Consider the following 262712-nt stretch of genomic DNA (forward strand, 5'->3'; position numbering starts at 1 on the left):
TTATGAAATGTACTCACTTTCTGGATATATTATTAGGGAAAACACCTTTAAAAGCATTGGCATATAAACTCATACTGAAGTCAACTTCTTTCTTTGATCATTTCTGTCTTAGAGTTCTTGTTCAGACCTTTACAAAATCAACTCACTAAATTGCAGTGGAAACTAAGGAAGTAATTATAAAGTTTATAATTTTCCCTTAAAACATAAGTGCTTAGATTTTAAGAGTCCTTGGTGGCACAGTAATATTAACATTTAAATTTGCCACAATTCTTCTTATGGGCTATCAACATGCAGTAAATCCAGGCATCCCTTAGAGGATCCTGAAATTCCCCAAAGGAAATCTGTCTTACTGCATTCTCGGAGGAATCTTTTCTTCCTTGGCTATTGGTCTGAAGAGCATGTTGCTGGTTGCCTAGCCCCCTCACTAGCCTTCCTCTTCTCCTCTTTTTTTTTTTTTTTAATTTTATTTATTTATTTAGGCTACTTTGGGTCTTCGCTGCTGCTTGCAGGCTTTCTCTAGTTGTGGTGAGCAAAAGCTATTCTTCATTGCCCTGTGCAGGCTTCTCATTGCAGTGCCTTCTCTTGCTGCAGAGCACAGGCTCTAGGTGTGCGGGCTTCAGTAGTTGCAGCATGTAGCTGCACGGGCTCAGTAGTTGTGGCTTGTGGGCTCTAGAACACAGGCTCAGTAGTTGTGAGGGGCTTAGTTGCTCTGCGGCACATGGGATCTTCCCAGACCAGGAATCAAACCCGTGTCCCCTGCATTGGCGGGCAGATTCTTAACCACTGTGCCACCAGGGAAGTTCCCTCTTCTCCTCTTCTAGTCCTTGGGCATCCTGGGCAGCCAGAGAAAAGCTGTTCCCTAAGACTACTTGGTACAACTATATCTCAGTCTGCTAAGACTTATGGCTGAATCAGAGTTGAGAACAAGACAGACAGACAAGGTCAGAGAGGAAAGATAAGAGAGGCCAACACTGGGGACTTAGCTTTCTTCATATGGCCTTCATTAATTTTTATATCCCAGGGCTTTAAGTTTTCCTTGTGACTTCGTGTTCTCAGTGAAAATTTAGCAGTAAATGACTTACTTCATGTGAGCTTCTTTGAGTCTGCATGTGGCAAAAGCAGCATATGAAGTAAAACTCCCACCCTTTGAGCCACAAAAATGAAATGAAATCTTCTTCAGCCAGGGGTCAATTCGTGTGTGTGTCTGTGTGTGTGTTTGTGTGTGTGTGTACACAGAGCCTGCAGCTTTCCCATAGAACCAGACTCCTGATGAGGAGACAAAAGATTGGCCTCTCCAGGAGACCTCTGAATGTGGTTGCCAATGTTCCTTTCTACGTGGCTTTTGAGCCTTTGGTTCCTTCAGCAACAAAGGTTCGTCTTAACATCATTGCCTGCTCAGTGATCAAAAGTGGAACTGTGAAAATAGGGAAAATGGAGGACACCAGAAAACATACGGATATACACAAATATGGAAACTCAGAGACAGAGATTTTAAAAGATACATGGGGAGTGAATATTCAGGACTCTGGAGAGCCTCATCCACCCACCCGTCCGTCCGTCCCTCCGTCCATCCATCCATCCATCCATCCAGTAACTGATTGAGCTGAGCCCCCCCATTGAGCTGAGCACTGCCTTTGCTCAGCATTGGGGGGTACACAAAGATGGAGGTGGACGTCTAAATGCAGAGGTTGGAGTAGCTACAGCAGTAGATGTGCCCTGAAAGGGCTCCAGCGAAGCCGGAACACACAGGTCGGGCACATCAGCGAGATTAAGGGAGTGCACATGCGGCCCCAGCACAGGTGACTGCTGACCCGACACTTGCTCACCATAGAGATGCCCTCCGAGTTTCCTAGAGAGGCCCGGAAGTGGCACCACGAGGCCGGCCGGGCGGCTCTGGCCCCGAGCGGGGGCAGCGGCTATCGCGAGAGGCCTGGGCGTCGCCGTGCTCTTCTGCTGCCGTGAGTGGGCCCGGGTGGGGAGGGCCGCCCCTCCGCGGGGCCCGGGGCCCGCCGGCCACTGGTACCCGGCGCGGTCGCGAGCGGCGCTGACGCAGATCCTGCCTGTGCGGCTCTCTCGGGCCCCGAGGGGCTGGGCTGAGCGTGGCTGTCTAGCGAGCCCCGGCTAGCTTCTGGTTTCCTTTTCTTTTTGAAAAGCTATCGGGCCGCAGGCGCAGAGCTTTCCGTAAGCATCTGTGGGGAGCTTGACCTGATTCACGTCTTTAATTTTCATCGCCCTTTGCGGGTAAAGATGACCTTCTCTCGATTGACAGATGATTCTGGTTTTCCCTTTAAGCGGCCATGCCAGGGTCCCATTTAAAATGAACGCATTTATTGTTAAAAGATAAGTAATTTTAAATGAAACATAATAGGGAAATCATAGTACCAGAGATAGCAGAAATTATGAAGAAGTTGTGACGGTGGAAAGTGAACAGCACTGCGTTGTCCCATGCCAGCTGGGGGCTCCTACAGACCTGGCTTCAAGTCCTAGGTCTGACTCAGCCACTGACACCTGCACTAATTTGTGGATCCGTTTCTGTTTTGTTTAAGATTTTTTGCCAAGTTTACTAAGATATAATTGACATGTAACACTAATTTTAAGGTGTACAACGTGATGACTTGATATGCATATATATTGTGAAATAATAACCACAGAAATTAGTTAACATCTCTGTCACCTCACAGAATTAATTTGTGTGTATGTATGGTGAAAACTTTAAAAATCTATTCTTTTAGCAACTTTCAAGCATGTAATACAGTATTATTAAATATGGTCCCCATGCTGTATATTAAGTCCCCAGAACTTAATTCTGTCTTATAACTGGAAGCTTATACCCTTTTACCAACATCTCGTTTCCCCCGGCCCCTGGCAACCACCATTCTACTGTTTCTAGAGTTCAACTTTTTTTAAGATTCTATGTATAAGTGAATGCAGTATTTGTCTTTGACTTAGTTCACTTAGCAGAGTGTCCTCAAGGTCCACTTGTGTTGTCACTAATGGTAGGATTTCCTTCCCTTTTTAATGGCTCAATAATATTTCATTGTGTGTGCGTGTGTATACATGCATATATATACCACATTTGCATTATCCATACATCCATTAATGGGCACCTAGGTTGTTTCCATGACTTAGCAAGCGTGAATAATGCTGCAGTGAATATGGGGGTGCAGACGCTTTTCAAGACAGTGATTTCATTTACTTTGGGTATATATATGGATAGGCAAGGTTCTTAACCTCTGAGCTTTTTCCTCACATCTGAAAAGCTGAGGATAGTAACTACCTCAGAAGATTGTCCTGAGGCTTCAATGGTAAACCTTAAAGCACCTAGCCCATAATAAATAATAAATGCAGCCATAGTTGTTGTTTTTATTTTAGCAAGGAGGAAACAGGATCAGAGAGGTTCAGTGACTTTCCCAGGGTCACAGAGGGAATTGGTGGGAAAACCAAGTTTAGGACCCAGATTTTCTGATTTCTAATGTAGGCAGCTTAACCCTGTCTCCCCACTACCTCTGCCTTGTGGGAGGGGATGGGAAATTGGAAGGGCCCCGATCAGGTTGCAGAATATGTTAGCTGTTAAAGCCCCTGCAGGACTCAGGTCAGCATAGACTCGGCTGCTTCAGGTCAGGGACTCTGCACAGCCCCCTGGCGCTTGTTGTGGTTGAGGTGTAAGCTGTGGAGTCAGACGCAGCTGGGTTCCAGTAGGTACAGCTCCCTGCTCCCCATCTGCTAGCTGCAGTAAGTGGGATTAACCAATTAGTACTCACCTGAGAGGGTTGTTAGGAGCATCAAGGGAAATGATTTGTGGAGAAGGCCTAGCACAGTGCCTGGCACACAGTAAGTGCTTCATAAATGACAGATGACAGTACGTTGATGTGCTAAAGTGGCAGGCATGCTGACCCAGAGGGGAGGAAGTACAAGTGTAGTAGTTGCAGGTACAGCAGAAAAGGCCATTTGAAAAGGTTGCAGAGTACCCTCTGCATTTGGATTTACTGGGTCTGCAGTCTGCCAGATACTCCTTGTTCCTGCAGACGTATCTGGAGAAATGGCCCAGGCTTGCGTGGAGTTTATATGGTAGTTTGGGAAGCAGGTGGGAAATACCAATTATAAAATTATGTAATTACTTTTATCATAAGCATCATGAATAATTGCAAGGGTCTTTTGTACAATAAATATCTAGGCAAAAGGAGTTTCAGTGGGTAGCTGGATGAGAAGATAAGGTGATGAGAATTATCACCTTCCCTGCCACCTTCAGTTGTATTCAAAACTGTGTGCAAACACCCCTGTTTGTTATGAGTATATCAACTTTCCACTTAATGCTGTGCCCTTCATTTTCTTCCCAAATGTGTTTGGCCTTTTAGGTTTTACACCTCACATCCCTCTTACCTGTATCAGGGTGACTCTCGTTATTGTCTCTAACTACTTCTTCATCTTTATTGCCTTGACCGTTTTATATTAAACACAGATAACTTTCAGATCATGGATGGAATTTGAACAGCACCATTTTTAAACCCTCTAGCCTCAGTGTACTTTCCTGGTCTTAATACAGTAAGAACACAGTTACCTTTTGCCTCCGGTCACTACTTGGGCAGTAATTTTAAAAGGGTTAAACTACCTGGAGGTATTTTAATCTTCCTGAAAGTAAATACAGTAAATTTTTATGTGTATGAAAGCCATCTTCAGTCCTGCCCTCTGTTCTGTACTCTAGTAGCGCCTAGCTTTGTTTATTGCATTCTAATGCCAGAGAGTTAGATCGTCCTCCTCAACCCTTGGGTTGAAGGAACTGTGTGCAGAAGCTAAGGTTCTTATTACTGATCCTTCACATTTAATTAGGTCTTTGTAAATCTAAAGTACTCCTAGTCATTTTTATGAGTTTCTTCTCATAACTTCCCTATGAGATGTCAACTTTATTACCCTCGTTCTATCTTAGTATTATCAAGGGGTCAGGCAGATTTTAAATTTCATTTTTTTCTTGCTTGTAATTAAGATTCTTTTTTTTTCTGATCGTGTACTTAACCTTAACCTGTATCTGCTAAAATGACTGCTCAGATCAAACCTGATCCTCCCCGCTACCCAGAGGGAAGCAATTACTGAACAAAGCCACGTTTTGGAAGAGCCGTAAAGCAATTGAGATTATAAACACTGAGTGCCCAGCCCTAGAAGGAATCAGAAGGAAACTAATAAAACAGACGCCATGAAACATAAAAAAAAATCAGGCAGCTGATTGAGAGAAAATTGTGTATTCTCTCATCCTCCCCTCTGGCTTAGCGTTCGTGGGAATTTCTTCTGGTTGCCTGCAAAATGTGTTTGCTGCGATTCTTCTGTGCTGGTTGACCCAAGGAGCCAGGCAAGGAGGAGGTGGTGGCTTCTGGGTGGTCCCATTCATGACTGGTCATCTACGAAGGTTGTCCCAGGCTGGTGGATAGGCTTCTTTTCGTTGCCATGTGTCTTGCTAAATTATTAATTTCTCCTTACTCGTCACCACGCGTCTGACCCTCCAGGTCAGGTGGGTTACACAGATTCTTGCCCCAGATCATTCTGGAAGGAGTTGGAAGGTAACGAGGAGTAGTGTGAATGGGCCTGACAGGTACTCTGAAGCATGAATAACCTGAACCTGTACGTGCCCAGTGTGATTCATGTGCACATGAGCCATGCTGACCTGTGGTCTCATGACTGCACCGGAATGTGCAGTTTAAAAAAAAACAGTGCACAATGAGATCAGGAAGAATTTCCATCAGAAGAATTTTAAGTGGACTCTGAGGCCTTGTCCACTTTCTGATTTCATTGCAAAGGAATTCTTGTGGCGATACTAAGACTATCTTAACCTTTTTTTTTTTTTTTAAATCTGGCCTCCTCTTAATGAAAACCCTGTTAACCAAACAGAACATTTCTAAAACCTGTGTGTGTGCTGTTTCGGTTAGTGACATCCCTTTCCTCAGACTTCACCTGGGCCCTGCCTGCTGCCGCTTCCGCATCCTCATTTCAGCGGAGCACACGGGCATTTCACGCTCATCGCCCCTGGCCTAGGCTCCTGCCTACTTCCAGGCTCTCCGGCCCGCAGGGAGAGCTTACTCTTTCACAAGGACCAAAGTGAGCCCAGTGTTGGGTAAACGTACAGAGACTCCCTGTTGTCTACAGAATCGAGTTCAGGCTCCCCCGAAGGGGATGCAAAGCTGCCTCCAAGCAGACTCCAGCCATCTTTCCTCCCTGAGTTGCCAGCCTCACACTTTGGCTTCAGTTTGCATGCCCCGTATTGGTTGCCCAGCACAAGCCCTCCCTCTTGCTCTTCTGTAGTAAGCCCTCCACCCCGCCTCCGCCTGCCTCCCTCCTCCTGTTGTCCCCGGTCAGTTCTAATGCCTGCTCTCCAGTGAGGTCTTCGCAGACCTTCCCTTCAGAATCAGTTTCTCCCACCTCCACCCCACCGCGGCTCTCCCGTGGCGCCTGGTTTTTACGAACATTATTGCAGTAATCTTGGTTTCTCCTTTTTGCCTTGTACTTTAGATATTTGCAAAAGCCTCTCTCCTCCAGCATGGGCTCCAGAATATAGGAATTCTGTCACATTTTCTTGCCAGAACTTTTCTTTTTAGGAGATGAGTTAAAACGGCAGCGTTGATTGGCATGCATAACGACAACTCTTAAGCAGGGCCCTGCATAATTTGTGCCCATCATGATTTTACTAAATTGGGTGTATTTCACAGTGTTCAAAATCATCCATGAATTCAACAGACACTGGTTGAGCGTCTACTGTGTCCAAGGTCCTGGTGGGGACCTGCCAGGGAAAGAGGCTTTGAAGGGCTCGGTTCTTCCACAGCACCTACGTTCCATTGGAAGGAGATCAGTGGTCAAAAAGGAAACATACATTTAGATAGTGAAATCTGCCACAAAGAAAGCAGCGTTTGGATAAGGGAGAGCTCTTCTAGAGGAGTGATCAGAAACACCTCCCTGCGTTTTGAGTAAGTGGCCCTTGAGCAGACCTAAATATTGAGAAAGACAGAGCCAGGCGAAGATCTGGTGCGGAGGTGGTTCACACAGAGGCGAAGAAAGGAGTGTGTGTGGGCCTCGGGGCACAGATGAGCTTGGCATCTTCAAGAACGGAAAAAGCTTGGGTGGTGGGAGGGTAGAGCACCAACAGTGGAAGAGTGAGATGAAGTCAGAGAAGCAGGTTGCCACCAGGTGGTGGTGCTGACGGTAAGAAGTCTAGGTTGAAGTGTCAGCGACTAACATCTTCTGTGTTTGGAAGCAGCATCTGTAACAAAGTCACTCGATGATGTCACATGACAGAATTGACTGCAGCAAGTTGTATGGCTACCCCAGATCCACATGGGAGTGTTCTGCACTCAGAAAATGACAGAAACATAAGGTCACTGTCAGGCGTATTATAGGAATAACGGGGCATTCATTCTTTATGGAATTTTCTTGTAAGCACAGCAGGGGCAATTGCCTGGTCAAACCTTGGCACTCCATCAGCCACCCTCCACGTAATTTTGCTTAGTTTTCCTAACATTTCTCACTGTTCTGCACACCCGCAAGCCACTGAGACAATCACTTGTGAATTTTTTTTTGTGATTAGGGTGATTGAACCCTTTTTTTAAAAAACTTTATTTATTGGCTGTGTTGGGTCTTCATTGCTGTGTACAGGCATTCTTTTTTTTTTTTTTTTATTTATTGGCTGCCTTGAGTCTTTGTTGCTGTGCGCATGGGCTTTCTTTAGTTGCTGCGAGCGGGGGCTACTCTTCATTGTGGTGCGCAGGCTCCTCATTGCCGTGGCTTCTCTTGTTGCGGAGCACGGACTCTAGGCGCGTGGGCTTCAGTAGTTGCGGCATATGGGCTCAATAGTTGTGGCTCATGGGCTCTAAAGCGCAGGCTCAATAGTTGCGGCACATGGGCTTTGTTGCTCCGCAGCATGTGGGATCTTCCTGGAGCAGGGATCGAACCCAAGTCCCCTGTATTAGCAGATGGATTCTCAACCACTGCACCACCTAGGAAGCCCTTACTCATGAACTTGTCTTCAACTGTCACACCGATTTCTGCACGAGTGATCTGATTAGCTCTCCTGGCAATGAGATCTCCTTAGTAGAGCTATCCAGAATAATCTGACAAACTTTTGGGGTAACCCTGTGCTGTTGAAAGACCTAATCATGATATGTGGGAATGTAAGAGAAAAATCGAACCCCCAGACTCTAGAGCTTGAAGAAAAGGAAATTCAAGGAGTGACATCCTTGGAGCACCTACACTATGTCAGCCGTTTTTTATACACTTTCCCATTCGGTCTCCATAAGCCTGTGAGCTTATTACTAGCTCCGCTTTTTAGATGCAGCAACAGGCTCAGAGGGATAAACTTGCCCGGGTGGTAGGGCTGTTGGTTGCTTGCAGTCTCTCCATCTAACCACACTTCTGAGTGTCTCCACCGACGTGTGTGTGTCTATGTGTGTTCCCAATGCATTTGAGGACCTATATGCCTCCTGTTCCATTTCTTCTTAGGTAGAAAGAATTGAATGACCCACTTTTTGCTTGTTTTGTCTTGTTTTTGAGAGAAAGGGGTCTTGGAGCCTTGAGAAAATAATAATTATAAAAATAATTATTTTCGCATAGAAGCAGAGGGGGGGAGAAGCAAGATCCCCGTAGGCGTTGAGCACATGTGGTACTTAGAAGATTTCCTGAGTGGGGGAATATGGTTTGCTACAAAAAGGATGGTTTTGTCTCTGCCCCCCACCCCCGCTTTTTTTTTTATGTGTAGGATTAATAAAACACCAGTATTAAACTGTGCTGCGATGCGTTGTTTTAAACAAAAGATGTTGGAAACTGCTTTAAAATTCTGTGCTTGATTTTTCTGGTGTGTGGGGGGAAATGCCTCTCCCTACCAAATTTGAACTTCTTTTCAAAAAGGCTCTAATATTTTCCAAGGATTAAGAACAATGCCTTACATTTGCAGAGTGCCTTGTGGTTTTCAAAGCACTCCCAGGAACATTATCTTATTTAACCTTCACATTGACCTTGCCAGGCAGTCAAGGTGGATATTACTGTTCCCATGATACATAGGAAGAAATGTGAAGCCCAAGAAGTGAAAGGAGGGGGGTGGGGAGGAGTTGGCTAATGTCACAAAGCCGTGACAGGAACTTAGTCGTAGCTTTTTTCTGCTAGAGCACATTGGCTTTTCTGTTTTTGTTAACCCCAAATGAGAGACAATCACATTCGCATTTGGGTCGGTAACAGTGATGCATACACTACTTTCTTACAGGTCCAGTTAACTTTGATTGCCATATATGGATTCCCAGAAATCTCTGAAGGAAACGGTCCTCATTACGGGAGGAGGTGGCTATTTTGGTTTCCGGTCAGTGCGTCTATAAAATATGTCCATGGAATTATTTTACTGGTAGTTGGTGGGAAAAGAATAGCTTTCAGGGGAGTCGAGGGAGGGAGGGGATACGGGGATATGTGTATAAAAACAGATGATTGAACTTGGTGTACCCCCAAAAAAATAATTTAAAAAAATAAATAAAAACAGATGATTGAACTTGGTGTACCCCCCAAAAAATAATAAATAAATAAATAAAATTAAAAAAAAAAAGAATAGCTTTCAACTCACATTAATGCTGTGTAGACTTTTACTTACTCGTATAGTATAAACCAGGAATGAACCATGTTGCCCACTGCTCAGGTACTGAAATTGAGAACTACAGATACGTTCCACTTTATGAAAAATTCTTTATAAAGGCAGTGAATTTGGGAGGGGAGATATTCACACCACCATAAACAATTTTTAAAAATAGCTATTCTCTTTAGTTACGTTATCATTCATAAATAGTCTGAAGAATAGATGGTGGGGCCTAGCATGGGGGGCGAGGTGAGGGAATGTAACATGTAGACACCACCATTTTTGAAGATAAAGCCTCTCTCATTTTAATTTAAGTAAATGTGAAGGTTCTCATTTTTGAATATTTGCATAAGTAAGACGCGCACCAATGAACATGTAAAGTGAGGAACTCAGGATAAGCCAAGAAGACTGGAAAAATTGTTTTACACACTTTTCCTAGGCGTAGCTTAATCATGATTCGACCTAACTTGTTCTCTTTCTTATTTCAGCCTAGGCTGTGCTCTGAACCAGAAGGGAGTCCATGTGATTCTGTTTGACATCAGCAGCCCTGCCCAAACCATTCCAGAAGGAATCAAGTTTATACACGGAGACATCCGCCACCGCTCTGACGTAGAGAAAGCCTTCCAGAATGTGGACATCGCCTGTGTGTTCCATATTGCCTCTTACGGTATGTCAGGGCGCGAGCAACTGAATCGGAACCTGATCGAAGAAGTGAACGTTGGGGGCACAGACAACATCCTCCAGGCTTGCAGGAGGAGGGGGGTGCCAAGGTTAGTTTACACCAGCACGTTCAATGTCATCTTCGGAGGTCAAGTTATCAGAAATGGAGATGAATCTCTGCCTTACCTACCTCTTCACCTCCATCCTGATCACTACTCTCGGACCAAATCTGTTGCAGAGAAGAAGGTGCTGGAGGCCAATGGTGCAGCCCTGGAAAGGAGGGATGGGATCCTGAGAACCTGTGCTCTGAGACCGGCTGGCATCTATGGGCCTGGAGAACAAAGGCACCTCCCCAGAATAGTGAGCTACATTGAGAAGGGCCTGTTCAAGTTTGTGTACGGAGACCCCAAGAGTCTGGTTGAATTTGTCCACGTGGATAACTTGGTGCAGGCTCACATTCTGGCCTCAGAGGCCCTGAAAGCCGACAAGGGCCACATTGCCTCTGGGCAGCCCTACTTCATCTCAGATGGCAGACCCGTGAACAACTTTGAGTTCTTCCGGCCTTTGGTTGAGGGCCTGGGCTACAAGTTCCCATCCATCCGCCTGCCCTTGACCCTCATCTACTGCTTCGCTTTGCTAACAGAGGCGGCCCACTTCATTCTGGGTCGACTCTACAACTTCCAGCCATTCCTCACCCGCACCGAAGTTTACAAAACTGGCGTCACACATTACTTTAGCCTGGAGAAAGCCAAGAAGGAGCTAGGTTATGAGGCTCAGCCATTTGACCTCCAGGAAGTAGTAGAGTGGTTTAAAGCCCACGGTCACGGCAGAGGTCCTGGAAGTCGTGACTCTGAGTGTCTTGTTTGGGATGGGCTGTTGGTCTCACTCTTGGTTATAGCGGTTTTCACATGGCTGCCGCCTTCGGTGCTTCTGTCCGTGTGAAGGAGGAGCTGGAAATAAGGAGCTCATCACACTTGCTGAGAGGGTTTCAGGAGACACGGGCTTTAAAGATAGACAGGTAGTAGACAGGTAGGTAGGTAGATAGATAGTAGATAGGTAGATAGGTAGTAGGAAGATAGGTAAGTAGATAGCAGATAGGTAGATAGTAGACAGGTAGGTAGGTAGGTAGCAGATAGGTAGGTAGGTAGGTAGGTAGATAGATAGATAGTAGATAGGTAGATAATAGATACCTGGTGTCAAATTTGGGATCTTCAAGTCTCTACTTAGGAATAGATTCTTGGATTAAGTCTTCATTTCCTACCTCCTTGCACAAATCCTGAAGGGAGAAAATAGAAGCAAAGATAAGTTTGAGGTCTGGTTTGCTGGGTCCTTCTTCTTTAGATCGGTACCTCAGAAGTCATTCTGGAGCCTGGAGCTGAACTTGCTTAGATGGGAAACATCTTACTTGAATTTCTCAGAAGCCAAAAATGTACTTATTTCCATTCCCATACAGTCTGCATCTACTCCACATGAGCTAAAACACGCACTGCTACAGGAATGGCAAAACGCTAACAGGCTTGAAAATGTGTGAAAAACACCGAATCGGGCTACGACCCTACAGCCAAAGCCTCTGAGGAGGTGGTGGCTGTTGCAGGGGAGGCATTTGCTATTCACAGTGTACGTTTTAGGAATTAGCTTTGCCCTTTGTGACATAAGGGTGTTATGTCCATGTGACCACATGGTAAGGTCTGATGTGGAAACAAATGGACCTTTATCTTACCTCACAGGATTCTTTTGAGGGTTAGATCAGACAAGGCATATAAAGTGCCACGCAACACGCTGAAGCCATTTTGATTAATACTGTTATTACACGTTCCTTATGAGGGTTCTCTTCCTCAGGGTATTCTGTTTAGAGGGTGCTGTTGCTGCCGACCTTTCTGGAAAGCCTTTGTGGCATGCCCTTGGAGTCTGTCACAAGTGTGTTTAAATATCTTCAGTGTTTGCAAAGTTGTGGTCTCTGAGGAGAGATTGAAGTCCAGGAAACAGCTAAAAAATCTGATGATTAATGAGGATGTTCAAGCTAATGGTGCCATTTGCAATTAAAAAATAAAGCACAGCTCTCAACCAATGGACTGGTTTTCTTACTGGGAAGAACTTCGGCTCTCTGATGGCCACTTCCAGCGAGGAATGTTCTAAACAATGGCGGCATCGTCTGGCCACCCACGGGGGCTGCCGTGGCAAACCTTCAAGCTGTACCGTTCCATGGGAACCAAAGTGGAAAGAAGACACAGAGTCTTCACCCATTCCGCGATTCCAGCTACAGAAAGGACAGGACAGTATTCACACACTGTGAGAAGGACAGATGGCTGTGGAAAGTCATGTCAGAGTTGTTCTAAGAGCATCTGGAGGAGGAGGAGATGCTGGGTAAATAGGCCCTGGTGCATGCTGCCTGGGTGTTTTGGAAAAAGTGCTCAACTTGATTCCAGAAGACCTGCAACCACAAATATCTTGTGTGGCTTTAACCAACTAGCTGAAGCCTCAGTAGGCCTTCAGTTGGCCTCCTTTGGGAAATAGGAATGACTGTATTTGCCCTTTCTATAAACCCACAGGGTTTGTTGTGAGTGTAAAATAAGAGGCAGTGGAAGTACGTCTGATATATAAATTGCAACGTGAATATGAGGTTGTGGTAGTGATTTTTTTAGTAAAATATCTGTATAACCTTTTTTATCGTGAGATGATTTTGTTCTTTAGTCTGAAGGTAACTTGTCTGAGTACCTACAGCCTATCTGACCCTCCAGGTGCCAAAGGGCAGGTATGTCTGCCCTTTACAGGCTTACAGCCCAGTAATGACATGGTGTGTCCACACGCAAGGTGACTGAGAAACCAGGTAAATACAGTAAAACATGGATTTGTTGTTACTGAGAGGTCTCCCAGACTTTCAAAACATGTTTTTGATGAAGTCTTTCAAAAGAATGACAGATAAATTTTTCTCAGTTTTCTTAAACCAGGTATACTGAGCACAGCGGGGTTTTTCTTGTTTTGTTCTTATTTTCCGCAACCAAGGTGTCTAGGTGAAATTCAGGATTGATAAATGGGCTTTACTGTCATCCGGGTATGAGACATTTGGCCTTTCCACAACATTTGACATAGTTGTCCACTCTCTCCTTGAAACACAGTTCACTTACTTTTCTTTTTTTAATAATTTAAAAATTTTTTATTTTATTTTATTTTTTTAATTTTTGGCTACATTGGGTCTTTGTTGCTGCGCACAGGCTTTCTCTAGTTGTGGCGAGCGGGGGCTACTCTTCATTGCAGTGCACAGGCTTCTCAGTGTGGTGGCTTCTCTTGTTGCAGAGCATGGGTTCTAGGCGTGTGGGCTTCAGTAGTTGCAGCATGTGGGCTCAGTAGTTGCAGCACACGGGCTCAGTAGTTGTGGTGCACGGGCTTAGTTGCTCTGTGGCATGTGGGATCTTCCTGGACCAGGGATCAAACCTGTGTCCCCTGCATTGGCAGGCTGTTTCTTAACCACTGCACCACCAGGGAAGTCTCCATTTACTTTTCACGAACTCACTCTTCTAGCCTTTCTCCTGTTGTTAATTATTTATCGCTTCAGCTGTCTTTCCCCCAGAGCAGGTAATTCAGGAAGCAAGGTGGAAGCTGCAGTGTCTTTCATGACTTGTCCTCAGAAGTCACACCTCGCATTCCACAATGTATACAGTTTACACAGGTCATTCCTTCTCATTGTGGGAGGGAGCTACCCACAGTATGAATACCAGAGGGAGGGAGAATGTTGGGGTTCCATCTTGGAGGCTGGCCTCCACCCTCCGACCTTCCTTTTCCATGAAAGGTAGCCCATATTTACAGCTACATAGTTTTCTCAGCCTACTTCCACCCAGTAGAATTTGGGGAGTCCAAAGGCCTCTTTACCTTTTGTACTGTATCCCTTTCAGTCCTAATTATTTTGAACACTGGGTGTCCCCTGTGAGTCTTACTGCAGTTCACTCCATTAGGCAAAAGCCACACAGCCACAGATTTCTTTGAGATACATTCTTCTCTACTTGTGTTTTCTGCTCAGACTGTTGAGGGCCAAATGCCCTTAAGCTTCTTAGAAACCTTACTGTTTGAAAAGCCCGCTGAGGCACCACCTTAAGTCTTTCTCAGGTCTTAAAAGATTTTAGCTATAACCTTGGTCGTGCACTGTCATTTCCATAATACGTGGGCTGCACAGGTTAGCCCTACTCCACATGGAAGGAGATTCAAGGACATGGGTACCAGGAGGTGGGGATCATTGAGGCCACATGGGAGTCTGCTACCACACTCCTGCATCTTACCAGTTTTCCTGTCTCCTCCACACCAGTTTTACATGCTCAGTACCAGGCCCTCCTGATACCAAACTTTCTCCCTAAGTGAGCTTGTTCAAGCCCCTGGCTTTAATTTCCATCTCTCTTCCAAATACATACTACTAAATTTATAGTTCCAGCCCAGACCATTCTTCTAAGGTCCAGACCCACCCATCCACCCACCTCTGCACCTCCTCCACCTGGATATTTCACAAGCACTTGTCAGTCAACATATCCAAAATGGAATTCACGGTCCCTCCAAATTTTTCCAGGGTTCCTTTCCTTAATAGATGTCACCATTGTTGAATTTCTCATGCCAGAAATCTGGGATAATCTTTGATCCCTGCCTCCATTAATCTGAGGCACTTAATCCACTTTTAGCCCTTGATCTTAGCTTCTGCCTGTGCCCAGTGTACAGGTGTTACTTCTCTCCCCTAGGCTCCAGTAATAGCCTCTTTTCTCTTCCATCTGCATCCACTTCTGCGTCCCTTTGATCCATTCTCCACTTGCCAAACAGAGTGGTCCTATAAAGATGTAAATCTATGTCACTTCCCTGCTCAAAACTCTCTGTAAGTTTGGGTTGAGAATCCTTAATGTAGCCCCAGAAACTGCCTGATCTGGTCCCCGCCTTCCGCTCCCTGGTCACACTGCCTTCTCTGCCCAGCAACACCGGCTTCCTGCAGGTTCCTAAGTTCCAAGCTTCTCACACCCCCTCCCCCACTTATTGACCTTATAATGTTTGTTTCAGATCTCAGCTTGATTTTCTCCCAGAGGCTTTCCATGATCCTAACAATTTGGGCTTGGTCCTCCTGCTACAAGCTCTCATAGCACCCTGCCTTTCTTTGATAGCCTTTATCACAACTGTAATAGTTTGAGTAATCATTTGCGGAATGCCTGTAAGCTCCGCAAGGGCAGGAACTTTGTTTTGCTTACAGTTGTACCCCTACTGCCGAGCACGATATAGGAGTTCAATAAATATTTGTTGAATGAATGCTGTTTTTCCTTCTAAGGGTGAATACCCCTTTCTGACATGTACATAACTGTTTCTAATCTCTTGAAGACTGGAAAAATACCCAACCTACTAGAATTGTGTGGTAACTAAGTAAAGACTGGATGAAGTCTAATAAGTAAGGTCATTCTCCATGTGACGTAGTGGCACTCCCTCCATTTCTCAGCCGAAAACTGACGGTTTTAAGGAACTCTGTTATCTGAAAGGCAGCTCCTTTCCTTTCTAAGGTCGGGAGGTACTGCGGTTAAGGAATTCTATCATCCTAGGGTTCCTAACTGTCCTCACCTTCCCTCAACCTTGGATGGAATCCCTAAACCTGCATCGAGCTGTGGAACGATGCCCATGTGTGCCCACATGGAGGTTCTCCAAGACGCCTGGCATAAGCCACCCCGCACTGCCACCCCAAACACCGCTTCCAAGGAGTAGGTGGGCAGTTTTCCATAAGCCTGTTGGAGGATCACACCATGTGACACAGTCCTGTCGAGGAACCCAAAGGTAATGCCCACACTGCCCGTGCCTGCAAAAAGGAAGCGGGGCCCAGCAGGCCTGTCCAAATACTTGATTTCCTTAGTGCTGCTCGGGTCATAGGTGGCAGAGGGTGTCCCGTTACGAACTGTAGCAGTTACCGAAGGGCCAAAGAACTAATTCTGGCACCGAATTACCTAGGCTATACTATTTCTCAAGCCTACAAAATAGGCCTAGGGATTCTTTTCGAGGGAAAGTATTACTTTCCTAAATCACCTCACATGGTGATTGTAAGAGAGCCAGTTTCGCTTTGTCAGAGATTTAATCGGTTTCCTAACAGTTGTTGGGGCATCTTCTACCTTGTATTCCTTCCAAATCTCCAGCAGTGCGCCTGGCCTTACAGGTTGGGAGAAACAGCCTGCAGCATTCTCTTCTCCCCGCCCCCAGCCCAGCTGTGCACCCTGCAGCTACTAGCCTCTCCCTCCCGGCGTGGGCTGGCATCGGCAGCCAACACCAGCAGTTCGCGCCTTATTAAAATTGTCACTGTGTGCCAGCATCCCTTGCTGTGGAAGATGACACCCCCCATTCCCCTTTTGGAAGCAAAAAGCCCATTCCCAGGCCTGCGGGAGGGCTGACCTCCACGTGCAAGGCCTGGCCAATCAGAAGGCTGCCATCCCTCTGACCGCAGTCATCGGGCCAAAGTGGGCCAATCAGCGTCCTCTTCTCCACATTTCTCGGCCCGCTCTAGGCCGAAGCTCTTTTTGTGGAGGCTGCTCTTTTGGTGAGGATGGGCTTTGGGGCTGCGGTGGACGGGCCTGCCCGGGAGGAGAGACTGAGTTCTGATAACGTGTGGGCTCCTGGCTCCAGTTGTGAATTAAGTACAGCCGGGCCAAGAAGTGGAGCGAGAGGAGGTCCTTGAAGACGTCCCTGGGGCTCTGCCACCCACCCACCCACCGGTGCCCAAGGCTGACTTCATCCTGGGCCATGCTGTCATGTGAGTCTCAATATATTTTGTTTTCTGCTTAGTCTTTTGAGTTTTTCGCCATGAATTGGAAACGGTCTTGGCTTATAGTTGCCGCAGTCCGCTCCTGGGCACAGGTGGACACAGTCTGTGGTTTCCAAAGGTCCTCACCCTCCATTCTCCTGTGTACCCTCTCCCTAAAAAAAGGGGCGGGGGGGTGCTCTTTTAGCCCCCGGGGAACTGAACATTGGCTGGAGTTCTTCCAGAACAGACTAATTTCCTTTTCTAGAATCGTGGATGTTTGGGCTGGGCCGGTATTTAAGCAGTCTTGTTCGGACTCTCTTGTTCTGTGATAAGAAAATTGTTTGACAAAGCAGTTTGTTCCTTGGAGTCTTGGCGTCCTGGGGGGGGGGGGGGGGGCAGGGACCCATGTCTGTTTTGTTGAGTTCTTATTCGGAGAGCACGTTCCTTCATCGACCCAATAAATGCTTGTTGATTGGCCGAGTGCATTTATCAGCCAGGTGACCTCACCTGAGCTTACGACTCTGCTATCCCACTCATTCCTTCCTTTAAACCTCTAGCTCCCATCCCTACCTGAAAATCAGAACACTGGAGGCCCACGTTTAAAAATACAGATGGTATTCCATAGAGTATTATTAACCACAGTCATCATGCGGTATATGAAGTATATATAATATAAATCTCTAGATTTATTTCTGGGTCTCTCACTACAAAGCTAACTATGGCAGGAGGAATGTTAACTAGCTTGACTGTGGTAATCATTTCACTTTGTGTATGTATATCATCATCATGTTTTACACCTTAAGTATATACAATTTTCATTAAAATATATACATATGTAGACGCCAGAGGAGTGATGTCATGCAGAGTAGCAGAGCAGGAAGCTCTGGGGTCGGTCCTTTCGCCAAAACAACGAGTAAAGTGGGGGGAAACGATCAGAAACCAGCAATTTCAGAAGCCTTATGTATACTTTACACACTCCCCCCCCCCCCCCCCATGGAAAATCTGACGTCTTCCCCTGGCGGTTCTGGTTCAGAAGGTGTGTGCGTGCTGGGAAACTGCACTCCAGGTGTCTCCTGTCTTCCAGCAAGGAGGTGGAAAATGCTGCCGGATAACAAACACGTGCTCCCTTTGCAGACCGCTAAGTGAGCGGCTCCTGCGTTCTCATTGCTCTTCCCCTCCCAGTGCTTTGCTACAGCAAGTGCTCAGCACACCTTTCCTGAATTGAATGGAGGGGGAGATGGGACTCACAAAAAGACCTTAGACTCTGGTGACCTCCCGCCTCCTCTTTGCAACAATAGGCCCAGTTATCTGTTGACTGACAAGCGGGCTGCTTCTCAGTGCTGACGCCTCCAGCTCACCCGGAACCTGCTTCCTTTGGCCAGAAGGCTCCTTTTGCAACCTATCCCATTGGGCCTGGTTACCTGGTCTTTCAGGCACAAAGTAGCCATGCGCTGTTGAAAATCTAACCAGAAATGGAGTCAGCCAGACCACAGCATCTCTAAGCTGTGCAAATCCATACGATGTTACCCTTCTGTATTTTAGAACTCCATATACATCAGGAAGACGCCTCTGTTACTGAACTCAAGTTAAGTATGACTGAGGCAAAATCTAGCCCAGTACCAAGAAATCAAATGTAACGATGTGACCTGGGCAAGTGTCTTTCAGCCAACAAGGGGTTGATCTGCAGAAATTTGCAATGTTTATCTTTATTTTTAAAAAATTTTTATTTTTTACTTTTTTGCAATGTTTAATTTTAACAGCTAGTTGAAGCATGCAAGTAATTAAAACATTCTTCATTACTAATATGTCGGATTTTAATCCTGGCAAATATTCTAGATGTATTCTTTTTCTCTGGTCCTCCAGGGGAGCCTCATTACAGATCTAAAAGTAAAGTACTTTCTCACCAATACATATTCTTAGATTTTATTACGAGAATGAGTTGCCACGTTCCCCTAACCATCTCTGGGAGCTAGTGTCCTGAATCGCTAATGTGACTCAGAAATGCTGCCCAGCTTTGAAGAGGAATTACGTGCTGTGTTCCTAGGGCAATTACAACACCCTCACTGAGTTGTGGTCATGCAACTTCTTCAGGGGATTTTGCTGCTGGGTCTCTATCACTGGGATAATGATGGATGCAATCCATCACCCTCATTAACTTATTCAGAGAAGGTCATTCTTACTAGTTAATGGCTACTATTTGTTGAGCATTGACTACGTGTAAGGCTCGCTGTATTTCTTAAGCTCATTTAATTCTCTCATTGCTCTAAGAAGTGGTCACTTTTACCATCTCGAGTGTACACGTGAGGAAATGGACGTCTAGGGAGGTGGAGCATCTTCCCCAAGTCACCCGAAGTCACTCGGCTAGGAAGTGGCAAAGCTTGAATCCAGACACTAAACTTTTTCTTTAAATTGAAGTATACTTGATTTACAATGTTGTGTTAATTTCTGCTGCACAGCAAAGTGATTCAGTTATACGTACATACACACATTCCTTTTCATATTCTTTTCCATTATAGTTTATCACAGGATATTGAATATAGTTCCCTGTGCTATTCAGTAGGACCTTATTGTTTATCCATTCTACATATAATAATTTTCATCCGATAATCCAAAACTCCCAATCCATCCTTCCCCGCCCTTGGCAACCGCAAGTCTGTTCTCGATGTCTGTGAGTCTGTTTCACAGATAAGTTCATTTGTGTCATACTTTAGATTCCACATATAAGTGATATCATATGATATTTGTCTTTCTGTGTCTGACTTCACCTAGTATGATAATCTCTAGGTCCATCCATGTTGCTGCAAATGGCATTATTTCATTCTTTTTGATGGCTGAGTGGTATTCCATTGTAAATATGTACCACACCTTCTTTATCCATTCATCTGTCGATGGACATGCCTTGGCTATTGTGAATAGTGCTGCCATGAACATAGGGGTGCGTGAATCTTTTGGAATTATAGTTTTGTCCAGATATATGCCCAGGAGTTGGATTGCTGGATCCTATGACAACTCTATTTTTAGTTTTTTGAGGAACCTCCATACTGTTTTCCACGGTGACTGCAGCAACTTACATTCCCACCAACAGTGTAGGAGGATTCCCTTTTCTCCATACCCTCTCCAGCGTTTGTTATTTGAAGACTTTTTAATAATGGTCATTCTGACTGGCGTGAGGTGGTATCTTATTGTAGTTTTGATGTGCATTTCTTTAATAGTGATGTTGAGCATCTTTTCATGTGCCTGTTGGCCATCTGTGTGTCTTTGGAGAAATGGCTACTTAGTTCTTCTGCCTATTTTTTGATTGGGTTGTTTGTTTTTTTGTTGCTGTATGTGCTGTTTGTATATTTTGGAAATTAAGCCCTCGTTGGTCGCATCATTTGTAAGTATTTTCTCCTATTCTGTAGGTTGTGTTTTTGTTTTGTTGATGGTTTCCTGTGCTGCGCAAAAGCTTGTAAGTTTGATTATGTCCCATTTGTTTACTTTTCTTTTTGTTTCTGTTGCCTTGGGAGACTGACTTAAGAAAACCTTGGTACAATTTATGTCAGAGAATGTTTTGCCTAAGATCTCTTCTAGGAGTTTTATGGTGTCATGTCTTATGTTTAAGTCTTTAAGCCATTTTGAGTTTTGGTCAGATACCAAACTCTTGATGACCGTGTCTGAGGTGGCTTTATCATTTTCACATGACACTATACAAGGCCACATGTCACCTAAACTGCCTTTGCAATTAAAATAAAACTGTTGTATTTATTTGCTGCAAAAAATAATGTTACTGTGCATGGTGACTTATGCTGCACAAACTCATAATAAATTACATCAACAAGCAAAGCATTATTTTACCAGGTGAATGTGCATGTGATGGGGCTGGTGAGTGTGTATAGGTAGGTTAATCTATTGAATCCCATTTATCTAGTAAAGAGTATGGTATATTAGAGTCCTAATAATCCACAAGACACCCTCCAAGAATAGTGGATTTGCTTTCACCTAATCATTTAGCAACATTGGTCACGCTGTACACGCCCTGATCTCCTCTCCCTGAGTAGCAGTCTCCACTGGTATCTTGAGAGCAGAGCTCACATATTACACCTTGATGATTGATATCTGCCTCCCCTGCGGTCCCTTACACCATCCTGGACATGGAGCACAGGCCTAATAAACATCTGCCAGAGTAATGAAAATGCGAAGTTCAAGTTGCAGAGATGAGACAGGATGGAAAGGGGCAGGATACACTTTTTAATAAATATATTTTCATTGAAGTATAGTTGATTTACAATACTGTGTTAATTTCTGCTGTACAGCAAAGTGATTCAGTTATACATATATATACACATTCTTTTTTAATATATTTTTTCCATTATGGTTTATCACAGCATATTGAATATAGTCCTCTGTGCTCTACAGTAGGACCTTGTTGTTTATCCATTCTATGTATAATAGCTTACATCTGCTAACCTCAAACTCCCACTCCATCCCTCCCCCAACACCTCCACCTTGGCAACCACAAGTCTGTTCTCTAGGTCTGTGTTTCTGTTTCATAGATAGGTTTATTTGTGTCATAATTTAGATTCCACATATAAATGGTATCATTTGGTGTTTGTCTTACTCTTTCTGATTTACTTAGTATGATCATCTCTGGCTGTATCCATGTTGCTGCAAATGGCATTATTTTGATTTTTTTCACGGCTGAGTAATATTCCATTGTACACGTGTACCACGTCTTTATCCATTCACATGTCAATGGACATTTAGGTTGTTTCCATGTCTTGGCTATTGTAAATAGTGCTGCTGTGAACAGAGGGGTGCATGTATCTTTTGGAATTATAGTTTTGTCTGGATATATGTCCAGGAATGGGATTGCTTGATCATATTGTAATTCTATTTTTAATTTTCTGAAGAACCTCCATACTGTTTTCCACAGTGGCTGCACCAACTTACATTTCCACCCACAGCGTAGGAAGGTTCCCTTTTCTCCACACCCTCTCCAGCATTTGTTATTTGTAGACTTTTTAATGATGGTCATCCTGCCTGGCATGAGATGGTACCTCACTGTAGTGTTGATTTGCGTTTCTCTAATAATGAGTGATGTTGAGCATCTTTTCGTGTGCCTGTTGGCCATCTGTATTTCTTCTTTGGAGAACTGTCTCTTTAGTTCTTCTGCCCATTTTTTGGTTGGGTTGTTTTTTGTTGTTGAGTTGTATGAGCTGTTGGTATATTTTGGAAATTAAGCCCTTGTCGGTCACATTGTTTGCAAATATTTTCTCCCAGTCCATAGATTGTTTTTTCATTTTGTTCATGGTCTCCTTTGCTGTGCAAAAGCTTGTAAGTTTGGTTAGGTCCCATTTGTTTATTTTTGTTTTTATTTCTATTGTCTTGGGAGACTGACCTAAGAAAACTTTGGTACAATTTATGTCAGACTGTTACCTGTGACTCTTCTAGGAGTTTTAGGGCAGGACACACATTCTAGATGATGAAAAAGGGACATGGCTGTTGGAATGTGATAAAGACTGGTTGGAACCAGCTGAAACCAAGGTGGCTTTGAGAATAGTCTGCTTATTGACCTTTAGCTCATTATACCTTCATTGTAATACTAGAAGTCAGTCTCCCTTACACCATGACAGTTCCAAGGAGGACCATAAAAGGCCAATAAGTGCGCAGTGGCCCAATTCCTGGGAAATCCCCACCCTTCCCTGAAATAGCAAGAGTATTCCTCCCACTCCTTAGCCTATGAAATTACTTAACCCAGGAGAACCTACGACCCCCATGCCCCAGGGCTGCCCTCACTTTCTGAGAAGGTCTGATTCTGCCCATGGAATGTGTATCTCCCTAAACTTGCTTTCCCTTTACTGAGGCTCACTCTTGAATTCTTTCCTGTGCAAAGCCAAGAACCCTCACTTGGCAGTCCATCTCACGGACTCCTGCAGGTCCCAGGAAGTGACAATTCCCTCTGTTGCAACAGGGATACCCTCAGATATTTAAATTCTTCCACAGAAAGGTGAACTTTTTCCAAAGCACCTCAGGAAAGAAGTTTCTTTAAGCACTGAGAAGACCTTAGACCTTGGGCCCAAGTGGAAAAGAATACTTTGGTGGCAGGTGATCATGGCCTTTCAATGCACAAGGGATTCATGCAGTCCTTTGTGCCTCCTTAGGCAGGCTGCATCTCTAATTTGCAAGGTGACTTCAAGCAAATCCATCCCTCACCTGTAAAATGGAGATAGAGCATTCTCGCTCATCTCACAGGTGATCTTGCATGGATGACATGTCATGGAGGCCCTTTGTAACCTGCAAACACTATGTACATAGATCGTCTTTTTTTTTCCTTTGTGACAGAATTTTTTAAAGAACTTTTATTGAGATACAGTTAACATACAATAAACTGCATATATTTAGAGTGTACAATTTGGTGGTTTTTTTCTTATTAGTAATGTGTATATGGCAATCCCAATCTCCCAATTCATTCCCCCCCAACCCTCCCCATTTCCCCCACTTGGTGTCCATATGTTTGTTCTCTACATCTGTGTCTCTGTTTCTGCCTTGCAAACCAGTTGATCTATACCGTTTTTCTATATTCTGCACATATGTGTTAATATATGGTATTTGTTTTTCTCTTTCTGACTCACTGCACTCTGTATGACAGTCTCTAGGTCCATCCATGTCTCTGCAAATGTCCCAGTTTCATTCCTTTTTACAGCTGAGTAATATTCCATTTATATAGGTACCACATCTTTTTTATCCATTCATCTGTTGATGGACATTTAGGTTGCTTTTTTTATCATAAATAGTGCTGCAGTGAACATTGGAGTGCATGTGTCTTTTTGAATGATGGTGTTCTCTGGGTATATGCTCAGCAATGGGATTGCTGGGTCATATGGTAACTCTATTTTTAGTTTTTCAAGGAACCTCCATACTCTTCTCCTTAGTGGCTGTATCGGTTTACATTCCCACCAACAGTGCAAGAGTGTTCCCTTTTCTCCACACCCTCTCTAGCATTTACTGTATGTAGATTTTCTGATGATGCCCATTCTAATCAGTGTGAGGTGATACCTCATTGTAGTTTTGATTTACATTTCTCTAATAATTAGTGATGTTGAACAGCTTTTCATGTGCCTCTTGGCCATCCGTATGTCTTCTTTGGAGAAATGCCTATTTAGGTCTTCTGTCCACTTTTTGATTGGGTTGTTTGTTTTTTTGATATTGAGCTGCATGAGCTGTTTATATATTTTGGAGATTAATCCTTTGTCTGTTGATTCATTTGCAAATATTTTCTCCCTTTCTAACAGTTGTCTTTTTGTCCTGCTTATAGTTTCCTTCGCTGTGGAGAAGCTTTGAAGTTTCATTAGGTCCCACTTATTTATTTTTGTTCTTATTTCCATTACTCTAGGGGGTGGACCAAAAAAGATCTTGCTGTGATTTATGTCGAAGAATGTTCTTCCTGTGTTTTCCTCTAGGAGTTTTATAGTGTCTGGACTTACATTTAGGTCTTTAATCCATTTTGAATTTATTTTTGTGTATGGTGTTAAAGAGTGTTCTAATCTCATTCTTTTACATGTAGCGGTCCAGTTTTCCCAGCACCACTTATTGAAGAGGCTGCCTTTTCTCCGTTGTATATCCTTGCCTCCTTTGTCATAGATTAGTTGACCATAGTTTATCTCTGGGCTTTCTATCCTGTTCCATTGATCTATATTTCTGTTTTTGTGCCAGTACCATACTGTCTTGATCACTGTAGCCTTGTAGTATAGTTTGAAGTCGAGAAGCCTGATTCCACCAACTCCGTCTTCCCTTCTCAAGATTGCTTTGGCTATTTGGGGTCTTTTGTGTTTCCATACAAATTGTAAAATTTCTTGTTCTAGTTCTGTAAAGAATGCCATTGATAATTTGATAGGGATTGCATTGAATCTGTAAATTGCTTTGGGTAGTAGAGTCATTTTCACAATGTTGATTCTTCCAATCCAAGAACATGGTATCTCTCTCCATCTGTTTGGATTGTCTTTGATTTCTTTCATTAGTGTCTTATAGTTTTCTGCATATAGGTCTTTTACCTCCTTAGTTAGGTTTATTCCTAGGTATTTTATTCTTTTTGTTGCAGTGGTGAATGGGATTGTTTCCTTAATTTTTCTTTCTGGTCTTTCATTGTTAGTGGGTAGAAATGCAAGAGATTTCTGTGTGTTAATTTTGTATCCTGCAACTTTACCAGATTCATTGATTAGCTCAAGTAGTTTTCTGGTGGCATCTTTAGGATTTTCTGTGTACAGTATCATGTCATCTGTGAACAGTGACAGTTTGACTTCTTCATTTCCAATTTACATTCCTTTTATTTCTTTTTCTTCTCTGATTGCTGTGGCAAGGACTTCCAAAACTATGTTGAATCGTACTGGCGAGAGTGGACATCCTTGTCTTGTTCCTGGTCTTAGAGGGAATGCTTGCAGTTTTTCACCATTGAGAATGATGTTTGCTGTGGGTTTGTCATATATGGCCTTTATTATATTGAGGTAGGTTCCCTCTATGCCCACCTTCTGGAGAGTTTTTATCATAAATGGGTCTTGAATTTTATCAAAAGCTTTTTCTGCATCTATCGAGATGATCATGTGATATTTTGTCCTTCAATTTATTAATATGGTGTATCACATTGATTTGCATATATTGAAGAATCCTTGCATTCCAGGGATAAACCCACTTGATCATAGTGTATGATCCCCTTAATGTGTTGTTAGATTCTGTTGGCTAGTATTTTGTTGAGGATTTTTGCATCTATATTCATCAGTGATATTGGTCTGTAACTTTCTTTGTACATAGATCCTTAATTAATAGCGGTCCTGCGGGGAGAAGCAGTTTGGAGGGGGAGCTGGTGGTGCACGGGAAAAGATGGAGACATGCTAGTGTGAGACATTCCAGTAGCATGCTCAGTAAGTAATTAGCAACGTAGGACTGGAGCTTCAGTGAGAACAGCTATCTGTTCACATAAGGCTGGTAGTAATGAAAATGTTTCATTGATTCACTGCTATAAAACAGGTGCCAATTTGTTTACTGTGGGTGTTTTTTTTAATTGGGGTATGGTTGTTTCACAATATTGTGTTAGGTTTTGCTGCACAGCAAAGTGAATCAGCTATATGTGTACAATATCCCCCCCTTTTTGGATTTCCTTCCCATTTAGGTCACCACAGAACATTGTGTAGAGTTCCTTGTACTCTACAGCAGGTTCTCATTAGTTATCTATTTTATACATATTAGTGTATATATGTCAATCCCAATCTCCCAGTTCATCCCCCCCCCCCCTTCGTTTCCATATATTTGTTCTCTACATCTGTGTCTCTATTTCTGCCTGGCAAACAGGTTCATCTGTACCATTTTTTAGATTCCACATATATGTGTTAATATACGATAATTTTTTTTCTCATTCTGACTTCACTCTGTGACAGTCTCTAGGTCCATCCACATGTCTACAATGACCCAATTTCATTCCTTTTTATGGCTGTGTAGTATTCCATTGTGTATATGTACTACATCTTCTTTATGCAGTCATCTGTCTATGGTTATTTAGGTTACTTCCCTGTCTTGGCTATTGTAAATAGTGCTGTAGTGAACATTGGGGTGCATGTGTCTTTTTGAATTATGGTTTTCTCAGGGTATATGCCCAGCAGTGGGATTGCTGGGTCATATGGTAACTCTATTTTTAGTTTTTCAAGGAACCTCCATACTGTTCTCCTTAGTGGCTGTATCAGTTTACATTCCCACCAACAGTGCAAGAGGTGCTTTTCTCCACACCCTCTCCAGCATTTATTGTTTGTGGATTTTCTGATGATGCCCATTCTAACCGGTGTGAGGTGATACCTCATTGTACTTTTGATTTGCATTTCTAATAATTAGCGAGGTTGAGCATCTTTTCGCGTGCCTCTTGGTCATCTGTATGTCATCTTTGGAGAAATGTCTATTTGGGTCTTCCACCCATTTTTTGACTGGGTTGTTTGTTTTTTTGATATTGAGCTGCATGAGCTGCTTGTATATTTTGGAGATCAATGAGAGGGTATTTTTTTAAGTTGCAGAATAGATGACACCATGCTAGAGAAAAAATGGTAACCTGTGCCTCTGTGCTTTCAATTTTGGTATATTTAAACACTCACTCTAGAAAAAATGGTACAGATTAACTGGCTTGCAAGGCAGAAATAGATACACAGATGTAGAGAAAAAACATACAGACATCAAGGGGGGGAAGCAGGAAGGGGGTGTGGTTGGGGTGGATTGAATTAAGAGATTGGGATTGCCATATATACATTACTAATAAGAAAAAAATATATCAAATTGCACACTTTAAATATTTGCAGCTTATTGTATGTCAATTATATCTCAATAAAAGTTGTAAAAAAAAAAAAGTAAACACAATGTTGTTGGAAGCACACAACTGAGACTGGGACTCGAACCCACAATCTTCTAACCGCACTCCTTCACATGGGACTGGAACCCAGCCACACTTCAGCTGGGACTTGAACCCACAATCTCCCAGCAGAAACCACACAGCTGGTCACAGGGCTTAATGAAGCTCAGGTCCTTTATGTCTCAGCACAGAAGAAATTCAGCGAGAGGAAAAGTGATAGGCAAGGAGTAGATTTATTAATATAGGATGCTTGTGAAGAACAGAGAAGGGCAGGCAAGAGGGCTCTGCCCCAAGAATTAAGTGGGCTACATTTTTATTATCCAAGGAAAGTGGGGAGGGAGAGAAGACCACCTTCTTCCTCATTCTTTGAGTAGACGTCAGGCGTACATCACTGGCTCCTCCTCCGCATCAGGCAGAAGAGTGTCTGACCCTGTAAGGCCAAATAGGACTGTCATGGTGCTTATTCGAATCAGCAGAAGGGTGGTAATGTATGCTAAAACATGTTAAATCATCTGAGGTCTCAGTGTAATGAGGCTCTCCTACTTTAGGATGTCACCTTTCCCTTATATTCCTGTCCTTGGTCCTAAGAATCATGATCTTGTTGAACTTGATCCGCAGGATGCAGGTCTCATTTTTTTGCTTAATGACCGGGGATATATCTTGTTCTTTTATTAAGGGCCATGTAGCTAAGGAAGCCTGCTTCTTTTCATGATGTTCCAATTGTTTTCCTGAGTTATCATTAACTCACAGTGGTCTCCCAAAGTTCCTTCTCTATAATCCCCTAGTGAGACTTCTAGAACTACCTGTGTAACTATCCTACTCTATTCCTATCAGTGTTTCTTGGTTTTAAAGCTGAAAAGGTCAAGTTCTTAATTCTATATGCAAAATACTTCTTTCTAGTTTTTTTTTTTGTTTATATATATATATTTCATCTTTATTGGAGTATAATTGCTTTACAACATTGTGCTAGTTTCTGCTGTACAACAAAGTGAATCAGCTTGTATACATATATCCCCATATCCCTTCCCTCTTGATCCTCCCTCCCATCCTCCCTATCCCTCCCCTCTAGGTCATCACAGAGCATCGAGTTGATCTCACTATGCTCTGCAGCAGCTTCCACTAGCTATCGGTTTTACATTTGGAAGTGTACATATGTCACTGCTACTTTCTCACTTCTTCCCAGCTTCCCCTTCCCCCTCTGTGTCCTCAAGTCCGTCCTCTACGTCTGCAACTCTATTCCTGCCTTGCCACCAGGTTCATCAGTACTATTTTTCTAGATTCCATATACAAGGGTAAGTCAAAAATTGTCCGCACTATGGCTGTAGAATTTATAGAAGTTTTAATATAACCGGAGTGTGGATAATTTTTGACTCACCCTCGTATACGCGTTAGTATATGGTATTTGTTTTTCTCTTCCTTATTTACTTCACTCTGTATGACAGACTCTAGGTCCATCCACCTCACTACAAGTAACTCAATTTCGTTCCTTTTTATGGCTAACATCCATTGTATATATGTGCCACATCTTCTTTATCCATTCATCTGTTGATGGGCATTTAGGTTTCTTCCATGTCCTGGCTATTGTAAATAATACTGCAGTGAACATTGTGGTACATGTATTTTTTTGAATTACAGTTTTCTCAGGGTATATATGGGATTGATGGGTCATATGGTAATTCCATTTTTAGTTTTTAAAGGAACCTCCTTACTGTTCCCCATAGTGGCTGTACGAATTTACATTCCCACCAACAGTGCAGGAGGGTTCCCTTTTCTCCACACCCTCTCCAGTGTTTATTGTTTCTAGATTTTTTGATGATGGCCATTCTGACTGGTGTGAGATGATACCTCATTATGGTTTTGATTTTCATTTCTCTAATGATTAGTGATGTTGAGCATCTTTTCATGGCCATCTGTAGGTCTTCCTTGGAGAAATGTCTATATAAGTCTTCCACCCATTTTTTGATTGGGTTGTTTATTTTTTTGATACTGAGCTGCATGAGTTGCTTGTGTATTTTGGAGATTAGTCCTTTGTCAGTTGATTCATCTACAAATATTTTCTCCCATTCTGAGGGGTGTCTTTTTGTCTTGTTTATGGTTTCCTTTGCTGAGCAGAAGCTTTTAAGTTTCATTAGGTCCCATTTATTATTATTTTTTATTTCCATTATTCTGAGAGGGGGTCAAGAAGGCTCTTGCTATGGTTTATGTTCTTTTTAGTTTTAAAAGGAACTATCTAAATAATCCATAAATGCATTTTCCTTATAGGAAGTGAAAACACTGCAGATGAGGCCAAAGAACCCTTTAACCAATGTGTCCCAAATTATGTATATGTAGGTGTTGCACAGAAAATTGGGCTGTGGCGTTCATTTCTGCTTCCATATTATTGTATTCTCGCTCACATTTTCTTCTGCTGCTTGTGTTTCTCGCTAAATTGTGCATCATGATGATCTACTGATATTAAAAAATATATATTCCTTATTTGCTGATGTAGGAGGTGTGTGGGTATATGGACACGGTGACTTTACATCCCAGTTTTGACTGTATGCCAGGAACGGTTCTGATTTTGTGCCTGTAGTCCCATCCTGATTTTTAATACTGCCCCTTTTCACTCTCGAATGTGTCCCATTTTGTATAATGAATTATATGGTCACTCTCTATATAAGTACAGTTATAATAGAAAGGAGTATGTATTTTCCCATAATATCTGTGTTATAAGTTGCAGTGAAGTGGTTTGGAGGGGAAGATATCACTTTGAATGTGTGCAGTAGAATCTAATAGGAAATCCTAAAGTCTGAGTATGCAGCAATATTCTACCAACACTGAAATATCATTATAAAATTACCCAGCTAACGAAAGCTTCATGTATGTGTTTATTGGCAATTTTTTAATGCAATTGACAGCAAAACACATTTACTGGTGGAAGAGAAGGTAGTCTGACATCTGATGGTGTAAGAGCAGGCACTGGCACTGTGCTACACCTCATGCTGGTAACTAAAAAAGAAGGTCATGATGTAAAATATATTGGAAGGAATTCCTCTACCATGCATGCAAAATAAAGCAAATAAAAATTGGCAAAGCCACATGGCAAACTATAATACATTTGAATAAATTCCTCTGCCAGTAGCCACTATGCACGTAGAAAAATATTTCAGTCAATACTGGTACAAATTATGCAGGACAATGATACACTTGAAAGAATTCCAGTATCAACCTTTTGATTGCAGTAAAATAAACTATATTGCAAGATACCATAATAGTCAAGCAACAAGAAAAACATTTCAATTAATTCAAACAGAACTTGATATTTCAGTAAATATAGCAACCTAAGTCCAAGAGTATTTGTAAAATGCATAATAAATGTTTTACTTTTCATTTTTGCAAAATTTTAAAAGCCATCTGTGCTGCCTGAGCGCTGGTAATTCTCCTTATAATTGGCCATCACTGTGCTAGTAGTTGAGTCAATAATAGCTTCAAACAATGCATTGTCATTCTCAGTATTACGGTTATTATTCCAGTAATCCCATGGCTGCATCAAACTTGGGAAAGCCTGGGCCAGCCCTATAGGAACAGGTGTTCAGGAGGAGCTGCCAGCCTGTGGCTCCCCAGGTGTGGGAAGAGCTCTTGTCCTATGTGCACATCAGAACTTTGCTAACTCATGCCGCCACCTACCTCTGGTTGTGCTCCATCTAGTCTCCCACTTCCCTGTCAGCCTCCCAAGGTCATTGGCATGACTCACCTCCCTCCGAGGGTGAAGTCTGTGAACTGGGGGGTCTAACTCCTAGGGTGCCTTTCTGCTTCCCACCCTGAGCACATGTGCTGGGCTGCAACCTGGCTTGAAGGGAGAAACCTCAGAGTGGGAGCTTGGTGGCCCCCAGCCTAGATCTTGCCTTTGTAATATTGGACCACTACATGTGTGACAGTTTGTGATATGATGATGCTATGGAATATGTCTTATTTATGACCACCGTAAGGTAGTTATACTTGATTCTTTTAACAGCTGCTTAGTAGTCCACACTGTAAATACACCACTGTTGATTTAGCCATTTCCTTATTGATGTTTGTTTAGCTTGTTTCTCATTTGCCACTTTATCAAACAGCACAACCATCAGTGCTCTTATACACGTCTTGGATACACAGGCAAATGAGTCTCATCGGTAGATACCTGAATGTGGAATTGGAATTTTAATAGGTACTTCTGTATCAGACATGCATTTAGCTGCCCATTTGGAAAAATGACCTCAGAGTAGCTTGAAGTTACAGGGGTTTGTTGTTGTTGTATAACAAGGAGTCAACAGGTCTGGGATGGTGATATTAGGGACCCAGTGCCCTCTTTCCACACTGCTAGACTTTGATTCTAATCATTCTCACCTCACAGTCCTAAGAAGGTAGCTGCACTTCTAGGCATCATTATGGGCAAGAAGAAAAGGGAAGATAAACAAGGTCGAAAGAAAATGCCCGCTGCTTCTGTTCCTTTTCAACAGGCTTCCTGAAAGCCCACTCAGTGGTTTCTTCTCACACCTGTTGTCCAGAACTGAGACCCACAGCCATCCCTAGACCAGCACTGGAAGGTGGTGAGGGAGATGGGGTCTGGGTAGGGCTTGGGTTGGGTTGGCCACACTGTCCATCTGATTCTGAAGTGGCTGCACAAGTTTACTCTCCCATTCTAGTCCCTCGCTCCAGTTTTCTCACATTTAATTTTTTTGCCAGTCTGATGAGTGAAAAAGCATTGTAAACAATTTACACTTCTGTGATTATTACTGAGGGTAGTATCTCATCAAATACTTGGGAGACCTTTGGGTTTCCTCTCATGTGAATTGCATGGTCATATTTTCCCCCATTTCTCTATTGAGTTACTCATCTTCTTTGTGTGGGTTTGTGGGATATAGTCAGAGTCATATCTTTTATCATATAAGACACACAGATAGGGTCAGGGGAGGACTAATTGGATGGACCTGGTCAAAACATACGAATGTCCAGTACTAGAGGTACACTGTCCAGCATGATACATATAACTCACACTGCTGTGTGTTACATGTGAAAGTTGTTAAGAGAGTAAATCCTAAGAGTTCTCATGACAAGAGAAATTTTTTTTCTATTTCTTTAATTTTGTACCTATATGAGGTGACACAGTTTGCTAAGCTTGTGATAATCACTTCATGATATATGTAAATCACATCATTATGCTGTATGTCAGTTATATCTCAATAAAACTGGAAGAAAAAGAAGACATGGATAGTTTCTCCAACACTTGTCTTTTAACCTTGTTTCAGTTGTCTTTTAAATTATATAGTACTTTTGATTTTGACATCAAATTAATCCATATTTTTGTTGTTTTTCTTTTGATATTTGTTCATGAAAGTCTATCCCATTCATAAGAAAAAACAATTTTAAACTTCTGTTTTGTTTTTTTTTTACCCTGTTACCTTTATCTTATATTTAGTTTTATAGATGTTGAGAAGTAAGTTCCTAACTTGGTGTCTTCTAGATGAACCGTCAACTGTCTTGATGTAATTGGATGACTCATCCTTCTACTAAATTCAAAATATTCTCTCCCTCCCCCTCTGTCTCTCTCCATCCTGCCTCTCATCTCTCCCTTCCTCCTTCCCTATCTCTCTCCCCCTCCCCATCTCTCCCTCCCTTCTCCTCTTTCTCCCCTCCCCCCTTCCCTTCCTCTTCCTTTGTCTCCCTCCCTCCCCCTCCCTTTCCTTGCCCCCTCCCTTCCCCCCCCACTTGTGGGTGTTTATACAAAACTCAAAATCAATCTCAAAGTGATATCTGCACTCCTGTGTTCATTGCAGCCTTATTCTCAATAGCCAAGATGTACAAACAACCTAAAAGTCCATAGACAAATGAATGGGTAAAGAAAATATGGTATATACATACGGTGGAATATTATTTGACCATAAAAAAGGAAATCCTGTCATATGCTACAACATGCATGAACCTTGAGGACATTATGCTAAGTTGAGTAAGCCAGTCACAGAGGACAAATATTGCATTATTCCACTTACATGAGGTATCTAAAGTAGTCAAAACTCATTGAAGCAGCAAATAGAGTGGTGGTTGCCAGGGGCTGAGGGGAGGGAGAAAGGGGAAGATGTTGTTCAGTGGGTATAAAGTTTCAGTCCTGCCAGATGAAAAATTTCTAGACGTCTGCCATACAGCACTGTGCTCATGGTTGACAATACTGTACACCTAAAAATTTCAGTAGATACACCTCATGGTATCTGTTGTTTAACATGGTTTTTTAAAATGTTCTTTTTTGTGAATGTTTGGTAGAAGTTATCCATAAAAATCACATGGAGTTGATGAGCCCTGGTGGGAGTAGGTCTTTGGCCACTGTTTTTTCTTTGACTGTAACTGGATTCGTCTAACTTCTAGTGATTCTTGGACATCTAATCATTTTTATTTTAACATAATATTGCCTAGTTTGTCTAGGCTCCCAAATGTTTACATTAATAGAGTTACTGTAGTCTTTTCCTTTCTTTTTTAATCTGTACAGTTAGTCATGCTCTTGTTTTCTCTTCTGGTACTGTTCACTTGTGCTTTCTTTCCTTTTTTCCTTAATTTATCTATCTTGTTAGTCTTTTTAAAGGGACCACTTTATCAATTTTATTATATTTTAGCTCTCTGCATCATGAATTTCTTTTATATTAATTTCATTTTTTACTTTTGAAGTTTTTTCCTAGCTTCTAATTTAAAAGTTTAGCTCATTTATTTTCACTTATTCGTGTTTTGGAATAAACACACTTAAAGGTCTAATTTTTTTTTTGGAGCAGAAGTTTTGTCCTTTCCCTTTAACCTAATAATATTTTAGAAATAGGTTTTAAAGTTTTCAAGTATAAGGGCTTTGGGGGGTATCTTTACTTTGTGACTTCTTGTAGCAGTAAATTTGGACTTTTATTGGAGCAATTAAAATAGTTCTTCCTGGGACTTCCCTAGTGGTGCAGTGGTTAAGAATCTGCCTGCCAATGCAGGGGACACGGGTGTGATCCCTGGTCTGGGAAGATCCCACATGCTGCAGAGCAACTAAACCCATGCGCCACAACTACTGAAGCCCTTGCACCTAGAGCCCGTGCTCCACAACAAGGGAAGCCACTGCACTGAGAAGCCCGTGCACCGCAACAAAGAGTAGCCCCTGATCGCCGCAACTAAGACCCATCACAGCCAATAAATAAATAAATTAATTAATTTAATTTAAAAAAAGTTCTTCCTCCCACAACCCCCCCCCCCGCCCCCCGTGGCCTGGTGTCTGGTCAGTATGTGTAAATGTGCTGAGCTTAGATGAAACAAGTGTCCTCTGTGTACAGAGTTCAGCGTGTTTGTGGGAACACATGTGTGCACTTGATCAAACTTGTAACTTGTATCACTCAGAGGCTCTGTCCTTATTTTGTCTCCTTAAACTGTAGATTTCTGAGAAGAAATCCGTCCCTCACTGTAATTAGAAACTTGATTTTCTTTCCCAGTCTGCTTAATGCTCTTCAAGGCTATGCCGTGAAAAGCATAAAAGTTTGTGTCTGTAACAGTTCAGGGCAGTGTTCTTGCTGTCAATGTAAAATGTTGCCCTGAGTGGTACCTACCTTGCATTGCAATTTGTTGGATTTAACCATGCTGCACCAGCTTAATTTTTATTCATATTTGCTGGGTTTATCTTTTTATATAACTTTTTTCTTCCTTCCTTCCTTCATTTTTCTTTTTTGAAAATAAAATTTTAAAAATAGGAAAAATGAAAAGATAATCTCACTCCCCAGAATTATTAGCTGCTAATAATAACTCTTTCTTTTAATCTGTCTCCCTCAGTCTCTCTTCCCTCTTCTGATTACCCCTCCTCCCATCTGAACCTCTCCATCTCCTGCCTTTATTTTCCACTGTTATGTATTTTTCAGTTTTGGTGGTCACCTGTGGACCAGAAAGAGTGAACATGCCTGTATCTGCTTTTGGTAGAGCAACCCTTTTTTTTTTTAAAGCACTTTTTATTTAGTGTATTGTTTAGGTGCCAATTCTTTTTTAAAATTTTATTTTATTGAAGTATAGTTGATTTACAATGTTGTGTTAATTTCTTCTGTACAGCAAAGTGACTCAGTTATATATATATATTTTCATATTCTTTTCCATTATGCTTTGTCACAGGATACTGAATATAGTGCCCTGTGCTATACAGTAGCATGTTGCTGTTTATCCATGCTATATATAATACTTTGCATCTGCTAATCGCAAACTACCATTCCTTTCTTCCCCTACCCCACCTCTCCCTTGGCAACCACAAGTCTGTTCTCTATGTCTATAATTCTGTTTCTGTTTCATAGGTAGGTTCATTTGTGTCATATTTTAGATTCCACATATAAGTGATATTACATGGTGTTTGTCTTTGTCTGACTTACTTCACTCAGGATGGTAATCTCTAGGTCCATTCATGTTGCTGCAAATGGCATTATTTTGTTCTTTTTAGTGGCTGAGTAATATTCCATTGTATATACACACCACATGTTCTTTATCCATTCCTCTGTTGATGGACATTTAGGTTGCCATGTCCTGACTATTGTAAATAGTGCTGCTTTGAACACTGGGGTGCATGTATATTTTCGAATTATGGTTTCTCCAGATATATACCCAGGAGTGGGATTGCTGGATCGTATGGTAGTTCTACTTTCATTTTTTGAGGAACCTCCATACTGTTCTCCATAGTGGCTGCACCAATTTACATTCCCACCAGCAATGTAAGAAGTTTCCCTTTCCCCGACACCATCTCCAGCATTTGTTTTTTGTAGAATATTTTGATGGCCATTCTGACTCATTGCAAATATTTTCTTCCATTCCATAGGTTGTCTTTTTGGGTTTTTTTTCGTGGTTTCCTTTGCTGTGCAAAAGCTTGTAAGTTTGATTAGGTCCCATTGTTTATTTTTGTTTTTATTTCTGTTACCTTCAGAGACAGACCTAAGAAAACATTGGTACGATTTATGTCAGAGAATGTTTTGTCCATGTTCTCTTCTGTTTAAGTCTTATCATATCTTATGTTTAAGTCTTTAAGCCATTTTGAGTTTATCTTTGTGCATGATGTAAGGGTGTGTTCCAACTTCATAGATTTACATGCATCTGTCCAACTTTCCCAGCACCACTTGCTGATGAGACTTTTTCTTATTTTGTATTTTTGCCTCCTTTGTAGAAGATTTTTTTAAGAACTTTTATTGAGATATAATTGACATACAATAAACTGCATATATTTAAAGTGTACAATTTGGTATTTTTTTCTTATTAGTAATGTATATATGGCAATCCCAATCTGCCAATTCATCCCACCCCAACCCCCCCATTTTCCCCCCTTGGTGTCCGTATGTTTGTTCTCTACATCTGTGTCTTTATTTCTGCCTTGCAAACTGGTTGATTTGTACCATTTTTCTAGATTCTGTGTATATGCGTTAATATATGATATTTGTTTTTCTTTTTCTAACTTACTTCACTCTATATGACAGTCTCTAGGTCCATCCGTGTCTCTACAAATGTCCCAATTTAGTTCCTTTTTATGGCTAATATTCCATTGTATGTATGTACCATCTTCTTTACTTATTACTGCATCTTCTTTATCCATTCATCTGTTGATGGACATTTAGGTTGCTTCCATGACCTGGCTATTGTAAATAGTGCTGTAATGAACATTGGGGTGCATGTGTCTTTTTGAATTATGGTTTTCTCAGGGTATATGCCCAGTAGTGGGATTGCTGGGTCATATGGTAATTCTATTTTTAGTTTTTCAAGGAGCCACCATACTGTTCTCCATAGTGGCTGTATCAGTTTACATTCCCACCAACAGTGCAAGAGGTGCTTTTCTCCACACCCTCTCCAGCATTTATTGTTTGTGGATTTTCTGATGATGCCCATTCTAATTGATGTGAGGTGATACCTCATTGTAGTTTTGATTTGCATTTCTCTAATAATTAGTGATGTTGAGCAGCTTTTCATGTACGTCTTGGCCATCTGTGTGTCTTCTTTGAAGAAATGCCTATTTAGGTCTTCTGCCTATTTTTTTGATTGGGTTGTTTCTTTTTCTGATATTCAGCTGCATGAACTGTTTATATATTTTGGAGATATAATCCTTTGTTGATTCATTTGCAAATATTTTCTCCCATTCTGAGAGTTCATTTTTGTCTTATTTATGGTTTCCTTTGCTGTGCAAAAGCTTTTAAGTTTCATTAGGTCCCACCTATTTATTTTTGTTTTTATTTCCATTACTCTAGGAGATGGGTCAAAAAAGATCTTGCTGTGATTTATGTCGAAGAGTGTTCTTCCTATGTTTTCCTCTAGGAGTTTTATAGTGTCTGGCCTTATGTTTAGGTCTTTAATCCATTTTGAGATTATTTTTGTGGTTGGTGTTAGGCTTTGTGGAAGATTAGTTGACCAAAGGTGTATGGGTCTTTTCCTGGGTTCCCTATTCTGTTCCATTGATCCATATGTCTGTTTTTGTGCCAATATCACACTGTTTTGATTACTGTAGCTTTGTAGTATTGTCTGAAGTCTGGGAGGTTTATGCATCCTGGTTCTTCTTCCTCAGGATTGCTTTAGCAATTCTGGATCTTTTATGATTCCATATAAATTTTAGGATTATTCTAGTTCTGTGAAAAATGTCATGGGTAATTTGGTAGGGATCATATTAAATCTGTAGATTGCTGTAGATTGGATTACCATTTTTAAAATGTTAATTCTTCCAATCCAAGGACATGAGATATCTTTCCATTTCTTTGATTATCTTTAATTTCCTTTATTAATGTTTTGTAGTTCTCAGCATATACGTCTTTCACCTCCTTGGTAAGGGTTATTCCTAAGGGTTTTTTTGTTTTGTTTTGTTTTTGTTTTTGTTTTGATGCAATTTTAAAAGGGATTGTTTATATTCTCTTTCTGATAGTTGATTTTTAGTGTAAAGAGACATCACCAATTTCTGTATGTCAAACTTGTATCCTGCTACCTTGTTGAATTTATCAGTTCTAATAGTTTTTGTGAGGAGTTTTAAGGGTTTTCTATATATAGTATCATGCAATCTGCATATAAGAACAATTTGAGCTCTTCCCTACCAGTTTGAATGCATTTTATTTTCATTTTTTGTCTGATTGCTGTAGCTAGGAGTTCCAATACTATGTTGAAGAGAGGTGGTGAGAGTGCATCCTTGTCTTGTTCCAGATATTAGCAGGAAGGTTTTCAGCATTTCACTGCTGAGTATTATATTGACTGTGGGTTTGTCATGAATAGCTTTTCTTATGTTGAGATGTGTTCCCACCGTACCCTCTTAAGGAAGAGTTTTTATCATAAATGGATGTTGACTTCTGTCAAATGCTTTTTCTGTATCTGTTGAGATGATCATGTGGCTTTGTCCTTTCTTTTGTTGATGTGGTGTATCACATTGATTTGCGTATGTTGAACCACCCTTGTGACCCTGGGATGAATCCAACTTGGTCGTGGTGTATGACCTTTTATTGTTGGATTCGGTTTGCTAATATTGGGTTGAGAATTTTGGGGTCTATATTCATCAAAGACATTGGCCTGTAATTTTCTTTTTTGGTAGTGTCTTTTTCTGGTTTTGGTATCAGGCTGATGATGGCTTCGTAGAATGTCTTTGGGAGTGTTCCTTCCTCTTCAATCTTTTGGAAAAGTTCAAAAAGGATGGGTATAAGTTGTTCTTTGTACGCAAGCCTGCTTTTACGTTACGACCAAGCAGAGCAACGCTTCCAATATTTAAAAACAAAATAAAACACACAATAGCGCTAAAACTACCTTTCCCCATCTCAGTCACCGCCTTCCCCACTGACTCAGTTTTTGTCTCGACTTTAGATGTTCCTTTCAGTCCATTTTTATACTTTTACTTATCTATCTGTATATCTATTATAAGCAGTAATAATACTGTTTTGCATGCAGTTTTTAAAATTTATGTAAATGGTATCGCTGGGTATGCATGGTTCTGCAGTTCAGTTTTCTCAGACTGTATCCACATTGTGTATATGTGCTGTGCTCAGTCCATTTCACCTCCTTATACTATTCCATCTTACAAATAGCCTACATTTCCCTATATGTCCTTCTGCTAGTTTATGCTGTTACATTTTTCCTATATTTGTGTGTATGTAGCTCCTTTCACTCAAATTATAGTTGTGAGATTCATCCAAGTTTTCACATGTTGTTATAGCTGTCATTTGTAGTCTCTGTATGTGCTCCATGGTATAAAGACACAGTTTCACAGTTGTGCAGTAGGTGGACAGGAGGTTTTGCCTACTGTGAATAACAGTACTACAAACAGTCTTGTACATGTCCTTTGGAGGCATAGGTATGCACTTCTAGTAGGTATACAGTTGTCCCTCAGTATCCATGGGGATTAGTTCCAGGACCTGCTGTGGATACAAAAATGTGAAATGTTGAAGCCCCATAAGCCGGCCAGCCGTACCCGCGGATTTGGCATCTGTGGCTTTGAGTGTGGATTGCAAAACGTAGTACACGATCTGAGCTTGATTGAATCCACGGATGTGTAAACAGCAGATACAAAGGGCCAACCTTATTTAGGAGTGGAATTGCTGGGTCATAGGGTATGCATGTGGATAACTTCAGCAGAGAGAGTCAAACATTTTTACAGTATAGTTTGGTACCAATTTACATAACCACCAGAGTGCCAGTTGCTCTTCTTTCTTGCTAACAAATATATTGTCAGCCTTTTTAATTGTTGCCACTCCAGTAAGTGTGTTAATGGTATCATACTGGGGTCTTAATTTGTACCTTCTCTTACAAGTAATGAGTAATCATCTTTTCATTTGCCTATCAGTCATTTGGGCGTACTCTTGGGAGGTGCTTATGCATGAAATACCCCTTTAACCCTAATGGAGTGTGTCTTACCAACTTGGAGGGACGAACTCACATTTTCACTGAGATTCTTTGTCAGGTAGATTATTGCAATAACTTCTTCCACCGTGTGGCCTGCCTTTTCATTCTTCTGATTGTATCCTTTGATAAACACTAGTTGTGAACTCTAGCAGAGTCTACTTTAGCTGTCTTCCTTCAGGGGTAGTGCTTTTTGGTGTTTTGTTGAAACAACTTTTCCTTACTCTAAGGATGTGAATGCCTTCTAGAATTATTACTGTTTTATCTTTTACATTTTGATTTGTAATCTGACTGGACTTGATTTTTGTGTGTGGTGTAGGGCAGGGGTCAGATTTCATGTCCATCAGTGATGCTAAAATAAATCTGCTTAACAGCTTAAAAATACTGGTAAAACTGGTTAAGACTCACAGCCAATGATCAATTGAGTCTCCACTGGACACAATTCTCATTTCTAGGGACAGGAATCATGTGAATTACAATGGAAGGTGTAGAATCAGATAATCAGGACAGCTGGTAGCCTAAACATTTATTGTTCTTTGAATTCTCCTTTGAACCAGTTGTAACATTTTCTTGGTTCCCTTATTAAATAAGGGAGTAAATAAATTTTTGTACGTATGTTTGTTTTATAACTTTATGAGAGTTGTAATTTTATCCATTTTTTAAAAATGATCTTTAGCCGTTCTAATTCCTTCTTTACTTTTTACTACTCCCTGTTTATCTTCTGATGCAAGGGTTTTTTGACCAGGGTGGCTCGAGGTTTTTGACCAGGGTGACTAGTCCAGTCATCAGCAGATGAGGATTGGGCGTGGGACATTTGTAAGATACACAGTGTGGCTTCCTGTGCAAGGGACTTGCTGACAAGAAAATACAATGATTGACAGTTCCAGCATGCCCTATCACAGAGTTGAGAAATACAGGTGTTTTTAATGACATCATTGCCCCTTTAGTACAGAACATTCTTCCAAAGACTGACAGACTGCAGAGAGGTCATGTGTTGAATTTAGAAACTTGGGTTTCTACACAGAGTGAGCTTTTCTGAAAGTAAGACAGACTAGTAACCTAGAGAAAAGAGTAAATGATAGAAAAATACATTATTTAAAGAGAATTGTAACTGTACCTATCTTGTGGCTGACGTGTTTTTTTGTTTCATATATGAGAACAAAAAAAATGGATAGCATTTAAAAACAACAAAACGATTCTGGACAGGTTGCTATATTCAATGAGACCATATTTTATTGTTTGAAAATATGACACAGCCATTTAATTTTCACGTTAACAACAGCCAACATTATTGTGATACATTCACATGATTCTCTGTGCACACACAAGCACACACTACGTAAAAAATAAATTAAGCCTTAATAATGAAACACGTTTACAAATGCAGCTTTTTAAAGTCTATCGAGAAATAAGAAATATGGACATTTCTGAGACAGGAGCATTGAGGAGTCTGGCTCTTCAGGAAGAAAATAGTTTGAGAATGAAAAGCCTGAGACAAATCACTGAGTATTTTTCAAATGCTAGTTTTGTAATTCTGCATATTTCTTAATCTAATTATTAACTTTCTGTTATCAAGAATATAGCTTTTAGGGTTGTCTCCAGAAAGCTAGATGTCACCTAAGTTGCAAGTTCAACTACATTTCTTCTAAAAATCAAAAGAACTATAGCCTCTTTTAGCCATCCTTATTTCCAAATACAACTCATCCTCACAGGCCCTAGATCAGCATCTTAAAATTTTATGCTCAGAGACCTCATATGTGAATTTTGAAAACCGTGTATGCCCTTACACATTTCTAAATTGATGTCTACAATTTCTCACCGTAAATAGTCGCAAAGGATCTAGGTGCCCATGCTGTAGATACTGCATCTTTGGATACAATAGTTACATCTCCCTTTAAATTTAGCCAAGAGGCTCTAACTACAATAGGTGATAGACAGTATCCTCCCTTCAAAAAATGACACAAGGCAATTTTAAATATCTTTTTTTTAATTGGATTTATTTATTTTTTATTGGCTGTGCTGGATCTTTGTTACTGCACACAGGCTTTCTCTAGTTGCTGAGAGCTGGGGGCTACTCTTTACTGTGGTGTGTGGGCTTCTCGTGGTGGTTCTCTTGTTGTGAAGCACGGGCTCTAGGTGCGTGGGCTTCAGTAGTTGCAGCACATGGGCTCAATAGTTGTGGCTCATGGGCTCTAGAGCGCAGGCTCAGTAGTTGTGGCGAATGGGCTTAGTTGCTCCGTGGCATGTGGAATCTTCCTGGGGCAGGGCTCGAACCTGTGTCCCCTGCATTTGCAGGCAAATTCTTAAACACTGCGCCACCTAGGAAGTCCCAACAAGGCAATTTTTAATGGTAGGAAATGCCACATTTTTCTTTGTCACTTGTTGATTTTGTGTTTTTTGTTCTACTTCCCCCTAAAATTTCAGCCTAATTATGCTTGGTTTACATGTTGTTTAGCTGCATATCTGTAACAAAATGATACCGCATCCTATCATCAGAAGGCTCTATACTTTACAGTTTCTTCTGGGTTGATCTTGATCAGTAAATGGATACAGTGCACATTTTAACAAAATCCTAAACAGTAAAATTCATTAGCAATGTAATGCTTAATGAGTTGAAGAAGGCATCTCCCCCCCATTATTTCCTCTCTGTGTAGATTACTGTGACCTTTGTTAGAACGGCCACGGTACAGTATCCATTCTATTCTCCCTTTTCAGTTTTACATATGGAAATGTTGATGGTCCCTGTTCACAGGGACAGATGGGAGCAGGAGTTATGTGATAGAGGGGTAAATCCAACTCCTTTGGAATTACTTGCTAAAGTACATAGAAATCATGGGTGTTCCTTGAGTTTTGTTGAAAGCAAAGAATTGGGAACCCCCAGCATTGCAGAAGGATTTGTACCCTGTTAAGAGGCTGTCACTTTCCAAACACCATATTTTGGTATTTCCACCTTGAGTCATACGCTACAGTAAGACTGAATATGGGGGGATATCTCTTTCCTCTGTGAGGGGAGAAAAGGGAGTTTTCTCAGGCTGATGAATCTTAGGAAGAAGTACAGTAGGAAGGTATGGATCTGAAAATTGATCCCCTAAAACGATTTGAGTCTGAAGGTGGTGGAGTCTTCAGGGGGCTCTGATCAGCTTTATAAATGAAAGAATATAAAAAAGAGTGTCTAGTCCTACAGCTGTGTGGCTAAGGCATTGTGAAGGTACCCTTCGTCTTTAGGCTGCTGTTGCTGTACATGGAAGCACTGCTGTTGTGTGTCAGTCCTTTGTAGGTAATCTGTCTTTTCTTCTTTTATGATTTTCTCTTCATCCTGGTCATCTGCCGTTTCAGTAGAATATGCCGACATGGGGGTCTCTATGCTGCTCTGTTTATATCAGAGGATGCTTGTGTCTTCAGTGCTGGAAAATTCTCAGCCATGAATATTCCAGATATTTTATCTTGGAGCTTCTCATTTTACCCTCCTTGTTTATTTTGCCCTTTGAATATTTGTATCTTGTCTTGCTGCATTAAAGCAAATTCCCCGAACACGATCTTCACATTTATTAATTCTTTGCTTTACTGTATCCATTCTGGAATTTCCCACTTACTAAGCTTTAAAAAATTTTTTTCAGGATTGTTGAATTCTTATTTCCAAGAATTTCTTAATTCGTCCTTTCATTCCTACATGTTCTTGATTAAGTTTAAGAAGGATTGTTCTTTTTAAAATGCATGTATACATTAGGTTCTCTTTAAAAAGGTTTTGTTGTTTTTTTGATTTCAAAGTTCTTTTCAGATCACTGGAGTCAATTCTCTTGCTTTTGTGCTTATTAGCTATACTAACATTATCTTCCTTGAGTGTTAAAATGTTAATGTGCAAACTCATCTGGAGTGGAAAGTTTCTTTCCTCCCTCAGTCTACACACTGGCACCTGCTTTTCTGAATGCTCTAAAGGGGGGACTCCCACACGCAGGGCCCACAGTGTCACTGTGATGGCCGGGGGGCTCTAGGTTCTCAGGAATACTAGTAATCCTGGCTGTGTCCTGGCTGCAGGGCTGTGGCCCCTATTATCCCATCCCCTTAGGCAAGCAGCTGACCACTGGCCTGAGTCCTGGGCACCTGCCAAAGCTCTCTTTATGAAGGGTGTTTCAGAAGAGTGCAGCCCCCTAACCCCAGGGCCTCTACCTGTGTACAGCCTATGTCCATCCCATTTGCCTTAGCACACAACAATGAAATACGTGAATTACATATCCAAACACAGGCAATTATAAAAAGAACAGAAGGCGAAGGAAAGACTGAATCATGGAAGATAAACACAGAAATGGCTGAATGGGTAAACCCAAATATGAAATAAATCCAAGGGCTAGGTTGTTTTGTGGGAAAACACCGACACAGCATCAACCAAGGAGATAGTCCATTACCTGGACCAGTCTAGGAAGGTACGGAGGCCAGGCAGCCAAATACAACATAACAGGTTTAGAACCACAGTGAGAAGATGTGGGAGGAAGTGATGAAATGGAAACCAAGCGATGATGAGAAGGGTGAGTACACGTGGTGTGTCTAGTACAGGCTCATAGCCCCAGCATAGGTATCAGCTATGTCCATACAGAACAGCTCGTGTAGAAAAGTAGCCCATGAGAGAAAACAATGATGTTATCCTGGAAGACAACGAGAATGTTCCTAGACCCAGGAAGCTTCACAAATGGTCTTTCACGTCTGTTGCATGTAGGCAGCAGGTGCCTCCAGTTCTGTTCCGAACGTGCCACAGCCCTGAGAAAGAAGGCTTCCAAGTACTTGTTATGAAGCCAGCATAACACAACCTGCCCCAAAACGTCAATGAATACCGGGGGAAAATCCTAAATGAAATACTAACTCGCACCTTATGGAAGCACGTTACACAACAAACGTACTGTATTTCACTAAGAAAGTCTTCTTTCCTTCTCTTAAGGTGACTGTTTCACACCTCTCCCCTCCCTAAACCTCCCCCAGCTCAGCTGATGGCCTTGCCTCTTGTCTCGTGTAGAGGAAATGACTGGGAAATGTGCCCATCTCGGCCCCTCACCATAGCCCGTGGCTTCCCTCCTGCACGTAACCTTTCTCTGTCCTGCTTCTCCCTCCTGCACTAAATCCTCTCCATCAGCAGCCTGCAAGTGCATCTCAAGAAGCTCCCCTTAGCCCCACCAGCTACTGACCCGTCTCTTGTCACCTTCACAGCAAATGTCTTTGAATAAGTCGTCTGCTCCCCACCAGTGCATTGTCTACCCCCCCGACACTCTACATTTTCAGTTTTTATTAATTATAAATGCACAGAGTTTGAAGAGCCAAGAAGTGCTACTAGGATCATTACCAAAATAGCCAGCTGTCCCCTGGTTCACCACCCCCTGTCCCTTGATCCCTGCTCCCCAAAGTCGACAGTGGTTTCTTTTGATTATTAACTTCACAGTTCAAAACACAAAAACAAAAAGAACATGCTTATACTGCAAGTTCTTGGTTTTCCAGTTTCTAGGGATTATCTTCAGAGAAAAAGATGTGGCTATTTCCCCACATACTCTCTTATCTTTCCCTATGGAGATAAATCCATTTTTGGTTATATCAATTTGTTTACACCGCAATTTTTTTCCCCTGTTTGAACCCTTGAATCTTCTTTAACCCCTTGTTTTAGATGGATATGTGTGTGTGTGTGTATAATTAAAAATTTAAAATCCTTGAATTCTTTGAGCACGTCTTTGTAATCAGGCGTTTTGTCCTGTGACAAATTTTGGCCTGTGACAAAATCTTCATGAAATTGTCTGCCTTTAGGTTGTTTTCTCGTTTTTCCTGACCCCACCCCGCCGCAATGCTTTTTCTTTTTAATTTTTTCATGTTCACATTTTAAACTTACAGAAAAGTTGCAATACGAGCACAGCAAGTTCCATACCCTGCACCACCAGAGTCCCCAGGGTTACTGTCCTGCACAACCACAGTGCAATTGTCATAAACTAAGAAATTAGCATTGAAGCAATACTAGTAACTGAAGGCTTTGGTTGTCACTGTGTTTTCCACCCATATCCTTTATCTGGTCCAAGAGCCCGTCCAGGAACCCACATCACATGCAGTTGCTGTGTCTCCCAGTTCCCTCCAACCTGTGACATTTCCTCAGCCTCGCTCTCCCCCTTACTGTTTATGACCTTGGGCCTTTTCAAGAGTCCTGGTGCCTTGCTTTGTAGAACATCCTGCAATTGAAGGGTTTGTCTGGTGTTTTTCATCATTTGTTTGAGGTTATGCAGCTTTGGCACCAATGCCACAGAAGTGATGAACCTTCTCAGGAGGCACGTGATGTCACACATTACATGGTAACACATCATTTTTGGTGAAGATGGTGTCTGCTGGGTTCCTCCATTGTAAAGCTCCTGTTTTTCTCTTGCAGTTAAACTTCTTAGAGGAAGGTACCTTGAGACTCTGCAGATGGCCTGTTTCTCCTCAGACTTTCACTCACTAATTTTAGCATCCGTTGGTAGATCTTGACAGTGGTGTTTCAATGGCGATTTTCTGTTTCCCTCATTCTAGCATTGTGTGTGCGTGTTTGTAAGTGTTTTTTTTTTAATTTATTTTTTATGGAAGTAAAGTTGATTTACAATGTTGTGTTAATTTCTGCTGTACAGTAAAGTGACTCAGTTATACACAGATATACATTGTTTTTCATATTCTTTTCCAGTATGTTTTATCCCAGGAGATGCAATATAGTTCCCTGTGCTCTACAGTAGGACCCTGTTTATCCATCCTATATGTAATAATTTGCACCTGCTAACCCCAGACTCCCAGTTCATCCTTCCCCCAGCCCTCTCCCTCTTGGCAACCACAAGTCTGTTCTCTATGGCTGTGAGTCTGTTTCTGTTTTGTAGATGGGTTCATTTGTGCCATATTTTAGGTTCCATATATAAGTGATATCATCTGGTATTTGTCTTTCTCTTTCCGATGTACTTCACTTGGTATGATCATCTCTAGTTGCATCCATGTTCTGCAAATGGTATTATTTTGTTTTTTCTTATGGCTGAGTAATATTCCATTGTATATATGTACCACATCCTATTTATCCATCATCTGTAGATGGGCATGGAGGTTGTTTCCATAGCTTGGCTATATAGTGCTGCTATGAACATAGGAGTGCATGTATCTTTTTGAATTATAGTTTTGTCTAGGTATATACCCAGGAGTGGGATTGCTGGATCAAATGGCATTTGAGGAACCCCTATATTGTTTTCCATAGTGGCTGCACCAATTTACATTCCCACCAACATTGTAAGAGGTTTCCCTTTTCTCAACACCCTCTCCAGCATTTGTTTTTTGTAGAATATTTTGATGGCCATTCTGACTGGTGTGAGGTGGTACCTCATTGTAGTGTTGATTTGCATTTCTCTAATAATGAGTGATGTTGAGCATCTTTTCACATGCCTATTGGCCATCTGTATGTTTTCTTTGGAGAAATGCCTATTTAGGTCTTTTGTCCATTTTCAATTGCGGTGTTAGTTTTTGTGTTGTTGAGTTGTATGAGCCGTTTGTATATTTTGGAAATTAAGCCCTGTCGGTCGCATCGTTTTCAAATATTTTCTCCCATTCTGTAGATTGTCTTTTTGTTTTTTTTCTTAATTCAAATGCAGTTTATTGGTCATAATTATTTTCTCTTTTTGCTAACAGCTTTATTTATTCACATACTATATAATTCAGCCATTTAAAGTTTACAATTCAGTGGTTTTTAATATATTCACAAAGTTGTGCTACCATTACCACAGTCAATTTAGAGCATTTTATCACCTTAAAAAGAAATCCTACACTGCTTAGCTGTCACCCACCAATCCTCCTATACCCCTAAGTCTTAAACAACCAGACATTTCATATAAATGGAATCATATAATATGTGATTATTATTATTTTGTCTGGCTTCTTTTTTTTCATATTTTTATTGGGGTATAGTTGTTTTACAACATTGTGTTAGTTTTTACTGTACAGCAAAATGAATCAGCTGTATGTATACATATATCCCCTCTTTTTTGGATTTCCTTCCCATTTAGGTCACCACAGAGCATTGAGTAGAGTTCCCTGTGTATACAGTAGGTTCTCATTAGTTATCTATCTTATACATACTATCAATAATATATATATGTCGATACCAATCTCCCAATTAATCCCACCCACCCCTTCCCCCTTGGTGTCCATACATTTGTTCTCTACGTCTGTGTCTCTATTTCTGCTTTGTAAATTAGATCATTTATGCCAGTTTTTTCAGATTCCACATATATGCGTTAGTATACGATATATTCTAGTTCTGTGAAAAATGTCATGGGTAATTTGATAGAATCGCATTAAGTCTGTAGATTGGTTTGAATAGTATTGCCATTTAAAAAATATTCTTCCAATCCAAGAGCATGAGATATCTTTCCATTTCTTTGAATCCTCTTTAATTTCCTTTATTAATGTTTTGTAGCATGTAAGTCTTTCACCTCCTTAGTGAGGTTTATTCCTAAGTTTTTTGGTTGTTTTTTTTTTTTTTGATGCGCTCTTACAAGTAATAGGGATTGTTTATCTTCCCTTTCTGATGTTTCATCTTTGCTATAAGGAAATGCAACTGATTTCTGTATATTACTCTTGTATTCTGCCACCTTGCTGAATCTATCAGTTCTAGTAGTTTTTGTGCAGAGTCTTTAGCGTTTCTGTATATAGTATCATGTCATCTGTATGTAATGATAATTTTACCTCTTCCCCACCAGTTTGAATAGCTTTTATTTCTTTTTCTTTTCTGATTGCTGTGGCTAGAACTTCCAATACTATGTTGAAGAGAAGTGGTGAGAGTGGGCATCCTTTTCTTGGTCCAGATTTTAGTGGGAAGGCTTTCATCTTTTCAGCATTAAGCATTATATTGGCTATGGGTTTGTCATAAATAGCTTTTCTTATGTTGAGATATGTTCCCTCTATATCCACTTTTGTAAGGGTTTTTGTCATGAATGGATTTTGAATTTTATCAAATGCTTTTTCTGCATCTATGGAGATAATCATGTGGCTTTATCCTTTCTTTTGTTGATGTGGTGTATCATGTTGATTGATTTGCATATGTTGAACCATCCTTGTGACCCTGGGGTGAATCCAACTTGGTGGTGGTGTATGACCTTTTTTAAGTGTTGCTGGATTTAGTTTGCTAGTGTTGAGTTGAGAATTTTGGGGTCTATATTCATTAAAGATATTAACCTCTAATTTTCTTTTTTGGTAGCATCTTGGTTTTGCTATCAGGGTGATGGTGGGTTCGTAGAATATCTTTGGAAGCGTTCCTTCCGCTTCAGTCTTAAGAAGAGTTTGAGAAGGATGGGTGTAAGGTCTTTGTAAGCAATCCTGCATTTACATTTCTACCAAGCAGAGCAACACTTCCAATATTTAAAAAAGAAATAAAACACACAACAGAGCTAAAACTACCTTTCCCTATCTCAGTCACTGCCTTCCCCACTGACTCAATCTTTGTCTTGATTTTAGATATTCCTTTCAGTCCATTTTTATCATTTTACCTGTCTATTTGTATGCCTGTTACAAGCAATATATAACACTGTACTGTGTGTTTTTTCAGTGTGTGTAAGTGCTGTCACTGGGTATGCATGGTTCTGCATTTAGCTTTTCTCAACGTGTACTATACAAATGTATCCACATTGTGTATAAGTGCTGTGCTCAGTCCACTTCACCTCCTTATACTATTCCATCTTTCAAGCAGCCTACATGTCCCTATATGTCCTCCTACTAACTGGTGGTGTTCCACTTCTTTCCTTTGCTATATTTGTGTGTATGTAGCTCCCTTCACTCAAACATGCTCTTACAGCTCAGTCACTTGTAGTCACTGTATGTGCTCCATTTGTGTGAAGACACAGTTTCACAGTTGTGGACTGTGCCTAGTGTGAATAACAGTACTACAAACAGTCTCGTACATGTCCTTTGGAGGCATAGGTATGCACTTCTGGTAGGTATACAGTTGTTTCTCAGTGTCTGTTGGGCATTGGATCCAAGACCTGCCGTGGATACAAAACTCCCAGGATACTAAGTTCCATGGATGGCCCTCTGCATTGATGGATTCAGCACCTGCAGATTCAGCCAGTGTGGCCTGCAAACCTAGTACATGCTCTGAGGTTGACTGAATCCACGAATGCGGTACCCACAGCTACGGAGGGCTAACTGTACTTAGGAGTGGAATGCTGGAGCATAGGCTATGCACGTGGTTAACTTCAGTAGAGAGTCAAAGGTCTTTACAATGTGATTTGGTAGCAAATTGCACAACCAGCAGTTGCTCTATATTCTTGCTAATAATTGATAGTATTGTTAGGCTTTTCAATTTTTGCCAGTCCAATAAGGGTGACAGCAGTATCTTATTGTGGTCTTAATTTGCATTTTCTCTTAGGCAAATGAAAGAGAAAATTATTTCTATCAGTCATTAAGATGTACTCTTGTGAGGTGCTCATGCATGAAATACCCCTTGACCCCTAATGGATTATTTTATTGACTTGGAGGATGGGGTCACATTTTCACTGAGCTTCTATGTCAGATAAATTATTGCAGACATCTTCTTCCACTGTGTGGCTTGCCTTTTATTTCTTCTAATTGTATCTCTTTTTTTTCACTTTCTTTTATTTGGAGTGTAATTGCTTTACAGTGCTGTGTTAGTTTCTGCTGTACAATGAAGTAAATCAGCTATATGTATGCCTATATCCCCTCCCTCTTGGACCTCCCTCCCACCCACCCCCCCATCCCACCCATCTAGGTCGTCAGAGAGCACTGAGCTGAGCTTCCTGTGCTCTATAGCATGTTCCACTAGCTATCTATCCTACGCACGGCAGTGCATATATGTCAATCCCAATCTCCCAATTTGTCCCACCCTCCCCTTCCCCCACTGTGTCCACATGTCTGTTCTCTACTTCTTTGTCTCTGTTACTGCTCTGCAGATGATTTCATCTGTGCCATTTTTGTAGATTCCACATATATGTGTTAATATATGATATTTGTTTTTCTCTTTCTGGCTTACTTCACTCTATTACAGACTCTAGGTCCATCCACATGTCTACAAATGACCCAATTTTTCCTTTTTTATGGCTGAGTAGTATTCCATTGCATATATGTACCACATCTTCTTTATCCATTCATCTATCATGGACATTTAGGTTGTTTCCATGTCCTGGCTATTGTAGATAGTGCTGCAATGAACATTGGGGTACATGTGTCCTTTTGAATTACAGTTTTCTCAGGGCATATGCCCAGTAGTCGGAGTGCTGGGTCATCTGGTAGTTCCATTTTTAGTTTTTTAAGGAACCTCCATAATGTTCTCCATAGTGGCTGTATCAATCAGTTTACATTCCAACCAACAGTGCAAAATGCTTCCATTTTTTCCTCACCCTCTCCAGCATTTATTATTTGTAAATTTTTTGATAATGGCCATTCTGACCAGTGTGAGATGATACCGCATTGTAGTTTTGATTTGCATTTCTCTAATAATTAGTGATGTCGAGCATCTTTTCATGTGCCTCTTGGCCATCCCTGTGTCTTCTTTGGAGAACTGTCTATTTAGATCTTCTGCCCATTTTTCTATTGGCTTGTTTGTTTTTTTGATATTGAGCTGCATAAGCTGTTTGTATATTTTGGAGATTAATCCCTTGTCAGTTGCTTTGTTTGCAAATATTTTCTCCCATTCTAAGGGTTGTCTTTTTGTCTTGTTTATGGTTTCCTTTGCTGTGCAAAAGCTTTTAAGTTTCATTAGGTCCAATTTGTTTTGTTTTGTTTTTATTTTCATTACTCTAGGAGGTGGGTCAAAAAAGATCTTGCTGTGGCTTCCTAGGTGGCGCAGTGGGTGGGAATCCGTCTGCCAATGCAGAGAACATGGGTTTGATCCCTGCCCCAGAAAGATCCCACATGCTGCGGAGCAACTAAGCCTGTGCGCCAAGAAAAAAAAAAAAAAGATCTTGCTGTGGTTTATGTCAAAGAGTGTTCTTCCTGTGTTTTCTTCTAAGAGTTTTATAGTATCTGGCCTTACATTTAGGTCTTTAATCCATTTTGAGTTTATTTTTGTGTGTGGTGTTACAGAGTGTTCTAATTTCATTCTTTTACATGTAGCTGTCCAGTTTTCCCAGCACCACTTATTGAAGCAGCTGTCTTTTCTCCATTGTATGTTCTTGCCTCCTTTGTCATAAGTTAGGTGACCATATGTGGGTGGGTTTATCTCTGGGCTTTCTATCCTGTACCATTGGTCTATATTTCTGGTTTTGTGCCAGTACCTTACTGTCTTGATCACTGTAGCTTTGTAGTGTAGTTTGAAGTCAGGGAGCGTGATTCCTCCAGCTCTGTTTATCTTTCTGAAGATTGCTTTGGCTATTCGGGGTCTTATGTGTTTCCATACAAATAGTAAAATTTTTTATTCCAATTCTATGAAGAATACCATTGGTAATTAGACAAGGGTTACATTGAATCTGTAGATTGCTTTGGGGAGTATAGTCATTTTCACAATATTAATTCTTCTAACCCAAGAACATGGTATATTTCTCCATCTGTTTATGTCATCTTTGATTTATTTCATGAGTGGTTTTTTTTTTTTTCCCCATAGTTTTCTGAGTACAAGTCTTCTGCCTCCTTAGGTAGGTTTATTCCTAGGTATTTTATTTTTTTGTTGTTGCTATGGTAAATGTTTCCTTAAATTCTCTTTCTGATCTTTCATTGTTAGTATATAGGAATGCAAGCGAATTTCTATGCATTAATTTTGTATCCTGCAACTTTGCCAAATTCATTGATTAGCTCAAGTAGTTTTCTGGTGGCATCTTTAGGATTTTCTATGTATAGTATCATGTCATCTGCAAAAAGTGACAGTTTTACTTCCTCTTTTCCAGTTTATATTCCTTTTATTTCTTTTTCTTCTCTGATTGCCAAGACTAGGACTTCTAAAACTATGTTGACTAATACTGGTGAGGATGGGCATCCTTCTCTTGTTCCTGATCTTAGAGAAAATGCTTTCAGTTTTTCACCACTGAGAATGTTTGCTGTGGGTTTGCCATATATGGCCTTTATTATGTTGAGGTAGGTTCCCTCTATGCCCACTTTCTGGAGAGTTTTTATCATAAATGGGTGTTGAATTTTGTCAAAAGCTTTTCCTGCATCTATTGAGATGACCATATGGTTTTTATTCTTTAATTTGTTAATATGGTGTATCACATTGACTGATTTGTGTATATTGAAGCGTCCTTGCATCCCTGGGATAAATCCCAGTTGATCATGGTGTATGATTGCTTTAATGTGTTGTTGGATTCTGTTTGCTAGAGTTTTGTTGAGGATTTTTGCATCTATGCTTATCAGTAATATTGGTCTGTACTTTTTTGCGTGTGATATCTTTGTTTGGTTTTGGTAAAGAAGGGTTGTTGTTTTTAAAATGCATGTATCCGTTGGGTTCTCTTTAAAATTTTTTTAATTTCAAAGTTATTTGCAATTCTCTTGCTTTTGTGCTTGTTTTAGCTGTATTAGCATTATATTCTTGGAGTGTTAAAATTTTAATGTGTAAGCTCAGTTGGAATGGGAAGTTTATTTCCTCCTTCAATCTATACACTGGCATCTGGCATCCCATTTAGAATGCTCTAAATGGGGGATTGTGAAGTGTGGGACCAGCCGTGTTACTGTGATGGCCTGAGGCTCTAGGTTCTCAGGGATACTAGTAATCCTATTTGTGTCCGGCTGCAGGGCTGTGTCCGCTTTTATCCCATCCCCTCAGGCAAGCAGCTGACCGCTGGCCTGAGTCCTGGGCACCTGCCAAAGCTCTTTTTATGAAGGGTGTTTCAGAAGAGTGCAGCCCACTAGCCCCAGGACATCTACCTGTGTACAGCCTATGTCCATCCCATTTGCCTTAGCACACGAAACGAAAAACATAAATTACATATCCAAACACAAGGAATTATGAAAAGAACAGAAGGCTAAGGAAAGACTGAATCACTGAAGATAAACACAGAAATGGCTGACTGGTAAACCCAAATATAAAATAAAGGCAGAGCTAGGTTGTTTTGTGGGGAAAAAATACAGAGTCAATGAAGTAGATAATATATTATTTAAACTAGTCTAGGAAGGTATGGAGGCCAATTAGCCAAATACAACATAACAGGTTTAGAACCACAGGTGAGAAGATGTGGGAGGAAGCAATGAAATGGAAACCAAGCGATGATGAGAAGGGTAAGTACACGTGGTGTGTCTATTATAGGCTCATAGCCCCAGTATAGGTATCAGCTATGTCCATACAGAATAGCTCGTGTAGAAAAGTAGCCCATAAGAGAAAAAAAATGTTATCCTGGAAGAAAACGAGAAGATTCTTATATCAGGCTCTGAAAGCTTCACAAATGGTCTCTTTAACTTCTGTTTATGTAGGTAGCAGTTGCCTCCAGTTCTATTCAAAATGTGCCACAGCCCTGAGAAAGAAGGCTTCCAAGTACTTGTTATATAGCATAACATAACAAATATACAGCCAGCATAACAAAACCTGCCCCAAAACTTCAACACCAGGGGGAAAATCCTAAGTAAAATATTAACATGTACATTACAGAAGCATGTTAAACAATACAATCCTATTGTATTTCACTAAGAAATTCTTTTTTCTGTCTTTTAAGATGACTGTTTTCACACCTCCACTCTTCTTAAGTCTCCCCAGTCTTAGGCTCTTGTTTCGTGTAGAAGAAATTACGTGGGAAAGCTGTCCATCTTGGCCCCTTACCATAGCCCGTGGCTTCCTTCCTTCACTTATCCTTTCCTTGTCCTGCTTCTTCTCCCTCCTTCCCTAAATCATCTCCTTCAGCTTGCAAGTGCATCTCAAGAAGCCCCCTTCACTGCACCAGCTACTGACCCATCTCTCCTGTCATCTTCACAGCAACTGTCCTTGAATAAGTCATATGCTCCCCATCAATGTATCATCTACTCCTGCTTACCGTCTATATTTTAGGGGTTTTTTTTGTTTTTTTTTTTTTATTGGAGTATAGTTGCTTTACACTACTGTGTCAGTCTCTGCTGTACAGCAAAGTGAATCAGCCATACGTATAAATATATCCCCTCTTTTTTGGATTTCATTCTCATTTAGGTCACCATGGAGCACTGAGTAGAGTTCCCAGTGCTATACAGTAGGTTCTCATTAGTTATCTATGTTATATATAGTGGTGTATATACTAAATTTTCAGGTTTTATTAATTATAAATGCATGGAGTTTAAAGAGCCAAGAAGTGCTACTAGGATCATTACCAAAAAAGCCAGCTGTCTGCTGGTTCACCACCCCCTGCCCCTTGATCCCTGCTCCCCAAAGTCAACAGTGATTTCTTTTGATTATTAACTTCACAGTTCAGAAAACAAAAACAAAAACATGCTTATACTGCAAGTTCTTGGTTTTTCAGTTTCTAGGGATTATCTTCAGAGAAAAAGATGTGGCTATTTCCCCACATTCTCTCTCATCATTTCCCATGGACATGAATCTATTCTTGGTTATATAAATTTGTTTATATTGTGATTTTAATTTCCCACTTTGAACCCTTGAATCTGCTTTAACCCTTTGTTTTAGATGGGTATGCGTGTATGTGTATATTTAAAAATTTAAAATCCTTGAATTCTTTGAGCATACCTCCGGTAATCAGTTTTACCTGGCCTGTGACAAAATCTTCGTGGGATTCTCTGTCTTAGGATTTTTTCTGTTTATTTTTACCCCCATCAATGCTTTTTCCTTTTAATTTGTTTATGTTCACATTTTAAACTTACAGAAGAGTTGCAATACAAGCACAGCAAGTTCCATACCCTGCACCACCCAGAGTCCCCAGGGTTACTGTCCTGCACAACCACAGTGCAATTGTCATAAACTAAGAAATTAGCATTGGAGCAATACTAGTAACTGAAGGCTTTGGTTGTCACTGTGTTTTCCACCCATATCCTTTATCTGGTCCAAGAGCCCGTCCAGGAACCCACATCACATGCAGTTGCTGTGTCTCCCAGTTCCCTCCAACCTGTGACATTTCCTCAGCCTCGCTCTCCCCTTTACTGTTTATGACCTTGGGCCTTTTCAAGAGTCCTGGTGCCTTGCTTTGTAGAACATCCTGCAATTGAAGGGTTTGTCTGGTGTTTTTCATCATTTGTTTGAGGTTATGCAGCTTTGGCACCAATGCCACAGAAGTGATGAACCTTCTCAGGAGGCACATGATGTCACACATTACATGGTGACACTGATCATTTTTGGTGAAGATGGTGTCTGCTGGGTTCCTCCATTGTAAAGCTCCTGTTTTTCTCTTGCAATTAAATTTCTTAGAGGAAGGTACCTTGAGACTCTGCAGATGGCCTGTTTCTCCTCAGACTTTCACTCACTAATTTTAGCATCTATTGGTAGATCTTGACAGTGGTGTTTCAATGGCGATTTTCTATTTCCCTCGCTCCTGCATTAATTTTTTTTCAATGTTTGTTTCTTTACTTTTTAATTTATTTTTTTATGGAAGTGTAGTTGATTTGCAACGTTGTGTTAATTTCTGCTGTACAGTAAAGTGACTCAGTTATACACAGATATACATTGTTTTTCATATTCTTTTCCAGTATGGTTTATCCCAGGATGTTGAATATAGTTCCCTGTGCTATGCAGCAGAACCTTGTCGATCCATCCTATATGTAATACTTTGCACCCGCTAACCCCAGACTCCCAGTGCATCCTTCCCCCAGCCCCCTCCATCTTGTCAACAAGTCTCTTCTCTATGTCTGTGTGTTTCTGTTTTGTAGATATGCTCATTTGTGTCATATTTTAGATTCTACATGTAAGTGATATATGGTATTTGTCTTTCTCTTTCTTACTTCACTTAGTATGATCATCTCTAGTTGCATCCATGTTCTACAAATGGCATTATTTTCTTTTTCCTTATGGCTGAGTAATATTCTGTTGTATATATGTACCACATCTTATTTATCCATCATCTGTAGATGGACGTGGAGGTTATTTCCATGTCTTGGCTATTGTAAACAGTGTGGCTATGAACATAGGAGTGCGTGTATCTTTTTGAATTGTAGTTTTGTCTAGGTATATGTGCAGGAGTGGATTGCTGGATCAAATAGCAACTCTAACTTTTTGAGAACCTCCGTACTGTTTTCCAGGCTGCACCAATTTACATTCCCATCAGCATTGTAAGAGGTTTCCCTATTCCCCACGCTGTCTCCAGCATTTGCTTTTTGTAGCATGTTTTGATGGCCGTTCTGACTGGTGTCAGATGGCAAATAGGATATTCCTGTTTCAGACGTTTCATTGCAGTGTTGATTTGCATTTCTCTAATAATGAGTGATGTTGAGCATCTTTTCATGTGCCTATTGGCCATCTGTATGTTTTCTCTGGAGAAATATCTGCTTAAGTCTTCTGTCCATTTTCGATTAAGTTGTTTGTTTCTGCTTTTTTTTGAGTTGTATGAGGTATTTGTGTATTTTGGATTTTAACCCCTTGTCAGTCACATCGTTTTCAGGTATGTTCTCCCATTCTGTAGGTTGTCTTTTGGTTTTTTTTGCTTTTTTTCTTAATTCACATGCACTTTATTGGGTCATAGATTTTTTTTCTTTTTGGTAAAAGCTTTATTGAGATATTGTTCCCACACTATATAATTCACTGATGTAAAATTTACAATTCATGATTTTTAGTGTATTCACAAAGTTGTGCTACCATTACCACAGTCATTTTATCACCTGAAAAGAAATCCTGTACCCCTTAGCTGTCACCCACCAATCCTCCTATACCCACTAGTCTTAAACAACTACTAATCTACTTTCTGTCTCCATGGATTTGACTATTCCAGACATTTCATATAAATGGAATCATGTAATATGTGATATTTTGTGTCTGGCTTCTTTTAAAAATATTTTTATTGGCGTACAGGTGCATTACAATGTTGTGTTAGTTTCTCCTGTACAGCAAAGGGAATCAGCTATACGTATACATATATCCCGGTTTTTTGGCTTTCTTTCCCATGTAGGTCACCACAGAGCATTGAGTAGTGTTCCCTGTGCTATACTGTAGGTTCTCATTAGTTATCTATTTTATATATAGTATCAATAGTGTATATATGTCAATCCCAATCCCCCAATTGATCCCACCCCTCTCTTTCCCCCTTGGTATCCATGTGTTTGTTTTCTACGTCTGTGTCTGTATTTCTGCTTTGTAAATAAGATCATCTATACCAATTTATCCAGATTCCACATATATGAGTTAATATATATTTCTTTTTCTCTTTCTGACTTACTTCAACCTGTATGACAGCCTCTAGGTCCATCCACATCCCTACAAATGACCCAATTTCGTTCCTTTTTATGGCTGAGTAATATTCCATTTTGTATATGTATATATATTTTTATGATTTCCTTTGCTGTGCAAAAGCTTGTAAGTTTAATTAGGTTCCATTTATTTTTTTTCCATATAAAGCAGTGTTTTTTACTACTTTTTTTTTTTTTTTATCACAGTCTTAGCTACAAAACCAACAACAGTAATGGTTCCCCTTCCAATACAGATATACATACACACAGAATTCTGCACAAAATTTCAGGGCTTTCCAAGCTCCCCAATCTTGTCTATGATCTCAAGGTTAAGAACTGATATTCAGTTGTTAATCCAAGCTCATATCTCTTACAGAATCATAAGAGATTTGTACTAAAGAATTGATAATAAATGTTTTCACAGACATATCCTTAAACAGTGATTGATACAAGGGACAATATCTGAACAGTGTAGGAGGTGGCTGCTACAGATAAAAAGCCTGAGTGGCTGTGAGGGGAGGGGGTATCTCACTGACCACACTGCTCATCCTGAGATCCTCCAGACAGGGGAGAGGTGCAGTACAAACATCCCTTCAAAATCTGTCAGCAAATGCTGCGATCTTTTCTGAAGCCTCTTTTTTTTTTTTTTTTTTTTTAATTTTATTTATTTATTTATTATTTTGGGGGGGATACACCAAGTTCAATCATCTGTGTTTTTTTTGGGGGGGGGGGTACGTCAAGTTCAATCATCTGTTTTTGTACACATATTCCCATATTCCCTCCCTCCCTCGACTCCCCCCGCACCCTCCCTCGAGTCCCCCCCACCCTCCCTGTCCCAGTCCTCTAAGGCATCTTCCATCCTCGAGTTGAACTCCCTTTGTTATACAACAACTTCCCACTGACTATCTGTTTTACAGTTGGTAGTATATACATGTCTGTGCTACTCTCTCACTTCGTCTCAGCTTCCCCTTCACCCCCCGCCCCCTCCCAAACCTCAAGTTCTCTAGTCCATTCTCTGCACCTGCGTCCTTGTTCTTGTCACTGAGCTCATCAGTACCATTTTTAGATTCCGTATATGTGAGTTAGCATACAATATTTGTCTTTCTCTTTCTGACTTACTTCACTCTGTATGGCAGACTCTAGGTCTATCCACCTCATGACATATAGCTCCATCTCATCCCTTTTTATAGCTGAGTCATATTCCGTTGTATATATATGCCACATCTTCTTTATCCATTCATTTGTTGATGGGCGTTTAGGTTGCTTCCATGTCCTGGCTATTGTAAAGAGTGCTGCAATAAACATTATGGTACATGTTTCTTTTGGGATTATGGTTTTCTTTGGGTATATGCCCAGGAGTGGGATTACTGGATCATATGGTAGTTCTATTTGTAGTTTTTTAAGGAACCTCCAAATTGTTTTCCATAGTGGCTGGACCAACTTACAGTCCCACCAACAGTGCAGGAGAGTTCCCTTTTCTCCACACCCTCTCCAACATTTGTTGTTTCCAGATTTTGTGATGATGGCCATTCTGATTGGTGTGAGGTGATACCTCATTGTGGCTTTGACTTGCATTTCTCTGATGATTAGTGATGTTGAGCATCTTTTCACGTGTTTGTTGGCCATCTGTATGTCTTCTTCGGAGAAATGTCTATTTAGGTCTTCCGCCCATTTGTGGATTGGGTTATTTGCTTTTTTGGTATTAAGCTACACGAGCTGCTTGTATATTTTGGAGGTTAATGCTTTGTCGGTTGTTTCATAGGCAACGATTTTTTCCCATTCTGAGGGTTGCCTTCTAGTCTTGTTTATGGTTTCTTTCTCTGTGCAAAAGCTTTTAAGTTTCATGAGGTCCCATTTGTTTATTCTTGCTTTTATTTATAGTGTCTGGCCTTACATGTATGTCTTTAATCCATGTTGAGTTTATTTTTGTGTAGAGTGTTAGGAAGTGTTCTAATTTCATTCTTTTACATGTAGCTGTCCAATTTTCCCAGCACCACTTATTGAAGAAGCTCTCTTTTTTCCATTGTATATCCTTGCCTCCTTTGTCAAAGATAAGGTGCCCATATGTGTTTGGGCTTACTTCTGAGTTCTCTATTCTATTCCATTGATCTTCCTTTCTGTTTTTGTGCCAGTACCATACTGTCTTGATCACTATGGCCTTGTAGTGTAGTTTGAAGTCAGGAAGGCTGATTCCACCAACTCCATTTTTCCTTCTCAAGATTGCTTTGGCTATTCGGGGTCTTTTGCATTTCCATACAAATCAAAAGATTTCTTGCTGTAGTTCTGTGAAAAATGCCATTGGTAATTTGATAAGGATTGCATTGCATCTGTAAATTGCTTTGGGTAGTACAGTCATTTTCACAATGTTGATTCTTCCAATCCAAAAACATGGTATGTCCCTCCATCTGTTTGTATCATCTTTGATTTCTTTCATCAGTGTCTTAAAGTTTTATGCATACATATCTTTTTCCTCCTTAGGCAGGTTTATTCCTAGGTATTTTATTCTTTTTGTTGCAATGGTGAATAGGAGAGTTTCCTTAATTTCTCTTTCTGCTCTTCTGTTGTCAGTGTATAGGAATGCAAGAGATTTCTGTGCATTAATTTTGTATCCTGCTACTTTACTAAACTCATCAATTAGTGCTAGCAATTTTCTGGTAGAGTCTTTAGGGTTTTCTATGTATAATATCACGTCATCTGCAAAGAGTAAGGATTTTACTTCTTCTTTTCCAATTTGGATTCCCTTTATTTCATTTTCTTCTCTGATTGCTGTGGCTAAAACCTCCAAAACTATGTTGAATAATAATGGTGAGAGTGGACACCCTTGTCGTGTTCCTATTCTTAGAGGGAATTCTTTCAGTTTTTCCCCATTTAGAACAAATGTTGGCTTTTGGTTTCTCATATATGACTTTTATTATGTTGAGGTAATTTCCTTCTATGCCCATTTTCTGGAGAGCTTTTATCATAAATGGATGTTGAATTTTGTCAAAAGCTTTTTCTGCATCTATTGAGATGATCATGTGGTTTTTATCCTTCAATTTGTTGATATGATGAATCACATTGATTGATTTGCATATATTGAAGAATCCTTGCATCCCAGGGATAAACCCCACTTGATCATGGTGTATGATCTTTTTAATGTGCTGTTGGAGTCTGTTAGCTAGTATTTTGTTGAGGATTTTTGCATCTATATTCATCAGTGATATTGGTCTGTAGTTTTCTTTCTTTGTGACATCTTTGCCTGGTTTTGGTATCAGGGTGATGGTGGCCTCTTAGAATGAGCTTGGGAGTGTTCCTTCTTCTGCAATATTTTGGAAGAGTTTGAGAAGGATAGGTGTTAGCTCTTCTCTAAATGTTTGATAGAATTTGCCTGTGAAGCCATCTGGCCCTGGGCTTTTGTTTGTTGGGAGATTTTAATCACTGCCTCGATTTCCATACTTGTGTTTGGTCTGTTCATAGTTTCTATTTCTTCCTGGTTCAGTCTTGGAAGATTGCATTTCTCTAAGAATGTATCCATTTCTTCCAGGTTATCCAATTTATTGGCATATAGTTGCTTGTAGTAGTCTCTCATGATCTTTTGTATTTCTGTGGTGTCTGTTGTTACTTCTCCTTTTTCATTTCTAATTCTGTTGATGTGCATCTTCTCCCTTTTTTTCTTGGTGAGTCTGGCTAATGGTTTATCAATTTTGTTAATCTTCTCAAAGAACCAGCTTTTAGTTTTATTTATTTTTGCTATTGTTTCCTTCCTTTCTTTTTCATTTATTTCTGCTCTGATCTTTATGATTTCTTTCCTTCTGCTCACTTTAGGGTTTCTTTGTTCTTCTTTTTCTAATTGTTTTAGGTGTAAGTTTAGGTTGTTTATTCGATAATTTTCTTGTTTCTTAAGGTAGGACTGTATTGCTATAAACTTCCCTCTTAGAACTGCTTTTGCTGCATCCCATAGGTTTTGGGTTGTTGTGTTTTCATTGTCGTTTGTTTCTAGAAATTTTTTGATTTCCTCTTTGATTTCTTTAGTGATTTCTTGGTTGTTTAATAGTGAATTGTTTAGCCTCCATGTGTTTGTATTTTTTGCAGTTTTTTCCTGTAATCGATATCTAGTCTCATGGCGTTGTGGTCTGAGAAGATGCTTGATATGATTTCAATTTTCTTGAATTTGCCGAGGTTTGATTTGTGACCCAAGATGTGATCGATCCTGGAAAATATTCCTTGTGCACTTGAGAAGAAAGTGTATTCTGTCATTTTTGGATGGAATGTTCTGTAAACATCAATTAAGTCGAGATGGTCTAATGTGTCATTTAAAGCTTGTGTGTCTTTATTTTCTGTTTGGATGATCTGTCCATTGATGTAAGTGGGGTGTTCAAGTCTCCCACTATTATTGTGTTCCTGTCGATGTCCCCTTTTATGGCTGTTAGCATTTGCCTTATGTATTGAGGTGCTCCTATGTTGGGTGCATAGATATTTACCATTGTGATATGTTCTTCTTGGATGGATCCCTTGATCATTATGTAGTGTCCTTCCTTGTCTCTTGTAATATTCTTTACTTTGAAGTCTAATGTGTCTGATATGAGTATTGCTACTCCAGCTTTCTTTTGACTTCCATTTGCCTGGAATATCTTTTTCCACCCCTTTACTTCCAGTCTATATGTATCCCTTGGTCTGAATTGGGTTTCTTGTAGGCAGCATATAGAAGGGTCTTGTTTTTGTATCCATTGAGCCAGTCTGTGTCTTCTGGTTGGAGCATTTAATCCATTTACATTTAAGGTGATTATTGACGTGTCTTTCTGTTACCATTTTCTTCACTGTTTTGGGTTTGTATTTGTAGGTGTTTTCCTTTTCTTGTGTTTCCTACTTAGAGAAGTTCCTTTAGCAATTGTTGTAAGGCTGGTTTGGTGGTGCTGAATTCTCTTAACTTTTGCTTGTCTGGAAAGCTTTTGATTTCTCCTTCAAATCTGAATGAGATTCTTGCCGGGTAAAGTATTCTTGGCTGTAGGTTTCTCTCTTTCAGGACTTTCAGTATATCCTGCCATTCCCTTCTGGCCTGCAGAGTTTCTGTAGAAAGGTCAGCTGTTATCCTTATGGGTTTTCCCTTATATGTTATTTGTTGCTTTTCTCTTGCTGTTTTGAATATTTTGTCTTTGTGTTTAATTGTCATTAGTTTGATTAATATGTGCCTTGGTGTATTTCTCCTTGGGTTTATTCTGTATGGAACTCTCTGTGCTTCTTGGACTTGGTCAATTATTTCCTTTCTCAGGTTGAGGAAGTTTTCCACTATAACCTCTTCAGATATTTTCTCAGACCCTTTCTTTTTTTCTTCTTCTTCTGGGATGCCTATAATTTGAATGTTGGTACACTAATTGTTATCACTGAGGTCTCTGAGACTGTCTTCTAGTCTTTTTATTCTTTTTTCTTTTTCGTGCTCTGTGGCATTTATTTCCCCCATTCTATCTTCCAACTCACTTTTTCGTTCTTCTGCCTCAGTCATTCTGCTGGTTATACCATCTAGAGTATTTTTAATTTCAGTTATTTTGTTATCCATTGCTGTTTGTTTTTCTGAGTTCTTATGAACTGTTTCTTGTACTTTATCTATTTTGTTATTGAGATTTTGTATCATTTTTACTATCATTACTCTGAATTCTTTTTCAGGAATTTTTCCTATTTCCTCTTCATTTATTTGGTCTTGTGGGTTTTTTTCCTGCTCCTTTGCCTGCATGGTATTTGTTTCCTCATGGTTGTCCAAACTTCTGGGGTTGCTTGTCCTGGCGATAGAGGGGTTTATAGAAGACTGTCCAAGCCCCAGACTGATGTCTGAGTGTTGGGTTAAACAAATAGTAAGACTAGGAAGCACATACATGTATAAGACACACAATTACTGAATCCAGTAGGACATAAGGCTCTGGAAAGACCTGACAGAAGAACCCCAGTATGCTATCAGATATTCAAAGAGAAAACCAACAGAAGTTGAAAACCAAAACAGAACAAAACAGAAACAACAGCAAAAACAAACAAACAAATAACAGCTTACACATATAAACACTAATCCAGGGAGATATTGTAAGCTAGGATCAAATATAAAAAAGAGCTAGAGTACCACCAGACAGAATGGAGATTCTCAGAAAGAAATTAGACAACTGTACTAAGAACTAAGATAAAGACAAAAACCTAATATTAAATAGCAAGATGGTGTGTCATCTGGAGAATAGAGCAAGGAGTCTGAGCAGATCAATAGTGTTGCTTATAAGTATGTTAAGATAAAATAAACTAAAAATGGATGGAAGACAGGGGAACAGAAGAGTGTAATGTGACTGGAAATATGCAAATAAAAAGAAAGGAATAGAAATGTATAAAAGATAGAGATGAAAGGAAGGTAGGAGAGATATATAGTCTGTACTACCAAAAACTTAGCTATAAATTGAAGTATATAAAAAGACAAAAAAAAAATAGAATAAAAAATAGAATTAAAAAAAATGTGTTATAAAACTTGTAGATCCCTTAGGACTAAGATCGTAATTAATAAAGGAAAAAAAAACAAAAACAAAAAACAGAACTGGTCCCAGAATGGACCAGTTCAATAGAATTGATACTAATATTTCTGTTTCCTTAGAGTCTCAGCTGTAAGTGTCCTTCTACTCGCCTTGGGTTTTTTGTATTATTCTGTGACCAGCAGATCTTCCTTTATTGTTGGTCTGTAAGCGTTGGTGTGTGGGGAGGGAGAGGGTACAATAGTGGCTCCTTGCCCTGAGAGTGAGTGAGCAGTGGGGCACTGTTGTTTCAGTCTGGCTTGGAGGTGCCTATTGCAGAGGGACGCTGGTGGCTCAGGTGTAAACAGAAAGTCTCAGAGTTGGGCCTCTCTCTGGGTTGTTTTTTTTTTTTTTCTCGGCAGCATCCCTGCTGCCAGCATTCCATGCCTGCTCTCAGTGCTTTCCAGGGCTTTATGCTAGCCCTGCCTGAGGGCCTGAGGGTCCCTGTTATCCCTGAGTGCCTTAGGTGGCCCAGAGGGGCTCCTGTACGGCTCGCTGCAGGTGCTGAAAGAGAGAGGCTATGCCCACGGCTCCTCACCCCCGCCCGTGAGCCTGCAGCATCCAGCTGCCATCACAGCTGGGCAGCTCTCAGGGGCAGGCTCTCTTCATTGTGGACCTCTTCCCTCCTGTCCTCTCGGTCCGTCACCTTACTGGCAACAATTTTTCTCACCCTGAACCAGCTCTCCAGTTCCCATGCTCCCACTCCCGGACCCTCTGTTTAGCTGTGAATCGACGTCTCAGTCCAGGAACGCTGAGCTGTGGTGCGGACCCTCTGTGTGTTTCTCACTCCCTCCCGTCTGCCACAGCTCAGCAGTTTCACCCTCTTTGAGCCATCATAGATGCCTCCCTACCGGTTATTTCGGGATCCTTGCGGTCCTTTCTGGTGTCTGAGGTCATCTGCTGGTGTTCAGTTGGTTCTCTGTGGGAATTATTGCGTCTTTTGGTGTATTCCCAATGCATCTGTGGAGAGGGATGTATTCCACATCCCTCTACTTCGCTGCCGTCTTTTCTCTCCTGCCATTTTAAAGATATTAATTCTTCCAATCCAAGAGCATGGGATATCTTTCCATTTCTTTGAATCCTCTTTAATTTCCTTTATTAATGTTTTGTAGCATATAATCTTTCCCCTCCTTGGGTGAGGTTTATCCCTAAGTTCTTTGGTTTTTTTTTTTTTTAGATGTGATTTTACAACTAAAAGGGATTGTTTGTATATCTTCCCTTTCTGATATTTCATCTTTAGTGTAAAGAAATGGAACTGATTTCTGTACGTTAATCTTGTATCCAGCTACCTAGCAGTTTTTGTGTGGAGTCTTTAGTGTTTTCTACACATAGTATCAGGTCATCTGCCTATAATGACAATTTTACCTCTTCCCCACCAATTTGAATACATTTTATTTCTTTTTCTTCTCTGGTTGCAGTGGCTAGGCCTTCCACTATTATCTGAGGTGAGAAGTGGTGAGGTTGAGCATCCTTCTCTTGGTCCCGATTTTAGCAGGAAGGCTTTCAGCTTTTCACCTTTGAGCATTATATTGGCTATCGGTTTATCATAAATAGCTTTTCTTATGTTGAGATATGTTCCCTCTATACTCACTTTTGTAAGGGTTTTTGTCATGAATGGATGTTGAATTTTATCAAATTTTTTTGTGCGTCTATGGAGATATTCATGTGGCTTTGTCATTTCTTTTGTTGATGTGGTATATGACATTGATTGATTTGTATGTGTTGAACCATCCTTGTGACTCTGGGATGAATCCAACTTAGTCATAGTGTGTGACCTTTCAGTGTTGCTGGATTTGGTTTGCTAAGGTTTGGTTGAAAATTTTGGTGTCTATATTCATCAAAGATATTGGCCTGTAATTACCTTTTCTTTTTTAAAAAATTAATTAATTAAGTAATTTTTGGCTGCCTTGGGTCTTTGTTGCTGCACGCAGGCTTCCTTTAGTTGCTGCTAACAGGGGCTACTCTTGGTTGTGGTGCTTGGGCTTCTCATTGTGGTTGGTGGCTTCTCTTGTTGCGGAGCACAGGCTGTAGGCACGCGGGCTTCAGTAGTTGTGGCACAAGGGCTTCAGTAGTTGTGCTTGCAGGCTCTAAAGCACAGGCTCAGTAGTTGTGGCACATGGGTGTAGTTTCTCCGCAGCATGTGGGATCTTCCCGGACCAGGGATCTAAGCTCTGTCCCCTGCGTTGGCAGGTGGATTCTTAACCACTGTGCCACTAGGGAAGTCCCTGTAACTTTCTTTTTTTGGTAGTGTCTTTGTTTGGTTTTGGTATCAGGATGATGGTGGCTTCATAGAATATCTTTGGGAGAGTTCATTCCTCTTCAGTGTTTAGAAGAAGAGTTTGAGAACGATGGGTATAAGTTCTTTGTAAGCAAGCCTGCTTTTACATTTCTACCAAGCAGAGCAACACTTCCAATATTTAAAAAAGAAACAAAACACACAACAGAGCTGAAACTACCTTCCCCTATCTCAGTCACTGCCTTCCCCACTGACTCAGTCTTTGTCTTGATTTTAGATATTCCTTTCAGTCCATTTTTATCATTTTACCTGTCTATTTGTATGCCTGTTACAAGCAATATATAACACTGTTCTGTGTGTAGTTTTTTCAGTGTGTGTAAGTGCTGTCACTGGGTATGCATGGTTCTGCATTTAGCTTTTCTCAACGTGTACTATACAAATGTATCCACATTGTGTATAAGTGCTGTGCTCAGTCCACTTCACCTCCTTATACTATTCCATCTTTCAAGCAGCCTACATGTCCCTATATGTCCTCCTACTAACTGGTGGTGTTCCACTTCTTTCCTTTGCTATATCTGTGTGTATGTAGCTCCCTTCACTCAAATTGTAGTTGTGAGATCCAGCCATGCTCTTACAGCTCAGTCACTTGTAGTCACTGTAAGTGCTCCATTTGTGTGAAGACACAGTTTCACAGTTGTGGACTGTGCCTAGTGTGAATAACAGTACTACAAACAGTCTCGTACATGTCCTTTGGAGGCATAGGTATGCACTTCTGGTAGGTATACAGTTGTTTCTCTGTATTGGATCCAAGACCTGCCGTGGATACAAAACTCCCAGGATACTAAGTCCCATGGATGGCCCTCTGCATTGATGGATTCAGCACCTGCAGATTCAGCCAGTGTGGCCTGCAAACCTAGTACATGCTCTGAGGTTGACTGAATCCACGAATGCGGTACCCACAGCTACGGAGGGCTAACTGTACTTAGGAGCGGAATGCTGGAGCATAGGCTATGCACGTGGTTAACTTCAGTAGAGAGTCAAAGGTCTTTACAATGTGATTTGGTAGCAAATTGCACAACCAGCAGTTGCTCTATATTCTTGCTAATAATTGATAGTATTGTTAGGCTTTTCAATTTTTGCCAGTCCAATAAGGGTGACAGCGGTATCTTATTGTGGTCTTAATTTGCATTTTCTTTTACAAGTAATGAGTAAGCATCTTTTCATTTGCCTATCAGTCATTTGGATGTACTCTTGTGAGGTGCTTATGCATGAAATACCCCCTTTAACCCTAATGGAGTGTCTTACTGACTTGGAGGGATGGACTGACGTTTTCACCTAAGGTTCTTTATCAGATAGATTATTGCAAATAACTTCTACCACCCTATGGCTTGCCTTTTCATTCTTCTAATTGTATCTTTTGATAAACACCAGTTGTGAACTCTAGCAGCGTCTACTTTAGCTGTCTTCCTTCAGGGGTAGTGCTTTTGGTGTTTTGTTGAAACAACTTTTCCTTACTCTGAGGATGTGAATGCCTTCTACAATTGTAACCGTTTTATCTTTTACATTTTGATCTGTAACCTAACTGGACTTGATTTTTGTGTGTGGTGTAGGGCAGGGGTCAGATTTCATGTCCATTGGTGATCCTAAAATAAATCTACTTAACAGATTAAAAATACTGGTAAAACTGGTTAATACTCATAGCCAATGCCCAGTTGAGTCTCCACTGGACACAATTCGCATTACTAGGGACAAGAATCATGTGAATTACAAAGGAATGTGTGAAATCAGATAATCGGAACAGCTGGTAGCCTAAACATGTATTGTTCTTTGAATTCTCCTTTGAAGTAGTTGTAACATTTTCTTGGTTCCCTTGTCAATTAAGGTGTTCAATAAATTTCTGGACATTTGTTCACTTTGTATCTTTATGAGACTTATGATTTCATCCATTTAAAAAAAATGATCTTTAGCAGTTCTACTTCCTTCTTTGCTTTTTACTACTCCCTGTTTATCTTCTAATGCAAGGGCTTGTCATGGATTGTTCTCAAGTTTTTTGACCAGGGCGACTAGCCCAGTCATCAGTGGATGAGGATTGGGGGTGGGACAGTTGTAAGATACACAGTGTGGCTTCCTGTACACAGGACTTAATGACAAGAAAATAGAATGATTGACAGTTCTAGCCAGCCCTATTTCTTATTTGAGAAGTATAGGTGTTTTTAATAATATCATTGCCCTCTAGCACAAACCATTCTTCCAGAGACTGACGAATTGCAAAGTGGTCACCTATGAATTTTAGAAACTTGGCTTTTTACATTGAGTGAGCTTTTGCATAAGGTAAGACTGACCAGTAACCTAGAGAAAAGAGTAAAGGATAGAAAAATACATTGTTTAAAAGGAATTGTAACTGTACCTATCGTATGGCTGAAGTATTTCTTGTTTTATATGAGAACAAAAAAAGTGAATAGCATTTAAAAACCACCACAACAAAATGCTTCTGGGCAGATTGCTATATTCAATGAGACCAAATTTTATTTTTTGAAAATGTGACACAGCCGTTTAATTTTCAGGTTAACAACAGCCAACATTATTGTGATTCATTCCCGTGATTCTTTCTGTACACACAAGCACACACTATTTATATAAAAAATAAATTAAGCTTTAATAATGAAACACACGTTTACAAATGCAGCTTTTTAAAGTCTATCAAGAAATAAGAAATAAGGACATTTCTGAGACAGGATGACTGTGGAGTCTGGCTCTTCAGGAAGAAAATAGTTTGAGAATGAAAAGCCTGGGATGAATCATGGAGTATTTTTCAAATGCCAGTTTTGTAATTCTGCATATTTCTTAATCTAATCATTAACTTTCTGTTGTCAAGAATATAGCTTTTAGGGTTATCTCCAGAAAGTCAGATGTCACCTAAGTTGAAAGTTCAGCTACATTCCTTGCAAAAATTAAAAGAACTAGAGCCCCTTTTAGCCATCCTTCTTATTTCCAAATACACCTCATCCTTATGGGCCTTAGATCAGCATCTTAAAATTTTATGCTCAGAGACCTCATAAGTGAATTATGGAAAACCGTGTATGCCCTTACACATTTCTAAATTGATGTCTACAATTTTTCATCATAAAGAGTCGCAAAGGATCTAAGCGCCTATGCTGTAAATGCTGCATCTTTGGATACAATAGTTACATCTCCCTTTAAATTTAGCCAAGAGGCTCTAACTACAATAGGTGATAGACCCTATCCTCCCTTCAAAAAATGACACAAGGCAATTTTTAATGGTAGGAAATGCCACATTTTTCTTTGTCACTCGTTGAATTTGTATTTTTATTCTTCTTCCTCCTCAAAATGTTAGCCCAATTATTCTTGGCTTACATGTTGCTTAGTAGAATGTCTGTAACAAAACCACATGGCATCCTATCATCAGAAGGCTGTACATGTTTTACAGTTTCTTCTGGATTGAGCTTCTTTAATAAACAGAGTGCATATTTGAATAAATTGCTAAACACAGTAAAATTCATTAGCAATGTATCACTTAATGAGTTGAAGAAGGCATCTCCCCCCCCCCCTTATCTCCTCTCTGTGTAGATTACTGTGACCTTTGTTAGAATGGCCACAGTACAGTATCCATTCTATTCTCCCTTTTCAGTTTTCCATACGGAAATGTTGATGGTCCCTGTTCACAGGGACAGATGGGAGCAGGAGTTATGTGATAGCAGGGTAAATCCAACTCCTTTGGAATTACTTGCTAAAGTACATAGAAATCATGGGTGTTCCTTGAGTTTTGTTGAAAGCAAAGAATTGGGAACCCCCAGCATTGCAGAAGGATTTGTACCCTGTTAAGAGGCTGTCACTTTCCAAACACCATATTTTGGTATTTCCACCTTGAGTCATGCTCTACAGTAGACTGACTATGGGGCAGATCTGTTTCCTCTGTGAGGGGAGAAAAGGGCATTTTCTCAGGCTGATGAATCTTAGGAAGGAGTACAGTAGGAAGGTATGGATCTGAAAATTGATCGCCTAAAACTATTTGAGTCTGTGACTCCTTGGAAAGCTCTGGTAGACTGCTAGGTCTAAGGCTGGCCCAGTTTAAAAATCATTGGCCTTGGTGGCTTAAGTTTAGATTTGACTTAACTATGTCACAAAACATTTAAATTAGTAGATTATGTTGCCTTCTTAATAGAGCAGCTGGTCCTCAAATGTATTCCACTAGTCCTGTAAGATGTTTCTTGGCAAAAGGGTTCTGAGATCAAATTTGGGAAATGTGATATTCTACACCCCTTGTCACTGTGCACATTAGGAAACCCAAGTTTTACAGTAGAGAAATTAACTTTCTATAACCTAAATTTCCCAAACTCCAATGATCTAATCAGCCTCCTCCACTTGTTTTTCCACATAATAACTGATGTTTACCAGTTCCCTTATCAATTAGAATGAATACAGTTGGCACACATGCAATCATGGCTTAACTCCATCAATGCTGCTGCCATCTTTCAGGATGTTCCTGTCACTGTTCTGCTTGACCTGGATTGGCCATGGTCATTACGTGGCTGTTACAGCACAGTCTGAGCTGGGTATTTTATACGTAGGTTATGTGGCATCCGGGCAGACTCTGGGAAGAGCAATGATGTCATCTGGGCCCCTCCCTTTCTCTCTCTGTATCTTCATGGAGAGAATCCTACCACCACCAAGAACCAGGTTAATGAGTTACCTCATTAAGGGGAGAGGGTGGCGGCCAAGCACATAGTCTCTAATAGTGGATTCAAGTCACTGGAGCACCAAGGAGGAGCCGGTTTTAGGGGCGAGGGTTCTTCCCAGCACCATTTAGAGCCTAACCCCTTCCCCCACCTCTGCGTGGGTGTGGCTGGGTATGGCTTCTACAAGATAGCAGCCGAAAAGGTGCTTAGCGTCTACCTTCTATGCTACCGCTTCTTCGTTGTTGTTGTGATTTTTGTTTTTTGATACAGTAGCAGAAAATTAATTTTAAGTAGGACATGCATGATCTTGGTCTTACCTTTTGGCTTTAAAATGGAGTGAGGTGGGAAGGGGCATGTCTTTTACTCATCCTTAGCTGAAAACAGGTAATGACATCAACACCTGAGCTTGTAGAGGTAATGATGGAGCCAAAAGGAGCTTGCGATAGGGGTGCAATAATTAGGCTCCGGTGGTTTCCTGGTCAATAGCTAATGGGGCAGTGGCTACAGCAGCTGAGAATTCTCTCCCTGCAGTGCTCAACTCAGGGCCTTTCCATCTAACCATCTAACCCTTCTTGAAAGTTGCTTTGAACATTTGCTACCATCAGGAATACTCGTCCCTCGGTTGCCGACTGCCAAATAAAACAGCAACTCCAACTCAAGGAATAAGCAAGAACAGTCCCACCTTGGGTGGGCTGCTAGTAGGTATACTGTGGGCTTCATGGAAGGTAACATGCATTTCTTTTAGAAGCATATGGAAAGGTTCCATGAGACCAGTAACAGTGGCTTTTTTCCTTAATTTTTTTTAAGACCTGGAACCTCCAGGCTTTGGTATATGGAAGCTCTTGATAAGCTTGTGTGGAATGGAGGGATGGGGTCTTTTGATCACACAGAGCATGGCTGGCTTCAGTGTACTCTTCTGCTAAGTCATGCATGCTAAACCCAGGATGACAAAGGGAGGGCTGAGCAGGGCTTTCTAGAACACAGTTCCACTCAAGTAAAGCACCAGGCTGGCTGCTGTTTATTCCTCCCCAACACAGTCACTTTCTTCCCATAGTTCCCTTTTTCCTCCTAAGTCAGTTTTCAGCTCACTCCAACCAAGTTCTGGCTCCACTGACCACTCCTCACCCCACCCCACCCCCACACTATCCCCACCTTTAAGAAGCCTTGTCAATGCATCACACTGTACACATCATTAAACTGCCTCTCAAGATGCAGAGGAGTATCATCTTCTCCTAGGTAGGTCTCCCCTGCAGGGGTGGCTGCTTCTGAGATTTTCTGTAGTTTCCTAAGGCTTAGCGCGCTGCTCCAGAAAACTGGATCACCCAGAGCCTACCCTGTATCACCCCACTGAAGCAGTCGGTGACCTCTTGTCTGTGGACACCTGCAGACCCGGAGCCTCCCGTGGCTATGAGACCAGATCATGAGTGGACGGAACAGGGGTGAGTGAGAAGCTGGCCTAGCTTTCAGGGGGCTCTGATTGGCTTTGTAAATCAAAGGGGCCCCAAGATTTCCACCCTTGATCCCCACTGCCCCAGCCATAGAGCAAGCCTCTGTCTTAATGAAGGGGCTCCAGCCCAGCCCCCTGTCACGTACGGCAGCAGGTCGGTCCAGCCTGCTGGTGGTAGTTAAGGTGCTTTGACCTGGGGCAGGGCTAGGGCTCCTCTCTGGGCCCTGGTGAAATCCGATGGCCTTAAGTGTGAAATCCTTTGCTTTTAGTTAAGATCCTTTTCAGAATCTAATGAATTAGTTCCTTAGAGGCCAGGCTCATCTTCTGTGGAAGTCAATTACCTGGGTCTTTAGAGGCCAGAGAAGGAATCCCGCTCACTCTACAGGTCGTGCACAGACGCTTTAGAGTTTCATTGCTTTTATTCAGTGAGGTTTGGAACACGAGAGGCCAAATGCACGTAGGTTTTGGGGGTCCCGTATAGAGACTGTAAGTTAAGAAATTGTCCAAGACGAAACAGTTACCAGGAAATCACCCCAACTCCTGCCACTTGGGCCTTCTTCTGAAACGTCATCTGGGTGACAGGCTTGAGGAGAGGATGACCTCACACATGAGCACGTTCCCAGAAATGACTAGGACACATGCTCCTACATGCAGACACACGTGCACACACGACACTCTTACACGTGGACGCGGCTTCTATGAGTAGAACTTGCTGTTGCTGACTCTCTTCTCTCTTAACCTGAAATGAAACAGATTTCACCATCACCTGTTAGTCCAGGACTCGGGCCATGTGCTGAACTCGGACATGTCTCAGTCCACACATTTGCAGGATATTGGGGGCTGGAGGGTTCAGGGCAGAGTCAGGGAACTGGGTCCCTGTTAAGACATGTACGTTCCCTGAATCTCTTTCCTCACCGGTCACTGTCCTGGGGTCACTGCTACTGGGAGGTGTCCTCAAGATGAAATGAGGATAACATAGCTAAGGAGTCTCCATGGTGTTTCCAGTGGAGGCTGCTAGTAGGTTGCTCATAGCATTTCCTCCGAGATAGTTCTTTGTGCAGCAGGACTATCGGGCATACCTGGCTGTCCCTCCCTTGTTGTGCGGGTGGGCAGCATTTGGCTTCAGGTTAGGACCCCTGGACTACCCCCTGCTTGGGAAGTCAAGAAGCGCTCCTTAAACAGTAGTGGTCATTGCTACTCACGAGGACAATTCAGCTTATGGAAGGTGCAGATGCTTAAGCTCTTACTATAGGTACGTGATAGATAAAGAGAAGTAGAGTCAAGGGTACCAGGATTTCTAAAGATGGCGGCGTTCTGCAGTCCTGGCCCAGGGGCCCAACATCACAGTGGCTGCGGGGCTGCAGGGGGAGGGGCTGACCCACCTGCGGTTGCACTTCTCCTGGTACAGCTGCAGCTGGTTCTCGTTGACGTTGAACTCTCTGACCAGGGCATCCCGGTTGGCGTTGCGCAGGTTCTGGTGTGTGTCGTACAGAAAGAGCTGGTTGTTCAGTTCTTCCTGCCGCCTCCGCAGCTGGCGGCAGGAGGAGTAAAGCTCCTCTTCGCTCTCCTGGAAAACGGAGGAGAGAACAACCATGTGGGGACAGTCTCTTCCAACCCGGGATGTGGGACATGGCGCTGGAGGCTGTGACCAGGGTGGGGGGCAGCCTTGATCATCTGCTGGGATCTTCCCAGAAAACCCAGGCCCTGTTTTAACCAAAGATAAACTCCCAATTATTTATTCCACGGGAAGCAAGCAGCTTAGAAAAGTGGTTCTCAATGAGGGGTATTTTTCATGTGAAACACTGAAATAACAAATGCATTGCCCATTGATCCTGTTTCTTGATCCAGTCTGGTTTTTCATGGTTCTCTTGCAAACGCAAAGGCTCTGTCTTACCGTGGAACACAGCAGGGGAGGGAGAGGGCGGCCTGGATGGGAAGTAGATTGGTGGGGCCTGGGGGTGGAGTGGGTGGAGACAGCTAGTGAACAGGAGTTGCTTTCTGGGGTGAGGAAAATGTTCCAGAATTAGTCCTGGTGATGGTTACACCACTCTGTGAAGAGACTACAAACCAGTGAACTGTAGACTTTAAATGGGTGAAACGGATGAGATACGAATTACAGCTCAATAAATGTTACCCTCCCCCACCCCCAGCAAAAAAGAGCCAAGAAGATGTAGGATCCGCCCTCTGATATGGGCTCATTACTCTAGCTAGTAATGATGACTTACTCCCCTGCCACCACCACCTCTGGGCGCATGACCCAAGTCAGGCAGATGGGAAGTACCCGTGAGACTTTGGTCAGTGCTCTTGGTGAAGACAGTTTCTTTTCTCGAAGATCAGTGGAAAGAGTGATGAATGTTTCCAGTTGCTAGTGGTCCCTTTGCTATCATGGAGACAAAGAGAGGGAAACAGAGCCACTGGGAGAGCACCTGGATCCAGCCATGACTGAAACAAGCCCTACTCCTAAACCTTGCAGTTGTCTCAGCCAAACATTTCCCCCATTATGATAAGGTAAAGAAAAATCTTAGCGGGGTAAGGAGTTTGGATTTCGGCTTGGGAGGAGGAGGGTGTGTTACCTCACTGAGGTTTTTAAAAGATGTCTGTCTATTGTGTAAAGGATGTTTACTCAGGTGGTGCGTCTAGTGGCTGTTACCACTGATGGAGTAGTTCAACTGAAAGACCCCCGAGCTACAAAAAAGTGCATCGATATACACAAGTGGGCTTCTTTTGTCATTTGTTTTTACAAAATGTGGACTCAGGACATACCTTGGTCTGAAGTTTTTTCCCACCTTAACGACCTAACAAACCGTCATGGATAATCCCTGGGAAAACAGGTGGAAATCTGACTCTGGAGAGTGGGGAAAACAATGGTAAAGGTTGTTCCAGCCACTCGCAAAGGTGCAGAGAAGTAAAACGGTGATTGTCTTTGCACAAGGAGTGGAGGTGAAATGGATGGTCCTTGGTAAGTGATTCAGTGTACTGAGTGAGGCACTGGGAAGACTCAGTAAAGATGTGGCTTAAATGTTTATGCTTCCTCAAGGAGACCAGCTTTCCTCCCTATTCAGACTAAAGCAAAACAAAACAAAAGCCCCGTTGAAGTCTTAACACTGTACTCCAAATGGTCTCTTTTCAGTTTCTCTCCGCCTAGAAGAAAACAACTTCTGTTGCTTTCATGTATGCAATGACTGTTTGTAATCTGGTTAAAATCATAAATTCACCTTTTCTGCTAATGTTTCTATAACTGAAGGCCTTGGTCTCCTTTTCTGAATCCAAAGCATTGATAGCTGTGATATAATTTAGTCCTTTGTAGTCCGTATTGTGAGATAACAGCAAACATTCAGAGAAGTACATAAAACATACATACAGTTGAATTAATAACGATAAAGCAAACAGCTGTGGAGCTGCCAGCAAGTGAAGAAATAGAGCCTCGTCCCCGCTGTGTGCCCCTCCCAATCAAGACTCCCTCCTTCCCTCTCAGAACTTTGTGATAATTATTTCCTGGCTTGCTTTTGAGTCTGAGTTGTCACAAAATACTTAGTTTTTCTTTTCCAAGTCGATGGTATTTCTGTTCTGTGATGTATGTTATCTTACCTGTTTTTCTCACCATTACTTCTTGCATTACATTCCTTCTTGCTTACTGGTCATTCTCTCAGCAGTGGTTTATTATTACATTGTCAGTCTCTGTATATCTGAAAATACCTTCATTCTGCCCTCCCTCGTGAGTGGTAGCTCTTAGGATGTAAATGTCTATCCTGCAGCTGTGTGGCTAAGGCATTGTGAAGGTACCCTTCGTCTTTAGGCTGCTGTTGCTGTACATGGAAGCACTGCTGTTGTGTGTCAGTCCTTTGTAGGTAATCTGTCTTTTCTTCTTTTATGATTTTCTCTTCATCCTGGTCATCTGCCGTTTCAGTAGAATATGCTGACATGGGTGTCTCTATGCTGCCCTGTTTATATCAGAGGATGCTTGTGTCTTCAGTGCTGGAAAATTCTCAGCCATGAATATTCCAAATATTTTATCTTGGAGCTTCTCATTTTACCCTCCTTGTTTATTTTTCCCTTTGAATATTTGTATCTTGTCTTGCTGCATTAAAGCAAATACCCTGAACACGATCTTCACATTTATTAATTCTTTGCTTTACTGTATCCATTCTGGAATTTCCCACTTACTAAGCTTTAAAAAATTTTTTTCAGGATTGTTGAATTCTTATTTCCAAGAATTTCTTAATTCGTCCTTTCATTCCTACATGTTCTTGATTAAGTTTAAGAAGGATTGTTCTTTTTAAAATGCATGTATACATTAGGTTCTCTTTAAAAAGGTTTTGTTGTTGTTTTTTCGATTTCAAAGTTCTTTTCAGATCACTGGAGTCAATTCTCTTGCTTTTGTGCTTATTAGCTATACTAACATTATTTTCCTTGAGTGTTAAAATGTTAATGTGCAAACTCATCTGGAGTGGAAAGTTTCTTTCCTCCCTCAGTCTACACACTGGCACCTGCTTTTCTGAATGCTCTAAAGGGGGGACTCCCACACGCAGGGCCCACAGTGTCACTGTGATGGCCGGGGGGCTCTAGGTTCTCAGGAATACTAGTAATCCTGGCTGTGTCCTGGCTGCAGGGCTGTGGCCCCTTTCATCCCATCCCCTCAGGCAAGCAGCTGACCACTGGCCTGAGTCCTGGGCACCTGCCAAAGCTCTCTTTATGAAGGGTGTTTCAGAAGAGTGCAGCCCCCTAGCCCCAGGGCCTCTACCTGTGTACAGCCTATGTCCATCCCATTTGCCTTAGCACACAAAAATGAAATTACGTGAATTACGTATCCAAACACAGGCAATTATAAAAAGAACAGAAGGCGAAGGAAAGACTGAATCACGGAAGATAAACAGAAATGGCTGAATGGGTGAACCCAAATATGAAATAAATCCAAGGGCTAGGTTGTTTTGTGAGAAAAACACCGACACAGCATCAACCAAGGAGATAATCCATTACCTGGACCAGTCTAGGAAGGTACGGAGGCCAGGTAGCCAAATACAACGTAACAGGTTTAGAACCACCGTGAGAAGATGTGGGAGGAAGCGATGAAATGGAAACCAAGCGATGATGAGAAGGGTGAGTACACGTGGTGTGTCTAGTACAGGCTCATAGCCCCAGCATAGGTATCAGCTATGTCCATACAGAATAGCTCGTGTAGAAAAGTAGCCCATAAGAGAAAACAACGATGTTATCCTGGAAGACAATGAGAACGTTCCTAGACCCAGGAAGCTTCACAAATGGTCTTTCACGTCTGTTGCATGTAGGCAGCAGGTGCCTCCAGTTCTATGCAGAACGTGCCACAGCCCTGAGAAAGAAGGCTTCCAAGTACTTGTTATGTAGCCAGCATAACACAACCTGCCCCAAAACGTCAGTGAATACCGGGGGAAAATCCTAAATGAAATACTAACTCGCACCTTATGGAAGCACGTTACACAACAAACGTACTGTATTTCACTAAGAAAGTCTTCTTTCCTTCTCTTAAGGTGACTGTTTCACACCTCTCCCCTCCCTAAACCTCCCCCAGCTCAGCTGATGGCCTTGCCTCTTGTCTCGTGTAGAGGAAATGACTGGGAAATGTGCCCATCTCGGCCCCTCACCATAGCCCGTGGCTTCCCTCCTGCACGTAACCTTTCTCTGTCCTGCTTCTCCCTCCTGCACTAAATTCTCTCCATCAGCAGCCTGCAAGTGCATCTCAAGAAGCTCCCCTTCGCCCCACCAGCTACTGACCCGTCTCTTGTCACCTTCACAGCAAATGTCTTTGAATAAGTCATCTGCTCCCCACCAGTGCATTGTCTACCCACCCCCGACACACTACATTTTCAGTTTTTATTAATTATAAATGCACAGAGTTTGAAGAGCCAAGAAGTGCTACTAGGATCATTACCAAAACAGCCAGCTGTCCCCTGGTTCACCACCCCCTGTCCCTTGATCCCTGCTCCCCAAAGTCGACAGTGGTTTCTTTTGATTATTAACTTCACAGTTCAAAACACAAAAACAAAAAGAACATGCTTATACTGCAAGTTCTTGGTTTTCCAGTTTCTAGGGATTATCTTCAGGGAAAACGATGTGGCTATTTCCCCACATACTCTCTTATCTTTCTCTATGGAGATAAATCCATTTTTGGTTATATCAATTTGTTTATACCGTCATTTTTTTTTTCCTCTTTGAACCCTTGAATCTTCTTTAACCCCTTGTTTTAGATGGATATGTGTGTGTGTGTATAATTAAAAATTTAAAATCCTTGAATTCTTTGAGCACGTCTTTGTAATCAGGTGTTTTGTCCTGTGACAAATTTTGGCCTGTGACAAAATCTTCATGAAATTGTCTGCCTTTAGGTTTTTTTCTCATTTTTCCTGACCTCCCCCCCCACCCCCCCCACCCCCCGCCGCAGTGCTTTTTCTTTTTAATTTGTTCCCGTTCACATTTTAAACTTACAGAAAAGTTGCAATACGAGCACAGCAAGTTCCATACCCTGCACCACCCAGAGTCCCCAGGGTTACCGTCCTGCACAACCACAGTGCAATTGTCATAAACTAAGAAATTAGCATTGGAGCAATACTAGTAACTGAAGGATTTGGTTGTCACTGTGTTTTCCACCCATATCCTTTATCTGGTCCAAGATCCCATCCAGGAACCCACATCACATGCAGTTGCTGTGTCTCCCAGTTCCCTCCAACCTGTGACATTTCCTCAGCTCCCTGCTCTTCGTGTTTTATGACCTTGGGCCTTTTCAAGAGTCCTGGTGCCTTGCTTTGTAGAACATCCTGCAATTGAAGGGTTTGTCTGGTGTTTTTCATCATTTGTTTGAGGTTATGCAGCTTTGGCACCAATGCCACAGAAGTGATGAACCTTCTCAGGAGGTACGTGATGTCACACATTACATGGTGACACTGATCATTTTTGGTGAAGATGGTGTCTGCTGGGTTCCTCCATTGTAAAGCTCCTGTTTTTCTCTTGCAATTAAATTTCTTAGAGGAAGGTACTTTGAGACTCTGCAGATGGCGTGTTTCTCCTCAGACTTTCACTCACTAATTTTAGCATCCATTGGTAGATCTTGACAGTGGTGTTTCAATGGCGATTTTCTGTTTCCCTCACTCCTGCATTTATTTTTTTCAATGTTTATTTTTTATTCATTTTTTATGGAACTATAGTTGATTACAATGTTAATTTCTGATATTCAGCAAATGACTCAATTATACACGTATATACATCCTTTTTCATATTCTTTTCCAGTATAGTTTATCCCAGGATTTTGAATATAGTTCCCTGTGCTATGCAGCAAGGACACTGTTGTTTTTCCATCCTGTATGTAATAATTTGCATCTACTGACCCCCACACTCCCAGTACATCCCTCCCCTGCGGTTTGGCAACCACAAGTGTGTTCTTTGTCTGTGAGTCTGTTTGTTTTGTAGGTAGGTTCATTTGTGTCATATTTTAGATTCCACATATTAGTGACATCATATGGTATTTGTCTTTCTGACTTAACTAGTTCTAGTTGCATCCATGTTGCTGCAAATGACATTATTTCATTCTTTTTATGGCTGAGTAGTATTCCACTGTATTTATCCATTCATCTGTTGATGGACATTTAGGTTGTTTCCATGTCTTGGCTATTGTAAACAGCACTGCTATGATCATAAGGGTGAATGTATCTTTTTGAATTATAGTTTTGTCCAGATAATGCCCAGGAGTGGGAGTGCAGATCATGTGGTAATTTTATTTTTAGTTTTCTGTGGACCCTCCATACTGTTCTCCGTAGCAGCTGCACCAGCTTATAGTCCCATCAACAGTGTAGGAGGGTTCCCTTTTCTCCACACCCTCTCCAGCACTTGTTATTTGTAGACTTATTTTTTAAGCTCTTTATTGGAATATAATTGCTTTACACTATTGTGCCAGTTTTTGCTGTACAACAGAGTGAATCAGCTGTATTTATACATATATCCCCATATTCCCTCCCTCCCATAACTCCTTCCCACCCTCCCTATCCCAGCCCTCTCAGTCATCACCCATCATTGAGTTGATCTCCGTGTGCAGTGCAACAGTTTCCCACTAGCTTGATAGTGTATATATATCAATGCTACTCTTTCATTTCGTCCTGGCTTCCCCTTCAGCAACCCCCCCCCCGCCCCGCCCCCGGGTCGACTTTTTAAATGGCCGTTCTGACTGGTGTAAGATGGTACCTCGTAGTTTTGATTTGCATTTCTCTAATAATGAGTGATGCTGAGCATCTTTTCGTGTGCCTGTTGGCCATCTGTATGTCTTCTTTGGAGAAATGTCTATTTAGGTCTTCTGCCCATTTTTTGATTGGGTTGTTTTTTTTTTTTTTTCTTGTTGAGTTGTATGAGCTATATGTGTATTTCAGAAGTTAAAACCATGTTGGTCGCACAGTTGGCAAATATTTTCTTGCATTGTGTAGGTTGTCTTTTCCTTTTGTTTATGGTTTTCTTTGCTGTGCAAAAGCTTGTAACTTTGAGTAGGTCCCATTTGTTTATTTTGTTTTTACTTCTATTGCCTTGGGAGACTAACCTAAGAAAACATTGGTACGATTTATGTCAGAGAACGTTTTGCCTGTTATTTCTTCTAGGCCACTCCTGTATTTGTTAATGAAATTTTCTGTAAGGAAGAACTATCTCTTCTCTCTCATTATTTTTAAATTATTTTTTAATTTAGTATAGCTGATTTACAATGTTGCACTGGTTTCAGGTGTACAGCCAAGTGATTCAGTTAGACATATCTATCTCTATTCTTTTTCAGATCCTTTTCCCCTATAGGTTATTACAAAATATTGACTGTAGTTCCCTGTGCCATATAGTAGGTCTTTGTTGTTTATCTATTTTATATATAGTAGTATGTATCTGTTACTCCTAAATTCCTCATTTATGCCTCCTACCCACATTTTCCCTTTGGGATCCATAAGTTTTTCTGTATCTGTGAGTCTGTTTCTGTTTTGTAAATTAGTTCATTTGTATCATTTTTTAGATTCCACATAGAAATAATCATATGATATTTTTCTCTGACCCACTTCACTTAGTATGATCATCTCTAGGTCCACCCATGTTGCTGCAAATGGCTTTATTTCATTCTTTTTCTTATGGCTGAGTAATATTCATTGTTTATATGTACCACATCTTTATCCATTCATCTGTCGATGGATATTTTATTTGCTTCCACAGCTACTGTAAATAGTGCTGCAGTGAACATAAGAGTGTATGTATGTTTTTAAATTATTGTATTCTCCAGATATATGCTCAGGAGTGGGATTGCAGGATCATATGGTAAACTATCTTCAGTTTTTTTGAGGAACCTCCATACTGTTTTCCGTAATGGCTATACCAGTTTACATTCCCACCAACAGTGTAGGAGGGCTTCCTTTTCTCCACATCCCCTCCAGCAAGTATTATATGTGGACCTTCTGATGATGGCCATTCGGACTGGTGTGAGGTGGTACCTCACTGTAGTTTTTGATTTGCATTTCTCTGATAATAAGTGATGTTGAGCATCTTTTCATGTGCCTATTGGCCATCTGTATGTCTTCTTTGGAGAAGTGTCTATCTAGGTCTCCTGCCTATTTTTTGGTTAGGTTGTTTGGCTTTTTTGATACTGAGCGTATGTTTCATTTAGTTATTAAACATTCACATGTCCATGGGTTATAATCCAGTATTATTTTTTTGCTTCCCAAATTGTTCCAGCTTTGGCCTTTGGGAGATTTTGATGTGTCACCATCCTTTCTGTAGCACTTCTTTACTTATTGGAAGATACTCCAGGCTCATTTTATATTTTATCTGTCCCTACCCTGCAATTAAGCTCTTGTCTAAAAAGCTTTGATTCCTTTTACTGGAAAATGATATTTAGAAAGCAAGATGTGGGTGCTTGGATTGCTCGTTGCTACTGGGGTGTCATTGGTTCTAGGCCTTCTCAGTAGACAAAGCTAGGGTATGTATGTATAGTAACTGATGCAAACATATATTCATTTCTGCATACCTCTGTGTTTGTGTGTGTGTGTATTTTAAGTGAGTTTACACTGATATACCCCTGATTTCAATCAGACATTAATTTTGGAAGGGTTGGTATATATTTCTGCTTGTTCAGGGGTTGCTGTTATGTCTTCCCGTACGATTTCATACTTTTCCTGCTCTAAGCCCTGTACCCTTCTTATTTAAATTTCTTCCAACATGTTGTTACACTGTTTGTCAATATCATGAATGTGATTTCCCATCTGTCCCTGCCTCCCATCCCACATTTCCAACTGTTACTTCTAGAATAGAGAAAAGTGAGTGACTTAATAGATACACGACAAATCAGTCTTCTTAAAATTGGAGTCTGTTTTTTCAAATATATAACCATAATTTGTGAGCAGATAATTTTCTCTTTACCACACTTTATACTGGTTGTTTCTTTTGCCCGGTTACATTTGTTACCACTAAAGGCATATGATTTTGCTCCCTGTGCTGCTACCTATGCCATCCTTGCATTATCAGACTAAACTACTCACTCGAAATACATCGTTCTTCCAGTAAATAGCTGGAAATAACTTGCTAATTGTCTTTTTAGAATTTTAATCTGTATTCATAACTGACATTGATTTACAAATAGGCAGAGGAGGCATACTATCTCCAATTTTGATATGAACGTTATACAGCTTCAAGACATTAACTGGAGCATGTCCAGTTTTCTGTTGACGTCCGTGGATTAAAATTGGAACTGTGTTTTTTAAATCCAGATAAAATACTGCTGTAACACCATCTAGACCTGATACTTCTTTTATCTGATAGGTGTTTTATTACCCTTTAGGTGTGTTCTATAGGAGTCTGTCTCCAAGTTTTTGTGACACAATTTTAGCCCGTTCTTCAAGGTAACCACTCCTTTGCCTTAGTTTTTCAACATTATTTGGGGTTCAGTCTCCTTTTTCAATATTTACTCTTGTCTGGTTTTGCCCTTACTTGGTTCCTTTATTAAGCAGGCAAAGAGTTTATTTGATCAGTCTTTTCAAGGAATGAGCATTTGGTTTATGTTTCATTCAGTTGGCTTTTATCTTTATTTTTTTAATTTTAAATGAATGTTCAGTCTTCTGTGCAGTTTTAAGGCATAAATAGTTTACTACTTTTGGATAATTTACTTATTTCACCTAGGAATTCCTTATTTGCAAATAGGGAACATTTTGACCATCTTAATGTCTTTCAAATTTTATCAGGTTATATAATGTATTAAGGTTTTCTTTGTGAACAAGTACTCGATCAAGTTTCTGAGAAATAGAAGAAAACAATGCACGTTATCCACTTGTAAGAAAAGTATCTCTCTCTTAAACTCATTAGTCAGTAGTTTGATCATCTGTCCTTGGAAATTTTTTTGTATACTAGACATCCAAATTCTGAAAGATGTTTTCAACCAAGTAATCTTTCATTTGTATGAGCTTTTGTTTTATATATTTACCATATATAGCACATATAGTTTCTAAGTAAACATCTATGACTCTTGCATCCCTTTTGTAAACCAGACATTCTGTCATTACATATTGTCCCTCTTAATGCTCTTTAGTACTTTTGACCTTAAATTCTACTTTGGTATTAATTTTTCCTTCCCAGCTTTTCCCAGTAACTCTTCATTACTGGGTATTTTTCCCCTAACTTTTGTTTTAAGTATATTTCTTTTAAACACTGCACAGCTGGATTTCTTTGCTTCTTTTTTAATGGGAGAAATCAGCCCATTCACTTGATCAAATCTAAGTTATATCCATTATTATATTTTTAATTTCTTCTTCTATAGTTTTCTAATTTTTATTCTTGGTCAAGTTTCTCTTTATCTCCTCTACGTCTCAGTTCTTATAGTGGTTACCTTCAGTTTTTTAACATTTCCTTTGTGCCTCAAAATATCAGAATTAATTCTTCCCTTGCAGGATGCTTTACTTGCCTACTGATCATCAGGCATAAATGTTGAAAGCTTCTAGGAGGCCTGTATTTTACCTCTCAACTCCTGGGTTTTGCTGATGTTCAATGATTTTCAGTTCTAGACTGTTATGAAATTGAGATCTCTTGAGTGGGATACAGGATATGTCTGAAATCTTGCATATCCACAGTACGTTCCTGTTGCCTTGACATGGCAAGTGGGTGGCGGGGCACTGAATTCTTCTGTCTTGCTCGTCTGTAGATGGCTTTCTTCTGGTTTCCAGTGCTGAAGAGGACACGTCTGATATAGGATTTATTTGGTTTTCTTTATAGATAACTTGGTGTGTTGGGAAGTTTTTAGGGCTTTTTTACTTTATCCTTAGGATTCAGAGCTTTTACTAAGATACGATTTGGGGTGTTGGGTGTGTTTTCTCTTCATCCCTTCAGAAACCAAGTGTGTCATTGCAGGCAGCAAATCAGAGAAAATTCCCTCTATTAACTGCTTCATTAGTAGCCACCCACCCTTCTGTTCCACTTTGTCTTTTGGGACATGTCTGCATGTTAGGCTTAGAGGACAGACGCACGTGACCTATCTTTTCCTTTGTGATTTCCATCTCATGGTGGTATTGCTCTGGTTTTGAGACATTTCTTCTGCATCATCTTTTGGGTCTCCAATGCAGCTGTCTCTACTTAGGTACTGAATTTTTAAACTGAAGAGATCATTTTTTTTTGTTTCCAATTCCAGTAGGTCTCTTTTTAGAGTTTTAAAGGATATCCAAATAAAGTGCCGATGTGTTCGGGTTCTCTTAAGATGCTTCCAGCAGCTCTACTTCAACTGCCAGCCACCTGCACCAGGTATCCACCTGGTCCTTCCTCCTCCTGTCGCTGTGAGCCTGGTTTTCCATTGCACGCTCATGGTTTTTGTATGTTCAGTCGTCACATCAAGGCATTGGGTCATGGTGGAAGGCACCGCCGTTTCTGCTCTTCAGGATCAGCAGTGGGCAGACTCTAGCTGTTGAGGCACAAGGAGGGCGTTTCTCTGTGCCGCCAGGTCTCCCAACTGTAAAGAACTCTCTCCCAACCTCAAAAACCAGGACCAGCTCAGCTCCAGAGTGCAGCACCCCCTACTTGTCCTCCAGGACTTGGGTGTTCACCGTAGCACTTCTCCAAAGGGCTATGAGCGAATCCACACACACCTGCTCTTGGCTGAACCTCACTGGGAAGCACAGATCCTGGTCTTTCCAACTAGGCCCCTCTACTCTTTGTACCTTAGCTCCCACCCAGCATGAAGCTAAGCACTGTCCACCCCGGGCTCTGTACTCGGAGACCCTAGAGCAGCCAGTTTTCTCGAACGTACCCTACAGATGCTGCCAGCCTGCCCACAGATGGTCATTAGGATGACCAGTCAAGTTTCCATATTTTTCCTGCCTCGTTCTTCTGCATCTCACAAGTTTAGATCATCTGAGTGCAGGAGGCCCTTTTCAATTAAGGGAAGGATTGGATATAATACATCAACCTAAAAGAAACTATTTACTTCCAGAGAACAATTCAACACGTATTCAAAAATATATGGTCTTTTCTCCCCCCCGCCCGCCTTGATCTATTATTCCATTCTGAAATAGCTATATCAATGTTATATGAAGGCCTTCATTATTTATAAAGTAAAAAAGCACAAACAACCTAACTGTCCATCAGTGGGAGAAAGGCTAAGTGAATTAGGGACCTCCACCTGATGAAACAGGCGTTAATGGCTGTGAAAATCATAACAACATGGAAAAAACTGCTTAGCATCATCCGTGAAGTGGGTAAAGAGCACATATTCATACGTATTATATGAATCCAACTATGAAAATATCACATGCAAAACATTATCAGGCAAAGGAAAGACATCAAAATGCTGACAGTAGTTTTCAACCTCCGCTTCCTTCCTTTTCCTACTTCAACTAAATATCATAGGTAATAAAATGGTGTTTAAAATACCCTGGGTAAGTCAGAAAAAAAATATCGTATATTAACACATGCAGAATATAGAAAAATGGTACAAATCAACCAGTTTGCAAGGCAGAAACAGACACAGAGATGTAGAGACCAAGTGGGGAAAGCCGGGGTAGGGGGAATGAATTGGGAGATTGGGATTGCCATATATACATTACTAATGGGAAAAAAAATATCAAATTGTACACTTTAAATATGTGCACTTATTGTATGTCAATTGTGTCTCAATAAAGAAAAAAAATACTCTGTGTAAACCATATATACCGCTAACAGAGTAACAGAACTGTTACGTGATTGTAACATTTCAATGGCTTCAGAAAGGGCCCGACATATTTCTGGGGCTTTAAACTCTGTCCCGGCCAATGTTTTATGAGTAAACTCCACCTTGGTCCTCACTGGATCAATCATTTGCTCAGACAAGGCTTTCTGGGAGCTCTTCACCAGAGTGTCTCCCTGGTATCACAGGGGATACAGTGATAAATAAAACCCGGTTTGACCTTGACACCCAGGTCTCCCAAACACCCCCCTCATCACAGTGTGGGGCAGGAATGCCGGATGGTGCCTGTGAACGGCTTACAACCAGGTGACAGCTGTGGAAGTAAATAAAAGCTTGGGAACCAGCAGCAGAGATGAGACCTACACGTACTCAGACACCTTGCCCCCCTGGGAGCCGCACACAACGCCCCCTCTTCCCCCCACCTCTCAGTGGCCTCCCTCATCAAGGAAGTCAAATGTGGATAAACACATTTTCTTTAAAATGCACTAATCTTATCTGCCGCTGGTGATACCTAATCACTTAAATTCTTTCTAATGCTTGCGGGTTGTTTCCGACAGCTTTGCAGAGCGGTGTGTAATGAATGCTCCACAAGGACCATGAGCAAAGGGAGGAATTTATATAAACTTTTATGTCCAAGCATTTCTTTCACGTAGAATCATGAAAGGTCATTTCTTTTGATCCATAATTTAAGGCTCAAGTGAAAACTGCAATTTTCATATAAACGTTACTTTGACAGAGTCCAAAGCACCAACATGTAAAATTTGTTTCAAAATGGAAAACCTTCTATTATCCATCCCCTTATCCTTTTTCAGACAGTTTCATCATCATGAGCTTCTTTTATACCAACAAACTGTCACTGAGGTTCTTTGGCTCCCACCTACTGTGCCTTGTATTTTTGCATCCTCTTCCATCTTGATGCTTCTAAAATGCTTTTGAAGTGGAAACGATCAAGGTTATTAAAAACTAAACGGAAGGCAAAGCCTAACGTTCTCTCCTCTGAGATTTTACTGCATGGACGATTGCCATGGCTGTTCAAAGGCATCCCCATCCCTGCCTCCTCCCTTCCCCACTGGATGGTGCTCAGCTCTACAGGCACACCTGGGAGGTACCGCAGGTTGGGTTCCAGACCATCCCGATAAAGCGAACGGTGCAATGAAGTGAGCCACACAGATTTTTTGGTTTACCAGTGCATGTAAGAGTCACGTTTCCACTATACTACATCCTGTCTAAAAAAAACAATGAGCCTACCTTAATGAAAAATACTTCATTGCTAAAAAATGCTAACCATCATCTGAGCAAGTCATAGTAGTAACAGCCAAGATCACCACAACAAATGTAATAACAATGAAAAAGTCTCAAATATGAGAATTACCAGAATGTGACACACAGACATGAAGGGAGCAAATGCTGTTGGAAAAAATGGTGCCAGAAGACTTGCTGGTCACAGGGTTGCCGCAACCCTCTAATTCGTTTTTAAAAAATGCAATATCTACAAAGCACAATAAAATGAGGTATGTGGCACTGACCAAGCCCACATTTTCCAGGTTCTCCCAAGAGAACTGGGGTGACCACAAACTCACCCAGCCCATGCTGGGTGTTGTGCAAGGAGAATGGGAAGATCTTGGGAGACTGTACTGGCCTCATATGGGGCCTGGTGGGTTTCATTCTAGAGGAGAGGCCGTCGCAAAGATTCTGAAGCTCTAGAATCACAAAACATACCATTGAACCCAAGACCGGAACGACCCCACCGCTTGGTGCTGCATTCTTAGTTAACCTTTTGTCCTGACCAACCTTATCTCACCCTCTTTCGTAATTCAGGGAGGCCAAGCCCTTTCCGCCAAGCCTACCCAAACTGGTTAATCAAAGGAGAGACCAAGTATCTTCAAGGCCTTGGCAAAGCAAAAGAACCAAGCAGGCAGGCTCCACCGATAGCAGAAAGAACCACAAAAGGAGTGCCGCTCGTGATAGGAAGTGGAGGTCCATGAATTTCCTTGCCCTGGAGAAGCCATGACCAGGCTTTGTTGGATGCTTGCAGATCTTTTGAAAAGGATTACCAAAGACTAACAGGTGAGGTAAAGCACGCAGGAAGGGTGAGTTTACCTAGAAGAGCATCACCTTGCCTGGCTCTGGCTGAAATGAAACCAAGGAACTTCCAAAGAGCTTCTCCCCCCTTTCCAACCAACTATACAACCTATTCAGAGAATTGTACAGCATCCTGCAAGAAGAAAGGCTGCTGGAAGGAAAATGCTAGGACCCCAGAGGAAATCTGTAGCTAAAGGGAATCCTTTATGATGATGTGGTATGTTTGGCTAGATAGTTCTCAATGTGGTCCAAGTCCCTCAGCCATACTCATTGGTTGTCTCCACCCAACTAGCAGACATGATGCAGGGAACCACCACTAGTGTTTCTCCACTCACCAGGACGGGCCGCATCTCACAGAAAACCAGGAGGGAAGCCAGCTCAATGTCTTCACTGTAGCCGTTCTTCAGAGGAACAGATCTGAATCCTGCAGATTGGAAAAACAGCACAAAGGCAGGCAGTTAATGTCAGACCTTTGCTTTCTTGGAGTCCCGGGGATCACATGCCCAGTGCAAGGAGCAGAGAGGTGAGTGCCCCATGCTGGGGGCTGACTTCCTGTCTAGAAGCCAGAGGTCCCACCCTGATGGTTGGGAAGAGGGGCTGCAAAACACAGCCTTGACTGACAGGTACCATCCAGAGAAGTGAAGTTAAAAATATCTGCCATCTAGAAATGAAAATGACTCAGAAGAAATTAAAACCCATAGAACATTGCACACTGAATTTAGAGCAACTACAGCTGTGGTTCAATTCCTTAAATACTCCTGAGGCCAAAAGGCTCAAAGGAGTAATGAATCCCCACATCTATTTCCTCCACTTAGCCCTTCACAAAGCTTAGGATGACGGAGTGCTTTATCTTTAAAGATTTCCAACGGGAAGAGATCTCCCTGTCCCTTGCAGTTCACAGCAATACTGATCACCCGCCTCTAAAAGCCATCCCCTATTTACAATTAGGACCTGTGTCTGATGGTCATTTAAATGTTTCTTTTCTTTTAGGAGAGGGTTGAAGTGGGGCTGAATTCCCCCTAGCCCTTCCCATTTAGCAATGTTTAAGGCAACACATCTCAAGTTTGGTTGGTTTGCTTGTTTTGATGAAGTAGTATAACCGAATATGCAGTAGATATGAAAGTCTCGCTTCCACCCACTCAACCCCTTAATCCAGAAGGAACCACTGTTACAACAGTATCTTTCCAAACTCATCTATGCATATGTTTGTTTCCCATAAAATCACGAAGAACAGTACCCTAGGGACTTCCCTGGCTGGAAGTCCAGTGCTTAAGACTTTGCCTTCCAATGCAGGGGACGTGAGTTCCATCCCTCGTTAGGGAGCTGAGATCCCACATGCCTTGTGGCCAATAAAGCAGAAGCAATACTGTAACAAATTCAACAAAGACTTCAAAAATGATCCACATTGGGCTTCCCTGGCGGCACCATGGTTAAGAATCACCTGCCAGTGCAGGGGACACGGATTCAATACCTGGTTCGGGAAGATCCCACATGCCTCGGAGCAACTAAGCCCGTGCGCCACAACTGCTGAGCCTGCGCTCTAGAGCCCACGAGCCACAACTACTGAAGCCCCTGAGCCTACAGTCTGTGCTCCACAGGAGCAGCCACCGCAATGAGACGCCTGTGCACGTCAACAAAGAGTAGCCCCTGCTCGCCACAACTAGAGAAAGCCTGCGCCCAGCAACGAAGACCCAAGGCAGCCAAAAATAAATTTTTTAAAAAGTCCACATCAAGAAAGTCTTAAGGACATCCTAGGTGGTGCAGTGGGTAAGAATCTGCCTGCCAATGCAGGGTACACGGGTTCAAGCCCTGCCCCAGGAAGATACCACATGCCGCAGAGCAACTAAGCCTGTGTGCCACAACTATTGAGCCTGTGAGCTCTAGAGCCTGTGAGCCACAACTACTGAGTCCATGTGCTGCAACTACTGAAGCCCATGTGCCTAGAGCCTGTGCTCTGCAACAAGAAAGGCCACTGCAATGAGAAGCCCATGCATGACAACGAAGAGAAGCCCCCGCTTGCCGCAACTAGAGAAAGCCCATGTGCGGCAACGAAGACCAAACACAGCCAATAAAATAAATAAATAAATAAATAAATAAATAAATTTATGGGGGGAAAAAAAAGTATTAAAAAAAAAAAAAGAAAAGAATAGTACCCTAACCAGCCATCTGAACCTTACAGTTTTTATTGAAGACTGTATCTCAGGGATTCACTATGTAGCCCTAGTTTGGCTTGAAAGCTTTTTTTAATTGTAGTTGACATACAATATTACATTAGTTTCAGGTGTATTACATGATGATTTGTGACTTGCCTACATTATGAAATGATCACCACAATAAGTCTAGGAACCACCTGTCCCCAAAGTTAGTACAATATTACGGACCATATTCCTTACGCTGCTATATTACATCCCTGTGGCCTGTTTGTAAGTGGAGATGTGTACCTTGAAAGCCTTTCATTTGCGTTGCATCTACGGATTCTCTGGGACAAGCAATGCCCAAAGTAGGGCACTCGGCTCTTTTCTCTGTGCCTTCCACCACTCAGGTTTTGGCTTGCTCAATGACTGTTCTTATTTCTCTTAGAGAACCTTTTAGTCTGTCAGTTGCTTTATCGCCTTTCAACAATATCTATCGACTCTCTCACTTTTCACTGCTACTGATGGGGAAACTGGCATGCTTACATAACCAGAGCTACTCTCCCTTTTCCTCCCCTAATTTGGGTAAGCTGTATAATTATTTCTCCATCGACATGGTGTGTAATATTTGCATTCTGTTTAGTAACCGTAATTCTCCCACAAAGCGAAGCGTCGTTTTAAGTGTCCAATGCTCACCACCCCCTTACTGAACTTTTCCATCACTCTTTGGCTGGCTGTGGCTGTCTTTTGTGTTCTTGAATGTGAGCTCATGGGACGTATACTCCCTGGACTGTGCAGGTGTGAACATGCATCCTTTGATTTTATACCTGAGTGTGAATGGGTATAAAACTCTCAGGTCACACACTTTTTCCCTGGAGGATTTTTGGGGACACTGTTCTCCTTGATTTCTGCTGTAGAGTTTTCTGACTTATTTTCCCCCTTAGAGGTGTTGGGAATTATGTGATGTGAATCACCTACGGGTCTTATTAAAATGCAGATTCGGATTCCAGAGGTCTGGGAGGAGGCCGAGATTCTGCATCTCTATCGAGCTGGTCTGAGACTAGTGTGGAAGCAGTCGGTCTAGGTGTTGAGCGACTGTTAGAACGTACTGAACTGCTGCGTGTGCGATGGTGTTGAGGGAGGCAGCCCGTGCACGCCGCGCAAAGTGGTGCGGCCCCACACCCAGTACATGCCTCTGAATTTGGAGGGTGAGCTCTGCCCGCTCCCTTGGCTGGACGTCTCCAGTTCCACGTACCCCCGTTACTGGGCAAGCCTCATTTTTATGAGCGGCCCTTCACGTTCATTGCGAGTAGGCCTAAAAGGTGTTTGCCAATCTCACTAACCGTTTTTATTCTGATTGGCTTAGGTTGTGTCACAGAGGAAAGGGAACTACAGACAGCTTCTGATGTAGCATCAGTATTTGCGCTTATGAGGAGCAGGGGAGGCCCCGAGGGTGGCCTGCAGCGTGGGAAGAACAGGGTATGAAGTCAGACATTGCCGGGTTCGAAGCCCAGCTCTGGTCTGACAGGTGTGTGACCTTGGGCTAGTTAATTAACATCTCTAGGCCCCAAAGTGCTTATATTTAAAAAGTGGAGATGAGAAAACCCCTTTCACAGGCCTGCTGTGAGGATTAACAGAGAAAGAGTTGAAGGCACCAAGCACAATCAATGTTGCTTTCCTTCTTCCCTGAGCTCCAGCTGGCTTAAAAGCTCAAGTGCATCCCTAATGACAATGGGCAGAGTGTATTTTTCGGGTTCAGGAGGCCCCACGCCTGATGCACAACGGTGTTGTCATTCTCTGTCACGCCTTCCATGAACACGCAGGTGCCTGGCCGTGCCAGCCGCGGATGGGGAGACAAGGTCTCACTGGGAGCATCTCACAGCTGGGGGGGGGGGGTCACATTTTGTATCATCCTTGAGATGTTCTTTGTTTTTTAAATCTCTCCCAGCTAAGTCATAGCATTTTCTAGCTGAGGCAGCACAGGTGGCTGTCAGGGAGGGTTCATCAGCTGAGCTCTCTCCAAGCACTGGGAGGGCCCCCAGGCTCGCATCCCTCTTCAGGACCCAGCAAGGAGAGGGAAACAGCGGAGACCCTGCTCTGTGCAGGATGAGTCCAGGGAAGGTGGGCTAGGAACGGGTGGGCACAGTTACCACAAAAAGAACTCTGTCCCAAGCCTTACTTGTTTGGCTAACGTGAAGAAGACACACTGCAGAGTAAAGTCCTGCAGCCTAATTGCTGGGCTTAACGTAGTTCCCAGTGGTGGCAAGTTAACCAAGACTGTTGGCAAACATCAGGCCTCTCGAACTTACAAATGAGTGTGCGCTGCTTATTATTAAATTAGAAAGATGGTATTTCTAAGTGCTAAAAATAATCAGACTGTTTTAACATTTCTCAAGTTCTTGTTTAATCTATTCATTTGCTTAGGAATTTGTTTCCTCAATGAGAGGGGCAGCCTAGGTCTCACTCGGTTTTCTCCAAGTGCTGTCTGAGCAGTTGGCTATACATGCTGATTCCTGGGCCCCACCCCAGACTGGCTGAATGAGAACACCCTGGGATGGGCCCAGGAACCTGCATTTTCCAGCTGGAGCATCCCCCCACACCCACACCTAATTGTGCAAGTGCCCAGTGGTAGAAATGATTAGATTTATGATACGAAGCAAGGTAGAAATTTAGGGAATATATGACATGTTCCAAGTTTAGAGAAACGATTTTTAAAACACAGGAAATAGGACCCAAGGTTTCCAGACAACATCAAGAGAAAAGACTATCTTTGTATACAAATCACTAAAATGAGGGCAGTCTTTTTCTCTCAAGAAATGATCCTTGGAAAGCCGGGGAACAGTGACCTCAGGGAGAATCCAGAAGGGTCTATAACCAGGGTCTCTTCTCAAAGCAGGAACGGGTCTTGTGTTTGGCTCAGCATGGAGGGAATCACAAGGAGGAGACGTTATAATCGACCATCCCGACCTCATGGAGGAGGATGGGGAGGCTCAGACAGCCCAGGGGACTTGCCTAGGATGACTCGGGAAGACGCAGACCTCAGACCAGACTCCGGACCTCTTCCCTCCCCCGGAGCACCCTACCAGCCCCTGGACCTGCCTGAGGAGAGGCCAACAGCTTCTCACCTTCCAAAATGAAATCAAACTACAGAGCCAGGTAGACCGTCAACTAATGATTCAGTTTTGGATGCAGAAGCCGCACTGTGACCAGCTCAGCATCCCATCCTGTCACCTTCCCCAGTCCCTGTCCCAGCTCACAGGAGCTCCCACGTGATCAACTGTCCAACCCACCTACGATTTAATAAAAGCCAGGAAAAGGGCTTTTTTCATTCTTTTCAAAGCCAGGAGCTCAGACCAAAAAAGGATGCCAATCCAAACCAAACATTATCATTAAAACGGGTCTTACCTGATTTGATCCCTTTAATGGGGAAAGTGGCGTGTGCGAGAAAGTTGGGATCGCTGAACATATCTTCCTCGTAAACCACAAAACGCAGGAACGCGAGGTTTGGGTCATAAATTTCAAACGTCACCTTCTCCTGTGCCGGAGCCCACAGAGGGCTTAGGCCATTGTCATCTGGAAGGAGATCCAAACTCACTCAGAGGCCCCATTCGTCCTGCCCCGTCTTGGGTAAACCATCTCTACATCCGTTGGCTTTGAATCTCCGTAGCAACGGTGGAAATACATATCTAGGCCAGGATCTAAGAAATAATTCTTTTCCAGTGGCATCGCAGGCCTGGCCCGCAGTAAGCGGCAGGGAGGAGACCACCGCCCCTTATAGATCTCCCATCTCAACTCCCTGGGGGGTGGACAACAGAGCGGGAACAGGTGGGTCTGGGCGAGAGAAGGGGAGACATGTCCCTGGTCTGATGGGGCAGATGGGTTAGGCTCTCGGAAGAGGTAGTGGAGGCTGGAGTTGCCAGGGAGAACCAGCCTTGGGGAGTAAGGTAAATAGTTAACTTTCTCCCTCCACCAATGCCAGTTTCGCTGGTCAGCAGGTGAGCCGTTCACTGGGCTACCTTCTCCCAGGGGCAGTGATCCCAAGCCTTAAAAAGCCACAGTTCAGTTTTTTCCAGCTTCGAATGGCAGAACAAGCCTTTCTCTGCACGTCCCTGCCTCTGCGGGATAAGATCACCCAGGTTAGGCTGCAGCCTTTGGGCGGGGTCAGCCACATCCTCTCATAGCCTGGGGCTCAGTAGATAAGCAGCGGGGAGGCTGAGGCACAGAAGGGACCACCCCAGAGTGCTGAGGAGCTGGAGCCTTGCTGGGGCCTCCCGGGACGTGAGTCACAGGCTGAGAAACACAGCAGTGGGTCCAACTCTTTAATCGTGTGGCCCTTTGTTTCCACTCCCCGAGCTGCCCCTGGCGGGCAAGGGGGATGAAGGGAAAGACCTGGACACTGGTGCCTTCCCGAATCCCCGATGACGAGCACCCGCAACATGTGATTCAACCCCCTGAAGTCTGAGCGAAGAAAGAGCCCAGGCAACTTACTCACAACCGTCGTTTTGAACTTGTTGTTGTCATAGTCAGCTCCGCATATTTCCACCTCCACGAAGGGACAGGCGATGCTTCGTCCAGGTTTGGGGAGATGACGAGCTCCCAGAACCTAGGACAACAAGAGCAAGCATTGGGGTTCTCCCAGCTCCATCCTGGGCAGCGCAAACAGGTTCTATGTGGGTGCGTCTTCACGGGTGAAGGACTAGACCCTCCTGTAGTGGCTACCTGCGCAGCTTCCCTTTTGTGGATGAGGAAATGGGGGTGGGGAGTCAGGGAGGATTCCCACAGCTGTTAAGGATAAGCCGGGATCGGAGCCCCCGCACCAAAAGACTCAACAGGTGGACCTCACCTGGGCACAGAAAAGCACCCCCCCCCCCCAGGCCGGCATCTACAGAGTTCAGTTACTCATTTCCCAGCCCCTCCCAGGAAAGGATGGGGGAGAATGTGGAATTCTTTTTGTAAAGGGCCTTTTTTTTTTTTAAAATAGACCTTTGGTTACACATGCGTCAGTGTCTCTTCCTTAATCTTATGAGAAACGCAATTCATTTCTCTACCTTGCATCGTTCTTCCAAAACAAGAGAAAACAAAAATTCTAACAAAGAGACAACACATTCTCTGAAAGTTGAATCAGTTTTAAAGAGCTTTCACCCCTCAGAGCAGCCACTGTGGGGACAAGCTCTCTCCTCCATAAAGACCAGAGAGCCGTTTCTCACATGCTTTATTTCCTGCTTTTTCTGACCAGATGCTGAACCCAGCCAGAGATGGATTCATAACTCGCCCCCGCAGACAAGGGGAGGTGACTGAGATGGACTTGGGAAGATGCCTTCCCTCCCCTCTTCCCCTGCAGTGACCCTGGAGGGCACTGCAGTTCAGATCCTGAACTGTGTCTGGGTGTTGCCCGGTTTAAACCAGGAGACCAGGATCCCTCGGCAGAGGGCTGGGCGGTCCCGACACTGTGCGGCCCCAGGTCCCTAGGCGAGGAGGGAAGGCTGGGCCTTACCTTGACTGTCAGAGTCATCAGGATCTTCCTCTGGGACTCGGGAGGCATGGGGTCATACTTCTCCGCCCTCATGCTCTCTGGCTGCAGGACGTAGCCAGTCCGCCCGTTGAGGGAAAACAGGGCGTGATTCATCTGCATGTACTTATCTGGGAAGGAAAGGTAACTGCTGCTGAAAGTGAGGCCAGAGAAGGGGCGCCAAGGGGCTGGGTAGGGGATAACGTATACCTTCTTCCAAAAATAATTTGAGGCAGCTGTTAAAATAGGTATCTGTCTCAAAAACATGGGTTTAAAAAAATCTCAGACTGGGGACACCTTTCCAAGTAGGATACAAAATCCAGGAGGTACTCAAAGCTAAAAATGTCCACCTAGAACAAAATTTCCATAAAAGTTGATATGCTGTAGAAAAATCAGTTTAACTCAACTGACAGGTAAATATCTACATATAAATTTAGCTTATTGAGAAATCTGATAAATGTGTGCTGTGAATACCTACACCCCCTTAGAAAAATTGGGTAACAAGTATGAATAAAGTCTGCAGAAAAGAAAACACAAATACTTCTTAAATACATGAAAAAGTGGTTAATGTTACTCATAAAAAGAGAAGTTACCAATAAGGGAAGCTCTACGATGTAACATGAACTTTCACCTCTCAAAGACTAAAAAGTTTGCTAAAACTAAGTTGGTGCAGTTATCCCAAAAAGGGGGTAGTCAAACGTTTTCCCCGTTTGCACTCCTGCCCACGATCTCCATGGAGGGCAGTCTGGCTAAGTGTCTTCACTCAGACACTCCTGGATACAGGTGTGCAGTGGTTTTCCTCAGGCCCACGCTGATCAAAGCTGTTTGGTCCACCCTGCACTTCTGAGAATTCTGCCCCACAGATGTGCCCCCACATCTGAGGTGATGCTCACATAAGGTTCCAGGGGGCGGTGCTGTCTGTAACAGCAAATGAAGAGAAATGACCTAAACGTGCCTCAGCAGGGGAGCCGTTGAAGACATTATGGTTCCACTCAGTGGAATCCTGTGCAGGCACAGAAATGATACGTAGGCCCCTACTGATGAACAGGTCCTCCAAAGAGGCTTAAATAACCACCAGAGTGCAAAAAGCACTGTAATTAATGCTGCTCTTTGCATAAAGTTTTGCATTTGGCTTTTCCCAGCATATGATTATCTCCAGAAGAGAGCCTGAGCAGGAAGCCCTCGGAGAAGGATGGACCGGAAGAGGAGAGGGGACCGGAAGACAGCCACTGAACATCTGGATCCAGCTGTGCCTGAAGCTCAACTCCTAGATTTTTAAACTCTGTGAGTGGATGTATTTCTTTTTTCTCTTAAACCAGACTGACTCAGCATCTGTCACCTGCCATCTTGGAGCCCATCGCACACAAGCGCCTGGTGTGCCCAGTGGGCCCCTTCACCGCTCTGATGTTCAAGGGATGGGCCTCGTGTTAGCATGATGGCTGAACTCTGATGATTCCTAAGACAAAGTACGTGCTCCGGTCACCACGTCACACTGGTGGCCCCAGCAGCCTGTGCCTGGAATAATGCCCCGTCATCTTCGATTTATTGGCCACAATCAGCCCCTTTACCTGGAGTCTGGTAATTGAGCGCCACCATCTGGGAGCCGCACAGCCAGAGGCGGAAGGGGTCATAATTGGAGGAGTCCACCCGCTGTCCTTTGGGGTAAACGCGGGTCAGGGCCGTTTGATTGTATTTCAGGAGATCGTTGGGTTTCTGTCTGATGACACTGTCAGCCTTCGTCTCCACGAAGGAGCGGATTTCTCGGAAGTCGGGGTTTTCTGTACGGAGAAAGGGAGTTGCGTTTATTCTGAGGGAGTCGCACATCTTCTTAGTGCCTGATGCACTGGTCTAACGCCTGATGTGTGGGTCGTAAAATGAAACCAGGAATCTCTCTCTGATAAGACGTTCAAGGGGTTATGACGATACTGCCATCATTGGTTCTGCTGTGGACTCTTGCCCTCTGGGAGGTCCCAGATATTAAAAGGGAGCCAAGTGTTCCCAAAGCCTTTTAGTCTAGGATTATTGTAATTTTTTGTTTAAAACTACCAACACCTTTGTGTAAGAGACCACAAAAGCGGTACAGTTATAGAAAGGGGTGGGGTGGGCTCAGCAGGGAGCGGGAGATCTGAGGAGTGGACGCTGCAGTAGATCTGGCTTCCTCATCAAAGGGGCTGTCGGCACCACATGAGGGAAGCCAGCATCTTGGTGGAGGCAGAATCGACTGCCCTCAGGAGGGGATGTGACAGGAGAGGGGATGCCTGTGTGGCTGAGGGGACAACGACTGAGAGGAGACCTATGGGAACACGCAAACAATTCTTTGCTTGGATGAAGCTTTGCTGCCTCTCATCTGGCTGTGGTAGGACAGCTGCTAAACACGCTCAGTCTGGTTCAGAGCTTTGACAATCTTCCCCGCATGTGGAGGGACCCGCCCCCTAGGGACCATTAAGTCTGGGGTTTAGGACTGCTCCTCTGGTCCTCTGCCTTAGAATTACAAGAGATCAGAGATAGGAGTTGCTCAAAGCAGGGGTGGGGAGAAAATATGAACAGGACCACTATTAGATCAAAGAACTTGCCACTTTGGAGAATTTAGTAGAAGATCCAGTTTTGAATACTTCTGCAGCAGACCCCCCCAGAGATGTCTAGGTCCTGAGCTCTGGAGCCTGTGACTGTGTTCCTTATGTGGCAAAGGGACTTTGCAGACCGATTAAACTGGAGGGCTTGAAATGGGGAGGTTACCGGCCCTAAATGAAACCACAGCATCCTTATAACTGAGAGGCAGAGGGAGATTTAATACGACTGACCACCAAGGCAGAGGCTGGAGTGACAGGCAATGCCAGCAGCCATCAGAGCCCGCAACAGACCAGAAACGGATCCTGCTGTGGAAGGAGTGGGGCCCTGCAGACCCCTCGACTTCAGCTTAGTGGTACTGATTTTGGACTTCCGGCCTGGCCTCCACGACTGTGAGAGAATACATACATGTTGTTTCAGCCACTGAGTCTGTCGTAACTTATCATGGCAGCAGAAAAACTAATCCACCCTTTAAGAGGGTTTTCCTTCTGAAGATACAGGAAGGGCCTGTTTCACCAGCATCCTCCCAGAGGACAAAAGGAAGGGGAGGGTCTCACGTGCACACTGGGGATGAGCGGGAGCTGCTCTCACTGTGCCCTCTGACGACGCCGGACTCAAGAGAAGTCAAGTTTTCAGCAAGGGTGGGAGGCAGAGTGATGGGAGACCGTACCTAGGTTATCCTTGGTCTTGCTGGCTGGTTTGCAGTAGACGACCAGGTCCGAGAGCTCGATGGCGATGGACTGGTTCTTCTCCCAGTACCTCATGTTGTTCTCCTGTGTGGAGCCAACCGTCTTTAGTTTCAGCCCTCAAGCTGGCACCTGAGAAACCCCATCCTCCTTGCACCTGGCAGGTGTCTTCTTCCTCTGAGTCCCCTCTCTCTCCCCTGGGCCCTCACGTATCTTCAACGCTGTGGAAAGTTCTCTTATCCCCTGCCCCTCCTCTCTCTTTCCTTCCTTTTACTGTGGAAATTCTCCAGCAAGCTGTCTCCATGCAGGATCACCGTCTAGCTCAGTCTCTGACCACAACTCTTGAGAACTGGCAGAACGAGGGCTCTTCTTTGTCACCAGCCCTCTCTCCTTAACTCTCTGCTCTCGGCCCACTGCCCTAGGCCTCCCCCTAAAACCACACTGCTACAGTTCATCAAATTCTAGTTCTCCAAGCCCAGGACCTCTGTAGGCCATGGCATCCTTGTCCTTACTCACTGTCCTCTGCACCCCACTTCCCTGCAGTGTGCACAGCTCTGTGCGAAGGGCTCTCCAGGGCTCAGGCAACACACCACGGACTTGGGAGGCACTCGCCCTCGGAGGACCCACAGTCAGATCCATCTCCAAGTAAGGATGGGCTGCTCACTCCACTCCAAACCAGGTAACCCTCTCAGGCCTCACCTAGTTCTGACTCATGCTCCCACTGGCCAAGGAGGGGACCCTAGAGAGAGTATCGCATGCAGACGAGAACACGGACCACCTAGGGGGCTGCTGAGCTTCAGGCATCGCACACTAAGTGCTTGACGGATATCATCTGAGCCCACGCTGCCTGAGACGTAGAATTTATCTCCATTTTACAAAGACACCGCAGCACCGAGAGAGGCTGAGTACCTCCCCCCAGGCTCCGCAGCAGGCCAAGACCAGATGCTCAAGCAGTCGGCCTCCCCCGTGTTACCACTCTATTCACCTCTTCCACACCATCCGCCACCAGGTGCTAGAGGAGGCCTCTCTGAAGTGCCCCAGGGTTCACATCCTCGGTCCCCCTGAACCACAGCACCGACGTCCCGGCTCCTCGTCCTGCAGCCCCCATCCTCCTCCCTCCCCTGCAGGTCCATCAGATTGCTTTTCCTTCCGGACCCTGCCCAAACCATTCCTGCCCCAGGACGCCTCCGTGGAGCACTGCCTCCAGGCCTGGGACAGATGCTGCATCCCTGAGAAACCTTCCAGAATGCCCACTGCCTCACCCGGTCTCAGCCTTGCATTGTCCCCCATCCGACTGTCCTACATTGGTGCCGTTCGACACTAGTGTCCAGGCCTGGGTCCCCACTGAGGCACGTCCCTGGGGAGCAGGGCCCTGCGGGTGGCGAGTCTTCAGGTGACAGGAGCATCGCAGTGGTTACAACTGTGGAGACTGCACTCAGAGGCGGGTTTGAAAGCTGGCCCAATTTGCTGGCTCTGCCAACTGGGCAAATCATCTAGCCTCACTGTGCCTCAGTTTCCTCAACTGTACGATGAGGCTAACATGAGTAGCTGCCCCCTGGAGCTCTCGTGAGAATTAAAGGCATGTGGCAAACAAGGGGTGCTATACAGGTTGCCCCAGAAACACCTTTCCAGGCCAAGGACAAGAGCACCCACTTTTTAAACAAGCAGGTGAGGGCACCCGATTTCTTCTGTAAGAATGCCTTCACCCATGACTGCTGACAAAGATCTTGGGGCCCAAGTGGACCCTGGCAATGACCAGCAAACAAGCTTTGTACACGGGCTCCAACAGCAAGCACATCACCAGGGCAGATCTGAAGGTGAAATGTGCCCTAGTTCATCTAAGCACACCCAACTTTTTTACCAGCCCTTCCCACACTCCCTAAAGGTTCCCGGGCACAAAGGGAGCTGCAGCAGGAAGGCTCAAAGGGCTGGCGTGGGCGCGATGGGCGTGGAGTAAGAGGCCAGGGAGGTCAGCCAGACAGTCCACGGTCAAATGCTGTCAGGGAGACTGAAGCCTTAGCTCAGCGCAAACCTCAGGTGTTCTCTCCTAATCCTTATGCCAACTTGGCTTTGTCCTCTCAGGACACAATTTTCACCACAGGCTATTTGGGGAGAGGAAACCCTGGCAACAACCAGCTCTCTTCTAATGACAATACAACCGCTTACAGTCAGGGTGGGCTGAGACAAGCCACACCTGTGTCACAGTGAGGACCTTTGGCCGCACAAAGCACAGAGTTATGGGGTGTCACTCTTTTTCTCAACCTCAGCAGAAAACATTACCACTTCAAGATGAAATACCGGTTGCTACTTCAAAATTATAGAACAGTTACTCTCCGGCTCCGCAGATTTTGCCCATAGGCCATCTCAAAGCTTGAAATCACAACACACGTCATTGGTCAGGCTTTGGAAACTCACTCACTAGACAGATTTTAGTGACTGGTCTTTTGCACAGGTTCTCCAGGCCTCGGTGAGGAGCCCCCGCAGTGAGCTGAGAGCACATCTCCTAATGGCTTCCCAGTGGCAGCAGGCAGCCAGCTTCCCATCCCCACACCAGCAGCTCCTACGGCTGGCTGTGCACAGAGCAGAATCCTGGTCAATTCTGCTGACTCCTGGTTTTTGTTTAACATTCATATGAAATGTGATGAGACGTAGCAGATGTAAAAGCTAATTTAAAAGGAATGTAGATCAAAGGCAGAGAACTGCAGCCTTGAAAAGCTAGGCTTAGTTTCAGAAACCTTCATGTGGTGGGAATGAGGGGGACAACCTTCAAGTAAAGTCAGATTTTCCTCCATTAAGAGAAATGGAGGGGCTTCCCTGGCAGTGCAGTGGTTAAGAATCCACCTGCCAATGCAGGGGACATGGGTTCAATCCCTGCTCCGGGAAGATCCCACAAGCCGTGGAGCAGCTAAGCCCGTGTGCCACAATTATTGAGCCTGCACTCTAGAGCCCATGAGCCACAACTATTGAGCCTGTGTGCCGCAACTACTGAAGCCGGCACACCTATAGCCCGTGCTCCGCAACAAGAGAAGCCATTGCAATGAGGAGCCTGCGCACCACAGCAAAGAGTAGCCCCCGCTCGCCGCAACTAGATAAAGCCCGTGTGAAGCAACAAAGACCCAATGCAGCCAAGAAAGAGCAGACAGCGCCCTGCTCCATCATCTGAGACACAGAAACACTTTCCCGTGCCCTCCTAGCATGAAGACAGTGTGATGATTAAGTACCATCATGACCTGAGCCCTTGCCATGTCAGGCTCTGGGACTAGCACTTCCCACACATCATCTCATTTCACCTTGTGAGTTAGGTATCTGGCTCCTAATTTTGCGGACAAGGAAACTCAGGCCCAGAGAAGTGTGGTTACCTACCTAGAGTCCAGCCCTGCCAGGATGCAAACTCCAGCCGGCCTAATTCTAAACATCTTGTTCTTACCTACAACCTTCTCAAAAGACCTCCAGCCAAACCCTAATACTCCATTTCAGGAAAAACCCTCAAAAGCTCATCCCCATCTAGAGTGGAAGTCCCCCCACAAGAATACAAACTTCTGGAAGGAAAGGGCTGGGTCTTGTCAATTACAGGATTCCCAGGGCCCTTTCCTGTCCAAGGAGGCAAGCTCAGTGAATGCCTGCTGGAAGGATCCAGGATGCTTTGAACAATATTTAGAAACAAGAAAATATTCCAAATGAGGAAAGCAAAACTTTCTTAACATACACAGGGTCAGGGACTCCCCTGGTGGTCCAGTGGTTAAGATGGCCATGCTCCCAATGCAGGGGGCCTGGGTTCAATCCCTGGTCCAGGAACTAGATCCCACATGCCATAACTTTAAAAAAAAAAAAAAAAAAAAAAAAAAACCCACATGCCGCTATGAAGATCTTGCATGCGGCAATGAAGATCCTGCGTCCCATAACTAAGATCCGATGTAGCCAAAAAAAAATACTAAAAAAAAAAAAAAAAAAAAGATACGCAGAGCCAGACAGGCCTCAAACATCAAGGGTCACTGCACATATTGTGAGCCTTTAAAGGTTCAAACTAGACCCAGCCCCCCAGGCAGACCTCCAATACCCCTTTCCTCTCTGCAGTGCTCCTGTTGTCTGAACCCACCCCCTCTCCCTCCTGAACTCTGTGTGGCCGCTGGGCCTGCTCCTCCTGCAGCCCAGAACCACCACCACCCCTCCCCCTCCCTGCCACCAGCAGAGTACCAGAAGCCTGAAGATACCAGGCCCACCTGAGCCAGGTGAGCAAAAGGCTTACCTTGGTGTCGATCTTCCAGGTGATCTCCCGGATGCTCTGGAACCACTCAAACAGCTCCTCCACCCTGTCCGTGGCAAACTCCACCGAAGGGTCGCCGTGCTTCTTGGGCTCCAAGATAAAGACGAAAGATTTCTGGTTCTTCCCCTGTGGGGCTTTTACTTTGGGAAAGGATAACAAAAGCCCTGATCAGCCTGTTAGAAAGCCAAGAAGACCGAATTTCCACTGCCCGGGCCACCTCTCTTATGACCCCGACCCAGCCGTCACTGCCGACAGTCAAGGTCACCGCTGAGCGGGACGTCTACCTTGTATCAGGTTAGCGGTCCATGACTTAATGCGCAGTTCCTGTGACAGTGACCTTATTTGGAAATGGGGGTCTGTGCAGATGTAAGGATCTCAGGATGAGATCATCCCTTCATCTCTGATGGACCCTAAATCTAAGAACCAGTGTCCTTTATCAGAGAAAGGAGAGAGAAACTTGAGGCGGAGACAGGGGCACTAGTTGACCATTGAAGACGGAGGCAGAGACTGGAGTTACCAGCCTGAGCAACGGATGGCCAGCAGCTACGAGAAGCTAGGCAGGGAACGGGGTCTCTCTGCAGAGAAAGTATTTTCTAGAAAGAGAAAATGAAGGCTGCAAGAGGAGAAATTGTCTGCCCAGTGATACCATCAGCTAAGATCTCTGGGCTCTCACGTGGTTGGCACCGCTCTAAGCAGATTACATCCACGGTATCTCATTTAATCCTTAGCACAGCTTTTGGGGGTGCTGCTCCCGTTCTGCCATTTCACAGGAGAGGAAATGGAGACTCACTGAGGCAGCGTAACCCATCGGAGGTCACAGAGCTGGCACTGGCAAAGCTGAGGCTCAGGTCAGACCCGACTCCAAGCTCCCTCTCCATCACCCTGAGCCTGTGCTGTGCACGTTCCGCGCAGGATGACACAAAGCGTGACCGCAGGGAGGGCACGAGCCCCAAATGCCCCAGACCCAGCTCGTCTGGTCACTCGCAGCGGAACCTCAGGCAGCTCCTGTGGTCCCTACAGGGCTTGGTTTTCTCACCTATTAACTGGAACCAAGAACCCCTCTCCCACCTGCCGAGGCTAATGGACTGACCGACTGCTGGGGGCACGGAGGCCGGCTATGGCAACACCGCTGCTCGGAGAAGAGAGCTGCTCCAGCTTCTTGCCCAGAAAGTCTCTCCTCACTGCCTGCAGCCCCTTTGTCTGGAAGCTGCCGTATGCTCGCTTAAAAGGCCCAGGTAGCGCCATGCAAATCACAGCCACCACGGTTGAGGCTGTGGGCTCCCTCCTACACTGGGCACCGAGGGGGAGGCCAGGTTTCCCGACGCCCAGCTGAGCTGCCGGGAAGCTGCAGCTCCGAGCGGGGGAAATGACAGGCCCAGGGTCTCACAGCGACTAAGCAGCAGAGCCGGGCTGAGAACCAGACCCTCTCAACCCTATGCTCCGCTAAAGCCCGGCCAACATCTCAGCTCCTCCTGGAAAAGCATGGGGAACCCAGGTGGACCCCGAAATGAGGATGATGTTGTGAAGAACAACAGACAACATCCGTCAAGCACTTGTTACGTACGCACCAGAGCTGTTTTTGCGCTTTACAGATGTTACTAGCATGGCAGTCAACACATAAGATGACAGTCACTGACCAGCCTGGCCCAATACTAGTTTCAGCATCCAAGTCGAGGCCAGAAGGACCCAGGACAGCAGGACCCAGGACAGCAGCCCCCCTGCCTGGGGCAGTCCTGAGGTCAGGCGGGGAGAGATGTGGGCAGGAATCTGGGCTGAGACCATGCGTGCCCTTACCAACATTATAGCTGTTGAGATCCAGTATTCCTCTGCAGAGAGACCCTAAGGGATTGTCTTCAATAATCTGTGAAGAAACAAGACATAACTCACGTTCGTCTTAACGGGAATAATAAAAAGATAACCAGTTTCCAAAGCGCACCGTTTAGCAGAGACACTGCCTGTGGAACTGTTTAAAATGCATTTTCATTACAGGCTACGTCCACCGGGAGAAGCTCAATAACGAAGCCTGCTGCTGACGGGGACCCGGCAGCGAGCAGGTGCCGGCAGGTTCAGCGTTTCATTTTCCAACCCGTAAAAACGCGCCTTGTGAATTCTATCTAGAGCAGGTTTCGAAGTGTTTCTGTGGATCTGGTTTCAAAAAACACCCTAGACCCTTTCTTCTGACATTATTATGAAATGGGACTGGCCTCCTTTTCAAACCCAGCTCATGAACCTTCTGTGGCTTCCTGTGTCCTCTGGGAGCAACACCTAAGCTCTGTAGTCTGGCCTCAAGGCTTTCTGAACCCCGCTCAGCCTTCCGGCTCTTCCTCCCGCTGCACGTTTGAATCATCCCAGGCGCCAGGTGAGATGGGGAGTTTCTTGGTCTCAGGAAAGCTGGAAGAACTATGTATCTGCCCATCGCGTGTACTATCCCACCCCTCCACCAGGCTAATGCGGTGCGGGGTAAAGGGCGACGCGGGACAGACACAGCTGGGGGGTGGGGTGGGGGTGGGTCACGTGTCCGCCTAGGCCGAGCACAATGAACAAAACTGCGTTTCTACCACCACACCTTTGCTCAGGCTGCACCTCCCACCTGGAATTCCCTTCTGCCAGTCTCTCGTCCTTGAACTCTAACTTGACTTTTAACACGCAAAGGCCTCTTCCTCCGTGCAGCCTTCCCAGATTGCCCCAACTGTCTTTAGAAGAAGGTCTAACATTCCAGCCTCGGTGCACTGCTGTCACACTGAAAGTAGCTGCTCTTCGAGCCTTCTGAGCAAGAGGCAGCAGAGAACAGAAACCAGGTTTGCAACGTCACCTGGAGAGCCTCGACTCACCTCCCACTCAGGAGGGCTTTCTTACTCAACCCAAGCACGTTCCGAACGCCTGCCTGGCCAAACTAAATGTGTTTCATCTGCAAGCCGCTTTAAGCAAAGGACAAATTCCCTGTTTGGCCATTTTCACTCCAGAGGGAATTTCTCCTGCATATGCAAAGCCTTCCAGCCCAGCACAACTTGATTTAAACCTGACTGTCTTGTCACAGTGACTTTCACCCACGCCTTCGGGGACCGTCCCAATTTCCCCATCACTCTGCTATCCCTATTTGGGAGCTCCGTGGGGACCCCAGGGTACCGTGTGCGAAGTGCAGAGCTGGCTCAGCGGGTCCCCCAGAACAGGACCGATGGAGACGCACCTGCTTTTCCAGCTCCTCCCCATCAGCTGTTGAAATGTCCTCAACGTAATTGGACGGGAAGTACTGCTGGATTCTGGTTCCGTAGTCTCCTTTCCACCTACGGAAACACAGAAGGCGTCAGAGCGCCTTGGCCGAGCGGTGTTAATAATCATCACTGCTCGCCAGCTCCCAGCCGATGGGGGCAGTGGGAGGCAGCGAGTGACCGGAAGAGGGGGTCGTTAGCTGTGACAGTGGAACCTATCGAAGGGGTCCTCTGCTTTTTCTATCAGCGGTGAGCGCTGGGGGTCACGTCCCCCCCGGACCATGACCCTAGTGTTTGGTCAAAGCCACCACAAGTTTCAGTGCGTTAAGTGGACATCAGACGGTGACACAAGGCAAAACGTCAGCTCTAGTGGAGGCCCTACCCCCTTTCAGGGAGGGCTGTGAACTTGGAGACGGGGGTGGGATAAGGAAGGTTCTGGAGCCTGACGGCCTGCGGTCAAATCCAGTTCCACCACCAGCTACGAAGTGCTCTGTGCCTCAGGCTCTCCACCTGTACGTGGGCGTCCGTCCCAGTGCCCCCCTCAGAGGATTTTACTGGGGCCATATGAGTTAACATACGCTGCGAGCTATGAATGGCACCTGGTACATATTAAGCGCTCAACAGGATTATTCAGCTAAAATTGTACCCCTCCGCCCCCGACCTTCCCACCTCTGTAGCAACGCCAGTAACACGAGACATAAGCAACCTCTGCACACGTCTTGACTCAACCAAACTGGCGGCACCTCGGGTGCCTGGACATGCAGGGCTCCTCCTACACCCCCTCTCGTGGGCCACTTTCTGCAGCCAGAGGGCTCTTTCCAGAATGCACCTCTGACCCCACCATACCAATAGCTCCCGAGGCCTTGAAAACCAAGCCCAGACTGTTCATCCTGGCAATCAGAGCCCAGAACGCTCTAACCCCCAGGGACTCCTGGGCCTCAACTCCTGCCTGTGACTTGAACCCGATACTCATTCCAGACCACCTGCAGCCACCTCGCCATGTGGCCCTGCCAAGCTGTCTAACTTCTATGCCTTAGTCCACGCCCTTTATAGCCAACTTGCTCCTAACCACTGAAGATTCAGCTGGGGCCTTCCTCTTCCAGGGAGCCTTCCCTGACCGCCACCTAGGCTGAGTGCTCTTCCTCTGTGCTTCTGTGAAAGCAGCCCACACCTTACAGCTAACTTACAGTTATACATCCGTCTTCCCCGCATGTGACACCTTCCTCGGTCATAACCAGATCTGTCCTCGGGAGCACTTAACAAACGTTTGTCGAGCGGGATAAGCAGAGAGGACTGACTGTCCCACGGCCTGGTGGGAACACAGACTTGCTGGCTGTGAGCCCATTTCACGCTCTTTTCACCTCATTTCTCCAGACCCATCTCCATCAAAGTCTCGCTGTATTCAGAGAGACCATATGGACCGTCTGCCCAGAACTGAGTGGTTTACACCTGTGGTCCAGGTGGAATTAACACCGCATTCCCTTCACTCTCAAACTCATCCTGGTTTGAACAACAATTATTTGGTCCTCTAGTCTGGAACGATGCAAAAAAATGTGGTCTGAGGCAGGCATCCCACTAGGTGGCAATACTGTCACCAGGGAGAGAATAAGAAATGAGGGGACCTCAGCCGGGCATAAGGTTTACCCACAGTCCCTCACTAAAGGCACTTACTCCAGTCTCTCAACTCATCTTGAGACAACAAACTCTGGGGATCCGGGTAAGAAATGGATTGGAAGGAGGGGGTTCTCCAGATGTAAAACAAAAAACAAACCAAATAAAAACTTTGAAAACCTATGGATCTAGCGCACGAGTGAGTAAAGTGTGGCCTCTTGAGTCAGAAGGCCTGGCTTCAAATCTAAGGCTGCTGTGTGACCCTGGACAAGTTACTGCACTTCTCTGTGCCTCAGTGTCTTCATCTGTAAAATGCAGGTAAGAAAAAACTGACCTTATAGGGTCACTGTATGGAGTAAATGAGTTATTTCAAATGAAGTGCTTGAGACAGTGCTTGACAACATTCCACTCGAGCTGCTATTCAGATTTCTAAGTCAGGTCCAACTACCTTGCAGGAGGAAGAGGTGCCAGTTCTGTGAGGTGCCTGAGTCTCTGCAAGTGCTCATGGTTATGAACAAGTCCCTGTGGCTCTAAGGTAGCAGTCATCCTATGAAACCACCCGCCTAGGGACCTATGGATGGGCAGAGAATTCTTCTTCCCAGGAGAAAACAGGGAAGAGACAACTCAACCCCCGAATACCTAGGTGCCTCTGGCCTAAAACTGTATCTCTTCAATCGAGGATGGGGCCATTGCACAGGACTAAGCGACAGCACAAGAATTGTAATTTAAAATAATGGACAGCCTTGCATAATGGGAAGAGCCTGTGCTGTTTAGTGGCTGGACCCTGGGAAGCCTCATTCATTCCATCTATAAAGTGGGGATAAATCGCAGTCATAGCTCTGCAGAGTTGTAACAAGGATTTGCTTAGATGATGTATGAAAGCAGTTAGCATCGTGCTTGGTACACAGTAAGACCTCAATAAATGGCAGCTGCTGTTATAATTAAAATAATACATAATATGTGATAATATTGTAATTGTGTTTACCCACTTTTCTGAATAGAGCACGCATCAGTCACCTTCCCGAAGAAGGTACGACAGGCCAAAGCTGGCCCAGAATGGCAGATAAAGGGGCCAGAGCTCAGCCAGCACTCGAGTCTCGCCACCAAAAAGGGACAAGTCAAGGGGCCCAGCTCCCCCAGGCTTACCAGCCCCCAGGCTCCTTGCAGACGTTGTGGATGAGGGCACCGCGGCAGAAGCTCAACTCATCGCTTCGCTTGGCTTTGTAGTCATACAGAGCTTTCACGGTTCTCTGAGGCTTTCAGGGAAAACAAGAAGGTAAAGGTCAGGCCAGGCGACAGGAGCAGAGGGAGGCAACTGCATTTTCTGGCACGTTGGGTGCGTCTCAAAAAAGAGGGAGGCTTTTGCCCAAGGTGACAGTGCCATCTGCTGGTGAAGGGCTGGCACTGCCAGGGAGCCACAGCCCCGAGGATGTACCAGGGAGTGGGGACGGGGCCTGGCCTACGTCGGGGCCTAGGACACTGCACAGTGAGCCAGGATGGCTTGATTTCAACAAAGAAAGGACATGCCCTTCACATTAAGCCACGATCACCACCTCTGAAGTCCTCCCTGCCCATGCTCAACAATCCTCCCGGAAGTTCAAGCTCAACACCATTTCTGGCCATCCCCGAGCCTCCCCAGCATTTTTACCTAGGCCACTGATCCCCTAACTAGATTCCTGCAGGATGCTGACAATTTGCAAGAGTAACTGAGGCGCTCCTCCGTGAAATTCACCAAAAGGTGGTCTCTGCACTGGCAGAAACAAGACAGAACTCAGGACACAATTTCTCTTCAGTGAATCTGCTTTAACGCCGGCTGCTTGGCAAACACAAATCCATGGCAGAATGAACACCCACACAGCAAGCAAACACTAATGGGAAAACCTCCGAAACTGCCAGCCTGCTTAGATCAGCAGCTTCCCCTCCCCCGACCCAAAGACACGGGAATGGGGGTTTTACACGGAATCCGTAAAACTGCTCCTCGGAGCATGGGCTGTGGAGTCAGTCATGTTCAGATCTTGGTTTGCCCCTTCCTCACTAGCTATATAATCTTGAGGCTCTCTCAGCCTCAGTTTCCCCACCTGTGAAAAGGGAATTGAAACTTTACCTGCTTCACAGGGTCACTGAGACTGTTAAATGAGACAATGTATGTAAGGATGAAAATGACGACAGCTGGCGTTTCTTACGTGCTTACTGGAGTCAAAGCCCTGTTCTAGGCCTTCTATCTGTACTGTCAGCTTTAACCCTCACAACAACCCTAACAGGCAGGTAGTAGTAGTAGCAGTATCCCGTTTTACAGATGAGGAAATAGGGGTACAGAGAGATGAAGTATCCTCGCCCCAAATCGACCAACTGGTAAGTGGCTGGGCGGAGAACGAGTCCGTTAATGTGAGGTATTGTCATAGTTCGTGATGTTTCATAAGAAGCAGCGTGGATTCTATACGCTTTGCCATAGAACCTCTAACCAGAGCTTTTGCTCTTGACTCCCGCACCTGCAAACAGAGCCGGCTCCGCCTGTGCGTCCTGCTTCAAGGGCAGACACGAGGACCAGAGCCACATCTTTCTCCATGAAACTCTAGAGGTCACTGCCAGACTCCAAGGCCACAAGCAGGGTATAGTCAGTGGGTCGGGGGGATACCATATAATGACTTCCACAGGGAGAACGTCTCCAGCCTGACAGGTGGCAGAGAGGTCCTCACATCAGGTTCGTCATGAACTAGAGAAATGAGTCACCCGTTGGATGACCAAGCAGGCACACGGCACAGCAAAGTGGCTAAGAGCACACGCCTGGGAGCATCCAAATCCCAGCTCCACATCTTCCTCAGCAATTACTGAACCTCTGTGTACCTCAGTTTCCTCATCCGTACAATGGGCACAAAAATGGTACCTAACGCCTGGGGCTGCTATGAGCACTAATGAGCTATCGCGTGCTTAGGACAATGCTCACTATGTGGTCATCAATACGTGTTAGCTCTTATTACTGATCTAATCACTCGGGTTCTAAGAACTCATGTAAAGGACATACAGTGAACGATACAAAGCCTCACAGGTGAGGAAATTCACTTTAGTGTTAACGAGAAGAGCACAGCCTAGAAACACCCAAATGGCCACTGATGGGACGCAGCTAAACGGACAGCGTCACCCAGATTATTCTACAGCATAAAACACATTTTAACTTTCGAAGTTAAAATTCCAGTCCATGTACTTCATCTAAATTGGTTGGCCTACCAGGTTGAACAAAAATGGTCATTAAGTAGCTTAGCAGTGGAGAAACGCACCCGTGGCCAAGAGGCAGGTGAACAAAGCAGAACAGAAATGGCAGGTGCCGGTGGTGGTGACTACAAGATACATCCCCCTGCGGACCAAGACCCGAAGGGACCGAACACCCAGAAATGCAGACAGCTACTGCCTTAGGGTGGTGAGACCAGGCCTGATTATTTTTCTTGCTTGCGATGTGTTTTTGTTTTCATTGTGACATCATTTTTTCAATCACAGTAATATATTTGAGGCCCTCGCCATGGTCTGGCAGCTTGCGGTGAAATTCCACGTACAGCCATGTTTTACTTGGCGCACTTGGTACAGGAAGACTTTCCCTACAGCTTGGTTTAGTTGCTGGGATTTTATAATGGGGGAATTTCACATCAAACATCCAGGTTACTGGCTTGTCTTGAGAAATGAGAAGACCCGGCCTGGTCTCTGGACAGGCAGCCGTCGACTGCTAATGGCGGGTGGCTGCCCTTGAGCTGGGCTGTGTGTCCCCAGTTTACCACGGCCTCCACCAAACCCTGACGTCGGGCTGCCATGAGGCCATGTCATTCCCAGGGTCAAAGCATCTGTCACTTCTAATGAAAGTTTCTGCTCTTCAGCTAAGTCCCCTAATGTGTTCACACACGGTTCCATTCACCCACAACGTTTCAAGACTTCGCTTCTTGCTGAAAGGGATTTGCATTGGCCAAGGATTATAAGTTTAAAAAAAAAAAAAAACAAAAAAAACTTCTCTCCGGATTTCTACAGAGCCCACCAGCAGGGCGCCTTCCTAAGTGAGAACTGTACCCTAATCGTGTACCAGACGGCCCCCCCCCAAACAGAAACTTCGCCACCGTTCTTCCTCTGCGGGCTCAAACTTAATTTCAGATGAAACCAGGAGCTGCACGCTAACAGTAAAATCCAGCCCTACCTGCATGAAATTACACAGCAGCCAGGGTGGGAATGGAAGATAGCGTTTGCACTGCAAAGAGGTCACTGAACCAAATGGAATTCATAAACACCACAGGCTCAGTCCCTGAGCAAGAAACATTTGAAAGACTTTTAATTAGAAGCTATTTGGCCCAAAGGTGGTTCATCAAACCTCAGAATTTTAGCAAAGCACAGTTGCATTTGGATGGAATTCGGTTCACCTCTTCCCTGAAACTAGATGTCATATTGTCAATCATCGTCATCTTCTCAAAAAAAAAAAACAAAAAACAAAAAAACACATTGGGGAGGGAACAAGTTTTTCAAAACGTTCCCTTGCCCTGTTTGAACTGGGGCGTGGACCGCAGGTCAATCTAGCGACTAGGTGATAGCGTGACTTGGAGGGCGGGCACTGTACCATGGAAGGGTTGATTTCACTGGGGTCCACATACATCCTGCTGACGTCATAGAGGGAGTTTATATCTCTTTCCTGAAAAAGAACAGAGAGAAAAATAAATGCAGCTCCCAGGACAGCCCTTACTTAGAACAAGGATTCTAGGCACCCTCATGGTCTCCTGCCCTCTAGTAGAAGAGCTGAACCTCACAGTTTACTCACCTTGTGGGTGGAGACAACAAAATGCTATTAAGAATTTCCCCCCAAATTTGGAAATTTTACCCTCAAATGAGAGCAGCCCCCATGCTGGCCCACCCTGTGCCAGGCGCTGTGCTCCTTGGTGAAAACACATGCTCTGAGATCGACCCAGTGGTGTGCTGGAGCAAGCTCGCTGCTCTTCCTGACCCGCGTTCCATGTCGGCCGCGTGAGACTGGCCACCATGGGAGTATTTACACCACGGAAACTGGCAAACGCCACAAACCAGGGCTTCCTTCCGCAGAGAGGTGGGTAAAGCTTCACCCACACACACAGAAGACCCATCCTGCCCTTCCCCTGCCTCTCTCTCTGGGCTTCAGCCCCACCAGCCACACTTCTGTCTTGTGCACGCCTGCCCCGCCCCCGGAGCCGGCTCCTGAGAGGCTCCCCCGCCGACCTGCTCCCTGGGCCCCCTCCTCACCCTCCACAGGAGGCCAGCTCCCACCTCTCTGGCCACCGTCTAACGTAGTGGCCACCCCTCAGTGCGCCATCCGTTTTCTCTTCTTCGTTGTAACTCACCCTGCCTGCTGTGTGGCTGTCACCCAGCTCCCCTTTCTAGAACCTAAATTTCCCAAGTGCTGGCGGTGTTCCACTGCACTCCCAGTATCTAGAATGGGTCCTGGCACGTGGTTGGTAAACAGCGACGCTCTCCAGGAAGTTTATGAATCCATCTGATAGGAACTGAGACATGGTAATCAGACCAGCTCTCTTCCCCGCTCAGAACCCTCCAATGGCTCAGAATAAAAGCTCGTGTCTCACAGGGGCCCTGCACCACGCGGTTCCATCCTTATTTAGTTCTGCCCCTACCCTGGCTCACTCAGGTCCAGCCACAAGCAGCTTCCTTTCTGTGCTTTCAGGCACACTCTCACCTCAGGACCTTTGCACTGGCTGTTCCTGCTTCCTCCTCATAGCTGCGGCTCTCTCCTCCACCTCTTCTAGTGCCTTGCCCACGTGTCTCCTTGTCAGCGAGATCTCCCCAAGCACCTTGAGAAGTGCAGCCCCTTCCCCATCACTCTATCCACTCATCCAACTGCTCAGTGTGTTTTTTTCCCGTAGCACTTACCACCCACCCGCTGACACATGCTCTGTATATATTTTTACTTCATTTATTGTCTGTCTCCCCTACACTAGACTATAAGAGCAGGAGGGCAGTCTTTGTCCACGCTGTACAGTTTTGGACCTAGAGCCACACGGGACACACGTAACTGCTCAATAAAGGTTTGCTGAGGGAACAAAGAGATGCATCATAACCTCAGACAAGATATTCCACCGCGTCTCGAGCGAGTCAACCACCCACCATGTTGTAGCGCTCCAGGAGCTCGGGGGTCACGGGGTAGCGCAGTCTCATCTTCCGGTAGAGTGCGTGCTTCTCATAGTAGCTGACCAGCTCCACGAGGCTCTCGAAGTAGGCGGAGGTGCCCAGAACGAAGTGCCGGCCATCCCGGTTGATGCGACAGTGCTTCACTTTGCCCCTCGCCCTGGGGGGAGACCACACGGAGCTGACATCCTGGCAGCCAGGTGACGGCCATACAAACCCACCCATTAGAAACAACCTAGCCATCCATCCTAGGGGACCAGAGAAATGAACACCGCACAGCCCTCCCATGGAATACAGTGATGTAGGTCTCTGCAAAACAGATACAGAAGAACCGGCACCTCAGGAGAATCACTGCAGAGTGGCTCAACTGCTAGCTCCTCTCGCCCTTCCCCTCCTCCCCAACTATAGGCCTTGCCTACAGGAACACCCAACTGTCCAGATCAGGGTCAGCAAACTATGGCCCACAGACTAAACCCAGCCCCCCTCCTGTTTTTGTAAATAAAGTTTTATTGAAACACAGCATGTTCCTCTATTTACGTACTGCCAGTGCTGCTTTCACTCTACAGTGGCGGAGCTGAGCAGTTATAAGGCCTAAGGTATTTATCCTCTGCTCCTTTATAGAAACCATTTGCCCATCTCTACTCTAGAATTCTGGGACTTGATGCCCAAATCCTTAAATCTTATCTTCAGTGGTCCACCTAGTACACAAATGAAATTTTTTTTCCCAAAAGGTAAAACAAGTCTTTTATTTCCTCATCTATTTGAAACAAGAGGCAGAAAACATTCAAGAGAGAACAGAATCCTCAGTCTTACTAGCTTTTATCAGCAAGAATAGAATTACTTGGGAAAGTAACTTTGACCCCAACTTTACAGCTAAGAGCATCTTTAAAACTGCAACAGAAATACTTACTATGGGCAAACTACTCATCTTTTAAAAATTTTGCACCTTAACAGACATTTTTTATTGTTTTAAAAATACATCCTTTTAAGCCATTTCTTCTAAAAGTCCTGTTTAAAAAAATGCTAGGTTTCTTCTTCAGTAGCTTATGTGTGGTGATATTTTATTAAATATTTTTTAAAAAGAAAAGAAATACTGCTGAGTAAATAAAACAAGTTGAGAATGAAACTAAAGTATGGTCCTATTTGTATTTTTTTAAAATGGCACTATATATTTTCCACAGGTGCATACCTATGTATGTAAAAAAAATTTTTTTTTAAGTCTTAATGGAGACACCAGTTAGGAAACTGTGCTTTCTACCAAAACAAAGATTGAGATGGGAAAGACCACAGGAGGGCTTTAGCCTTACTGCAATATCTTAATTTTTTATAAGGAGAATATACTTATGTAATTAAAAATTAATTTTAAAACTTTATACAAAAACTCCCCAGGGCAGGGAGGCTCTGGGGTACTGAGGTTAAGAGCATCAGTCAGGTCCTGGCTCCTTCCCCAGGTAATCTCCCTGAGCCTCAGTTTCATCATCCACAGAGCTGGGGACGCACAGCTTCTGTCTCAAGGTCAGGACCGCTGTCCATTAGGTAACCCAGGGTAAGCCATTTGCAATGTGTCCGGCACCCAGAAGCAACAAAAGAAATGGATGGTTGGGAAAATATAAACAGCCAAGCCAAAACCTCCCGGGGAGACAGAACATTCAAAAGGGGAGAACAGGGCTGGAGTATGAGCTGTGCTTTCCAGCCTCCTGGAGTGTGTTGCTATGAGCCAGTGAACACTAACGCCTGAGGTCTTAGCTTTGCTAAGAAGCCCCTCATCCCACCGAGGGATGCCTCCCACCAATCACACCCAGACAACAACCTCATCTCTTTGCATGGATTCGAAAGCAGACACTTCCTTCCTGTGGAAATCTATCCAGGAGGTCAGTATATGTTCCCAGAGCCTAGAACATCACCTGGTATGGGAGAGGTACCCCACAAACACGTGGGGGGGAGAGAGGAAGGAAGAAGGGGAGTCATTTATAAGTCACGTGATGACATCTCTCATCCCTACCAGACCACTGGCCTCAGGAGAGCAAGGGCTGGGCTGTTTTTTTCTCTCCGGTATTTCTAGGCCTGATACACAGTAGGTGCTTATCGAACATTTATTGATTCCTAAAAAAGAAAACCTCCAGCTCTCAGGGTGCCTCCACTCTCATGGGGAGGACAGATGTGCACACAGAACACAGTGGATGTATACAAGCTGAGCATCAATCTGGGAGCCCCTCCTTCATCCATGCATTTCCAGGGAAGTGACCCCAACCCCATCGCCCAATCAGAATCAAGTCACCCAGCTCAAGCAGGGGCCGGTGGGAGTACCTCCCAGCACTCATCCTCTCTGTGGACACTGTCCTGGCGCCCCAAGGTAAAGCCCCCTGAGAATAAAGCCCTTGGAGAGTAACACCGAGATGCTCAGAGCAAGTCTCCCGAGGATCGCAGGTGAGGCCGGATCCAGGTGTGTTCAGAAGCCAGTTTCACCTCTTGAGCATCTCAGCCAGTAGCCAATAAATCCCTTTTTTTATTTCAGCCATTGAGTTTGGTTTCTGTCACTTGCATCCCAAAGCATCGTGACTGATGAAACATTACAGCACAACGCAACCCCCAGCACCTAGCCCGGTGCCTGTTACGGCAGAGGTTCACCGAACATGCCCAACTCCCATCCACAGGGAGCAGGCACCGCTAAGAGGTTTGGGGAAGACAGCAAAGACACCAAGGCCGAGAAGCCTAGGGGCCCCCTGTTGGCACCACAAAGCACAAAAGAGCCATGCTGGATGGAGTAGGTGCTCAGGAAACAGCAGTGGTGATGACCACCGCCACCCACAGCAAGGCAGCTCAGAGACAACAGGGGCAAAGGGGGCAAATCCGAATGCCCAGGAGGGCCGCCTGGCACAGTAACCAAGGGGATGGGCCAGGGCAACAGGAAAGGAAGGACAGGGGCAGCCCAGGCACACCGGGGCCCCTACCACGCAGCCGGGAAGGCCCCTATCATGCAGCCGGTAACCACCTTCACCACGTGTGACCGTGGGCCCAGAGCTTCCACCTTCTTCCATTTTTCATAAGAAGCAATCTAAATTTCCAGGCAAAACTTCTCAGTTTTTAACATCAGCATGCAGACTGAGCAAAATACCCACAGGGCCACTTTTGCTCACAAGCCTCTTGCTTAGACCTCACAGTGAAGAAAGCAGGCTTTGCAGGTGGACAGGCCTGAGTGTGAAACTCTGACTCAGCCTAGGATGAGGCTGTGTGGCTTTGGACAGGTCACTTAATCTCTCTGGGCCTCCATTGCCTTACTTCTAATGACGGGGTCTACCCCTCTTGGGCTATAGTGATGGACCGGTGAGACCTTGAAGGCAGCCCAGTGTTTGGAACTCAATATATGGTAGCCAGCATTCTACTACCATCACCAAGAATACGCAGGGAAACCCTGCAAATGGAGAGATGGAGGGACAACGTGGTGAACTGCGTCTGAACCTCCCTCACACTGCTTTTGGTGGACTCTAGAGGAATCGGGTGTCTTGGGGTAGAATTCACAGAGGACCACCGTCCTAGAAATGGTTGGTCCATACGGCCTTCGCAGTGGCCGTGGGGTGTCCACTGCGGATGGGAGGAAACAAGATCTGCACCATCACACACCTGGGTTGCCAGGGCTGCCTGGGGTCGAATTCCAGCTCCACCACGTACGGGCTGCATGTTTCAGCAGGTTATTTAACCTCCCTGGGCCTCAGTTTCCTCCTCTGAAAAGTAGGGCTCATGGTCATGCTGACCCCATAGCGTTGTTGGACGAGAAGGTGAATTAATATAAGACGCATTACTCTAGAGAACACAGACCAGTGCCCGGCACACTGAAGGCACACGTTAGCGCAGTCTGCTTTTGCTAGTTAGTGGGACTGTTGTCATCACCGTGGCTGGCGCCCTGGGCAGAGGACACTGAGCTCAGCCTCCACCTGCAGCTCCCCCTCTGTTCTCCACACCTGCCCTTCCCAGGCCTTCTCTGCAGAGCACGCGGTGGGCTCCAGCCCGTGCACCTACCTGAAGGTGATGGCGTAGGAGTCGGTACCTTCCCGCTTCCGGATCAGGAAGGCCCCATCCCGGGGAACCCTCATCAGCATGTCCTCCGCTTCTCCACGGCTCAGCCCGTCATAGTACCACCTGCAGCACAGGGCCGGGAAAAGGGCAAGGGAGAGGCCGCTGAGGCAGAAACGGCGGGTCCCCAGGATGCCTGAAACACGGCCCCAGAACCCACCACGGAGATGACACAGTGGGCCCCCCATCCAAAATCACCTCTGAAGGCGGCAGGTTTCTAAAAGATCACCCAGGCACCGCTTGGGTGACTCGTGCATGTAGTGGGTCTGCGTGGAGCACAAGCGAATAAATCCACTTACATCTTTACCTCCCACCCCACGGACCCACGCATCAGAGGGCCGCACAGTCACGGCAGTGTCAGAGAATCAGAGGCAGAAAACACAGGAAATAAGGTGTGAGAGGGCTTTCTGGTTATTTTAAAGACATGAAATAACAAATTTTAAGGCAACCCATTTGAATCTAGACAAGAAAAGTAAAAAATAAAGTGGTCACAGCTCTAGGGCTTCCTCTGAAATGTGCACTGGAGTAGGCTTCTGCTTAAAAATTACTCTTTTCTTTTCAGAACCAGGTAACCCTTTGCAAGGTCCAGCTGATATTCACTTTACAATTATTTTTTTTCCTTTTTTTGCTTTCAGACCAACAAGAATGAGCTCTGATGGACAAAGGTAACACCGGGCCAAAATCAGTCTCTGAAAATCACAGCCCGAGACCCCGGGACCACGAAGATGAAGCAGAAGAAAGGGAAGGAGAGGAGCAGGGAGAGGAAAGAGAAACGGGCAGTGGGTACTTGGACGGTGGCCGCCCGGGGGTCTTGAAGAGACCCCGGGGGGCCCAGGTGAGGAGCCTGGGCCCCAGGACCCCCCCCAAGGTGGGCGTTTCTGGTCCGTGAGCGCAGCCGCGCCCCGCCCGCCCCCCAGCACAGGGCACACGTACGGCTTCGCCTCGTGCGGGTTGGGGTTGGGCACGGGGTCGGTCAGCCGGAGCTCGAACTCCGCACAGCGCAGGTGCGTCTCGCGGTAGTGCTGGATGAGGGCGTAGATGCTGGTGAACATGAGGTTGTCAGTCAGGAAGTACTTCAGGGTCCCGCCCTCCACGGTGGAGCGGATCCGGCAGTGCTGGACGCGGCCCGACCGCCTGCGGGAGAGGGGCCCCGTCAGAGCCCGGGCCAGGCTGGCTGGCCCTTCCCACGCTGCCGCCGGGGCCCCCAGGGGTGGATGCTACGTGCAGCCACACAGGCCTCCCTCTGCTCTCTGAACCCGCCCAGGGCTTTCACACGAGCGGGTCCTTGGGCCTGGATTCCAGAACATTCTACCTACTTCCTCTACCCGCTGTCCCCTTTTATCTACGTAACTGCTCCTCTGGAGCCAGACAGCCTGGGTTCCAATCCTGACTCTGCCATGATAAGCTAAGTGACCTTGAACAAGCGACCTGTCCTCTCTGAGCCTCCCTACGATTATCCCGGTGGTCCCACAAGGACAAGGATAGTATCCGCCTCACAGAGACGTCCTGAGGATGAAACAAGATCTCACACAGAATGTGCTTCGAATGCTGCCTGGTACGTGGTAAGCATCTTACAGGCATTAGCCATCACTATTATGTATGTTGTACATTGTTAACATTAGAACTTGTATCCTTCAGGTCTCAATTTAAACACTGCTTCTTTCAGGAAGTCTTCCTGGATTATTCTCCCAGCATCACACTAGATCCCTCTCTCATAGACTTTCATAACGTCTTGCATTTTTCTCACTGCACTTGGCACAACCAGAATTATGTATCAATTGTAAGATTCCTTTTTCACTGTTCATCTCCCTCCTCAAACTCTAATCTCCATCAGGACAGGGACCCTATCGGAATGGTCACTGCTAAGTCCCTGTGCCGTGCCTCGCACAAAAGTACCCGATAAATAAATACCTTTTAATGAATTAATGCCCAGATGAGTGAATGAGGAAGCTCACTGTATCCTCACCACAGTTCCATAAGGCCGCTTTACAGTTTTAAATACTGCACTGAAGTATCACTCATCTTGATGACTAAGTTTTGGAGGCCTCACCCAAGTCTTGCCCCACACAGCTCACTAAATGCAGCTGGGTTTCCAGCCCAGCCCCACCCAAGTCCGGCCTGAGCTGGCACCACTTGCCACCCGGCGCCCCATCCCACCAGCTGCGAGGAGAAGGCGGGCATGCCCCGGGGGGAGGGGCATTACCAGAAGGACAGGGTGTAGTCGTTGGGGAAGGTCTCGCTCTCCCGCACCAAGAAGGTCCCATCCTTGCCTCCCGTCTCGGCGCAGTATTCCTGCAACAGCTTCTCGGCACTTGTCCTCGTCTCCACCTTCTTGTGGAACCACTTCTCCCCAAAATGCAGCTCCGTGGGGGGTATATCCTGGGCCGCAGAGAGAGGAGAGGTTTCTGAAAACCTGGACCAGACCCCAGCATCACCAGACTGGTCCCTCTGTGCATGCAGATTCAGGGGTAACAGGCCAAAAATGGCCTCAGCTTGCCTTCACCCCGGGAGGTCTGGGAGCCTGGCCTCCACCGCCCTCCCCCACCAGCCAGCTACCCCTGACAGCCCCCATTTGTGGTGGCCTCCTGGAGTCCTGAGTCATGGGGCCCTCAACTCCACTGTACAGGAAGTCTGAGACCCATAATACCCTGGGGGCTGCACTCAAGGAACAGGACCTAGAGTGATCAGCAGCCCAGGGGGAGAGGGCCGGAAAGCCAGGAACCAGGCTAGTGGTTGGGGCTGGACAGAGCATCCCAATGTCCCCGTCCTCCCCAGAGAGCACCGGCCAATCAAGCCTTTCAGAGAGCGGGAAAGACTCCTGAACCTCACTGGCTATGCACACGCACCGGCCAGCCAATCAGAGAAGAGCCGGGCAGGCCTTGGTACTCAAAGAGGCAGCTCCCTGGGCTGAGCATGTCCGGGCCTGCCAGCCGTAGGATGATAGGAGCAGTACAGGAGATCTCCACCTACCAGGGGCTGTTCCTCTTCCACAGTCTGTTCAATGTCATCGCTGAAGGACAGCTTGGCATCAGCAATGGCACAGTAGTGCCGAGTCCATTTCTATAAAGCAGAAGCAGCATTAGGGCTCCCCCAAAGTCTCTGCTCCATCAACTCTGAGGCCCCCTGCCTGGCATCACCCCAACATTTACTGGGGACTCACCGTTCCCACTCCTGTAGCCTTTTATGCTGGTTTCATGGAATTCGATCCCCTGTGAGACGTTTCTTTTAAAACATCTATTTATTCTGGGGTTCTTTTGGCATTTTCAGGACTTTTTTATTCAGTGTGTCTAAGGGTAGACACAACATAATATCATATTCATTTAACTTGAAGCCTTTTACGAATGATGGGGTTGTTTTTTGTGTGTATGTCCTCATGACTGTCTTTTTCTATTTCACCCACTTTTTAAGACTTTCAGGATTTCTCAGCCAGTCTGTCTAGAGACCTTTTCTTGAACTTTTAAATATGACTTAATTCTTTATTTAAATTTTAACCATTTTTAATGTTTATATCTAGGATATAAGAATAGACATGCAAAAATATACTCAAATGCAGGAAGACAAATATATCATTTAATATGTAGAATCTAAAAAATAATGCTAATGAATCTATACACAAAACAGAAGCAGACTCACAGACATAGAAAACTTAGGGTTACCAAAGGGGAACGTTGGGGGGAGGAATAAATTAGGAATACGGGACTAACATATACAAACTACTATCCATAAAACAGATAAGCAACAGGGCCCTACTGTATAGCACAGGGAACTATATTCAGTATCTTGTAATAATGGAAAATAATCTGAAATATGTATGTGTGTGTGTGTGTGTGTGTAACTGAATCACTTTGCTATATACCTGAAACTAACACAACATTGTAAATCAACTATATTTCAATCAAACGATCGATCAATACCTACTTAAACGGATTGCCACATTAAGGGATATGAGAAGCGGCATTAACATTCAAAATACCTCATTCTCATCAAAAAATAATGTTTCCTTGGGCCTTCCCTGGTGGTCCAATGGTTAGGAATCCACGCTTCCACTGCAGGGGGCCCAGGTGTGATCCCTGGTCAGGGGAACTAAGAGCCTGCAAGCTGCATGGTGCGGCTAATAATAATAATAGTTTCCAGTGGCACCATCTCACACTGGAGGACACTAAAGAGTTAGGACAACTAACTAGATTATCGCATCCCAGACTGCATCCTGGTCAGAAAAAGGACATTAGTGGACCACATGGAATAAGGTCCACAAATTAGTTCGTAGCATTGTACCCAATGTTCAGTTCCTGGTCATGACAATTATACTCTGGTTATAGAGGATGTTACTGTTTGGGGAAACTGGGTGAAGGATGTAAGAGAACTTTCTGTACTTGCGTGTGTGTGTCTGTGTTTGTGTGTGTGTGAGAATCTATAGTATGTTACAATGAAGATAAAATTATTTCAAAACAAAACAGTAATAATGAAAGGAAAATAGTTTCCTTAAAATCACAAATTCACTTGGCACAAAACGGGAGTGAGACAGGAATCCTCCCGGAGCTCTCTGGCAGGCTGCAATGCATTCGCGGCTCTGAGAAGGGGCGCGAGAAGACCCACCTGGTCAATGGGATCCCACATGTACAGTTCACCCTGCTGCTTCTGCTCATCTTTCTTGTCCTCTGTGTTGACATCCACGTCGCCACGGGGGCCCAGCTTCTTGTGCTGAGGGGAAAAATACACATAGCTTGTCTCCCTGAGGCCCACAGTCAGGACCTTAGAGCCAGCAAACATTCATCCACATCAGCCAAGCATCCACCTGCATCGTCCCACCTCAGGGCCTTTGCACTGTCTGTCCTCTCTGCCCGGCTTCTCTCTCACTACATTCAGTTCTGTTTGGCGTCACCTCGGAGGAGGAGCGTCCCTCAACTCCGTGGCACTCCCCTTCTCATCCCTGCCTCTCTCTAGCCCTGCTGGTTCATCTTCACACTCGTTAGCTTTCATACTCGTGTGTCTATGTATCTGTCTGTCTCCCCTGCTAGAATATAAGCCCCGTGAGGGCAGGGACTTTGTTTTGTTCCCTGTTGAATCTCCTGTGCTAGCTTAGCAGATAGTGAGTGCTCGATAACTATTCAGTGAATCAACGATGCACCCACATTCTCCAGCACACAGAGGGCAGGGCAAGATCACAGCCAGTCCAATGGGCACAGGCTGTGCAGGGCAGTGGAAGACACCCTGGGGATGCAGATTTAGAAGACCTGAGTGCAAACAGCACTGCTGGTGCTTTATTGGCTGTGTGGCCCTGGGCAGGTGGCCACACTTCTCTGAGCCTCTCATGTCTCATCAGCAAGACTAAGAGAACAATTACGATGATGTCCACCTGGGCAAGATCACTGACTGTCCACGGGGGCAAGCCTTGGTAAGCGGTGACCCGGTGAAGGGAGCTCAGGATTGGGAGTCAGACCTGGGCTTGCATTCAGGGCCTCGCACCTTCTTTGCTGTGTGGCCTTGGCTGCACGACAATATGTCTCAGTCTCAGAAACTTCCCAGGTACATGGGGGTACCAGCCCCCTGCCAGGTCCCGTAAGGCAGTGGGTGTTTAGGATACCCATAAATAGTGCAGCACGACATACATGTTCCATCTTGAACAGCCCTGAATCACATCTCTGGCAGGAACTGTGTAACCTCAGCTGAGGCTACCTCTAGACCTCAGTGTCCTCACCTGTCAGGTGGGCTGGGGGCCCGGGATGACCCATCCTGCAGGGCCCAGTGTGGGGCACAAATGCTGAAATTGGAAGGGGTGAGCCACTAGGTACACAGGTGGGTTAATGGGTGCTCTACAAGGAGCTTTTACACACTAAAGCGAGAGCTGGGAAGTCCCTGGGGACACGCAGAGAGCTGTCCTGAGGGAAACAGAGGGAAACTACAGGTGAGCTGGGAACAGAGAGAGGCAGTGAGGTCCCCTGAAGACTCACCGAGCAACCCTGAGAGCCGTGGACCCTCCCGGCCAAGCCCTCTGCCTCTCGTCCTGCCTTCCTCATGCTAGAAGTTTCCATGCGCATCTCAGCGAAACCTGCCTGAGGATCTTAGCCAATTCCTCCAAACAAGCTGCTGCTTTGACCCCTGAGGGCATCAGCGTCCTCCCCTCCGGGTGGGCCTCGGCCGAAGCCCCCTCGCTGTTTGGTGCTTCTCTGTTGAGGGGTGTGTCTCCCCACCAGACCGTGACCTCCTGGCACGGAGGGAATGTCCCCAGTGCACCTTAGTGGTCCAGTGAGAACCTAGGGAACGTAGCCTGTGCTCACACCACCCCACCTGTATGCATGTTGTTCCCTAAACCTGAAGGGGCCTCCCCCTTCTCTGCCTAGTAAATCCCTGTCCATCCTTCCTACGAACCTGTTAGGTGTCAACGAAATCCGTGCCACTCCTTCCACCGATGGCTGCCCAGCTAGAGTCAGCCCCTTGCAGGTGGTGTGGTCACGTGACTAAGTTCTCACGCACTGGACAGGACAGGCTGGGACTGTCCAGCTGATGTTGCACTTGCTTACCAGGAATCACTCACCCTGGACCCCCCACGTTCTCCTTTCTACCAGCCGGAGGGAGCTCCACGTGCCTGCGTCCCAGCACGGACCACACACAAGGCTGGTGCCCTAGGGCAGAGCCTTTGCCAGTTCTGTGCCGTGGACCCCCTTCTGAAGTCTGGGGAAGACTACGGACACCTTTCTCAGAATGTTTGTAATACATAAAATTATAAGAGAAACCAATTACATTGAAATACAACTATTAAGATAGTAAATAAAAATTACTTGCAATATAGTGACATGTGCTTCTCTACTGACATCTTACACACGATCTAGAGGCAGATCTCATAACTGTCATAATTTTAAAGTAGGGCCGAGCACACATTATTTTGAGATATCTGCAACAACTGTAAAAGCGATATGAAAATAGCCATGATTTCTGCTGCTGACAAAGCCTCAAGTTGCCAATGTTCATAACGGAAGGAAATGTTAAGTTCTACTTACACATTAATAAAGTGGCACCACTTTTGCCCAAAGTTCACACGCTGCCACCCCCCAGATCTTATCTGTGGATTCTCTGGGGGTCTGCAGAACCCCGTCTGAAAACCCCGTTCCTGGGAGACTGTAGAACAGGATGAAAGGATCCTGAGTCCCTGGACGACCCCGCCGACCAAAGTTCAAAGCTCCCAGAAGACTCTCCCTCACGTGAGGCTTGAACTCACATGCATTAAACCACTGGCCATCTGGCCTCTTGACCCGAATGTCCCCACTCTCCGGGCATCCGCGGTACAGCTGTCACTCATCCCTCCCCACGCTCCTGGCCTGCCACCCCATCACCCCTAGTGCACGCAGCCCTGTGGGGCACCTCCCACACTAGACCAGAAGCTCCCGAGGGCAAGGATGGAGCCTGGGTCGCTGGAACAGCCCCAGCACCTCGCGAGGGCCTGACGCAGAGAGGGCCATGGTGAAGATGTGCGCAAAACCGAACGCGCGATAGTGAGTGAACACTTCCCGGGCACCTGCAGTGGGACGGGGCAGTTCCAAGCCCTCTGCGCACACCCGGTTGCGTCACGCTCACGGCACACTAACAGCGTATCACCAACCCCCAGACCGCGAGGGGGGGGCGCGAGCGCAGCGAGGAGCCCGGGGAGCCCGGGGCAGGACCGGAGCCCGTGCCCCCCCGAGCGAGCGACAGCACCGCCCCCACCCCCGGCCGCTACCTTGATGATGATCTTGTCCCGCAGCTGGCTGGGCGACGGCAGCTGGTCGGCGCTGGCCTCCGTGGGCCTGGTCAGCAGCAGGTCGCCAAACACCTCCTTGAACACCCTGGCCATGTGGCGCTGCTGCTCCACACAGCAGTGCTCCTCGATGGACAGGATCACGGGGAAGCTGCGGGGGGCGGCGGGGGCGCGCTCAGCGAGCCGCAGGGCTTCCCGCCTCCTCCCGGCTCCGCAGCCAGGGCGCCGCCCGCGCTCTCGGCCTGGAGGGGGCGCCAACACCCAGCCGAGGCTTGTCGGCAGTGACTCTGGCCGAGAGGGAGCCTGCGGTGTGGGTGTGTACTGGGGGGAGGAGGGGCGTCTGTGTGTCTGTGTGTGTGTGTCTGTGTGTCTATGTCTGTTGGGGGGTGTCTTATGTGGGGGATGTATTTCTGTGTCTGAGTGTCTATGTGGGGGGGGTGTGTGTGTATGTTTGCGTGTGTGTTGGGGGAAGGAGGTGGCTGTGTATTACCTGCTGGGGCGGATTGTCTGTGGGGGGATGTCAGTGGGGGAGGGTGTCTATGTGGGGTGTGTCTTGGGTCCAACCAACCCCAGCTGCCTTCCCCTTAAAGGTGAAACACCAGGAAATCAGCCAACCGACCTCGAGGTGACAAAGGCATGGTCTCTGATGGCCTGCACGACGTCATCAAACTTGATCTTGGTGGTCCGCGTCCAGCCGTGGTAGATGATGGGCTTCCCGTCGGGCCCGTCCCAGCAGTCCACTGAGGGCAGGACCATGCAGCCTCAGCGCCCGCCCATCACTCCCCACTTCCCTAGTCCACTGATGGTGGTCACACTGCCTGGATGATGGCCGTGTTACCTGGGAGGTGGCCACGCTGCCTGGGTGATGGCCGCGCCACCAGCCCCAGCCCCCACACTGGCTCAGTTACCAGGACACGGAGGCCAGACCCAGCATCACCCTCAAGGGCCACCAACATGAGGACACGTGCTACCTATGCGGTTATAGGAACATTCTGGTTGTCTAATTAAAGGTCCCTTTGTAATATATTTGTTCAAAAGAAATGAAATGTTTCTTTTTTTGAAAAAGATTTATCATGTGTATTATCTTCTGATTTGACTTGTCTAAACCTTGGCTTGCTTGTTCTGCTAGCAGGAAGAATACAGAGCAATGAGAAATTTATTTTTAAAGATTCGTGGTAAAATATTCAGACAGAACTAGGTTATGTAGAAGGTGAGCATCCCCTATATTTTTAACCCCCAGAAGGAGCAGGAGCTGACAGTTTCAAACTTAACTTTTTCACATTTGCTTTTTCCTAAGGGGGGAAAAAGGCATAAATAAGGCAATACTCTGTAGGAATAACTGCCATTAAGGTTTGATAACGTCATGAATGTTTTTGATAAAACTGGAGCTTAAATCAGTGGTTTGTGCCTTTTCTCAGCCCAGTACAGCCATGAGTGGCTGGCATTGGGTCGGGGTGAGGGGACAGGAGGAAGCACCGGCTCCTGGCCACATCCAGGGGCCTGGAATCGCCTGTGTTGGGGTGGCTGTGAGCAACTCGGGACAGAACACTCAGGGTGGCAGCCGTGGCAGGGACACTGCTAAAACACGCGGGGCGTCTGCCTGCCTCTACCTACAGCCCAGAAAGAAGCCGAGGGACACGAGGACAGTAAGGCCACCTTTGCTACTGGCCTCCCAGCCCCTGCATTGTATTGGGACACTTTCTGGGCAACGAGACCACTGCCCAAGGTGCTGTGGCTCCAACCTGGCTGGGATCGACAGCACTCCTTGTCGTGGGGACCTCTTCTTCTGGGGAAAGGTCCTCAGTGTTGGTGGCCACATCCATCACCCCAGATGATAGGGGCACCTGCGTTCTCCCTCTGTCTGCCTCTTGCATCCCCACTACTTGGGCCTCCAGACAAAGTACCCAGTGACTACAGGGCCAGCACAGCCTGCTGCCCGCGCGGCCGCCAGAGGGAAGGAGGTACTCACGCTCGATGCAGCGGCAGCCCATCCTCAGGCAGCGGATGTAGGCCTCCGTGGACGACTCGCTCCGCAGCTGGTCACCCGTGAGGTACCTGGAGGAGAGGAGGCGGGCGGCCGTGTGGGGACAGGCCTGCATCTCAGGGCGCCCCTGGGGAACTTCTCAGCCTGAGCCCCCAAAGCCCCGAGTTCTTCCCGTCCAGAAAGACCCCCGGTCAGGATCTGGGCCGGACACATGCAGTCGTGGGGCCGTGCCAGGCGTGAGCCTCAGGCCACAATCGCGGGACATGAAGGACAACTACCCTGGCAACCCAAGTGTGGGGTCTCGAACATGTGCTCTTTCGAGGAGAGTTTGGTCAATGGGTGTCAGCAGTGAGACTGACGTACACGATAAATTAACACTCCCCCCCCGCACCACCACAGCTGCCCACCAGGACCTCAGTCTAAACAGGGAGAGATGGGCCATCATTTTGATACCAGGGCCCCAGGCCAAGCACAGAATAAACAGAACATACTACCCTATGAACTGCGTCCACTAAAACGGGCGTGAAAATACCGACTTTTATCCCTGTCCTCCTTACCACAGTCCCCCTGTAAGAGTCTGTGTTGGTCGCCCGTCTTCCAGGTTTGGTAGAATTGACCATTCTAGGACACAAACTCAAACCAACGCACATGGTGGGGAAGAGCGAACCATGACATCAATTTGCCCCTGAAAAGGAAGGGACCTTCCAAAACGCCTGGAGGTGAACCTAAGGGCCATCTCTCCAACTCCCGCCTGGACTGACACTTGGGAAAGTACCAATCGACAGCTCTCTGGGTGCCCAGGACCCTAGACCTCCACCCTCTCACCTTATAAAGCAGACTAAGTAGCAGAACTTGAGTGTAACATCCACTTCCCCCTTCCCATCTGTGCTTTTTTGCAAACAGGACAATCTTCCAAAGATATAAGTTTGAGCGTGTTGTTCTCTGGCCTGAAAGCCATCAGTGGCTCCTACTGCCACTGCCCTCACTCTGACTTCGAAGATTCCACTCAAGCTGATCCTCCTGGCCTCCTCCTCTCCTGTCCCTCCCCCTCCCAGAGTCTACGCTCTGGTCTTACTAGACCCCTCTCAGTTCCTCCCGCCCCCGGACCTTTGCCAAGGCTGTCCCTCTGTCTGAAATCCTCCTCCTCACCTCACCACCTGTTCTCTCGCCAACTCCCGCTCATCATTAAGACTCAAAGGAGGCCTTTTCCCCTCCAAGCACCTGAGGACGGGGGCTTCTCCTGCCCTTTTCACTGCCGTAGCCCCCGCGGCCAGCAAGCTCAGGGCCTGGCACAGGGCAAACTCTCAGTAAATGTCAGCTCAGTGACTAATTCAGTTGCTTTCCTGTGACTACTACGAATGACATGCCCAAAGCGTGCAAACCAGCTTTGTCGACTTGCTTCTTAGGGCCACAGGAAAAGGATTATTATTGCAATACCAGCTGAGAAAGAGAGCTGCATCCCCCCACCCCTCCAGAAGCTTTCACGTATTCAGGTCTGAGCAGCGAGGGCCTGCGCTCTGCCCGCGGTCCGCACGCTTGGCCAGAGCAGCGCACTGGAGCGCCCACCGTGTCGCCCTTCGCCTGCCCGCCCAACGCAGGCTCGCGGTGAAACTCACGTGTTATGTGACGAGGAGATCCAGTAATGAGACAAGGGGTTGTTCATGTCCTGCATGTCCACCATGTCGTACTTCTCATCCCAAATGCTGTTCTCCCGGGAAAACAGGTATGTGAGGAACTAGGAGAGTCACAAATACAGAGACGGGGTCATCGCACTAAGGACGGGTGGTGCCTGATTCTTTCTGGTCTGCGCCAACACCGGGAGATGGTACGTGAATATCTAACAGATGGTCTCCAGACCTTGGATACCCAACTTTTCAATGCAGGAAACTCAGTTTGCAAATAGGCTGTCCCAAAACGCGTTTCACTGACCTATGCAATATTTTTCTTTTTAACGTGTATCCTCAAATATTTGCGGCTGCAAGAGTGCATACTGCCCATACACTGAAGGCACAATAATACCATGAACATTTGTGAACCCACCACCCAGTGTGAGAAACAAAACATTGCCAGTTTATATCGTAACATATAAAAGGCAGGGAATTTCATATTCCAATTCCTGACTCCTTAAAAAAAAAACAAAATTAGAAGATTGAGTGACACTGGGTAACACTCTGCTTCCTGCGAACAACCTTCCATGGGACGGGAGCTCCCCAGCACCCCCTCCGTCCCTGCTGCCTCACACAGGGCCAGTGCACCCATTTCCACACTCTGCAAGAGAGCGCCGTAAAGCTTGGAATTTCCTTGCTGTGCTTTTTGTAATGGTTAGCGGCTCCCTGGCAGCACACGCCCTCTAGTGGCAAAAGCCAAGATCCCACTCAGGCTACGTGATCAAATAAAGGAGGAGAAAAAAATCAAAAGGCTGTGATGTTTCAGGACTGGGCAGCGGGGGTGGGGGACAGTTCTTGACTAAGACAGCCAGTCTGGGGGCATCTAACAGCAAAGCCCTCCAAGGAAAGACACCCAGAAAATACACCTTGGAGGAAAGAGACTTGAATCAAAAAGCCACGCCAGTGGCACCAGAAGCCCACTTACCTCATCCACAAACAAGAAGGGCTCGGCAGTTTCTCTCATTGTGTCATCGATAAACTTTGTCATCCGCTCACGGACTTTGTTCAGATCCTGAGCCCAGAGCTCCTTAGGATGATAAAGAGAACAAGAAATCATCAGAAGAAGGACTTTGCAAAATTCTTCGCCTCCCAGAATCTGGTTTTAGTCAAAGACGGAAACATGGATGTATTCTATGCACATGCGATCAAGGCCTCCCCCGTGCGTGACAAACATTTTCCCTAAAGGAGCAGAGAGTAAACATTTTAGGCTCTGGGCCACAACCACTTAATTCTGCTACCATAGTGCACAAGGAACCACAGACACAGGCACACAAATTGCCGTGGCCATGTTTGTAAATAAAACTTTATAAAAACACACTGCGGGCCAGATTGGCCTGTGGGAGTAGCCTGCCGACTCCTGCTCTATGCTAGTTCTTTACACGTGCTAGTGCGAGGAGGCGGGGAGCACAGTTACATCTGACCGTTGGGGTCATCCTCCTGGCTGATGCTGGGCCAGTGACACACCCTCTCTGTGCCTCCTCCCCCATCACATGGGGATCATGGTATCTATGCACAGAGGCTGCGAGGGGCTGGACGAAAGGAGGGTCTGTGCTTAACACAGCGCCTGGTACACAGAAGGTGCTCAAATCGCGGCAGCTTGTGGGAGTGACCGTCATCCTCCTATGACATCTTGTTTAGTCCAGACAACTTGGCAGGTCACACATTGTCATTGTCATTTTAGAGACAAGGAAACAGAAGCTCGGGACCTCACATGACGATCCCAACTTCACACAGTTAGTAAGTAGGAGAGGGGGCTTCCAAATAACTTAACCTTAGAAAACCGGCATTGAATCAGTCAAGATCAGTCAAGCAGTGCTGCTCAGACCCCAATAACGTCTGAAAGGTACACAACCAGTTCAAAAACAGCTTCCGCATGCTCTCAGAAGTTCGAGAGCCCTTTAGAAAAAGAACATGCAACATAAAGCAACTTTCCTGTTTTCCTCTCCAAACCCTAAAACCCCACCTATTCATAGACAAAAGGATGAAACCTGACCCACAGATTCAACTTTAACTCACGTTTTCTGGGTTCTGAATTAAAACCTCTATCTTTAATAAAAGCAGATGTGCTACCAGACGTGTGGCTGGATGGGAATGGTCAGAGCAGGATGTCCAAAAGAAGGAAAAGCATAAGGGTAGACACAAATGAGATGGGTACAAGTCAACAATAAGCCTCGCTGTTGATTCTTGCACATCTACTAGGATAAAGGACACCCAACAGCCAGCTGCGGAGTGGCCAGTTCATTTGAATACAGGGGTGATGCAATCTTTGAAGACCAGAACATGAAACTCAAATTGTAGGATACTTAGTGCAAACGCCCTGCCAGGCCTAGATGCCCCCCAAAGGCCAGAAGCTTCCTGCTTCCTTCTCCTAAAAAGCTTTAGCATAAAAAACACAGGTACTTAGTTGCTATAACCTGGAACTGCACTGGCTGTGAATAAGAACTCTTCTGTCTAAAGGAGTATAAAATAGGAATATGCTGGGGGTTTAGAAAAATGCATCTACTTGGTGTGGGGCACTGGTTGGAAAATGACCAGAGCAGTGAGGAGAGGAATGCACCCCGCCGTCAACACTGGGCGGGGTGGCCCGCTGCGCTCTATGTTCAACCTTGTCACACGGTCGCTCATTTTGCGCTCACACAAGCCCAGGAGGGACATATCACATCATTCTCCAGTTGTATAAATAAGAAAGCCGAGGTTTCCGTCATTAAATAAGTGGACCTGACAACGAGCCCGAGACCAACCAGGCACATCAGTTTCGCGTCCGTGAGTGTCACCCATGCCTCCAGGGGCTGGACTGCGGCACATTTAACCAGCCCCTGAATGGAAATTCAGATTAGTTCCAACTTCTCACTTCTATGAAAAATGCTGCCATTATTTCTTTAGGGGAAGTTCCTGGGAGAGCAATTATTTAATCAAAGCATATAAACATTTTTTCAAAGCTTTCATTTTAATTGCATATCGCCAAAGTGTTTTCTAAAAACCTTGTACTAATTTGCACACCAAGTGCCACAGAGGTTATTCCACATATGAGCAGCCACCACCCCCGACAACGTCCTAGATGACCGGCTCTGCTCCATGCCGGCATCCCACAGAGCACCGGGAGCCGGGACATTAAGGGTCCACGAGACCAATGGCTCAGGGGCCCCATCCCTGGCCTCACATCTTGTTCCCATCATGTGCACTCACACAGATGCTCATGGGCTGCCTGCGTCCCGACTCCCGGATGCAGGATCCTAACCCCCTGTACTTTGCTCCTGGTCCATAACCCTGATCTCTGAGGGCAGCTCAGTGACGGGGCCAGTGTAGGGAAAGCATGAGACTCTCCCCTGGAGTAAAATTACTTAGCACGAGGTGGTAGATTCCTGGATATGAGGCTACTTGTCCCCAGGAGTTTAGCCACTTAACTCCAACACCTCCCTACAAAACTGAGTAATTGAGCGCAAGGGAGAAAACTGCAAAAAAGCAAACAGCATGTGTGCCTCTTCCTCTGCTTCACTCTCCTGGAAGCACGGCACCTCGCATGTAACTGTGCCCAACAGAATTCATCTACCCCCCTTCATTTCACCCGCCCTCGGCTGTGGTCTCAGGCGGGGCACGTGAGCCTTTTCTTGGTCACTCCCATTCACCCCACGTGGGGAAAGCAGAGGTGCCTCAACGTCCTCGGCCACCACTCATCGTGAACCACAGCAGCTACTGCCTCTGCCTGGGCCTTCGTGTGGCTGGCCTTGCGCAAATGTGTGTGGGTCTGTTCATCATTTTCCCTACAATCAGTGACATCTGAACATGGGATGTGTACTGTCCGGCACTAAGAAATTTGTGTTGATTGTGAAAGGTGTAACAGCAGTATTATGACCATGTTTTGTTAAAAAAAAAAAAAAGTCCATTTCATAAGAGAGACATACTGAACTATTTACAAATGGAATGATACACAGTCTGGGGTTTACATTAGAATTGGTCAGCAAAGAAATGAAGAAGGAGGGAAGGGAAGGAAGACACGTGGGTGTGGAGACAAGAGGATGGATGGAATGAAAGTGGCAAAATGTTCATAATTTTTTAATGGGTACTTATAAGCCAGGGTGGCTGATAATGCCAGCCTGGCTACTTTTGTGTATGTTTGAGATGTTCTACAATACAAAGTATTTTTTAAAGTAAATGAACTGAATAGTATGATGAACCTAAAACTGCTCTGGAAAAGAGTCTGTTAAAAAAAAAACTAAAGAGAATAAAAATAAATGAAATCCCAATGATACAAATAAAAATTTGAAATAGATATGTGACTCCCCACGTATATACGTCCTCATACATTCACACAAAGATCAATACCCTTTTCTCCAAGCCCCACAATTCTGAGAAGTTAGGGCTCTCATCCCCATTTAAAGAGGAGGAAAGTGGGGCACAGAAAGGTCGAACCACCTGCCCAAGGTCACAGAGCTCGTGAGAGGATGTCAGGTTTCTCTCAGTTTCTCAGCCGAGGCACTACTGACACGTGGGGCTGGGTGATTCCTTGTTGGGCAGGGGTGGGGGTGGGGCTGGCCTGTGCACCTTAGCATGTTGAGCAGCACCCCGGCCTCCACCCACCGGATGCCAGTGGCAGCCCCGAGTTGCGTCTGCAGCCGTTGCTCTGGGGCAGAACCGCCCCCTAGAAAACCACTGCCCAGCACAAACTCTATCTCTGCCACCAGCCTGGAGCCTGTACGCAAACACTCCGGGAGACATCCATGTGTCATCTGTTTAAGGACAGCTGTGCCGCCTTATCCCCCAGAGGACCCTCAGGCGTGTCCACTTTAGTCACATCCTCCACGAGGCAGGGAAGGCTTCCTAGGGAAGCGGACACCTGAGATGAGCTGGGAGGAGGAACAGAGGCCAGCAGGTGAAGACACAGCCCGCCCTGCAGTATTCTCCTCCCCTTCCTCCAGCTGGGCCTGGGAAAGGGGCTGATGTGAGGCCAGTCTCAATCCAGAGTCTAAGCCCCAAGGCGGCACTGGGCAGGGAGATGACAGCTGTTTCATGACGGCAGGTGGTGAGAAGGCAAGAAACCGCTGGGGCAGCCCTCCCCTGCCCTGCCCCCAGCAGCCCCTGCCCTGCTGTCCTCTCACCTGCTGTTCATGTAAGAGAAACCGCTGGAAGTCGTGCAGGTGAACAGCGGAGGCGTCCGGCCGGTCGGTGTTGCTGCCCTCGGGGAAAGAGATGGTGTTGAGAGACGGGCATCCAGCGGTCAGGAGGCAATCCCATCCAGCGGGACGACCACCCAGACACCCTGCTGAGTTCCCGCCGCGGAGTCAGGTGCAGGCTGGCCAACGGGAAGACGAAGGTGACCCAGACGACACCCCTGACCCAGGAGGGGCCCTGCCACCAGAACCTGGGAGAACCGGGCCCTGGAACCTACACTCAGCTGCTCCCAGGTGGTCCAGGTGTGAAGGAGGAGGAAGGTGGGGGGTGTGGGGGGGGGTGGGAGAGAGCGGACACGGACAGGCGTGGACAGCGAATGCCCGGGTAGGGCTGGAAGTGGAGAGCACCTGGGGTAGGTGCTGCTGGAGAAATGACGCCAGAGTTTGCTGAGCCATCCACAGCTCTGAAGCAGGAGTGGGGGCCGGACGAAGCCCCCCAACTCCGGCAGACGGGGAGAATCAGCTGGAACGTGCAAGACAAGGGCCGTGGAGCGAGCAGAGGCCCGTTGTTGGGAGAATTTTCCATTTGAGATCCTGAGTAAAGGGAGACTGCACCTCGGCCAGCAGCTTGCCGACCGACGGCCTCGTGGAGAGGACGCTCGTAGCGGAAAACCAGACCCTCACTGGATGGGCACAAACAGCCTGATCGCTATGGAAAGTGCATCCTGCAGAGCAGGGCTCTCCAAGGAAATCTGTATGTTTCCCCGAGCACTTGCAGTGGGGGTGGGGGGTGGGGTGTCTTTTTTAAATATAGGAGGTAAAACATGCTTTAAGCTTTCTCACTTTATTAAATACTCAGGGTCCAAACGTCTATTGTCTTTGAGTGTATTTCTAACCTTCTCTCCTAACCAGCCTCTTGGTCCAACACTAATCTTTTCATTAAAATACCACATAAGAATCAAATTCGTTTCATACATATTTTGGAGTCTTAGGGTTTCTGGATTAGAATGCGACAGAGGGAACAGTTGCCAGGGTACCCTCATCAACGAGGGCTGGTTCCGAAAAGCAGGCCCAAGTCAGTGGGCCGCGAATCACATTCGAGGCACTATTAACTCCATGGCAGACATTTCCCCCAGGTAGACAGGCTTGGAGGACACAGCACACGTTATAAACCAAATCCCCCACCTGGGGAATTAGTAAGTGTAGTAAAGGTCCTGACAAGTCCTGCAGCACTTAGGATTTGATCATAACATCATCATCACTGTTTACAAGCCCTGCCGAGCACCGGGTGAAGCACCTTAAATGCTTTGACTCATTTTAATTCAGTTCAACCTGCTTAGCCAGGAATGTCCCCAACTCATCCTTGGGAATGGAGGTCTTAGAGCCAGCAGGCTTCTTTACAGAACCTTCTGGGCCACCCTCCCAACACTCCACAAGCCCTGTTGCTGTGCATGTTTACTCGCAGCACAAGCTCGGGACGGCCAGGTCCCCGAGTAGTGAGCGGTGACCTCCTAGCGGTCAGGTGGCAAGGCTGGGAGGACCCACGGGGGCACCCGTGCCCGACACAGCCGCCCAGGACCACCCAGCAGAAGTGCCTCACCCCAAGATGAACACGGAGGAATCCTTTTTGAATTCGTCAAGGATCTAAAATAGAAAACAGAAGGCACACACACATGAAACAAGAATATTAGACAAGACAGGCCACTTGATGCAAAAAAAATGGTTTTTTTGGTGTTAACAAATCATCATTGTTATTCATGTGACTTGCAAATGTTCAAATATACATCTTTACGCAAAAGGTGGAAGTCTTCCTCACCCCTTGCAAAGTCTTATTCCTGAGATACAATCACTCTTAATAATTTGGCCGGTCTTCGTCTCGAGCTGGTTTTGTGGATACTCAGTTATATCTTATATTACATCTATGTCTCCCCACTTTTTGCTGCTGTTTCAAGCTTTACTTATTATTCATCAGCCTCAGATCGCCCTGCCTCACTTACTTCAGTACCTACATGGTATTCCATAATGTCCATCTTTCAATTTTCTGCTGTTATATCCAACATCATAAAGAATGTTCACACAGGGCTTCCCTGGTGGCACAGTGATTAAGAATCTGCCTGCCGGGCTTCCTAGGTGGTGCAGTGGTTAAGAACTCGCCTGACAATGCAGAGGTCACGGGTTCGATCCCAGCTCCAGGAAGATCCCACATGCCATGGAGCAACTAAGCCCATGTGCCAAAAAAAAATAATAAAATAAAAATAAATAAATAAATAAATAAAAAAAAAAAAAAAAAAAGAATCTGCCTGCCAGTGCAGGGGACATGGGTTCAAGCCCTGGCCCAGGAAGATCCCACAAGCCATGGAGCAACTAAGCCCGTGCGCCACAACTATTGAACCTGTGCTCGAGAGCCCACGCGCCTAGAGCCTGTGCCCCGCAACAAGAGAAGCCACCACAATGAGAAGCCCTTGCACCACAACAAAGAGTAGCCCCTGCTCACGACAACTGCAGAAAGCCTGGGCAGCAATGAAGACCCAATGAAGGAAGGGAGGGAGAGAGGAAAGGAGGGAGGGAGGAAGGAAGGAAGGAAAGTTCATACATAAGTATCTTTGTCCACTTGTGCCAGCATTTCCATTGGGTAGATTCCTGGGCAGAAAGGCACCTGGACACAGGTGTGCCCTTCGACAGACTCACCAAATTGCTTTCAAAACAGCTGTCCTGACCGGCATGCCCACCAGAAGACGCACACCCTTTTCAGCACCCTCACTGGTACATTTCAAATCCTTAATATTTCAATGAGCTCATTCCTAATCCTCGAATTCAAGAGAAAGAAGAAACTATGGGTCAGGTCTGGTCCCGCAGTTCATGGCCTACTGATGCCCCAACCACTGATGTGAGGGTGGTGGGCTCCTCCACCAGGGAGGGCCTGGGGCACCCCCGCCCCCACTCGCACCAGCTTGCCGGCCAAGCGTTTTACACACACATGTGCATGCACGCATACACTCACACACACACGCACCCCCATTCTGCGTCCACTTCTGGTGAGGCAGCATCCCTGAAATGATCTTTAATGCAACAGTGACTGGATAAGCACTTGAGTAATTCAAGGCACAAATGGAAATGTGGCCCCTGGCAGGTTACAAATGCTAACGATATACAACAACTCCTGCTCTAGATTCCCCAGTCCTCTTGCCAGACTGCCTGCAACGCCAAGATGATGTGGAAACGCAATGTTCTGGAAAAGGTATCCGCAGGCCCCTGGGAAGCCTCAGGAGGTCTGCATAAGTCTGTGCGAGTTGTGCTTTTTTTTTATTTTTTATTTTCCTGGAAAGACGATCCATAGCTTTAATGAGCATCTCAAAGAAGCAGCTCACCAAAAAAGGTTACGAGTCACTGTTTTAGGAAGACTTAGAAGGACTTCCTTTCATTTTCTTGTCATTTACAACATGGCTATTTATTTTAAAAAGAAAAGGGATGTTAGGCAGTGCGCGCTGTTTGTTATCTGGACTCATTCGGCCCTTAGATCACTGGGTCAATCTGGTGCTTAAGGCCGGAGCCTTTCCAAACCCAAACCCCGAGACTGGTTTCCTTACATCTGGAGAAAGGCCATCTGTGACCCCCCTTCAACTGTCCACTCCATGAGGTCCTCAGTTAAAGCCAGCCCCTTCCTTTCCTTGCTTTGCAATGAAGCACAGAAAAAGCTCCATCCCGTTTCAGCTACGTGAGGAGCTGGCATGAAGGAGGAGGTACCTCTAGTGTGGAGATGCCCCCAGAGCCAGGAAAGGTGGCCCGCAATCTCATGTCACCCCATTTGCTGAACCCCCTGGAGGCCTGTCGGCAGGGGCAACTGGGAATGTGTTTGCAGGAACCAGCCCCTCGGGGCACAGAGCAGGGCAAGGAACGGATTGAAAGCAAAGAGGCAAATATCACCAGCCCAGTACGCGCCACTCAGGTAGCACATGTGGAAGCAGAGCCAGTTCTGTAAGAATTCAAAGGCCAAGCTGCCTGAGAATATGTTAGAATATTGGCAGGAAGCCCTGGGGGTGGGGGGGATGTCACAGGAAGTGGGAGAAAGGAGTGAAGACGGCTCCTGGGCTCACCCAACAGGGTGGCCAGTTGCATATTCACAGCAATGGAGATGGCAGGGGGCTGAGTATCACAAAGCCTCTCCTGGACATCCTCGTGCGAGATGTAGGGCAAGCCAGCCATCAGGAGAGCCCGGCGTCCAGGGCAGACGTGCGGGCTGGAGACCTGTTTTTGGCAGTCATCAGCAGAAAATACTATTTGAAGCCAGGGGACCAGACAGGATCATACCAGGAATAAACAGATAAAGACAAGCCCTCTGTGGACTGAGTTTTGGGTAGGGATGTATGAAAAACAGCAATAGCATGGTGGGTCTTTTCCTGAAAGCAGCTGGGAGGCCACTCCGGGGGTGCAGGAGGTACCAGGCGTTTCTCCCCTCGGGTGGCAGCACGACTGCAGGGAAAGCCGTCCCTCCTCCTCTCTGGCCGTGAAGGCTTGAGGACACAGCGGTGCATGTGAGCAGAGGGTTGACTGACGAGCTGGTGGGCACTGGATGGTCTCCCACGGGGTGCACCCAAGACTCGTGGGCCAGCGGGTTGGTGGGTAGATGGTACTCCGGGGCCCCCTCCAGCAGCGCCTGTTTTAACAACAGGTACCAGCCCGTGCCAGCTAAGCACTGGCCCCACCTGGGACACGCCAACCGTCAGACGCCAAGAAACGGAAGACCCAGCCAAAGACGCTGAGGAGCCAGCAGATGGCGAGGTAAGAGGAGAAGGAAGACAGCGCAGCATCCAAAAGCCAAGTGACAACATCAAGGACAGAGCGACCAACTGTCACGTGGGTCACGTGCCCCTGAGCAGACCAAAGACCAGAGGACAGACCGCTGGACGTTTCAACGCAGGGGTCACTGGTGACGTGACAAGATGAACCGCCGTGGGGTGGCAGGCATGGGAATGCAACTGGAATGGGCTCAAGAAGTGGAGGGAGGGAGGGGAGCAGAGACAGCGGTGTAGATGGTGCTCCTGCAACAGGTCACTCTACGGGGGGGCAGAGAAATGGGGCGGCAGCGGAAGGGGGAGGTGCGTCAGAAGGATGTTCTATAGATGGAAGAATGTGCAGCATGTGTGGGTAGAACTTCGTCCCCCAAAAGGCATGTCCAAGTCCTAACACCACCTGTGAGTGCAACCTTGTTTGGAAGTAGGGTTTTTGCAGATGCCATCAAGTTAAGTTGAGATCATGTTGGATTAGCGTGGCCCTAAATCCAATGAATGGAGTCCTTATAAAGAGGGGGAACTGCAGACACAGACACACACACACACGGAGGGACGGTGCTCATGTGATGCTGGAGGCAGAGACTGGAGAGATGCGTCCACAAGGTAAGGAGTGCCCAGGATCACCAGGAACCCCCAGAGGCGGGGAGAGGCCAGGAACAGCTTCTCCCCCAGAGCCGTCAGGGCGGGTGTGGCCCTGCCAACACCTGATTCCAGATTTAACCTCCAGAACTGTGAGAGAATCACGTTCTGTTCTTTTAAGCCACTCAGTTGTGGGTCCTTTGTTATGGCCACCCAGGGAAACTGACAGGGCCTGTTTGCGAGCTGCTGCAGGGCAACCCCGATCTCAGTTACTCCTCGTGCCAATCCTATCAGGAAAGCAGCAGAATAAACCCTGTTTCAGAAACAAGAAACAGGCTCAGGGAGCACACATAACTGTTCCAAGGTTATACACCGAGAAAGTCAAGGGGCCAGACTTTCAACCCAGGTACACGCTGGTCCATTGCCACCGCCCCACACAGTATGTGCGAAGGCACATAAGATAAATGACAGCATCCTAGCAAGGAGGGCAGAATGTTCTGGATGCTACGGGCACCACGGGAGGCAGCAATTACTTTATTTTAGCATTACTGTGTACAGTTAACATGGTCAAATCCTGCTAACCCAGGGCATCCAGCCCTCTGTGACTCTGGGCAACATCTTTGACCCCCTTCGACCCCAGCGAAGGCTCAGTGAGGTCAGGGTGACGTCTGTTCAGTTGACCACTGTGACTTCCTGGGTCACCCAGTTACTGCATGGATGACTATAATAATAAATTAACTTCTCTGGGGAAAACTAAAAGGCTACAGAGAAATTAAATTTAAATTAAGTTAAATTAAAACGCTACAGGGAGACGTCACCTATAACTTTTGGTCCCCAGGAAAAGAGGCAGTCACCAGCTACACAAGGGAAGGGGCCACGCCAAAGGGAGGGGACCGCAGAGGTGACGGCCCAGGGGCCCTGAGGTCCACCTGAGGTCGGGGAACGGCATCTTCCCATGTGGCTGGGGGTGATCACGCCCTCTGGGGCTGTAACTCGTCCTGCACATTCTCTGTGCTTCGCAGGTCGGGTGAGGCGGCCGTGGGGACAAATCGCGGTGACAGAAACGCTAGCCAGACTCACTGCTAACTTCCGCACTAGGACCCTGCTCTCCCCCAGTGAGGATCATCTGTGATATTCCCTGGAATCCTCCACCAAAATATGACAGGATGTTAGTCACTGTCTTCCCACATGCTCGCACTCATGGAAAATCTGAAAGAGTAAACGTCAAACTTCTTACTGACTGTATAATCGCAGGTATAATCATAGGTAGGTGTGCAGGCATTTAAATTTCTTTATATGTACTTTCAACTTTTATGGAATGAATATTACTTTGTATTACTTTGCATAGTAGTAAAATGTATCCAGACATCATAAACGAATTTCCTGCCAAGGGCTGCCTAGTCCTCTGCTTCAGTACATGACATATCAAAGGATACAGCGGGAAACCCACAGATTGTGACCACGATGGTCTTTTTTTTTAATTAAAGATTACAATGTTGTGTTAATTTCTGCTGTACAGCAAAGTGATTCAGTTATACAAATATATGTATATACATATCTATATATTCTTTTCTCTTATGGTTTGTTACAGGATATTGAATATAGTTCCCTGTGCTATACAGTAGGACCTTGTCGTGTATCCATTCTACACACAATAGTTTGCATCTACTAATCCCAAACTCCCAATCCATCCCTCTCCCATTACCCCTTCCCCCTTGGCAACCACAAGTGTGTTCTCTGTGTCTGTGAGTCTGTTTCTGTTTCGTAGATAACTTCATTTGTGTCATAGTTTAGATTCCACCATATAAGTGATATTACATGATATTTGTCTTTCTCTGTCTGGCTTATTTCACTTAGTATGATAATCTCTAGGTCCATCCAGGTTGCTAAAAATGGCATTATCCCATTCTTTTTTATGGCTGAGTAGTATTCCATTTTATATATATGTAAGACATCTTTACCCATTCACCTCTCGATGAACATTTAGGTTGTTTCCATGTCCACGATGGTCTTTTTGAAATAAGACAGAGAGCAGGGCACCAGAGGCCAGCTGCCCTCACCTCCTCTTGGGGGGATTCTGCCTCCTAAAGACAGGGTGACAGTATATACCGCATTCTGAGGGCAACTGTATGCCAGACCCTCTGCTGGGTGACTGATATCTATGAGCTCTTTTAGTCTTTGCAACAAGCATCTAGGATAGCTACTGTCACCCCTATGATGGTCAGGAAATGTAACACTGCTCCTAGCTAAAAGTAATACTAAAGAAAAATTAGTGCCACCTTAAAAAAATTATAGCAGAGCTGTTTTCATTTTAACAGGCAAACAAGCAACAGAAAACACCTATACTCAGCCCCCAGGGGGACAGTAATGGGATGGTGGAGGGTCGTGTTTGTTTATGTTCCCTAGTACCTTGCAAGGCTGGGAAGGCACGTGTTCTTTGAACTGCACTGAACATAACCTGGTAGCTGATTATTGATTATTTGTGAGCTGCTGGTGAGTGAATCTGAGACTTGGGTTCACAGGAACTCATGGTGGACGGACGGCCCCAGGATTCCCACCTCCTGGTATTCAGACCCCTGCCTTATCCCCGTAACTTGCAAAGGTAGTGGATGTACACAGTTATGTGTATACGATTACATGATGATGTTTTTTATACTCCTGGAGAACCTGTCTTGCTGGCTTTGAGGAAGCAAACAGCTAGGCAGGGATCCCCATATATTGAGAAGTTGCGGGCAGCCAGCAAGAAGATGGAGCCCTCAGTCCTACAACTGCAAGGAACCGAATGCTGTTACCACCACATGAGCTTGGAAGCTGATCGTTTCCCATCTGAGTCTCAGATGAGACCACAGCCCCAGTGGAAATCTTACATGTAGCTTTGTGAAACCCTGAAGCAGAGAATCTAGCTAAGGCACACCTGGATGCCTGAGCCCCAGAAACTGAGAGAGAACAAACGTGCATCGTGGTAATACTGTTACGTACATAACGTGACAGCAATACAGAACCTATATACATAATACATAAGCAATACATAAGTAATGCAGAACCCCAACACATCTCCAAAGTAATCTACTAGAGGGTACCGAGAATAGAGCATATGAAACAGCAGGGGTAAAAACAGATGGATGAATCAACAGTAATCCAACCACCTCATCCCATGGGGTTGAAACTCCAGTCCTGGACCAAGAGCAAGAATGATATTAGTCAGCCATCCTCATTTATAATCAGGGCCTATAAATGCCGGACCCCCGGCCTCCATTAGCCAAGGGGAACTTCACAGGCTTGGTGGGGAGGCAGCAAAGTCACAGTGATGAAGCTGGGTATTAGATTCAAACACTTAAGAAGACATAAGACAGTGTCTTAGGTTTGCTTCAAAACCACCTGAGAAGAGGGAGGTAAGGGCATAGATGAAATATGATGGCCATGAGTTAACCATTGCTGAAAACTGGCCTGATAGGCACGTGGGGGTTTGTTATACTATTATCTCTGCTTGTCTATGTTTGAAATTTCCCTTAATACAAAAGTTTAAGGGACTTCCCTGGTGATCCAGTGGTTAAGAATCCATCTTCCAATGCAGGAGATGCAGGTTTGATCCCTGGTGGGGGAACTAAGATCCCACATGCCACGGGGCAACTAAGCCCGTGTGCCACAACTGCTGAGCACGTGAGCCACAACTAGAGAGGCTGCGAGCCGCAACTACAGAGCCCACTTGCTCTGGAGCCTACCTACCAGAACTACTGAGCTCGTATGCCACAACTAGAAAGAAGCCCATCTGCCACAACAAAGAGCCCACATGCAGCAACTAAGACCCAATGCAGGACTTCCTAGGTGGCGCAGTGGTAAAGAATCTGCCTGCCAATGCAGGGGACACGGGTTCGAGCCCTGCCCTGGGAAGATTCCACATGCCATGGAGCAACTAAGCCTGTGCGCCACAACTATTGAGCCTGTGCTCTAGAGCCCATGAGCCACAACTACTGAGCCCATGTGCTGCAACTGTTGAAGCCCACGCGCCTAGGGCCCGCGCTCCACAACAAGAGAAGCCACTACAACGAGGAGCCTGAGCACCACAATGAAAGTAGCCCCCGCTCGCAGCAACTAGAGAAAGCCCATGTGCAGCAATGAAGACCCAGCAGAGCCAATAAATAAATAAAATAAATTGATTTTAAAAAAATTAATTAAATATACTTTTTTAAGTTTAAAAAATTAAAAAGAAGTATCAGTGGGTAGGCAGTGAAGCTGAGCAGAGGAGAACTCAAATTCAAGCTCTGCAGCTTACTGGCCACACAACCTCCGGCAAGTAACCTGAATGTCAGCATCTTCATCTATAAGATGAGGATAGCAACAGTACCTCTCCCACAGGGCCTTGAGGAGAATTAAACGTATGTAAGACACAGAGCCCAGCACTCAGCATTCAGGCTTAGGAAATGTTAGCTCTGATCTTTATTCATAATACTGTTATGACAGCCTAGTTAGAGACAGAGCCCCTCCCCAGGGGGACACACGTGGAATTAAAATTCTTATCTTCCTGCTGCTGCCAAATTTTCAGAAGCTTTAAGGCTTGAGAGCAGCAATGTAAGCAGGTGGTTAGACACGAGGAGGGACTGGCAACTTCATGCTGGAAACCTACAGCTACTGATAAGCAGGACCCCACTCCCTGGTGTTAGGTCCCGGGGTCATCATTCACCATGAACAGCCCCGTCTCCCCAAGGAGCCCAGGAAAGCCAGCTGAGCCCCTAACAGCATAGAGGTAATGCTTTTCTCTGCCCTGAGCTTCCAGTGAGGAGCTCAGGAAGTAACTGACACGCTGACGGGGAGGAGCATTTACCTACACAAGGGCAGCGAGGCTTCTCAAGTTGCCCAGTAACTATCTACAGGGACTGAGGCTTTGTTATTCAAATTCCAAGTCACTGAATTAAAACACACGCAGTGGCCAGACTGGACAGTTATACCCGCCAATGATGCTGTTGATCCAAAAAGTCTTAGGGGCTGGGTAGGTGACATAATTTAGCAGACAGAGCTAGATGTGGGGTCAGGGAGAGGACTGGGGCAAAGCAGAGAAAGTGTGCTTTCCTCCCCTCAGAGGCTGCCAAATCTAGCCAGGCCTCAATTTTTTTTTCCCCCAAGAGAAGTGAAAAATCTGGATCTTAATAAGAAATCCCTCAAGTTTTAAATGTAGGCAATTCATTTAAAAAACATTTAAACATTAGGCCAAGTACCACTGAACGCCGGCTGAATGTCGCACCCTGGCCGTCAGGGGTAACCTCTGGTACGTACAGATGTTTTCCCCCGAAACTGGGCAATCCAGGTTACCCCCACAGGACTCAGGGATTCTGCAGAAATCTGACTCAAATTTCTTCCTCTTCCTTCTCCCTCTCAAACACACATACGTTGGCGTTAAAAGAAACCACACTGAAAAGTGCTCTTATATGGAATTTTATCACGGTGGAGACCATCGGTGGGTAACTGGTACTGGCAGGTGCCACAGCTTTTACGTAAACCTTATTCCCAAGCTTCGCCTGCCCTCTGCCTGATGAGACAGCATCTTGAAATTTCAAGGCAAATGATTATAAGAAGTGTTTTTGCAACTGCTTATCTTGAGCGCGTCAAGTTTTTCTCAGCTCTGTTCAATTGCCTGAGGCAGCAACTGTCATTATTCTGGATTTTGTTTATATACCATCATCACAACATGTTCATTGCTCTCAAGAATTGATTATAAATGAAAGTTATAGATTTTAACCTAAAAAGTGTTTGGATCAGCTTTTACGCAGCAGAGTGTTCTTAATTAAGGTTTCATATTTAAAAAGGGGCGAGGGGGTTAGATAGTTTAAAAAGTTGTATAACCAATAACCTGAGTTAACACCTTGATTTCACAGAGAAGGCTGAGTGAGGGGGGGGGAAAGATGGCTTTCCCCAAAGTCACTTGGTCAGTTAGAGGTCAAGTTGAGGCTGGAATCCAGGTCTGTCGACCCCCAAAGCCTACAGTCTTTCTACGCTATTTGGCAAACCAAGAACTAATTATTCATGTGGGAAAAAGTGATCATACTGCAATTGAATCTTTTACTCTATAAAATAATGTAGTTTCCCCCAATCTAGGCACACAAGAAATGCTTCTCCCATTTCTCTGCCTCTGGTACATCCAAAGTCCTGGGGCGGGGGGGGGGGGGGGGCGGGGACTGGGGTGGAGTAGACGGTGCTCACCTACCAAGAGGCCTCAGCCTGAGGCCAGCCTGCAGGCAGAAGGCAACTGATAACTGTCTTTCACACTCATCACTTTAAAATGCCTGCACTCTGGAGCCCCAGTCCCTCATTCAGTCCTCCTCAGAGCCTGCTGGGGTGGGAATCCTCGCCCCCATTGCATGGATGAGAAGACTGAGGCTGGGAGCAGTCCGTGGCTGGCCCAAGATCACAGGGCTGAAGAAGGCAGACCTCTCTGGCTGCAAGTCCTACCCACTCTCGGCTCCCTCCCAGCTCCGCTCTGGACCCACCTCAGTGGCCTGCAGAGCCCTCTTCCACCAGTACCAGCCGCAGCCACCCGCCAGGCCCGCTGTGCCATGCACTGCACTGAATGCCTCCCTTTTTAAACCTGATGCTTTATGGGCCTTTTTTTAAAGTTTTTTTTTTTGTTGTAGGTTTTTTGTTTTTTGGGGTTTTTTTTTTTGGTGGGGTTTTTTGTTTGTTTGTTTGTTTTTGATGTGGACCATCTTCATTGAATTTGCTACAGTATTGCTTCTATTTTTTAAGTTTTGGTTTTTTGGCCGAGAGGCATGTGGGATCTTAGCTCCCCGACCAGGGATTGAACCCACACCCCTGCATTGGAAGCGTGGCATCTTAATCACTGGACCACCAGGGAAGTCCCTATGGGACTTTTTTTTAATTGCATAAGTAATGTGCTGCTTGGAACAAGTTGAAGAAAACTGAGGGGTGCAAAGAAAAATTTAATTATCTCTCCTGTGCATTTTCCCAAATTCCTCCAGGACATACACAAAATCAGCATTAAATGTGAAGTGTGTGTACTCTTCCATACCTTCTCCTTGTTCATAAAAACTCTCACAAACATATATAGAAGGGTTATTGTTTGTAACCAAACAATCAGACCTAGATCCTGATTTCTGCTGCTGGCTTTCCTCACAAAATATCGTGAACATCCCTCCAGATGGACAGAAGCACAACGGACTCAGGCTTCTTAATCAGCTGCACAGTGTCGCATAGCGGGGATGGACCATAACCTACCCAGCTATTGCTCTACTGAGAGGCATTCAGATGGCTCCCAGGTATTTTGCCAGCATAAGCAATGCTGCAATAAACAACATGGGAAGACATTCTTAGGTCTCAGTGCTCTCATTTCTCTAAAACAGAGCCCCCAAAATGCTACTGTCACGTCAAAATGTATGGACATCTTAATTTAATTTCAAAATAACAAATTATCTTAATCGAAAAACATATTCTCATTACACAAGGAATAAAAGCATAAAAAAGAACAACACACAAAAATCCCTCAACCCAGAGATAATTACTATTAGTAATCTGGTATATTTCCTTTCAGAACAAGATGATACAGTAGAGTTAGTTGAACTTTTTCACTTTAATCGGCTCAGACCAAATTCCGATCAGACTGACGGCCACTCACATTCCCACCATGAAGGTATGGGAGCGCCACTTCCCCACACTGTCCCCACAGCTCTCTCACATTTAAAACTTTTGCCAATCTAATAGATGAAAACATGATGTCACTGCCATTCCCACTTTATATTTCCTTGACTAGAAGGGAGAGAGAACACTTCTCATGAGTCTCTTAGGAACATGCCAGACTTTGAAAGACAGGAGAAACAAAAATATCATTCGATCACTTGCTCGACAATTGTCACCCGTGCAGATGGCCGACAGGCGCAAGAAAAGATGCTCAACATCACTAATATTCAGGGAAATGCAAATCCAAACCACAATGAGACATCCCTTCAGACTCGTCAGAAGGGCCATCATTACAAAGAACACAAAAAACAAGTGCTGGCGAGGGTGTGGAGAAAAGGAAACCCTCCCGCACCGTTGGCAGGAATATAAACCGATGCAGCCACTGTGGAAAACGGTATGCAAGTTTCTCAAAAAACTAAAAATAGAGCTACCGTATGACCCAGCATATCCACTATTGGCTATATATCCCAAAGAAACAAAAGGGCTAATTTGAAAAGATATACACACCCTAATGTTCACAGCAGCACTATTAATAACTGTCAAGTTACAGAAGCAACCTAAGTGTCCATCGACAGATGCATGGATAAAGAAGATGTGGTATGTATATACAGTGGAATATTACTCAGCCATAAAAAGAATGAAAGATTGCCATTTGCAACAACATGGATGGACTTAGAGGGTATCATGCTAAGTAAAATAAGTCAGAGAAAGAAAAATACTATATGATATCACTTACATGCAGAATCTAAAAAATACAACTAGTGAATATAACGGGAAAGAAACAGACACAGATACAGAGAACAAATTAGTGGTTACCAGTAGGAGAGGGAAGGAGGGAGGGGCAACATAGCAGTAGAGGATTAAGAGGTACAAACTGCTGTGCACAAAATAAACTGCAAGAATATGTTGCACAACACAGGGAACACAGCCCATATTCTATAATAACTAAAAATGAAGAATAACTTTTTTTTTTTTGGTTGCTTTGGGTCTTTGTTGCTGTGTGCGGGCTTTCTCTAGTTGCAATGCATGGGCTTCTCACTGCGGTGGCTTCTCTTGTTGCAGAGCACAGGCTCTAGGTGCACGGGCTTCAGTAGTTGCAGCATGCGGGCTCAGTAGTTGTGGTGCTTGGGCTTAGTTGCTCCACGGCATGTGCGATCTTCCCAGACCAGGGATCGAACACGAGTCCCCTGCATTGGCAGGCGGATTCTTAACCACTGTACCACCAGGGAAGTCCCGAGAATAACTTATAAAAATTGTGAATCACTACATTGTACACCTGTAACTTACATGATATTGTACATCAACTCTACTTCACTTTTAAAAAAATAAGGTTAAATAAGGCTATCAAAACCTTCAAAAAAAATGAACGGGAAAAAAAAGAATTGTCTTACCGATTTTTGCTGTTCAAACATAAGTTTTTTATAGAAGAGATGGAACTGTTCAAAGCTGAGTTCATCTTTGTGTGCGCCTACTTCCTGTAAATATAAAAAAAAAAAAAAGTGACCACACGATTTTTGTTGTCCACCACAAGAATGCCTCCTCCCTCTTCACAGAAATAGCATGGCTCTGCTACAACACTGGCTAAAATCAGACTTGCATTCTTCTGAACCCAACTGTCCATAAGTTTCCTATTTTATCTGCCTGGAGAACATACACCAGGGACTCCAGGTAAATCCTTCCCTTGACTCCCAAAAGGGAAGCGTCTCAGCCAGGATTCCAAGAGCCATGAAGCAGAACTTCTCCTTTTGGAGGCAGAAGACACTTTCAAATCTAAATATACTTATAGGGTTCATACATACAGGTCATTTTTAAAAGCATAAGAAAACTAACGGAGCCTTTAGAGTTAACAGGGCTCAACTCCAGTCAAGGCTTGTCCCCTGAATTACTTAACGGCTTTGGGCAATTCACTTGACCCTCTCAGACCCTCAGTTTCTTCATCTGTAAAATGGGAGAGCCACCACTACCCTCTTAGGACTTCCCGGAAACCAAACCAGGTAACACCCATGTAGCGCCTGCTTGGTAGAGGCTGATAGAGAACAAAATTCCAATTACGTGGTGGTCAGTGGTAAATGCTTCTCCCATCTTTCTTCTGTCAATCCCCACCCTTCTCTCGTTTTGCCTTCCTGGACTAGTTGGAATGATGGGGGCGGGCCGAAAGATGGCTTGAAAAGCCAAGAAGTGGGTTACCTGTTCCAGGAACTCACTGGGAAAAAAATGAATGAGCTTTTTTGCCTGAGGAATCCTGTGACACGGCCCCGTGAGTCCACCAACTGGGATTACTGGGATGGAATATTGTTGGGTTTCTTGGTAAGAGTCAGTATCTCTCTGAAGGCCAGAAAGGCTGCCCATGGACCATCTCCATCCTTCCACCCTTCAGAAGAGCCCCACCTGCCCCCACGCTATCCCATCACCCATGGAATGACCTGCTCCAGATCCACCAATGGCTTAGTTAGACAAGAACATAAAGAAACTAAATGATGGGTGGAAAGAGGAATGGAGGGATGGGAGGATGGGTGGATGAAGGGAGGCATGGGTGGGAGGAGGGGGGAAAGGCAGAGAAGAGCCAACTGACAACTACGCTATCAGGACTTGCATACAAAATGCCACGTCCCTGGCAACCTACATAAGGAATCTTTCATAATATTTTCCAAAAGAAACACATGTGTTCATATTATTAAAAGGAAAACAGGCTGTGGGATGGTGAGGGAAAGGGAAAGTTGGACTGGTGGAAACATTCCAAGTCAAGCAGCTCGGAAAACATGGTCTTCGCGGATGATGTCCTCTGCCAGGATTGAGAACACGGGCCTAAGATCTTCACACAATCCCTCTGTCCGGACTAAGATGGATGAATTTGGAGGCGAAGGACTTTCCTGAGCACCACTCAATGGTGCCTGAAGGCATGTAGTGGCTTTACAGGAGAGGCACACATAGCCCTGGCTTCACAAAATCACCAGGCTGAGCTACGAAACTTACCACGAACTTATCTTTGAGGAACTTGGCGCTGCTCACTTTGAAGTTGACTAGGGGCAAGATGGTCTTCAACTCTCGGAGGCTGATGCTGCAAAAGAAGGGAACCCCAGCCCCGTCAGCCTGGAGGGGTGTCCACAGTGGAGGACCTGGCCACTCCCGTCAGCCCCCACCTCTATAAGAAGACCCGTCAACCACTGTCAGTGAGCGCTAACTGGGAACAGAGACCCTGGGGTCAAGGTGGGGTGACACTCGATATGCAAGGCTGGTCTCCACCCTTCAAGGATGGCTGCAGACACGGGCCATGTAGGAGATGCACAGTGTGGGCAGAAATGGTGTCAGATGACCTTGGCAGATGTGAAATGTCACAGGGGTTCAAACCAAGAGGCAGCCACTGAAGGCCAGAGATGAGGAGGGGAAGAAGCCAACCTTCTCTGCACACCTACTGTGCGCCAGGCTACCCGGGGTATCTCCAGGCAGTGAAGTCATCTCGGCCCTTGCCACACTCGACCCCCTACACAGTGCGCATTCTCACCCCTCAGGGTTAAGCACAGGCAGCGGGGATGGGCACCATCATCACCCCACATTCCAGGTGAAGAAACCAAGGCGCAGAGAGGCTGGGTGCTAGCACGTGGGGGAGGCGGACTCCACTGCAGCCCGTCTCCAGGTCTGCCTGCAGCCACTGCATTCAACTGCCTCTCGGGGGAACGGCATGAATGGTGATGGGGTAGCGGGTGAGAGGGTCCAGGGCATGAGACCCAGACCCTTGTGGCTACAGACCCAAGTGTCCAGCAGAGTGAGAAGAGGTGGTCTGGGGGGCTTTTGGTGTGGCCAAAGAAAACTGTGTTCTGGAGATGTCAGACCAGACAGGGGCTGTGTGTGGCCAGGAAGGAAGTCTGCCTGGGCTGTGGGCAGAAAACGGCCCAACTTCCCCCACACTGTCTATTCGGCCTCTGCCAGCACCCCCGGAAGGAAGCAGTGGGTCACATGCAGCAGCTGCCCCAGGAGACGACCAAGTGGACTCTTGGCCACCCCAGTGTCCCCACCTCCAGCATCCTTGTCTCTCATCTAACAGCCTCCCTGACATCGGAGACCTTTAAGCATCAGGTGTTCCCCTACCACCCATGAGTCCCGGGGCGGGCACCCAGGGCTTCCCCAGAGAGATGGTGAGAGCAGCACAAAGTCCGTGGCAGGCCAGGCAGGGCTGGCCAAGCAAAGAAGCGAGCAGGCTGGCTGAGACCCCCTTTCTGACCCCGCCCTGGGGTGTCCACGAAGAGCCTGGCCAGGGCAGGCTACAGGGAGAGGAGTGGCAGGGGCTGGCACTGCAAAAGGAGGCAGGGAGACGGTCTGGCCAAGCTGGTAAGCTGAGGGGGCACATCCAGGACCAAGGAAGAGGCCAGTGTCCCCTGGGGAACCCAGAACTTCCAGGCAGAAACGGGGCCAAGAAGCCTTCCCACATCTAGGAACAAAGAGCTCGGGGAGCTGGGAGCCAGTGCAGTTGCCAGGGGGCCCGTGGTGCAAACACAGGGCCCAGAGGCGTGAGAATCTGAGCACTGGGACATCGGAGCCCACCTGCTCCAAAGGTCCCGCCTTACAGCAGAGCAACTAGGCCCCCAGGTAAAGGTGGATGCCAAAGAGGTTCCCTGGGCTCCTGTGCAAGGACCTGGCCACTCCTCTCCCCCACCCACGCCTCTCCCTCACCCCCTGCTCTGGGCGTGTGGATCAGGACTGGCACCTGGATTCCCCAGCTGCTGGAGGGTAGGAAGCCAGCAGCTCCCAACTTCACCTCTCCCCTCTCCAGGACTTGTCCTCAGATAAAGAGAGTGCTCAGCCAAGGTCACGGTCTACCCTCTGGCCTTAAATTCAGGACAGCCCTGCAGGGCCGTCCCTGGAGATCCCCGTGGGGCCGGCTGAGGCCGTGGTTCTGAGCGCATCAGAGCCCAGCAACGCCCACTGCCTTCACAGGTGTGGAGCCCCTGCACACTCCCCATAAGCTTCCTTCACACAAACCTACATCTCAGATTCTGTTTCCCACAGGCCCAGCCTGGGACAGTGGGTAAGGGGACCAGGACAAGCCCTTCGGGGAGGGGTAGCAGAAACAATCCCCTCCCCAGGGGCATGAAACAATCATGTCACCTTCCCGCCTCAGCCTGGCACAGTCCCAGATCCTACAACGCTGCCCCCTGAGGCAGCCTTAACCAAACAACTGAGGTTGGCAGCCCCAGGAAACTTACCTGCCACCCTGTGGGTGTTAACCAACACCTCCACCACCCCTGGCTTCTTGTAACAATAATAAACATTTGTTAGTGTTTACGTAAGCCAAGCACTTGTCACATACTAACCCACTGAATCCTCAAATCAATCCCAGGAGGTATGATTTCTTTTACAGGTTAGGAACCTAAGGCACAGAGAAATTAAGTAACTTATCCAAACTCAAAGAACCAGTAAGTGCTAGTGCTGAAATTCAAACCTCAGTGCTGCCCAATAGAATTTTCTACAATAATGGAAATGTTCCAGGGTGGGGCTGTCCAATGTGGCTAGGGCGAGCAAGGAACTGAATTTTTAAGTTTTTATTTAATTTTAATTAATTTAGATTTCAATAGTCAGTTAGAAGCTTGCTTCTCCAAGTAGGTCCCTGGACCAGCAGGATCAACACTGGCTGGGAATTTGGGGGCTTCCCTGGTGGCGCAGCGGTTAAGAATCCGCCTGCCAATGCAGGGGACACAGGTTCGAGCCCTGGTGGGGGAAGATCCCACATGCCCTGGAGCAACTAATCCCGTGCGCCACAACTACTGAGCCCATGCACCACAACTACTGAAGCCTACTCACCACAACTACCGAGCCTGCGTGCTGCAACTACTGAAGCCTGCATGCCGCAACTACTGAAGCCTGCATGCCTAGAACTCGTGGTCCACAAGAGAAGCCACTGCAATGAGAAGCTCTCACACCACAATGAAGAATAGCCCCCGTCTGCCACAACTAGAGAAAGCCCATGCGTAGCAACAAAGACCCAACACAGTCAAAAAATATTTTTTAATTAAAAAATTGTAAAAATAAAAATATCTTTAGGAAAAAAAAAATTGACTGGGAATTTGTTAAAAATGCCAATTCGTGATCCCCACCCAGACCGAGCAAAGCAGAATTTCTGCAGGACAGTGCCCTCTGTGGGTAAAGCCCCTCGGAGTGTCTGATGTGCTGGATGTCCTGGAGCCAGGAATGCTAACCGCAAGGAACCTATTTGCATGCCTGCTGAAGAGAGAACTGGACCACACACCTGCCTCCCACCTGCAACCCCGCCCCTTCTGCCTCCTGAAGGCCAGGCTGAGTGAGAACAGGAAGTACACATCAGTTTATGCAAAGTCATGTCATATGCCAAGGGGCAAAGGGCAAAGTGGGGAATAAATGTTCACAGAGACATGCTGCTCCCAGCCCTCAGGGCTGCTGGCCCCTCTGTAGGACTCGGATCTGTAGGACTCGGACCACGAGCCTCACCCTGAGGAATGCAATTCCAGGGACCCTCCTAGAAGGTTCAGGGGCTTTCCCAAGGGGTATTTTGACTGCAGAAGTTTTCACCTAATACACTGATCTTAGAACCTAATTCCCAGATAAGAGGCAACTAAACTCTAAAGACTCAAAAAGAGGGGGTTTCTGGAAACCTGGCCAAGATTAACATTAAAACTTTCATGCCTTTGACCCAATCTCCCCAGGTCCGGAAATGTCATAAGGAAAGCTTCCAAAGCTAGAATGTTCCGATTGTCCCACGTTACAACGTGACATCTAGGAATGAAAAGAGAGGGCTTTCGTTCATCTGACCAACACTGCAAAGACCAAACCAGCCAGATCCCGGACCTCAAGGAGCCCCGCCAACGTGAACGCCAACATCAAGGGCGGAACTCTCAGCAGGCGGAGCGTGTCCAGCTGCCGGGACTGCAGAGCCCGGCGCTAAGACCGAGAATCCTACAGGGACCCCAGAAACGCTTCTCCTGAGGGTCACTTCAGATGTTCACTTTGAGCACAATTCAGTGAACGAGAAAAACTGGACACAAACCAAGTATCAGGTCCCATTGGTTGAATTACAATGTAGGCGTTGAATTGTTCTGGGAGACTTGCAACAAAATGTAAACATGTTTATGGTTTAAAAGGTGAGGTGAACATAGTTTTCCCTCCTTTTGTGTGGGCTGGACTTAGCGACTGATTCCCAAAAAATAGAGCGGGGTCTTTACAAAGGAGAGAGCTGGAAGATACCACCTTGGCCAGGTGGTCAAGGTTTCCAACACCCTTGACAAGCACCCCTTGATTGAGGTGAAGAAAAAAGACCTTCGCCTCCGTGATATCCTTCCCAAACACAACCTCGGGTTACCCTTAACCCCAGTGTAATCATGACAGAAATATCAGACCAACACAAATGGAGGGACATGCTACAGAATACCTGAGACCTATCCCTCAAAACTGTCAAGGTCATGAAAGACAAGGGAAGATGGAGAAACCATCACAGCCCAGAGGAGACCAAGGGGGCAGAACAACTAGGTACAATGTGGAGTCTTGGGTTGGATCCAAGGCCAGGAGAAGGACATTGTTGTAAAAAATGGTGAATTTCAATAAAGCCTAGGGTTTACTTGTCAGGTTAGAAAAGGTGGTTTCTCAGTTTTGACAAATACATGGTGGTCGTACATGATGTGAACTGTAGGAAAACTGGCCAAAGGTGCATATGGGAAATCTCTGTAACATCTTGGCAACTCTTCTCTACATGTAAAATTATTTCAAATTTTTAAAATTAGTTCCAGAAGAACATAAAAGCATATGTGTAGTTAGATTTCAATAAAGTAAAATGAACAACAAAGAAAATTAACGATGGAAATCTACTGAAAAAATTGTACCCAGAGTTAACAGTGCCTACCATTTAATGTCAAATTCATACAATTTTTTTCTAGTTTCAGTATTTCCAAAATTTTCTATAATGAACACGTTACTTTCATAATTTAAAAAAAAAGTCTATGTGCATTTCTTAAGGGTAGCAATAAATGAAAGTGAAAAAATGAAAAATAAGTGATTGTGTAGCACCTAGCCTAGGGTCAGTACTTGGAAGCCGAATAAAGATTGAATCATAAAGTGAAATTTTTTTAATGGGCAAACGACTTGAATAGATATTTCTCCAAAGAAGATACACAAATGGCAAAAAGCATGTGAAAAGATGCTCAACATCGGTAGTCATTAGGAAAACACAAATCAAAACCAAAAGAGGATACCACTTCACATCCACTGGGATGGATGGCTAGGAGAGAGGGAAGGGAGGGAGGAGGGGAGGAAGGGAGGGAGGAGGGGAGGAAGGGAGGAAGGAGGGGAGGAAGGGAGGGAGGAAGCAAGCAAGCAGGGAGGCAAGTGTTTTCAAGGAAGTGAGAAAAAAATGAAACTCCTTCGTGTACACAGAATTCAAAATATACCCTAAGCATGAGACTGATATAATGTTATAAGACAATAAAACAAAATAATAAGAAATGAAATCCTGTTGCACTGCTGGTGGGAACTTATAACGGCTACAGCAGCCATGCAAAGCAGCAGGCGTTCGTCAAAAATACTGAGCAGTATCACCACTTGAGCCTGCAATTCTGCGTCTGGGTAAGGCGCAAAAAAAGTGAAAGCGGGCTCTCAAGACCCATACTCACGGCGACAATACTCACAATGGCCAGAAGGTGGAAGCACTTGGAGTAAGTGTCCACGGACAGATGGACGGATAAACACATGTTATGTGCATAGAGTGGAATATTATTCAGCCTTAAAAAGGAAGGAAATCCTGACACCTGCTACAGCAACACGGATGAACCATGAGGACAGCATCAGCACCGCAACGTGAAGGCACAGAGGTGTACGCAGGACATGGCAAGTTTGACGTTATGTACGTTTCACCACAATGAAACCAGTAAGTAATTTTCAGCCGTAGGTCACAGTGGGGAAGGGAAGATTTCTGCCTTTTACCAGCTTAGGGATGGGTAAGCCACAGCTGAGCAGCTGACCAGGCTCCTCAACAAACGCCGGCCACTGGCATTTTGCTCTCGAGAGGCTGTTTTTAAAGCGAAACGCGCTCAGGCCAAGAACAACCCAGGATCTGGCCCTGCCCGCGCCGCGCCAGCCCACAGCCTGCCTCCCGGCCCCGGGACACTTTCCCTGCTGCTGCGGCTCCTTTGTTTTCCTGCAGGAAACACGCTTAGTGTGGGCGACGGGAAAGGAAGGGAAATTGGCAGACGTCAGCTGCTCTTTCGCTGGCACCTTGGTCACAGTTCCTTTAGGAAAGCTCCCTCCAGGCCTCACAGAACCACAGGAAAGGTGGGATTTTCCACGCGTTGACAGAGCAGCAGGGCTCGGCCCACCGGAAGGGAGGTCGGGGAGCAGGATCGGTTAAGCAGCAAACAAGGAATCAAGGCCAGAGACAGACTTGCTCTCTGCCGAAGGTTCTGGAAAGGACTTCTCCGTGAAGGACTTGCAAGAATCCATTCTGAGCGAGAGAGCCGGAGGGAGGCTTCCATTTCTTGACAACAGAAGATGGAGAAGCGGACTTCAGGCCCAGATCAACAACGCTGTATCCTACCCTGCGGAGAGAGGGCCCAGGAGGGCTCCTTCTCAACCCTGTGCCAACCTCAGCTGTGAATCACCCTGAAGCCACAGAGAAAGCAAACAGTCATGGGAGGCTCCACCTCTGAGGCTGAAAGAGACCAGTGTGTACAAAATCCCCCAACGCGGGACCTCGTTTGATCCACCTTCACAACACGGGGGCCGAGCCCGGGATGTGGGACCACAGTGAACGCTGGCCAAGAGGAGGAGGAAGGAGGGAGGGAAAGGCAGATGGACAGAGACGTGGAGTGAGCTGCCGGCTGACCTAACAACATCACCAAACTTGTCACCGCTTTGTGGTTCCTGTTTGCAAATCATCCCATGGGGCATGTGTACAAGAGACCACAGAGGCTCTGAAATCAACAAGTGATGGGTGACACCAGCCTGACACCAAAATGCCTTAGAGATGGAAAGACTTTCAGGAACAAGAGCGAAGAGTTGTAGAGGTTACTTGTTGCCTCATTTACATTGTAGACACCTCTTAATGGAGAAGGGAAGGGAGGAAAAACACCTAAAGGTTTTCAAGGAGGTCTGATGTGAGGCTAAAATGATACAATAATTGTCACATGATGAACACAGTGCCTGGCATGCGGGGTGCTCTATAAGTGGCGGTTTCCATCATTACATTATTAACAAGAACTGGGTCATGACCTTAAAAATGGAGAGGATGTTTAACCTCGTCCATAAATAAGGAAACATAAATTTAAGCCAAAATCCGCTGTTGCCTTTCACCCATCAGATTAATAAAGGTCAGGGTCAGGTGACACAGGGAAACAAGTACTTTCTTGCACCACTGGTAGAAACAGAAATTGCTACCATCTCTCTCAAAAATCTTAAGACCCAATGACACCTGGCTGCTGGAATTACTCTTCTAGGAATTTATCCTGCTTATACCCTCATCACATACGTTCACAAAAAGGGAGACCTGAAGGCTTTCATAGCATGATAATAAAGGACCAGGAACAACTTCACGTCCATCAAGAAGGAAATGATTTCTCACCAGTAAGAGAATTACACTGCATCCATCCAAGGAGAAACCACATTTGATGCAAAAATGTCTGGCATAGAGCATTGTGTGTGTCAACAGGGAACCCCTCCAAGACAGGCTGCTCAGTAAACCAGTCAAGGTCGCTGAATGACACGTTATCGCATCACCCGACTCGCGTCCGCCCAGCGCTTACAACCATCCCTACTGCACCGGGTTTACCTCTTTATGGTCAATCTCTCTCTCACCACAAAGGAAGGGCAGGCACCGTGGTGATCCTGTTTCTCCCCGGGACACAGAAGGTGCTCAAATGTGAAGGCCTAGAGGACGTGGTCCAAGTGCTCCAAGGCAGAGAAGTCATCTCTGCAGATGCACAGGAATTTTCCACTGCAACGAGGCCCCACACGGGTGGAGATTCTGTCACCATGACCCCCGCCACCTAGCACTGAGTCCGGCCCCTTGTAAGTCAAACCTAACTTCATGAGGACCTTTCCACAGCACAGAACTCACCCCAACCCCCCCCTGGAATGTTGAAAGAAAGGATGAACATCAGGGTCCAAACGGATCGGGAGAAAACCACAAAACTGTGAGTGAGTCTTACCTGTTTCTTCTGGTTTGATCCACAGAATAAATCTGCTTTCTCAACCAACTGGGAAGAGAGTTGAGACAAAGAATGAGAGAAAAAGTTAGAAAACAGCACAAGTCTAAGTGAGTTCTACAGGATGGGACAAAGCAAACTGGAACCAAAAAGGAAGATTTTCCAACTTTCTAACTCAGGCGACTTGGGAAGAAGCAGTTTCTCCTTGTGGCTGAAATGCCCCAGCTGAGCCAAGAGACCCCTCTGACAGAGGCTGGCAATCTTTAAACGGACAACTCCCTCTGATAATACTTTAATCCCCCAAAAGCTGGTAAGAAAAATGGTGGAATGACGAGGGCTTTGGTTTGCTGGAGGGATAGTAATCCACACACCAATCCCACCCAGAGGGAGTGGCAGGCGGAACATCCCGGACTTCAAGCCTGAGGTCCTTTGATCAGTCGGCTTCATCCCTTCTTAAATCCTTTAAGAAACAAGCCTCGGGCCCTCCCCTCAAACCCAACACCAGTATGAGCTTCTGTCTCAGCCCCCATGCACTCCTCACCCCAGCCGGCCAAGGCCAAGGCCCAGCACTGAGACAGGTTTTCTCTGAGACGTTGGAGAGTCCACAGCCACTCTTAGGCACCTACTGCATACAGGACATTCAATGAGCCTCCAAGATGAGATGTCCCCCTTTTGTTTCTTTTGCCATATTGGCTAAAGGGAGCAGAATAAATGCCTGAGTGAGTGGATACAGAGATAAACAGGCCAAAGCCATTACCTCTCGATGACCGTGGGTGTGGACGCACTCATCACTTCCTGGTGTAAGATCTTCAAGCCGGAGAGCCACTTGGTTGCATCTTCTTTGGAGTCGGCTGGAGAGGGGAGGGGACAGAAATGCTGTGTTACTCCCTGGGAAGACAGACCTCAGCTTAGGCACCCTCACCCCTGCCTCCCCGGCCCCACACAGACCGTGGGGATGGGAGGAGCCTGTGCCGGTCCCCAGGACCTGCCATTCTCTGAGATGAGGCCGTATGCCCAGGGTGAGCCTCCTACCTCAGGGCTCACGAGCCGGAGACGTTTGAGAAGAGCTTTAGCTTTAGCCCTACGCTAATGAACAAGAGGCAGGACCTGGGATAACTCGCACCACAATCCCGAGCAGCCCTCAGCATCTCCCCCCGTTTCCAGTCAAGGCCAGAGAGAGGGGTGGAAAGTAGGCGATGCTGATGCCTGGAAGGGAAGTGGCAACAAGCGCTGGTTAAGAGCTTGGCACCATCACCAAGTCCCACGGCACCGCTTCAGGACTGATGTTCAGCTGGTTGCTTAACCTCTCTGTGCCTCGTTTCCTCACCAGCAAAATGGAGCTGACAGTGCAAACACCTGATCCACCTATTAAACATCCCCAAACCACCAGGGACCTTGCAGGTCTAGACAGAGCACACCAAGGTTTCTGCTCTCACTCTTCCCATGTGGATGAGGAGAAAACTACGGCTCAGAAGGGCGAAGGGACCAGTCCCAGAGCCAGTTAAGGGAGAAGCTGGGATCCAGACATCAAGCTGGCATCCTGCACTCCACGTCTTGCTTGGGCTTTCATGGCCTCCCTACCAAGAACAGCAACCAGGCTTCAGCCTGCAGGGGAGCTAAGTGGACAAAGCTCTGAAAGGTCACGGGCCCCTCTCTCCTGCCCCATCTCTGCCTCCCGCCACACACCATCAAGCAGACATTCACCCATCACTTCCTACATCAAGGTTTCGAATTTCCCTCCTCCAAGCCCTGGCACACACAATGCCCTCTCCCTGGACCATCCTCCCTCTTTCCTCCCAACTCCTACTGATGCCTCAAAACCCAGTTTAAAAGTCACCTCCCCTGCAAAGCCTTCCAGGGAACTAGGCACTCTGTATTCCTCCAGGACACTGTATTATGTTTCGACTACGGCTCTAATCACAGAGTACTCTAAGTTTCTGTCCACACATCTGCCTCCCCAAGTAGACTGTGAGCTCGTTAAAGGCAGCAACTGGGTTTTACTCCTTTTTAGAGCCCCACTGACATCTAGCACAACCTGGCACAGAGCATATGCTCAAAAGATGCCTGATGAAAGCACGAATGAGAAATTAAACCAATGAGAGCTACCTGACCCTAAATTATATGTCTTTTATAACTGAGTTGTAATAGTTCTTAAATATTCTAGTTAAGTTTTTTTTTTATCAGGTACATGAGTTGCAATTTTTTCTCTATATTGTGGGTTGTCTTTTCACTTTTTTCTTGGCCGTGCTGCACAACCTGCAGGATCTTAGTTCCCTGGCCAGGGATCAGACCCGGGCCCCCTGCCATGGAAGCTCAGAGTCCTAACCACTGGACCACCAGGGAAGTCCCTATCTGACCCTGAATTAAATGTCCCTGACACTACTCAGCTTTCACAGTTCCCCCCCCACTTTAGTCTACTTTTAATGTTCCTTATTTTCTCTCTCGTCAGTCATGACTGCACAGCAAGTTCTAAGTCAATAAATTCTGGGATTAGACCTGAAAGCAGCTACAAGCTTCTTCCCCTGAGCAAAGTGCCTGAGCTTTTTCACAGCTCTTCTCCTGGCCGCTCGAGGCCTCTCTGACTTCCTGGTGGATTCACAGGGACAGCCAGAAATCTCGCCTCCAGATACACGTGTCTACGTGTGTGCACGTGTGTGTGTACTGTGTGTGTGCTTGTTTACGTGTGCGAGATAGAAGATTTCGGGACAGTTCCTTCGAATCAGTTAAGCTGAATGAATGGTGCAGGCCAGACTCCGCTGGATGAACAATGCACTCTGCCTTCAGCTCTCAGCGCAAGCCAGGCAGGCCCTTAACATAATCCTTCCAACATCCCAGTGAAGTCAGCATGACTGGTCTCCCCGTTTCACAGCTGAGCAAACTGCAGCTCAGAGAGGCTGAGTCCCTGACCCAAAGTCACACAGCTAGAAAGGGGCAGGGTTAGGATTCAAAACCATGATGCCCCAAAACACGCATTAGTGGGTGGGCAGGTGTGAGCATCCACCCAGCTAGAGAGATTTCTAGGAAGCAAACCGAGGACCGGGGAGGGAGCAAAGCACACAGCATGCACCCACCTGCTAGGCTGAGTGTGCTGAGGACGAACTGGGTGCCGTACAAGATGGTGAAGCAGCACTCCTCCTTCTGGCGGACCGCTTTCGCACGCTCGAAGTCCTTGGAGTTCTTCCCTGGGCGTATTTCCTTTATTTCCATGATGTCCACTGAAGGAAGATTCACAACAGCCAATCAGAAGCTGGAGTTCACTCCACCCGAGGCTGCAGCCACATGCCTGCACCCCAGACACACACAGCCCAGCTCTTCACTCCCCAGGGTGAAGACAAGCTGGGCCAGCCCTGCAGCCCTGCCCAGCTTGCGGGATTATGTGCAAGTAATGAAATGCTTGTTGTTCTGAGCCACTAAGTACTGGGGGAGCCGTTGTGCAGCAACAGATGACAGAAAAAGAGAAAACCCATCCTCCCTAGAACCCTTGCTGCCACATGATGCCAACGCACTCCGAGCCAAAACCTACCTGGCCAGGATGGTCCCTGACCCAAGGGTGACCCGCCCCCAAAAGATGGCCATCTGATCCAAGGGTGACCCACTCACATAGGGTGGCCACTTGGGCCAAGAATGACCCCCTCCCCTCACAGGATGGCCACCTGATGCAAGGGAAGCCCTCGTTCCTGCCATAGGATGTCCCGTGCACTAATGAGTGTCACAGAGTGACAAGTCCATCCATCCCTTCCTCCCTTTCTTCTGTCAAAAAAGCACCTTTTCATGTGCGTTGGTGGTATAGTGGTGGGCACAGCTGCCTTCCAAAAAGGCACCTTTTCCCGGGATGGACCCATCTCACGTGCTTGAGGTAACGATGACCCACCCCCACCCCCAGCTCCCACCACAACAAGCCAGAGGAGAGGCCAAGGGTCCCAGAAAGGACCGAGCTGCCCCACCGCAGGCACAGGGATGGCTTCGGGGATGAGCACATGACCTAAGCTGGGCCCATCAGCATCCTCCTGCAATGATTCAGCCAAAGCTATTCCTCAAAGTCATCAAATTTCAGCTGCTGCCAGGCTGACAGAATTTGAGTCTAGGGGTAGACGGGTCCACGTCACCGGCCAGGCAGAAAGCAAAGATTCAGCCCTGAGGCACCACTGAACCCCTGGGTCCATGTGGCCTTGGAGCCACTTCTGTGCTGCAGCACGCCCCCCGTGTGACCCAATAAATTCTCTTTTTTGCTTTGGTTAGTGGTAAAGGAGTTTCTGTTTCATGCAACCATGAAAACCCTGGGACGTACATCTCTGTTCTTGCACTGAACAGGGAAACAGGAAAAAGAGGTATTCCTAGAAATGAGAGGGTAGAGAAGGAGACCTCAACTTTGACCTGGGATGGAGGAAGCACACAGACCCAAGTGAACAAAGGCATGTTAGGGTCAGAGGTGAAACGGCAGGAAAGGTTCAGGGCCAATCGCAGGTAACAGCAGGAGGAGGGGACAGAGAATTACATTAGGGGAGGAAGGGGATGGAATGAACCTAAAGCTTTTCGCTTTCTCACCATGGATCTAGCTGGATTGAAAACAGTCTGGGGGACAAGAGTCATGTTTAAATAAACAGCGTTTGTTCTGTACCCTGTGTGTGGCGGTGGCTACACAAGTCTGAACATGTGAGAAAATTCCTTAAAACTACACACCAAAACAAAAACAGACAGAAATTGAATCCACACAAAAAATGGTGCAGACTAATTAAGGTCTGACTACTCAGCCATAAAAAAGAATGAAATGATGCCATTTGCAGCAACATGGATGCAACTAGAGACTATCATACTAAGTGAAGTGAGTCAGACAGAGAAAGACAAATATCATATGATATCACTTACATGTGGAACCTAAAATATGACACAAATGAACCTATCTACGGAAGAGAAACAGAATTCAGGGACAAAGAGAATAGACTGGTGGTTGCAGAGGGGGAGGGGGATGGGAAAGTGTTGGATTGGGAGTTTGGGGTTAGCAGATGCCAACTATTATATATAGAATGGATAAACAACAAAGTCTACTGCAGAGCACAGGGAACTATATTCAATATCCTGTGATGAACTGTAATGGAAAAGAATATGAAAAAGAACGTGTATATATATGTATAACTGAGTCACTTTGTTGTACAGCCGTAATTAACACACTGTAATTCAACTATACTTCAATAAAAAATAAATTAAAAAAAAACTAATTAAGGTCTGTAGTTTAATAATATTTTACCAGCATCAATTTCCTGGGTTTGATAACTATGGTTTTGAAAGATGTTATCACAGGGGGAAACTAGATGAATGGTACACAGAAACTCTGTATTATTTTTGTAATGTCATCATGAGTCTGAAATTATTTCAAACGAAAAAGTTTTTAAAAACACTTGTCAATTATGGGTGGTCCTAGTATCGGGGGGGGATCCCTAAACCTTGGCAGGCAGAGAGGTGGGAGACATATCCCCACTCTTCATCCAACCCTGAAACCTGGGAATATCTCTTCTCTTTACCCTGACTCCTCAAAAACTAACAACAAAACACACCTTTGTGTGCACGCAGACTCACAGCCTTCTGGGAGGTTACATCAGCAGTGCTGACGTACCTGCTTTAGCAGTTATCTGAGAACATCTAAGGTATCAATGTTTGTTCGCAGAAATTAGTTACTTACCCACCCAGCTGAATGCCAGTCAAGAGTCTAGTGACTTTAAGCAACACTCTTTTTTCCTAGCTAGTCTAACAATGATTATCTAACCATTCTCTTTTCCCATAAAATATCTCTAAGAGGGAATTTCTGAATTGGCCAACTGTGAGCTTTTTTCCTTACAGCAAAATTTTAATAAAAATTTGATGTGTTCATGACTAAAGAAAAAAAGTTCAGATAAGGTAACACTGTCTTCAGGCAATCACCAAGTCTTATCAATTCCTTCTAAATCACTCTTGAATCTATCTTCTATGCATTCCCAGGGCCAACACCATAATCCAAGTCCCAGCCAGGAGCTACCCCCAGAGTCTCTTTTATGAAATGAAGACATGCTCAAGCCACCCCTGAGCTTCGAACCTGCCCATGGCATCCCAGTGCTGTTAGGACGAAGAACCAAGGCTGTGTGATGCCTGCGCCAACCCCATCTGGACCAGCTGTGCATCTTCACTGCCCCTGCTCCAGCCAGACCAGCCAATGGCTCGTGCTCACTGCCCCACAGGACACCAGCACCTGCTGCTGGCTCTGCTGGGGATGCTCTTAGCCTGGTTAGCTCCATGTTCTCCCTCCCAGTTTCAGCTCAATCACCATCAGATGCACAGAACACCCTCTAACTCCTGCTATTCCACACACCAAGCTCCTCTCCCCCACAGCACCGAACAGAGGCCACGTGCTTAGCAGTGTGAATCATGGATTCATAGCCCCTTCCCTAGATGGTGCATCTTTCCTGACCACGTATCCCCACCCCTAGCAGAGCGACTGCTACACAGCTGTTGAAAGAGGAAGGGGACAGAGAGAGATGGGGACGTGGGGACAGAACTGGAGATGGGACAGAGGGGGGGACAGAGGGGGAGACAGGGAGACACACACACACACAGATATGAACACACACAAATGGAGACACCCAAACAGGGTACAAGAGGGGCAGAGACAACCAGACCTGAACAGAAGACAAGCCACCCAGATGAGGAGGGAGAGAGATGCAACCATGCAACGTACAAAGTCAGAGAAAGAAACATGGGAGACGGGAAGAGAATGAACTATAAACAGCCACTCTGAGGATGCAAGCAGCCTTGATCACCCCTACACCGCCCTTCACTTCAGGGCAAGCAAGCATCTTCTGGAGGCCAGCCCTGTCACAGGGAAGGGCCGCAGGCATCCACCCTCATGGCAGGACTGGTCGCCTCCATGACATCATCCTGATCACTTCCCCTTTTCTTCTCCCCAGATAAGTACTGGCTTATTTGTCATTCTCCTGATAAGACTATGCTTTCTCCACTGGACTGCCTTTGCTCCACTGTCAAAGATCAGTTGGTGATTTGCATGGGTCTATTTCTGGTCTCTCTCTGCTATGCCATTGATCTAATTGTCTATTATTTCCCCAATACCTCACCGTCTTGATAACGAGGGCTTTACAGTAAGTCTCAGAGTGGGGCAGCAGACTCCTCTGACTTTGCTTTTCTTCAATACTGTACTGGCTGTTCCGGGTGTTCTGCCTCTCCACATAAACTTGAGGATCAGATTGTCAACATCGAGGAATAACTTGCCGGGATCCTGATTTCTACTGTGCTGACTCCACATCAAGTTGCGAAATGACACACTGAGTCTTTCTATCCATGAAGGCAGAGTATTTCTGCACCACCCATTTAACTGTCAGCCAGACATTCTGCTGGATGTACACAGTCCTGATCTCCCTAAAGGTCTTACAGACACGCTAGCTTCCTCCATGAGGATAAAAACAAAGGCAGCATAACCCTGTACAACTCTTCCACAGCACTTACTCTGTGCCAGGCACAGTGCTGGACCTCTGAGCGTGCCGCAGGTCAGTTCCCTGGAAGACAAGCCTGAGGCACGGATCCTTTCTTAGGTTTTTATTGGGGAGGTTGAGGGGGTGGTGGTCAAAGGAGAAAGGACTGCAGGAGTAGATGGGGCAGGAGAAGAAAGCTAACACAAGGCTGTGGTTCCAGCAGGGGACGGGCTTCAGCCTGGTGGCTTGGGGCTCTGAAGCATGGGTCACACCAGGAAAGTGAGTCTCCCGGAGGCAGGCAGGCTGGCCTCTTGTTCTCCCATGACTGTCCCTATTACACAGATGAGGAAACAGGCATGGCGAAGTGGAGTACTTTGGCCAGGGTCAGCAGCCGGCAAGTGGAAGAGCCAGGATTTCAACCTTTATGTTGCTTCTCATGGTCAAGCAGGCGACTCTGAGAAGCCACATTAGGACACGCAGCCTTCTGGCCACCACACTCCGCCAGCAAGTCCCACCACACATGGGCCTCCTGACCACGCCAGATCTCATTTAAGTGACTTCTCAGCACCGCCTTCCTTCTCCCCCGCCCTGCACTTATCCAGCCTGTTATTTTTATATCTGTGCTATAAAGCTCCCACCGGCATCATCCACATTTATGGATTTATTTGTTTACTGCCTATCTGCTCTCTCCTCTAAGCCCCAGGAGGACAAGGGTCGTGTCCGCCCTGTTCACCACCAGAGCCTTATAGCCGCTTGCATCAGAGCAGAAACTCAGATTGCTGCGTGGAATAAAAGATAAGGGTTCCCGGGTGTCTTGGCTTGGCTTCCCCCAGAGGCAGATACTGAGTCAAGGATTTGAGTGCATGCAGTTTATCCGGAAGCTGATCCCAGGAAACGCCAGCAGAGGAGCGGGGAAGTGAGACGGAGAAGGGAAGCTGCTGATAAGGAGGTTGCTATGTCATCAAGCTGGTACCCTGGGGGCATCGGAGGCTGATCCCACGGGGATCTGGGAGCCCCTTAGAGTTTGTCCCACCGAGGAGAGAGGGAGCTGGGTTGTTCATCCCCCGACCTCCACCTGCTGCTGTTTGAAGGCTGTTTCTGGGGGCCTCAACTCCCCAGGCCTCAGGCAGAGGGCCGCGTCACTCACAGCAAAGTGCCTTTGATGTGCAGCGGTGACTACTAGGGCATCAGGCTCAGGCCTCAGCATCCTCTGCTTTATCAGGTTATTGATCCGGTAGTTTCTGTGCCACTCCCACGGAACTCGGGGATCAGATGTTCGAGGGGTCAAAGTTGCAGTGTCTCTCCAGTTCAGGCAGAACCGTGGGAGGTGTGGACAAGCCCCAGTTACTGAAGAGAACAGCATCTCTGGGCTCCCCCAGGAGAGATGCGACACAGGGGCAGAACGAGAGGTTACTGCCCCTGTACATTCTGTAGCCCCAAAGGTATCCCAGAGCAGCAGGTGGTTCTAGAATTACAGGTATCAGTGCTCTCTCTCGCTCACTCTCTCCTTTTAATGTAACAGCTTTATTAAGATATAGTTCACATACCATACAAGTCATCCACAAAAAGTATACAATTCAATGGCTTTTAGTATATTCACAGACCTGTGAAACCACCAGAGGCAATGTTAGAACATTTTCATCTCCACAAAAAGAAACCCATACCCTTCGGCCTTCACATTCCCCACTCATCCCACAGCAGCCCCTGGAAACCACTCATCTATGTTCAGTCTACAAAGACTTGCCCATTCTGGACGTTTCATATAAACAGAGGCATACGATATGTGGTCTTTTATGTCTGGCTTTTAAATTCACTTGGCAGATATCTTTGAGGTTCCTCTGTGTGGTAGCACATGTCAATACTTCATTTTTATGAACGAATAACATCCCATTGTATGGACTGGGTCTACCCATTTATCCACGGATGGACACTTGGATTGGTTCCACCTTTCGGTTATTGTAAATGGTACAGCTGTGAACATCCACATACAGGTTTCTGTTTGAACATACAGGTTTCTTCGGGAACACCCGTTTCCAGTTATCTCAGGTTTCCGGTAGGAGTAGAAACGGTCCTCTATTGACTATACCCTCAGGGCTACAGGCGTAACCGTGATGTGCCCCCTTCACGCCACGCGGCTGACCAGCCGCCAACCCGGGCCGGTGACGGCACTCGTACGCAGGTGAGCCACCATCAAGCCCTTCACAGCTGTCACCACCACGCCCAGGCCTTCTGGGCAAGCAGAGGCCATCTCCAGACACACAGAGGCGCCTACTCTCTGGCCACCCCCTTGATTACCAGGAGCGCCAGGAAGTCAGGAAGGAAATCCCTGGCCAGGCGCAGCGGTTTTCTATTTGCTAATGGGCAGAGTCTGCAGGGGCCCCTTGGGCATTTCCGTTGACGTGCCCATCACTTGACCTTGCATCACCTTGCTGAAGGGTGGTCCCACCACATCAAGCTGCGGAGCAGCAAGCGGGGGTAAGACTGGCTGCACTCAGGCAGGTTAACCCCAAACCGCCTTTCAGACCCGTCGCTGGAATAAAACCCTAGTGCTGGGGGTGTGCGTGCACGTGTTGCCCGGGGTCCCCCAGGTTACGACAAGCCCAAGGCTGGTGGTGAGCAGACAGACTCTAGAACAGTCCACCTGGGTTCGAATCTGGAGGGTGGTTTCAGGCAGCACTTCACCTCTTTGTGCCTCTGTTTCCTCACATGAACATTAGGAAAAATAATGGTTTCCCCACATGGTGTTCTTTGAGGATTAAACGAAAGTGGGTCTATAAGTGTGCGTGCATGCGTGCGTGCATGTGAATTAAAACAGTGCCTGGTAATTTTAACTAATAAAGATGTAGTAACTTTTAAGTGCTCATTAGCTACCATTTTTTAAATTATTAATGCAATGGGATAAAGCTGGACTTATATAAGGCCTAAGACAAAACACAGTCTCTCAATTTATCTGTTGTGGATATGGAAGAGGCAGATTCTTATGTAGTGATGTGGAGAAGCTCCACAACAGCTTACGTGAACAGGATACCAGGTTTGTGTGCGTTCATCTGTGCACGTGTGGGTCCACACGTATGCACCCCACATGCAGGCACATGCTATAGACAGGTGCTTGCTGCTATTCATATGCTCACTATAGGAATATCTACCATAGCTTGCAAACATGTTTTTTACCTGAAACGCACCACCCAGATCAGACACCTGCTGCAGGACGTTCACGTGCAGGCACCTGTGAAAATACTGCTGCGTATCAGTCTGCCTTGCAGAGGAACACGTCCAGGGCTCTCAGTGCTGAAAATCATCACGCAGCAAAGCCTGTGTCCTGCCCACCCTGTTCAGCCCTAGCGTTTACCTCTGACAAGCAACTACCAACCACCGTCAAGATGATCTCCTCAGTATTCTTAACAGATTTCATTGTCATTTCTATTAAGTTACAAAGTAGTTACAGGACAGAAAAAAATCAAAATTCAGAACCAATACTGTGCAGTATCATAGGTACGACTAATAAGTTCAGTAAAGCATTACATCATGAGGTATTTGTTGCCTTATATTCTTGCAGAAATATCTGATGGGCTGGTTTCTAGGTGTTGAAGGGTGTTAAGCAATCTTGGGGAAATGGGTTGGGTTTTTTCGAGCTGTTGGTAACGTACCACCACTTGCATCCATGTGATACGGCATAATACACCACTACCCAAAGAAAGATGCTCCCCGTCGTACTTTCAGGGATGCATTAGGCTTGGCTAACCTGTATTTATATATGTGCACATACGTGTGTAAAAGCGTGAGAAAAGGTTAAAAGAAAAAGAGATTCCCACCAATGTGCTGACGATAGGGCTAACTTGTGGGAAGGGTGACGGGCAAATGGTGACAAGAGGAGCTTGACCTGCACCGGTTGAAATTCTGGCCAAGGGCACGGGAGTCAATAAGAGGACCAACTTTACCTTCCAAGTCAGCTCTGGCGGCCAGAGCCTGGGCCGCGCGCGCTCATGCGGTCGGGCCCTGCAGCCGTGCTTCCTGCTTGAAGAAGTGAGATAACACAGCCACAGAAGCCAAGCCTCGTCTCTGCACAGCACCCCCCTTCCCGGCATCACCGCGGGTCTTCCGCGGGGCCGGCCCCTCTCCCCACCCATCACCTGCAGACGCACACTGGGGGTTTCTGCCCTCTTTGTCAGTTGTCCCCATGCCCCTGTTCTTCAACTCCTGTCTCCTTCCTCCTCCACTACTGACTCTGGGCTGCTCTCTTGCTGCCCCACCCCGCGCCTGGGACATCCTCCTACCCTCACATGGCCTTTCCCCCAATTTCCTCACTTGACCTCAAGCGGCACCACCCACCAGTAAGCTTAACAAAGCATCTTCAAGGAAGCTCCAGCTGCACCCAAAAGGAAGAGGGACAGACAAGGCTCGGGCACCTTCCTGCACACACCTGCCACCCTCCTGTCCGTCTTTCTGTCATTCCACCAACCAGGTAGGTAGTGAGCATCTCACTGAGTGCTGGAATGAAACCAACAGGCACGGTCTCCGTCCTCGCTCGCTCAGAGCCTGGAAGGGAGGACTGACCTTGTTCAAACTGGCACACGAGCATGTAAACCTACCAGCACGCTAAACACCTCAAAGGAGCAAAATCAAGTCTACATGTGGGCTTCTTCCCAGCAAAGGGAAGAAAGGCTCCTTGAGGGCATGCATATTGGCTGAGTTATGAAGGCTGTAGTTATTCTGGTGAAGGGGGGAGCAGAAAGGCCTGGAAGGAGTCCCAGGTTCCAGAGACCCTGGTTCAAATCCCAGCTCTGCTCCCCAAAGATACCTGGGAGCTTGGGCAAGTCACCTCCCTTCTCTCTGCAATTTCCTCACCTGCACTCACAGTGGTAACAGTATCTCCTTCCCTGAGCTGCTCTGCAAACACATAAAGTTACATTACATAAAACCAGCCGTGGACCCCAGGAGGTCTCACAGTCAGGGTTAGTTGAGCTATTGGGATGAATGTTCTTTCATAGCATCTTTCAACAACACCTTCACCACTGCCAGTGGTTTCACTTTGTCTCAGTGCTGCTCTGTCTCAATGAAGGACCCTTCTTTAAAAAACCAAGGGTGTGGGGTTATTTCACATACACAGCAGCATCTGACCTTGAAGTCAGATAAAAGCTGAGATGCACCACAGAACACACAGTTACAAGAGGTTCAACGTGGGAGAGGAGAAAGAGCCCAATCTTAAAAGAACCTAGGAGACACGTGCTTCAAGTTGCACTCTACCTGTACCAGCTACGCACCTTCGGACAGGTTTCTTTATTCTCGCTTAGCCTCTACCTTCTCATCGGTAAAATGGGGAAATAATATCCATCGTACAGGTAGATAGACTTGAAAGAACTTGGTAAAATGTCAACTGTTCTATGAATGTCTGATATCAAAAATTATTTTACAGCCTAGAGTTGGGGACGGAGGGGAGCTGCTCTCAACTTCCTTGTTGAAAACATAACAATGGATGAGACTGTGCTGACAGCTAGCAGAGAATATAAAGCCTCATGCTTCCATATAGAGACTTTTCCAGAACAACAGCATGCATGATTATTTAGCTGATGCTGGAATGCTTTGTATCCATGCAGAAAGGTTTGAAGGACTGTTTTATGGGTGTTTAGTAAGAGTTTTAAGTGATCCTGGAGAAACCGACTGGCCTTCTCTTCACTCCAGGGAACCTCTCCCCCCGGGGAGCAGGGAACACTCTCAGACAGCAGAGTCTGGAAGAAGGAACTGGGCTTGTCCAGCTCAGGCTCCTGGTCCAGCTCTGGTCCAATCTATCCTCCAGGAACCACATGCCCTGCCCTACTCCATGCCACACAGAATGGACATCCAACAGCGCCAGTGACTGTGTGAGCAGGTCAGAGGTCAGGGGTCAGAAGTCAGTTCTAAACCAGACTCTTAAGGTAGCTCAAACACAGAGCAAACCTTCTCATAGCCAGTTATGAGCTACCTGTGTTTCAGCTCTTAATTGTGTCCAAACTCAGGAGAAGATGAGAGAAAGAGGAGCCTTATAAACTGGTCAGCTAAAACCTCAAACACTAACGAACCAACAAATATAAGTATTTAAATACTCATTGCTTTAGTGTCAATTAAATTTGATGTTTCCTCCTTCCTGCTGGAAACGAAATGAGAAAAATCCCATGCGTGTGACATGGGAGATGATTTTAAGAGTACCTACCTTTTTTTAATGTCTTAATTGTGATGTATTTTAATACGAATTGGAAAAATACAGATCTAGCAGCCTCTAAACTGTGAGATCAAAGTTTCTTCTCTACAGACTTAAGTTAAAAAGAGTTCTTTTCAAATATGTATTAGGTATGTAAAACAGGTGGTGTGCAGATATTTCAAAAATCATTAAGGCACTGAAGGAAGGACTCACTGCCTTATGCCCAACCTATTAAAATTTTAATATGCTTTGCCTTAAACCAGTACCATGAATCAAGATTACACAGAAGGCCTTCATTGGACAAAGCCTGCATATAAACTTTCCCCTCAACGGATCAACCAGTTTTTGGTTTCAGATTCTTTTGGTGCTGTACGTGCTTCTGACACTTTCTCAAACATCAGTCATTTGATTATCAACTTTGTCAAGTGTGCCGTATCTGAACAGCGCTGGCACTGTCTGTCTGACAATTATCTTTAAATCAACTCTCCTTTTTCACTTACACAGATGTATTTTAAGAATGAGTTTATGTCTTTGGTAAAAAGAAAACCAGTCCCACCCAGTGTATACTATAGGAATAGTAAAATAACATAGTCAATGGAAACAGAACGATATTAAATTCTGCCTAGAACCAGTTAATACTAAAAGGAAACCCTTGTGTGCTTTTGAGTTATAAGAGGACAAGAGCAGGCGTGTTAGAGGGCATGAGGCTGAGCTGGCCGTAGTAAGACTCACAGAAGGACACAGAAGCAAAGCGGTAGTTACCTCGTGGGGACAGTGGCCACTGAGCTGGACACACGTAAATTTGAGCTCTTGCTCACCTCACTTGCATTTTACCATAGGTATCTTATGTTACTGAAGAAAACTTATGCCTTTGTGCCTTTCGAAATGAGACATGTTCAAATTTTATAAATGGAGGTGGGTATGGTTATTAAGAGGGATTCTGGTGGTGATGGAACTTCAATATCTTGAGTGTGATGGGGTATACACGAACCTACCCATGGGATAAAATTGCACAGAATAAACACACACACACACACACACACACACACAGTATAAAGAAAACTGGGGAAATCCGAGTAAGATGGGTAGTGGACTGAATCAGTGCCAGTGTCCTGGCTGTGATGTTACACTACGATTTTGCAAGATGTTACCACTGGGGGAAACTGAGTAGTCCGCATAGAGATGAATCTTCAACGATCTCAATAAAATTTCAGCTAAGAGTATTAAGAAAGAAACAAACAGACCACGCTAGTACCAAACAGATGTTCTCCCTGATGTGATCAGAAAGACTGGAAAGGAACTCTGAAGGGAAGGATGCTCGCACCACCCGCTCGCGTTCCGGGGCAGTGCCTGGAAATCGTGCTTTGCCAGGGCCCCGAGCACGGTCTCCCCTGGGGGACACTGGGGACAGCATCCCTCACCCTTCCCCGCGGGCTGCTTCTCCATTCTAGGAGCCAACCCTGGGCTCCTCCCTCCACCAGGATCCATACTATTTGTAGCCGGACCAGAAATAGACGCGCATGGGGCCGGCTGATAAGCGAGTCACTGAAACCCAGAGGAAGTGGCCCGTAGGGGGCCCATGGCAGGGCCTGGCTTGGGGGCCCACCCCACTCATTGCACAAAGGCTGAGGACGGCAGTGAAAAACACAATTTCTATGAACGTCTGCGAGGAGCCTGAGTGCTCAGCACCTGCAGAAGGACGGCGTGGATTCCCTTGTGACAGCCTCTCATCCCATCTCCCCTCCTCCCCACCTCAGTCCAACCAGCAGCACTGCTCATACACACACACATTCTTTGTGTCTGATGGTTCTTTTCTCTTTATTTTTTTTTTTTTTACAGGAAAAGAAAGGTTCTGAGAATACAGACAATTATCTCGACTTTAACCAGTTTGTGTAGAGAAAATTCTAGAGGCTGACTGATGTTGAATCTTCCCATGGAAAACGCTGATCCTCATCTTCCTACCAGGGACCTCCTGGCTTCCGAGAAAACCAAAGAGGACCAAAAGGGCAGGGAAACCCTATCAGCAGAAACGTCTAGTACAGCCAGGCAGCGCACCAGGGACTCTGACACATGCGCGCTCATGTGAGCGGAGATCGTCACCAGCGTTCCAAAGATGGGGACACTGAGGCTGAGATTTGGTACTTCCCAAGGCCACGCTGGTAGAGCCACGACTTGAACCCCAGCAGTCTGGCTCCCAGCCTGTGCTCTGAATTATGACCCAGGGAAGGATGAGCTCCTTTCCTGGGAAGACCTCCCCGCTGCTCAGACCTCACCCTGGGCCAGTTGGGTCCTGCTGGATTCTTCCTCTCCGGAGCATCCCTGCAAGGATCCCGGCTCCGAGATCCCTACACAGGCAGCAGCAGCTCTGAAAGTTCACAGTCTCCCGACCACCAGCCAAGTACTTGGTGTCTATCACCAGCAGTGCCTCCTGCACCCCTAAGGGCCACTGTTAGCAGCACCCCAATTCTGCAGAGGAGGCAACAGGCTCTGGCAGGTTGTGTGACCGGAGTCCGAGCCCTGCCAGTCCAGCCCAGAGCTGGCCCGCTTCAGCACCACCCAGGCAGACTCACCGACCCGTTCTGCCAGCAGAAAATGAAGCCCTGCCCAGGTCAAGCCCAGGGTAGAAACACCTGAGTTGGATGGAAAACAGAAAGGACCCTTCTTACAAGACATTTATTAGGTGCCAGAGCTGACCTCACTGTCTCCTTAATCCTCCGCCAACCCTGGGAACAAACCCCCATTTTCCAGGCTCGGCTCAGGAAGGTGAAGCCATTCCCTCAGGGCCACCTGGCTGGGCCTTGATGCCACAGGCAGCAGGGCAGCAATGTGGGGATGTCACAGAGAGAGAGCCGTGGTGACCAGGGGAGCCTGGCTCTCTCCCCTCCCCACTTCTATTTCCGAGGCGGCTGCTCCTACCTCGGAAACAGCAGATGAACAGGTTAGACACTGACTCAAGGTGGCTCCTCTCTTTGCGGCCCAGTCTCAGCAGGCAGAGGGAGATGCCCAAAGTATGAAGGGCTCCCACTGCCAAAGTCAGTCCCTGGAAGAGACACGCAGAGATGGCTTTTCACCTTGTTAGTGATCAGCAGGACAGGCCGGGGGGTTGCCAGATGCCCCCCACACCGGGAGGCCCTCTGGCTTCCCCAGCAGGGATTGGGCCATGATGGCCAGAAAAAAAGGCTCAGGACCCTCAGACTGACCGACAGAGCCAGGATCAAGGGAAAGGGCTCCAAGGGCCGTGGAGAAGCTGCAAGAGAGGGCCCTGCTCTTCCAGAAGCTGCCCCCAGAGCCCTGGGGTGAATGCACTACAGCCTGTCATTCCCACCCAGCCCTCCCGGCCTAGAAAGCCCTCCCGAGAAGTAAAGCCCTCCTCCTTTAAAGGGGTGATTTCATCCTGGGGTCCTTGAGTCTTCATGGGGTCCTTAAACCCCCAACATGGGTGCCTCCCAGGCAGGGAAGGAGCAGGCTCTCTGGAAGCCCAGGAGCAGGAAAGAGCATTCATCTCGGCTCAAGGCCCGGCTCACAGGCCCCCTCTCTGGGAGGGCTTTCCTTCCTCTTCTTGACTTCCCCTTTCCTGGTTCTCAGCACACTTACAGTAATCCCTCGGTCCTCTGCTTCAGTGCTACGACCTTGACCTCTGCCTGGCCCCAGCCCTGGGAGAGCTGGGCACCCTAGAAGCCTTCAAATAGTTACAGGCGGGGATGCCTGGACCTCCAGGGGGTGAACAGCTGCCTGTGCTGGCTCTCACCCCGCTCCCTTCCAGCTAACTGGGCACCTGCGGTCTCCCCGACCAGACCCAAGGCAGCAGGACCAGCCTCTGCCTCACCCTTCAGCTTCACAGGAGGTGCCCTCAGTCAACTCAGTATCAGACCGCTCACAGAAGTTTGACTAAAACGGCAAATTCTGCTCAAAAAGAAAAACAAAGGCATGCATCACGAAATAGTTCTCTACCCCCTTGTTGCCTAACCTGAGGGTTATTCCTATAAGGCAGCTACCCTGTGGAGCGGAGGCCGGGAGAGGGATGCCAACTGTCTACCACCACCATGGAAACGATGCTAATACCACCCCCGCAACCCCAGTATTCACACTGCGTCAGGCACTGCGTGCCTCTCCTCATCTCCACATCAGATCACCATGATGTTATTATGATTATTCCCACTGAACAGAGGGGAGGACTGAGGCTGAAGGACTAGAAAGCCTGCAGCTGGTAACTCTCTCAAGGCTCCCAAGCCCCATGGCGGGACATGACCAGTTCCAGCGAGACAGCAGCCTATAGATGTAGGTCCCTTCTGCTGGGGGCAGAGAAGGGCCCTGTGGCCCCTGCTTTGCCTTTGCAAATGAGTTTTCACTGTGGTTAGCAAGCCAGCCCTTCATTTCCCCACCAGGCTCAGAGTTTTGCAAACCAAGGCTGGGGGGTTGGGGGGTGGCAGTTCCTGTTACAAAGACCTAGAAGGTGAGAGCCTTCCTTCCCTTTCAGAGAGGGCAGGATTGGGGCAAGAGGGTCTGCCAAGCACGCCAGTCCAGGCAGGTCCACCCCGTGTCCTTCCTGCACAAGGATCTGAGTCCAGCTCGGAGGGTATGAGCGGGTGTCTGACTCCACAGCCTGGGGCGGAAACCCACAGCCTGTCTCGTCTTTCCCAGCATCTGCCAGGAAGCCGGCCTGGGCTCCCAACGGGAGGTCAGGTCAGCAGAGGCTCACGTCCCAGCCCCACCGTCACACCACCCACAACCCCGCCAGCTCACAGTCCCCCTGCAGAGTGGAGACACGATCAGTAGGGTCAGGCTCATGGAGGTGATGCAGGGATTTAAGGAGATGACAGCTCACATTAAACAGCTGCACGTGACAAACACCGGTGCTAAATGCTCACTGCTGTCACCCACAGGTCATCCCACCGAAGGTAACGCCCAACCACCCGACCCGTCGGCAGAGGTGCTGAGGGTCCATGGACCTGGCGTGGTGGCGGGGGCACCAAACAGACCAAAGCCCCGCCCTCAGGGAATTACATCCTAAGGAGGCAGACAGATAAATCAGTATGGATCATACCTGCCAGCAGTAAGTGCTATAAGAATTAAACCAAAGCAGGGGCTTCCCGAGTGGTCCAGTGGTTAAGACTCCGAGCTCCCACTGCAGGGGGCAGGGAAGAAGCTTGAGTAGCAGGTGTGATGGGGCGGCCTCCCTGGAGGAGGTGCCCTCTAAGCTGAGACTTGAAGGAAGCGAGGGCAGAGCCATGTGGATGTCTGGGGAAGAATATTCCAGAAGAACAAACAGCCAGTACAAAGGCCCTGAGAGGAAAATGTGTTTGTGTCCTGCACTCCGCTGAGCTCCTGGATGTGAGAAGCAGGTGGGCGCTGTCCAGACACACTGCACGTGCTTCCTGGAGCCTCCGTGGCCCCCAGTGCCTGCCCACCTCACCTCTCCTGCTGTACATTCTGACCACACCAGCTCCGCATCTGCACATTCAGTCACTGCTCTTACCTGGAGTGCACACCTGTACAGTCTCTGCACCTGCCTGGAGCCCCATCCCCCCACTTCTCCCATCCCTCTCCACTGGCCCCCACTGTATCCATCCAGCTCCCCCTGGGGTCCCCTGGAGTTGGCTGCGGCCCCTGGCGGGTGGTCTCATCTCACCACGATTTATTGAGATCTGCTAAATAACTAACTGTCCCCCTCATTTCTGCATCCACAGCACTCAGTACCTGCCACCAAGAGGCAGAACAAGGCCCCAGCAATCACAGATGACACTGGAAATGCACACTCCCTCCCACCAGCCGCTCCCACCTCGCGGCGTCCAATTTACCTGCAAGAAACCCCCACCCATGCTGACAGCAGTGCAGCTCACACCTACAGAAGGGAAACAGAATCAGTGTGCGTGTCCAGCACCAGAGGAGTGAGCAAACCGCCTCTCCTCATCCAGAGATCCCTCCCCAGCCATTAAAAAAGGCAGATCTATACAAAGTAAGGTGGCTAAATCAAAACAACCCAAGATAGATCTATACAAAGTAACCTGGCTAAATCAAAACAACCCAAGGCAACGTGGGATTCTGCATGAATCCTGGAACAGAAAAAGAACACTTGTGTAAAATCCAAATAAAGTCTGAAATTTAGTGAATAGTCACGTACTGATGTTCATTTCCTGGTATGGGCAAATTCATCACATCATGTATGACGGGAGCCTGGGAGAAAGGCAAATGGGAACTCTGCATCTTTGCAACTCCTCTGTAAACCCAAAATTATTCCAAAATGAAAAGCTTAGTTTCAAGAAATGCTGAGCAGGGAAAACGTTGCAAAAGTTTGAAAATTTATACAAATGGTAATGACTTATTTAAAAGACACAAACTAACTGTCACGGGTACCTTTAACTCCAGTCACCCAGTGTATGAAAAGCATAAGGCATAGAAGAAGAAGAAAAAAAGACATAGAAGAGTATACACCTTCATCACAAAATGGTTATTTCTAGGAGAACTGACAGAGGGCTCTATAGCCATGTCTATAATATTTAATAAAAAGAGATCTCAAGCAAATATGATGAAGAAAATGCTGAGAGTTGGTAAAAGTGGGTCAGGGTTTATATTATTTTCTATGCCCTGCTTTTTATGTTTGAGATATTTCATCATTTAAAAACTCAAACATGTATTTATTAAAATAATTAAACAAAAGCTCATGAATGAATGAAAAGCAGAGGCAGAAAAAGACAGGACAGAGCTAAGGCACATGCCTCACCATCATTAAAACCCAGATGCTGTGATGGTCTATTTCCACGTCTAGAAATCTTTAAGAGATTCAACATTCACAGCAGAGAATTCATTCAGCGATCCCTCCAAAACCAGAGTGCACTAGGTGAGATGATATGACACGATCTATTAACGTGCTCAATAAGCACTCCCAGGAATTCCACTTCTAGGAACCCACCCTGCAGAAATAGCAGCACAGGTGCACAAAGACGCGGGTACAGAGGGATTTCTATTCTGGATGACTGGAAATGCCCTCCCGTTAAATAAATGACAGCACAGCCACCCTCTGGGACACCAGGCAGCCATCAAAAAAGAATGGAACAGACCCCCGTGTCCTGATGAGAAAGGAGCCCAGAGCACAGTGAAGGGAAAAGACAAGCTGCAGAACCAAGTGCATCACGTGGTCCTATTTCTGCTTAAAAAACTAAACATAAACTTATGTACATAAGTGTATCTACGGATATACACACACACATAGCAAAGGGGTAAAAGTTAATACTGATTACCTCCAAGATTTGGGGGAAGGAAGGACAGAACATTTTCTTCCCTCACTTACATTGTTTGAGCTTGTTAGAGTAAGCAGGTAATGCTTTTGTAATAACACGGTGAGAACGAGGCCCCTTTGTCCCCATGTTTGCAATGGCTAACTGAAAAAAAAACAAAAACCTGGAAGCACAGTAAAGGTAGAAGAACAGGTGATTTACCTTTGGTTCAGCCACACCATGGGTTATTATGTAACCAGTCAAAAGGGCGTAGTAGACTACCTGTGTCAAGTGAATTGGAGAAATTTCCTGAGGTATTATTCAGTAACAAAAGCAAAAATAACAAAAACAAAAAAAACCCACTGTGTACATAGATGGTCAAACTATAAAGAAAAGTGAAGAGCGGGTCGGCAAGGGAGGAGGGGTGATTGGGAAGATACACAGGAAGCTTCTGGGAGCTGGCAACGTTCTCCACCTGGATTTGAGTGATGGTTACATGGTACTGAGTCTTATAATTATTCATTAACTGAATATTTAATGTGTGTTGTTTCGAATTTAAAAAATAAAAAAAGCTTACAGACACACAGTCGGTGCAGCAGTCTCTATAATGACCACATGCCCACAGCTCACTGACCTCACTCCCAGCCACCCTACTCCTCAACACCCTGCCAGCCTTGCTTTAAAAAAAAAAAAAAAAAAAACACACACATCAAACACTCTCTAGCCACAGGACCTTGCCAGGATTCGGAACCCATTCTCTTCTAGCGCTCACACTTCCCTCTATGCCAGACTGCCAGGTGTATCTCCAGACCCGAGCCGAGTGTGAACAAGACCAATACAAACAAACATGAAACCCAAACAGAGGGCTAGGTGTCAGGATGCCTGGGTGACGTGCAATGCCTCCCTGGAAAGAGGTCTCTAGTGATGAACCTCAGGGCTCTAGGTCTGTCTCAGCTCCTTTTTAAATTTTAATCCAAAATTTGGAAAAGAGAAGGCATGCAAACTGATGGGAAAGAAATTCACATTTATTGAAACCTTCAACGGAACACACCTTTCACGCTCTAAAAAACACTGCAAGTTCAATCGTCACAGCAGCTTCTGAAGACTGGTTTTGTAAAGGTCAGCCGAGTCTCGGAAGAGTTCTATAACCTGCTTAAGGTCACACAAGCATGTCTTCCCAGCATCCGCCGTGGACCCCGAGGACCCGCTGATCTAAACTGTGGCCAAAATGAGCAAAGGACGGGAACCATGTGCCACGCAACAATAAAAATCTCAAACACCCTCACTGATCGAAAACAGACTTTATACTCATTCACCGGGCAAGTGCATCTGGCTGCAGACGTGTTTGGCTAGGTCAAGATCATGTTGCTTATTTGTTTAAATGAGTCAGCAAGAAAAATGAGCCGATTTTGCAGGAATGACCCACGTTTCTGGCCGCAGATCTGCCGACCCTAAGCCTGCAGCGTGGGGTACGATTGGCCCACCTCGTGCGGCGCACACACAGGCTCCCCACCCACTTCAGTTCCCACCCACCCTCGCATCTCGGCCACTCTACAGCCCAGGCTGGCTGTCGTTCATCCCCTAGACCTTGTCCAGTTCTCTTATTTAGGTCACCCGCCTGACCTCCAAGTAGATGGGCTTCTGGTCCCTCATCTGGAACAGAGGTGGTAGAATTTTAAAGGAATAAATGCAAAGTTCTATTTTGGGGTCTGAAAACTTAATTGTTGCTGTACAAAAGTAGCCCGTGCTCCAAAACAACACGGACCCTTTATAACTGCAGCAGATGTGAATTCACCAGGTTCCTTCCCACACATCCCATCTGCAGGGTCCCAGGAAAAAGCCCAGGGAGTCTGATTTCAGCACAAGGTCACCAGGAAATGCATCCAGAGACCACTCGAGCATGGTGACAGTCTGTAGATCATGAGGCAATTCCTTAGGGGACTGAGGAGGCTGAACCCAGAGAGGAGTTCAGGGCCAAGTGCCCTGGCTTCAGTGATCTGATCCAGAGCCAGCAGGAGCCTTGTTCTGCTTCATCTCCAGCAGAAAGAGCCAGACTTCCAAGCGGGTACAGGAAGAACCTTCAAAAACTCCCAAGAGGTGCTCAAAATTGTCTCAGGACGCCTTGAGATGTACTAGAAAAAAATCACAGCAGAACCATTCCTGCTAAGCGGCTTCAGGAAGGTCATGTTACTTTGTGAGGCTTTATAAAGGCATAAGGAGGATTTATAAAGGCACCAAGGAAGGAGGCTGTCAGACCCCTTAGAGGACGTGGTTAGAAAGTGGCCGCTGCTGTTAGGATTTGTAGTGTCTTCTCCACCAACCACCACCACCATTTATACAGGGTATCATTCTAAGCCCTTTATACATTTTAACACACTTAATTCTAAAACATCCCATGACACAGGCACCATTTTTATTCCTATCTCATCAGCACTGAGACACTCAAGATGCAGCAATTTGACCTCAAGAGCCCACTGCTAAGTGCGGAGCTGGGATTTGAACCCGGGAAGCCCATCTTTGGAGTCCGCCCTTTTGGCCACGACACTTACAGCCTCCTGCTACCTGTATGAGGGAAACAAGTTATACAGGATGCTTTTCTCCGTCGCCTCCATCTCTGAGCCTGGATTCTAGTGCTGTGCACCTGGCAGGCGGGAAACATACCTCCAGACAGGGATAAAACTCACAGACCTGGGAGCGGGGTTGGGGGGGCGGGGCAGGAGGGGAGGAGCAGGTCTGGTGTCAGAGGTGAAAGAGAGAGAGTGGAGTCAGGTGGACTGCAGCTTTCCAGCGTGGGCCACTGAGGGGGTGTGGTGAGCCTCTCAGCAAGGTGGGGAAACAAGGAGTAGGTTTGAAACAGGGAGGCCTTCATTTTTTTGGTGACAAGTTCCATTTTGAACAGTTTCAGCTTAAAGGACTTGGTGGATGTCCGAGGAGGGATAACCAAGAGGCTGCCTGGACATTTCCAAGTTCCAACCCCAAGTTGAGAGGTCCTCCCAATGACTTCGGAGAAACCTCCCATGGCCCCAGTCTGGTTCCGTGTCTTTCCCGACAATTCCACGGCACCCCGCACATACCCCTGTCGCAGCAGCGTCACCACTTGCCTGTCTCCCCCACAGACTGTAAACCCCTGAGAGACGGGACCCTGCTCTATTCAACGCGGTCACCTTGATGCCCAGCAGAAGGTCGAGGACAATGGTCTGTGCTCAATAAATCTTTACCAAAGGGGCCAACCCAAACGATCTTGCAAGGAGATGCATATTTGGGAATGTATTCATTTCCTGTTTCTGCTCTAACAAATGACCACACATTAGAGGCTTAAAACAATACAAATTTATTCTCTTACACTTCTGCAGATCAGAATTCCAAAATGGGTCTCACCAGGGCTGCTCCTCCTGGAGGCTCCTGGGGGGATCCATTTCCTGGTCTTTTTCAGCTTCTAGAGGCTGCCTGCATCCCTTGCCTGTGGACCCTTCCTCCACCTTCAAAGCCAGAATCTCGCAGCCTCTTTCTGACTCTGACCTTCTACCTCCCTCTTCCATCTTGTAAAGACCCCTGTGATGACCTCAGGCCCACCTGGATCACCCAGGATCCTCTCCCATCTCAAGCCCCTTAACCTAATCACACCTGCGCAGTCCCTTCTGCCATGACAGGTCACACAGCCAACAGCTTCTGGGGATTAGGACCTGGACATCTTTGGGGACCACTACTCTGTCCACATGGTGGGGGAGGGGTCCAGAGAAAGGACCGAAAGGGCGGAGGTCACAAGATGGCAACCAGCGAGATGACCGCAGCCACAGGGTTTGCTTTCTTTCTCAGCCCCGGTGTTGTTCCTTTGTTATAACAAGTGTCACTGAAATTGAAGGCGCAACTGCTACCAAGCCCGTCGCCTCACAAACCTGGCACACGAGGAACACGGCAAGAGGGCCCAAGACACAGAAACAGAGACACATGTAGAGAACAAACATATGAACACCAAGCGGGGAACGCCCAGGGGGTGGGGGGCGGGATGAATTGGGAGACTGGGATCGACATATATACACTAATATGTATAAAATAGATAACTACTGAGAACCTGCTGTATAGCACAGGGAACTCCACTTCGCTGTACAGTAGAAACTAATATAACATTGTAAAACAACTATACCTCAATTAAAAAAAAAGTAATTAATTAAAAAAAAAAGAGGGCCCAAGACAGACCCAAACAGGGTCCCAGCAAAGAAGCATGGCCGGCCCTGCAGTCAGTCCCACAAGGCGCCAGGTTCTGCTTCTCCAGGGCGACTGGCAGTGGAGCTGACACTCACATCTCTAGGGTCATCTCGTGCCAAATCACAAAAGAGTTATTTAAAAAATGAAACACGGACCCACACCAGACAGAGAGGAGCTTGCCGCAGAGAACACTGGGCAGAGGAGCCCCCTCGCCACCTGCACCCCTCGGCGGCGGCAGGCGGAGGCAGCACACAGGAAGCCTGGCCCCCGAGGACGCATGGCTCGCTTCCCTTCCTGCTCGAGAGAGGAAGAGAGAAGAAGCCTTTGTGCAGCAGTTCCCCCAGCCACGGGGGCTCGAGGCCGCCTGACCACTGAGACCGAGGCTCTGAGGCCGGGCCCCAGGGAAGCCAGAGCATCTCAAGTCCCAAAGGCTGGACCAAAACAGTCCATCCGAGTCAGAAGGGCAAAAACATACAAATGAGCACAGGGGCCCGTCATGGGAGGTTACTTCCCTACAAAACCATAACAAGAGAAACCTGGCAGGCTGTGCCCGCGTCTCCTATGGCTGCTGTACCAAATTACCACAAATCTAGACGCTTAAAGCAACATAAATTTATTCTCTTTCAGTTCCAAGGTCAAAAGCAGTCTCACTGGGCTAAGGTGGGCTATCAAGGTACAGGAGGGGTTGGTCCCTCCTGGAGGCTTTAGGGGAGAATCCATTTCCACACTGTTTTCGGCACCCAGTGGTCTGGCCGTCTGCACTCCCTGGCTCGTGGCCCCTTCCTCCAACTTCCAAGGGCATCCCTGCAACCTCTGTTTCTGTCACATCTCTATTACCTCTGATCTTCCTGCTTCTTATGTAAAAGGACTCTTGTGATTACACTGGACCCACCTGTTCAGATCATCCAGCCTGACCTCCCCATCTCAAGATCCTGAACTTAATCCCATCTGCAAAGTCCCTCCTGCCACGTAACGGACCATGTCCACAAGTTCTGTGGATTAGGATGTGGACATCTTTGGGGCCATTATTCAAGCCCTACCTTTCAACTCTCCCTACCAGTGATCTGTGGAAGAGGAGGATATTACTTCAAAGACATCTTTGCAAGTATCTTCCCAGGAAAGCCAAAGCGTACCCCTCCTCTCGTGCCTACCACACTTACAGACACTGAGACACAAGTTTTGAGACAAGAGAGTAAATTAAAAAGAAAAAAAACCTCCCTATTTGCAGCAGCCCACCACCACCACCACGTGTCAAACGCAGGGCAAGGTGCTTTGCATACACACTTGAGAGTCTGGTCTCCCCTCTGCCAGTTAGCACAGGGGAAAAGTGAGGCTCAGAGAGGTTAAGGAACTTGCCCAAGACCTCACAGCCTGCAATTGGTGCATCTGGGATTGGAATCCAGGCCTGTCTGGCTCTCACTCTGGGCTACTCACAGAAAACTTGGATCTTCCTGAGATTTGCTTTTTCTTTTGGTCCCAAAAAGTTGTTCACAGTAAAAACCTTTTCTTTTGGGTAGGAAATTATGCAAAGCATTTGCCACTGCCTCCACTTGCTTGGAGACTGAGCAGAGAAAGATCTATTTTGGGGCTTTGCGCTCCAGTGATCTGCTTACTTGGCCTAAAGCTCACCACCCGCTGCTTATACATTTTTTTCTACAGAGGCCACTTCCTGAGGCTCAAATGAGGCAAGCTGGTGGGTCTGCCCAGCAAGACTGGAGCCAGGCTCAGAGCAGGACTCAGGGCGAGGAGTAGGGCCGGCGCTGAACAGACCAGAGCCTCCAGGGCCCACCTCAAAACAAAACCTGCCCATATTAGAAGCAGCAGCATCTGCCTGTTAGCCTGTCGCCAAGATGCACGGCATCCAAGCCCATAATAAAGGCGATAGCCATGGAGGCTGCCCTTTTTATTATTTTATTCATTCATTCATTCATTCATTCATGTTATTTAAAAGAGCCCCAGACTATCACAGTTTTGGGGGCAGTTTGTTACAAGCAATAGATAACTGAAAGCACTATTATGATTACTCCCAGTAACAATCACCATCATTTCCACTCGCCGTGTGTCAGGCATTCTTCTCATCACTCACAGGCACTCATTACACCCTCACAGCAATCCAGTGAAGTGGACCATATTTCCCCCCATTTTACAGAAGGGGAAACTGAGGTGCCCAAGGTCATCCCTCAGAAGGGTGGGTGGAGTACCACTCATCAATAGAAAAGAACCGACTACTAGGACCTGCGACAACACACGTGAACCTCAAGAACATCACGCTGAGTGAAACAAGCCAACCACAAAAGAGCACACACTGTATGATTCCATTTATGTGACATTCACACACACACACAAAACAAGCTGAGAGTGGCAGAAAGCAGATCAGGAGGGGCCTGGGGCAGGAGTGGGGCGGGGTGGGGGAGCTTTCTGGGGTGATGGAATGGTGGTGGTTACACATGTGTACACATGTGTCGAAATGCACTAAACCATATACTTAAAATGGGAGCACTGCACTGCTTGTAAATTATCCCTCCGTAACGTTCTTCGTTTTTAAAAGTTTTTTTTTTTTTTTAAATACCAGGCACATCTATCTCCCAGAAGATCATAGCCCTTAAAGATGAAATACATCTTCATAGAAAAGCAACCAAATTTGGTTCCTGATTGGGTCTCTAGATCGTAGGCAACGGGAGAGATCTTTCTTTTATCTGTGTTTTTCTGTGTTTTCCAAAGCTTCTACAATGAACATGCCTTCCTCTTATAATGGAAAATGAAACTAGAGTCAATGTAATTTAAAACTCAAATGGGACGTAGTCCAGCCTTCCTGAGACGCCTCGGATAACCGCTTCCCCCAAGGAAGGGTGGAAGAGTCCTGGCTGGAGGAGGACTCAGGAGATGTAGCTGGTTCAGCCTGGAGCTTCCTGGGTGTCTTGGGCCCAATCCTTAGTTTCTCTGAGACTGGCTGTAAAGGGGACTCACGTGAGCCCCTCTTGACAATGCTGCCCAACCACCTGGCTGTGGAAGGGACACGGCCCACCCTCCTCCCACCCCGTGCATCCCCAGAAGTAGCCCTGCACCCAGCAGGGTCTTTGTGCTCCCCACCGAAGCCCTGCCATCCCCCACTGAGCCCCAGAGGCAGGCTGACCAGGCTCTGAATCCCACCTCTGCCATCCCCTGGCTGTGTGGCCTTGAACAAGTCACTGGACCTGAGTCTCAGCTTCCTCATCTGTAAATCAGAGGAGTCACACCTGCCTGTGAAGGGGCTGGAAGAATAAAATGAAATGATGCTACTGGGTTATACCCTAAGTTCTCACTAAAAAGCTGTATTCAGTTTTACTTTTGATTCAGAGTCCCCCACTGAAAAAAAAAAAATGCAGTGAGTTCCCACTAATTTATGGAAGAGGAAGCAATCTCCCCCATTTATGCTCCATCCAAACACCAATTCCCATGATGCCCCCCTCCATCCTCCTCCCTTATGCCAAGTTGATGAGGAAGGCAGTCCTCAGTTTCCATGGAAACTCAAGACAAGGGGCACCCTCATGGAAACTACTCCAACCATTTCCTTCTGCCTGCAAGTGCCAAGCAGGCCTGCCACATCCGATGAAGGCCGTGCCTGGAGGGATGGCTCTGGTCTGGCTGTCATCCAGACCACAGAGGCCTCCAGAAACGCTGCCCTCGCTGGACAGATGGTTCCTGAAGCTCAGGCCTCCAGAGCTTCATTTCACTGCCGCTGAAGGGTATCCCCAGGCTAGGCAGGGGAAGGACACAAATCACCCACTCAGACGACGTCTACAGCGTACCCAGTATGTGCTGGTCATCGTGCAGTGCGCTGGAGCAGTGAACAGAACAAACACGGCCCCCTTCCAAGGGCAACACAAAGAGAGACGGCACCAAAAGCCCACAGAAGTAAGGAGCGATCACAACATTGACAAAGCTCTCCAGGAGAAGGGCCTGGTGGAATGAGAGGGAATAATGGGGACATGCACCGGACAGGGAGGCAGGAGGTGACGCGTCAACTGAACTCAGATTCTCTGAGCCAGAAAGGCCCTCAGCAATGAGGAAACCGAGGCACAGAGGGTGGAAGTGGTCAGAACAGCTCTGAGAGCTTAAGACACCCGCTCACTGAATCCTCCCGACCGCCCTGTGAAGTACAGTACTGCAATCCTCACTTGACAGATAGGGGACTTGGGCCCGCAGAGAGGAAGTGACTGAGCCGGGTCACATGGTGGGAAGGAACAGCGGGAAGATCACCCCCCAGCTCTCTCCATCTTGCCCCTCCCTCCCAGAATCTGACTTCTCCTTTCAGTCTTGCTCTCAACCCCAAAGGTTCACTTCATCCCTTTTGCCCTCCCTGAAAAGAGTAAGGGACACTGGACTAAATGCTGCATGCAAGCAGGGAGCTTGTCACAACCGGGCGCACCTTGGCCCGAGCCTGACCTGTTGAAAGTACTCAATAAATGTGCTATGTGAAAAAAAAAAAAAAGCGTTACGTGAAAGAATCGCCACCTACCCCCTGAAATGCTGCATTCACACTTGGAGTCTTCCTGAAGGGTAGGTGCAGTTTGAGAACTTCACTTGGACTAACTGTGTTTTCCGAAGCTGTAGTCACACAACATACAACTGATAAAGGGCCTTGACGAGGGAGTAGAGAGTGACCCTCAAGTCGATGATGATGGACAAAGAGGACACTGTGGTACCCTGAAATGCATGACCACTTCATCTCACAGCTCCTCCCACCCGGAGGGGCATCGCCCACCTGGAAACTGGGCTGGCGTTGTGCGCTAACCAAGAGGATGAGACAAAAGTGACCCTGTGCAAGTTCTAGAGCCCAGACATCAAGACACCTTGCTGCTTCTGCCTCTTAGAACTTTTATTTCTTTCTTTTTTTTTTTTTTTCTTTTTTTTGGCCTCATGGCATGTGGGATATTAGTTCCCCGACCAGGGATCAAACCCACATCCCCTGCATTGGAAGCGCAGCGTCTCAACCACTGGACCACCAGGGAAGTCCCATGAGAACGCTTCTTTGAGACTGCCCCCTTAGGAATCCGGGCTGGCCTGCTGAAGGATGTGAGGCCCCACGGAGAACAGAGGCCCCCCGCCAACAGCCAGCACCAACCACCAACCATGCGAGTGAGGCCAGCACAAGCAGCAGAGGAACGACCTCAGAACCACGCAAAATAATAAATCATGGCAGTTTTAAGCCACTGAGTTTTGGGGTAGCTTGTTACAGGGCCACAGCTAACTGAAACCATTATAACCGCTCTCAACTAAAACCACTGTTCACTGAGCAGTTACTATGTGCCAGGCATTCTCCTAATCACTCGTATACTAACTCGTTTAATCCACACAACATTCTGATAAAGTGGATAATGTTTTCCCCTGTTTTACACAAAGGAGAAGCTGGGCTGTCAAGAGGTGAAGTGACCTACCCAAGGACACCCACTGGTGACCATCTGACCTCAGCTCCTCTGACTCAAGCCCACGATGTGAATCCCCTACGACTAATAACAGCTTACATTTATTCAGCCCTCTCTGTATGCCGGCAGTTCAACAAAATGCTCTGTATGAACTAACTCACTAAAAATTCACCGCAGTGGGCAAGGTAGTTGCAATAATCCTCGTTTTACAGACGAGGAGAAAGCCCAGAGAGGTGAAGTCACGTGCCCCGGGCCACTGAGCTAGAGAGCGGGCATGCCGGGATCTGGACAGACTGCAGTTCCAGCGTGCTGGTTCTGAACCCCTGTTCTACACAGGCCTCTCTCTACAACAGTGTGGTTCCTTGTGTCTCCCAAACGGATACGTTCACTCTAAAGCCACACGACTGCCTGCCCTCTGACCAACACTACGCACTTCTCCATCAAACACGTTGAGGGCGGACGCCACGTACCCCTCTGGACACAGCCCACGTCCAAGCGTCACACACAGGCCGCGATGCCGTTTGTGGTCTCTGGGCATCACACACACATACACTCACTCTCTCAAGTTCCCCAGAAGAATAAGACTCCTCTCCAGCCTAATAATAAAAATAACAACACCTAAGGAAGCTCTTTGTTTTTACTGGGTGTGGATGCATCACGGGCCCTAATTCATTCTATCTTCACAGCTCCCCAAGGACATCAGTGCTAATGCTCCCATTTTACGTGTGGGGAGATCGAGGCCTCAACGTCCTCAGAGAGGCCGTTACTGACCAACCCATGGGTTCTCCCGCCCCTTGAGTTGCCTTCACTAGTAAGGACGGGGTCTATTGTCTTCATTCCCCTTTCATTACCCACCTCTTCCCACCAGCCTACAAGAGTCACGAGAAGGACCTTGTCACTGTCACTTGCCTATTTACCCAGCACCCAATATTAGTGCCTGTCACCTCCCAGGCTCTAAGCGGGTAGCTGAGCCATGGGCACTGGCTCAGAGGAGATCCACAGCCCAGATGGAAAGAACCAGGACGTGGCCCCGGGTGTCTGAGCCCCGCCCTCCGCACAGTAACCGTGTGTCCATATTCTTGCCTCTCCAATCCTGGAACCCCATCTTCTCAGGAGAGGGCAGTCATCTCTAACCAGGGACAAGGGCCCCTTCTTAGACTTGGCAGGTGGCCCTTTCATAGCCCCAAACTGGGTTATGCCCATAACTCGGTGTCTGAAGGCCACCCGTAAGGGTGCTAAGTAACACGCATTATGGGCTCTCAGAGGGTTCTGTCAACAAGCCCACAGGCATCAAAGAAGCCGCCTGCACCAGGGTTAGGGCATCAAAACTGGATCCCCACCCCACCCCCCCAATCCAAGGAGGTGGGATCCTGGGGCCCTGGCCCTGAGCCGCCGGAGAGGGACTTGTGTTCCAACAGCTTGGAGCTTCTTTAACCTTTGCAAGGGCCAGGAGAACCTCAGAGCAACAGGATGAGTAGACAGAACCCAAGGTGGGGTGGGCAGAAGAGGAAACCGCCCCCAACCACGGCAGTTCTAAAGAAACACATCAGGGGACTTCCCTGGCGGTCCCATAGTTAAGAATCTACCTTCCAGGGCAGGGCACACGGGTTCAATCCCTGGTCAGGGAACTAAGATCCCACATGCAACTGAGCCCGCAAGCCGCAACTACTGACCCTCGGGCGCTCTGGAGACCACGCGCCACAACTAGAGAGGCTGCACGCCACAACTACTGAGCTCGCACACCACAACTAGAGAGAAGCCCATGAGCTGCAACTACTGAGTCTGTGCACTCTGGAGCCTGCATACCACAACTAGAGAGCCTGCATGCTGCAAGAAAGAAGCCCATTTGCTGCAATGAAAGATCCTGCATGCCGCATCTAAGACCCGATGCAGCCAGATAAATAAATAACTTAATTAATTAGAAAAAAAAGAAATCAGGAAGCCTTGGAGGGTGGTCTCACAGCCCCCAGGCTTCCTGCTGGAGGGACAGGTCACCTGGGGCTGTATCTTCTGCCTCAGGGATGCCAAGGGCTCAGCCAAATATAAGTAGCTTGCTGTCCCATGTGACCCCCACCTGTTCAGGCCGAGACCCCCTTGGGGAGGGCTGGGAGGCTCACAGGCCAGCCTGGGGCCACAACGGCTAGCCGAGACCCTCCAGCTGAAAGACCCCTCCCCTCTTCTGTCCAGAAAGCCTCCACGCGCAATGGCTCCACCTCCCCTCACTTACACTCGGCACAAATGGCCATTGCGGGAGGTGGCCTCACAGGTGGTTTATTTTAAGCCTCTGAATTCCCCAACTGTGTACAATGACTGCACATTCCTTTTGTAAGTGAGAAAAAAGAAACACTTAAAAATTAACTTCAGCCACCAGAAGGTTTAGTCCCAGAAGGAGATTTGTCAGGGTGGCACGACTTCTGGAAGCAAGCAGTCCTAGTAGTTAGAGATGTAACTACGTGCCAGCACAATCCTCAACACTTCCTCTAGGCCAAACCCTGTGCTACAAACCTGGCACGTGTGAGCTCATGTGATCCTAAACCCAACCCTCTGGGGTGGATGCTACCATGATCCCCACGCTACAAAGAAACTGAGTTCAGAGAGGTTAAGTCAACTGCCCATGGTCACACAGCAAGGGAGCACGGGGCCACGACAGGAGCCCGGGGCTCTGCTCTCCAATCTCCCTGAGCTTCATCTCCCACTGGGAGGCTTTCAGTCTGATCCCTGCTACTCCCCACCTTGCTGACCCCCCAGGCAGGTCCTCTACGCCTGAACGTGCTGACCTAAGACTATAGCCCTACCCCTTGGCTCAGCTAAAACAGGCAGGTCGCCTCCAAAGACTTTATGCCCACCAAGGAGAAGAGTGACATAAACAGTGCGACAGAAAACGAACAGCAAAGAGACATTCCATCCCTCAGACCTGATTGCTTTCTTCTCACTGTACCTCAAGACAGTTGTACAGACCCTGCTCTGGATTCCGCATCCTCTACCTCCCACCCTCTCTCCCGGTGGAGGAGACCCTATTAATATTCCCTCACCTGAGCTGCCTCCTGAACATCCAGACACGTTCAAGGTCAAGGCCCAGAGAGTCAGAGCGATTCCCTGGCTACCACAGTCTGTCTCTGGTGGGTTAAAGACAGCCACAAATTCTGTGCCACTCTTCCCATTAGGAGGTAGAATCTACTTTCCTTCCCTTGACTCTGGGCTGGGCTTGTGACTTGCTTTGACCAGAAGAGTGCAGAAGTGACACTTTGCCAGGTTCAACCCCAATGCTCAAGATGACCTGCAGTTTCCTCTCCCTCTTGCCCCCTGCCCACAGATGCCAGTCACCATGTAAGAAGTGCAACTACTATGAGACCGCCATGCTGTCAGGAAGCCCAAGCTAGCCATGTGGCGGGAGGGAGGCAGACAGACAGAGTGACTGCAGGAAGGAGCACGGAGGAGCAGACACAAGCGGACAGCCTCCTTGGAACTTCCAGCCCAGCCAGTAGCTGACTACATCCAGGTGAAGCATTCCAGTTCAACCTCCAGCAGGACAGAACCACACCCAGCTGAGCCCTGCCCAAATTCCTGACCCTCAGAATTGCTTTTAAGGCCCTGTGCTTGTTATCCACCGGGGAAGAACTAAAATGCCATCCCCGACCTGGCTTCCAAGGCTGGGGGATAGGGAGCAAGAGGGCGTGTTGCCTTCCCAGGAGACTGACATCAGGAAAGGCCTTCCCTTTGTGAGCCCTAGACCCTGGGGAAGCGAAGCTATCCCCTACTGAGGACACTGCCAACAAAAGCACTCCATTAAGCACTGAGCGAAAGGCTTCACACAGCAGCCTCTGGTCGGCACACCAACCCTCAAGGCAGGTACCCTCACTGCGCCCACTTAACAGATGCAGACTCGGAAGCGGGAGGTCACACACAGAGCGGCAGAGCCAGGACTCAAGCCCAGGCTCGTCCGACTCCAACACTGCTCTTCCACGTGATGTCATGTGACCTCCCACAGCCCGTCGACCACCCCAGGGTCACCCCAGCAAGTGCACGCTCACAGCCCTTTGGGACACAGGTCAGACATGGCTTCGAGCCACAAAGCACAGCCGCTGGGACCAGAAAGGCCACAGTTAGATCAGTTGGGCTGATTTTTTCCTGGTCTCCTATCAGGTATAAAACCTCCCATGGTCCCTCAAAGAAACGGTCAGAACTTACCTTCATTTTTGTTACTAAGGCATTCATCTGTGGATTCAACCAATGTGTGCCCGTCCCCCAAACAATAATTGTCTGTGAAATTAAAGACCATGTCTATTTCAGTCAGAACTCAACAGTTCCCTGCCCCTGGCAGATAATCAGTAAGTAGTTATTAAATGAATGAATAATGCGAGGAGTGAATTCAGCAATGATGCATAAAAGCAGAGAGACAACCGGTTCATTGGCGGCTTCTCTTCCTGACCAGCCTCTGAGAGCCACAGAGACGTGTCCTCCTGACCTCGGCTCCCAGAAAGCTTTCAAAACCTTGTAGTAGAAGAGGCTAATTCTAAAGAAACAGACCTTCTTCCCTGCGGTACCTCCTGGGGCTGTGAGAAGAGCAGGCAGACGGTTCTAAAAAGCAGGATGTAAGGCCGAGTTTCATACTGAGACTTCCAATGGGTGGCTTTGGCGGCAGGAGATGCTCTCTCAAGCCCAGGGAAGAAGCCAGACACACGCTCCCACCCGTCCTCTGGCCTCTGCAGACCCCCTTCTAGAATTGACGTCACTGGTCCAAGTGGGGGGCCCAAGACCAAAGCAGAACCAGTCTCAGCCCTGGACGGACATATACAGTCAATTTTCATCTCTCACAGCAGTTACATCCTCTAAAGTCACGGTAAACACTGAAACGGGAAATACTGAGCCACTGCCACACGGGGGGAATACACGGTTAGGTTCCTGCAAGCCTCGGGTCACAACATTGTCCTCAACTGATCAACACAAAACCTTGTTTCACGTGTGTTTGTTTAAAGACACCTTATTTAATGTATACTGTTGATTCCTTAACACCGAACTCACAGGCAGCAGCAATGTAACTCAAGCCTGAACAAAGCTTATGTCGCACCGGGTATTTTCTGCATAAGGCACAGCACAGCCTTCTTGCGCTTCACAGGAACACCAGACAGCCTTTGGGGGCCCTTTAAATGACAAAAATCACACCCAAAAGGCACAAAAGTGAGAAAAACGTGGCGCTAACTAGTCTAGAGCTGAAACAAGCGTGCCGCCAGCTGGGAACGCGGACCTCAGGCGACTCAAATGTTCACGGCTCTAGGATTTCCCTGCGGTCCAGTGGCTGGGACTCTGCACTTTCACTGCCGAGGGCCCAGGTTCAATCCCTGGTGGGCAACTAGGATCCTGCAAGCTGCATGGTGCGGCCGAAAACAAAACCCAAAAACCAAACAACAACAACAACACGCTCTTGGCTCTACATGTGAGCACAAATGACTACAGAAGCCAAAAGGTTTGGGGTAGTGGTTTACAAATACGTCTTAACAAGTAAGCGAATTTGGAAATATGGAATCCACAAGTGAGGACCGGGGCAGACGCTGAGGGACATCGGCCCTCTCGTAGGGCTGCTGGGCTGGGGCTGCTCGTAGCCACAGGATGTGCTTCATAGCGAGGTCTGTCTCCGAAAGGAGAGAACAAGGGCGAAATGCAAAGACTGGCAGGAAGGTGAGCAGAGGATGAGAGACGCAGTTTCTGTTTCTGCTCCCAAGGCCCTGGCTCCTTGCCGTAGGTGAGTTATAGAGCATTCTTCTCAGCCACACATGCCAATAAATTCTTTTTTGCTTAAGCTGGTTTCTGAACCCCGCAGCCCAAAGACTTCAACTTGTGCTCTGGGCAGTGGTAACTGGGCATGAGATACACTCTCTCTAAAGTCAGGACAGAAGTGACAGAGAAGACTGGTCAACTGGCAGCAAGAGGAGAAAGGCACACACACACATGTCCTCCAGTCTGCAAGCTGACCAGTGCCACCTGGGATGCAGGCCACTCCCAGGAGAAAGTTCCACTGGGATTACCGAATAACCTGCAGAAGCACAGCTGGAACCAGATGCTCAGGCCCCAGGATCAGGTGTCACACCTAAATCTAGAACCGATGCCCAGGCAGACGGCAGAGCCAGCAGGCATGCGCAATTCCACAATTTCAGTCGCTCTGGGAAAATAAAGCCATTGGACCTCATGAAGCGGGACAGATTTGCCTTCACGGTCATCACAGCAGCTGCCAGGTGGAGAACATCCGTGTTGCTTGGGAAAGAATATGGGGATGACAAAGGGAGAAGGTAAGGCAAAAAGAGGAAGGAGGTACATTCTACACCTGCACGGTCCAATACAGTAGCTACCGGCCAGATACAGCTGGTGAGCACTCGGAACTGAACTGGTCTAAATTGAGGTGTTCCGTAGGTATAAAAGACACACTGGATTTTGAAGACTCGGACCAAAAACAAGAACGTAAAAATCTCATTACTAATTATGCTGTGTACATGTTGAAATAATACTTTGGATATGCTGAGTTTCATAAAATATATTATTAATGTCACCTCCTTTTACTGTGGTGACTAGAATATTTGAAACTATGCACGTGCCTGGTGCTGGTGGTTCTCGTTCTATTACATTTAGACAGGGCTGGTCCAGAAGTAGCCTAGTTTGGCCACAGCAGAATGAGAGGCAGGTGGGTGGGCGGTGTGGTGGGATGGGAGAAAGAGCAAGTGAGGTCTCTGTTCAGCTCTCTTGCCCATTGTTTAATTGGATTGTTTGTTTTCGTACTGTTGAGTTTTAGGGACTCTCTGTATGTTTTGGATACAAGCCCTTTATTAGTCATGTTGTGCAAACATTTTCTCCCAGTCTGTGGCGTTTCTTTTCACTCTCTCAACCTATACGTTTTCATAGCACAGAGTGATGGGGGAAATCTGACCTTATTAGTTCCTCTAAAAGCTTTGGTAGCCTTTGGTTGACTTGCCTAACTCACTGAACTCCCCTAACTCACCAGGAATAGGGCATAACTCACAGGCTTATTGTGATGACTGGAGGCTATACGTGAGTACCCACACACACGATCACCTGGCTACGTATGTGCTAATAAGAGCCAGCGCAATGCTGACTCATGCACGTGCCCAATAACTGCAGTAATTACTACGCCTGCAGGATGTTCCTGTCCTGATGTCAGCAGTGCCTCCCAGTTCCAGACCCCCCACCAACTCCTCTTAGTGGGTATCTGGCAGCCAAATGGCAGGCAGAGGGGCTCAAGCGGATAGCTAAGAAGGGAGGAGGCATTTCCAGGGCTCCGTGAAAAGATTCACTAAGTAGGGACACCCAGGGGCCAAGGTATTCAATCTTGAAGTGATGGAAAATCTGTGCCACACCTCACCCACCGCATCCAAGTGACCTTGAACATTTACTACGGAAACTAGGATGAGCTACCCCCTTCAAAAAATGGTTCTCTGTCCCCGCAAAGCAGACGTAATAGTTAGAATGTATGGTTCTAGACTCAAGCCAGGAAGAGCATCCCCAATGGTCCACGTTCATGCCCACATGCTCCACGCTAACCTTTTCAGAGTGTCCTCACTCATTTGCCCTATAGTAAGCACCCAGATGGCCATGCCAGATCCCAGGAAAGTGAAAGTAAGACTGGACACTGCCCATGGGAAGCAAACGTTTGTTGGGACAGCACTGCATCAACTAAAAAGCATACTGTACAATGTGTTCTATTTCAAATAGAACAGGGGGGACTTCCTAGGTGGCACAGTTGTTAAGCATCTGCCTCCCAGGACTTCCTAGGTGGTGCGGTGGTTAAGAATCCGCCTGCCGATGCAGGGGACACAGCTTCGACCCCTACCCCAGGAAGATACCACATGCCACAGAGCAACGAAGCCCGTGTCCACAACTATTGAGCCTGCGTTCTAGAGCCTGTGAGCCGTAACTACTGAGCCCGTATGTGCGACTACTGAAGCCCACACGCCTAGAGCCCGTGCTCTGCAATACGAGAAGCCACGGCAATGGGAAACCCACACGTCGCAACGAAGAGTAGCCCCTGCTCTCCACAACTAGAGGAACACCCAACGCAGCCAATAAATAAATAATTAAATTTACTTTCAAAAATCCAGTTTTAGGAAATTAATAAGTAAAATAATAAAACAAAACGGAAGGCACACACGTGCAACGGAAGGATGCGGACCACTGGAAACAACATGCATACGCTGCAGGGCAGGTGCACCTATCAGGGTGGACTCGGAGGAGCACAGCTAAGGGCAGTTCCGACAAAGCTACTGACAGAATGAGGACACCTCACAAACCATATACTGTACTGACTGCAGACTCAAATTTTTGAAATAAACATAAAAATTATGCATGGGAATGACAATTATCGAAGCATGATACTGGTTTCTCTGGGGAAGGAGGCGTATACATGAGGACCTGAATGTAATTTTATTTCTTCAAAACAAACAAAAACGATCCAAAGGAAATATTATGATGTGTCTGCATTGGTTAGGAGGGTGCATTCATTTCCTATTGCTGCTATGTAGCAAATTCCCACACACGTAGTGCCACCATTTATTATCTTCTGACCCCCAGAACTGGAAGTCAAATCTGGGTCTCACTGAGCCACACTCGGGGTGTCAGCAGGGCGCCCTTCCTCCTGGGGGCTCCGGGGGAGAATCCATTTCCCTGCCTTTTCCAGCTTCTGCAGGCTGCCTGCATCCCTTGGCTCGTGGCCCCTTCTACCTTCAAAGCCTTGATTTCATCACTCTGACCTCTGCTTCTGTCATCACATCTCCTCCTCTGACTCTAACCCTCCTCCCTGCCTTTCACTCATAAGGTCCCTGGTGGTGACATCAGGCCCACCCAGATAAGCCAGGAGAATCTCATCTCGAAATCCTTAACTTAATCACAACTGCAGAGAGCTCCTTGCGACACAGGATGACAGAGGCACAGGTCCTGAGGATTAGGCTGTGAATACCTGGTGGGGGAGCGGGGTGGTTCTTTTGCCGACCACAGACTATATAAAAAATAATAACAGCAGTAGCAGTAGGGAATACCCCACTGGTCCACCACTGAGGACTCCATGTCTCCATTGCAGGGGGTATGGATTCGATCCCTGCTTGGGGAACTAAGATCCTACAGGCTGTGTGGTACGGCCAAAAAAGAAAAAAAAAAAAGTAGTGGTAGTGCTAATAGCAGCGGCTCTTACTGAGTGCTGTGGGCTATTTGTGAGGCCCTCTCCCGACGTGTGCTACACAGTCAGCTCTCGTAATCCTCATGAGAACGCGATGAGGGAGGCATTACCATTACCCCATTTTACAGATGGGAAATGAGAAGCTACAAATCTTGTCCAGGGACACAAACATAGTCAGCGACAGAGCCAAGATCTGAATCGAGGCCATCAGACCCTAGAGGACACGCTTTTAAGTACAGGAACGTCTGTCATCTTTGTCTCTACACCAATCTCAACATTTTTAATAACTCATAGGGACTCCCCTGGTGGTGCAGTGGTTAAGAATCCGCCTGCCAATGCAGGGGACGTGGGTTCGATCCCTGGTCCAGGAAGATCCCACATGCCGCGGAGCAACTAAGCCCGTGTGCCACAACTATTGAGCCTGTGCTTTAGAGCTTGTGAGCCACAACTATTGAGCCCGTGTGCTGCAACTACTGAAGCCCACACACCTAAAGCCAGTGCTCCACAACTAGAGAAGCCACCACAACAAGGAGCCCGTACACCACAATGAAGAGTAGCCCCTGCTCGCGGCAACTAGAGAAAGCCTGTGTGCAGCAACGAAGACCCAATGCAGCCAATAAATTAATTAATTTTAAAACATAACTCATAGAATGGACTGGAGGACACAGGGTTGGGGGGGCAGGTGACGAAGGGGAAGCTGGGACGAAGTGAGAGAGTAGCATAGACATATATACACTACCAACTGTAAAATAGACAGCTTGTGGGAAGTTGCTGTATAACAAAGGGAGATCAACTCGATGATGGGTTGATGCCTTAGAGGGCCAGGACAGGTAGGGTGGGGGGGGGGAGTCGCAGGAGGGAGGGGATATGGGGATATATGAATAAATACAGCTGATTCACTTTGGTGTACCTCAAAAGCTGTAAAGCAATTATATTCCAATAAAGAGCTTAAAAAAAAACTTCATAAAAAGAAGGTGGTCACAATATAGTACAAAATGAAAAAGGCACATTACTAAAAAGCGTCATGAAAGGATTACGTTTTGTAAAAATGGATCTGTCTTGCAAAAAAAAAAAAAAAAAAACTCAGGAAGGGTTACACCAAGGGTGAACACACATCCCTCTGGGTGGTGGGGCGAAGAGTTTGTAATCCTCACAGGTTAGAGTTAAAAATCTTTCTAGTAATGGATACATGTTACTTCTTCCAAGAGAAAATAATAAGAGGCATGTAATTAGGGGACATAAAACCAGTTCAGAGGAGCCTCCCTGGGAGCTGCCTTCAACAGGAAATCGCTACACCCGTCACCATCGCCCACCCTGGCTCAGGCCCTGCTCGCCTCCCCAGGGACCTCGGTCCTCCCCCGGCCGGGTCCCTGCTCCCACCAGCAGAGGCTGGCAGCACGCCAGGAGTGGCCGGGCTGGTGAAATCCAATCAGCGAGAGACGCTGAAGCAGGAAGACCCCGGCTGGACCCCCAGTGCTGAGGTTGTCTCTCGCCCTGTGAGCCCTGCAGGCCTCCTCCTGCTGTGTCTCTCCCCACTCTGCTGTGCTGATGCTAACTCTGCTAGTTTCCATTCTACAGATCAGCAAGTCCCCACGCTTTCCTTTCTCAGAACAGAATCCTTCACACACAGACACTTCACCCCCCAAAACTCACTCCCACCCGTGGCCGGCGGCACATCTCGTGTAAGAGGAAAGCACCTTACAGCTTTTGCCTACTGTGCCGGGAGCGTGGACGAGGCCCTCCTGCTCTAAACTGGCATCAGCACCCATTCTGGTTACCAAACGTCACCACTGCCCTGTGGACACCCCTCCTCCAAGTCCAGGCCTCCCCAGACTTGCAGAAGGAGAAAGGCAAGGAGCTAGCTGCCTGCCCACACCCAGGCTTAAACCCTAGGGACCTTAACCCTGGAGGACCCCTACCCACTTACATCAGAAGGGGCCAGCCTCCACACAGGTGGGCTACATCGAGGCCCCCTCCAGTGGCCCCAAGCACACACAAATGAGACAAGCTCTGTCGGTACATAACATGCATGTCAGATGCACTTACAGATGTAACCCTCACTACCATCCTACAGGGTAGCCCAGCCGTTACCCACCTCACAGATGAGAAAACTGAGGCAACACAGGCCTAGGCCAGAGCCATCATGTGCGGTTAACGAAGTTATCACAGTGCTGCCCTATCTTAACACCATACACTGCCACCTCTGGGGAGGGAGAGGGGGACAGAGGCTGAGAGGGAAGCAGGGTCCTTTCCCGGGTTCGTCTGCTGATGGCGTCTCTGGGAAGCACCACTGCAGGTCAGGTGTGGGCCAGAGGCTGGGATTCTCCCTGGTGAGCAGAACCCAGGGGTCCCTGCCTCCCAGAGCTCACAGCTTGGGGTGACAGCCACCAAGGGCCTGGCTCCAGATCAGGCACTGCCAGGGGGCAGGAAAAGGTGACACCAAGATTTCTGGCTTCAGCTTCAAGACGCACAGAACTTAGGTCTCTTCCAAGACAACACGTGTCCCTTTGCCTGCCTGATATGGGAAAATGTTCGCTTACAGCTAAGATACACAGGGTGGGGGTGGGGTGAGGAGGGGAGGGTGGAGGGGGAGGGAGATTATTTTCTTCCCTAAAGGATTCACCAGGGGATGCCTTTTAGCAGCTCCCTCCCCTCGTCAGACCTCAGAGATCCAACCCGCACCCACTGTTCGGGAGCCTCTAATCACACGAAACGGGCACACATCTGCCTCCCGGGGCTTGGCATCACCGCACAGATGCTCCCTGTGCCGGCCCTCTGGCTTCCTGGAGCAGATGTGACCATGCCCCAGCTGCCCCTCTCTCCTGTCCTCTCCTCCCCAGTGGCCAGATGGACTTCTGGGCTGGGACACCTAGATTCCCAAAAGCCAGCCCAAGAGAGACTCCTGTCCACACCCCCACAGCCATGGGAGCACAGAGAACTGGATGAACCACAGCTAACCAGACACGCACAGGGTCCTCCAAAGGGGAGGCCTGGTTACTTGGAGGAGAGAATTCAAGGGATGTTCTTCCGGGAGACGGGAGAGAAACGTGATCCATGGTAACAAGAGAAAACCTCACAAGGCGCTTCCCTTACCTTCCTAAGTGATTTACCTTCAGGAGCTCATCTGGTCCTCCCGAAGGCCCTACAAGGTGGGTACTACCATTCTTCCCATTCGACAGGTGAGGAAACAGGCACAGTGAGGGAAGTCTCTTGCCCAAGCCCCAGAGTCAGGATTCAAACCCAAGCAGGCTGGCTCTAATCCCCACGCCTAACCAGCACACAACACTGCCTCTCATGCCCTCACAGCCTCAAGACAATGCAGCCAGGAAATGAGATGACACCTGGAACAAAGCAAGGGCTCTTAGATTCCTTTATGACAAACTCCAGCTTGTCCATAACATCTGCAGCCACATGGATACATCCATCGCTGGGCTCACACCCCTGCCCTTCGGGCCCCTTTTAAACGGGAGTGTGTTCGTTTGTTAGGGCTGCTGTAGCAAAATACCCCCAACTGGGTGGCTTCTACAACAGAAATGTATTGTCTCACAGTTCATATCAAGGAGTTGGCAGGGTAGGTTCCCTCTGTGGCTGTGAGGGGAAATCGGTTCCCCAACTCCCTTCCAGCTTCCAGTGATGCTCAGGGCTCCCGAGCTTACAGAGGTATCCTCTTCTGTGTGTGTGCGTGTGTGTGTGTCCTCTTCTTTTAAGGACACCAGTCGTATGGGATTAGGGGCCTGCTCTGTGCCAGTATGACCTCATCTTAACTAATTACATCTGCAGTGACCCTATTTCCAAATAAGGTCACATGCTGAGGTCCTGGGGGTTAGGGCTTCAACACATGAATTTGGAAAGGGGACACAATTCACCCATAACAGGGACCCACCTCTGCCCAGAAGCCCTGAAGGAGGCAGACCACGTTCTCTATCAGGAGACCCATCTAACCCACCCTCCACACCAAAGCTGACCGGAAAGGACACCGGTCTCAAAGGCAGCCCATCCCTGTGCACTGGCTCAGAAGACCCAGCCAATTAGAGGCCTCTCTCGGGCGCCCATCGTCGGGAGGCTGGGACCCAAAGCCTTTGTTGATGGGACAACACAGTCAAGGTGGAGAGCTTTGGGGGAGGGTCCAGCCACAGCTATGAGGAAACCTAAGAGGGCTGAGGAGATCCATCTATGAAGAGACATCACCACCAGTGGCTCTTGTCACAGATAGGATGGGACAGTCCTCAGTGCCACCACCTCCCCTTCCCAGGAAGCCCAGTGGCAAGGCTGTGCATCTTCCCGAATTCCTGCAAGGACCCCTAAATCCCCACAATGATGCTATTCTCTAGCCACCAGTGGGGCTCCTACAGCCACCTCTGCATCTTCTGAAATCAGGGGGCGTGGAAGAGCCTGGGGGACACCCACCAAGCTCATTTCCCGTTCTTCCTGGCACACAACTGGGCCACGTTTCCCAGCATCCTTTGCAGCCAGTCACGTGCCGAGCTCTGGTGAATGGTAGATGGGAGGGAAGAGGCACATGGGTTTCAGAAGTGACCCCTAAAACCTCCTAAGCCATCCTCCATTCTTCCTCTTCCCCCACACGCTGGCTGGACAGAGGATCCTGCAGTGGCCTCAGGTGCCTTAGGGGACAGTGGTGCCACCAGACAGCAGAGCCCACCCCCCAATCCCTCTGGATCAGGACTTGAGTGAGAAACTTGCATCAGATCAAGAAATCATTTGTCACTGCTGTTAGTCTACCCCAGCTAATACAGAAGCTTTATTGCTGTGCCCTCTGCCCAGAACGCTCTCCCTCTAGAGCTTCCCATGGCTCCCTTACCACCTTTCAAGTCTCAGCTCAAATGTCACCTCCATGGGGATGCTTCCCCGACACCTGCCTTCCTAAAACAGTGCTCGTTACTGGTCACTCTTTGTCATGGTGCCCTGCTTCTTCCTTTCCTAGCATCCAACACAATCCAAAATGACTGGTTCGTCTGGCTTTTTCTGTCTTTCCTGTGACACTGTAAGCTCCTCTGTCCTTCACCACCCTGTCCTCAGTGACAAGCATCATACCCGACACACACCAAGTCCTCTATCTGCGAAGTCAACAAAGGGCTGAATTCTAAGCACATCTAGTGATGGTCGGCCAGGACAGAAGACAACCCTTGAATACCCACAGAAACCAATTTCTCAACCGACCAGCACACAAGCCGGTCTGTATCAATGTCAGGAACAAAACCAACAGTTCTATTCCTCACACCAGCAGGCTCCCCCGTGGGGAATCCGTACCCTGGAAGAGGGGCAGGACAACCCATTTGGGTGCAGGAAAGAAACAGTGATTTCATTACATAAATGCAAGTTCTCATATTCATGTCATCCTTTCCACGAAGCCATTTCCCTTCATGTCTGATGCTGACAAGAGCAGCAGGTACTTGAGCACCTACCACCTCTGTGCCCAGCACTGCTGAAAGCAGGTTACATGTATTACTTCATTTAATCCTCACAAAAGCCTTAGGAGACAGGCTCTTTTATTATCCCGTTACAGATGTGGAAATGAGGCACAAAGAGGCAACATGAGTGGTCCAAGGTCACCCTCCCACTAAGAGGCAGGGCTGGGATTTGACCCCAGGCACTCAGGCCCCAGAGTCTGTGCTCTTGTTTACCATAACTGCACATCTATAATGGAAAAAGTGTATCAGGAGACCCATCTAAACCACCCTCCACACCAAAGCTGACCGGAGGCTTGTACACACTGGGGGAATCTTATTTCTGATGGGACATTTGACTGACAGAGCTTGGGAACCACTTTCAGACAATGGATGCCTTCTTAGATGGAAGATGCCAGTGGGGGGGGGAAAAAATCTGTATCTCCATCATTTGTTAAAATAAGAACTCTGCAAAACACTATTTTTTTTTTAATGGATAAGAAGTCCAAGGTTGGATTTCAGAAGAAGCCAAGATCCAGTACAAGCCCGTCCCCACTGTGTGGTCTCCCACAGGCACATCTGGCTTCCCGCTAAGCAGGCACCTCTTGAGTCTCCTTCCCTTGTCATCTCAGCATCCGGCAGAGTGTGTTTTCTGCACTAATAAGAAACTCGTACCGTCCCTCCTGTCGTAACAAAGTCTGAATGAAGCTGTCATTCTTGGGTCCCCAGCAGGGTGCTTCTCTGTCCCATACAGAATGGAAACATCTCTGAGATCAGAGATGGAGAGGAGACAGCCACACAGAGCAGAAGACCTGAGACTCCAAAAGCAGGCAGAACAAGTGCAAACTGTAGTTCTGCCCCTACCTGGCTGTGCAGCTTTGGGCATCTCACCTAGTCTCCCCAGGACTCAGTTTCCTCGCAAATAAAGTGGGGATGACTCCTGCTTCCTGCTCCACAGGGCCACTGTGAGGATTTAAAGAGCGGTTACACGTGATGCGCGTACACAGGGACTGGTACACAGAGAGCACTCAGAGGCGGTTCGCATCATCACCAACAATAACACCACCATCGTCGTCATCATTATTTATTATTAGGCAGGCAAGCCAAGAACCTACTACCAGGTAAACAGAACAGCTCCTGTTTGTGAGAATCCCTCATTCACAGGCAGCCACCCCTTGCCAAAAACAAGCAGACGGAGAAAACATGCGTAAGCGAAAGTGAAAACTTGAAGATAAAGGCCCATTCAGTCGAGATGGACGTGGTCCATGCCCTCAAAGCCAGCTCATCGCACAACCAGCCCCATCCACGCTCCGCAAACAGGTGGCACCACGTCAGCTCCCGAGACACTTTCCAGGCCACCCTCCCAAATGGACAAGATGCAAGAGGACCCCAAGAGTTCAACTCAGAAAGGCCCCCACATGGGCTCCTTTCTAGCTCAAGTCTGCTCAGCTGGTGCCCCTGGAAGCAAAGGAAAACCAGAGAGGCAGCTCCCTCCCCACATCCAGAGATTCTCAGGAGCCAGTGCAGGCAGGGGTCTAGGCACCACCTTGCCCATCAGCCTTGGAAAGCGAACGAGAGCATGACGGCCAGGAGGTGAGTGTCTGGCTGGAGATCACCTTCTTTACTGGAAGCCAGGCCCTGGGACTCCCGCCCATTAAAATATGTACATAAAATAAAACCCATTTGATTCTCACCCTTATCATACTGAGAGGGACTACTATCAGCTCACTTGACCAACAGGGAAACTAAGGCACAGAGAGGTCAAACAACCTGCCTCGGATCACGCAGCATCTCATAGGTGGTGGAGCGGGGATGTGAGCTACATGCCTGGATACAGAGTCCAGGTGTTCTCATGGTCACTTGGCTGCAAGGTGGCCGCTGTCGACTTTCTCCCACTCCGGACATGCACGGCTCGCCCTCTCCAAGAGGAGATTCCCCATGTTTTGAACCTGACTGGTCTTGGCGAGCTGAGCAGGTGACCTTCTGGGACTTCTCAGGCTAGGTCATAAGAAGCCCTGCAGCTTCGGCCCGTGACTCTTGGAACCCGCACCCAGGGCGTACAGCAGGCACCAACTCCAATGGGACTGCCACATGGTAGGTGCTCAGCAAACATTTCCAGCTGAGCCCAAGCTTCCAGCCATCACCACCACAGCACCAGACATGGGAGTGAAGACTCTGGAACCTTCCAGACCAGGTGACATGCCAGTTGAGTATCACCTCAGTCCAGGCCACAAAGAGTAGAAGAACCACCCCGCTGAGCCCTGCCCAAACGTCTAACAAACACATTTACTCATTTGCATTCACTGGCATCTACCAACCCCACTTCAGGGCGGTCTCCCGCTGGCCACTTCGCAAGCCCCTCCCTCAACTCTCCACGCAAGCAGCTCCTCTGCTATGAGGCCTCCCCCCATTCCCTATCTCCCTCCCCCCACATGCAGAGGGACGAGAACCTGCCTTCCTCGCCCAATACCCAGCGCAGACCCACACGGTGGTACCAACCACACGATCCTGCAATGCCCGGCCTGCAATGCTCAGCTGCTGCATCTGTCCCTTCCAGGGACTCCATCCTTCCTCCTCTCTCTTAGCAGAATCTAGCACCCAACATGATGGCAAATATGGGCTGAACACATGAAATAGCTCCGTCATGACCGTGTCCAAAGAGAAACCCTAACATACCCGGTAACATTTTATGGTTCTAAGCAAAGCAAACGCGTGACTTTAGATCAGGATTTCTTAACCTTGGCACCACTGACATTTTACACTGGATAATCTGGGGGGGGGGGGGGGGGGGGGGCGGGGAAGGGCCTGTCCTGTGCATTGTAAGGGCCTGTCCTCAACCCACCAGACGCCAGAAGCAACCCCCACCCCAAATAATCACAACTAAAAATATCTCCAGGCATTGCCAAATGCCCCTGAATGGGTGGGCATGGGGTTGCCCCAGCTGAGAACCACTCACTGCTTTAGACAGTGGGACCCATGGGTGTCTACCTTCACCCAGGCCTGCAACGGCCGTTGTGACACCACCCAAATGTGACCGGCTACTTGCCAAGGACCCCAGAACCACAAGTTCATAATCCCTCCTGTCTGCCTGCCCCTGGCAGACCCCACAGTAACCTGGGGGCACCCGCTAACTAGAACCCTGGAAGCAATACTACAGCTGCGGGGAAGCCTCCCCGGGACAGGAGGCTGGAGACGCAGTGCTGACAGTCCCCACCCAGGGCCCAAAGTCCTGTTCTAAGTGATCAGGGGAGCACCTTCTCTAAGCTCTTTACTCCAAAATTGGCTCCTCTGTCACTTTACAAACACCACTGACATGGCCATCTTACACAGGCTTGCCAGCACACGTTCAAAAATGCAAACGTGTTCACATCAGCCCTCTTCTGAAAACCCTTCGGTGGGTCCCTACTGCTCTCCAGAAAAAGTCCAAATGCCTAAGCAAGACTCTGCTGCCCCGGACAAGCTGGAAGCCACTTATCCACAACAACACAAAACAGCAGCAGCCGTGCCCACTGGTCCAGGGCTCACCCTGTGCTGTACACCGTGTCCAGCCCTCTGATGTATCGACTCATTTATGCATTCCCAACCGTAACCCTGGGCGTGGACACCAATATTATTCCCGTTCTGCAGATAAGAGAACTAGATCTCAGAAAGTGGATGTAACTTGCCTGCGGTCACAAAGCAAAGCTCATCAAACGGTGCTGGAAGTCAAGCTCCGCGCTGCTTATACCTAATCAGACAACGCAGGCTCCATGAGGACTGGAGTCTAACTTAATTCCTGCTGTACCTTCAGTACCTAGAATAGTGCCTGGGAGAGCAGGCATTCAAATATAGATGGATGGATGAAAAGAAGGATGGGTGAAAGGAAGGAAAGGAAGGATGGGAGGAGGAAAGGAAGGAAGGACAGGAGGAAGGATGGAAGGATAGGAGGAAAGAAGGATGGGAGGGAGGAAGGAAGGATGGGAGGAAGGAAGGAAGTATGGATGGACTGATGGAAGGATGGACTGATGGAAAGATAGAGGGAGGGAGGGGAGTCTCTAGAGCGGTACCCACCAAACCTGGCTAGCTACCAGGATCACCTGGGGAGCTTATTAAAATACCAAATCCCAACCAACCTGGTGAATGACACCCATCCTCAGCCACTCCAAGGAGGAGGAGGAACTGCTCTTACTTAATGAGTGGGAAGAACCATCAAGTGTGGATTTCAGGAGCCAAAATCCTGTCTCACACCCATCAGAACCTTCAGGAGAAAGGTCCAGCAGCCTCTACCCTTAAATGCCCCCCACCCGCCCCAGGTGTTTCCGACATTCAGCCAGGCTTGGGACCCGCAGGCCGAGAAGAGAAGGGACCAGCCACCCTCTCTCAGTGTCTGCCAGCTGTATTTACCCGCGGTGCTGTTCTTCCCCTGCAGGCCCCCACCCCCGCCCCAGCCGCAGCAGGTTTCTGGGCCACCTGGGCGGTCGAGTGTGGCCAATGCAAACAAAACTGGGAGGAGAGTTGGCTGCCCCCAGACACGGGCACTTTCAAAGCAGGGCCTCTGGCTCTGTGCCACTGGAGGCCTGCTCGGCTCCAAAGCCAGGAGAACCTTCTGGAGAGCTACTTAATCTCACTTGTGATAAAAGAAATCAAGTGAAGAACTACGCCGAGCTATCAGAGTCCACCTGTGAACGGCCACGTGCAGAAACCCATGGATGAGGCTGTGGGGAACAGGAGGTACCATCAACACCTCGTGGGCCTCTGCGGGATGTTGCCCAACTGTCCTTTAAAGTTAAAATCCCCTGTACCCTTTAACTCAGAAATAACACACATAGGAACTTGGCCCTCAGATAAACCCAATACCTGTGCATGAAAGAATAATGCCAGGATAACCCTCTCACACAGCTGGTGGGAATGTAAAATGGTGCGACCCCGTGCAAAACAGTCTGGCAGTTCCTAAGATGACTGACAAAGTTACCATATTGACCTAGGAGCAATTCTACTCCTAGGCATATACCCAAGAGAAATGAAAACACACAGCCACACAAAAAACCATTCATGAATGCTCACAGCAGCAGGATTCCTCACAGCCAGAAAATGCAAACAACCCAAAGGTCCATCAACAAATGAATGGACCAGCAAATCGTGGAATATCCACGTAATGGAATATTACTCAGCCGCAGGAAGGAATAAAGTACTGAGACACACCACAACATGGATGAACCTTGAAAACATTAAATAAGTTGGTCACAAAAGGCCACATGTTATCGGATTCCATTTATAGGAAATGCCCAGAACAGAGAAATCTAGAGAGACAGAAAGGAGATTAATGGTTGCTTAGGGCAGGCCACAGGGATGAGAGAGAGACTGATGGCTAAAGTGCATCTTTTTGGGGGGATGAAATGTTCTAAAATTGTTTGTGGTGGTGGCTGCATGTATCTGTGAATATAGTGAATGGTTCACTTTAAACGGATGAATTATATGATATCTGGATTACATCTCAATAAAACTGTTACCCAAAACAAAGAATCCAAGTTTAGTCACTACAGCTAATAGCCAAAGACTGGAAAAACCCCAAATGTCCATCTCTAGGGGTTAAACTGTTACACTGCAGCCAGAATGCTATATGGCCATGAAAGAAAAAGGCTGATTAATATGCTGATAAGAAGCCATCTCTAAGATAACTGTTAAACTAAAAAAAGAAATCAGAGTGCAGAAGTGTACACAGTGGGTATGCATTCGTGTAAAAAACACAACACACATCGCACGAGCACAGAATACTTTTGAAAGACCAAAGAACTTGGTAATGAGCTTGCCTTGGAGCATGGGGTGGGCTGGGGAGGAAACCTTTATGAATTGTCTGATTTTCCCCCAAGCGTACATTTTAATTTCTCAATTAAAAAGTAGCCGACAAAAAATTCAAATTAAAGCACGTCTCTGCAACTGAAAATTGCTTAAGTCTCCTGACTCTGTTTGTTAAAAACAGTCTGAGAAACTAGCAACTGAGCCAACTGCCCAATGCAAAGGGGAAAAGAAGACCCCTCCACCTGGACCAGAACTTCACTTGAGGGCTACAGAACATTCCGTGATGCACTCTGCCCACCTGGAGCTAAAGCACAGACCTCTTGCTCTGTTGTTTGCAGTTAGACACAGCAGGCACTTGGCTACCAAGCTATGAGTTTCCACAAGCTCTGCCAGTTAGCCCTCAAGAGGGCCGACGCCTTGACCATCAACGCGAACCAAATGGTCCGTGATGCTGTGAGACAGGGAGCCCAGCCCTTGCCAGCCCAGGTGAGCTGTCTGGATGTCATTTCCAAGTTGGCCCACGCGGGCTTCTGTTCCCTCAGCAGCGCTTTCCTGGCTAACCTGCCCCACCTGCTCCAAACCCCATCAGAGACCCAGACGAAGCGGCCCCACTTTCATTTTCAGAAGAAAATGGAAACCAACAACAATTGCCGTGACCGCCGATGCGGGCCGATGGGCGAGAAGGTACTCACGGAAGCCCTCGATCTTGTCGGCCGTCTTGCTCCAGGCCACCTGCCGCGTCTCCATGATCACCTGGACCGTCCTCCGCTCCGGCGTGGACTTGCGGAAGCTGAACACAGTCATCACCGTGCCCAGCTCCAGGGCCCTCTTGATCTGACTCCTCTCGTACTCCGGAAGGGCGTCCACGTTGATCATGGTGCTCATGGTCACCCTCCCCGGGGAGGAGGCACGCAGCGAGGGGACGAGGAGGCTGGAAGGGCGGAATAAAGGTGGGAGCTGGTTTTAGTTAACTGAGTGGGATTTGATTAACAGGGCTCAGACTTCAAGGGCCAAAATCCTGTCTCATGCCCATCGGGATGGGTTTGGGGAGAAGGTTCTAGTGGCAGGGAATCGCTGGCCTCTCAGAGAGCCCAGGCAGGACACACAGAGGTTTAAATGGGAGTGAGGTGTGGGTGGAGCCCCTGACCTCAGTGACCCAACCGTTAGCCTGGCTTTGAATAACCAAATCACCCTAGCCTGGCCGTCACCCCTCCTTCCCCACACACTTTGATGCTGTGGAACATCTGAATAGCCAAAGCAGCCCAGACTGGCACCTGTCCCCACCCCCGACACCCTGCCTAGAGATTTCTAACCATCCCTTTACTTCCTGAGTGAAGCTGGGAGCAGGGGAAAAAAAAAAAAAAAAACCACCTCCTGAACGTGTCCATGGAAATGGGGCAAAAAGGGCAGAAAACAGCAGGGCCCAGCAGGCTCACATTCAAATCCTGGTGTAGGTTCCCGCTGACCATGTGGCCCTGGGCAGGCTGCCTGACCTCTGTGAGCCCCAGTTTCACCAGGACAGTTAGGAAGCCACCAGCAAAGCAGCTGGTGTGCGGCTCAGCATCCCATGGGCGTCCTTCGTCACCCCCATCCTCCTGCACAGTCAGCGTTTCCCAGAGATGTGTCTGGGACACAAATCTCAGAGCGTTCCCTGTCCGGCTTCTCTCACACCCACATCCAATCCCCCAGAATCCATTCAGCCTCCCTGCTTCACTGGTTGCTCTCAGGATCTTATACTTGGGTCATTCTGATGGCCTGCCAACTGTCTCCCGGCTTCCGCCCCAGCCTCTACCGTCAACTCTCACACCAGGAACCGAAAGGATGCTTTAAGAGGGAGCTCATGTCACTCCCTGAGCCCCTGCTCTGCACAAACCCTCCCCCCATCCCCCCTCCCAAAGGCCCAAAGACTCACTCAGAGGGGACCCAACTGAGGGCTTGCAGACTGCAGACCCCACCCCAAGTCACTTACACCCCCAGGCTGAACTTCCACCCTCGTAAAGCGGAAAATGACAGACTAAAGAACCTCCAAAGGTTCTGGTAAAGGATTAAACCAGATAATATACCTCGGCCCTTAAAAACAGAGATGCAAAGTCAGTGCTCCTGAGATTTAGCCCCTGCTACCGTCACCATCCACTGTTCCCTGTATCTTTCTTATCTCCTCCCCTCCCCCAAACCCCTTTTGGCTCCCACAGCTGTTACTCTGTAGAGAAGTCAGTGTTCAGCCAGGGCTGTCTGGGCCTCCCCGCAGCCTCTTTGCCAGTCGCTCAAAATCAGGGCCTCAGTCTCCCCAGCTGTATAATAGGGATAACAATACCATCCTTGAGGGCTCTGGAAGAACTAGATGCCACGATGTATGTACAGCGCCTGACATCTAGCAGGGCCTCTGATAATATTAATCAGCCAGCTGGTCAAGGCATTAATCAAGGGTCAACTTTACAACAGGCATGGAGTGTGGGCTCGTATGCAAATGAGGGGCGGGGGGAGCCGCCCAGGCCCTGTCCTTTGCCCCCTCCTCCCTCTACCTCACACCCACAGCCAAAGGCACCTCCACAGCTGCGCTGATAGCCTAGCAATAAAGTCATGAGTTAATCTGCTCTCTGCCCATTTGGAAACAGACCTGACAGCTGCTCAGTGATTCTGCAGTAGCAGAGACGTGGGGCTGCGGGGATCGAGGGAGCAGCAGGAAGGGGTCCCCAGCGTAGTCTAAGGTGAGGCTGGGAACTGACAGTGCTCAGAGGAAGACTCTGGGGGAAGACGGCGTCTGAATCCAAGCTTTACAAGAGCTGAAACGGGAGGGAACAGTGTTCCAGGCAGAGGAACAGGCTTAAGCAAAGACCGGGCAGCAGTACTACTGGGTGTGGAAAGAACTCTGCCTGACCTGAGCCTCCCTCCTCACTGCCCTCGAATCCAGCTCAGGGGATGAACAGGGTGCCCGAGGCCAGGCACTGGTAAACTAGCTGTTTGTTGGCCCTCCCCTGGTCTGCACCTGCCATATCTGGTTTGTCTCATGTATCTCAGTGAGAAATACTGGAGATGAAAACTCAAGTCTAGGGAGATGAAATCACGTGATCAAGGTCATGCAGACACGTGGCGACACCACGATCAGAACTGCGGATTGAATCCCCTGTCCCTGCTCCTTCAGCACCTGCCTTCTGGAATCCAGAATCCGGTGGCAGAATCCGGCCAGACGGTAACTAACTTGGCAGAGAAGTCAGAGGACTTGTCCAAGGTCACACAGCTGGAAAATGTCAGAACCAGGATTTGGACCAGGTCCCAGCCATGCACCTCCTGAGTTCCCCACTCCCAGGGCTCAAGGCCCACGTGTAGCAGGGCACAAATAGGAAACACACACCCCCCTCACAACACCGCCACTTAAACCAGCCAACAAGGAAGCACCAGGGCCCTCAGTTCTTTCCGACTCTGGGAGGGCCTTGGATTTAACCTTCCTGGGATTCTGACTACATCCCACTCAGAAGCCCAGTGGATTGGTTCAACCATAAACATCAAGTATCTTATGTCCTTCCCCAAGAACTGGGAAGACATCCTCATGGCCACAAGATCCTTGGAGTCAACCACCAAAATCCACCAGCTCCCAACTCAGGCCTCCAGAGTTCAACACTTCAGCAACTAAGGCAAGGAGGTGTCCCAGGCCTTGACCCTGGAGGAGGGCACTAGCCTTCACAGGCAATTTTTATTTTGCTTCTGCTTTCAAAAAAAAAAAAAAAGGAAAGAAATAGCCTTGAAATCCCTTTCTTGTTCCTGTTTCTCATCCTCCCTGGGTAACTTTATAAAATGACTTATGGTATAAATACAAATGTGGCTGAGATTTAACAAGATTCTACTTTTCACGTCCTTCTCTTTGAAATAAACTTCTGGGAAAGACAAATATCATATGATATTGCTTATACATGGAATCTAAAAAAAATGGTACAAATTAACTTATTTACAAAACAGAAATAGAGTCACAGATGTAGAAAACAAACTTATGGTTTCCAGGGGGAAGGGATAAACTGGAAGATTGGGATTGACATATACACACTGCTATATATAAAGTAGTTGACTAATAAGGACCTACTTGTACAGCACAGAGAACTCTATTCAATATTCTGTAATGTCTTATATGGGAGAAGAATCTAAAAAAGAGTGAATATATGTATATGCAGAACTGATTCACTTTGCTATAGAGCAGAAACTAGCAACATTTTAAATCAACTATACTCCAATAAAAAAAATTTTTTTAATAAAAAATAAATTTCTAGGATACAAGTACCCAGAACCAGGAGAGTTTTCTTCTCTTCAATGCTCTCTGCACATGGAAGAGCAGTACAGGATTTCATACAAAATCCCACAAAACAATTCTGTTAGATTTCAGCACAGTCACATCCCTGAGAGGTAACAGCCCCTCCTACGGCACTAGGGATGTGACTGCTGCATCTCACACCCATCCAGCAGCAACAGGGTGAGACATACTTTCATTGGCGGAACAGGCAGGCTCAGCATGGCAGGGTCAGCCATGGCAGGTGGGAATGTGCGTTAGTTCGACTTTTTTTTTTTCCAGTAATCTGCGAGCATCTATTAAAATGTAAATCACACATAGGCTTTGATCCCAGCACTGTGCAGAAACATGCACAAAAATATTCACAAAAGCATCATCTGTAATAGAAAGAGAGAAAGAAAAAAAAACAGGAAAAAATTCAACTGCTCATGAATGGGGTGTAGGGGGGGCAGCGGGGAGTCCCTTAAATGATGGGATATGTTAAATAATGCTCAGTAGCTACTGGAAAGAATGAGGAAGATTTACAAGTAAGTGGATCTGGAAAGATCCATGAGGCAGATGATAAAAGTTGCATACTAATAAGTAAAAAATGTGATTATATTTATAATTATAAACCCGCGAGGAGTGGTTACTTTTGGAGGGTGGGAGAAGGTAAATGGTCTGACCTGACTTGTGACTGATTTAAATGCGAATGTAATGGATGAGCTTCTCCGCTTTGTGTTTTTAGTGTCTTCAACTTTTTTCACCGGCAATTTTCCACCAACTCCACTCAGCCAAAGGGCTATTTATGGGGATCCTGGCTTTGCCTCTTTCAGAGGAGTTTCACAGGCTCCAGGTGGAGGGAGGGGGAGGGCTGCAGCATCATTAGCAATGTTCAGCATCAAGGAAACCTGCAGTATCGCCCGAGCTGGTACACACGTGGTACTCATATCTCTGTAACAGCAGTAACTGCCTGCGGCAGCCAGGGACCCCTAAATTAGTAAAGACTCCCTGCAAGACTGTAGCTAAGGATGACGGCCCGAGTCCCCACGCAGGGCCCTTAAGCAGAGGGTCAAGAAGTGGCAGGTAAGCCCCACTTCTCCACAAAGCCTTGGGAAGACGACCTGGGTGGCCCAAATATTCAGGGGAAGAAACTGAGGCTCAGAGATACTTCAACATGCCTAAGGTTACACAGCTGGAATTGACATTCTAATTACGTTGACTGACAAGGCCACCTGTTTCCCAGGCGCGTGCCACCCCCCCTGCATACTTTCTTACTCTAGTTTAAGATCAGGGTGCTAAACGAGCCCCTCCCAGGCCCCCACCCCACCCCCAGTCCAAACGGGACACATCTTTCCCTCGCTTTCTTCCTCCATGGGGGTAAAGACAGACCTCTTCGGGATTCCAAACATAACCAGGAAAACGCACAGAAGCACGTAATTATGCACACGATTGGGGGGGAGGGTGCGGAGAGGGAATCACGAATCCCCCGAAAACTCTCTTTCTCAGGGCGAAGGGCTGCGCCCTCCGTGGTATCGCTCGCCACCCACCCGCAAACACCTGTGTAATACCGGGAAGTGCCAGGGGCCGGCCCGGGCACAGAAGTGGCCAGGAAACACGCCCGACCCCACGCGGAACCCCGCGGCCACCGGAGCCTAGAACGCCAACGCCAGCGCTCGCACGAACCCCCGACCGCAAGCCGCGCCGCTTCCTCCGGCTTCCCATTCAAAGCCGGGCTGCCCCAGGGCACCAACCGACGAAGTGGCGCCGGCCTAGGGGGAGGAAGTGGCCGGCGGCAGGGACCTGACCCCCGCCGTCCCCGCCCCGGGCACACCGGGAGGGGGCCCCGACGGCGCGCCCCACCCCTGCCGGCACCAGCTGCGCCCCGGGGCGCCCGTCCCCCCGGACGCCGCCCCCCGAGCGCGGGCCCCCGGCGCGCGCGTGCGCTCCCGCCCCGCCGAGCCGCTCACCTGGCCGCGCCCCCGCTGCGGGTCCCGGCTCCGGGGTCCCGCGCGCAGCCGCCCGCCGTCCGGGCTCCGGGCACTCCCTGCCGCACACGCCCTCCGACGCGGGCGCTGCTACTTCTGCTTCGGCCGCGCGCCACGTGACTCCTCGGGGGCCGCCTCCTGCGCCCCGGCCCGCCCCGCCGCCGGCCCCGAGGCGGGCCCAGCGCGCCCGCAGCTCCGGGCACCCCCGCGCCGCGTCCTCCCTGGGGGCGGGCCGGGCCTGGGACCCCCGCCTCCGCGCGCCCAGGAAGAAACCGAGGCAGCGGAAGCGGGTCGACCAGCCCCTGGTTACTTGCAAGGTGGAGAGAAAACTTCCAAGTAGACTAGCATTTATGAAGCGCCTACTGCACACACGTGTTTTGCATGCATTTAATATATCTCCCCCCTAATCACCGGGAACTGGCCGTTCATGGCCCTAATTTGAAATTGTCACGGAGGATGCGCTGGCGTCAGACCACCTCTTACTACCTGGGACAAGTCACAAGTACCCTCAGCTCAGCTTCCTCATCTGTCAGACGGAATCAAAACAGTGCCGGCCCCAAAAGTCTGTTGTATGGAATGTAAAATACTAGGGACTTGATCTCTCATTTTCCCAATAAGAAGTTTGGTGTTTGTTTGTTTGTTTATAGCTCACTTTATAAACTTCTAAGCATATATATGACGTGGTCGAATGCCTAGTGATGGTATATAGTTGATTCATTTAGCTACACCAAGTCGATCTCAAGTCACATATTGTATGATGTAATATATTCTTAAAGAGAAATATTACTTTTTCCCATTTTCCGGTTTCATGAAGCAATTTTATTCAAACCTTTCATATGCATCTTTGACTTACAGTCCCTTGTGACTGTAGCCAGGTTTCCAGTCACCTATAGAGCTGTCAGGACATGTCAGTTCTACTCATAGGCTGCTTGAGTTACAGCATTTTTTAAATCTATGAATGTTGCTGTGGCTGAAAATATATCTAAAAGCCACAGGGCTCATTTGCTGACTTTAGGCAATCTGGACTCATTTCTTTCACTGCTCCTAGCTCTGGAGTATTACTAGATGCTATTCCCTACAAGATCACTTACTGCACCAGTTTTTAAAGAAACCTCTGAAACCACTTGGAATCATGGGGCCAATTCCCCAGGAATGATGGCTGAATTTGCGTTAAATTTCTTTGCCTTTTTTTTTTTTAAAGAACTTCAATTTAGATTTCTTTCCATCAATCCTTTTATCATTTCTATTTTGGTACATGTTATCTAATGTACATGATGTACTGGTACAACCATATATGTGTAGAATTTATTATTACAAAATCCACATGCATAGGGAAGTGTGTTAAATCTCTCACTGATAAAATGAAACTAAGTGCAATAATCAGCTTTGGAAACCACTGTGGGAAGCCTTGGCTCCTAAACTCTGTCCTGACAGATGCTAATTCTGGCTGGAGTTTTCCCTGGTCCCCTGGGATCAGGCAAGAAAAGAACATGTAGCACATGCTTCAGCTTAAAGAACTCTCTTTGCATCTGTGATTGGGAGCCTACAGCATTTTTGGAGTTAAAATGTCTGTCGTGTTTGAGTTGGTGGTCATAGGAGACAGCAGTTTGCCTTTTTTTTTTTTTTTTTTTTTGTATTTCTAATTGCAAAGATGCCTTGGTTTCCACCCTCAGGTGTACAGCTAAAGGAATCCAGTGCGATGAACCGTAGTCTTTAGGGCTTCTCGTCGCCTCTTTTACTCCAGCTCCAACTTGATTATTGAAAATAAAGTCATTGAGACAGTAGCCCTGGTTCTGGGAGGGCTGAAACACGACATGACGCTTCTCTAAGGCATAATGGGTAGGGGGAGAAGCCACCCTCTCTATTCAGATACATATGGCAGAAAGCCCCTGTCACGTTAGCTATTCTAGGGCTCAATGGTGATAAATCGGTGGGTGGTGGAGGCTGGATTTGAACCCAAGTCTGTCTGGTGCCAGAGTCCATGGGCACACAGGCCCACTGTCGGTCCCCAGCATACCAGCAGGGGTTCAGGCAGGGAGAAGTGAGTGTGTAACCACTCCGCATAGATTCACAAATGGGTCAGGAAGTGACCTCAAAGGGTGGAGGGAACTTTCTTTTCCTTTTCCTATAAAAAGAAAGGAGGGGGGGAATAACCTGAAAGAAAACTGTGATTTAATCAGCATTGTCTAGACTCTCTATTCTGCGTCCCTCACCAGCCCTCAGGGATACAAGTGCTTCCCCCATAACCCTCTTCCATTTGCTAGCAGCCATGGTGAACTGGACCATTACCCCCCCACCCAGTGCCTCAGTTTCCCTCTCTGCAAAATGGGTATAAAAACTACCTCCCAGGGTGATTAAATGAGACGATGGATAAAACAGGCATCATAGTCCAACCATCAGGGCTATTTTCAGTCTTGTTATTGGAAGGAAGAAGAAAAGCCCTGTGGTGCAATGGAAAGGTGTGGATTTGGAGGACAGGGGGATCTGGGTTCAAGTCCCAAGATGGCTACTTCCTTAGCTCCTGTGTGACCTTAAGCTGGTCAGTTACCCTCTCCGAACCTCCAACTTCCCCATCATTCGATCTACCTTTGGCATATAGAGAATAGGAAATCTATAGAGATGGGAAGTAGGTTAGTGGTTGCCTGGGACTGGGGGACATGGGAGTCTCGGAAGGTGATGACTGGGGGTGCAGGGTTTCTCTGTGGAGTGATGAAAATGTCCTAAAATTGATTGTGATGATGGTTGAACACCTCTGTGAATATGTGAAAAGCCATTGAACTGTACACTTTAGATGGGTGAATTGTATGGGATGTGAAATCTATCTCAAAGCTATTCAAAAAAACAACAACAACAAACCACCTTAGGAGGCTGTTTAAAGAATTGAAAGAAGTAATGGCTAACACAGCTTAGCACAACGCAGCTTCAATGAACTAGCAGCTGCTCATAACAATCACTGTCAGATAGTGGGTCTTCCGAACCTGGCCGTCCTCTCCCCGCCACACAGGGCAGCAGCCAGGCTGAGGCCCACCGCCCTGCCCCAGGGCCTTGCCACCCCCTCCCTCCACCCCCACAGCCAAAAACAACCAGAAAACCCGAGAGGCTTTGAGTTTGGTTTCCTTTCCCGATATTGTTCAGAGAAGTGCACGTCCCCTGGGGACAAGCCGAGTCCCAGCTGCTGGCTGGCTGGCTGGCGTCTGTGAGAGGAAGTACCACCCAGAACTGGCTTCCAGACCTGGTCCGGGTTAGGCTCAATCTAGAAGTTTCTGCATGGGGGGGGCTATTTTTTTTTTTCAGCTTTACTGGGGTATAACTGGTATTAAACTACCCACAATTAAAGCATACAAGCTGATGAATCTGGACATATACACACACCTGAGAAACCATCACTGCAATCAATGCAACAAACATCCATCACCTTCAAAAGCTTCTCGCATCCTTTTGTTATTGTTGTCCTTTTTTGTGTTATTGTATTTGTGTGTGTCTGTGTGGTAAGAACACGACACGATACCTACCCTCTCCATGAATTTTTAAGTGTAAAATACAGTATTGTTAACCACAGGCACAAGCTGTAATGCAGATTTCTAGAACTTACTCTCATCTTGTACAACAGAAACTTTAGACCCATTTCCCCCTCCTCCCAGCCCCTGGCAAGCAGCATTCTATTCTCTGCTTCTTTAAGTCTATTTTAGATGCCTCAATGAGAGGAATCATGCAGTGTTTGTCCCTCTGTGTCTGGCCTATTTCATTTAGCATGATGTTCTCATGTTGTCGCAAACAACAGCACTTCCTTCTTTTTAAAGGATGAATAAAATTCCGTTGTATTTATTACTACACTTTATTTATCCACGCATCAGTAGATGCTCAGATTGCTTCCAAATCTTGGCTATGGTGAATAACGCTGCAACGAACATGGGAGTGCAGATACCGCTTCACGATATTGCTTTCAATTCTTTGGGATATACACCCAGAAGAGGGAGGGCTGGACGATATGATAGTTCTATTTTAAAATTGGGGGGAACCTTCACTGTACTGCATTGCAGCTGCACCATTTTACACTCCCACCAACAGTGCACAAGGGTTCCAGTCTCTCCACATCCTCTCCAACTCTTGTTTCCTTTTGGTCTTTTGGTGATAGCCATCCTAACAGGTACAAAGTGATACCTCATTGTGGTTCTGATTTGCATTTCCCTGATGATTACTAATGTTGACCACCTTGTCTCTTCAGGTCCTTTGCCCAATTTTTTTCTATAACATTTACATTTTTTTTAATTTTTATTTATTTTCATTTATTTGGCTGGGTTGGGTCTTCGTTCCTGCACGGGCTTTCTCTGGTTGCAGTGAGCGGGGCCTACTCTCTTCGTTGCGGTGTGCAGGCTTCTCTCTGTGGTGGCTTCTCTTGTTGCAGAATATGGGCTCCAGGCGCACAGGCTTCAGTAGTTGTGGCACATGGGCTTAGTTTCTCCGCAGCATGTGGGATCTTCCCGGACCAGGGCTCGAACCCGTGTCCCCTGCATTGGCAGGCGGATTCTTAAGCACTGCGCCACCAGGGACGTCCCCTTTGCCCATTTTTAAGACACGTTATTTGGGGAGGGGGGATTTGTTTGTTTATTTTTCGCTCTTGAGTTGTAGGAGTCTGGTATTCAAATTGAGGGCTGCTTGGAAAAGCCTATGGTCCTGTAGTTTTAATTTGAGCTTCTCAAAAAATGGGCATAAGACCTAAATAGACATTTCTCCAAAGAAGACATACCTAGATGGTCAAGAGGCACATGCAAAGATGCTCAACATCAATAATTACTAGAGAAATGCAATCAACACTACAAGGAGGTACCACCTCACACTGGTGAGAATGGCCATCATTAGAAAGTCTATAAATAACAAATGCTGCAGAGGGTGTGGAGAAAAGGGACCCTCCTACACTGTTGGTGGGAATGCAAACTGGTGCAGCCGCTATGGAAAACAGTATGGGGGTTCCTCAAAAAACTAAAAATAAAACTACCATATGATCCAGCAATCCCACTCCTGGCCATATAGCCGGACAAAAATATAATTCAAAAAGATACATACGCCCCTACGTTCATAGCAGCACCATTTACAATAGCCAAGACACAGAAACAACCTAAATGTCCATTGACAGATGAATGGATAAAGAAGATGTGGTACACATATACAATGGAATACTACTCAACCATAAAAAAAGATGAAATAATGCCATTTGTAGCTACATGGATGGACCTAGAGTTTATCATACTAAGTGAAATAAGTCAGAAAGAGAAAGACAAATACCACATGATATGACATATGTGGAATTGAAAATATGCACAAATAAACTTATCTACAACACAGACTCACACACATAGAGAACAGACTTGTGGTTGCCAAGGAGGATGGGGGCTGGGGAAGGTTGGAGTGGGAGTTTGGGGCTGGCAGATGCAGACTATTATATATAGAATGGATAAACAACAAGGTCCTACTGTAGAGCACAGGGAACTATATTCGATATCCTGTGATAGACCATAATGGAAAAGAATATGAGAAAGAATGTATGCGCACACACACACGCACACACATATATAACTGAATCACTTTGCTGTACGGCAGAAATTAACACAACGTAGTAAATCAACTATATTTAAATAAAACAAATTTTAAAAAAATATAGGAACGAAACTGGGACATCTGTAGAGACATGGATGGACCTAGAGACTGTCATATAGAGTAAAGTGAGTCAGAAAGAAAAGCAAATATTGTATATTAACACATATATGCGGAATATAGAAAAATGGTACAAATCAACAAGTTTGCAAGGCAGAAATAGAGACACATATATAGAGAACAAACATATGGACACCAAGTGGGGAAACCAGGGCGGGGGGCGGTGGGGTTGAATTGGGAGATTGGGATTGCCATATATACATTACTACTAAGAAAAAAAATCAAATTGTACACTTTAAATATATGCGGTTTATTGTATGTCAATTGTATCTCAATAAAAGTTATTAAAGAAAAAATTTTAAAAATTAAAAAAATTTAAAAAGTAAAAAATTAAAAAATGGACAAAAGATCTGAACAGGCATCTCACCGAAAGAAATATACAGGTGGCAAAAAAGGATATTAAAGATGATGAATGTCATTTTTCATTAGGAAATGCAAAATTAAACAACACACCTATTAGAATGGCTAAATTTTAAGATAATAAAAATACTAACGTTCGGCAAAATGTGGAAAAAATAAAAATTAAAAAAAATAAAAATAAAAAAATTAATTAAAAAACATAAATAACACAAACAAGGCTGCTTGGGCAAAGCTTATCAATGCCCTTGGAATAGTGGTTCTCTCTGACTGGGAGGGGGCAGAAGGCAGTGTGGGCTGCCTGGTAGGCTCTGCTGTTCTCCATTTTGATCTGGTGATTAACATGAGGGGTCACCCAATGAAAATCTATTGAGCCTTACGCTTGCAATTTGTGCAACTTTATGTTATACGTCAATAAAAAATTAATATTTTTGAAAGGCTGTTCTATATGTTAACAGGTTGTCTCTGATTTACGTTTCTGCCTTCAATATTTTCTACATGAGCTTTACTGAGCACGTCTTAGCTATGCTAGAAAACCGAACGTGTTTCACAATCAAGGCTGTTGGAGTTACAGGTCAGGAGAGAGGTCTGGAAGGTGGAGACAGAGTGAGCGGAGGGGATCCCTGGTGCTGAGGTCATGTACTCTCCTTCACTGGGCACTGGCTACATGGGTGAGTTCCATGTGTGAAAATTCACTGAACTGTATGCTTGTATTAAGTGCACCTTTCTGCATTGTTATGCATCCATAAAAACATTAAAATATAGGCCTTTAGCTAAAGGGAGGAGGAAGCTTTTAAAATCTTTGCAGTTTCCCAAAATCAGTAACATGTATTGAATACCCACCTTGCACCAGGACCCTTCATGCAGTAAGTGCATTAAGCCCTCACAACAAATTAGGAAGCTCAATTATTTTCACGTCTACTTTACCGATGAGGAAACAGAGGCTCAGAGGCGTTAAACGATTCACAGAGGTGACCCGGAAGTAAGCGGCAGAGCTGGACTCTGAAGTCAAGTGCCTTCTTCATGATCTGGCATTATTTCCACTCCCACAAATGACTCTTGCTTCTCCTGGGGGTTCTCACAGAGGTCGAAGACACCCCCAGAGATGCTGGGCCTACAGAATCAGAACCTCGAGGGTGGGACCTGGGGATCTGCATTTTAACCACCCCACCCCATGATTTTTTTGTACCCTCTAGTGTGGGCAACAGTGCCTTCCGCTGAAACAACAAGGAAGACACACATCATGAGCCTTTTCAGAGGTGGGAAGCAGTCTGGGCACTTTGGACAAATATAGGAAGGTATTAGGCATACAGACAAGGAGGTTATGCCTGGTGCATTCCAGGAAGACCACCTCATAGTGAGTTCCTTTGGGAGGGGGGGCACTGACTAACCCTCCCCTCATTGGAATCCAAGACAAATAATCCTTAAACACCAATTCAACAGATCAGTCATTCAGTCATTCAGCTCACCTAAATACCTACTGAATACTTTGTGTCAGTCACTACTCTAGCCTCTGAGGGTAAGAAAAGAAGAGATTCATTCTCTGTTCAGGAGGTCGCAGCTGGTGGCAGAGATTAGCAGGTTAAAAAAATGGTTACTCACTTGTTACAATGGCTAAACTAAAAACACTCGACAGGGACCTCCCTGGTGGTCCAGTGGTTAGGACTTGGTGCTGTCACTGCTAGGGCCCGGGTTCAATCTCTGGTTGGGGAACTAAGATCCTGCAAGCCATGTGGTGTGGCCAAAAAATAAATAAAAATTAAAATAATTAAAAAAATAAAAATACCTGACCACACCCAGCGCTGGAGCACACGCAGAGCCACTGATGGGAATGCCAAACGGTGCAGCTGCTTCGGAAAACAGCTGGGCAGTTTCTTAACAAGTTAAACACACACACGGCGTGCGACACAGCAATCCCACATCTAGGTATTTACCCAAGAGAAATAAAAACAAACGTCCATGCAAAGATCTGTACACTAAGGTTTATAGCAGCTTTATAATCACTGAAAACCGGAAACAGCATGAATGTCTTCCAACTAGTAAATGGATAAACAAAGAGCCATACACTGAAATAGCACGTGGATAAGAGGGAAGAGACACCAAGGTTGAATCTCCCACGCACCGCACTAAGTGGAAGACGTCAGCACCAAAAGACCACAGAGCTATGACTCCACTGATAGGACATTCCGGACGAGGCAAAACCATAGGGACAGAAAACAGATCACTGGGTGCCAGGGGCTGGGGGTGGGGAGGGGGCTTAACTACAAAAGAGCATAACGGAATTTGTGGGGTCGGGGCAGATGGAACTGCTTTATATTTGGTTGTGGTGGAGTTACATGGCTTTATGAATTTGCCAAAACTCATAGAACTCTGTACCCGAAAGGGTGAATTTTATTGAGCGTAAATCATACTGTACTAAAAAAAAATGATGATTACAATACAGGTGATAAGACCAAGGTTGAGGGAGAAGGGAAAATGAATGCAGGTTTAGGGGAAAAAAGAAGAGAGGATCAGGAAGGCTTCCTGAAGGTGGTGATCCTTACACTGAGACTAGAGAAAGAGTTCAAGTTCCATGGAACATGAAGGTGAACAGGTAGGAGAGGAGAGAGGGCGGGGATTTCAGACCCGGAAACAGCATGAGTGACATGCTCTGGGAGTGACTCAGTTCTGCTGGAGTGAAGGCTGCATGTGCCCGGAGGGGAAGGAAGGCAGGCAGGGCTCCACTCAGGCAGGGCCGGCTGAGCCTTGCTAAGGCATCTGAACTTCACCCAGGAACAATGGGAGCTACAGAAGGTCTTAGAGCAGAAGAGTGACCTGGATGATTTCTGGTTTGGAAAACTCACTGTTGAGCAGGAGGAGAGTGGGAGATGAGGGAGCCGGGCTGAAGGCAGGAGGGCTGGTCAGGACGTTCTTAGTCTAGGGTCGTGCATCCTTGGCCGAGGCATCTTGTCACTCAACAGACATTCACCAAGCACTTGCCACTTGCCAGGCTCGGTTAACAGATGCCGGGGATACAAGAATGGACCCAAGCTCCCTGTGTCTCTTGCATTCTACTGGGGAAGACAGGCCATAAACAAGGAAACAAGTAATGAGGTCACTGCAGATGAGTATAACCGGGGAGTGTTTAGACAGGGCACACAGAAGCCTCGCGGAGGAGGGGACACCTGAGCAGACCTGAGGAGGCGGAGGAGGAGCCGGCTCAGTGAGGTCTGGACGAGGAACTTCTCAGGCAACAGCAAAGTCTCCGGGGACACACCTGATTGCTTTGGAGGGTCACACAGGGGATGCAGGATGTGGGACCCCTAAAGTCCTGGGGTGGGGGGCAGCTATGCCTCCCAGGGTCTCCACTCCCACAGAAGAGGGACAGGGCCTTCGCCAGGAGCAGCTGTGTTTCCCTCCACATTTTGGTGGATAACAGTCTAAGGCCCCGAGTGTGAGAGTGGAGAGAACAGCCTGAAACCACGAGGGTGGCTTTCCTCTCGGCTCTGAAGGGCACAGCCGTTGCCACTATAAACAGCGCCCATGTTGACAGAACCACAGCGACTCCAGAGACGGGGAGACTCAGGACGCACCTGGGAAGGCCAATCTGGATGTTCACATTTAAAAAATAAAAAAAAGAGCCGAGCAAGCAAACACATCAGTGACTGGTGACTCACCTGTTACCCGCGTCCTCCCTGTCGACAGAGCGGGCTCTGCCCAACTCTCTCCTGGCCCGTCACCTCCATTGGCCGCACAACACGGTGTCCACAAGGGTCGTTCCTGCACAGATCGAACCTTTGCATCAAGTCTGAATGAAGCCACCAATCAGCCAGCCAGACCCCCGACTTGCAAGGGACCAAAATGTCACTGGCAAGTGCGTTGGTCTCTTGGGGCTGCGGTAACACAGTACCACTAACTGCGGGGGCTGAAAACAACAGAAGTTCGTTTCCTAATAGTTCAGGAGCCAAGCGTCCGAAACCAAGGTGCCGGCAGGGTTGGCTCCTGGAGGCGCGGAGGGGGCACAGCAGCCCCTGGTGCCCTCAGCATGTAGACGCACCACTGCAGGCTGGGTCTCCGGCATCACAGGGCTTCTCCCTGTGAGTCTACGTCTGCACGCTACCTTCCTGCTGTGTCCTTTCTTCTCTTTATGAGGAGACCAGCCATTGGATTCAGGGCTCACCCTAACCTCATACGACCGCATCTTACCTTGATTACATTGGCAAAGGCCCTATTTCCAACTATGGTGACTTTCTGAGGTTCCGAGTGGATGTGGATCTGGGATGGGCCCTATTCAACGTAGGTACACAAGGTAACAAGCAACGTGGAGAAAACAGGGCTTGCCGCCAGCTTCGCAGAGACCTGGAATTAACCAGAGAGCTCAGCGTGTGGCTGAAAAGAAAACCACAAGGGGCGAGGGTGAGACCCCCACCACAGAGCATGCCTGGGTGATAGCCCATGGTGGCTACACTGCCCTCCGAGGACAGTGAGGCCACCTGTGGGCGACTGTGTTTTCCAAAGACACCTGTCCATCCCATCTGCTCTTCCACAATGTGACACTGACATTCCTCCTTTGACAGGTGGGGTCCAGGTCCCTTTCCCTTGAACCTGACCAATCTCTGTAACTTTGTATAACTGCCTCAGTAGAAGGTGGCAGAAGGGCCAATGCGTGAAGCTTCTGCCTGGCTCAGGACACACACCTTAGGAGCCCCAAGCTGACTTAAGAAGACAAGCTCCCCTGAACCCACCGTGCTGGAGAGTCTGCAGAGAGCGACCACACAGAGACGGTGAGATGCCCAGGGAGCCCCAGCTTCTCCAGCTCCCCTCGTCAAGCCCCGCAGCCCAGCACCAGATATGAGCATGAAGCAGGCTTTGAGATGGTCCCCAAACACATCAGCACCTGCCTGCAACTGCATGAGCGACTCCCCAGCCCATCCAGAACCGCCCTGCCTCTCCCAAATTCCTGACCCGTAGAAACTGTGATAGATGATCACTGAGTGTCGTGGTTTCAAGCCAGGGAGAATTTGTTACACAGCAACAGATAACTGATACAAGGGGTCTGCTTTGCTGAGTGGAGCTTGCAAATCTGGTAGGGGGTAGAATTGTCCAAGGCAGCGGAAGCAAGGCAGGGCTTGTGAACACCAGGCTCGTGTTCAGAAGCTGGGGATGGGAGAAGCAGGGGTCAGAGGGCACATACCTGGCAAAGGCAGGAGCAGAGACACCCAGCATCCAACAGCAGCAGGACCAGAGGCTAAAGCCTCTGAGTCCAGGGGATCCAGCTGTGCTGTCTGTGCCCGACCCTGGCAGGGGCAGCCTGTGCCTGGGTTTTGCTTTGCTTCCAGTTGTGTAAATTCCAGACCTGGATCTCTGCCCTTCCAGAGAACCTGCCAGCCACCTAATATCTTTCAACAAATTCCTTGTTTTTGCTAATATTACAGCAGATTTGTCCTCTATCTCCTACAACTAATGAACACATTGTATGGTCGGGGTGACTCCTAACTATATAAAGAAAACTATGTAGAACTAAAAGACTGGAAAGGCGCTGTTGACAAGTGTTGAATGGAAAGGATGATACACTACAACTGAAGGGGAAATAGACATGTATATGTCTATATGTATAAACCAGCTCCAAAAGATCACCAAGAAAGTGGTGACAGTGGGTGTCCCTAGGAAGAGTTTGGGTGGCTGTGGCTCAGGGCAGGAGACTTATTTTAAAGCTTTAGAATTCTGTACTTGTGCAGATATTACCTGTAAAAAAATAAATACATAACTGAATTGATTAAAATGATACAGAAAAAGGAAAAATTATTAAATACTGAACACGGTGGTCTCGGGGTGGTTATTTTTCCACCTTTTTATACATTTCTCCATTTTTCAAGTATCTTAGCATGAGAATGTATACTTTAATAATCAGAAAAAAGGTACAATGAAAAAGAACTGGAGCCCACAGAATGGAAGAAGATATTTGAAAATCACATATCTGTATGTTGTATCTAGAATATATAACTCAATAATAATAAGACAAATAACCCAATTCAAAAATTGGCAAACAATCCAAATAGACATTTTTCTAAAGAAGATCTACAGGGCCTCCCTGGTAGCGCAGTGGGTAAGAATCCTCCTGCCAATGCAGGGGACACGGGTTCACTCCCTGGTCCAGGAGGATCCCACACGCCACGGAGTAACTAAGCCTGTGTGCCACAACTAATAAGCCTGTGCTCTAAAGCCCGCGAGCCACAACTATTGAGCCTGTGTGCCACAACTATTGAAGCCCGCGTGCCTAGGGCCCATGCTCTGCAACAAGAGAGGCCACCGTAATGAGAAGCCCGTGCACTGCAATGAAGAGTAGCCCCGCTTCTCCGCAACTAGAGAAAGCCCGCACAACAATGAAGACCCAACGCAGCCAATAAATTAATTAATTAATTTTAAAAAAAAAGATCTACAAATGGCCAACAAGCACACGAAAAGATGCTCATCATTAACCACCTGGGAAATGCAAATTGAAATCACATGAGATACCACTTCACATCCACTAGGACTGCAGGCCTAAAAACGACAATAACAAGTGTTGACAAGGATGAGGAGAAATAAGAACCCTCATAAACCGCTAGTGGGAATGTAAAATGGTGTAGCTGGTTTGGAAAACAGCCTGGCAGTTCCTCAAAAGGTTAAATATAGAGTTACTACATGACTCAGCAATTTCATGCCCAGGTGTATACCCAAGGGAAGTGAAAATGCATGTTCACATAAAACCTTGTAACCTTGTACATGATGTTAATATCAGCATTATTCATGATAGATGAAAGGTGGAAACCACCCAGATGTCCATCAACGAATGAATGGATAAACCAATTGTGGAATAGCCATACGATGGAATACATTCCCCAATAAAAAGAAGTTAGGCACTGACACGCACTGCAACATGGATGAACCCTGAAAACACTATGCAAAGTGAGGGAAGCCAGTCACAAAGACCATCTAGTGTGTGATTCCATTTCCATGAACGTCTAGAATAAGCAAACCTACAGAGACAAAAGGTAAATGTGTGCTTGAAGGTGGCTGGCGAAAAGGGGAAATGAGGAGTGGCTGCTTTCTGGGTATGGGGTTTCTGTTTGGGGTGATAAAAAATGTTCTAAAATTGATTGTGGTGATGGTTCCACAAGTCTGCGAATACACTAAAAGCCACTGAATATACACTTGAAACGAGTGAATGGTATGGTATGTGAATTATGTCTCAAACTGTTCAAAATGAAAAAAAAATAAAAGAACTGAAAGAAAATGTCAAACAATGGCTTTTTTCTGTTTGTTTGGGATTGTGTGTGTGTGTGTTTTGTTTCCAGGGCCTGGCAAAAAACTGGAGTCCAGCAAATGTCTATTGAATGAATGGATGGACAAATGACAAAAGGCTGGCTGGCTGGCTGATGGATGTTGATGGACAGATGGAAGGATGGGTTGGTGGTGGATGCATGGGTAGATGGATGTATGGATGGAAGGAAGGATGGATGGGTGAGTGGACAGAATGTCCACTTCAGGTCCCTCCTAGAGCTTTCTTTGTGCAAAAGTAAAGGAGAGTCAACGGCTCCAACATGATTCTCGAAACGCTCCTCTTCAGCAGGGTTCAGGCTCAGGCAAACATCCACGCACCACAGAAACGAGGTCACTACACTTCCTACCACACTTCCTCTCCTTCCCGAAGCAGCAGCAAGTAGAAATGTCTGGGATCTCTTACGTGATCTCAGAAAACACGTGTAGAGGTCTGGTGTGTCTGTTCCAGGCACCAGGGTCCCGCCGACGTGTTGGTGGTATAGGGGTTAGCACAGCTGCCTTCCAGGTACCAGGGTCCCCAAAAGGATCAGACTTGGAACAAACGGCCAAGGAAGCAGGATAAGGTGGTGGGGTCACTGAACAAGCAACCCCTCCGGTTCAAAGCGTAGCTCCCCTTCTTGGGCAACTCATTTCACCTCCCTGTGCTCCCAGTTCCTCAGCTATAAAACAGAGCCAGCGACACCCCCTTGTGAAGTCTGTGACTCTTCGACACCAAAATTAATGAAAGGTTCACGTGGGACCTGGGCTCCAGGACTTACCTTCCTTCTTCCCCCTGCCCAGCTCTCTGCTTGTCCTCCCCCGGCCCACGACAGTGTGTGGCACGGTCACCTGCACCGGCTCTAGCTGCAGAGGACCCAGGCTGGACTCCAGGCTCTGCTCTTCTGCTGGGTAAACTGGGGCACAATACCAAACCTCTCCGTGCCTCAGTTTCCTCACCTGTAAAATGGGGATAGTGATAGCAGCTGCCGTATAACTTTGTTGTGAGCATGAAAGGAGAGAATCTTATAAATCACTAAGGTAGGTGACTGGCCAAATAACACGCACCCCATGAATGCTGGCAGTCAAGATACACATAATAATAATAATAACAGTACAGCGTATCACTGCCAGGCCATCAAGCTCTGTCTGAAAGGCAGGATGGGTGGTGGCAAGTTACCTGGTTGGCCTCCAGGGACAATGCCTACATCCACTCGGCCTCCCTGATCGTCCTGAGCTTGGCCACCCTACTCTTTACCCTGATGGAACAATGGCGGCTCTACCACTCCGCTAAGCACCACCCCATTCAGCCCCTGAAATCCCACTGTGCCCTTGAACAAAAAGCCCATCTTTCCTCCCAGAAATGCTGTCACCTTCCCTGGTCTCCATGGAAACAGACCGCATGGACCCGCCTGGAGTCAGGGCAGGTTTGGGATGATTGGAGACACAGCCACACCCTTACCTGGGGGCACCCGGGGAATAACTGTCTTTCTGTGGACTTTGTGGAACATTCTTTTCCTGATGGCCTGGAGCTCTGGAGGAGAGCACAGTCTTTGTGTCCTTGAGGGGCATCCTCTGAGCTTGCAGACATGGCTTCAGGAGCTGAGGGCAGGTGCTTCAGTTAAAGGCACAGGAGGGGCTGGTCTCCCGTGGACAGCCACCTCCCTGCTCGGCGGGACAGCTCCTTCCTGCTTGCCAGGGCTGACACATGTTCTACCTCCTGACCCCTAACCCATGAGAAGGAGGAGGGGGTTTTTCCAGCCTCACTCTACAGATCAGGAAACAGGGCTTCAGAGAGCCCAGGCACTTTGCCTAAGGACACATAGCTGGCTCTTCCTCTTCAGACACATCCCTCACTTTATGCTGTTGCCGGGGTGATGACCTTGGCAGGGGTCACCGCTTCTGAATCAGGTTGGAAACTCAGCTCAACTTCCGGGGCAAAATTCAAACGTTGCAGTACCTGGGACAGAGTAGGTGTTCAATAAGTATTTTTTAAAACCATGTCCTCCTTTTTTACGTAATAATTATCTTTAAAAATAAAAATAATAATAACTAATTTTTTTAAGAACTACAATGTGCCAGGCATTTTCTACATGTTATTCTACTTACTCTTCATGGGATATTCTACTGAATACCCCAGGGCAGGTATTAGCGCCCCTCTGGGGATTTCTGCAAACATTTAAGACAGGCTTGGTTTTGACAGACCTCGGGAGACGTGTCAGGAGGGGTGGGGTCCCCACGAGTGAGCACTGCCAGAGGGCGGGGCAAAAGGTCATTCCCTAAAGCAGCTGCCGACTCCTCACCAGGTCCCTGATGCGGATGCACTATGACGTGACGTGAACTGCTTCATGAACTTCCAAACCACCCACCACCTGGGATGAGGTGCAAAGAACAGAGAAAAGACAAATGGGAAAGGAGAAAGGATGGGGAAGGAAGGGAAGGGGGGGAGGGGAGGGGGAAGGGTATTCCAGAGGCTTCTCTGTCCCCTCCTATCACAGGTGAAGGTGGCAAACCTGAACACTGGGTCCCCAGGACCTGGGGTCCCCCAGGCATAGTCCCCAAGGACCGAAGTCCTCGGACTGCCAGGTCTGGCCTCGTCCTCCTCGTAGAATCACCCCAGGTCGGCAGAGCTGTGACGGGGATCCAACCCAGGCCAGCTGGCCAGGCAGCGCCCTCACACCAGCTTAGCGTCCACCAGAGGTGGGACTGGCCTGGCCCCAACCACCTCCTCACCCTCCGCAGCCACCCCTCGCGACCTGGAGCCCTCCAGCTAACTCTCCACAGGAGAAGTGTCAAACCAGCACTCCTCGCATCTCCGTCCAGAGTGCCTCCTCCCGCCCCTGTAATCATGGCTGAGCCCTGTGTTCGCTCCTCCTCCCAGCTCCCTCATCCCCTCCCAAACTCAGGGCCAGCCTGGACCCGGTCATGGAGAACGGTTCTGTCCTCAGTACTGCCAGAGGGGTCTCCCCAGTGCCTGGGCCCAAATTAAAAACCAAAAACCCAAATAGAATTACCATATGACCCAGCGATCCCACTTCTAGGTACACCCCCGAAAGAACTGAAACAGGGACCCGAAGAGGTATTTGCGGAGCCCTGCACATCAGCAGGCGTACTCACCGCAGCCAAGAGGCGGCAGCAGCATCGAAAGACGAACGGATAAGCAAAACGCAGTCTAGACACGCAATGAAATATTGTTCAACCACCAAAAGGAGAGACATTCTGACACCTGCTACAACACAGATGAACCGTGAGGACATCATGCCAATTGAAATAAGCCAGTCGCAAAAGACAAATACTGTATGATTCCACCTACATGAGGCATGTAGAGCAGTCAGATTCCTAGAGACAGAAAGTAGAGGGTGGGTGCCAGGGGCTGGGAGAGGGGGAGTGGGGAGTCAGTGCTTGATGGGCACTGAGTTTCAATTGGGGGAAACAAAAAGTTCTGGAGACAGATGGTAGTGATGACTGCAGAACAACGTGACTGTGCTTACTGCCACAGAACGGCACACTTTAAAAATGCTTAAGACGGTTGATTTCATGTTATATAAATTTGACCACAAGAATCAAAACACGGACTTTCTAGGTGGCGCAGTGGTTAAGAATCCGCCTGCCAATACAGGGGACACGGGTTCCAACCCTGCTCCAGGAAGATCCCACATGCGGCAGAGCAGCTAAGCCCGTGCGTCACAACTATTGAGCCTGCGCTTGAGAGCCCGTGAGACACAACTATTGAGCCCATGTGCCGCAACTCCTGAAGCCCACGCGCCTAGAAGCCTGTGCTCCACAACAAGAGAAGCCACCACAACGAGCAGCCCGTGAACCACAATGAAGAATAGCCCCCGCTCGCCGCAACCAGAGAAAGTGCTTGCGGAGCAACGAAGACCCAGTGCAGCCAATAAATAAATAAATAAATTTATTTAAAAAAAAAAATCAAAACAAACCCAAGGCTTTGGCCCAACACTGGACCAGGCACCCCAACAAGACTGACACTGACGTTTCACCAAACTGGCTAGGATGGGGCTGAGGGGCCACAAACTAAAGAAAGGTGGTATTTCTTGTGGACCTGAGCTTGAGGCCCATGCATGCTGAAGGAGGGAAGCTGGACGGGTGGGAGTGGAGACAGGGCAGAGGCCCAGAACAGAGCCAGGTGGCTGTGACTAGTGGGGGTGGGTGGCATCCTGAGAGGCTCAGGCCAGCTGCAGGCTCTGCCTAATAATGGCTGGTACCATTACTAAGCACATGCTGTGTACCAGGCTCTGTGCTTAGCACAATACGTGTAGCACCTCATTATTTCTTACTATCACAACAGTTGGAGGTGTTGTTATTTACGTCCATTGCACGGATGAGGAAACGGAGGCTCCAAGAAGAAAAGCAACCTGCCCAAGGCCCCCAGCTAACAAGGGGCCAAGCTGGGCCTGGACCCTGCATCTCTGGACGCCCGTCCTTTTCCCAGGCCGCAGCTCCTCCGCCTCCAGGAGGCATTCGTTGCTGTGATGCCTGGTGCCGGGCTGGGGTCTTCGCCTCCCTGGGCATCCTGAGGGCTGTGGCTGTCCGGGCAGGGGTCCTGGACGTGGGCCACATCCTCCACGGAAGTTGCTGGGAGTGGATTCCGCCCAGGCAGAGCCTGAAGGGAGGGTGGGCAGCACTGGGTCGGCGTTACGGGTCCCTGAGGGAGTGCTCAGGGAGCCCCCTGCTGCTCTCTGGGGCCAGGGCAGGACCCTGGAAGTGAGGGTGGAGAAGCACCCTCGGCCCAGCGGGGGAGCCCTGCCAGGAGAGCGTCCGAGGCCTCCTCGGCCACTGCCTGGACGGCTGCCATCAGTGTGGTCACAGCTGCCTCCACCCCACGGAAAAGAGGAAGTCGTCAGACGCAGCGAGAGAGAAGAGAGAGGACCTTAAAAGAGGACGTGTCCCAACCCGCACCGCCCCCTCCCCTCAGAAGAAAAGGGGCTGAGCGAGGAGGGAACCTGCTTTAACCCCGCACTGATGTTCCGAAAACACTCGAATTCTGAGGGCCTCGGGGCCTCCGGCCTTGGGGAGCCTGGAGGTCCAGGGGCAGAGGACAGTGGGAGCCTCCAGGCCAGCGCCCAGCTGGCTCACAGCCATGAGCGACGGAGGATGGGGCATCATGGGGTTCTGGGTTCAAATCCTGCTCTGCCCGTGTTGGCTCTGTGGTTAGAGACAGGTCGCTCACCTGGCCAGGGTCCCGGTTTCCTCATCTGCAACCTGGAGGCACCAAGAGCCCCCAGCTTGTGGTGAGAATTCAGTGAGGCTTTAGGTATGAAGTGCTAAATGCCACGCCTGGTATGCAGTAAGAGTTTAACACGTGTTGGCTATTGTCAGGTCAGGGGAATCTCTGAGGCCCACAGGCTGCCTCTCTTCTCTAGGAGGCTGGGCCTAGGGCTGGCAGCAGGTGGAGGCTGGGTACGGGGTACATCCAGAGAAAACTAGCCATGCTGCTACCACGAACGGAGAGAGAATCAGGAAAATCTTAAGGACCAAAAAGGCTGATTCTCCCATCCCTCCAGAGGCCTGCTCTGACCCCCTCCATAGCACAGTCTAATCGTCAGCACCTCCAGACAAGGAGGTGCCACCACCATGCCAAATGGCCCCGCACCAGGGGTCTGGGGCCCTGTCTCTGCTGCCTTGACCTGGATGCGGAACGCGTTGTGTCTGCTCCACCACCATGATGAATCTAGTTCAGCGAAAGTCAGCACCCCTGCAGCCTTGTAGTGCAGTGGCTGTTTCCAGGTCTTCTGTTCTCTCATCAAGAAGCAGTCAACAGGGCTGGGGCTTGAGCGAGGTGAGTGAAGTGCCTGGGACGGGCCCCTGAGAGCGAGTACCTCCTTACATTCTGTGTGCCCTTGAATCTCACAACTCCTGAAACCCGCACTCTCAGGGTGGACCCAAGGCCCCTCACTCACCTCACCCTCGCCTCGGCCTTGGCCACCAAACCCTGGCTCCCATCACGCCTCCCTCTTTCGAACATTCCAACCACCTCCACTTTCAAACTATTCACCAAGAACCCAACAATGTACTTTATAAGAACTCCCTGGAATTGAAAGAAGGAAGAAATAGGAGTGATGCTTTGGGCAGGAAACTTCCTTATTCTTCAAAGCCCTTCATTTTACAGAATAACTCATTACGTTAAGACAGAGTGTGCTCTCTGCTTCAAGTTCAGAAACCTCTTTTCCAAAATACCCTCATGAAGGAAGCAATGGAAATCTAAATAGAAACTCTCATCATGAGACATGGTGTCAGAATTTTACACCATTTATAAGTGACAAAAGAGCAAGGAACAGTAATATTTCAGCAATTCACACAAGAGGAAACACAATTGGCCAACTCAAAAAAAAAAAAAAACAGAAAAAGATGGTCAACCTCACTAATCATCAAAGACATGAAAAGGAAATGCCATTTTTACATTCTAGTCAAATAATTTGCTATCTAACCTTATAAATTTTTCTATGTTTATTCAAACATATATATCACTGTGAATATATGCGTCTAGCTAGCTTTTTTTTTTTTTTCTGAAATGAGATCATTTTTTAACTCACTGTATTTGTAGACATGCTTCTGGGCCAGCAAATGCAGCAGACCTCATGGTGGATTGTTTTGTTTCATGTTGTTTTTGTCTTTAGTCAGACATGTCACATTGCATCCCCTTGTGCACATGGAGACCTGCTGTGTTTAGCAGTCGCCTGCTGATGGTCTGTTTACAGTTTGGGGTCTTTCTCTTACAAGCAATGCATCTTTGCACATGTATCTTTGAACACCTGGCTGAGCATAATCATAGGAAAAACCCATGTGCCATTGTAAACACTGGATCACGTACCAAAACATATATGTATATGTTTTATATATATAGGTTTTAAATTTTGACAGAAATGCCAAATTGTCCTTTAAATACTTTACTGTTCAATTAGTAACCTTATGCATCTGATACTTTGATTTTTTTTTTTTAAATATAAAGACCACTTTAAGATTTAGGATTCCAGAGATGGTAAAAAGCAGCCCAGATGGGCTCAGGGGTGAGGTTCTTTGGCTGAGTTAGCTCCTGGTCCCCCAAATAAACCCCCAAACCAGTAATGCATGAACATGTAAATCAAACCCATGCTGTGGATGCCCAGCATTGACGTCTGTTTCCTGCCTGGAGAGCCCCCTGTAAAAGCAGCAGTGGGAAAGCAGCTGGGCTGAACTTTGGGCTCCACCCTGGGCCCTCTCCTGAGGCCACCAGCCCTCAGGGCCTGGAGTGGTCCCCTGAGGGAGGGAAGGAGCCAGGCTGGCTCACTAGAAAAGACTGTTTCAATCCCAGCTCTGAGAGTGTCCCATTGGATGACTTTGGACTAGTTGCTAAGACTCTCTGAGCCTCAGTTTTCCTAATCTGTAAAATGGGCCTGATAAAACCTGCCTGGCTCACTCATTGTGATGAGAATCAGATGTGGGAAAGGATGTGAAAGTAACTGGTCTTCCTTCCTTCTGCTTTGGGTTTGCTGTCAGGTCTACAGCTGGGGAATAGGGGAGCCCAGTCTGGGGTTTTCTGACCACAAGTGCTTTCCCAGAAACAATCTTCTCTGAAGTTGGGTTTTCGTTGTTGTTGTTGTTGTTTTATCTGAATAGGTTATATGCAACACAAAATTCAAAAGGTCTAAAAGGGTAAGTGTGAGAAGCTTCCTTTTCCCACTCCTGTCCCCCCAGCCCCCATCTCCCCTCCCCAGGTGGTCTTTGCCACCAACTTCTTCTGTTTTCCTCTGGGGTCACTTTTTGTGCACCTCCACAAAAAGTAGAGCATTCTACATCAATTGCTCTGCACCTTGCTTTTTCTAAAAAATTTACCAACATTTCCTGAAGCTTTTCCCCTATCAGTGTATATGGAGATTACTCATTCTTTTTCCTCCCTACTTTTTACTTTGAAAAATTTCAATGCTATAAAAAAAACTGCAAAAATAGGAAAATAAACAACTGTATTTTTCACTGAGCAATTATTAACCACCAATTCTTAATACACACCATGTTTGTTTTCTCTCTTTTTTCTAAACTATCCAAGAGTTAGTATTTCAATCCCAAATACTTCAGCAGGGGCACTTCCCTGGTGGCCCAGTGGTTAAGAATCCACCTTCCAATGCAAGGGATGCGGGTTTGATCTCTGGTCAGGGAACTAAGATCCCACCTGCTGCAGGGGAGACTAAGCCCGTGCACTCTATAATCCACATGCCACAACTAGAGAGCCTGCACGCCCCAACTACTGAGGCCGCTCGCTCTGAAGCCCTTCTGCCACAACTAGAGAGAAGCCCGTGCCCCACAATGAAGAGCCCGTGCAGCGCCAGGAAAAGATCTCGCATGTTACAAGGAAGATCCCGCGTGCCACAACTAAGACCCAACGCAGCCAAATAAATAATACATATATATTAAAAAAACAAATACTTCAGCAGGTATCTCCTAAGAAAAAGGACATTCTCCTACATAACCATAATACAATTATCACATTCAGGAAACTCAATATTAATACAATGGTATCATCTAGTGTACTGCCCATAATCAAACTTCCCTAGGTATCTAATCTAAAAATCCTTTTAAAACTTCACGTTCCAATTAAGGATTTGCCATGGCATTTACAACTCGTGTCTCTTCAGTCTCCTTTAATCTGGAACAGTCTCCAGCCTCTCTTGTCTTTTATGACATTGACATTTCTAAGTGTCCAGTCCAGTTTTGCAAAATATCCCTCAATTTGGATTTCCCTCTTTCCTCAAAACAGAGGTAGGTAAAACATTTTTTGCAGGAATAGTAGATAGCTGAGGTTACACCTCATAAATTTTGATGACAACAGCGTATCCTGCTGTATACAATCTGTGTAACTGGTCCTCTATCCACAGATGTCTAGATGATTTCCCATCATCTGTTTTCTACGCAGTGCTACAATGAATATTCTTAAAACTGTGGTCTTGAAAGTTTCTGAGTATAGAGTACCTCTGTAGGATAAAGTCTAGAAATGGAGTCACTGTACCTACATATATATGCATTTGTGATCTTGAAAGCTATCTCCAAATGGCCCTTTATGGAGGATATATTTATTAATACTCCAACTAATAAGTGTGAGGACGCTTGCCCCAGAAGCTTGTCATATTTTTAAACCATCTCTCTATGTCCTGGCTTGTAGGACCACTCAGCCTTGCTGAGTCACGGTCTGACAAGATTTCCTTACGTGTTCCCCTATGAGTTTTGACTGGAATCCGAAAAAAATCCTACCTTCCAAAGACAAAGTGCAAAGAATTCCCCTGGAGCAGAATTCCTGATATCTGCTACAATACACATTTGTTCAGTAAGCTGCTACGATTCAGAGGGGTTTGCTAAGCAACGGCCTGATGGATGCCTGCGAAGCGCGTGCATATTTAACACACCCATTTTACAGATAAGCAAACAGGCACCAGGGGTCAAGCAGCCTAGCTCACTCTAGTGCGAGCGAGGAATAACCGAACCAGATCAGCGTGCCATCACAGAAGTGTGAATAGCCTCCTCGGATGCTGGGAGTGGACAGATACAAAAATAAATCCTGCAAAGTAACTCCAAATCCAAACACTGTTAACCCCTTGCCGCCGCTTTCTGCTCTGCTGAGATCCTCTCGGTTCCCACTGCCGGGTTCGCAGACTACTCGAAAACTACCTTCCCGGAAAGCACCGCTCTCAGGCACCTTCCGGCCCCTGTGGACTACACTCCCCAGAATACAGTGCGGCCACATCCGCTGGCGCGTTTCCGCTTCCGGCCTAAGTGTTTCCTGGGACGTGGGGGTCTCTGATGGTGCCGGGATTGGAAACGCTAGGGCGGAAGGGGCTTGGGACCGCTCAGGCAGCGAGCCCACAAAGGCAGCTGGTGGCATTTCTGCTTCCCTTTACCCAGCTGACTGACCCTGTAGCCACAACCGCCCCGGAAAGCTGTCGGCTGAGACCTTCTCTGACGTTAGGATTAGCAGCGGTCCCTTTAGGACCCTGGCATGCACTTTACTGTTGTCTTCTAAGGACCCGGGGGGGGGGGGGGGGGGTTATCCTTCATTCTGTGACAACATACTGCCCAGAAGCGCACCCTGCTTCTTCCTCCTTGAGACATCCGCTCTCTTCTAAGCAGTAAAGGGAAAAAAAAAAAAAAAAAGAAGAAGAAGAAGGAAGCACCTTTTAAAAGTTATCTTGTTCCTTGAGATGGTCAAAGAGTTGTATCACAGGCAGGAAGTTCAAGAATAGTCTGGCGGCTGAAGTCGGCTTCTGAATCAATAGCCGAAAGCAGAGTTCTCAACCACCTCTTTGTTCAAACCCACTCACCCATGCCGACCCAGAGCCGCTGAATCAGAGTCTGGACAGAGCTCCCCGCGTGATTCTAACCTGCGGCCAAGGTCAAGGCCTCAGATGTACAGGGAAAATACAAAATGTCTGTATTCTAGATTTACTTACGTGTTCCTACAGAAGCTACCAGACTGCCTGTCTTGAGAGCAGTAAATGTACGTAATTTATCACTGCATCCCCAGGACCCAGCCCATGCTACCCAGAATAGAGAGTGTCCCTGGGGTCGATATCCAGCTGGTATTTACCATATGGCCAGTTGTCTGTGGCCAGTGGCCATTCAGTGTTCAGTGCCGATGTCATCCTGGTTGTTAAATATTTTGAATACAGTTCCTAAGTTACAGTTATTGTTTTGAGTGTGTGTATGTGTGTTGGGGGCAGGGGTAGGTGGAATTCAGGAAACTTCAAGCTAGGAGACAGACAGTGGTCAGAGGCAAAGATATTTGGTGGGAACACTAAGAGAATATTGGAACTTAGAGAAAAGAAAGATCTGTGTGGCCACAGGTCATCATGGAAGGTGGCTGGCGACCCTGCCTGTTTCTCATAGGTCAGCACTAGGTCACGTGCACACGTCCAGTCAGTGGGAAGAGGATGAGCAATGCCATGACTGGCTTAGACCAACCAAGGTTCAGTCTCTGCTGCTGGGCACTCGGGTGTGGGGTCAGCAAGGAGGAAAGGGAACCTGTAACACCCTGTGTAACTGAACACACCTTCTCTAGCTTAGCCCTGCAGGGACCTGGATGCAAAACCCAGCCTCTTCACTGGGGTTGGTTTACATAAAACGAGCATTTAATGGTTCATAAATTCTTTACTGAATGTTTATGGAAAAATGGAAAGTTCCACTGCACAACATTCTTTTTAAAATCCCTAATAGTGTTGGGGTTAAGATTAGACATTTTAGTTGTAGAAAGAGTGGCATTTCTTTTCATCTCTTTCATCTCCCCTTCCTTCCCATAGTGGCCAGTCTCTGTCGGCTCTTTCCAGCTCTACAGATCTCTCTCAAAAATTCAGATTCTTTTTCCCGCCATTATTCAGCGTAATTCAGTTCTTTCCCAGCTCCTTTTCCACACCTGCCTTCTCATCATCCCCATCACTACTACCATTACCCTTGAACAATGTGAGGGTTAGAGGTGCCAACCCGCTCGCAGTCAAAAACCCACCTGTAACTTCACAGTCAGCCCCCCGTATCCCAGGTTCTGCATCCAGGGATTCAACCAACCGCGAGTTGTGTGGTAGGTACTCATTGACAAAAATCAAACCCATGTTGTTGGTTGGTCAGCTGCACTTATGGAGTCTATTGCTGTGAAACTGGAATCTTTTGGTTGCAAGTGAGAGAAAAAAGTCAACTAAAACTGGCATAAACAAGAAGGGAAATGATCAGCTCATGTAACTAAGAGCCCAGGCCTGCAGTCACAGCTGGATCCAGGAGCTCAGACAATGTCATCATACTTAGTCGCTCTCCATCTCGCCCCACTATTTCCTTCCAGGGGGACCTTGCCCTCAGGCAGGCTCTCTCCCACGGTAGCTCCAAATTTCCCTTCTCCCAGCTCCCCACCCACAAGGAAGAAGAGCTCCTGACCCACCAGATCTAGTGAAAGCCCGGAGGCCAAGTTCTCATCAGCTCAGCATGGACGAGGTGCCTATTCCTGAGCCCCCCTGTGCATGCAGATGCAATACAGGGACTAGCTTAGGCTGGACTGGATGATGACCCCTAGAGCTGTGGGGTCAGGGACACTCAGTGCCATGAGCCACGGACCCAGAGGGTGTGCAGACTGGTTCCCTCGAGGCACGTGGGAGACTATCAGCAAAGCAGCAAGGGTGGATGCTGGGTTAGACCATGCGTGTCCACTAGGACGCACGCTGGGTTATACGTCCCACAGATTAGCCTGTTAGTCATCCCATCAACACTACACGAGAGGGAGTGTCATCTCCATTGACCTGAGGCCAGGAAGGGGCGACACTGAGATTTGAACCCAGGCAGTCCTAACTCCAGAGCCAAGTGCATTCAGGTGCTCAGCAAAGCAAAGCGTCCTCCTGTCCACAGGCCACCCCTCCCCCAGCAGGCAGGGGTGGTGGTCTTTGCTGCTTGGGTGTGCCTTTAGGGGTCCACCTTCCACTCTAGGCGGCTCATCAAAGTATTTCTTCTAAACAAGCATGGCCCTCTCCCCTAGAGCAGGGTTTTAGCCTGATGATTGTGGCTAAAGGGGCCCATGAATTTGGGTGCTGTTACAGATGAAAGTTTGTGCCCCTCCCCCCCAATCCATGGTTGAGCCCTAACACTCCACGTGATGGTATTTAAAGGTGGGGCTGGGACTTCCTAGGCGGCGCAGTGGTTAAGAATCTGCCAATGCAGGGGACATGGGTTTGACCCCTGCCCCAGGAAGACACCACATGCCACAGAGCAACTAAGTCCATGCACCACAACTACTGAGCCTGTGTGCTACAACTACTGAAGCCCATGTGCCTGGAGCTCATGCTCTGCAACAAGAGAAGCCACCACAATGAGGAGCCCACGCACCGCAATGAAGAGCAGCCCCCACTCGCCACAACCAGAGAAAGCCTGTGTGCAGCAACAAAGACCCAATGTAGCCAATTAAAAAAAAAAGTTATCAATTAAATAAATAAATAAAGGTGGGCCCTTTGGGAGATGATTAGGGTTAGATGAGGTCATGGGATTAGTGGCCATGTGAGGACATAGTGAGAAGGCAGCTGTCTGAGAGCCAGGAAGTCGGTTCTCACCAGGAACCAAATCCGCCAGCACCATGATCTTGGGCTTCCAGCCTCCAGCACTGTGAGAAGTGTGTTGTTTAAGCCACCCGGTCTATGGTATTCTAGTATAGCAGCCTCTAGCTGACTCATACAGATGGGGAAAAAAATGACACCTGCATTTGCACTAACCTTTAACTGAAATGTAGCATTTCCTTCCAGGATGACTGGGCAAGAGAACACAGGAGTATCAGCAGGACCCTTGACGTCCTCACCCTCAGAAAGTGCAGATATTTTCACATCATGTTATAACTGTTGCAGACATCTCACATAGCATCGATGCTCATCACTGCTTGTAAATCCTAATATTATGAGACTGCTTGCTAGAGCTGGTTATTAAATGTTACTAACAAGCACAGGTATTATTATACCACCAATTCAGATTTTTACATTTTGATAACTGTATTCAATATAACTGGTGTCCTCAAGACTCCTTGGACTTTATCTTGCGTACTTAAAAATATTATTTGAGGGACTTCCCTGGTGGTGCAATGGTTAAGACTCCACCCTCCCAATGCAGCGGGCCCAGGTTTGATCCCTGGTCAGGGAACTAGATCCCACATGCATGCCGCAACTAAGAGTTTGCATGCCACATCTGAGGAGGCTGTGAGCCACAACTGAGGAGCCCCCCTGCCACAACTAAGATCCAGCGTAACCAAATGGATAAACGAATAAATATTTTGTAAAAACATTATTTGAAGAAGAAGAGCACAGGTGTGGGGCAGAGTAAGCATGGGAAGCAAACTGTTCTCTTTCTTGTTACATCTCACGGGAAGAACCACTGAAGGGACTTGCACGGTTCTACCCAAAGCAGATAAGACCTGGGGATATCTGAGCTGCCGTCAGATCCTCAGGGATGTTTGCAGTGAGGAACTAGGACCCAAGATGGAAACTACAGGAACACAAGGCTGGGGTTCCCATAAGCAGGCTGTTCCTCACTGACAGAGTGACCCCACCCTGGAGTGGACCCCCACCCCTCCCCCACCCACTCTGGCCCCCTCCCGGGGGTGAAGCTCACTGCAGCCAAGGCAATCCTTTGGAAGATAAGTCCGATCACACCACTCAGTCACCTTACCTTCCGCAGTCCCCAGCTTCCTCAGCATCTCATCCAGACTCTGTTCCACGGCCCACGAGAGCCAACCCACGCAGCCTCACCTTATTCTAGCTGCCACCCCATTCACTCCCTCCAACTCCCCCCACCCCCCAGCTTCTGGGATAGGCCTCGCTCCCTCCGGCCTCATGGCTTTTGGCCATGCAGGTGCCCCTGCCTGCACTTCCTTCTGCTCCTTGCTCGGCTGACACCTGTTCCTCCTGTGTCACTGAGGGTCCCTCCAGGACACAGAAAGCACCCGGGTTCTTTTATCGGAGACAATGTAACGTACCTGTTGACCAGGTATTGCGAACCCAAAAGATGACATGGGGGCACTAAGGCGTCGCGGGTGCATAGTGACCCAGGGCAGCCACCATCGCAGGGCTGGAGGGACGAGGCAAGCAGGTGATGTTACAAACGGAGACGCTCAGAGGGGGATGCAGTGCTGGGTCCAGGCCTCTGAGGAGGGGCTGCCAGCTTGTGAGCTGCACCTGAAACATCAGCTCCCTGCAGGGGGGCCCTGCGGGGGCACCGGTCCCTGCCCTTCAGAACGCTGTCACAGGGGGCGGCCTGGTGTGCACGTGTGCTGGTGTCCGCCTGCCCTCAGTCTCCCCACCAGACCCCTGAGAAGATGCTGCGTTGTACAAAGGGCCCCCTAGAAACCTTGTTGACAGAATCGTTCCTCAGGGACCGTCAGACGCTCCTTTCCTGGCTGGATGGGGTTTTGGCCAGGTTATCTAAACTCCCCGCGATTTTTTTTTTTTTTTCAGCTGCGCCATGCAGCTTGCAGAATCTTCATTCCCCAACCAGGGATTGAACCTGTGGCCCCCTGCTGTGGAAGCATAGAGTCCTAACCACTGGACCTCCAGGGAACTCCCAACTCTCCTTGATCTTGAAGCTGGGCTGGGACTAGAGGGAACCAAGAGAGGCCACGTTAGGTTCCTGCTGTAGGACTTAGGGTGGCGCCCCCTCCAGGGGCCGTGCAGGTGCAGGGTCAACCCTGAGAAGGAGCATCACCTTAAACGCTTCACCTGGGGCCACTCATGACCTCACCTTGAATGCTGGGCCCTGCCTTGGATGCTGCCAGGCACCTAGTAGGGCACTGTAGGATGTGTTGAGTGAATGAATGAGCCCAGGCCTCTGTTTTCCAGGGGCGCCAGCCCACTTGGAGTAGCAAATTCTCTAGGTCATCTCTTCACTGAGAAGGGCTATATTGCCTTTGAAAATTTCCTCTCTTAGATGGCAAATTTTATATGTTTTTTATGATTAAAAAACATTTTTTAATGGAAAAAAATGCCCCCACCAATAATAAGCCACTTGGTGCTGTGAGAAGTACTCCTGATTTGGAGCCAGACTGCCGGGGTTCAAATGGAAGTGATTCTACTTCCTGGCTGTGTGGCCTTGGGCAAGTCACCTTACCTCTCTGAGCCACAGTTGCCTCACCTGTAAATGCAACTAAAGCCCCAGCACAGTACCTGGCGCCACGGTAGGTACTTTATACAAGTCAGTTTCCTCTTTTTGTGAGCCCTGATCACAGCTCAGACACAGAGGACCTGCCTTTCTGAGTGAATGGGCTGACATGCTGTGGAGCTGGATCAAAACCAAGGCTGAGGGCCCTGGTCCATAGGAGAAGGGGATTGCCTTGGGGGAACCCCTCCTTCTCTATGGGGTGAAGAAGGTATACAGATCAGAACTCTATTCAAACTTGCTTAAGCAAAATAAGAGTGTTATGGTCTCACATGTTGCGAATCCCAGGGAGGACACTGGCTTCAGGTTAGGCTGGATCCAGGGATTCAACTAGACCTTCATCAGGTTGGTCTCACTCACTAACCCAGTTACCAGCTGGGGCAATAGGATACAGTAATTGGCCTTTCCTGACTCATATGCCCCTTAGGGGAGGGCAGGGTTGGGGGCTGTGAACGACAGCCCCACTGAACCAGCTTCCCGAGGGAGAAGGGTTGATGTCACTCCCAAAGGAAGGGAGGAAAGTAAGATAAATGGTAAACCTTCCTACCTGCCACACACTGTCCTAAACACTCATACTTATGTCACTGAATCCTTATAACCACCCTACACAGTGGGTACCATTTTCATTGCCCCTATATTGCAGATGAAGAAACTGAGGCCATGGGTTCCTCAGGTCACAGTCAGTGAGGGACAGAGCCAGCATCCAGCCCCAGACAGTCTGGCTCCAAGTCTGAGCATGTCACCACTTCCCCAAGTCACTTCTCCCCATCAGATAGAAACAAGAGATGGCCATCACAGGGGCAGCCCCGGAAGGAGTCCCAGGGCTCCCCCGGAGTAGAATGGGGAGCATCTGTGGACCGCAGGTGGCCCAGCCTCGGCATGAAGCCTGTCTTGAGTGCCTCCCACTGTGTCTGGAAAATGCTGGGAGCTCCCAGAGAACTTACCAGAAACTGAGGATGCTCCCCAGCTCCACCCCAGGGGGAAAGTACTGGCCTAAAAACCAAGACCCCGGCTTTGCACTGCCACAAGCTGGCTGTGTGACTTGGGGCAGGTCACTGCCCCTCTCTGGGCCTGTTTCTTCCTCTTGCAAATGAGTAAGCTGGGCCTGAATCTCTGTCACTGAGGGCCTGGGCTCCCCCTGGGGAAAAGCTGGGGATTCACTCAACCACTGCTCTTGTGGTTGGCCACAAACTGCTCTGTCCCCAACAGCCCCAGGTGCTGGGAAAGCAAGGTGGTCCCCTCCCCAGCCTGGCCCCCAGCATATGACCAAGGAGGCCCAACCATGAACCCAGCTTCCTCCCAGATGGTAGCCCCTAGTCCCTGGATGACCACTGCTGGGCCCACCCCAGGGCACCCAGGGTGGCGCCCCCCCCCATCAAGTTCCACCCCGACGCAACTTCCCCATCTGGCATCTTAGCCTCCTAAACAGGTATCAAAAACTCACTCAGGCAGGAGCTCTCAACTGGTGATTTAGTCACCCAGGTAGGGTTTCCAAATTTAACAAATTAAAATGCAATCTTTGGGACATAATTCTACTAAAAATTATCAGTTGGTGATCTGTGATGCAAACTTAACTGGGAAACTTGTATTTTATCTGGCAACTTTATACTCAGGGGACATCTGTCCATACATGGAGATGTTTCTGATGATCACATTATGGGGTTCTGTCGGCAGCTAGTGGCTGGAGGTCAGGCTGCTGCTCGACACCCCACCCCACCCAGGACCGCTCCGGCAAAGGGAACGACGCAGCCCCAAATGTCAGCAGTGCTCCAGGCTGACACACATATCCACCTGCGATCACAGGAACGTGGCAGAGGGAACGGTGGTTATCCTCACCTGAAAGCCAGGGAAACCAAGGCACAGGTTAAACGGCTTGTTCAAGGTCACACAAAGTGGTGCCTTCTGCCTGCCTGTGCCCTCTCCTCTCTAATAACCTCATCTGTTCTTCTAGACAGGGAGCCACGCAAGGCCAGCCAGGAAGTACAGTGGTGGTGGGGTGCTGGTAGAGCTTTGCAGGGTCCCCAGGCCCCCCCCCCCCCCCATAGTTGGCATTCTGGGCTCCCAATGGGTGGGCAAGCCAGTCCTGCAGAGGGATGCTCCCAGTCATCACTACCAGGGATGCTGTGTGTTGTGCCACCAGGGGGCAGCAGAGACTTGAAAGTGATTCTGCACACCTGTGCCTTCTGCGACTGGAAGGAACTGGGTATTCACCCTGATTCCCGGGTCCCACCCACAGAGATTCTAAGTGGGTCTGCATGGGCACCAGGCATTGGTGTTTGTTTTTTTGTTTGTTTTTAACAGCCCCCATGTGCAGCCAGGATTGAGAACCAAGGCCTCCATTTTCCTGCCTGATTTCACATCAGAATTACCTGGGAGCTTTAAAAAATACCAATGTGGAAACCCAAAGTGCTCATGGATGGAGGAAGGGATAAACAAAATGTGGCATATATTATACAGAGGAGGGAATATTATTCCACCATAAGAGGGATGAAATTCTGACACATGCTGTGTGGGTGAACCTGGAACACACTGTGCTAAGTGAATTACTAGCCAGACACAAAAGGACAAATACCGCACGATTCCACTTATATGAGGCTCCTAGAACAGTCAAATTCACGGAGACAGAAAGTAGAATAGAGGTTACCAGGGACTGGGGGGAGAGAGGGATGCAGTGTTAGTGTTTCACGCGTACGGACTTTCAGCTTGGGAAGGTGAAAAAATTCTGGAGGTGACACCTGCAACACAATGGGAATGCACTTAATGCCACTGAATTGGACATTCAAAAAATGGTTAAAAGGCACCCCAATGTTCACTGCAGCACTATTCACAGTAGCCAAGACATGGAAGCAACCTAAATGTCCACTGACAGAGGAATGGATAAAGAAGATGTGGTACATACATACAGTGGAATATTACTCAGTCATTCAAAAGAATGAAATAGTGCCATTTGCAGCCACATGGATGGACCTAGAGATGATCATACTGAGTGAAGTAAGTCAGAGAAAGACAAATAGCATATGATATCACTTATATGTGGAATCTAAAAAACTGATACCTATGTACTTACAAAACAGAAACAGACTCACAGGCTTGGAAAACAAATTTATGACTTCCAAAGGGGAAATTGAGGGGAGGGATAAATTAGGAGTTTGGGATTAACATATACACACTACTGTATATGAAATAGATCATCAACAAGGCCCTCCTACAGCACAGGGAACCCTGCTCAAATTATGTAACAACCTATATGGGAAAAGAATCTTAAAAAGAATGAGCATATGTATATATATAACTGAATCATTGTGCTGTACACCTGAAACTAACACAACATTGTAAGTTAAGTATACTCTTTTTTCCTCCCACCTCACTCTGACCTGCTGCTACTCCAGTGTTTCTTTTTAAAAAAATATTTTATTTATTTATCTATCTATTTATTTAGTTGCATAGGTCTTAGTTGCAGCAGGTGGGCTCCTTAATTGCGGTTCACCTGCTCCTTAGTTGTGGCACATGTGCTCCTTAGTTGCAGCAGGTGAGCTCCTTAGTTGTGGCATGTGAATGTTTAGTTGCGGCATGCATGTGGGATCTAGCTGCCTGACCAGGGATCAAACCTGGGCCCACTGCATTGGGAGTGTGGCGTCTTAACCACTGTGCCACCAGGGAAGTCCCAAAATCAAGTATATTCTAATATAAAATAAAAATTAAATTTAAAAAATAGTTAAAATGGTAAATTTTGTTATGTATATTTTACCACAAAAAAAACAAAAACAAAAACAAAAAACAAACATGCAGTGCAAACATAAATGATTAAAGTTTAAGGTCACAAAACAAAACACAAATGTCCATGGGTCTCATCAGACTAATTAAATAAGATGATCTAGGGGTTAAGCCCTGGGCACTGATATTTTCTAAGTGTCCGAGATGAATTTAACATGCAGTCATGATGGAGGGTCCCTAGCCTAAGATTATTCTAAGATTCCAGCATCCAGGAAAAATAGTGGGTGTACCATCTATTTATCTGTTGTGATGGTTTTAAAACCTGTCCACAAAGTCTTTAATGCCCTTCCTTCAAGAGGTGGAGCCTAATTCCCCTCCCCGACTGTCTGCAGACTTAGTGACTTGCTTCTAACAAATGGGGAGAAAAAGGAGAAGCAATGGTGATGGAGAAACCTAGGCCTCCCACCAACAGCCAGGAGAGGGCGCCATCACAGAAGTGGATGCTCCAGCCCCCGGTCAAGGCTCAGCTGACACCCTGGTTGCAATCACAGGAGAGACACTGAGTTAGACTACCCAGCTAAGTCACTCCCAAATTTCTGTCCCACAGAAGTGGTGGGATAATGTTTGTTTTAAGCTACTAAATTGTGGGGTGATTTGTTACACAGCAGTAGATAATTAATACATCCATTCAGGAGTCACTGAACCAACCATGTATCCCTACACACACCCACCAATTAATCTACCCACTTACCTATCCATTCATTTACCCATCCATCTATCCATTGGTCTCCTTACCAATCATTCATTTACCCATCCACCTGTCCATTAATCTACCCACCTACCTATCTATTCATTTACCCATCCATCTATCCATTGGTCTCCTTACCTATGCATTCATTTATTCACTCACACATCCACCCATCCACCCACCCTTCCACCATCCTAAACACAGGGCCCAGCACATAGGAGACCCATGTAAACATTTGTCAAATGAATGAATAAACATTTTCTAAATGTCTCCTCTCTGTTACTGCCTGAGAAAGGCCAGGGGACTTACTGAGAAACATGACCCTTGGATCATACAGGGTTGGTACCTGGTCCTGCTGGACAAGCCTGGGGCAGCCCAAGAACATACTCTGGCTCACAGAGACTGCCGACCACCTCATGGGGAGGAACTCCCCCACCTGAGCCCATCCAGCCTCATTTCTTCCTGCTGAGAACCTTCAGCTGGGAGAAGGGAAGACTAGGATGACAGCAGAGCCGCCTGCCCCCTGGGGGAATTTGTGATGAGATCTGGGCTTTCCTGGAGGCCAAGTGGGGCAGCCACAGAAAGGCTGATTTCCTCCTGTGCAGCCTCACTGTCTCTTCCCTGAGAATAGGACGGAGGCCGGAGACCTGAGCCTTCCCACCCAGCACGTACATGCTAGGACCTCAGTTTTCTCATCTGTAAAATGGGAATAATGAGGGTATTTTGGATGTGAGATGACTGGGTGCCTGGGAAGAGCCTCAGCAGAGGGCCAGGCCTGTACTGTGCCCAGGGAGCTGTGAGGAAGAGTGCAGAGTAACAGTAAAACCTGTGCCCCCCCCCCCCACGCCCCCATCCTCCCAGCAGGGGCAGGGCCACAGGTGAGCACCTCTCCTCTCTGCTTTGCTCACTCTGCTCCTGCTGCGTCATCTCCTGTTCCTCTAACATTCCATGCCCGGCTACGCCCACCTCAGGGCCTTTGCACAGGCTATTCTCCCTGTCTGGAAAGCTCTTCCCACAAATAATAGCTTCTCCCTCCCACCTTCCTTCAGGTCTTTGCCCAAATGGTCACCTTCTCAGTGAGGCCTTTCCTGGCCCCCCTTCCTTCACTCTCCCCATCCCCCTTTTGGATTCATTCTTTTTTCCCCATTACATTTATCCTTCTAAGACACTGCATCCTTTCCTTACTGATTTTGTTTATTGTCTGACTTCCCCCAGGACATGGGCTCCACAAGTGGGGGTTTGACCTTGTTTATTCACTGCTAGACCCCTCACCTGCCAGAATGACCAGCACAGAGTAGGTTTACAAGATGGATGGATGGATGATGGCTGGCTGGCTGTGAGGCAGGAGATAGATGGGCCCCAAGCTAGGCATGTACAACTGGCTTCCCCTTTACATCTCATGAGGCAGAGAAGATGAGCTCCAGGCCAGACATTCATTACCAGCCCCCTGTTTGCATTTCCTGAGGCAAGAGACACAGGGGCTCCAGGACTACGTATTTATGACCGGACTCCTGTCTATATTTCAATATCTGCGCTTCGATATAAGAAACAGCAACGGAAATAGGGTGAATAACTGGACACTGGACACTTTTACGGCAGGGACAGGCAGGGGCTAACCCTGTTAAGAGATCAAAAGGTCATACGCTCCCCATCCTTGCGGCAAGGGAGACGCTACACATGCGCAGAAAGGCTCCTTGGGGTCAAAAAGAAGGGGGCACCACCCCATAATATGTGATGCTAAGGCCTTCCCATAGGCCTCTGGGCTGAAATCCATCTTGGAAAACAGTTGCGCACACATGAAGGGGAGGGTCCTAGGACAGGTCAGGTGTGGGAAAAAAAAACCCAGACAATTGGCCAAAGGTAAACAAAGCCCCGGAAGAACTGCCCTACATAAAGGACTTCACCCCTCTTTACTGTGCTCCTCCTCATTGGGGGGGGGGGGGGGGGACACACACGCCCACACCCTTTCCCTCTGGGTGTGCATCTCTGCCTTGCTTCTGTCTTAACTGCACTAAGCGTTTCTCTGCCACTTGTTGTGCTGTGTCTAATAATAAACCTTGTACCGACTTCTACAGTTTCTGCCTCTATGAGAAATGCATTTTTCACTGGGGGCAAGAGCCAGGGAAAAACAGCTTCTAGCCTCTAGCCCTGGCTGATCTGGTGGCTACGATTCCTGGTGTTCATCCAGGCTACCCAGGTTCAATTCCTGGGAAGGGAATTAAGATCTCACTTCACACCACCACGCACTGCTGCCTCTCCAAGATCAGCTGGATGGATGGAGGACGATGCGTGAATGGAGGATGTTGGATGGGTGGATGGATGGATAGATGGATAAGTGAATAGAAGGTTAAAGTAAGGGGATACTGAGCAGGACTTCTCCAGCAGCCCTGAAATCAGCATCTAGGTATGAGTTCCCCACATTCTAGAGGAAGCCAAGAAACTGGAGGCCAGAGCCCAGGGCTTATTAAAAAGTGCCTACAGGGACTTCCCTGGTGGCACAGTGGTTAAGAATCTGCCTGCCAATGCAGGGGACATGGGTTCGATCCCTGCTGCAGGAAGATCCCACATGCCGTGGAGCAACTAAGCCTGCGAGCCACAACTACTGAAGCCGCCGCACCTAGAGCCCGTACTCTGCAACAAGAGAAGCCACCGCAATGAGAAGCCCGCACACCACAACGAAGAGTAGCTCCTGCTCATCACAACTAGAGAAAGCCCGCATGCAGCAACGAAGACCCAATGCAGACATTAATTAATTAATTAAAAATTTTAAAAAGTGCCTGCAAAAGTTCTGCTCTCCCCATATACCACCCCAGCACCAATAAAAGACGGGGCTGGGATGAGCAGGGAGAGAAAAAGAGAAGCTTCCCTTCCCAGTCCCAGGCTCACCCCTGTCCCGTACCCATCCCCAGGTAAGGCAGGTGTGGCTGGTGTTCACGTGGCACCTGCCTGAGGGGGGGAGAACAGAGCTGTCAAGAGGTGCTGGGGTGGCACGAGGTGGCCACTGTGGGGCCAGGAGGTGGGAGTGCTGGGACTCACATGGACCCCAGGAAGGAAGCAGGGTCTGAGACAGTTTCCCAGTATCACCCCACCCAAGAGGGTTGGCCCCAGGGTGAGGAGACCTCTCCGCTCACCCCCAGCAAGCAGTGGGAGATGGGCCCCAGGGAGAGGGAGCTGCAGGGGACCCTGCCGTGGGGACCCTCACCCACACAGTTCCCCGAAAAGCACAGCTTTGGGCTAACTCTGAACACCCCTGTGCAGGAGAGCATGATGTCTGCCTGCAATTCAGGTAAACAAGGAATGCTGCCCCCATCAAGCCATCAGCCCCCGCAGGCATCCCATCCTGAAGGTTTGCCCTGAAGGGAATTCAGGATGGGAAAAAAAAAAATAGGACACTGGCCCTAGATAGTGAAGAAGCACATTGAAGGAATAATTTCCATGAGCCCAGACTCTTGCACCTTCCCATACACAGAAAGACACTAAAATCATTAACTTGAGATGTTTGCTTTTGTGGTTAGCAGTAATCTTTTGTAGTCTTTCTACATTTTTTTTTTCCCAGCAAAAACTCTTATTTATCCCGGCTCCTCCCTTACCTCTTTGGAACATTCCCTCAGAGCATCTGAGAGGCTGCCTTCCTGTAGTCCTCAGTAATGTCCTCGAATAAGACAGAATTCTCAACTTTTAGGTCGTGCTTTTCATTTTTATTCACTCGACATCCCTGTGGCCAGTCAGAGAAGCAGCACTGACCAGACAAGGGCAAGGACAACACCAGCAGTCCCTGTCCACACCTTCACCCCCCACGGGAGGAGGCAGGGACTCAGAAAAGGAAAGCGGTGAGAAATGAACGTGAAATTGGATGGAAGGCTGCAGTTCTCCGCTAGCCTGGGCATTTTGCGACTGAGGGTGTCTTCAAGAAACTGGAAAGGAAGATTTCAGAGAACAAGGTTTGGAGACAAAGAAAACACCATTTCATATCTGTGTTCCACACAGGAGCAGTGGGCCAGCTTTGTGAGGATCACGGGAGCTCCGGCGCCTGGCGTGCAGAGGCCTCAGGAAATGTTGAAATGAAGGGGCGTTAGAAACAGAACGATGGAGCTAGGAGGGTGAGGGTGGGAAGAGTCAGTAGGGGGAGCATACCCCCTCCCTCCTCCCCATCGGCGGCTAGTGTGCGGAAGGGCCACAGCCTGAGCTCTTTTACACCAGGGCATCTCCCAGGCTGCAAGAGAGGAGCGTGTCTGGGTGACAGGCTTGGGGGCAGGATGGAGAGCTGGAGGGCCCCCCTCCCGGTATTGGTACCCTGCCCTGTTGTGGACACTGCTCTGGGGCAGAGCCGCAGGCCTGCAGGGTCTGGCACTGTTCTTCCTGCTTCCCTCAGCCCTGCAGAGCCATCCCTGCCTGGGGTCTCCAGCAGCTGCAACTCGTGCTGATGGAAGGGGGGTCTCCATGGCAACACTGACGTCATGGACCTGGAATCCCTGAACGCTGCCTCCCGCCCCCACCACGGCCCGGTGCAGCCCCAGCCTCGGTTCTGCAGTAGCTGGGACCTCAAGGGCTTGGAGCTGCCACCCTGCCCTCCGCTGGGTCTCGTCCTGGCCACCAGAGGCAGACAGGCGTGAGCCCGGCCAGCCAGGTCTCACCTGCTAGCAGCCTTCCTGATCCCTGCTTCCTCCTGCCCCTTTGTCCTCAGACGGCTCTCAGCTGGCTGCTAGCGAAACAGACCCTACTTCCTGTTTCATTAACAGGAAGCCCCCTCCCTGGGAGAAAGCACTTCTTAATACAGTGTGGGAGGTGAGGTGCTGGCCTCTCCCCTGTCCAGGTCGGCCTCCCTCCGGTCCACTCCATGACAGAACCAGGGGATTATTTACTGTGAAATTATCATATACTCCTTCCCCCGCCACCTAGCCTCAGTCTCCGAAGCTAAGGACTAAGACCTAAGGGGTCTTGCCTGTCTCTCCTGCCCCACACTTCCTCCTCCCTCCCAGGCAGTCTGCTCCTCCCAAGTGCCAGACGCTGCCTCAGGGCCTCCGCCCTTGCTCTTCCCTCTGCCTGCAAGACTGTTCCCTCCTCCATCTCCCCTCGGGGCTGGTCATTTCTGGCTCTGTCTCCAGGTTAGCTCTGGGCTGCCCTGCCCTGGGAGGTGCTCACTCCAGCCTGTACTTCCTTTTAGCTCTATACACCACTGTGATGAAAAACAACCTGTGGAGGGAAGCAACCTAAATGCCCATCAACAAACGAATGGATAAAGAAGATGTGGCATATATATACAATGGAATATTACTCAGCTATAAAAAGGGATGAGATGGAGCTATATGTCATGAGGTGGATAGACCTAGAGTCTGTCATACAGAGTGAAGTAAGTCAGAAAGAGAAAGACAAATATTGTATGCTAACTCACATATACAGAATCTAAAAATGGTACTGATGAACTCAGTGACAAGAACAAGGACACAGATGCAGAGAATGGACTGGAGAACTCGAGGTTTGGGGGGGGCGGGGGGTGAAGGGGAAGAAGAGATGAAGCGAGAGAGTAGCACAGACATATATATACTACCAACTGTAAAAGAGATAGCCAGTGGGAAGTTGTATAACAAAGGGAGTTCAACTCGAGGATGGAAGATGCCTTAGAGGACTGGGATGGGGAGGGTGGGGGGGACTCGAGGGAGGGAGGGAATACGGGGATATGTGTATAAAAACAGATGATTGAACTTGGTGTACCCCCAAAAAATAATAAATAAATAAATAAAATTTAAAAAAAAAATACCGAAAAACAAAAAACAACCTGTGGAATTATTTGTCTAGTGGCTGCTTCCTCCCTCAGACTGTAGGTGGTGGAGGACAGTGTATATTTTATTCACTCCTGAGTCCCCAGTGTGCCTGACACACAGTAGGTCCTCAATATATTTTTTAAAAAAGGCTTGTGGAGATATAATTCACATACCATACAACCTACCCAAGTAAAGTGTACATTTTCATGGTTTTTGGTATCTTTACAGAGCTGTGCAGACATCACCAGAGCCAACTTTAGAACACGTTCATCACCAAAAAGAAGCCTCTGCGCTTTAGCTCTCACCTCCTGGTCCCCTGACCCCTCGGCCCTAAGCAGCCATTCGTGGACTTTCTGCCTCCACAGATTTCCCTGCGCCGGACACTCAGACACCTGGAATCTACAGCGTATGGACTTTGGCTTCTTTCACTTAGCAGTGCTCTCAAGGTTCAGTGTATATATGCTTTTGCTCAATGAATGAATGATGGGTGACTGAATGAATGAAAGGCTATGGGAAGCAAAGGTAAGGCGCTTTCCTGGTGGGATGACGGGCAGCGGGAGGAAGGATCTGGGTCTGTCACGGGATCCACATCTAAGAAGGGACAGACTCAACAAGACTGCAGCCTGGCTGCCCCAGAGACACCCTTGCTTGTCTCAACCTCAAGATTCGAGTCTTTGGACTTCCCTGGTGGTCCAATGGTTAAGACTCCACGCTTCCAAAGGCAGGGGCATGGGTTCAATCCCTGGTTAAGGATCCCACATGCCACGTGGCCAAAACAAATACATACATACATATAAAATGCAGACTACTAAATTGTATATGAAAACGAGTTTATGCATAAAAAGATAATAGCCCCCCAAAAAAATTCAAAAAAAAAAAAGATTCCAGTCTGGCTGCCCAAGCCCTGACAGTAGATGTAGGTCAGACACCCACCACCCTTCAGTTCATCAGCAGAGCTGTTTTCCTTTCTTCTTACATGGGAGTCATTCATTCATTCATGCCACAGAAATGCAAGGTTATGATCTATAAGTCTTTCTCTTGTAAATGATTATACTTTTCTTTTACAAAAATCAAAAAAGATAGATGCTTGCTTTCCAGGAGGACTTGAGGCCAGACCCTCGAACCCGGCCTCCCTGGGCATCCGTTCCGCAGGAGGCCCCACCACAGGGGGTCCAGCCTGGGCAACTTTCTTGCGTGGGGTCCCTCAAGGGTGGCTCTGAAACAGGAGGGAAGGAGGCAGGGCACAACCTTTAAAAGAACGATGTAGCCTGAGGACACGGCATAAACGAATTAGAACCAAATAGGTCCAGAGATGGCGGAGGAGGAGTCGACTTCCAGGGGACCTTGAGCCTCATTAGGCGCTCATTGTAACACATCAGCTATGTGACACACCCACAGGCGCCAGGACAGTTCCAAGGCCAACCCCTAAAGGTCAAGAAGTAAGCAGTAGCCCAGTTCCTGGAAGTCCCACTCCTTCCCCAAAACAGCTGGAATACTCCTCCCACTCATTAGCCTATGAAATTACCCACACCTTATAAAAACCCCACACCCTGGGTCCGCTCTCGCCTTCTGCGATGGCCCACACTCTGTGGAGTGTGTTTCCCTCTAAATAAATCTGCTTCTTACCTATCACTCTGTCTCTCACTGAATTCTTTCTGTGATGAGACATCAAGAACCTGAGCTTCATTAAGTCCTGAGACCAGGTGTGTGATCTCAGTTAAAAGAACGCGGGTTCAAGTCCCAATCTGGGATGCATAGTTTCAGCTCTGGGATGGCCTTGAAACAGCAGCACCCTCCCAGGTACAAGCCCTTGCTGTGACCCCTGTTTCTTGTTTGTAGGAAATAGGCTTCATTCAGCCTCCTTGACCTTCTCCGAGTTCCAAAGGGCCAATCCAAACAGTTGCTAACCAGGGAAGGGAGGGGATGTGGAAACAAGGGAGGAGCAGCCAAGGAACAATGGTGCAGCCTTGGGGCAGGGTCCCGGTTCCCCCTCAAGGAATATACATACAGTATCTTTGAGTTCTGCGGAAACTAAGGCCCCCACCCAAGTGGAGGGTGGTAACTTCTGGCTGAGCAGAGGATTCCCGGAGCACCGCCCTGCTGCCTCACCACCAACCAATCAGACGAAAGTCACACACCATGCAGTCCTGACCCCAAATGTTGCCTATAAAACCTTTTGCCCCAAACCATCGGGGAGTTTGGGGTTTTTAAGCACAAGCCACCCGTTCTCCTTGCTTGGCCCTGCAGTAAACCTCTTCTCTGCTCCAAACGCCAACATTTGGGGGGGGGGGGGAGGGGTGTGGCCTCACTGTGCGGCGGGCACAGGAACCTGTGTTCTGTAACAGCCTCTCAGTTCACACCATCTCAGTAAAATCCGTTTGTGGGTGTGTACGTGCTGGTTCCAGTCCTGCCCTCTTGCTGCTCTCTCCGCTTCCCACCAACGTGCCACTGCTCCCCCCTCCTGGTTTATGGAAATTCTGGAAATGTGCTGTCCACACAAGAGCCACTGGCTACAAACGGCTGCTACTGGCCACTAGAATGTGACTGGTCCCAACGGAGATGCCCTGAAAGGGCAAATTACACACCGGGTTTTGAAGACTTCGTGTAAAAAAAAAAGGGAATGTAAAATATCTCATTAATCACTTTTGTATTGCTCGCATGTTGAAATAATGTTTGGGTGTGTTAGAGTAAGAAATATATATTATTAAAATTAATTTGGCCTGTTTCCTTTAACTTTTTAAAATGTGGCTACGAGAACACTTTACGTGTGTGGCTTGCGTTCTATTTCCCTAGGACAGCATCAGTCTTAAACAGCCACCCACCAGGGGAGACAGCCCCCTACCCCATGGCCGTGGTGGACACCACTGGAACTCCAGAGCTGTGAGGGGCTTAAGATGCACTACTGTTATCCACCAAAAAACCCCACCTCCCACCCCAGCAAATCTCCTGTAGCCAGTGGGGGTGGGGGTGTGGGGAGGCCAAGACAGGAGTTGCTGTTGAAATACAGCAGGATCCTGTGGGGCTCCTGGCCTCCGGAGCCTTCCTAGGTTCCTTGTTTCTTGTTTGTAGGTCAAGGGATACCCATAACAACATCTCTGAGCTCTTTACAAAACTAACACCCCCAATAAATGGAAGATGTTAGCATTCTTCATTCCAGAGATCACAGTTTGATAACCTGGAGAAACTCATCGAGAGACCACCTGAGGCCAGATCAAAGGAGCCAGAAAAGCTCATCAGACCACCTGAGACCAGATTAAAGAGCAGGCCCTGCACACACCTTGATCCTTAGCAACTCTGCCCTTGAACCACTGCTATAAAACTCCTTACCAAATCCTCCTGGGTTGGGACACACAGTTTTTCAGGGCACGAGCCCACTGTGTCCCCCTCTGCCTGGCAAAGCACTAAAGCCATTCTTTTCTACTTCACCCAAAACTCTGTCTCTGAGATTCGATCCAGCACAGGCTGCACAGAGGCTGAGTTTTCAGCATGAGGGGTACGTGGTGCCCAGCAAGCCGCTAAGATTTCAGAGCCCCGACACGTGCACCTCCTCCCCACTGGATCTGACAGCCCCTTTGCCTCCCTGGCTAATCAGAGAGGAGATGCAGCCCAGTGTTTTAGGGGTGTTCAGCTCCATGTCCCTACCGTTATATCAGAGGAAAAACAGCCAAGATGTCTGTCACCAGGAGCTTGGTGGAGAACTTCCAGCCAGCCGGTCCTCAGCCTCCTGCTCCTGTGATGACAAGTGCTCTGGGGAAGGCTTCATTTCTGGAGGTGGCTCTGAAAGGCAGGTTTCAATACACTGATGAGTGGATCAGGGACCATGTGGAGTTCATCTCCCTGACAAATCTGGGAGAGGCTAGCCCAGGCTGCTCTTATTCAGCATTAGTGTGGAACAGGAGGGAAGATCAGTCTTGAGGTTTCTCAAGGCCTCATCCAAATCTGGACAGAGTACACCGAAAAATAAAGCCATGTACAGCTGTGCAGGTTGTGCACTGCACAAGGGTGCCGCATTTAGGAGTTTGTATATTTATTATACAAACTTGCATATTTACTATGACAATTTTCCAGCAGGTGGAAGTAGAGGGTTTTGAGGGGGACACAACCATTCACCAAGAGGATTCATGAGGATGGAGGAGTATAGCTCTGATAGGCAATGTCATGGTGGCACTGGCACCCCTTACGCTCCCCAGCCCAGATGCAGCAGAGATGAGCAGCAGCCACCTTCTCATTTAAAAAGTTCTGTTTTGATGTCACATTAAAAAAAAATTGAGGCAAAATTCAAATAAAAGAAACCACTTTAAAGTGGCATTTCAAACATTCACAATGTTGCACAATCACCCCTAATTTTTTTTTGTTTTTTCATTAAAATTTATTCACAGTCTGCCTAACAAAGGGCTTTTAAACTTTGAATTTTAGTAAAATCCATGAAATATTTGGTTGTTTTAATTTGCTGACTGCAGGTATTCCCAGGTGCTACATCTTAAGCCTCAGTTCATGCAGTTTGATTACATATTTGCCTGAGAATTCTCACAGCCACCCACTCGTTTTATCCTGATACCACATTGAATCTGAATGAACAAACTTTGATTGATTCAGATCTGACAGAAACAGTAAAGATGTTTAGATTATTTCATTACATATAGAACTCTTGCATTATTATTGGATCTCATACATATATATTTATTTCACATATTTAATAATATTTTTGAACCCAATGATTTTGTACTAACCAGTTAATTATAAATTACAAAAGGTGACATCCTGAGTCCTAAAATAAGCACAAGTATTCCAACTTCTGTGCCTTCTGACTGTTCGATTTGGGGCAAATTGTCTAACCTCTTTGACATCAGTCTCACAAACTGTAAAACTGATAATACCACCTCTGGGACATGTTTCTGAGAGAATCAATGAAGACAAGACATAGAAATTCATGCAGACAGTAAATATCATATGATGCTGTTATAATATATATTTTTAAGAGAAAGTAACCAGTTTTTATTATTGTTTCATCTCATGAATTGTTCTGATTTCACTTTTATCCTTCACCACCCCTATCTAGCTCCAAAAATTTTTCATCACCATCGGGCTGCACCCCGCAGGCCTCTAAGGCCCACACTCGTCCAGCTTTAAGATGGAAGAAAGAGCCTGGAGTCAGCAACAGAGACATCAAAAGTTTAGTGGATGGGGGAGCTTACAGGTCGGAAGCAAGGTCCTGAAGCAACACCCCACCCCACCCCACCATATGCGGCACCCTGCAGGCAGGACATGGTGGGGGGGAGGTTACCAGTTACAGGGGACTTGACATCAGGTGGGCTCATTAGTTACCAGGGAAACCAGCAGAGGGACAGGAGGCCCCTCACCACCACCCCCCTTTTTTTTTAAATACATTTATTTTATTGGCTGTGTTGGGTCTTTTTTTGCTGTGCGCGGGTTTTCTCTAGTTGCAGTGTGAGCAGGGGCTACTCTTGGTTGTGACGTGTGGGCTCCTCATTGCCGTGGCTTCTCTCGTTGCGGAGCACAGGCTCTAGGCGCTCGGGCTTCAGTAGTTGCAGCACACGGGCTCAGTAGTTGCCCTCACCACCGCTTTGATAAGAACCACCACCAGCTGGGGCCTGGGGCAAGTACATAGGAAGGTCAGTCAGGTGAGCAGGGTGTAGGTGAGGCAGGCCCTGGTCAGCAGGGGGTTGTACAGAGAGCAAGAGAACAGCTACCTTGAGTGGCCTGACCATGCAATGACCCCCAAATAAAACCCTACCCACTCAGCAGTCCCTGCCAGTCACTGGTAAACACCAAGCTGCTTTCTCTTTATACAGCTTTGCCTATTCTGGGTATTCCGTGTAAATGGCATCACACAATATGTGGTCTTTTGGGTCTGGCTTATTTAACTTAGCATAATGTTCTGAGGATTCACCCACGGTGGAGCATGTAACAGTGCTTCATTCCTTTTCA

At 47.1% G+C, this 262712-nt stretch overlaps 2 protein-coding genes across 5 annotated transcripts; one reads left to right on the top strand and one right to left on the bottom strand.

Annotated features, from left to right (window-relative positions):
- The first annotated feature begins 1864 nt into the window (after positions 1–1864).
- Positions 1865–12912, top strand: SDR42E1 (short chain dehydrogenase/reductase family 42E, member 1). 3 transcript variants are annotated; one of them, XM_057713097.1, is made up of 3 exons: positions 1865–1958; positions 9233–9325; positions 10078–12912. In XM_057713097.1, the coding sequence occupies exons 2-3, from the start codon at positions 9258–9260 to the stop codon at positions 11189–11191; spliced, it is 1182 nt and encodes a 393-aa protein (XP_057569080.1). In that variant the 5' UTR covers positions 1865–1958; positions 9233–9257; the 3' UTR covers positions 11192–12912. The 3 variants fall into 3 exon arrangements, with proteins under 3 accessions (XP_057569080.1, XP_057569081.1, XP_057569082.1); XM_057713098.1 differs by lacking the exon at positions 1865–1958 and adding an exon at positions 1974–2241; XM_057713099.1 differs by lacking the exon at positions 1865–1958 and adding an exon at positions 1974–2181.
- Positions 12913–73096: 60184 nt separating this feature from the next.
- Positions 73097–217639, bottom strand: PLCG2 (phospholipase C gamma 2). Of its 2 annotated transcripts, XM_057712774.1 has the most exons (34): positions 217527–217639; positions 211994–212232; positions 163561–163704; positions 161247–161340; positions 161031–161114; positions 160493–160540; positions 152307–152391; positions 150725–150808; positions 137879–137922; positions 136267–136339; positions 132096–132197; positions 131120–131238; positions 129489–129574; positions 128139–128259; positions 127502–127670; positions 124384–124488; positions 122758–122847; positions 121991–122166; positions 120721–120921; positions 119734–119853; positions 115696–115876; positions 114167–114238; positions 110725–110834; positions 107946–108042; positions 106553–106619; positions 104741–104898; positions 100479–100581; positions 98809–99018; positions 97226–97371; positions 96220–96334; positions 95137–95304; positions 89935–90023; positions 74724–74908; positions 73097–74080 (listed from the first exon to the last, which is right to left on the bottom strand). In XM_057712774.1, the coding sequence occupies exons 2-34, from the start codon at positions 212184–212186 to the stop codon at positions 74038–74040; spliced, it is 3882 nt and encodes a 1293-aa protein (XP_057568757.1). In that variant the 5' UTR covers positions 212187–212232; positions 217527–217639; the 3' UTR covers positions 73097–74037. The 2 variants fall into 2 exon arrangements, with proteins under 2 accessions (XP_057568757.1, XP_057568758.1); XM_057712775.1 differs by lacking the exon at positions 161031–161114 and having other exon boundaries at positions 73098–74080.
- Between the last annotated feature and the right edge of the window lie 45073 nt (positions 217640–262712).

Source organism: Hippopotamus amphibius, chromosome 16 (assembly GCF_030028045.1).
Source record: "Hippopotamus amphibius kiboko isolate mHipAmp2 chromosome 16, mHipAmp2.hap2, whole genome shotgun sequence".
NCBI classification, from domain to species: Eukaryota; Metazoa; Chordata; class Mammalia; order Artiodactyla; family Hippopotamidae; genus Hippopotamus; species Hippopotamus amphibius.

What these genes read in the sequence shown, in the direction of transcription:
- SDR42E1 (XM_057713097.1), top strand. Translation starts at nt 9,258, where the DNA reads ATGGATTCCCAGAAATCTCTGAAGGAAACGGTCCTCATTACGGGAGGA. An exon ending in GGTGGCTATTTTGGTTTCCG is followed by an intron (nt 9,326 to 10,077) that starts GTCAGTGCGTCT and finishes TTCTTATTTCAG; the next exon opens with CCTAGGCTGTGCTCTGAACC.
- PLCG2 (XM_057712774.1), bottom strand. Translation starts at nt 212,186, where the DNA reads ATGAGCACCATGATCAACGTGGACGCCCTTCCGGAGTACGAGAGGAGT. An exon ending in TTCTCTTACATGAACAGCAG is followed by an intron (nt 132,198 to 136,266) that starts GTGAGAGGACAG and finishes TATCATCCTAAG; the next exon opens with GAGCTCTGGGCTCAGGATCT. An exon ending in TGCAAGGAGCCTGGGGGCTG is followed by an intron (nt 108,043 to 110,724) that starts GTAAGCCTGGGG and finishes GTGTTTCCGTAG; the next exon opens with GTGGAAAGGAGACTACGGAA.